This window comes from Aquarana catesbeiana, linkage group LG03 (genome assembly GCF_042186555.1).
Source record: "Aquarana catesbeiana isolate 2022-GZ linkage group LG03, ASM4218655v1, whole genome shotgun sequence".
Taxonomy (NCBI): Eukaryota; Metazoa; Chordata; class Amphibia; order Anura; family Ranidae; genus Aquarana; species Aquarana catesbeiana.
The window spans coordinates 332,980,137-333,268,494 of record NC_133326.1 but is presented as its reverse complement, the minus strand read 5'-3'; the positions used below and the strand labels follow the sequence as shown (position 1 = coordinate 333,268,494).

At 43.9% G+C, this 288,358-nt stretch overlaps 3 protein-coding genes across 6 annotated transcripts; 2 read left to right on the top strand and 1 right to left on the bottom strand.

Annotated features, from left to right (window-relative positions):
* Positions 1-44,986: 44,986 nt before the first annotated feature.
* Positions 44,987-67,957, bottom strand: THOC3 (THO complex subunit 3). The gene is made up of 6 exons (XM_073620541.1): positions 67,713-67,957; positions 55,514-55,670; positions 53,255-53,459; positions 51,746-51,907; positions 49,216-49,316; positions 44,987-45,458 (listed from the first exon to the last, which is right to left on the bottom strand). The coding sequence occupies exons 1-6, from the start codon at positions 67,881-67,883 to the stop codon at positions 45,295-45,297; spliced, it is 960 nt and encodes a 319-aa protein (XP_073476642.1). The 5' UTR covers positions 67,884-67,957; the 3' UTR covers positions 44,987-45,294.
* A 37,937-nt stretch (positions 67,958-105,894) lies between these two features.
* LOC141132282 (endogenous retrovirus group 3 member 1 Env polyprotein-like) lies at positions 105,895-108,580 on the top strand. The gene has a single exon (XM_073620536.1). The coding sequence runs from the start codon at positions 105,905-105,907 to the stop codon at positions 107,684-107,686; it is 1,782 nt and encodes a 593-aa protein (XP_073476637.1). The 5' UTR covers positions 105,895-105,904; the 3' UTR covers positions 107,687-108,580.
* Positions 108,581-147,746: 39,166 nt separating this feature from the next.
* On the top strand, positions 147,747-286,357 carry SIMC1 (SUMO interacting motifs containing 1). 4 transcript variants are annotated; one of them, XM_073620538.1, is made up of 11 exons: positions 147,760-147,879; positions 154,188-154,278; positions 166,182-166,799; positions 188,061-188,284; positions 196,775-196,844; positions 203,869-204,005; positions 213,698-213,790; positions 214,483-214,611; positions 228,633-228,795; positions 255,804-255,882; positions 284,191-286,351. In XM_073620538.1, exons 2-11 carry the CDS (start codon positions 154,255-154,257, stop codon positions 284,412-284,414), a joined length of 1,761 nt encoding a protein of 586 aa, XP_073476639.1. In that variant the 5' UTR covers positions 147,760-147,879; positions 154,188-154,254; the 3' UTR covers positions 284,415-286,351. The 4 variants fall into 4 exon arrangements, with proteins under 4 accessions (XP_073476638.1, XP_073476641.1, XP_073476640.1 ...); XM_073620537.1 differs by lacking the exon at positions 154,188-154,278 and having other exon boundaries at positions 147,747-147,879; positions 284,191-286,350; XM_073620540.1 differs by lacking the exons at positions 154,188-154,278; positions 166,182-166,799 and having other exon boundaries at positions 147,747-147,879; positions 284,191-286,357.
* The last annotated feature ends 2,001 nt before the right edge of the window (positions 286,358-288,358 follow it).

Below are 288,358 nucleotides of genomic sequence, written 5' to 3'. Positions count from 1 at the left end.
GAGTTTTAATATTGATAAATGTAAAGTTACGTACTTGGGGGCTAAAAACATGAGTACATCATAGATTTTAGGAGTAGTCAATGGTCAAGAAGGATCTGGTAGATAAGCTAAATAACAGAATGCAATACCAAGGTGCAGTTTGTAAAGCTAGAAAAATACTTTCTTTTTTTAGAATTAAAGAAGTTTTTATTTAGTATTAAAGAGGTATAAACTCCAGAGAGAGAGAGACATCATTTTACCCCTGTACAAAATTGAATTGTAAAAACATATTTTTAAAAATGTAGGGCTCATTCACATTTGATTTCCTCTCTGAAGAGCAATCAGCATTTGGACAAAGCCACCTGTTACGCTATGGAGACGCAGCTGCTGTATGAACACAGCCACAGGTCCTAATTTGGCAGGTAGGGTAGGTAGACCCAAATGCACACTGTCTGTATTCAGGGACATACACTTGCACCCACACACCTCTCAAATTACAACCTGTGGTTGTGTTCGTACAGCTGCTGTGTCCCCATAGTGCAACATTGGCTGCCTGCACACAGCTCCAGCTTCACACAGGCCCCAGCACCCATGTTAATGAGCCCCAAGACCTCATTCACACTCAGAGCTTTATTTGTTAACTCAATACAGTTTTATCCATTAAATTAAACAGAAAATTTGTTGTGTTTTTGCCCACCAATAACGATTTTAGTGCACTTTTAGCAAAAATATAATTTAATATTTTGGGTGGGGAAGGCTGTACAGGGCCCCATGATTTCTAACAGCAGCACTGGGTTAGGGGCTGCATTTGACCTGCTTTTGCCAACAACACAAATTAATCTCAGTTGGACCTGCTGCATCAAATTACTGCAGTACATATTAATTGCAACTTCATAGTAGCCATCTACATTTCAAACTTCAAATCAAATATAAATGAAAAACAAATGACTTCCTTTGAATAGCACTTCAAAAGTCAAGCACAGAAAAAAAAAGCCTGTAGGTAGAAGACTTTATATTTTATTAAATTATACCATCTTTATATTTTTTGTTTCCTACACAGCATTATTCAGAAGGTAACGGGGAAAGGGCAGCACTGGAAGGCATCCGGCTTTACTACATTATAAAGTAGAGACAGCTTGCTAATAGAAGATGACAGCTCAGGAATGACTTCATAAATGTGTTGCTGCTCCTTTATTATCTAATCACAGGTTAGGGCAGTCCTTGATCAAGCTGTATTGCTTTTGCAGCAATAGAGAAAAGTCAGCTTGGGTATTGATAGGTAAGGCAGTTCACATTTAGACATTGCAAATGTGAACTAAGCTATGTGTCTGAACTTTAATATTTGGTGTGACTTTACCCAACTTAAAAAAGTTGAGTATTTGGTGTTTGTCAACCCTGGTTCCTGCTATAGCGCATGTATTATGTAATCGCATAATAATTGCATGTGCGTACATGTCATTCACAGTACAGCCCCATTTACTGCCATGCAATTACAATATGCATCAATTCATTGCTATAATTGCACAATTCACACTCACATCAATGCCTACACTCACCATAATGAAATAACATTTGTAATTACAGTTGAATGTGCACAATATTAACCACAATTTGAATAGGGATTTAAATGAGGTTAACTTGTCAGTAATAGGAAGGGAATTAAGTGCATTAATTCCCATTCGCAATAAAATCTATAAGCAGTTTATTGTGACTTGGAAGTACATGGCATACATAACAGGACTGAATCCATTTCCGTCCTTAAAAGGCATCATCTCTCCAGCATGTAACAACGATTCCCTCTTGCATTCATTGACTACAAAGTACATTTATCATTTGCCAAAAAAGCTTTTAGGGAATAGAAAGGCAGCTTTTCTTCCAAGGACCCGTGGCATTGTCCCTGAAGATACAGCGCCATCTAGTGTCCTTTTCTAATCTTTAGTCAAATATTTTTTTAAAAACGGATTTATTAAACAGCTATTTTGGAGTTTTTCAACCATGTGAGAAAAAGTAATAAACTCCTTAAACTGGTGGGCATTTCCCAGCTTTAAAGTGACACTAAACTCTGGTTTAACCCCTTCAGATCCGCACTATAGCCGAATGACGGCTACAGTTCGGATCTACTTTGCCGGGAGGCTGTCAATAGACGTCCTCCCCTTTGCATGCTCCCCGTGCACCCCCTGCAGGGCGCACGCTGCGCGCGCTGTGATGACCAAGTCAATGAGACTCGGGTGATCACAAATCGGAGTAAGGAGCCGATCCCGGCCCCTTACCACGTGATCAGCTGTCAGCCAATGACAGCTGATCACGTGATGTAAACAGAAGATCGGAAGATCGGTAATCTTTTTTTTCTCCTCACGCTGTCAGCGTGAGGAGAAAAAAAGCCAATCACCGGCTTCAGTGCAAGGGACATTGGTCCCAAAGAGGAAGAGGCGAAGCCGCCTCATCTGTGCCCACCAGTACTGCCTTCCAGTGCGACCTGTTAGTGCTCAAACAGTGCCACGAATCAGTGCATAAGTGCCAGCAATCAGTTCCACCTATCAATGCCCACAAGTGGCACCTATCAATGCCCACCAGTGGTGCCAATCAGTGCCGCCTATCAGTGTCTTCTACCAGTGCTGATCAGTGGCTATCACTGCCACCCATCAGTGCCCATCACTGCCACCTATCAGTGCCCATCAGTGCCACCTATTAGTGCCCTTCAGTGCCACCTATCAATGCCCTTCCGTGCCGCCCATCAGTGCCACCTATCAGTGCCCACCAGTGCCGCCTATTAGTGCCCATCAGTGCCGCCCTATCAGTGTCCATCAATGCAGCCTATCAGTGCCCATCAGTGCAGCCTATCAGTGCCCATCAGTGTAGCCTCATCAGCATACATCAATGAAGGAGAAAAATTACCTGTTTGCAAAATTTATTAACAAAATATAAAACGGTGTGTGGGAAAAAAAATATAAAAATGTAATTTGGGTACAGTGTTGTATGACTGTGAAATTGTCGTTCAAAGTGTGACAGCGCTAAAAGCTGAAAATTGGTCTGGGCAGGAGGGGGGTTTAGGTGCCCAGTAAGTAAGTGGTTAAACAAAGTCTATTCAAGTATATATATATTCTAAACTCAAAAAATACCTTATATTGCTCTCAGCTTCTTCCAAATCTCCAAATTCAGAATTTTCTAAATTCTTTACAAAAAAATCTAATTTCTTATTTTATTTTTTGCTCCCGAGATTAACTATGGACTATGGTCTATGGATTATGGGATTTGTAGTGTGCATAGAGCAGTGTACATGACTGCAACTAACTTGCACTGCTCATCCAAAAAAAAAGAGAGGTTTGGGAGCTCACAGAGGATGTTTCAAAGAGTCAGAAAAACACAGTAAGAAACAAGTTCATGAAATTAGAATAAAGGGTCATAAAGTTGTGGATATGTATGGAGAATTCTTTGTGAATAAGGACATTGTTTAGTGTCATTTTAAGGATCTTACAGAGACTAAAAACAAGTATTTGTTTGTAAATCTAAAATCTCATGTAATTAAAGTGGCTGTATAGGTAAAAGTTTTTTTTTAACCTTAATACATTCTCTATATGGCTGATGGTCAGCAAGTCTCGTATGCCCACACTTGAAGTACCACCACTGCGCCTCTAGAAAATAAAACAAACTGCCCTGCTGCCACTTTAATGATGTAAAATGTGAACCGTACTTTTAACCCCTATCTAGACTTGATAGTGAAAAATAAGTGGCGCTAGATTACACACATGTGTATGAAACTACAATAGTGTAAAAATTTGTGAACCTAAAAATAGATGAAAATAACTTCATAAACAATACAGTTTAAAGTATCGCTGTAAAGAAAATAAAAATAATCAGTGCAACAAAGTGCCAGTGATTCCGCTCCCTTTGGATGACACACTCACCAGATATTTATGCCTTACACTCTCGTGCTTGGCATATACGTTTTGAGCCACACAAAAAGGGTCAACTGATCTCCGTTATCCGGCTGCAAGCATGTGTACAGGATCTCTCCACATGAAAATAAAAGGTGCTCCAAATAGTGTAATATTGTAAAACCAGTTTAATAAAACACTAAGTTTATATTGTAAAACCACACAAAACCACCAATACATTCTCTGCATTAAGGTAAAAAAAAAAACTTTTAATAGTACCTCCCCCCACAGCCCCCCTAAGTATTAACCTGAGCCCGAACTCGATCTAACACTACGCACGTCTGCAGCAGCTCTTCTTCCCTCTCCCTTGTCTCACAGGCTTGACTGAGAGCAGTGGGAGCAATTGGCTCCTGTTACTGACAAAGAAATGCCGCTTGAGGTAGGTCCAGTAATACACATACCCCACACATCTTCCAGTTGGGTGCTGGCTCAGCTCGCAGGCTGAAGACATAAGAAATATCCAGACTGCCGTACTCCAATGCGATCCACTTTATTGCAGGATGGAGCATGCACGATTGCCGCCATAAGAAGAAATTGCTCTCCTGAGTTGTCACCCTGTCACACATGCTTCCAGTGGAGACCTAAATGTGTGAGTCAACATTTTTGCACAGACATGTTCTGCCGTTGTTGCCATCAGAAAGCTGTCCTGACCAATGACATGCAGCTGCCATTGGATTACATACAGTGGGCCAACTTTAGAACCAAGCTAGCATTTTCAGGAAAAGGTCACCAGTGGCAACCTCCATATTTCTCTGATAAGAGATTTTTTTTTTTTTTTATGTCTGTGAGCAAAGGAACAGAGACCATATAATAATTTATTAGACTCATTTTCCAATGGGCCAGGTCACACAAAATGACTTTGAAACCCTTCATAATACATATCCTTTCCACTGGTCCACCTTATATAGAGTATACAGTACATTCAATGAAAATTACATACTGTACCTTCCAAAATTGTTATACACATTAGGGTACCTCCTGTCTATATTCCCCTGTATATATTGAAAATCCAACAATGAAAACTTTTTAGTTTTATTTGGAGTTGTTACATACCCAGAGTTAATAAATCTATTGTTTGCTCCTAGAGTGTCAGGGTGTCAGCAGTTCCAAACTTATTGCATTATTTTTTGGCCACTAATATAGCTCCTATAACTCATCTCTACACCACACCACATGTGACTTCCCTGTGTGGGTGTATATGGATATTCTTGATTCCCATCCTATACATCCATCTTCTCTTTCATGGCTTCTGCTGAATCATCGCCCCTGCTCCCTTAATCCAATTGTGTCATTTACGCTCAAGATCTGGGATGCCATCAAATTTTTCTTCAGGCCTCGCTTCCCTGTTTCTTTCTTTATTGCAGCTGTTAAACTGCATATTATTTCTCCCAAGCTTGAAAAGCCTTATGCTATTTTAATTGTGGTCCTCTGTAGCCTTTGCTAAATGGTCACCTGTTAGACTATAGAAAACAGAACTGAATCAACCGCTGGACCCAGGGGATTGGCAAATAATATGGCAAGCAGTTTCTAAACGTTCTAGAAATGTCCTAATTTTAAAATTTTTTTATATAGTTTTATATAAGTGCCACTGTACCCCAACGCAGTTGACAAGAATTCTTCCCAGTTACTACTCCACTTGCTTTCATGGTTGCCACCTCAAGGGCATCATGACCCACATATAGTGGACATGCCCAGTGCTGAACAGACTACAGATACAAGTTTATAATTTAATCTGCTCCCTGATTTATATGAGTGTTCGCAAAAACCGTTATGAGGCCTTATTGAAACAAACCAGTTCCGGATATATACAGTATCTTGCTGAATGAGCCTTAGTTTCCCATATATTTCCAGCTACCAGTTTGACAATAGGGCAAGGAAAACTCCCACCCTAAGTTTAAAGCAGTGAAAAAATAGAGTTACAGATATTATGATCAACAAGCCATCTTAACAGATACGCAACAGTAATTTACCCAAATCTGGCAACCCTGGATCTCTTACTCTCAACCATCGACCTTTAACTAGTCACTTTTATCCATATACAGTATCTCACAAATTATCTCACAGTATCTCACAAATTTTTGTAAATATTTTTTTATATCTTTTCATGTGACTGAAGAATACTGAAGAAATGATACTTTGCTACAATGTAAAATAGTGAGTGTACAGCTTGTATAACTGTGTAAATTTGCTGTCCCCTCAAAATAACTCAACACACAGCCATTAATATCTAAACCGCTGGCAACAAAAGTGAGTACACCCCTAAGTGATAATGTCCAAATTTGGCCCAAAGTGTCAATATTTTGTGCGGCCACCATTATTTTCCAGCACTGCCTTAACCCTCTTGGGCATGGAGTTCACCAGAGCTTCACAAGTTGCCACTGGAGTCCTCTTCCACTCCTCCATGATGACATCACAGACCTGGTGGATGTTAGAGACCTTGCTCTCCTCCACCTTCCGTTTGAGGTTGCCCCAGAGATGCTCAATAGAGTTTAGGTCTAGAGACATGCTTGGTCAGTCCATCACCTTTACCCTCAGCTTCTTTAGCAAGGCAGTACTCATTCATCTTGGAGGTATGTTCAGGGTTGTTATCATGTTGGAATACTGCCCTGCGGCCCAGCCTCCGAAGGATGGGGATCATGCTCTGCTTTAGTATGTCACAGTACATGTTGACATTCATGGTTCCCTCAATGAACTGTAGCCCCCCAGTGCCGGCAGCACTCATGCAGCCCAGACCATGACACTCCCACCATCATGCTTGACTGTAGGCAAGACACACTTGTCTTTGCACTCCTCACCTGGTTGCTGCCACCATGCTTGACACCATCTGAACCAAATAAGTTTACCTTGGTCTCATCAGACCACAGAACATGGTACCAGTAATCCATGTCCTTAGTCTGCTTGTCTTCAGCAAACTCTTTGCAGGCTTTCTTGTGCATCATCTTTAGAAGAGGTTTCCTTCTGGGACAACAGCCATGTAGACCAATTTGATGCAGTGTGCGGAGTATGGTCTGAGCACTAACAGGCTGACCACCCACTCTTTCAACCTCTGCAGCAATGCTAGCAGCACTCATATGTCTATTTCCCAAAGACAACCGCTGGATATGATGCTGAGCATGTGCACTCAACTTCTTTGGTCGACCATGGCGAGGCCTGTTCTGAGTGGAACTTGTCCTGTTAAACCGCTGTATGGTCTTGGTCACTGTGCTGCAGCTCAGTTTCAGGGTCTTGGCAATCTTCTTATAGCCTAGGCCATCTTTATGTAGAACAACATTTCTTTTTTTCAGATCCTCAGAGAGTTCTTTGCCATGAGGTGCCATGTTGAACTTCCGGTGACCAGTATGAGAGAGTGAGAGTGATAACACCAAATTTAACACACCTGCTCCCCAGTCACACCTGAGACCTTGTAACACTAACGAGTCACATGACACTGAGGAGGGAAAATGTCTAATTGGGCACAATTTGGACATTTTCACTTAGGGGTGTACTTACTTTTGTTGCTAGCAGTTTAGACATTAATGGCTGTGTGTTGAGTTATTTAGAGGGGACAGCAAATTTACACTGTTATACAAGCTGTACACTCACTACTTTACATTGTAGCAAAGTGTCAATTCTTCAGTGTTTTCACATGAAAAGATATAATAAAATATTTACAAAAATGTGAGGGGTGTACTCACTTTTGTGAGATACTGTAAACCCAGTTAGAAAATTAGGCCCCCGTGATCCCTTAACCCCTTAGTCTGCCTCCTTCTTCCTTCCCTCATCTCACCCCTTCCTTTCTTTCTATGCATTGTACTTATCGTTTCTCCTTTAGTTTTACTCTTCAAGTCTCTCATCGTCTCTTATTGTATAATTTTGCTGTTGTACCTATTTTTTTAAGATTGCACCTATTTGGTGTTTTCTGTTATTTACTTATATAGTACAGTATGTAACTAGCCGGGAGCGGATTACGGTTATCTGACTTTTGCAGACTTGTATATTACTATTCTAGATTGCTCCTATGTCCCGCTTGTGCTGGATCTGAACCACTGACATCAGCTCCTGAGCACAGAGAAAAGCATTGTGGGAGATCTTGTCCTCTGGATAGGCATCGCTAATTTTGCAGAACTGACTGTGAACTGCATCTCCCAGAAGACCATCTGCTCTGTAGGAGAATTGTGGGAGAGACTATATAGGGATCTGCCGACCAGGCCCGCGCTCTTTTGCTTCCTAGATTTAATCGTGTGAGCACCACCCCGCCTCTGTGTAAGAAGATTGTGGCCTATCATGTAACACACAGCCCACCGGTTCAGCCCTAGCAAGTTCAGCCATTGTCTGCTGGCAGAAGGATGCCCTGTAGCAGCGCTAAACACCGTGGAACCAGTCGGTTTGCTGAGTTAGCAGACTGACCACTGTCTCTGCCCATCCGCAGTACGGAGAATCATTTGTTGGTCCTTCCGGGAGTCTTCTGAGGTCTATCAGGATTGGTGAGGGTGCTTATGCCCACAGATCCCACTGCCTTGCTAAGTACTACACTTTCAACACTGTGCAAAGGTGTCATTCACTTGGATTACAAATACTATTGCTATCAACCAGGATTTTCTATCTTGCATTGTTCATCATTACTTTGCTGCAGTCAGGAATCTTTGTTCTATGAGCTCCAACTTTGCTGTTGAAGACAGTGCAAGGCCTTGCTTTTAGGACAGTATTGTTATTACTCTTAAAGGGGACACTTTACTGGTCACTATAGTATATTATCTCTCATTAGGATAAAAGGTATTATAGGCCGGACCAGGGTTCTTCTTTAAAGCGGACACATCTCCTTATATCCATTGATAGCTTTCTTACAATACCCCATGTTGACTGTGTATATTGTTTCCATTCATGTGCCATTAATAATTGTTATTGCTGTAAGCATTATTTCAACCTAGTCTTGGCTGTAACCAGGATTTGGCTGAATAATCCTCGTTTTAAACCTCTCATCTTGAATAAGTAAAGTCAGAGAGAGCTGAAACTATTCGCTTTGTGTCTGTGTGTCATTTAAAGGTATACACAACATGTCTGAACCTAGAGTGTCAGAGGGACTGGAGAGTTCACAGGGTCATGGCGGTATAAGAGAACATGCATTTTCAAGCAATCCCCAAGTGGGGAGTGCTACAAGTATCATTGCTTACTAAGCACATTTCTTTGAGTTATTTTTTTAAGAATGTATTCTGCATTATATGATATTGTATTTTTGCTTGCAAGCCTAATATGTGTATATGCACATTGCACCTTTGTTCCTGCTATGGTAACCTTTATTTAAAATCTATTATTAAAAGATTTGTAAAAGATAAAAAAAAGACTTGTCCTGAGCAAGAAGATTTCATGAGAAGAATATATACAGTGGGGACGGAAAGTATTCAGACTCCCTTAAATGTTTCACTCTTTGTTATATTGCAGGCATTTGCTAAAATCATTTAAGTTCATTTTTTCCTCATTAATTTACACACAGCACCCCCTATTGACAGAAAAACACAGAATTGTTGACATTTTTGCAGATTTACTAAAAAAAACTGAAATATCATATGGTCCTATGTATTCAGACCCTTTGCTGTGACACGCATATATTTAACTCAGGTGTTATCCATTTCTTCTGATCATCCTTGAGATAGATCTACACCTTCATTTGAGTCCAGCTGTGTTTGATTATACTGATTGGACTTGATTAGGAAAGCCACACACCTACCCTGTTTCCCCGAAAATAAGACCTAGCGTGATTGTCGGTGATGGCTGTAATATAAGCCCTACCCCCCAAATAAGCCCTAGTTAAAGTCCTTGTAAGTCTTATTTTCAGGTTAGGGCTTATTTTCGGGGAAACAGGGTAGGGCTTATTTGGGGGGTAGGGCTTATATTGCAGTCATCACCGACAATCACGCTAGGTCTTATTTTCGGGGAAACAGGGTATCTATATAAGACCTTACAGCTCACAGTGCATGTCAGAGCAAATGAGACTCATGAGGTCAAAGGAACTGCCTGAAGAGCTCAGAGACAGAATTGTGGCAAGGTACAGATCTGGCCAAGGTTACAAAAAAATTTCTGCTGCACTTAAGGTTCCTAAGAGCACAGTGGCCTCCATAATCCTTAAATGGAAGACGTTTGGGATGGCCAGAACCCTTCCTAGAGCTGGCCGTCTGGCCAAACTGAGCTATTGAGGGAGAAGAGCCTTGATGAGAGAGGTAAAGAAGAACCCAAAGATCACTGTGGCTGAGCTCCAGAGATGCAGTCGGGAGATGGGAGAAAGTTGTAGAAAGTCAACCATCACTGCAGCCCTCCACCAGTCGGGGCTTTATGGCAGAGTGGCCCGACGGAAGCCTCTGCTCAGTGCAAGACACATGAAAGCCTGCATGGAGTTTGCTAAAATACACCTGAAGGACTCCAAGATGGTGAAAAAAAAAAAGATTCTTTGGTCTGATGAGACCAAGATAAAACTTTTTGGCCTTAATTCTAAGCGTTATGTGTGGAGAAAACCAGGCACTGCTCATTACCTGTCCAATACAGTCCCAAAAGTGAAGCATGGTGGTGGCAGCATCAAGCTTTGGGGGTGTTTTTCAGCTGCAGGGACAGGACGACTGGTTGCAATTGAGGGAAAGATGAATGCAGCAAAGTACAGGGATATCCTGGATCAAAACCTTCTCCAGAGTGCTCAGGACCTCAGACTGGGCCGAAGGTTTACCTTCCAACAAGACAACTCCGTGACTGTTCTTGAATGGCCCAGCCAGAGCCCTGACTTAAACCCAATTGAGCATCGCTGGAGAGACCTAAAAATGGCTGTTCACCAACGTTTACCATCCAACCTGACAGAACTGGGGAGGATCTGCAAGGAGGAATGGCAGAGGATTCCCAAATCCAGGTGTGAAAAACTTGTTGCATCTTTCCCCAAAAGACTCATGGCTGTATTAGATCAAAAGGGTGCTTCTACTAAATACTGAGCAAAGGGTCTGAATACTTAGGACCATGTGATATTTCAGATTTTCTTTTTTAATAAATCTGCAAAAATGTCAACAATTCTGTGTTTTTCTGTCAATATGGGGTGCTGTGTGTACATTGAGGAAAAAATGAATTTAAATGATTTTAGCAAATGGCTGCAATATAACAAAGATTGAAAAATTTAAGGGCATCTGAATACTTTCCGTCCCCACTGTAGGCTGCCAATGCATATCTCTCTCTGAAAATATTAGTTGTCTGACTGGAAGATAACCTCAAATGGAGGTCACACAGTACAACCATACAGACAATGGTGAGCTTAGGCTAAATGGAACTAAAACCCTTCCCTCTGAGGGCCCCATTCACATGACCACTTTGGACCTTATACTGAGAAGGATGAGCGTACATCTCCGGCAGGTTTCACAGATGGACATCAATGACAGGCTGAAAAGAACTGCAGCTGTTCGCATGTAATCTTACATCACTTGTGATTTGGAACAGAAGCCTGTCCCTGGACTTTTCATTCTGAAACGGCTATTTTACTGGCAGTCATGCTAATGCTCTGACTGCATCACCTTCTGAATCACTGATTTGGAAAAAATTCAAATCAGAAAACAGATGTGTATATTTTTATGTTTTAACACCATTAAGTATGGAAGCCATTGGATCAGTATGACAACTAGCATTTTTAAAGAAAGAGGGTCAGCAGTGGCAACCTCTATCTTTCTCTCAGTTCAGGTTTTCTTCAAATTGGCAGCTATGACATGCAACTCCCAATCCTTCTGTCAACAAATTACTGACTTAAAGCGGTGTGCTGCTACTCTCTAGTAAGGATGAGCTCCGGCGTGTTTGCACAGCCCACGTGCAGAGCCCCCCAGGAAGTAGGCACTGCGCTGCGCTAATCACAGGCAGTGAGACATTTCCCGATCTCTGCAGCCGCGCATCGGGACAATGTCTCACTGCCTGTGATTAGCGCAGCGCAGTGCAGTGCCGACTTCCTGGCGGGCTCTGTACGTGGGCTGTGTGAACACGCCAGAGCTCATCCTTAGTCCTCATGCACACGGACGTTTTTACAGCTGCTTTTTTGAGCTTTTTTTGCAGCTTAAAAAGGCCTGTCTATGTTAGTCTATGGCTTCATGACCACCTAGGCGTTTTTGAGCTGCAAGTGGCATAGGCGTTTTTAAGCTGTAAAAAAAACCCAGGGCCAGTGGGTTCTGAAAGACGTTTTTCAGCTGTAAAAACGCTCTAACGCTGAAAAACGCTCAAAAACGATCAAAAACGCTCAAAAACGTCAGTCACCAACGTTTTTTAACGTTTTTGATCCATTGAAAAAAAAAATAATTTTGAAAAAAAAAAAAACGCTAAAAAACGCTAACGCGGAAAAACGCTCAAAAATGCTCAAAAACGCTCAAAAACACTATTGCAAAAACGCTGAAAAAAGTTTAAAAAAATCACTGCAAAGATACTGGCGTTTTGATAACGTTATTTTAACAGCCTGTGTGCATGAGGGCTAACTCTCTAGATGAGGCCTCATCATAATTTTTTTTAGTTTGGATAACCATTTGTAACAAACACTATAAGAAGGAAAAGTGTTGCTCATAGCCAATAAATATCACCTGAAAGAGTGATGGCCCAGCTCCCTGCTCACAAAATTCAATGAGACGCCACAAGAAACTCAGAGCAATTGGCCAGATTCATACATCTATTGAAAAATGACTGCTTGTTATGACTTGTCTGAGACACGTCTCACAGGTACTTATAAATAGGTCCATTTTGTTCTCTTGATTCAAACCACTCTCAGATGGGTTAACCAGTATAAGTTTGAGCATGTAACAATTTAAGGGAATATATATATATATATATATATATATATATATATATATACAGTATATTATCTTCTTTTTTTTGGACAAAAAAAGAACATCTTTATTGTTTTTCACTTTAGTCAGATAAATATAAAATAATGTGTATGAATATTTATTTGCCACCTGCATCCCGCAGGTGGTAAGTATGAGGCTAATGTGCATCCAGCAGGTGGTGAGCATGACGCTAATGTGCATCTATCAGGTGGAGAGCATGATGCTAATGTGCATCCAGAGGTAGTGAGAATGAGACCAATGTGCATTCAGCAGGTGGTGAGCATGAGGCTAATGTTCATTCAGCAGATGGAGGACATGAGGCTAATCTGCATTCAGCAGATGGAGGACATGAGGCTAATCTGCATCCAGCAGATGGAGGACATGAGGCCAATGTGCATCCGGCAGGTGGTGAGCATGAGGCCGGGTTCACACCTATGCGAAATAGATGTGGGTTTCCCTGCATCCAATTCGCATAGCAGGAGAATGTGACTGGCTCCCTATGGAGCCGGTTCACATATCTCTGTTGTGGCTGCGGAGCGCACTGCACAGAGTGCTCTGCACTGTGCGTCTTTGGCTCCATTTCAGGGCCAAATTCAGGCATAGAATCGGCCCTGATTCATCCCTGAAACGGGGAACAGGGATGCACAGCGCTCCTGTGCGATTCGCAGCTTGTTCCAGTGTGAACCGAGCCAGATCCAGCAGGTGGTTAGCACGAAGCTAATAGATACCTTACAACCAAACTGAAATGGGAAAGAGGGACACCTATTAACACATACAGTGCATCCAGGAAAGTATTCACAGCTCTTCACTTTTTCCGAATTTTGTTATGTTACGGCCTTATTCCAAAATAGATTAAGTTCATTATTTTCATCAAAATTCTAAAAACAATACCCCATAATGCAACATGAAAGAAGTTTGTTTGAAATCTTTGCAAATTTATTAAAAATAAAAAAGGAAAAAACTTTGTTGAAGCACCTTTGGAACCATTTACAGCCTCAAGTCTTTTTGAGTATGTTGCTACAAGCTTGGCACACCTATTTTTGGGCAGTTTCTCCCATTCTTCCTTGCAGGACCTCTCAAGTTCCATCAGGCTGGATGAGGGGCGTCGGTGCACAGTCATTTTCAGATCTCTCCAGAGATGTTCAATCGAGTTCAAGTCTGGGCTCTAGCTGGGCCACTCAAGGACATTCACAGAGTTGTCCCATAGCCACTCCTTTGTTATGTTGACTGCGTGCTTAGGGTCGTTGTCCTGCTGGAAGATGAACCTCCGCCCCAGTCTGAGGTCCAGAGTGCTCTGGAGCAGGTTTTCATCAAGGATGTCCCTGTACATTGCTGCATTCATCTTTCCCTTGATCCTGACTAGTCTCCCAGTTCCTGCCGCTGAAAAACATCCCCACAGCATAATGCTGCCACCACCATGCTTCACTGTAGGGATGGTATTTGCCAGGTTATGAACGGTGCCTGGTTTCCTCCAGACATGACGCTTGCCATTCACGCCAAAGAGTTCAATCTTTGTTTCATCAGACCAGATAATCTTGTTTCTCATTGTCTGAGAGTCCTTCAGGTGCCTTTTGGCAAATTCCAGGCAGGCTGCCATGGGCCTTTTGCTGAGTAGTGGCTTCCGTCTGTCCACTCTACTATACAGGCCTGATTGGTAGAGTGCTGCAGAAATGGTTGTTCTTCTGGAAGGTTCTCCTCTCTCCACAGAGAAACATTGGAGCCCTGTCAGAGTGACCATCAGGTTCTTGGTCACCTCCCTGATTAAGGCTCTTCTCCCCTGATTGCTCAGTTTGGCCGGGCGGCCCACTCTAGGAAGCGTCCTGGTGGTTCCATACTTTTTCCATCTACAGATGATGGAGGCCACTGTGCTCATTGGCTCTTCAATGCTGCAGAATTTTTTTCTGTACCCTTCCCCAGATCTGTGTCTCAATGCAATCCTGTCTCGGAGGTCTACAGACCTCCGAGACCTCCTTGGACTTCATGGCTTGGGTTGTGCTCTGGCAAGAACTGTTAACTGTGAGACCTTATATAGACAGGTGTGTGCCTTTCCAAATCACGTTCAATCAACTAAATTTACCATGGGTGGACTCCAATCAAGTTGTAGAAACATCTTAAGGATAATCAGTGGAAACAGGATGCACCTGAACTCAATTTTGAGTGTCATGGCAAAGGCTCTGAATACTTATGTACATAGGATTATTTTTGTTTTTTATTTTTAATAAATTTGAAAAGATTTCAAACAACTTTCACGTTGTCATTATGGGGTATTGTTTGTAGAAGTTTGAGGAAAATAATGAATTTATTCAATTTTGGAATAAGCTGTAACATAACAAAATGTGGAAAAAGTGAAGCACTGTGAATACCTTACGGATGCACTGTAGCATGTAGGTAAAGAACATGCGCCTACCACACCCCCAATTACATGGTTAATGAAGAATGAGACATGCAAAAAGTGACTGGTAAATCCCACAAGTGTTTTTTCCCCACTTCTTCGCTTTCTTTTGGTGGTAGGATGAAAGGTTCAGTGTAGCATAACACTTTGGTATTTAAATAGTACATTTTTAGAGATGTCTATATATCATACCAAAAAAGGGATGGGGGTTTGGTTCCAAAAGAGGGACAGCCCTCCAAACGAGAGACAGTTGGGAGCTATGGATTAATGTGCATCCAGCAGGTGATAAGCATGAGGCTAATGTGCTTCCAGCAGATGTTGAGTGTAAAGCTATAACGAAGGGCTTTAAAAGTGAAGCAGTTGCCTTATCCACTTTATTACCGGGCCATAGCCGAAAGACGGCTACAGTATGGCTCTCTTGTTCTGGGAGGGTGTCCATGGATGTCCTCCCAGAATGCACCTCCCACATGCCCCCTGGGGTGAGCATCGGGCGCGCTCTGTGATTGCTGTGTCCTTTGGACACAGCTGATCACAGGTTGAGGTAAAGGGCCATTCACAGCAGCTCTTTATCATGTGATCAGCTGTGTCTAGTCACAGGTGATCACATCTAAACAAACGTGCCAGTTATCGGCATTCCTTTCCTCACACGCTGTCACTGTGTGGGGAAAGAAGAGCCGATTACTGGCAAGGCTGACAGAGCACAATTACACTGATAATCAGGGCACTGATCATCAGTGTCCTGATGATCAGTGCAGCCCCATCAGGGCCAATTCGTGTTCATCAGTGTAGCTTACCAGTGCTCATCAGTGACACCTATCAGTGCCCATCAGTGCTGCCTCATCAGTGCAGCCTCATCAGTGCCCATCAGTACCGCCTCATCAGTATGGCCTCATCAGTGCACATCAGTGCAGCCTCATCAGTGGATCCTCATCAGCACATATCAGTGAAGAAGAAAAATTACAGATTTGCAAAATTTTAGAACAGAAACTAAGAAAAACAGTTTTTTTTTGTTTTTTTTTTAAATTTTTGGTCTTTTTTCATTTGTTTAGCAAAAAATAGAAAACCCAGTATGGATTAAATACCACCAGAAGAAAGCTCTATCTGTTTAAAAAAAAATGATAAAAATTTCATTTCGGTACAGCGTTGCATAACAACATGGCGACTTTTGGCTATGACCTGGTAAAAAAGACACTTGTTCATTTATGTACCTATATAAGATATCATATTACCTAAAAAGGGTTTAGCAATAATATTGCTATGTTTTTGTTGATTATAATCATTATCTTAAGAAATATGTGTGATTTATAATTTAGATAAACTCAGTAATGAAATAATTTAAAGTGTATACAAAATATTTTAGGAAGTATAATTAATATTTTAATGTGGATTGCTGTATAAATAATTCCATCCTGTAGCCAAGGTTTCATGTTTAGATGTGATATATCAAAAAATTAATAATCACAAATAAGGCCTCCAAACCCTTGGAGGGATATATCTACATACCATCTAAATAAAATGACATTTAAAGCGATCTAAGGATAAAATTGGGGTTTATACTATAAACATGGGATCCAATAAATCCATTTTATCCCCAAAACTATAATCTGGGGATTTTTAGTCTCAGAGTACCATCTAGTGATCAAGTACAATGCCTTGAAAAAGTATTCATACCCCTTAAAATTTTCCACATTTTGTCATGTTACAACCAAAAACGTAAATGTATTTTATTGGGATTTTATGTGATAGACCAACACAAAGTGGCACATATGTGACGTGGAAAGAAAATGATAAATAGGTTTCAAATTTTTTTACAAATAAATATGTGTGGCGTGCATATTCAACCCCCTGAGTCAATACTTTGTAGAACCACCTTTCACTGCAATTACAGCTACAAGCCTTTTTGGGAATGTCTCTACCAGCTTTGCACATTTCTCTTGGCAAAAAGCCTCCAGTTCCTGTAAATTCTTGTGCTGTCTTGCATGAACTGCACGTTTGAGATCTCCCCAGAGTGGCTCAATGATATTGAGGTCAGGAGACTGAGATGGCCACTCCAGAACCTTTATTCTGCTGTAGCCAATGACAGGTCGACTTGGCCTTGTGTTTTGGATCATTGTCATGTTGGAATGTCCAAGTACGTCCCATGCGCAGCTTCCTGACTGATGAATGCAAATGTTCCTCAAGTATTTTTTGATATCATACTGCATTCATCTTGCCAACAATTTTGATCAAATTTCCTGTGCCTTTGTAGCTCACACATCCCCAAAACATCAGTGATCCACCTCCATACCTTTCATCATAGGCCTTGTTGACTCCTCTCCAAATGTAGCATTCATGGTTGTGGTCAAAAAGCTCAATTTTTGTCTCATCACTCCAAATGACTTTGTGCCCGAAGGTTTGAGGCTTGTCTCTGTGCTGTTTGGCTTATTGTAAGTGGGATACTTTGTGGCATTTGCGTAGTAATGGCTTTCTTCTGGCGACTCGAACATGCAGCCCATCTTTCTTCAAGTGCCTCTTTATTGTGCATCTTGAAACAGCCACACCACATGTTTTCAGAGAGTCCTGTATTTCACCTGAAGTTATTTGTGGGTTTTTCTTTGCATCCCGAACAATTTTACTGGCAGTTGTGGCTGAAATTTCAGTTGGTCCATCTGACCGTGGTTTGGTTTCAACAGAACCCCTCATTTTCCACTTCTTGATTAGAGTTTGAACACTGCTGATTGGCATTAACAATTCCTTGGATATCTTTTATATCCCTTTCCTGTTTTATACAGTTCAACTACCTTTTCCCGCAGATCCTTTTACAATTCTTTTGCTTTCCCCATTAATCAGAATCCAGAAACATCAGTGCAGCACTGGATGAAAGATGCAAGGGTCTGTCAGGAGACCAGAAACACATTGACCTTTTATACACACACACTAATTACAAGCAAACAGATCACAGGTGAGGATGGTTACCTTTAATAGCCATTCAAACCCCTTTGTGTCAACTTGTGTGCATGTTATCAGGCCAAAATCACCAGGGTATGTAAACTTTTGATCAGGGTCATTTGGGTAGTTTCTGTTTCCATTATGATTTAAAAAGCAGCAGTTAACAGAACAAATGCTGAAATCTATTATTAGAGTAACCAGCACAATCTGCAAACACTCAACCATGGAAATGCTCTATATTAAATGGTTATTTGAAAAACAATACATTTAAACAAAAAACTAAAAATTTGATAAAATAATTTAAAACTTAAAAAAAAAAAGACCAAAAGCCAAGTGGAATCCAGTGCAGCCATAACTATCGTCTATGGGAAAATCATCATTTTCATTTGCCCATTAACATTTATGTGAGCAATTTATATAGTATGGATCCATGTGTATAATGCAGATCAGGTCTTCCTAGTTCATTCTCTTTCTACACAACAGTGTAGTACATGAATTTGTTCACAGCTAGCAGTTAGACGGTTAATAAATCACATTGGGAAAGAGTACCCGCTGAGTTGAAACAGTGTTGGGATTTATGCTTGCAATCATTTAACTGTGGGTGAAAGAAGGTTACATTTTAATTGGCAACATTTGCCAATAAGATTTTTGTAAAATAAGAAGATATTGACCAAATGCCATTCTGTGTTTAGTTAGTCTGTCTAGGTCAATTAAATTACTAAGTACATGCATTTTGTTTTGCTTTTTCTCTCTCTCTCTCTCTCTGACTGTACTGGAAAAGGAAATCTCCAGGCAAAATCCAACATTTAAAAATAAGCATGCATACTGAATATCTATCCACCTGAGTCTGCTTTTTGCACTGTACAGAAAAATCATTTTCTTAACCACCTTAGTACCGGCATATTTCACCCTCTTCATCACCAGGTAATTTTTCAGTTTTCAGTTTTTTTGTGATATTTTAACCGACAATTACTCCGTCATGCAAGACCGATCCTAAATGAATTTTATATAATCTTTAATTCTTTTACTATATACAGAATACTTACTTTTTGTTTTAAAACACAGCAAATAAAAAAAATGTCAGAACAGTATGAAAATACCAAAATTATCCCATTTTGAAAAGTAGACACTCCAAGGTGACCTGATTTTTAGGAGGTTAAAACACTGAGCTTAGTATTGGTGCATTAGGTACATTTAATGTACAGCTCATACACAGAGGGATCAGGAGGTAAAGAGGTTAATGTACAGGTCACCTACAGTGGGAGGATAGAGATTAAGGGGTAAATGTATAGATGTGCAGGATAAGGGAGGTGAAGGGTTAATACACAGGTCAGATCAGGGACAGAATGGGGCTGAGACTTACAGGAGGGCAGTAAATGACAGTTTGGGGTGGATTTTAATATTGTTTGGATTGTCCTCTATTAATCTGGTGCTGTCTGGGGGCCGGTTCACATCAGGAATCACCCAGGAACATGCTGCGAATTCACATGCGATTCACATTTAGTTCTGTGTATTGCAATATCAGCGCATTCAAAAAAACGCGCCGCAGCAAAAGTAGTGCATGCACTACTTGTGGAAAAGCACTGCAACTGCACTGCATGGTACTTCTGCACCATGAGATCTGATGTGGGCAAACGCACTGTGTTTGGGGTGTCATTATCTTGATATTGACACCTGCTGCAGATCGCAACTGCAATGCGTTTTGAACATGGTGCAGGAAAAATGCACAGAACATGGGTTTCCCACACTGCATTCTTGCGTACACTTGCCCTGATGGTCAGATGAAAACATTACAAACCATAAAGTAAAGGTTAACTGAACTGTTATCTCAACTGTATAGCAGATATCCAGGAAAGAATAAAATAAAAAGGATGTCAGTCTTTAAATCAGAAAACGGAGTCTCTAGCAAAATGGCAGAGATAGTCTTTTAAGTAAAACAGTCTTTCATATGTGAGGGCAAAAGCCTTGAAAATGTTCAAAAATTTCAGCTTGCACAAAATCCACATCATTTTCCCTCAATAAGTTAATTTCCTGTATTTCTGAACAACTCAACCAACTCATGTAACCAGGAAAGATCCACCTCCACCACCCCATTAATTTGAGCACCGTTGTACTGCCCATGGCTAGGTATCAAGCTTCCGAGCGCAGCTCTTTCCGCCCCCACTCGGCGCTTTCAGAACACTGCACACATCTTTGGCCACCTCCGGCCCACACTCATCCTTTTCCGTCACCGCTCGGCTTCCCCCGCCCCCCTCCTCTGCAACAGCTCTTCAGCTTCAGCCAACAAAACTCGACTTTATCTGGCGGCCCCCCGCAGTAACGGTCGCTGTGAGTTTAAATGAGGCCGCCGTGTGATGTCCTGATGTGATGTCCTGAGAGCAGCCGACAGGCAGAGAGGTCCCTGGAGCAGACAAGGGAGGCCGGAGGATGACGGTGCTGCAGGAACCCGTCCAGGTAACCGGCCGGCCCAGCACAGCCTTTGAATACTGTATATAGCATATGGCTGTATATATATATATATATATATATATATATATATATATAGCATATAGCTGTATATATATATATATATATATATATATATATACTGTATATAGCATATAGCTGTAAATATATACTGTATATAGCAAAGGATGTGGCGCTAAATAAAATAACGTAAAAAATCCATTTGGTGAAAATAATGATTCAAATAATATGCAAAATCCAACATAGCTAAAAGTTCATCAAAAGTGTCAATTAATATTGAAATCTGCATAAAAATATTTTCAGCAAATAATTCATATATAAACCATGCTTATAATTAAAACCCTTTTTTTTTTTGCACTCTTTTTGCACTTTAATACCATGGACATAGTTTGGATATAATGGTCTTAATTATAAGCATGGTTTATATATGAATTTTTTGCTGAAAATATTTTTATGCACATTTCAATATTAATTGACACTTTTGATGAACTTTTAGCTATGTTGGATTTTGCATAATATTTGAATCATTATTTGCACCAAATGGATTTTTGATGTTATTTTAGTTAGCGCCACATCATTTGCTATATATTCAATTTATCTGTGGGTTTGTGGTAACCTGTTTGATGTTGGCAGCTGCTCACTACTGCTGTTGATCAAAAATAGGTGTGCGCATTAGTTGTTTTTTATTGTAAAATATTTAATACAGAGCCAGGCTTCGGGCCTAGTCCTGGGGGGCAGGTGACAGGGGGACACCAGGGGGTAGAGGGGTGCTGGAAAATACAAGACAACCAGGGGGCCCACGGAATGAAGAGGCTCTTGTGGGAAGAAGGGGTCCTAAGGAATCAGAAGGACCCTATAGAATGAAGGGGGCCCCCAATGGGAAGAAGGACCCTATGGAATGTAGGGGGTTGTATGGTATGTAGGGAGCCTAGAAGAAGGACCCTATAGAATGAAGGGGGCCCCAATGGGAAGAATTGGTGTTATGGTTTCTGTATCAGTCTTTATGACATCAGATGACCTTGGAGCATGGGAGAGAAGACTCTGAGGACCAGTCTAACAGGATTGAGGATCAAGTGAGCAAATCTTCCTTTTTCATGCTGCCTGGACCTAAACAAGCCCTTGCAGTGTGGGCACGATTTTATTGTCACATGACAAACTTACCTTTGAAGCGAAGCCCTCCAGCAGCGTGCTGTCACTGCTGCCGGGGGCTTCCCCCTTCACCTGGTCTTGCTTCTGGGTTTGCGTGCTCCTGCTATGTGGATAGCCGGGCCGTGATGACATCACTCTCGTGCAAGTGCGTAGCATACTGTTTTTGTGCGTGTTTGCAATATTAGAGTGTAGCGAAAAAAAAAAAGTGTCATTTCTTTGAAGGCCCCTGTTTCCTTCTGGCTAAAGGCCACATATGATAACATATGGGGTAAGCATGGATTGTGATTTTGTAGTTATGGTGTAGAAATAAAAATATATGTGAGAATGTATTAAACTTATATATTTATTATTTTGTATGCAGCTTATTAATTACCAGCAATACTCCTCCTGATGAAGCCATTTTTTGCGATACATGTTGAGGAAGACACCAGTGTGGCTGTTATGGAGAGATACTAAACTTACCCCTATAATTCAGATGCTGGCAAAATGTTTTAAATGTGATTTTAACTTGATGTTAATAAAAATTGAAACACTAAAAATGAGGAACCCTCAAGGTACTGTGAAGGAATGTGATGTAGATAATAATAATAGTAATCTGAAAATGTCTATTTTCTTATGTGCATACATATTTTTCTCCTTACTCATTATATAAGTATACAGGTTTGCTCTGTTCCTATATTTTCTCAAGATGGCGGGTACCCCCTACATCCCACACATCAGAAGAACGCGGAACAAGATAAAACCAAAGATCAGCCAGACCTCGTTATGAAAATTCTCCATCTTCTTTATCTTCTTAACCAATGAGATGTACCTATTAGACTAACATAGCAATGACGTATTTGTGTGTATAAAACATTAACACCGCCTTGAATAAATTAGAAGTGTAACAGTAATGCTCCTGAGCGTGTCTCAGAGTGTTTACTTTTATATGCATGCATATCAACACTTTTCAAATTAGAGACAGCAGCAGATAACCTTGGGCTCGATTGGAGCTCTTAATCATTTCCATAACAGATGGTGCCGAAACCCGGGACCACACAATACCCCCAAGAAGAGAATCCTAAAAAGAGAACCAGGTACCTGCTGTGGATGCCTTTGACTGCAAAATACCTCACAGAGGTGGACCTTACAAACGTTTTCTTCAGTGTCCACCCTCACCCCTCCTGCTGGTACCTTTTTGCATTCATCCACGGAAAGAAACGGAAACATACCTAAACAGTTGTGCCACAAGGGGTACAGAACTTTCCAAGCCAGTCTGCAAAAGCTATGGCTATCATCCTTGACACATGACAAGAGGAACACCCGGAAGTGATTCTCTTCCAACGTGTTGATGACCTTCTCCTTTGTGCAGCTGACTTACCCCCTGTTGAAGTCACCTCAGAAAGCCTGTTGTGCTATCTTGCCAACCAGGGGTGCAGAGCCTCAAAGCCCAAATTGCAGTGGTGCTCAACACCTGTCATTTTCCTTGGACTAATTTCCTAGTGCAGAGCATGGATTCCAGAAGCCTTCCTACTGATGCTCTGCAATCAGACCCCTTCCAGATGTCTCCTGAAGAAATATCTAAGTTTGAGGCCCTCAAGTGTGCCATCTCAGGCGATAGGGCTCCCAGCCTACGACAAAACGCTCAAGCTCTTTGTATCCGAACGTCTGGGACATGCTGCAGGTGTACTCACCCAATCACACGGCATCAGCCTACGCCCCATAGGATATTATTCCTGTCGGCTGGATGCGGTAGTAAGAGGAGCCCTATTGTGTCTGTGAGCTGGCTTTGCTACACAAGCCTTGCTTGACAAAACTTTGAACTTGGTCCTCGGACACTGCCTCGTTGTGCTTGCCCCCCATGATGTTGTTGCCATATTCAACCAAGATCCAGCCGAAACACTTGTCCACTACCAGACACTTGAGACTCCTGTGTTCCCTCCTACTGGACAGCATTACTCTATTAAGTTGTCAAACACTGAACCCTACCACCCTTCTTCCACTTCTCGAGGAGGGAAGTGAACAGTTGCTGCCCAATTCTATATACAGCCTAAAAGAGTTGCTGAGGAGAAGGGCCAGGCCAAAATGGGACCTTTAGTATTAGGGACAGAAAAGAGAAAATAGTCATTTTAGGGGGGATTGTGAAGGAATGTGATGTAGATAATAATAATAGTAATCTGAAAATGTCTATTTTCTTATGTGCATACATATTTTTCTCCTTACTCATTATATAAGTATACAGGTTTGCTCTGTTCCTATATTTTCTCAAGATGGCGGGTACCCCCTACATCCCACACATCAGAAGAACGCGGAACAAGATAAAACCAAAGATCAGCCAGACCTCGTTATGAAAATTCTCCATCTTCTTTATCTTCTTAACCAATGAGATGTACCTATTAGACTAACATAGCAATGACGTATTTGTGTGTATAAAACATTAACACCGCCTTGAATAAATTAGAAGTGTAACAGTAATGCTACTGAGCGTGTCTCAGAGTGTTTACTTTTATATGCATGCATATCAACACTTTTCAAATTAGAGACAGCAGCAGATAACCTTGGGCTCGATTGGAGCTCTTAATCATTTCCATAACAGTACCTCCTACCGTAATTATAAATTAATGACCATATACCGTATGTACTCACCTAGACAAAGGGAAAGAAGGGGGTATAGAATGGGAGCCCTCAGTATAAACAATACAATACAACAACTGAAGAATAGAAAAAACCTGATTAGGCTCAACTATCCCTCTAGGTGAACAAAAAATGCCACAGCCCGCTGTATATGCCAAATTAACAAATTCATTTTTAGGAAAGGTAAGTATGAAAATGACACATTAAAATCACCATACAATTGTGCAGACTGATAAAACAACATGGCCATCTCCTGAATCATGTAGCTCAAACCACATAATTCAAAACTTGTAGATAGTGTAATACCCAAGGTCCACCATGGTCATGTGGAAGGAGAGGGTGTAGGTCATATACTGTATGTGTATATGCCACCAGGTTTGTAGTAATTCCTGTAAGGAAATGAACAATGCTCCGGGGATCCTGTTTGGAAGTATAGAACAATGGATTTGGGGATACCAGGAAGTCCATACAGACCGGACAAGATGAAAGACCAAAGGGAATGTTGGTGTGTGGTAAAAGGGATTAGGAGTTATAGCAGTGGTCCAGAGGAGGTACACATCAGGAACAAGTTTCAGTCTCCGCCTCTTGTAAAGCAGTCCATGTCCTGAGCTGCCTCCCACATACTGTATCATAAGCTCATCAGCATTGTCACAACTAACCACTATCAACTGCAATCCCAAAGGGCCTTGTTATAATCCAAAGTAAAGTGTAGCAAAATAAATCCATATCCAAGAGAGAAGAAAGGAAATTTGTAAGGTACTTATCGGATCCTGTGGTATATCATTGTCCTTATAAAATATCCTTGATGGGGTTAACCATTTCTTTGGTGTCAAACTGTTGCTGGCAAGAAGATCACGACACAGGAGGTGGTCAAGGTAATAAAAATTGTTATAAACTTTTTTTAAATGTACTGTGTCTTTAAAATCCTGTTTTTTGGCCATTGTTATGATGGAGCGGTGTACTGTAGAGTCCAAAGGCTGAACCCAGCACCCAGAATAGTGTGTTTATCTATGGAAACCTATACTAAATGTTTTTACTTAACCAATAATGTCACAAAGAGTCATAGGTTGTTAGTTTTGACAGTCAGGGTCTGTGCACACTAAGAGCAGAAAAAAATGCACAAGAGTTCAGGAGTGTTTATGGGTATTTGCTTAATAAGCGTTTTTTATAAAAAACATTCCCCTCTGTTCATTTATCGCTATAATCAATGTACACTGGAAAATGCAGAACATTTAGGTGCGTCCAGGCGCGCTTATGAGTGTTTAGTGTTTTTTCTGCCTGAAAACTTCTTTCAAAAATGCACATGTGATGGGTTTTATTTAAATATTTTTGCCTCTAAACGCTTGAAATATGCCTCTAATTGTCCTAATTTGCATGGACACATAAGATAACATTGAGCTGCTTCTACAGGCAGGAGAAAAAAATGCAAAACTCCTGTACAAGCAGCATTTTTTAAGCCTGGTGCACATGGACACTCAAAGTATTAGTATTTCAGGTGTCTGCAAATGGTTGAATCACTGGTTGTATACTATGTCTCATTGTTTCAACTAAATTCAGCAAAACCTGAGAGTGCATTTTAGTTCAGTTTTTACTAGTAACTAAAAAGTGTGTTGCTTTTCTTAATCACTTGACATCAGGAAGGCGTTGTTTGCTATTCAGCACTGTGCTACTTTAACTGACCAGTCGGTCAAAGGGAAAAGACAAAAAAAGGCAAGAAAAATTAAAGTGGGGGGGGGGGACAGATAAAAACAGAGGAAAGGGAACACAGCAGGAAGGGGGGAGACGATGAGTATGAGAGCTGCTGCCTAACAAGAATGCCATCCTTAGGAATGAGGCCCTGGTATCAGTCCCCAAAGTATAAAAAGATAGAACTCCCAGAGTAGGTAAAGTCCATATTGTCATAGAGTCTCCATGAAATGTGAGAATCACATAGGAGTTGATCCACATGTCCCACGGCTCAATGAGTGCCTTCATAGTATTAGTTTGTATAGCAGTAAATTTCTCAAAGAACATGACTTTGGAATATAAAGGGTTACATTTTGCAAAGACTGTTGTGCATGACTTCCATGTCCTAGCTAATTATTTTCTGACTTATGTAAAGATGTGTATGACCAACTTAAATAGTTTTTTTGGCATAAACTGCATTTTTTTTTGCTTACAACTGTGTCTATATAAAGCCGTTAGTTGACCCTGCTCCAAAAGTGTTTGTTCTTGGGGCTGTCACACCAGCCTAGCTTCTGTTAAAACAGAGCAACAATTAGCAGTGGAGGAGTTTGTAATCGGCTTCTACGGCCAGTTAATGAGCTGAGCTTTTATCCTCGATGTCCAAAATCTTATTCCAGGCAGAAAAGTTTTGCCAAGGTCAGACCCCCATTTTAGCTTGTTGGAAGGAGGAGTATTCTGGACTGGTACAAGGTACTGTAAGGCAAACAAGCCAGAGTCTTGGGAATGTTTAATTTGAAGGTATTAGAAAACTTCTCCTATATTTATCTTGAAGGGTTTGAAAGGATTCAGAGCTTAAGTCTGTAAAAAAGTGTTTTGTTAGATAAAGCTGATGGCAAAGCTTTTTTAGATCCATTTTTAGTTTAAATTAAACAGAGAAATATGTTGATTTACCACTAGAGGGAGCTCTGTGTTGGATATATTTAACCTCCCTGCATGATAGAATTGGTAGTAAAGCAAAACAACTAACGCTTGAAGAAGAGGGGCAATAAAAACACTTGCTTGAGCCTCATTTTTAGCACCCCCTTTAAGCTGCAAAGGCAATGGTTGGGGGTGTATCCTCTTCATGTTTAGTGGGCACTTACGCCTGCCTGAACAGGATCCATTTAAGTGAAAGTTGTTTAGCGGGTAAAGACAGGTGGCGTGGAGGCAACATATTGCATCATCGCTGCCTGTCAAACACCTCTAAAAAGTGATCCAATCATGTGTAAATGAGCCCTGGGTGTAGACATTAAAAGTTTCATCTAAGACTTTCTTCTAATTTTAAGAAGTGGAGTTTCAATATAGTATGACAAATGCAAACCATTTAGGTGTCTTCTTAGAAAACTAAACCACAAACGGTTGCAGTAGGACAATCTCCTCCTGAATGTATTTTTACTAGTGAATCACCATCATGAGCCAGACTTTGTATAAGAGCAGTATTTACAGAAAGTTTTTGCAAAGGTTATGGTAAGCTTCAAGCAGCTTTGTTGAATCCTTTATAGCACCCTTCAGCTCCAGTTTGAGAAGGTTAAGCCTGGAGCTTTGTGGAATTGTCAACTGTCACTTTAAACAAACTGCTACCAGACTTTTTATTACGTTTCAGCTCTACTTCAAGCTCTTTGAATGCTTGCTCAAAGTAATCATCACTCTTATCCTGATCGATGTCAACCACTTGACCTCTGGAAGATTTAACCCCCCCCCCCTTCATGACCAGTCCATTTTTTGTGATACGGCACTGCGTTACTCTGACATTTGCGCGTCATGGGATGCTGTACCCAAATAAAATGTATGTCCTTTTTTTTCCCCATAAATAGAGCTTTCTTTTGGTGGTATTTGATCACTTCTGCATTTTTTTACTTTCTACTATAAAACATATCCAATAAAAAAATGAAATTTCTTCATCAATTTAGGTCAATATGTATTAAATCCCAATAAGCGTATATTGATTGGTTTGCACAAAAGTTACAGCGTCTACAAACTTTATGGAATTATTTTTTTATTTTTTTACTATTAATGTTGGCGATCAGCGACTTATAGCAGGACTGCGATATTGTGGCAGACAAATCAGACACTAACTGACACTTTGCAGGAACACAGGATCCATGCCTTCCCTACTGACAGAACGGCAATCTGCCTTGTTTACATAGGCAGATCGCCATTCTGGCTCTCTGCCTAATGATCGGCGGGTGGCGGTGGCGGCGGCAGGGAGTCTGTGGTAACCGTAGATCACCTCCCGCTTTATATAATCACAGCAGCAGCAGATCGCCGACAGTGCACATGCGTGCCCCAGACCCAGAAGTGCAGGATCACATAATAGGTACGTGATACCGCGCAGCAGAGCCGCCTTGCCACCGTATATGTAAGTTATACGGTCGTCAAGCTGTTAAAAGTCCTCATGCTAGTGCTGAAGTTTTGAGGATTTAAAAAAGAAGGTCAAAGTTTCTAGCGCATATTTCTTGTGTTCGGTTCCTCTTCCTGCCATTGTTATTAGCAATTGCCAGCTATCAACATTAAAATCAAGCGGGATTAAGCAGATAGGACTGCTTCAAAGGTGAATCCCATCAATATCAAGATTTGCAGGTAGCTCCACAGGAAAGACCAATCTTGGGATTGAAATTGCCAAACCAAAATCTACAGTTGGGGCAACTTCTCCTGGTGCAGGAAGACCTTGGGCTGAAGGGTACCCATAAGAAGGCCCAAGTACTGAGAGACAAAAGCGGAAAGGAATTTTCAAAGCTCAGGATCCATCCAAAGATCTCCAGCAGCTGATCACAAATTGGGCAGCATAGAGGCTAAGTGGTTAGCACTTCCGCTTAGCAGCACTAAGGTTGTCATTTTGATTCCCAACCACGGCACTACCTGCCGGAGTATGCATGTTCTTGTGCATTCATGTGGATACTCCAGTTTCCTCCCACACTCCAAAGACATGCTGGCAGCTCCCCAGGTCACCAGAACTAAAGTCCCCATTGGAATATTTTCACTCTATTACTTTTCTGGGGACAACCCAAAACGTTTGACTTTCACTTTCAATGATAATGGTAAACATGACAAGTAGAGAGGGTGAATCTCCCTAACGGGCACAGACAGCAATAAAACCCTAAAAGGTATTCAAATCCGTCTCCACTCGGTCCAAAGAGTGTTTTTATTGAATTATTGCTAAACAATGATTTAAAGCATCATACATGAAGAGAAAAATGTTATATAAGAAAAAAAAAAAGAAAGAACCCCCGAAGGGATACAATTTTTTTTTTTTCAATTTCTCTTTATTAAATTTATTTTTAAAATAATTCATACATAGTAATTTATACATTTCTTCAATATTACAAATGCATAAATATACCTATTATAAATATTTTATAAACCATCCACATTCTATATTCATTTATTTCTAACATCCATCCTGAACCCACTCCTACAAAAAAAAAAAAAACCCAAGCCCCCCCCCCCCCCTCTTCCCCGTGGCCTGTTCCCTTACATTATATACATTTCTTCATTTCCTTTGAGAGCCGAAACTCGTCCCATTTTTGCCATATTTCTGGCAATTTGTTTATTATATATCCTTCTTCCCTTATCTGTTTTTCCATGTATTGAATTTCGTTCATTTCACATATCCATTCTGCAATTGTTGGTTCTTTTTCTTCTTTCCATTTAAGTGCTATTATTGTTCTAGCTGCTGATGTCATTAAGTGCAAAATGTCCTTTCTGGTTTCTTTTATTGAGTCTTGTGTTAAAGAAAATAAGGACATTTTTATAAAGGGATACAATTATAAACAAGTCAGTATAACAAATTATAAGAACATATTGTTTCGGGATAAATCAGTAAATACAATCTGTGTTAAACCAGGGTAAAGGATAAGTTCACCTTTTGTAACATGTTATATGTTACACCCAGGGACGGGCAGTCACGGGAGGCAGGTGAGGCAGAGCCTCATCTGCCATAAACATAAAAAAAAAAAAAATACCAGAAAAAAAAAGATTGAGCTTCAAAACCCCATGGGTGTATGTAGCTGAAGTCTTACCCCACCACTGGTCAAAATTTGGAGCTCCTGCCACCTATAGTTCCGGAGATACAGGGCTTCTTGCGCAGCTTGTCAGATGCTACATACAGACCGGCCAGTTTAAATACAGGCTGGCACACTCTGTTTGCAGCAGACTGAGAGGATAAGCTCATAATGCCTCTCCTCACTTCTTGTCAGAAGCACTGAGCTTAATGGACAGCTTGGAGCCTTGGACCAATGGTAAAGCACCATTGGAACAAGCTGTCCAAAAAAAATCCTCCAGTGGAGGCTGTCCTCTCAATACAGTGACATAAAAGGGGGCAAGTGTCTAAAAGACACATGCTCTCTTCCAGCCCAGTCCTCTTAACTAGAAAGAAAAAGAATGAGTTTATGGGTATACGATTTACCCACAATCCCATGTTTTTCTTACACAGTTAATGGGGAGAATGAGAATCTGCTGCCTGTTGAAAAGGTACTGTTTTAATCAAGCTAATTCATATATATTATAACATAATAATTTATTGTTTATCGATTTACTGTGAAATTACTGGTTTGAAGTTATAACTTTAAACTTCAGTAATTTGTCCGTTAAGCCACCTGCTTGAGTACAGCTTTTGAAAATATAGTAAATTACCTTAAAAACAATATATATAAAATATATATATATATATATATATATATATATATATATATATATATACCTGTATAAAATAATTATTTGTATATGACTTACTTATGGTAATTAACCACTTGCCACCCAGCCACCCAGGCCAATTCTGACACTTCTCTCCTAGATTTGCTAGATTACTCAGAATCCCCAAACATTATATGAATTTTTTAGCAGACACCCTAGGGAATAAAATGGTGGTCATTGCAAATTTTTATGTTACACGGTGTTTGCGCAGCAATTTTTCAAATGCGTTTTTTTTGGGGAAAAAACTGTTTCACGAATATAAAAGAAAAAAAAAAACACTAAAATTAGCCCGTTTTTGTATAATGTGAAAGATGATGTTACGCCAAGTAAATAGATACCTAACATGTCATGCTTTAAAATTGTGCACACTCGTGGAATGGCGCCAAACTTCAGTACGTAAAAATCTCCATAGGCGACGCTTTAACATTTTTTACAGGTTACATGTTTAGAGTTACAGAGGAGGTCTAGTGCTAGAATTATTGCTCATGTTCTAACATTCATGAAGTATGTAACCTGTGTGTATCTGGCTCTGATATTAGCCAGTGCCTCACCAGCCACTGACCTCACCGCACGTCCCTGGTTACATCCATATTGAGGGTGTAACATTTTACAAAACCACCGGCCCCCGCACCCCTCGGTTCCTTAATTTCATAGGCGGAGTGGGATCTTCTCTCCCCGCTCTCTGCCAGAAACTGCAGAGAACAGGGCCGTGCGGGGCTCCACAGAGTTCCGTGAATTGAAAACTACAAGATCCAGCAGCCTTTGGGGCTGTCAGCTTGTAGTTTTCAATGAACTACCATGGTGCTGTTGAACGCTGTGGTTCATTGATGCTTCCTGTTAACATGTAACTGCTTGCAACAGCTTACACACAGAGCCTGCAAGAGCCCTGCATAGCACCCACAATCTGCTGATCGTGGGTGCTATGCTTTCCAGGCTCCCAAATTTAAAAAGAATTATAAAAGCAAATTTTTTTAACCTGCAAAAGATGTGCATTTATTATTTTTTTTAAAAAGGTGAACTTATCCTTTAAGGTCTTAAGTCTCAATAATGTAGGATAAACCAGCAGTTATTTATTTGTTATAATAACCCAAACAAAAGGGGGGGAGTAGTTCCAGAAACCCATTTGGCTCCTATGTTCATCAGAATATGTAAAAATAAACCATGCATGCCATATTATATGATATTTGGTAAACCAATCATGAGTTATAGCAATAGTTGCTTCCATGTGATGGATGTTATCTGTCTCTCACAGCCATTTCTGAATAGAGGGAGTGCGAGTGGTTTTTCAAAATTTTGGAACAAGGGATTTGGCTGCGTTGAGCAGATGTTTTGTCAGAGAGTTTCCGTATCTCTTGAGAGGGAATGAAGAGATATGCAGTAAACAACAGGCCATGTCAAGAGTCAGTTTAGTATCTCTGATTTTTCACAATTAGATCACACACCTGCTTCCAATAGGGGGCAAGTAGGGGACATTGCCACCAGATATGTAATAGAGTGCCTCTATTATTGTGGCATCTCCAACACTTCTCTGCAGTTTAGGTAAACCATTTGTATAGTTTGTCCGGTATAGCATACTAATGTGTCAGAAGTATGTACGAAGTCTCCTTTAGTCTTGTGCTAATAGAGCATGTACTGTATGGGCCAGTACATAGTACATGCATTTTTCCATTGTTCTCTGGAAAAGGTCATATTGAGAGATTTTTCCCAATAATCCCTAAAACTGTCTTCTTTTTTATTAGCCTTCGGCTGGATTCATATTGCAGCACGCAACGGCTCACAGCAGGAGTCCGATGCATCTCCATTCATCGTGTCGGACCTGAAACAGACCAAAAGACGCACAGGGCTCCCATGCAATTCGCACTGGAGCCACTGCAGAGATGTGTTAACCGGCTCCATAGAGAGCCAGTCACAATCTCCTGCTATGCGAATTGGATGCAGAGAAACTGCATCCAATTCGCACTGGTGTGAACCCAGCCTTCATCTGAAGCCAATAATAAGATAAGGTAGTTGTTTTCTTAACCTCACAGCCCTGGAGGCAAATTGTCTCAAGGGGGGTTCGAGGTTTGGAGAAAGTGTTTTTGTTTAAAAAGTCACGTAATTGCAAATAAGACCTAGGGTTGCCACCCCACCTCATCCCTTTAAACCCGAATGCATATTAATTACACAGGTTCGTGGCTGATTAAGGTGGTAATGAAACTCACTTGGTGCCTTATCTGCATTTAATTAGCCTCAGAACCTGTGTAATTCATATGTGTTCAGGTTTAAAGGGATGAGGTGGCAACTCTAATACCACTGCGGTAGTACCGTACCACCACAGACATCTCTTTGTTTTTTACACTTTTGGGTGAGAAAAATTAGCATTTAAACCAGGTGGAAATTCAGGGTTATTGACTCGTGCACATCGCTGGATTGGGATCAGGCTTAGGTAAATATTAGTGGGGCTGAGAGGGGACCTGCACACTGAAGTTTTTTTTACATTCATGCATAGATTGCATTAAGATAAAAAAAAACATTCAGCCTTTACAACCACTTTAAAGTGTCTGCCTTTTTTCTGAGGTGTTTTATTGGGTGAAGTATAAGGAGACATTGATGAGCTGGACACAGGTGCAGGTAGTTTAAAGTCTTGATACCATTCAGGCACATAAAGTATATGTAAAGCATTGCAGAATTCACTGAGCTCATCTGGCATTTGAAGGTGTTGTTTACCATTGCGAGTAGCCTGTAAGTAAGGCAAATGGAAATCTCCATCTGTAGAAGATGCCGTTCTCTTTCAGAACTTCCAGCAGGGGGCGCCCTTCTATTATTCAGACGTAATAAGTGAGAAAGAGAAAGAATAAGCTCATTTTGTCTGGCATTAGTGAGGATGTCCTCTTTTAGACTGAATTTGGAAAGACAGCAAATTATATCTCTAGGTGGAGCAGTCTCATTGCCTGATGAAGTGATCTGTGTGCTTGGTCAAATTCAATCTCTGTGTCTTGGTCTCTTTCCAGAACTCAATTAAAAATCATATGTAAGGCTGGTTTTATTTGATCAGAGGACACAGATTCGGGAATTCCTCTAACTCTTATATTGGTCCTCCAGGTCTTCAAGGTGTCTGTTCATAGAAATGAAGTGTTTAGAGTGAGATACTGTTATGTCTTCCAATCTGGTGATTGCTTTATCCCTCGGTCTTCCCTGACTTCCTGTGGCAGCCAACTGATCTGATAGTGCCAGCAGGTTTGCTTTCAAATTATTATTATTATTATTATACAGGATTTATATAGTGCAAACAGTTTGCACCACACTTTAAAATGTTATCACAAACAGTAGTTACAATACAATTTAAAACAGGGGAATCTGTATTCATTAGAGCTTACAATCTAGAAGGGAGGGTCAAGTGATGCAAAAATGTAATAACTGTGGGGGATGACTTGATGAAAAAAATGAAAGTACAGTTGTTAGGTGGAGGCAGGATAGGCTTCTCCGAAGAGAAAAGTTTTGAGGGATCACCTAAAAGTGGATAGAGTTGGAGATAGTCGGACAGATTGGGGTAGGGAATTCAAAGGGATAGGAGAGGCTCGGGGGAAGTCCTGGAGGCGAGTATGAGAGGAGGTAGCGAGGGAGCTAGAGAGCGGGAGGTCTTGGGAGGAACAAAAAGGATGATTAAGTTGGCATTTTGAGACTGGGTTAGTGATGTAGCTGGGGCCAGAGTTGTGGGTGGCTTTGTAAGTTATTGGTTGGGTGAGTGGCAGCCAATAGGGGGATTGGCAGAGGGGGGTAGTAGACGCTGAGTCGTTTGTAAGGTGGATGAGTCTGGCAGCAGCATTCATGATGAACTGAAAGGGGGATAACCTATTTAAAGGTAAGCCAATGAGGAGGGAGTTGCAGTAGTTGAGGCGAGAGATAACCAGGGAGTGAATCAGGAGCTTTGTGGTTTAATTGGTTAGGAAGGGACGTATTTTGGAGATGTTGCAGAGGTTAAGCAGCAAGCTTTGGAAAGTGATTGGATGTGGGTCTGAAAGGAGTGTTCAGAGTCCAAGAGAACACCTAGCATCCTGGCATGCGGAGATGGGTTGATACATAGTTACATAGTTACATAGTAGGTGAGGTTGAAAAAAGACACAAGTCCATCAAGTCCAACCTATGTGTGTGATTATGTGTCAGTATTACATTACATATCCCTGTATATTGCGGTCATTCAGGTGATTATCTAATAGTTTCTTGAAGCTATCAATGCTCCCCGCTGAGACCACCGCCTGTGGAAGGGAATTCCACATCCTTGCCGCTCTTACAGTAAAGAACCCTCTACGTAGTTTAAGGTTAAACCTCTTTTCTTCTACTTGTAATGAGTGGCCACGAGTCTTATTAAACTCTCTTCTGCGAAAAAGTTTTATCCCTATTGTGGGGTCACCAGTACAGTATTTGTAAATTGAAATCATATCCCCTCTCAAGCGTCTCTTCTCCAGAGAGAATAAGTTCAGTGCTCGCAACCTTTCCTCATAACTAAGATCCTCCAGACCCTTTATTAGCTTTGTTGCCCTTCTTTGTACTCGCTCCATTTCCAGTACGTCCCTCCTGAGGACTGGTGCCCAGAACTGGACAGCATACTCCAGGTGCGGGCGGACCAGAGTCTTGTAGAGCGGGAGAATTATCGTTTTATCCCTGCAGTTGATCCCCCTTTTAATGCATGCCAATATTCTGTTTGCTTTATTAGCAGCAGCTTGGCATTGCATGCCATTGCTGAGTCTATCATCTACTAGGACCCCAAGGTCCTTTTCCATCCTAGATTCCCCCAGAGGTTCTCCCCCCAGTGTATAGATTGCATTCATATTTTTGCCACCCAAATGCATTATTTTACATTTTTCTACATTGAACCTCATTTGCCATGTAGTCGCCCACCCCATTAATTTGTTCAGGTCTTTTTGCAAGATTTCCACATCCTGCGGAGAAGTTATTGCCCTGCTTAGCTTAGTATCATCTGCAAATACAGAGATTGAACTGTTTATCCCATCCTCCAGGTCGTTTATGAACAAATTAAATAGGATTGGTCCCAGCACAGAACCCTGGGGAACCCCACTACCCACCCCTGACCATTCTGAGTACTCCCCATTTATCACCACCCTCTGAACACGCCCTTGTAGCCAGTTTTCAATCCATGTACTCACCCTATGGTCCATGCCAACGCACCTTATTTTGTACAGTAAACGTTTATGGGGAACGGTGTCAAATGCTTTTGCAAAATCCAGATACACCACGTCTATGGGCCTTCCTTTATCTAGATGGCAACTCACCTCCTCATAGAAGGTTAATAGATTGGTTTGGCAAGAACGATTCTTCATGAATCCATGCTGATTACTGCTAATGATATCATTCTTATTACTAAAATCTTGCATATAGTCCCTTATCATCCCCTCCAAGAGTTTACATACTATTGATGTTAGGCTAACTGGTCTGTAATTCCCAGGGATGTTTTTTGGGCCCTTTTTAAATATTGGTGCTACATTGGCTTTTCTCCAATCAGCTGGTACCATTCCAGTCAATAGACTGTCTGTAAAAATTAGGAACAACGGTCTGGCAATCACCTGACTGAGTTCCCTAAGTACCCTCGGATGCAAGCCATCTGGTCCCGGTGATTTATTAATGTTAAGTTTCTCAAGTCTAATTTTAATTCCGTCCTCTGTTAACCATGTTGTGATGGTTGTGCCATTGCTCTTGAGAGAGAAGTCAGGGGAAGAGGCACGTGGGGGAGGAAATATTATGAGCTTGGTTTTGGACAAGTTGAGTTTTTAGGAAGTGGTGTGATATCCAGACAGATATCTGTTAGTAAATTAGTGATGTGTGAGGAGACTGATGGAGTGAGCTGAGGGATGGAGAGATAGATTTGTCGTCAGCATAGAAATTATATTGAAAGCCATGGGAGGCTATCAGCTCACACAAGGAGCATGTGTAGATTGAAAATAGGAGAGGTCCAAGAACAGAATCTTGGGGGATCCCGGGAGAGAAAGAGGAGAGGAGCAAGTAGAATTGTAAGTGACACTGAAGGTGCGGTGGCATAGGTAGGATGAAGAACACAGTCATGAAGATGAGGAGGAGGGGGTGGTCAACCATACCGAAAGCAGCTGAAAGGCCCAGAAGTAGGAGTACAAAATAGTGTTCATTGTTTTTTGCTGTTAGTAAGTCATTCATGAGTTTTAAAAGAGCAGTTTTTGTGGAGAGTTGAGGGCAAAATCCAGACTGAATTCAAGGTTCAAGGGGTTTAGAGAAAAAAGGGGAGCAAGGATATAGGGTGTAGATTAAGATTAGTGGGGTCCAAGGAAGGCTTTTTAATTATGGGGGTGACTAGTGCATGTTTTAGAGCAGGGGTCAGCAACTTTTTCCACTTAAGGACCGGATTCAATGTATGTGAATGCACGGAGGGCCGCATTCACCTGCTAGTAAATGAAGATAATTATAATCCTACCCCTTTACATTACACAGCCCACGCACCTCTGCACCCCTTTATAACACAGCCCCGCGCCTCTGGTTCTCTTTACATTACACACACCTCTGGACCCCATTACATTACACAGCCCCTGTACCCCATTTCCAGATCCCCTCCATGCGTTTCACACAGCCCCCCTACACACACCCACTGCATATTACACAGCCTCCCTCCCCCGCAAATCTGCCCTCTCAGTGGCGTCAACAGGGTTGGTGTCACCTGGTGCGGTAAAACATGGTATGTGTGTGGTACCCCCCCTGATCATTTTGATTTAATTCGAGGTTTGGAACTGACCTGCTGACACAGTGTGTTGCCTGCTGGATGGGATCTGATGGCCGCAGGGAAGATGGCAAGATTCTGGGACCTGCTGACAAGGTGTGCTGCTTGCTGGACCATGGACAGTATCTGATGGCCTGCAGCTAGGGAAGATGGCAAGGTGCTCTGACCTGCCGACAAAAAGGTGTGTTGCTTGCTGGACCGTGGTGGACTGGATCTGATGGCCGCAGCCAAGGATGATGGCAAGATGCTGCTGTGACCTTCTGCTTGCTGGACAGATCTGATGTGGGTCAATGTCTGTCTACCTAGGTGGTGAACACAGAAACACCCCCCCCCCCTCTTCCTGGTTATAAGACCAGCTCAAGGTGGGTGGCTCAGCTACCAAACCTATGTTTAATATAAAGGTATAACGGTGTGATGCTGGATGCACCTACATTATATATAGGTATAGTAGCTTAGTAGCTGAGCCGCCCACCCTGAGCTGGGCTGATAACCGGGGGGGGGTGTATTATTTATATATTTATTATATAAATAATATATAACCACACCACCTCTCCCACTCCCCCCCACTTATCAGACCAGCACACAGGGCACTGGACACAAGCACTCCTTATCACACCAGCTCTGGGAGGCTCAGGTGTGACTTGCCAACCCACCCCCCCACCTATTGCAACAGCTCACCTCGGTCCCTGGCAGCAGCGGACATCCCCCATTGCAAGCTGACACCCCCCGGTGGCTCAGGTAGACGTTTCACCCAGGCACCAGCTGGAGAGGGGACACACAGTGTGCAGCGGTAGCTGCACCGCCCTGGCAGAGAAAAGAAGTGACAGGTTTAGCTCAGCAGTGAGAGGGGAGGACTAGGTGGAGCAAAACACAGGCCAGGCGCAGCTCTTTCTTAAAATGTCCACGGGCCGGGTGCACATCAATTCATCATGTGCAAATGGGCCAGACATTTAGCGGCAGTGGGCCATTGGTTGCCAACCCTTGTATCTTGGGAGAAGATGCCAGAAGAGAAGGAGAGATTGAAGATGTGGATTAGAGAGTGTAGGATAGAGTCAGAGGGTGACCGTAGTATTTGCGAGGGGACAGGTGGTTTAGGTAGGCGTTTGAAATAAATTTAGCAACCTTGTATATATTAGCAGCATTGAAAAAGGGGAGTGTTGATGCCTTGGTTTTCCAAGGCCTTTAGAACTTCCTGTATCTGAGCGGGTGCAAGACGACTTGTGGGCCTCTCCACCGAAACCTGACTTGAAGGAACAAAATAACATTTTGACACAGGATATGAAAGTAAGGACCTGTGTCATTGATCCTTATTTTTGCATGGCTGGGGTAAAGGGGTACCTTTGCTTACCCCAATGCCTTTTTAATGATTTTGTCTAGCTAACACTTTTGCTTCACCAATTTAAACCAGATCACCCTGTCAATCTTAAGAGAAGAAAGACATTTCCCAGCTAACATCCAGCTCTGCATCACGAAGTTCCACACAACAGTCATCTGGTCAACACAGTCAATAAATTGAGTATTAACACCAGCATTTGATAGATCTTTACTTGATTTAGCTCAGCCAGCTATTGTCTAAGAAAAAAAAAGTGTAGGCGAGTATAGATTAAGGCCAGGTTCACACTGGAACCGGCCGCGGATCGCACAGGACCGCTGTGCGTCCCTGTTCCCCGTTTCAGGGACAAATCAGGGCCGAATCTGTGCCTGAATTTGGCCCCGAAACGGAGCCAAAGATGCACAGTGTTTCTGTGCAGTGCACTCCGCAGTTGCAACGGAGATATGTGAACCGGTTCACATTCTCCTGCTATGCGAATTGGTAGCGGGGAAACCTGCATCTAATTCGCATAGGTGTGAACCCGGCCTAAATGGCAGTTTCCATCAAGTAGGTGGATCAAGAATTTGGTTTCAAATTCCGGCCCTTAAAGGACAGACTGTATTCTATAGGAATAGTCAGGGCTTTGTTAAAATGATTGTAAAATCTCAGATTTTTCTTTCTAAAAAAAATAAGAAACATGACTATACTTACCTGCTGTGTGCAGTGGTTTTGCACAGAGCAGCCCAGATCCTCCTCTTCTCGAGTTTCTTTTCAGGGCTCCTGGCCCCTCCCTCCTACAGCTTGCTCTGGGGGCACCTAAGCCAAGCCACAGCTCCCTGTGTCCATTCAGACACAGAGCCATGGCCTGGCCCCCTTTTTCTCCTCATTGGCTGACTGACTTTGATTGACAGCAGCAGGAGCCAATGGCACCAAGCTGCTGTCTCAGGCAATGAGGAGGGAAGTTCCAGGCAGCCGAGACACTCCTGCAACATTGTGGATCTAGAAGGACCTTCGCTAAATATTAAAAAGGCTTCTGGGTGCAGCAGACCCCCTAGATCTTAATACATAGAATGTATTAAAAAAAAAAAAAAAAAAGCACAATTTATTCCGCGCCAAACTCAAACTTACATGGTGCAAATTAGGTCTTCATTAAAATGTTCACCCACAACTGCAGGGCAACCACCCTTCCGTTTGGTGTCAAACATGTTCCTTATAACCAAAAGGGTTTGTACCTTAAAGAAAAAAAGAACCCAAAGCCCCCAGGAATACCCATAGACCCAAGCTCAGTGGGATACCAGGGTAAAATCAGTAATGGATTTATGACCACTTATTGCAGGCAGCACTGTAGGAAAATTGTATTGTGTTCACTATCAAGAGGTTCTGTATTAGTGCACAGAAGGTTGTAGAGGTGCTGTTCCCTGAATGTGAGCTGCTTAAAGCGGGGGTCCACCTACCAACCTTTTTTTTTTTTGAGTTCATTCACAAACTTTTCTTCTCAGCATTACATACTCACATATTGTGTGTAATATGTCCGCCTGCGTCAGATTTCGTCGGAAAGAATAACTTATATTATTCACTGCAGGCGGTTTCCATCTTCATTGTGGGCATTTGAAGCCCACAAGCATTTATTTCCTGGATGTGGTGAATGCTGTGCTCCCAGCATTCACCGCTCATCGCCACACATGCCCAGTGGCATCCTGGGAAGCCTGAGACTAGCTCCCAGGAGTCTGGGAGAGGCTAGAAACACGCCTACTCCCACGGGAGGAGAACCAGGAAGTGCAAAGAAGAATAGAAAAATAAAAGGTAATTACGGCGATTTAAATTTTTTTAAACGGCATGTCAGCATCTAGGCAAGGAAGAGAATACATACAGATATTGTTCAAAATTTGGGTGGAACCCCGCTTTAAAGCATTGTGAGCTGAAACAGCAAAGAGAAAATGCTGGTAAGTCTGCCAGAGAAGTGCTTAGGGGCTGAATCATCAAACTCCCGAAGAAGGTGGCAGGAAGTTTAAAATGGCAGTCCTGACATAGACAGTGCCAACTGCCCAAAGCATCAGAGTATGTAATGGCCAGCTTCCAAATGGCATAAAAGTGTAAGGCAAGCCCTTCTATACAAAGTGGCCAGGGCTACAGCTGCCTCTGTATCAAACACCACACACAGCCTCTGTGCCAAATAGAGGAACAAAATCAATGCAACATAAGCCTGCTAGGTACTTACAATCATAAGTTATCAGAGACAGTAACACTGCTCCAGTAGGCAGTAGCGAAACCCCCTAAATTGTTTATTTTCAAGTTGTGTCCCTCAGTGGACAAATAGAAAAACACATTTTTTCGATTCAATGTCTGTCTACAAATGACAAAAAATAAAATAAAATTTTGGAAAACAATAATTTCAAAAACAAAGCCGTTTGTCTCCAAGAAACAATGTATTTATTATCTAAAGTAATGGCACAGTTAGCCAAAAAAAAAAAAAAAAAGGAGGCACCTATTGGAAATGTAAAAATTACTCTAGTACATAAGGGATATAAAAGGTATGAGAGCAAAACGCTGTGAAAGGGTTCAGCAAAGCTGTTTGATGTTTGCTAAAAGTTTCAATGCAAAAGCTTGCTGCACACAATGCCCTTATAGAAGCTGACCTTGTGTGCATAAGTTCTACAGCGCTAAAGTCTTATTTGATTAGCTGGCTTGGAATCTTTCATACAGATGCTGATCTTTCAAAAAGAAGTTAGTTGCAATTTCTCTGGTCAAGTTTCACCAGCCTTGTCTTGATTGGATGGAAAAAAGCTTGCTTTCTGAAATTCTCCCCAACGCATGCTGAAGCGCTGCCTGGGAAACTTTCAATTTTTCTGTAGTTTAGTGCTGGGTAGTTTTTAGTACCCTTAATACGAATTTACTAAGCTTCTTAGAATTTAATAGCAGCTGGTAAACTTCAGTCACAACAAATACAAAATATCAACATCCATAGCCATTCATGACTCCGCCCCAAGCTAGATCACAAATCTTGTCTTAAAAGAATACCCAAACCGTCCTCTCTGCTCCTCTCAAGACCTCCTGCTCTCTAGATCACATGCTCGCCTCCATGACTCCTCCAGAGCCTCTTCCATCCTCTGGAACTCTACCTCAATCTGTCCCCAATCTCCTACTCTGGCCACCTTTAGGTGATTCCAGAAAATGCATCTCTTCAGGGAAGCCTATCCCACCTCCACCTAACAACTGAACTTTTAATGCTTGCATCAGCTCATTCCTCACAGTTATTACATTTTGTTCAACATGCCCCACCCTATTGGATTGTAAACACTTATTCAGCAGGGCCCTCTTTACCCTTGCTTATTTTATTGTAACTGTACTGTCTCCCTTTTTAATGTAAAGATATACGCAAAGTGTTGGCGCTATATACCGTAAATCCTGAATAATAATATAAAAGTGGTTCTAAAGGCATAATCCCTATCTCGATCCAGCGCTGTGCGAGTGCAGCAGCACTGTTCTCTCCTCTCCCCACAGGACGCAAGAGTGGCGGGAGCCATTGGCTCCTGCTGCTGTCAATCAAATCCTCCGAGTAGGGAGCAGGGGTGTAGCAGAGTGTGTGTGTGTGTGTGTAGCGAGCCCACTGGTGCACTTACAGAGGAAGCAGCTTCCTATGGCAGAGCATCAAGAAGAGGAGGAGCCCACAGAAGGGGAGGTTCAGGGCCGCTCTGTGCGATACAATTGCAAAGAGCAGGTAAGTACTGTATTTATCGGCGTATAACACACCTTAAAATCAGGGGTAAATTGTGGGTGCGTGTTATACGCCGATCCCCACTGTTTGTGAGGGGAAGAGGAGCAAGTGCCGCCGAAAAAGACCGAGCCGAGCCGAGTGTACCTCTTGGCTGTGCTTGCAGTCACGCCGTCCTGCCGTCTGAGTGGAAGAGGAGCGAGCGTCGCCGAAAAAGACTCGGCTCCGCTCGCAGACAAGCCTCCTAGCCTTTACGTCCCGCCATTGGACCGGTGATGTGTCCATCATAGGAGCCAGGCCAAGGGGCGGGACTGCAAGATGAGCGGCGCAATCATTTATAAAAAGGATAATGCTGCAATTTTGGGCAAGGCTACAGATGGACACTGGGCAAGGCTGGACACTGGGGAGGGCTGCAGATACACACTTCAAATGTAAGTTTTTTTTTTTTTCCTTAAACTTCCCTCCTAAATATTGGGGTGCGTGTTATACGCTGATAAATACGGTATATTTATTTAAAAAAAATAAAATAAAATTTAGCTTTACACCACTTTAAGGACAAGTTCACAGTTAATTATGAGCACAAAGTAAATGCAAACCCGACCACTAGCTACCATCTCTATAAGGTTTAACATCTTAATATGATTTAAAGTAACGAGATACCTGGTTATCATGCCATAAAAATCTTGTTTAGGAACAATGGGGTTTATTTACTAAAGCTGGAGAGTGATTAATCAGACTCACTTCTGCATAGAAACCAATCAGCTTCTAACCGCAGCTTGTTCAATTAAGATTTGGCAATAAAACCTGGAAGCCGATTGGTTTCTATGCAGAAGCTAGCCTTAGTAAATAAACCCTATTGCGACAACACTGTCTGTCTCCCAGTTGTGCCCCTGCCTATGTCAGCCTATCACATAGGCATCCTGTGTGTTCCAGTCTTAGTAAATACTCCAACATTTTAGCAAGCTAAATGTCAGTCAGGGCTCATAGCCACTTTAGAGTCCAACTCCAGGATATTAGTTAGCATGCTTTGTGTTTTTCTTTGACACCTTTGTGCAAACTTTTGGAGTGCAAAACTGTCATTATGCAGGAGTCTCCTATAATACAGACGGGTCATTGCTGCTCTCTCTCCTTAAGCAAGGTGACTGGTCTTGTGTCAGCCCCTCTTCTAAATTGCTGCAGGCACCTTGCAGTGGTTGCACCAGCTGAGTTACTCCCACAGCTCTGCTTTCTGCACAGGACAGTGATGATGTCACTTCTACTTTCAAAGTAATAAGGTTTGCAGAGGCATTTGGTGGGCAATAGGTAGTATATTTAAATGAAAGTTGGAGGAGGAGTTGGGGGGTTGTAGAATAAAAAAAAAAAGCAAACACTCACCTCTATGCTGCAGCTGTCCCACATCAGCTCTGAGCTCATGACCACTGATCTCTCAGTTCTCGGTATGCTCAGTATGGAGAGCGGTAACTAACTCACCACTCCCCGTTCTGCCCCTCCAGCACTCAATGGAATGCTGAGCCATACTTCTCTTTTGATATATTTCTGTTTTATCAAAATACTTCTCAAAGTGCTATAACTCATGATTTTAACTTTCTAAATAATGTATTTCTGTTAAGAACTCAGAGTATGGCAGTTTGTACATGGTCACATTGCATGGTTACATTGGTCCAAGCTGGAGCATACACCATACATGTGGGATCCTGCTAGAAGCTGCAAACAACTGTAGTAGACAGCACTACTCCAATGATCTCCACTAGCTTCCTGTGACAAGCAGCTGCCCTGCTGCATTGTAAACAGCCACTGAGCATGGAAGCCAGAGATCATGTTGCATTTTCTCAATTAATGCTAAGCATTCTCTGATTGGACAAGGTAGAGAAAGCACAGCAGTGGCATCATGCTCTCTATTCTTGTCCAAACACAGAACGCTTTGCATTATATGAGTACATGCAACGTGATCTGAGTCATGGTGACTGAGCGGCCAACCTCCTATGTTCATAAGGCAGCTGTTTGACATGGAACACAGAAGCTAGTGGTGATCATTGTAGTATAGCTTTGTCTACTACAGCAATTTCCAGATTCAAGAAGGATCCCATTGGTATGGTAAATGCATTGTTACATTGGTCTAAACTGGAATACCAGATTAATTTCAATTTAATATAGGGCTGGTTCATACCATGCCTGCACATGAATCACAAGAACGCACTGTGCGTTCTTGTGCGATTCAGACTGCATGCAAAATTCACTCCATTTGCAATCTGCAGCGGGTGTCAGTACTTTTGCACCATGCGATCCTGTTACAGCAAGTCTTAAAAAAAGTAGTGCATGCACGATTTTTTGCGGTACGATTGTAGCCCATTCAAAATTAATGGGCTGATATCACACAAAACTGCATGTGCCCGCGTGTTCCTGTGCGATTCATATGTGTGCATGGTGTGAACCGCCTCTTAAAGTTAATATAGGAAAGTAAATGCTAAAACAAAATTTTTGGTGAGGGGCTCAATCATTTGTATCATGCTGTAGGTTTTAGATACACAATGTAAGTGTACCAACAAACTGAAACTCACTAATACTTCAATGTCGGTAAATTTTCATTTGTCTTTTCATAACAAATGATCTAAAATAAAATAAAACACAAGCAGTTGAATACAAAATTTTAACACTAAAATATTTCCATAAAAAAAAGTTTTCACTCAATCATGGTTACAAAAAGTCCAGAGTCACTTTGTTAAAAGGAAAGGGTACAGTTCAATCACAGCCTGGGCATTTCTTCAGCCATGTCAGTTTGTAGGTGGTACATCCATCCAACTGGTGCCCGATGGCAAGCACAGCTTTTTTTTTTTCTTTCTTTCTTTCTTTAGCAGGTGGATATCACTGACCCTCAAGAGTCATTAGGAAGACCAAACAACTTCACAGTGCCAGCTTCACGGCTACTGTCATACTTGCCATCCTTGTCATCACAAGCAAAGGCTAGAAGATATCTCTTCGGGTGCCAGGCCACTGTGAAAGTGGGAGATTCACACTGAACTTCACATAACTTTTCACCTGCAAACATGTCCAAACATTAACACACATATATATAAAAATACATAATCCTTTAAAAAAAATAAATAATAATTTCTTAGGCCTTCATTCATTGAGGCATTTTTTTTCCTGCAGCCAGTAATCTCCCCAGCATGTTATCCTATGTGGCCATGCACACATAGGCTATCAGCCTTTTTTGGCCGGAAAAAAACCCCCAGAACTAGTGGGATGAGAGGAGTTTTTCAGTTGTAAAAATGTTCCAACTCTGATAAAAGCTTAAAAACGCTGAAAAACTTGGCTATGCAGCATTTTTGAGCCATAAGCTTTTGTGAGAGTGTAGTTTTGCTAAAGAACGCTATTGCAGAAACTCTGCAAAACTCATTCTACAGCTAACGCCACTGGCGTTTTTATAACGTCCTATGTGAATGAGGCCTCAATACATACTAAGTGGTAACTTTGACAAAACAGCTAAATACTACCCTTGTCACACTACACAAGTGCATAGTATAACAAATATCACAGTCTTTAGGAGATTCAAATTCTATAGACTCTGCTAAAGCCTGCCTCTCCCATGTGCTTTTTGAAGTGCTACTGAAAGATTATCACTTTTCCCAACAACAGAAAAACAACAGTGTCTACAGATAGCTCATCCCCCAAAGATTTTATACTTCTACAACCATGATCCCTCATGGTCTCCCCACTGCAGTATCCCAACCTCTCTAAAAACGTTGGCATTGGCTTTTACTTTGGGATGACATAGTGATTGGCGGCACAGCAAGAGTTTTAGTGGTATGGAGAGCTAGGCACAGCAAGTATAATTGCCTGGTCAGCCAGCAAGTTGCTTTGCCTTGAATGTGCAAAGGGACAGTGTTTGTTGAATGCCATCACACTGAAGACTCCTCTCTGGATAGATTACAAAATGTACCTCTTTTCCCTATCCTTATTTATACAAAACATGCACTCCCACTGAATGGAAGCTCATTTAGCAGACACATTTCAGTATAATTTAATAGCTGTATTTAAAAATATATATCATGACTGTTAAAAGTGGTTGTAAATCTTAGACATGAAATATGAACAAAGCATATCCCCCTATAGTGTGTACTTGTCTCAATCCAGAGCACCAAGTGTCATTTCTGTCTGCTGCCTCCTTCCTCTGCTATAAACATGAGTCACTTTTGATGAGCTTTCCTGACACCGAGAAAAAGTGTGACAAGGGAGCTCCAGCTGATTGACAGCCTCAGCTCTGTTCCTGTGTAGAGGAGCGTGTGTCCTTTCCCTCCAATCAGCTCTCTGCCTTCTGCTTTTCAGAGCAGAGAAATCGAGAGTAACTGCACTTGTAAATGCTGCTGTCAAAGTCAGTGCGCAGAGAGAGAGAGAGAGAGAGAGAGAGAGAGAGAGAGAGAGAGAGAGAGATTGTGGCTCTGTCTGAACAGACACAGAGCAGCGGCTTGGGTGCACCCATAGCAAGCGGTTTGCTCTGGGGGCACTCGGGAGGAGCCAAGAGCGCTGGCAGGGAACTGAGACAAGGAGGAGGATCTGGGCTGTTCTGTGCAAATCCTGCACAGAGCAGGCAAGTATGACATGTTTGTTATCTTTAACCAAAAAAAAAAAAAAAAAAAAAAAAAAAAAAAAAAAAAAAAAAAAACCCCAAAAGACTTTATCACGTTAAGCACACACTGTACACAGGACACTAGCCCACACAACCACAAGGCTACTTTTTTCAACAGTCCAATGTTCAATAACAGGTCATTGAGGCATTGGAATATACAGCATTCGGGATTAAATGCTTTCTAGGTGCATAAAAATAGTTTTTAAGAATAAAACAAATCAATAGCTTTGTTTACATAGACACCCTTTTAAGACCTGACAGATTCACGTTAACCACTTCCAGCCCACAATATAGCAAAATGGCGGATGTAAAGTGGTTGTATTATCCTGACTGGACATCATATGACGTCCAGCAGGATAAGCCACGGGGGTGTGCATCGTGGCAATCGGTAGTGCAGTGTGTCAGTCTGACACATCGCATCTCTGATTTAGGTGTGACATAGGCTCTTTACCATGTGATCAGTGTCCAATCACAGCTGACCACATGGTAACCAGGAAGTGCCATTTATCGGCTTTTCCTATATTCGCGCTAACAGGCGCGAGTAGAGGAGAGCCTATTGGCTGCTCTCCTGACAGGGGGGTCTGCGTTGATAATCAGCGAATTGATTATCAGTGCAGACCCATCAAGGATGCCCACTGGAGACCACCAGGGATGCCAATCAGTGCCTATTAGGGATGGCACTCTGTGCCCATCAGTGATGCCTGCTAGTGCTTCCTGAACAGTACTGCCTATCAGTGCCACCTATCGGTGCCCGTCATAGAAGGAGAAAACTTACAAAGCGCAAAAAAATAAAAACTCCAGTAGTGATCAAATACCACCAAAAGAAAGCTCTATTTGTGGGGGGAAAAAAAAAAAATGGTAAAAATTTTCTTACAGTGTTGCATGACCGCGCAACTGTCATTCAAAATGCGACAGCACTGAAAGCTGAAAATTGGCATGGGCAGGAAGGGGGTGAAAGTGCCCTGTATTGAAGTGAAGTGATTGCAATATTATACAAGAAGCAGCCCTAAAATTTTCCGCTCGCCTGCTCGCACTTGAGAAGTGGAAATAAGCTGAGGGTGAGTGTGGAGTAGGAGGGACTGGGCCAGGGGGCAGGGAGGCAATTGTCCACCTGCCTGCTCCAATGTCCTGTAAAAAAAAAAAAAAAGCCTGCTTCGCTTCTGCCAGAAGCAATCAGCCAGGAAACTGTCAGGAGGAGAGCCAGCTGGATCACACAGACGATCTCCCGCTGTGACACAGCATGGATTTGAAATGCTGGCTACCGTCAAAGTCCCGCCTCCTGGACTGGCTCCTATGATAGATTGGACCACTGTTCTATGTCAGGAAATGTAATCAGTGTGCTGTCTATCATAGGAGCCGGTCCAGGAGGCAGGACTTCAACAGCAGCCGACTCCGCTTTGCTCAGTGGGGGAATCGATACGCTGATCCCCACTGAACAGGTGCATGACAGGTCCGTCTCCGCTCCCTGTGCTGAGACGGATCTGTCAGAGTCCCGCTATCCTCTATGGGGAGATTGGATGAAAACGGACCGCCTGTCCGTTTTCATCCGATCAGCTAGACTGATGGAAAATAGGGTCACCAACTGTCTGGATTTCACAGGATCGGATAGCAGCGGGTGTTAGCTGACAGTGCACCGCTGACATCCATTGCTCCATAAGAGTGAATGGAGGCTCTGATCAGGTCCGCCTGTAAAACTGACAGGCGAAACTGATCGGAAAACAGTTTGAAAGAGCCCTATCACTGCACTGGGTAAATAATCTAGAACTATTTAATCTAAATAAATAAGGTAATCCAAAGCCACAAGCAAGGTATAAGAGGACAGTAGGCAGCCCAAACAAATCAGTTCAAGTGCCGGTATGCTAAAGATTCAGTCCATTGGGAAAAGATTTAATTTAGGATGGAGCACTTAAAATTTGCAGCTTAGCGCCTAATCTGCCAAGTATTTCAGGAGATTGCAACCCTTGGGCTGAAGAACCTCGTTGGCTTCATAAAACATACAACATATAAGTTGATAAGGACTATGTTTGAGCAGAACTTGAATTCATGTTTTAAAAAGGCATATAAATACATACTGGATTCCTAAACAGCAACCCCAAAATAAAACTTTTTATGATTCTCTGCTCAGTTTTTCTGTATAAATATGTTGAAAAACCATTTGTACAATACCTGTTTCAACATGGGCGATGTCAATGAAATGGTCCTCAGAAGCAGACGCCAGCATTTTCCCATCATAGCTAAAACTTAGTGTTCTCACAGGCCAATCCAAACTATAAACAAGGGAAGGACAGTTAACATCATTTAGCACAATTCTTCAAGAAAAACCCCAAAGTCATTTTATATGAGAAGAATTTTGCGGTTACAGGTCACTGAATTAAATAAATAATAGACAAAGCAATCGCTTTCTGAAAGTTGGTATTGGTATTTTGCATACACTTCAGTAGAGCCTACCCCCAACAACAGCACTTAGGCTTTTTGACAATTCATTGAAACACCGAGCACTGCAATGTGGGTTAGGGCAGGGACACAAACTTATGTTACCCTGCAATTTAATTTTTTTAATGCTGTAGGGCAGGGATCCTCAAACTACGGCCCTCCAGCTGTTGTGGAACTACACATCCCATGAGGCATTGTAAAACTCTGACATTCACAGACATGATTAGTCATGATGGGAATTGTAGTTCCTGAACAAGTGGAGGGCCATAGTTTGAAGACCCTTGCTGTAGGGGCTTATGAACCACTTCAATACCGGGCCTATTCTGGCACTTCTTTCCTACATGTAAAAATCATCATTTTTTTTGCTAGAAAATTACTCAGAACCCCTAATTATTTTTTTTTTTTTTTTTTTAGCAGACACCCTAGGGAATAAAATGGCGGTCATTGCAACTTTTTATATTGCACTGTATTTGCACAATAATTTTTCAAACGCCTTTTTTTTGGAAAAGAAACGGTTTCATGAATTAAAAAATAACAAAACAGTAAAGTTAGCCCAATTTTTTTGTATAATGTGAAAGATGATGTTACGCCAAACAAATAGATACCTAACATGTCACGCTTTAAAATTGCGTACACTCATGGAATGGCGCCAAACTTCGGTACTTAAATATCTCCATAGGCGACGCTTTGAAAACTTTACAGGTTACCAGTTTAGAGTTACAGAGGAGGTCTAGTGCTAGAATTATTGCACATGCTGTAACGAACGTGGCGATACCTCATATGTGTGGTTTGAATGGCATTTACATATGTGGGCGGGGCTTACATGTGCGTTTGCTTCTGAACGTGAGCTACCGGGGACAGGGGCCTTTTAAATTTTTTTTTTTTTTTTTTTTTTTTTTTTTACACTTTTTTTAATCACTTTTATTCCTATTACAAGGAACGTAAACATCCCTTGTAATAGGAATCTATTGTGACAGGTCCTCTTTATTAAGAGATGTGGGGTCAATAAGACCCCACATCTCTCCTCCAGGCTGGAAAGCATGAGATCGTAAAAAAAAAAAAAAAAAAAATCACTGATCTCACGCTGACAGCCGCGATCGCGGCTTTGTTTATTTCCGGGAACCCGGGCGTGACGTCATAACGCCACGCCCGGGCCTCCGACGGTCATAGAGATGCTGGTGACCATCTGGTCACCGGAAATCTCTATCGTCATCATTCGGCGCCTGTCGATTCTTTCTCCGGGCCCCCGATGGCAAGGGAGAGCCCAGAGAAGCACCGGATGGCGGCAGGAGGGGAGGGGGGTCCCCTCCCGTCGCCTATAAGAACGATCAAGCAGCGGAACTGCCGCTATGAGCTCTCTTATCATGCACAGAATCGCCGGCTGAAAAGAATGATATCTGGATGATGCCTGTAGTTGCAGGCATCATTCAGATATCCCCTAACAAAGTAAAGGATGTCATATGACGCCCTTGGTATTGAAGTGCTTAAAAGTGGCCTGCAGGTATGGTCTTTTACCTTATGGTACATACAGCTTTACTTTTAGCTGCCAACTTTCTGCTCGAGGAAAAAATACAGGAACTTCCACTGCTAGAACAGGAACAAGCATGTGAATAAAGACTGAAGTCAGAACTGCAAACGTATTCTACGTTTGTACCTCAGTACTTAAAGTGGTTCTAAAGCAAATAGTTTCTTTACCTTAATGCATCGATCCACCACTGCATCACCCGAAGCACCACTGCTCCCTCCTGCTAGTCTCACATGAGACTCCAAGAGCAGCGGGAACTATAGTCAATCAAATCCTGTGAGGAGGGAGCAGAGGGCATGGCCAAGCCACACTGCATGTGTCTATGGAAACGGCTTGCTGAGGGGGCACTCAGGGGAGAGGAGCAGCACAGCACCAGCTGGGGACTCCAGAAGAGGAGGTAAGGTACTGCTCTGTGCAATACTATTACAAAGAGCAGGTGCTCCAAGTAGAACATGATTTTTTTATTTTAAATTTAAAAAATGTTCACCTTTAGGATCACTTTAATAAGATTTCTAACAAGTATAGCTAAGTTAACAAAAACAGCAATTCACTAAGCTACAGCAAATGTTTGTGTTTTTAGTAATGAGAGCTAAAAGTCATTATGGGAAATAACATGCGTTATAGCTTAGAGAATTGAGATAATACATTCTTTATGCTTCACAAGTTAATTATTCTCAGCATGTGAACATGAGTATAACTGTCTATTCGTAACTGTGCTCTCGGAGCTCAGAGACATACCGTGAAAAGCAGCGTACACACACTAGCTCTTCTATATCCCATAAACTGACCAGGGCATCGGCACTGCCTGTTGCAAAGTATTTTCCTGTAGGATCAAACTTTATGCAGATGCAATTGGATGGGTGCGCGTTGATCGACTGAATTGGTTTTAACTCTGGGTAGCTACAGAAAAAAAAAAAAAAAAAAAAAAAAAAAAAAAAAAAGATATTACCATGTCAAAGAAGAAAAATCACTACTAATTATGTAAATTACATTGAAACAAAAAGAAAAAAAATAACATACTACATAAACCCCTGTGGAAGTTGAACTGAACTCAAAAATGAAGATTTGCTGCATTACAGGGAAATTGTAGAAATGCCAATTGTGCATATGCAGTACACTGAAAAAACAATTTACCTAATTCTGCAGCTTTGGAAAGACCCCTTTCACACTGGGGCGTCGGCGGTAAAGCGCCGCTAAACCGTCGTTTTTGCAGGTGTTTTTTCGCCCGATAGCGGGGTGCATTTAACCTCCACTAGCGGCCAAAAAAGGGTTAAAGCGACCCGCAAATCACTGCTGCAGTGGCGCTTTGCAGGCGGTTCGGCAGCAGTGCCCATTCATTTCTATGGGCAGGAGCGATGTATACACCGCTCCAAAGATGCTGCTTGCAGGAGTTTTTTTTTAACGTCCTGCCAGCGCATCGCCTCAGTGTGAAAGCCCTCCGGCTTTCACACAGACTGCAGGGGAGCCGCTTTACAAGCCCTATTTTTAGCCCAAAAGTATCTGAAAAACGCCTCAGTGTGAAAGGGGTCAAAAGAATTGTCTGCACCAGTGATGATTTGGGTAGTTCATTATAATTGCCTGTGCTCTCCCTGAAGCTGACCTTTCCCGCATTTACCACCCCTTGTTTTGTGTCTCTGTTGAGGCAGCCATCTTGGTAGAGGCGGGGCTCTTGTCAGAGCCTCCAGCAATGAGAACATTGAGCAGCACAGTAGTGACAATACTAAATCTCACTCCAGATATCCGAGACTAAAAAACGCACAAAAATTTCCTCTAGGTCCCTTTAAAAGCCTGGCTCCATATTCAACAAGCCTTCATACATATAATCCAGGTTTGGGAGTCCCTAGCAAATATTCCATAAAATAACAAAAAAAAATAAAGGAAGACACTAGTTTTGGACTCAAAACCAGACCCATCATAGAATCTGTTTTTTTTTTTAAATTAGCTCAATGCCATTGCATTATAAAAGATTTACTTTATTTCATAAATATAGCACAAACATTTATAAAAAATATCCTGAGACTAGCAGTGCCTTAATTCTCACAGTGCAGATACACACACACACACACACACACACACACACACACACACACATATATATATATACTAGAAGAGCATTGAAATTTTTCCAGATGAACTCTGGATAAAAAGGCACATTTTTTCCCCTGCTCTAGGGCTGGTTGCAACTGCATTGCTCAGTCTCAAAAAGTCACCATGTGAAGAGGGTATAAACAGTGGTAGGTCACATACCTCAGAATGTTGATGCAGCCATTCCCATTTGTGAGGAAGAACATATTGTTATCATTGTTCCACGAGATTTCATTAACCTCAAATTTGAACTGCTCCTCTGCTCTGGGGCGGTACGTTTTCACATCTATAAAAGTGACTACATCATCCTTATTGCCTACTGCAATAGTCTGACCATCTGGGCTCCAGCAGATATTTATGTTTTCACCTATAAGCAAGCACACAAATAGAGATAAGACAGGGATAACTGTAGTACAGTGCAAACATTTTTTAGAGGCAACCTTTATTTTTCCCTTACAGTAAATAGTTTTCTGCAAAATATATATATTTTTTTAAATATCCAGTAAACTTACAAAATTGAAACTGAACTTGTGCTATGTAAAGAAAAAAGCAAACATGTTGTGCGCCTGCTGAGGAAACTTCCCCTTATGCCACGTACACACGACTGGTTTAGCCGTCGGAATAAACTCCAAAGGTTTCTCCGACGGAATTCCATTCAAACTGTCTTGCCTACACACGGTCAACCCAAATTCCGACCATCCAGAACGCAGTGCCGTACAACACTTACGACGGGACTAGAAAAAGGAAGTTCAAAAGCCAGTAGCCAATAGCTTCCGTCTCGTACTTGCTTCACAGCATGCGTTGTTTTTGGTCTGTCGGAACAGCATACAGACCAGCGGTTTTCCCGATAGGAATTGGTTCCGTCGGAAATATTTAAAACATGTTCCATTTCTAGGTCCGTCAGAATTTTTAAAAGAAGTCCGATGAGGCCTACACACGATCGGAATAGACGATGAAAAGCTTCCGTCAGACTTTTTCTGTCGGACATTCCGCTCGTGTGTACAGGGCATTACTCTATTACCATTGGTCTCCAAGTTGTTAGGAGGTAAGGGGTAATCTCCCAAATACATTCAGAAGTGCTAAACCCCTCTCCACTCTATGTTTAAGCCAGAGTTGGGGCTTTAAACGAAATTTCCAGTCAAACAGTGTTAAACAATTAAAACATATGTAGGAATTGTTCTACCTGACAGAGAAAAGTCATGACTAATGCTACACATGACTACACAGGAAAAGGAGAGTGGCAACACTTTTCAGAGCCTGCAAGTCTCAAGTTTGGACTGCTAATGAACATCATATAACACATCTTGAACTTCCTTCCTCTCAGTACCTCATCTTCAAGCCCTGACTATGGAGGAATATAAATCCCGATTCCTCCCCCCCTCCGGTGCCACAATTGGCACCTTTCGGGGGGAGGGGTATAATACAGGTATTTGGACCCACTTCCGGGAATACCCTCAAACCCGCCCCCCCCCCCATTGTGTTCTGGGAAACACACAGTTCCCACAACACCATGGGGACCAGTGAAGACGCGCAGCACGACTCGCGCATGCGCAGTATTGAACAGGGCAGTGAAGCCGCAACGCTTCACTTCCCGATTCCCTGACCGAGGATGGCGGCGGGGGCAGCCCAGAACCGAGCGATTGCTCGTCATCTGCTGCTGACATCGAGGGCACCCTGGACAGGTAAGTGTCAATTTATTAAAAGTCAGCAGCTGCAGTATTTGTAGCTGCTGGCTTTTAATAATTTTTTTATAAGGTGGAGCTCCTCTTTAAGCTCATTTCAGAAGTGAGTCGTGACCCAAGACTTTCGGTGTTAAAGACTTTCAGGCATGGTAAAAGTGTACTCAAAATGCCCTAATTTACTAAAACTGGAGAGAGCAAAATCTGGTGCCCCAGTGCATTGTAACCAATCAGCTTCAATTGAGCTCTGACAATAAAACCTGGAAGTCGATTGGTTTATAGGCAGTGCTGCACCAGATTTTGCATACTTCAGCTTTAGTAAATCAACCCCAAAATGTCATAGCTACTTATTTGGAATAAAAAAAAAAAAAAAAAAAAAAAAATCAACATTTCCACAAGATCACAAACAAATGCAGCTTTGGTTGATCAATCACAGGCCATCGCAGCGCCATATGATCAATCAAAATCACAATAAAATCAAGGATTGAAACAACAACTTTCTAAAATGCATCAACCAATAGATAACACAATATGAATTGTTTTACCCCATGAGTCATCTGCTGTGTGCCCTTTGCTCCCAACTGTTCAAATAAAGAAAAAATCTTTAATATATTGCAGAAAAGCAGGTTTGCTAGGTGTGACATAGAGGTGTGGCTGTGTTGCATTTTTAAATGTTTGGAATGTTTTCTCTGGTAATGCAAAACTCCTAGACAGCTACAAACTAAAAGTAGAGGTTGCTCACCTTTTGTTGTAACAGTTGTGACGCACCTTTCAGATCTAACATCCCATATGCGTATCGTCTTATCTCCTGAAGCAGTGACAAAGAGATCTGGGTTTGAGGGGTGCCAGCACAGCTGGTCCACACTGTCTCCATGGCCACGGTAATTAAGTTCTTTTACCTACAATATAAAATGAAGGGCAGTCTTATATTAAATGCATTCCGCCTGGGCAGTTGGGCAGCAATTTAGCCTACAGTGCTAGGTTCCTAGCTTTAATTGCCACCAACCACCTGGAAAATTAGGCACTTGTTATATTACAGTACATTTACTGGTTTCAAGTTAAAATAATTATTTTTTGTTAGAAAATTACTTAGAACCCCCAAACATGATATATATATTTTTTTTTAGCAGAGACCCTAGGGAATAAAATGATGGTTTTTGCAATATTTTATGTCACTATTTGCGCAGCACTCTTAAATGCAATTTTTTGGGGGAAAAAAATAATACACTTTAATGAATTAAAAAAAACTAAACAGTAAAGTTATCCAAATTTTCTTTTGTATAAGGAGCAGTTGGGTTTTTTTTTTTCCAACTGCTCCTGAACTTTCCTCTGTGTTATCTGATCAGTACATGTACACATGCAGTTGAGTTTAGAGGCTTTTTTTGGAATGCAAAAAAAGAAGGGTTCAAAAGCTGAGTTTAGAGGCATTTCAAGCGGCTACACGCGGTAACTTGCATTTAGCCACGTTTCGTTTACAGGTGTTTTTGATTTTTGGCTATTTTAAAAAAAAAATGCTTCTAAATGCAAAACGCGGCTAAACACGGCATGTAAATGCAGCAAAACGTTTTAAACATGGGTTACTGTATGTCAAGTTCAATCATTCAGGAGAGGTTGTAAAAATGTCCCATGTACATCAAGCCTAACAAATTACACAGACATCCAAAATAAACTTGACAGGCAGCAAGTCCCACTCTAACCAAAATTGTGACCTGGATTTACACTTTTATATATGTCACAGAAACTCATTAGAGAATCCGTTTCCCATCCATGTAACAAATAGCCCAAATTGTGACAGATTCATTTACATATCAGTGAGATAGACATATTAGGGCCGAAACAACTAATCGATTAGGAAAATAGTTGACAACTATTTTCCTAATCGATTAATCGGCCAGCTGATTAGTTGGCCTGCATAAAGAATGCATTATTTGTTTACATGAGGAAATACAATGCAGCACACATACAGCTCAGTACACAGTCCATACATGTCAGAAGACACAATGCAGCACACATACAGCTCTTTCAGCTTTTTCCCACAAATAGAGCTTTCTTTTGGTGGTATTAGATCATCTCTGCGGTTTTTATTTTTTGCGCTAACAAAAAAACAAAAATCGCACTAATCGTATATTGATTGGTTTGCGCAAAAGTTATAGCGTCTACAAAATAGGGGAAAGATTTATGGCATTTTTATTATTTTTTACTAGTAATGGCGATGATCAGCGATTTTTAATCGGGACTGCAACATTATGGCAGACAGGTCGGACACTTTTAACATATTTTTTGGGACCATTGACAATTATACAGCGATCAGTGCTATACAAATGCACGGATTACTGTATAAATGTCACTGGCAGGGAAGGGATTAACGCTGGGGGCAATCAAGGGGTTTACTGTGTTCCCTCGTGTGTGTTCCAACTGTAGGGGGATGGGAGTGACTAGAGGAGATGACAAATCATTGTTCCTAGCTAGTAGGAACTCACGATCTGTCTCGCCTCTCCTCACGAACAGGGATTCGTGTGTTTACATACACACACACACACACACGCCTGGCTCTCGTGCCCCCAATTGCGTGTGGCCGGTGGCCATAGCGACCAACATACAGCTACGACAGTTCGCGGGATCGTGCCGACATGCCGCAGTATAATGGCGGCGGCTAGTCGGCAAGTGGTTAATTTTTTTTTTTTCCTTTAACTAAAAAAAAAAGGTTTTCTGAGTCTGATGATATTTACCAGATTCAACCTCTAATAGTATATACAGTAGCTCTTCGGTCTGTTATTCTCAGAGTGGATTAGAGATTTTTCTTCCTAACCATATAGTATATGTAAAAAATACTGCATAATGCCAGTAAATGGAGCTGAGGAATGATGCAGGAAATCAATAAATCTGATCAGAAAGATTCCAGATAAGGGGTGTCAAACTCAATTTCATTGTGGGCTCATCAGTATTATGGTTGCTCTCAAAGGGCCGGTTGCATCTGTAAGAATATATAAATGTACCTACTCTATCATATTAAATAATTGCCTCTGCGTTCGATTACTGGTTTTAGTAATACCTTAAAAAGGTACAATCACTTTAAGACGTCATGCACACTTGATGTTTTTGGACATTTTTACAGCAGCTGTTTTTGGCTTCAGACTTTTTTTTCTACAGTCAAACTCCCCATCATGTTATCCTATGTGTCCATGCACACATAGGCTGTTAGTTTTTGGCTGGAGCGTTTTTTGGCTAAAAAAAAAACCCCAAAACAGTGGGTTCTGAGAGCAGGTTTTCAGCTGTTTTCATCTGTAAAAACACTCCAACGTCAAAAAACGCTGATAAACGCTCAAAAACGCAGCTCACCAGCATCTGACTTTTGATCCATTGAAAAAAAAAAAAAAAGCTAAAAAATGCTAAAATGCAGAAAACCGCTATTGCAAAAATGTTGAAAAACTCACTGCAAAGCTACTGGCGTTTTTATAACGTCCAGTGTGCTTGAGGCCTAGACTTGATTTATGAAGGGCAGGTGCAGACTAGAATGGAGCCCACTCACACTCCTATAGCAGATGATGCAAGTCTGAAAAGGAGGGTCGCATTCCGCTGGTATCATCCACAATAAACTTTTTTTGGAGACTGCTCAGACAGAACATGGTTCTGCTGTGGTGTTCAGCCTGAGCAGTCTCCAATAAAATTTCTTGTGGATACCAGTTGTGTGCGAACCTCCTTTTCAACTGGCATAGAACTGTATTATTCTCATAATTATAAGCAGATGTCCAGAGCAACCCCCCCCCCCACATACATCATGCAAAGAACCCCCCCCATCATCAGAAGTCAAGAGTCCCCCACCCACCCTTACATTACACCTCCCTTTCCTTGTGCTGCGCCTGGAAAAAGCTAGTGGCGAAGCTTGGAAGTAAAAAGTGCCGAGTCTGGAGGAGGATCACAGGAGGGCTGGAGTAAAATACCAGAAACTACTGAATGCCGAGAACAGGGGAGGTGGAGATGAGGGGGTGTTGCAGCTGCACAGGATCTGTAGGAGTTTTGTCCTCCTTTCTGCTGCCAATTGCGGAGATTTGGGGGGGGGGGGGGGGGGGCTGGGGGGAGACAGAGAAACCCTTCCGCGGGGGTGCGAGGGCCACGTGAAATGGCCTGATGGGCCAGATTCAGCCCGCAGGCCTGGTGTTTGCGACATGTGCTCTAGGGCAGTGGTTCTCAACCCGGTCCTCAAGTACCCCCAACGGGCCATGTTATGGGAATTTCTCTTAGATAAAATAGCTGTCCAATATATCAAGCGATTGACTGATTTAAAGCACCTGTGCAAGATAAAGGAAAATCTGCAAACGTGGCCTGTTGGGGGTACTTGATGACAGGGTTGAGATCCACTATTCTAAAGAATGCTGGAGTGAACTGCTATATACAGTGGGGACGGAAAGTATTCAGACCCCCTTAAATTTTTCACTCTTTGTTATATTGCAGCCATTTGCTAAAATCATTTAAGTTCATTTTTTTCCTCATTAATGTACATACAGCACCCCATATTGACAGAAAAACACAGAATTGTAGACATTTTTGCAGATTAAAAAAAGAAAAACTGAAATATCACATGGTCCTAAGTATTCAGACCCTTTGCTGTGACACTCAGGTGCTGTCCATTTCTTCTGATCATCCTTGAGATGGTTCTACACCTTCATTTGAGTCCAGCTGTGTTTGATTATACTGATTGGACTTGATAAGGAAAGCCACACACCTGTCTATATAAGACCTTACAGCTCACAGTGCATGTCAGAGCAAATAAGAATCATGAGGTCAAAAGGAACTGCCTGAAGAGCTCAGAGACAGAATTGTGGTAAGACACCGATCTGGCCAAGGTTACAAAAAAATTTCTGTTGCACTTAAGGTTCCTAAGAGCACAGTGGCCTCCATAATCCTTAAATAGAAAACGTTTGGGACGACCAGAAACCTTCCTAGAGCTGGCCGTCCGGCTAAACTGAGCTATCGGGGGAGAAGAGCCTTGGTGAGAGAGGTAAAGAAGAACCCAAAGATCACTGTGGCTGAGCTCCAGAGATGCAGTCGGGAAATGGGAGAAAGTTGTAGAAAGTCAACCATCACTGCAGCCCTCCGCCAGTCGGGGCTTTATGGCAGAGTGGCCCGACGGAAGCCTCTTCTCAGTGAAAGACACATGAAAGCGCGCATGGAGTTTGCTAAAAAAAAACACCTGAAGTACTCCAAGATGGTGAGAAATAAGATTCTCTGGTCTGATGAGACCAAGATAGAACTTTTTGGCCTTAATTCTAAGCGGTATGTGTGGAGAAAACCAGGCACTGCTCATCACCTGTCCAATACAGTCCCAACAGCTGCAGGGACAGGACAACTGGTTGCAATCGAGGGAAAGATGAATGCAGCCAAGTACAGGGATATCCTGGACGAAAACCTTCTCCAGAGTGCTCAGGACCTCAGACTGGGCCGAAGGTTTACCTTCCAACAAGACAATGACCCTAAGCACACAGATAAATTAATGAAGGAGTGGCTTCACAACAACTCCGTGACTGTTCTTGAATGGCCCAGCCAGAGCCCTGACTTAAACCCAATTGAGCATCTCTGGAGAGACCTAAAAATGGCTGTCCACCATCGTTTACCATCCAACCTGACAGAACTGGAGAGGATCTGCGAGGAGGAATGGCAGAGGATTCCCAAATCCAGGTGTGAAAAACTTGTTGCATCTTTCCCAAAAAGACTCGTGGCTGTATTCGATCAAAAGGGTGCTTATACTAAATACTGAGCAAAGGGTCTGAATACTTAGGACCATGTGATATTTCAGTTTTTCTTTTTTAATAAATCTGCAAAAATGTCAACAATTCTGTGTTTTTCTGTCAATATGGGGTGCTGTGTGTACATTAATGAGGGAAAAAAAATGAACTGAAATGATTTTAGCAAATGGCTGCAATATAACAAAGAGTGAAAAATGTAAGGGGGTCTGAATACTTTCCGTCCCCGCCGTAAGTAAAATGTAACATCTGGTACTATAAGGAAGCCAAGGAATCTGTTCATGGCCACAGGGAAATTGTTAGTCCCACTACAACAAAATGACTAAAAGCAGCAGCTACGAAATTCAACTCTAGCCAAAACTGTCTTTTTAATTTTGCAGTGTTGAAAGTTTAGAACCTCTGTAAATAATGAGCTGCAACCCAGCAATAAAATCCTGATAAACGTGTCAGACAGAAAGGGACGAAAAACAGGCGTTAGACTTACCGGTAACTATGTCCAGTAGTCTTCCAGGACAGCCCTTGAGAGATTGAGCTCCTCCCATCGCCACAGGAAACACGTTGCCATTCAGTTCAAAAGGCGGTCCCTCAGGCCCATGGTCAGTCATCACCAAGAACTGAAGGATGGAACTGAAAAACATAAAATCAGAACATGTAATATCACCAACTTAATTCAAGGGTGGGATCGTGCTGTCCTGGAAGACTACTGGAAATACCGGTAAGTCTAACTCCGGTTTTCCCCAGTCGTCTTCCAGGACAGCCCTTGAGAGGATGTCCAAGTACTCACCAGATTGTGGGGGGGGGGTGGAGCACAGCTTGGAGGACCTTCCTCCCAAAAGCACGGTCCTGACTAGACAGTAGGTCTAGTCCAGTGGTTCTCAACTCCAGTCCTCAGGACCCACCAACAGGCCAGGTTTGCAAGATAGCTGAAATACATCACAGGTGATATCACTTGCTGCTCAGTGATTGCAGTATTCTACTCTGCAACTCCCCAAGGTAATACTTAAAATCTGGCCTGTTGGTGGGTCCCGAGGACTGGAGTTGAGAACCACTGGTCTAGTCAGTAATGCCTTGTAAAAGGTGGTAAAGCTTGACCATGTGGCTGCTTTGCAGATCTGCTCTGGGGGTGGCACCAGCCTTTTCCACCCAGGACGCCAAGCATGCTCTTGGAGTGTCTTAATACCCCCAGGAGGTTATCTAGTATTCTAGTATTCTATACCCCTCCGTAATAGCTAACTTGAGCCATCTAGCTAGAGTGACTTTCGAGGCTTTTGACCCTTATGCTTCCCAGAGAACAGGACAAAAAGTAAATCCACTCTAATTGTCTTGGTTGCTTCTAAATACATCTCACATCCAGCAAGTGAAATTGCTTTACTTTGTCATTTGAGGCATCTTGACAGAACGACAATTTCCTGGGACTTATGAAATTTAGATGCCGCTTTTGGCAGGAGTCCAGGATCTGTCCTTAGGATGACTATCATCCAAGATCTGGAGGAAGGGCTCTCTGATGGAAAGAGCTTGCATTTCACTCACCCTATGGGCTGCAGTGATCGCAATTAGGAGTACTGTCTTAAGTGTGAGCAGTCTTAAAGAGGCCCTTGAGATTGGTTCGAACAGCACCCCCAGAAAGGCTCTGAGGATAACCGATAGGTCCCAGGTTGGGGGCTTGTGAATCTGGACTGGTCTGTGTCTTGTGACTGCTTTACAGAATCTTGCGATAAGTAGATCTTCCTGTGAGCGTTTTTCTAGGTACACACTCAAGGCAGCGACCTGTACTTTAATTGTACTTAGCGACAACCCCCGATCTATCCTTTCTTGAAGTAACTCTAGGATACCCGTTGTGTCCTTGCTTTCTTCCCCTCTACTATCTAACCAGGAATTAAACTTTTTCCAGATTTTACCATAGATAGCTCGGGTGACTGGTTTTTGACTCTGAAGTAGAGTTCATATAACCCTCTCTGATAGTCCCTTGTTCCTGAGAATTTCTTCCTCAGTAGCCATGCTGAAAGTTTTAATGTGGCAGTTTGTGGATGCCGTAGAGGTCCCTGTGAAAGAAGGTCATGTCTGATGGGTAGCCTCAGAGGAGGTTGATCTGCTAGCTTTAGAAACATTGTAAACTACGGTCTCTTGGGCCAGAATGGCGCTACCAAGGTTAAACTCGTCTCAGGTGGAGGGGTAGAAATGAGTATGCCAGGCCAAGATCCAGGGGTCCTGCAGAGCATCCACTGCCAGGGGTTGATCTCCTGGGCATAGTGAAAAGAAATCCTCTGGTTTCCTCCAGTAAGCCACTATGTGATCGAATACTTCTGGATGCAGAGACCACTCTTGATTCGAAACTTGTTGTCGACACAAGAAGTCTGCAGTATCGTTCTGCTCTCCCTTTCAGATGTACCGCAGAGATGGATTTGAGGTTGTTTTCTGCCCACTGAAAAAATGTACTCGGCTGCCAACATCAGCCGGGGACTCCTGGTACCCCCGTTTGTTGATATACGCTACAGCTGTCACATTGTTGGAACGGACCTGAAGGTGGTGACCCTGGACCATTTCCTGAAAGACTAGTAAAGCTCTGGAAAAAGCTGTCAGCTCTTTCCAGTTGGAGAAGATATCTTTCTTCTCTGGAGTGCACTTGCCTTGAGCCCAGCGCGAGTTGAGATTAGCTCCCCATCTCGCCTTGAGCCCAGCGCAAGTTGAGATGGGCTCCCCATCCCCAACTGCTAGTGTCTGTGGTCAGTATGGATGTTATGGGTAGTATCCAATGTACCCCTTTTTGAAGGTTCTCCTTGTCCTTCCACCACCATAGAGATCGCTTTACTCTGGTGGGAATCGTTATGTACTCTTCTAGGTCTTTGTCTTTTAGTTCTTCCAGCAGAAACCTCTGTAGGCTTCTTTGGTGGAAGCGGGCCCATTGTATGGCTGGTATTGATGCCGTCATAAGTCCTAATGCTGACATCGCCTCTCTTACTGTGCAGCTGCGACTGGATTGAATACAAGACATCCTCAGTTTCAGGTTGGATATCTTCCCTTCTGGCAGCACTATCTTCTGATCTCTGGATTGAATGTTGTAGCCCAAAAAGAGAATGGGTTGGTTTGGATTTTTCTTGATTTATTATCCACCCCAAACGTTGTAGGCCGAGTTGTGTTATCTCCAAATCCTGACGAAGCTGCTTCTCTGAGTGGGCCATGAGGAGTAGATCGTCCAAATATGGTACAATCGAGATGGACTGGAGTCTCAAAAGGGACTAGTGCTTCGGCCAAAACTTTGATGAAAATTCTCAGGGATGACGACAGTCCGAAGGGAAGTGTTCTGCACTGGAAGTGATAAATTGTCATCAATTTGAATTGCCAGACAAAGGAATTTTTGACATTCCCTCTTTATTGGAATATGTAGATAGGCATCTTTTTAGATACAAAGTTGCCATAAAAACTTCTTTCTGCAGAAGATTTTTTATCGAATAAATGGACTCCATGCAAATTTTTTTGTATCAGATGGATAAGCTCAGAGGCCGGGAGGCTCATAATTAGTCTGAACTTTCCAGATGGCTTTTTTATCACAAACATGTACGTATAGAAACCGCCCCCCTCTTCCTGAGCTGGGACTGGCACCAATACATCTTGATCCACCATCTCCCCAATCAGTACCAAATGCTCTTGCAGTTGTGATAGCCAGAATTCTAGATTCCTAGCTACGCATGTTGTGGCTAGCGTTGGCCATCGCGCATCCCAGGCCATTTTCAAGACTATGTCTGTTCTCCTGTCCATTGCGTCCTTTAAATGCCCCATGTCCTCAAAGGCCAAGTCAGACTGCTTTGATACTTTAGAAAGGGGTGCGTCTAGTGTAGGATTTTTATTCCAAATGGCTTCTGGGTTCTCGTGAAAAGGAAACCTTTTTAGAGAATTAGAGAAAAAGGCTTTTTTATCGGGCTCCACCCATTCTTTTCGAAGGACAGAAAGTATGTTATGTATTGGAAATACTTTCGCCTTCTTTTTCCCCAGGGCCTCGTACATTTTATCATGTTTAGAAATTAATGAAGAGGAAGTTGTCCAGAGGAAATTGTCCAGAGTGTCATATATTGCGCCTAACAAATCGTCCACTTCTTCAAGGGACAGTTTGTATTTAGTAGTTATGTTAGCTACGGCCTGATCTTCATCCTGATCAGAGTCAGAAGATTCAGGCCTAACTAAAGCGGGGCTATGCTCCCTGACTCTTCGGGGCTCCCCTGAGCTGGAGGTTGTAGGGCCTGGCGAAGCAGGAATTGCAGCTGCGTTACTGTTAGATGTGGATGTGTTCACATCTGAAATTATCTCTCTAGGGGATTTAAAAGTTGATGCCACCTCATCCTTTAAAGAGCTGAGAAACTTTGCCGGGGGGGAGTCTGCTTCTGATTTAAGCAGGTTTGCAATACACCGCCTGCACAAGGCTCTATTAGAGCTTGATGAGTTTGTTCCCACAGTTTGGGCACTTTTTGCTGCCAGACTTGTCCTCCCTGGGTGTCTCCTTTGCCTGCAACACAGAAAAAATGGGTAGGGGGTGTTAGCTACCAAGCTCCCCCCTCCCCTTACACCCTTGCTGCACATCACCATTGCTGCAGATTCCCGGGACAGTTAGGGGTCCACCATCATGGAGTTCCCTAATCCAGCCCTACAACCACCACCACACATGGTAAATAGCACAGTATGGGGCTTGCCCAGCAGCCTACCTGTGCTTGGCTGGTGCTTCGGCCGGAGTGTCCTGGGGATTCACCTTCATGGTACCCACTCTACTCCAGATCCCGCTGCTAGTCCGGTTTAGCTGGACGGGCGTTTTCTAGGCCCAGCCTGGCCTTCCCCTTCCCCTTGTGCCCTGGAGACCCGGATGTCTCGGAGCGCAGTGATGACGCAGTTCCACCGGAAATGACACGAACGCCGTCTCCAGCCCCACCACGACTGAACAGCCAGGAGATTAAATGGATGTTGCACGCCACCTCACCTGCGCTGCACAGTCGCACCCTTGGGGAACCTGCATCACCCTGCCACTGGCCCTCACCAGGCATTGGAAGGAGGGGGTGACGGTCTGCTCCTGTCTGCTGGACAGTACCTGGGCCAAAAGATCAAATGGTAAGGATCTAAATAGAGCACCGATAGGACCCAGTCCCCCTGTACAATCTCCTCTCCCTTCAGGCAGCCCCTGAGAGATGTAGTCCTTCCTTTCCTGGTCCCTCAGCAACATGTTTCTCCGACGGAGGAAACACAAATGATTGACCTTGGGCCTGGGCGCCTTTCCTGTGGCGATGGGAGGAGCTCCATCTCTCAAGGGCTGTCGGAACACGACTGGGGAAAATCTCCTCAATACGCACTAAGACAGCAATAAAAACACCTTTTTTGTAACGTAGTAATGATTAGATTCTATGTCAGGATTATAATGCTGTCTTTGTCTTCCTCTACCCACAACACATGCCCCCGATGCGCATGAAGGTCAATTTGGAGCTACTTTTGTACCTCAATTTGGGCAGATTTGTGCGTTTTTAAAGCAGCTGAAAACAAACACATACCAACAAACGAGGTAATAGATGATAGTTTTCTCTATTGATGAATACAAAAACTCCAAAGCACATGCATGCAAATACCAGAGAAAATTTCCTTAGGGGCTGTGGGGTTCAGTGCGATTTCAGCCCATTCATTTTAAATGGGCTAAAAATTGCTCTGCACCAACAGTAGTGCATGCGCTACTTACCAACCAGCCGCCACAGTTATACTGCAGCAGGTTGGCTCCCCTGGGCGAACCGTCATAGCTATACGCCGGGTCACCTTTTGACCACTAGAGGGCACGCCTACGGCACCACGCCAAAGCTGATGCATTTGCCCAGCGATCGCGATGACCGTCGGGCACCCGCGACTGCTCCACACAGAGACAGAAGAGAGATCTGTCAATGTAAACAGAAAGATCTTCATGCTGTCAGGGGTGAGGGGAGCGATCTGTTGTTCATACCAGGTATGAACAGAGATCGCTCTCCTCACCCAGGCAGTCCCCACCGCCCCCAGATAGAATTACTCCCTAGGTAACACAGTTAACCCCTTTCCTGCCAGTGACATTTACACAGTAATCAGTGCATTTTTATAGCACTGATCGTTGTATAAATGCCAATGGTCTAAAAAATGTGTCAAAAGTTTTCCGATCTGTCTGCCATAATGTTGCAGTCCCGATAAAAATCGCAGATCGCCGCCATTACTAGTAAAAAAAAAAAATTAATAATAAAAATGCCATAAATCTTTCCCCTATTTTGTAGATGCTATAACTTTTGCGCAAATCAATATACGTTTATTGTGATTTTTATTACCAAAAATATGTAGAAGAATAAATATCGTCCCAAACTGAGGAAAAAATTTGCTATTTTTAAAAAAAAATTGGGGATATTATAGCAAAAAGTAAAAAATAGTGTTTTTTTTTTCAAAATTGAAGCTCCTTTTGTGTTTATAGCGCAAAAAATAAAAACCGCAGAGATGATCAAATACCACCAAACGAAAGCTCAATTTGTGTGGAAAAAAGAATGTCAATTTTGTTTGGGTGTAACGTCGCACGACCGCGCAATTGTCAATTAAAGCAACGCAGTGCCGAGTTGCAGAAAAACGGCCTGGTCATTGAGCAGCCAAATCTTCTGGGGCTGAAGCGGTTAAAACCGCACTGCACCCCAATTGCACGGTACAAAAGTACCATGCGATCCAGTGCGAGGCAAATGCACTGTGTTTGCCACCTGCTTTTGGGGTGTCGTTAACCTCGTATTGTCACCGGCTGGAGACTGCAAATGTGGTGCATTTTGCATGCAGTGTGAATCGCACAGGAACATACAACGCGTTCCTGCATGAACTGGCCCACACTGACCAATGGCTTGGGGTAAACACTGCAAGAGCCTGTACACTCCCCCCCCCCCCCACACACTGACTCAATGCTACACAAGCTTCAATGCAAAAGCCATAAATGCACCTTGATCATTAGGCTCTTAAGGTCAACACTTTCGCCTTCACTTTTTTTTGTTTAATGCAAACAGTGCCTTCAAACATTCTCTGATGTACAAATAATCAGAAGGCTCAAACACAAGCTCAGTGTGTAGACACCTGAGCGGAGAGATAGGCACATAGAACACTGGGCTGACAATGAACGGTCCTATCATATGACAGGGCTACCAGCTGGGCACCGTGCAGTATATGCTCAGGTTCCTGCCCTCTCACCAGTCGGTCTTTCTCCAGAACAAACACGCTGGCCGTCTTGTCGAAGGAGCCGGAAGCAAGGCGGCGCCCATCGCAGCTCCAGGCCACCGAGTGCACCTTGGCGCTGTGTGCCGGGAATTCTCGGGTCTTGCTGTTTCCTCGGAAATGTTCCTGCAGCGCTTGAGCCGACATGGCGAGCCGCACAGCACACGTCACTAAGCTGCGACGAGCGTCGGCTCCCTGCCATGACTCTACTTCCGGTGTTACCGGCCCCGCCTTCTCTGGTTATAAACAAATCCTATAAGAACAATACTATCGTTCCTTTTACTTTGTAATTCACCTTAGAACGTTGATAACTTTAATTTATCAGGAAGATACACTGGGAATCTACTTGAAAACGTTAACAAAGCCCACATGACTAAAATATTTAATCAATGTTGAACTAAAGGCAAAACTTTTCTTTCACTTTGCGTAACATAATAGCCCTTTCACACCGAGCCGCGGGTGGCGTTGGTGGTACAGCGGCGCTATTGTTAGCGCCGCTTTACCGTCGTTTTAGCGGCACTAGCGGGGCGGTTTTAACCTCCCATTGGCCGAAAAGAGGTTAAATCCGCCCGCAAAACACCGCCGGAGAGGCGTTTTGCCAGCGGTATTGTAGCGTTGCCCCATTGATTTCAATGGGGAGCAGCGGTGGAGGAGCGGTGAGTTCACCGCTCCAAGGAAGCTGCTGGGACTTTTTGTGACGCCCTGCCAGCGCACCGTTCCAGTGTGAAAGCCCTCGGGCTTTCACACTGGAGTAAAAGGAGCCACTTTATACAGGCGCTATTTTTAGCGCTGTAGCGCTTGAAAAACGCTGGCAGTGTGAAAGGGATCTAAGGGAGACTTATAATAATGAAACAATAAAAAAATAATGCCACGCTAAACATAGATATTGAATAAACAAGTGTCCATAAAGTGTGAACAACTGTTGTAAATAGTACAGATTAATTGCTTGATGATCATCCAGTAACAATGAGTATAATTGATGTGCGCTTTGATCACGCAAGTGCACTTCCACCGATGATAGGATTGCCACCTGACTGGGATTCACCCGGACAGTTCGGGTTTGGAATCATGCGTCCGGGTTTCAGACTGCCCGAAACCCGGACACATTATTCAGACTTGACTATGCCTTCCCAGCAGGATTGCTGGTTGTAGTTGTCTAAGCTGAGAGTGTCTGTTGCACTCTCTTTCATGCTGCCCAAAGCCAGCACTAACAATCCCCCCCTAAACACACACACAGACAAGAGAGGAGAGAGGGCTCGATCTGCACCTCTTCCTCCCACCCCTACCCCTCTGTGTCTGCCCACACTCCAATCCCCGGCACTGTGCCTCAGAAAAGGAAAGTGGGGGCTGGAAATTTGAAGTCCTGCAGCCTCAGATACATCTAGATGAGAGGTGCTAACTGCCAAGGGGTGAGTGACTGTCCCTGTCCCTGTCTGTGACTGAAGTCTCCCCCTTCTCTCTCCTGCCTCTGAGTGAGTCTACTAAGGTAAATCAGGGTTCTCAGGTCACCCCTTACATCAGAGTTCCCCTTTACACCAGAGGCCACAGTGTTCCCCCTTACATCAGAGTCTTCTCCATACATCAGAGTTCTCAGTGTTCCCCCTTACATCAGAGTCTTCTCCATACATCAGAGTTCTCAGTGTTCCCCCTTACATCAGAGTCCTCTCCGTACATACATCATAGTCCTCTCCGTACATCAGAGTTCTCAGTATAAGGAGAGAACAGAAAGGGCGGGATTTTAAATGAAGTATGTGTGGGATAAGGGTTTAGTTATTTGTATAGTAGTAAACATATCTATAATACATTGTATATCTTGATTTCACATGATTAATATTTATTTGGCTGACATATACTATTGTTCAGACAAATTCGTAAGTGTACATGGGAATTATAGATACCTACTAGGCTAAAGGTTATTAAACTACTCCATAACAGGAGAAAATAGAAAAGTATACAGAATTAAAATTTAACAGCTTTATTGTTTGTAGCACTAACTCTCGGTGGAGCTGCTGGTTTAAAGCGGGCTGTTACCTTCACTCTCGATACCTCTGTTTCACCGGCACCGAGTCTAGGATCCCGTTGAGTTTACCTCTGGACGATATAAGCACCAAGCACTTGAGTATATTTTCCAATGCTTTAATGAACAAGTAATAAAGGAAGTAGCAGAAAAGAGGCAGAAGGAAAGTTGCAGGGAAGCTCAAATACCTTTCCTTAGTATTCTTTAGAACATTCTTTGGAATTGAACACTTGTAGTTGAATGCACTCCCCTTGTTGGATTCAATCTTTGCCCGCCTGGATAGGCCTCTCTCACTTGCCTAGCAGCCAGTACGCAGCACGAACAAAAGTCTCTGCCACAGACTTGTTTGGACTAAAACCCGTATGATCCTCTGCCACAGGATGTATTGGTTTGCGATGAATGTCCGACACAGTACTTGAACCTTTAAGCCGACCCGGCAGTACTATGCAGTAAGATTACTTCAGGATACATCCTCCAACCGAGTCACCAGGCCCCTCTCCAGACCAGCACTATGCATTAACCTTCCATGACGGGTCCTCCCCTGGGATCTCCTCGGTTGTCCAGCTTCTTCACTCAGGATAGACAGCTCAGGACCATTCCTCTGCTGCTGTGGTAGGCCCCAGACAGGCTTCTGGGCCCACCCACACGCCACAGCGACTTGTGCCTCTGGAACGGAGGACCACTAGGTGGTACTCTTAACGCATACCTGTCGGCCAGGAGGGCCAGCAGGTGGCTGAAAACGAACCTCTAAGCATGGTGTCTGTCCCATAAATACCCTCTCCCAGAATGCAACTCGGAGGACCACCTCCACCGAGTTGTCTCCGGGACAGAGGAGCACTCATACGCTTCAACACGTTGCCTTTCCAACACCAGCCCACGGGGACAACGACACCCACCGGCGCAGTGTGGAACTACACGCAACTCAGCAAAGCTGGAACAGAGGCAAATCTAACTTCCTCTAACAAGTAACCCACAAGATTTACCTATCAGCGGTAGATTAAAAATCTACCAGCACTACATGTTTAAATATAAAATAAAATTGGTGTATGCTACAAAACAAGTCCACGCAGTAATGAAAAAAAAAATAATAATAAACAGCAATACATAGACAAAAAATATTGATGATGCAATATGGAAATACTGGTAATGACACATAGTTGAACACACATTATCTGTTGGCTCTACGCTTTTCGCGACTTTTTGTCGCTCATCAGGAGAAAACGTGTATTGTATCTCTGAAATGACAAGGGTAAAATTACAAATTGATCCAGGACATTCACATGTTTAGGGGACAATGAACACAAGGTCAGAGTCCCAGCTGGTACTTAGAGGGTGTCCATGTACTGCTGGCCTGGGAGTCGGGCCAACAATGCCACCAAATGCGGGCACCGCTCCCCCCCGGGAGCTGAGACGGGAGACCCGAACGACAGGCAACCCATACAGGGCATACCCAGGGTAGACAGGCATCAGGCTATTGATGTGGCTGTGAATAAATGAAATATAATGATGAGTAAAAATGTAGGTCAAAAAAAAGGGGAAAGTATAATAGTGAACATGGTAATGATGAAGTGTAAAACTAAAAGTGCATGTTAAACTAATATTATGTATAGGTGGGATGGGGTATGTGACATTACACTAAGCACATTCAAAAGGCACATGAAATACTAAACACAGCCAACAAAAACAAACCACAGGGGAGGGAATGAAGTATAAACAGAGGGGCAGAGACCTATGTGAGGTAAGGTTACCTGTATAGGGATCTAGAGGACATGTGATTAGTGTTGATCTGGGACGTGAGGAATAGCCAAATGCCTGAACAGCCCATGGATAGTGCCCATATATATGGGTGCCGCTGCCCAGGGACCCTGTCAACGTCACACACGCGAGCAGTGGGGGAAGGGAGGCGCCTAACCCAAAGCAGAAGAGCCACCTGATGGCTTGGCGCCAAAACATCAACCCCACCGCTCGTAGATGGAATGTGAGACGGCGTGACAGGGCCACACTAAGTGAACCCACACCATCGGCACAAAAGGTATGAGAGAGGGGTAGAGAAGGAAGCGCCACCTGAGTGTAGTATTAACAAATGATGTTTAATGACACCAGGTAAAAACACACTTACAGGATAAAAACATATAAAAGGCTCATCTGTATGGGTATGTGGTCCTTGGTGTTCCCTCTGATCCTGTGGTGGTGACGCTGCAGGGATGCTGGGCTGCAGAAGGTGGATTACCAGCCGGGAGCTCCTTCTGTGGCCATCAGGAAGAGACTAGGGGCCGGCGTGGAGCGCACGTGAAGCGTGCATGACGTCACAGGTCGTCCGTCTGCTTCCGGGTTTGGTATCCAGGGGAGGGATCGTCCAGGGAGGAGGGCTAGCAGAGAGGTTGAGACAACCTCTCTTCCTGATGGCCACAGAAGGAGCTCCCGGCTGGTAATCCACCTTCTGCAGCCCAGCATCCCTGCAGCGTCACCACCACAGGATCAGAGGGAACACCGAGGACCACATACCCATACAGATGAGCCTTTTATATGTTTTTATCCTGTAAGTGTGTTTTTACCTGGTGTCATTAAACATCATTTGTTAATACTACACTCAGGTGGCGCTTCCTTCTCTACCCCTCTCTCATCCATCACAGAGCCAGCTCTCTGAGGAAACAGCAGCCGCCTAGCCTACCAGCCTACTTTAACCATTACATTACCGGTTACCACTTAACCCTTGAACTTCCAGCCTGTCCCCTATGGACTAAGTTGCTCAGCCTTTTATATCTCCTGTTATATATGGACAGTTACCAATACTCTGTTTGGCACAAAAGGTATGACGTCGACACGCAGTGCCCACCCAACTGCCCCTGCCAGTTAGGGAGGGGAAGAGGGAACGCGGGCAGTGCAAGTCGCAGCCCCCATGTAGGAAAGACAAAGCCCGCAAGGGGCATACGGCAGCACAACTCACAAGCCCCAGCGCAAAGGGAACCCGTACTGAAATAAGTGAATGAGCCGGACAATTGGAGGGCAATCAAATAAAATGACTCATCAAAACACATAATGAACAAAATAACAAATAAACACATAAAGAAAATAGGGACCAATAAATAACAACATTGAATGTAAGCAAAGGCTTAATAATAAAATTGAAGTCCCAGAACACATACTTCCATCCCTAATTTGGTTATAATTGAGAGAGATAGGGTGGGACTTTAAATGAGGTAGTGACGTAGTCAATTACCTCCATCCCTATATTTGTATAATAAGGAGAGAACAGAAAGTGCGGGACTTTAAATGAAGTATGTGTGGAATAAGGGTTTAGTTATTTGTATAGTGGTAAACATATCTATAATACATTGTATATCTTGATTTCACATAATTACTATTTATTTGGCTGACATATACTATTGTTCAGACAAATTGAGTGTACATGGGAATAGATACCTACTAGGTTAAAGGTTATTAAACTACTCCATAACAGGGAAAAATAGTTCTTCTTCCGATGTTGACTTGATGCTCTCTCCTGCTCTAATGCTGGGTGCACTGTGTGCCACTACTTATATTGGCATGGGGTGGGGTCACCGGAGGCCCGTCCCTTATGACGTCACCGCCCCATCATGCCCCGAGCGTTGACGTCATAAGATGTGGGGCTTCTGGATGACATCACCCGATGACCCTGCCCCATACCAATATAAGTAGTGGCACACCGCGCACCCAGCATTAGAGCGGGAGAGAGCTTGCGTCAACATTGGAAGAAGAACAGAGGGAGAACACAGCAGAGAAGACCCGGCAAAAGAGCAAAAAGATAGCAGAGAAGACCCAGCAGAGGCAGAAGACAGCGGACAGAGGGAGAAGAACCGGCAGAGGCAGAAGACGTCAGTGGAGGAGGCAGAAGAGCCGGAGAGGGAAGAAGGGATCAGAAGAGATGACGGAGCTGCCTTAATAAAATACTTTAAAAACATGTGTAATGTGTTTTATTTTTGACATTTTTTTAGGTGAATGGGTAGGGGTACGATGTACCCCATACTCATTCACATAGGGTGGGGGGCTTCCAGATTCCGATAAGCCCCCGCCTGCAGACCTCGACAACCAACGGCCAGGGTTGTTGGGAAGAGGCCCTTGTCCTCATCAACATGGGGACAAGGTGCTTTGGGTTCCCCCCTGCCCCAAAGCACCCATCCCCCATGTTGAGGGCATGTGGCCTGGTACGGTTCAGGAGGGGGGCTGCTCGCTCGTCCCCACCCCCTTTCATGACCTGCCAGGCTGTGTGCTCGGATAAAGGTCTGGTATGGATTTTGGGGGGGACCCCATTTTTTTTTTTTTAATTTGGCGTGAAGTTCCCTTCAAGATCATCAGAGCACAAGTCGCATGCCAAAGTTGGATCAGTTAGGACGGCGATCTGACTTTGATCCGACTTCAGTGATATTCAATGGGCTGAAGTAGGATCAAAGTCGGACCAAGGTAGTGCAGGGTGTTTTTTCAAAGTCGGACCAGTCAAGACGGCTCCCATAGGGAAACAATGATTTACACACATCATGCGACATGAGCTCCCAATATTGGAGGGTTTTTCATACGAGTGTGAACCCGGCCTTATTGAACAAGCTGAAGTTAGAAGCTGATTGGCTACCATTCGCAGCTACACCAGATTCTGAGTGCTCAGGTTTTAGTAAATCCCCCCTAAGCTCATTTCCAGTCTTCTGGCCTGGTGCAGTTCTGTGCTTTGCACTGGCTAGGACAGATATTTTTTATGAATATCACCTTTGTAAAGCCTGATAGGTACAGGCTTAAATCAGAACTAAAGTCCTGCTTTCAAAAACTGTGAGCAGGCAGGATCTTTATGAAAATGTCACTTCTGCAAAAGAAACCTACCTGCCAGCTTGCAGTCTGCTTTGGAATGTACACTTGTGAGTGGGTGCAGTGCAGTGCAGCAGCAGTTAAACACACAGTCCAGATGTGATAGAAAGAACCTGTATTGTAGTCAGAGTATAACAGTTCACAATAAGCCTGGCAGGAAGGCAGCCCGATCAGGAACACTCATGGATGAACAGCAGATTGTAGCAGAGCAGACTTCCGCCAAATTGACAGTGTCTGTTTTGAGGGGCAGAAAGCAGCCTGGCCAGTCTGTACCCAAGCAGGGAGGTTTCCAGGAACAGTGGCGGATCCCTAGGCTTTCCCTACTTGTCTGGAACCTTTCTCTGCCGCTATTGCTGTCCCTGAGAGACGGGTGACCTGTCCCTACACTACCCACACACTAAATGTGTGCCAAACATCTTGGTGCCTTGCATATGCCCACTCTCTCAGCTGATGAACTCATGGAGCTGGATGGAGACTTTACAGTCGAAGAAGCTGAGGCGCCTATCCACTTCTTTCCCAGCTGTAAAATGCTGGGTCAGGGCAGTCTCCCTGGGGAGTGGTGCAGGACGTATAGTTCTGTAATTGCACCTAGACTACTGCAGCTGATTGTAAAAAGCAAATGTCATAGCCTCATTCAGTGTACCAAGCCTACATTGTTCTTATCCCCAAACCTGGTAAGGATTGGTCCCAATGGTCCTCTTACAGACCAATGTCTCTACTCAATTATGATTTAAAAATATTAACAAAATATAACAAAAATCGTAGCTACTCTCAGGGATCTCCAAACTTTGGCCCTCCAGCTGTTGCGGAACAACACATCCCATGAGGCATTGTAAAATTCTGACATTCACAGACATGTCTAGGCATGATGGGAATTCTAGTTCCTGAACAACTGGAGGGCCATAGTTTGGAGACCCCTGTACTAGATTGTTGAAGATCCTTCCAACCAAACTGGTTTTATGCCAGGAAAGTCGACCAATGTTAACCTAAGAAGGCTTTTCCTCATCTGCAGTTTCCCTCGGCTGACTCCTCCACTAGAGTATTGGTGGCACTGGACACTGAGAAAGCTTTTGATTCAGTTGCCTGGCCCTACATGTTCTTTGTATTGGAGGCTATGGGGTTTGGTGTGGAGTTTGATAAGTGGATTGAAATACTTTATAGGTCTCCGACAGCTTAGATTAAATTGGGGGGGTGATCTCTCATCTTCCTTTTCGGTAGAGAGAGGTATGAGGCAAGGTTGTCCACTGTCCTCGGCCCTATTTGCCCTGATGATGGAGGGGCTGGCCTCGGCTCTTAGACTTTTAACCGCAGTAGTGGATATCTGTGTTGATACTCTAGAAGAAAAGCTAGTTATGTATGCAGATGACCTTATTTTATTTCTTAACAATCCCTGACTTTCCGTTTGCATATTCTCTCCGGTTTCTCTGAATTCTCCAGGTTGAAAGTAAATTGGGATAAATCCAGAGGCACAGCAGTAGGCAGACCTGACCCTTCCCTTAGTATGGACAAATAAGATCACTTCCCTTAGTATGGACAAATAAGATCAAATACCTAGGTATTTTTGTCTGTCCCTCTACATCAGATTATTATTCATTAAATTTGGCTGCACTGCTAGAGAAAATTGAGTACTGTCCGTGATAATTTTTTTATTTGCACTAACATACAATTTTTCAGGACAAGCTTTCATTGTATGTCCCCTTCTTCAAGGTCCAAACAGTACTGATTCACAAAAGTTTTAGCAGAATGTTAAAATGTTACAACAAAAAAAAAATGCAATCTTTACGACCCCATTCACACAGGGGCAACACGACTTGCAGGTCGCCTCACAGAGGCGACCTGAACACGACTGCCCGGGCGACTTGCAAAACGACTTCTGTATAGAAGTCTATGCAAGTCGCCCCAAGTCGCCCCCGAAGTCGTACAGGAACCTTTTTCTAAGTCGGAGCGACTTGCGTCGCTCCCCTTAGAACGGTTCCATAGCACAGAACGGGAGGCGACTTGTCAGGCGACTAGGTCGCCTGACAAGTCGTCCCTGTGTGAATGGGCTCTAAGGGGAAAGGAAAAAAAAGAAAAACAAACAGATACAAATCAATGTATATGGCAATGGTAATAAAGCTAGTAGCAGAGTTAGTGAGATAAGACAGAGGGAGAGCTATAAACTGGGGGGGGATGCAGTTACAGAGGGGGTCATAAAACTGTAGTATAATGGGTAAGGAAACCAGTATTTAAATTTAGGCTGTTATTTTTTGTGTCAAAAAGAAGTATCTCCACTGCTGCAAAGTATGAAAACTAGATTGAAGGCCTGGTTGTATCTCCCCCTCACCTTGGTTGGGCAAATCATTCTTTTCAAAAATGAACTTCTGCCTGCTTTTTTATAGGTACTTAGACATTACCCTGAATGGATACCCAAGTAATATTTTCAGCTTATTCACTCCGTCTTAGTTTTGTTTCTGTGGGGCTCGAGTCAGCCAAGGTTTAAATTAGCGGTCCCCCCAATGACCCTGACATCAGGGCAGCCTGACCTGATCTTCATAAATATTTTTGGGCTGCCATATTATTGCATGCTCAAAACTGTCTGCTTGTGGATAATTCTAAAGCATCAGTGATTTTGGATGCTTCCTGTTTGGGTTATTTGAGGTTTTGCGTAATGTTCTGTATGGAGACCCCGCCACCCCTCTCCCTCTAACAAATGGGGGAGGAGGGACCTGCACGCTATTTTTCTGTTTTTTTTTTTGTCCTCATTTTTTATGTCAGCTCTTTTGTTTAAATTCTGCTATTCACTGACAGCAGGGATGACTCATTGTTGTTAGGACTCCAGCAGGTGCAGGATCCTTAACCAGTTCAGCACCAGAGACATTATTTCTTTGTCGCATACATGTAAAAATCCAAATTTTTGGCAAAAAAATTACATAAACCCCCAGAACATTATATATTTAGTGAAAGCAGAGGCCCTGTAGAATAAAAAGGTGATAGTTACAAATTTTTGTTTCTTGTGATATTTGCACAACTGTTTTTTAAACGCAAATTTTCTGGAAAAAAATATAATAAAAAGAATTTGAATGCAAAACCACGCCATATAATACACATTTTTGGTTAAAATATAAAAGATTAAGTTGCATCGAGTGAGTAAATATTGAACATTCCATGTTTTAAAATTGCATGCGGCCGCAATACCAAAAACGATGGCGCCCAAAAATCACCATAGGTGACACTTTAAAAACCATTACAGCTCATAAATTTAGAGTTAACTAGGAACTCTTTTGCTATAATTATTGTTCTCATTCTGACGTTTGCAGCGATATATCACATGTGTGGTGGGACCGCGGTTTACATACATGTACACACCCTGGGTGTACATTCACGTTTGCGCAGGTGTGCGGGCAATAGGGGTTGTGGCAAATTTTTTTTAAATTTGAATATATTTTATTATTATTTAATTGTTTTTTAAATTTTTTTTTAAACATATATATATATATATATATATATATATATATATATATATATATATATATATATGTGTGTTTTTTGTTTGTTTGTTTCTCAAAGCAGAGGCCCTGTAGAAGAAAAAGGTGATAGCTGAAAAAAAATTTTTGACGTGATATTTCGACAACTGTTTTTTAAACGCAAATTTTCCGGAAAAAATATAATAAAATGAATTTTAGTGCATAATCACACCATATAATACCCATCTTTGGCTAAAGTATAAAAGATGAGGTTGCATCGAGTAAATAGATACCTAACATTCCATGTTCTAAAATGGTGTGTGCCCGCGATATTGCCAAAACTATGGTGCCCAAAAATCACCATAGGCGTTGCTTTAAAGGAAAAGTATGGGTTTGGGGTTTTTTGCCTATTCATACTTACCTAGGTAGATGCAGCATCAGTGGGAGCCCTGAGCGTGTCACTTGCCACTGTCGCCTGCCATCACATGCAGCCTGTCACTTGCCACCGTCGCCGGCCACCAGATGCGGATTGTCACTTGCCACTGTCGCCTGCCACCAGATGCAGTGTGTCACTTGCCACGTCACTTGTCACCAGATGCAGTTTGTCACTTGCCACGTCGCATGCCACCAGATGCCACATGTCACTTGCCACATCGTCTGCCACCAGATGCGGATTGTAACTTGCCACGTCTCCTGCCACCAGATGCGAATTGTCACTTACCACGTCGCCGGCCACCAGATGTGGATTGTCACTTGCCACGTCGCCTGCCACCAGATGCAGCTTGTCACCTGCCAAGTCACTTGTCACCAGATGCAGCGCCAGCTCTGTACTCCCCCAACACGCCGAATATCCAGCAGATCACCCCATGGCCACTCACCTGCAACTATGGTCACTGGTGCCTGCAGCATCTCCTGCACCTCTGGCTGTCAGCTAAGAATTGAACAGATGGCAGCTCTGTGGTGCCCGCGGGATCTCCCAGTATACATTAGGCAATCTGTCACTGGCCGACCACCGTCCAGCAGCTTCTGGCTATGAAAACATGGCCGCGAGATCTCCTTCTGGTTAGCAGGTCTTTTTCCCCTGTGTTTAGTGGAGAGGGGAGGGCCTCCGATCTGGACAGCTAACTGGCTTCTTTCTTCAATGTACAAGTAGACAATTTGCTTGTACATTGATGCCAGTTAGCTGAACACAGGGGAAAGAGACCTGCTAGCCGGAAGGAGATCTCGTGGCTATGTTTTTATAGCCGGTGACACTCCCAAAAAAAAAAGTCCTGATGTCCGGGACAAAGGCAAAAAAATCTGGATTTTGATCAGGATGCGTTTAGATTGGGACGAGGGTCCAATTTTTGGGATTGTCCCGGAAAAATCTGGACTGTTGGCATGTATGCCAAAGTAGCACAGGACCCTTCCCCAAGGTTGTATCGCAGCCGCACTGCACTGATGTGAAAGGGCATCATTGGAAGTAATGTTATTTCCATTGTCATGCGATTTAGTGTGACCCAAGTCTCATTTGAAATTGCATCAGTGTGAACCATGCCTAAGTAGAATATAAAACCTGACTCTGCTACACAGACTTTCCTTTGCACATGTTGTCTCTTTGATTTGTAAATTAAATTAAAACGCGTCACTTTTTAAACTACTTTTGGGCCAAGACTGATTTTCTACAACACACCGGAGAACTTACGACTGCTGAGTATTCTGAATATGACAATTCAAATATTTAGTTTAATGCTGCTCTGTCTCTTTGTTTTATTTACCTGCAGGTGTTTACCATGTGATGTAATGCCAGGGACTGTACTCTCTAACCACTTCATGACAGATGGTAAAACAAATCCTAATGTCTGAACACTTGAACACAATTTTGCAAGCTATGAAAACTGTGCTGAAGGCTTGGTCTGTTATTAAAGCAGCTAGCCCTGATCCACCTGGGCATGTCCCCCCGCATACCCCCCTTATGTTTTAATTCTGAGATGTCGGAATTTATGTCAATCCCTGATCCGCACATATGGGGCAACAAGAGGCATTAAATACCTTAATCAGATTTGTGTTAGGGGAACGTTGCAGACATTCCACAGTTTGAAGCAACAGTATGACCTACCTAATTCACATTTGTTTAGATATCTACAGTTAAGCATGCCTTCTACACTCTATTTAGCAATCAGTCAGTGGTTCTCTATAACTCTACACTTGAAAATCTGCCTAGGGATGGTACCATGGTCATACCTCAATCCACTACTTACAAATAGGGATGAGCTTTCTGTTCGGGTCGAACATGAGTTTGACTCAAACATTAGCTGTTCACCCGTTCGTCGAAAACCGCACATTATGGGCCGTTCGCTCCACATTCGAGCGGGCGCGTAACAGCCCATAATGCACTGCGGGAGCACAGTGCATTGCTGTATGATGATTGGCCAGAGCATGCACCATGACCTGCATGCTTTGGCCAATCACAGCACCCTCGGCTAAGAGAGCCATAATTGGCCAAAAGCAGGGTGCCTTTTATGAAACATGGCTCAGGGGGACTAAGTCCACACCCTACACTATATAAGGCCACCTGCACGTCGGCCTCGTGTGGTGTGTCGGCGTGAACGGAGAGAGAGTGTCATTTAGATTGAGCAGGCAGGCAGGCAGATTATTCAGTTAGCTGCAGTGTATTTAATACATATATACAGTCAGTCTCGTGTATATATATATATATATATATATATATATATATATATATATATATATATATATATTATCTTACAAAAGTGAGTACACCCCTCACATTTTTGTAAATATTTTACTATATCTTTTCATGTGACAACACTGAAGAAATGACACTGCTGCAATGTAAAGTAGTGAGTATAGAGCTTGTATAACAGTGTAAATTTGCTGTCCCCTCAAAATAACTCAACACACAGCCATTAATGTCTAAACCGCTGGCTACAAAAGTGAGTACACCCTAAGTGAAAATGTCCAAATTGGGCCCAAAGTGTCAATATTTTGTGTGGCCACCATTATTTGCCAGCACTGCCTTAACCTTCTTGGGCATGGAGTTCACCAGAGCTTCACAGGTTGCCACTGGAGTCCTCTTCCACTCCACCATGATGACATCACAGAGCTGGTTGATGTTAGAGACCTTGCGCTCCTCCACCTTCTGTTTGAGGATGCCCCACAGATGCTTAATAGGGTTTAGGTCTGGAGACTTGGAGATGCTTGGCCAGTCCACCACCTTTACCCTCAGCTTCTTTAGTAAGGCAGTGGTCGTCATGCAGGTGTGTTTGGGGTCGTTATTATGTTGGAATACTGCACTGCGGCCCAGTCTCCAAAGGGAGGGGATCATGCTCTGCTTTAGTATGTCATAGTACATGTTGGCATTCATGGTTCCATCAATGAACTGTAGCTCCCCAGTGCCGGCAGCACTCATGCAGCCCCAGACCATGACACTCCCACCACCATGCTTGACTGTAGGCAAGACACACTTGTCTTTGTAGTCCTCAACTGGGTGCCGCCACACACGCTTGACACCATCTGAACCAAATAAGTTTATCTTGGTCTCATCAGACCACAGGACATGGTTCCAGAAATCCATGTCCTTAGTCTGTTTGTCTTCAGCAAACTGTTTGCGCTCTTTCTTGTGCATCATATTTAGAAGATGCTTCCTTCTGGAACGACAGCCATGCAGACCAAGTTGATGCAGTGTGCGGCGTATAGTCTGAGCACTGGCTGACCCCCCACCCCTTCAACCTCTGCAGCAATGCTGGCAGCACTCATACGTCTACTTCCCAAAGACAACCTCTGGATATGACGCTGAGCACATGCACTCAACTTCTTTGGTCGACCATAACGAGGCCTGTTCTAAGTGGAACCTGTCCTGTTAAACTGCTGTATGGTCTTGGCCATGGGGCTGCAGCTCAGTTTCAGGGTTTTGGCAATCTTCTTATAGCTTAGGCCATCTTTATGTAGAACAACAATTCTTTTTTTTCGAATCTTCAGAGAGTTCTTTGCCTTGAGGTGCCATTTTGAACTTCCAGTGACCAGTATGAGAGAGTGGGAGCCAAAATTTAACACACCCACTCCCCATTCACGCCTGAGACCTTGTAACACTAACGAGTCACATGACACCGGGGTGGCAAAATGGATAATTGGGCCCTATTTGGACATTTTCACTTAGGGGTCACTTTTGTTGCCAGCGGTTTAGACATTAATGGCTGTGTGTTGAGTTATTTTGAGGGGACAGCAAATTTACACTGTTATACAAGCTGTACACTCACTCTACTTTACATTGTAGCAAAGTGTCATGTCTTCAGTGATGTCACTTGAAAAGATATAATAAAATATTTACAAAAATGTGAGGGATGTACTCACTTTTGTGAGATACTGTATATATATATCCACTGTATCCAGTTTAGCTAGATCTGACTGCAGTCCGTTCCTGGTGTACTGTTTCTAATATACTTCAGGCAGGCAGGTGATTCAGTTAGCTGCAATGTATTAAATATATACAGTCAGGTCCATAAATATTGGGACATCGACACAATTCTAATCTTTTTGGCTCTATACACCACCACAATGGATTTGAAATGAAGCGAACAAGATGTGCTTTAACTGCAGACATTCAGCTTTAATTTGAGGGTATTTACATCCAAATCAGGTGAACGGTGTAGGAATTACAACAGTTTGTATATGTGCCTCCCACTTTTTAAGGGACCAAAAGTAATGGGACAGATTAACAACCATCCATCAAACTTTCACTTTTTAATACTTGGCTGCAAATCCTTTGCAGTCAATTACAGCCTGAAGTCTGGAACGCATAGACATCACCAGACGCTGGGTTTCATCCCTGGTGATGCTCTGCCAGGCCTCTACTGCAACTGTCTTCAGTTCCTGGTTGTTCTTGGGGCATTTTCCATTCAGTTTTGTCTTCAGCACGTGAAATGCATGCTCAATCGGATTTAGGTCAGGTGATTGACTTGGCCATTGCATAACATTCCACTTCTTTCTCTTAAAAAAGTCTTTGGTTGCTTTTGCAGTATGCTTCGGGTCATTGTCCATCTGCACTGTGAAGCGCCGTCCAATGAGTTCTGAAGCATTTTGCTGAATATGAGCAGATAATATTGCCCAAAACACTTCAGAATTCATCCTGCTGCTTTTGTCAGCAGTCACATCATCAATAAATATAAGAGAACCAGTTCCATTGGCAGCCATACATGCCCACGCCATGACACTACCATCATCATGCTTCAGTGATGAGGTGGTATGCTTTGGATCATGAACAGTTCCTTTCCTTCTCCATACTCTTCTCTTCCCATCACTCTGGTACAAGTTGATCTTTGTCTCATCTGTCCATAGGATGTTGTTCCAGAACTGTGAAGGCTTTTTTTTTTTTTTTTTTTACTCGTTTATTTTTATAAATTTTTACAAAAACATATACCACTGATCGAGAGGCACCTCGTATACATACTATTATAACATCTTTACAATGTCGTGTATAAAATTCACACTTAAATAACCTTCAATACCCAGTTTGTATTTACTTCCTTTAAAAGGGGAAAAAAAAAGAACATTTAGAAGACACACAACTACTACCAATACCTCAGCTCCCTCTCCTCTATGGTTCTCTAACCTTTTGTGACCCCACTATCCTTTTATAACCCCTCCCTCCCCTCTCTTCCCTCCCTAATCTTTTTTAATAAAGTGCAACTGTCCCTTCCATACACCGTGTCTATTTAACCATTTAAGGACCAGCCTCATTTTGGATTTTAGGTGTTTACATGTTTAAAACAGGTTTTTTTGCTTGAAAATTACTTAGAACCCCCAAACATTTTATATGTTTTTTTTTCTAACACCCTAGAGAATAAAATGGCGGTCGTTGCAATACTTTTTTTGCACCGTATTTGCACAGCGGTCTTATAAGCGCACTTTTTTTGGAAAAAATTCACTTTTTTGAATAAAAAAAATAAGACAACAGTAAAGTTAGCCCAATTTTTTTTATATTGTGAAATATAATGTTACGCCAAGTAAATTGATACCCAACATGTCACGCTTCAAAATTGCTCCCGCTCGTGGAATGGCGTCAAACTTTTACCCTCAAAAATCTCCATAGACGACGTTTAAAAAATTCTACAGGTTGCATGTTTTGCATTACAGAGGAGGTCAAGAGCTAGAATTGTATTGTATGAATTGTATGACATATGAACTACACGTTTGGCTTATGCTGGATTACCTATGGGAGAGGAAGCCGTGCAGGCACCCCCTTTTTCTTTCCACCATCTGTTGATGACATCTGACAAGACGCATTTCTCAGAACCAGTGGTTATTAAGCCTTTTTGACTTGTCTGGCGTACGCCATTTCAGGTCAATTCTTTCCGGTAAGCCTCCTCTACTTCTGGTGTTGGCCCCGGCACTGATGTACAATCTACACACACTTGTGGTCTTCCTTCTGTCTACTCACCAGATTCGGTGTAATCATACATCTGTGAATACCATCTGGCCATGCATCACCCCCATTGAACTCTGCTGATGTTTTCTTCACTATTTTTCTACACATTTTTTATGGACTGTTAAGTTCTAATATTTTTTATGTTTGGTGTTTGGTTTATGGAACCAGCACGGGTTTTTACTAATCACTGGCACATCTGATAACTAAGTATTATTGTCTATTTACCTTACATGTGATCAACACTGATTAATTATTTGACACTATCCATATTATGGTCATACATATTTTGGTAATATTCACCGTTTACATATGTCTTTGTTGTAATACACACGGCTGTGGATGTGATATATAGCGCTACACTTTTGTTTCTTTTAAAAAAATGACATTGAAAAAAATATGCCTTTAAGAGGCCTGGGCGGAATTGACGTTTTGACGTCACTTCCGTCCAGCAGTGTCATGGAGACGAGTGGGCACCATCTTAGCCTCACTCGTCTCCAGGCACAGGAGGGAGACGGACATGACCGCCTCCGGAGGGCACCGGATCGCGGTGGGAGGGGGGGCCCTCTCCCGCCACCGATAAAAGTGATCTCGCAACGAATCCGCCACAGGGACCACTTTTATCAGAAAGCGGACCGCCGCACGAAAACGGGGATACCGGGGTTATGGCAGCTAGCTGCTGCCATAACAATGATATCCCCCTTCAAAGTTTGGACGTACATCGGCGTGCGGCGGTCCGGAAGTGGTTAAGTAACAGATATAATTATGTATTCTTATTTCTCTCTTCTCACTCTTATTTGCCACTTCCCTTCGTCCTCTCCACTACCCCCCTTATTTTCCTGATAATATCCTCCTAGTCTTTGAATATGATCTCCTCTCCCTAGTTATTCCCTTTAAAGGGGACATCCCATTTTATTTAACCAGGGCTTCCACATCATTAAGAATTTGTCCAGTTTCCTCCGTCTAACAAATACCACTTTTTCCCTCCATACTGTGGCATCTATCACTTTAGTTCATTCTTCTGATGTCGGGGGTCTCACTGATTGCCAGTTCTGAGCTGCTATCTTTCGAGCTTGGAATAAACATCTTATTACTGCAATTTTACTATTTTTGGGCACAGTATTTTCCTCTATTTTCCCCAACAGACATCTAGCACCATTCAGGTCTAGCTTAAGCTATTAATATCCTCCAGTATCTCTGTCCAGTACCTGAGTAGTTTTGGGCACCTCCACATCATATGAATCAAATCCCCTATTCCTTGACACCTTGGGCATTTGTCCTCACCTGGGAGCTCAAGTCCAATATCCTTCTCCATTGTTCTCCTTTTATTTTTTCCCCCAGGTCCTCTTCCTATCCCTTCCTATTTTTAGCCAGTCTTTCCCCATTAATGGTTTTACTACATATCTGTTCATATATCTCTGATATTAAGCCTTTGGAGGATCCCGTCATAGCCATTTTTGTATAAGAGGTACTTTACACCATTCCACCCTTTGTATTTTAAAGTGGGCATTTAATGCGTGTCTAATTTGAAGATACCAGTAGAATGATTGGTTTGGGATACCATACTCACCCCTCAACTCCTCTAATGATTTCAATGTACTCCCATCATATAGTTGCGTGAGTTTTCTGATACCACAAACCTCCCACTCATTTATTTTACCCCAGGGGATCAAATCTGGAAATTGCTTGTTGTCAGGGACATGTCAGCAGTCGTCGGGTGAATCTGCGTGCACGCAGGTCCACAAGGAATGTTTCTAGGCGAATTCAGCTAAATTCCCCACCAGGGGGCGCCGGCGCGCTCCCGCGTGTGGCCGTACGCGCGTTCGCGCACTCGCGGGTGCGCGCGCGCGCCGAGCGCGCGCCCGGTCGCGCTAGCGCCGTTTGGCGCCAATGGGGCCTTTAAAAGGGTGACAGGTGCTCATGTCAGATGCTGTTCGTCTGCAGCTCTGCACCTGAAAGTTCCTGTATCTGCTTATCTGTTGTTTGCTATTGACCCGGCTACGTCTGACCTCTCTCCAGTCTCCAATCCGACCTGGCTTGCCTTACCTTGCTTATTCTGTTACCTGTTGCCGAACTCCTGCCTGTCTGACTATCCTTGGATCATCCCTCCTGTTTATACCTGCCTGATCTCCTGCCAAAACGGACTGTCTGACCTTGTTTGCCTGTGTCCTGTGATGCTGCTTCCAGCCTGCTTGTTTTGCATCCAGCTGCTGTCATCGCATCTGTCCGCCTGCCCTCCGACCTGCACCAGTTTACCTGCATCCGCAGTTCAGCCATCCCTGAGGAACATCCTTCCAGTTCCGGTGACTGCTTCTGCTGGAATCTGCATCAGGCCCTCCTACCCACTGCGCTCAGAAGACCACTGTTCCCACTTCCAGCGGCTCCTGAACCAGCGTTTAAGAGAGGTCTCCTTCTACCAGTCAGGCTCAACTACCAGGTACATTACAGTACGAACAGCCATGACTGAGCCTGCAGGAGAGACCTCTCCCATTAAGGAGATCTGTACGCACTTGGCAGCCCTCACCCAAGCAGTAAAGACTTTACAGGACAGCTATAACAGACTAGAGGGTCAAGTGTTAAACCTCAGTGGTCCCGGTGGTGTGGCTCCTGCTCCCGCAGCCGCTCCAGTACAGGCTGCTGCACCACCCTCCGTGGTCATGCTTCCACCGGAACCAAGAGTCCCTGTTCCTGAAAAGTTTTCTGGTGACCGAACCAAGTTTTTGGCTTTCCGCAGCGCTTGTCAACTTTACTTCGGCTTACAGCCACTGACTTTTTCCTTGGAAGTCACCAAGGTGGGATTTGTCATATCCCTCCTCCAGGGGGAACCCCAGGCCTGGGCCCACCGCTTGCTTGAATCCAACGCTGTACAGATCCAGTCTTTACCCGCCTTCTTTGAAGCCATGGCCCAGATTTATGAGGACCCTCAGCGGGCTGCCACCGCTGAGGCAGCTTTGTTCGCGCTCCAGCAAGGCCGTAGGCCGGCCGAGGACTATGTCATGGACTTTCAACGCCGGAGCGCGGACACTCAATGGAACAACGCAGCCCTACGCCACCAGTTCCGCATGGGGCTATCTGAGGGTCTTAAGGATGAACTTGCCCAGGTGGGAATGCCTGACACCTTGGAGGAGCTTATTGCCATTACAATCCAAATTGACCGACGCCTTCGTGAGCGCCGGTCTGAACGATCCTCTCAACAAACACGGCCTATGTGGATGACCACAAGAGCCCCGCTGCCTGCCTCCCGGTATCTACCTTCTGCCGGGCCAAGTCCAGTCAACCAAACAACTGATGCCTCTGAACCTATGCAACTGGGTCTTATGCGTACTACTCTGACCCCTGAAGAACGGGCACGCAGACGCCAACTGAACCTTTGTCTCTATTGTGGCGGGACGGGCCACTATGTGAACAACTGCCCAGTAAAGATCCGTAAGTGTTTTCCTTCAACTCCAACCAGTTTATCCGCTTTAACAGCCAATGCCACTCAACTTGTCCTCCCTCTCTCATTACAGCTCCAGGGAAGAACAATTCAAGTCAACGCCATTGTTGATTCCGGGGCATGCAGCTGCTTTGTTGACTCTGTTTTTGCTACTCAACAAGATCTTCCTTTAAAGGATAAGACACATAGACTTTCAATTTTTCTGGACAGGTCTCTCAAGAAACCCTTCCTCTGTCTGCTATCTGCTCATCTCAGCACCGAGAAATCCTAGTCCTGGACGTTATCTCCTCACCACTTTTCCCAATCATTTTGGGTATGCCCTGGCTTTAAGCCCACAATCCTCTTGTTAACTGGGCCACGGGCGAGATCAAGTTTCAGTCACCCTATTGCCAAAAACATTGTCTACCTGAACCTGTCAATTCTGCTACTACCTTACTGTGTATGGACATTGACCCAGATCTGCTTCAAAATATACCAGAGGTCTATCAGGACTTTGCAGATGTATTCAGTAAGAAGGGAGCAGACTCTCTGCCACCCCATCGTCCCTATGACTGTCCAATTGAGCTGCTTCCTGGAGCTGAGATTCCTTTTGGGCGCATCTTTCTGCTATCCGAAAAGGAACAAGAGGCACTTAAGGTTTACATCAACGAAAATCTTGAAAAAGGCTTCATTCGACAGTCCACTTCACCAGCCGGGGCGGGAATATTTTTTGTCTCCAAGAAAGACCTTACGCTTCGCCCTTGTGTGGACTATCGGGAGCTAAACAAAATCACGGTCAAGAACCGTTACCCGTTGCCTCTAATATCTGAACTGTTTCAAAAATTAAGGTCCGCCATCATCTTTACCAAATTGGATTTGAGAGGGGCCTACAATCTGGTCCGCATTCGGGCTGGGGATGAATGGAAGACGGCCTTCCGGACCCCTTTCGGACACTATGAATATTTAGTCATGCCCTTCGGCCTTTGCAATGCTCCTGCCACCTTTCAGCATCTGGTCAACGATGTGTTTAAGGATTTCCTGGACATCTTTCTAATTGTCTACTTGGACGATATTTTAATTTTCTCCAGTTCACTCGAGCAACATAGGGAACATGTCCGTAAAGTCCTGGCCCGACTCCGCCTGCACAGATTGTATGCCAAGGCGGAGAAGTGCGAATTTGAACAAAAGGAGATTCAGTTTCTGGGGTTAGTTATCTCCCCAACCGGCATCAAAATGGACCCTCAGAAAGTGTCTGCTGTGTTAGAATGGCCAGCACCCATGGACAAGAAGGGCGTACAACGCTTCATTGGATTTGCAAACTTTTACAGGAAGTTTATCAGGGGGTTCTCTGCCATCATCTCCCCCATCACACAGCTTACCAAGCAGAATCTTCGTTTCCACTGGAACCTGGAAGCTCAGGAGGCCTTTGAAGAGTTAAAGAGGTGTTTCACGTCGGCTCCGATTCTTAGCCATCCTGACCCATCTTTGTCCTTTATCCTAGAGGTTGATGCCTCCGAAGTAGCTGTGGGTGCTATTATCTCCCAACGACAAGGCAACAAGGACCTGATGCATCCTGTAGGGTTCTTCTCTAGGAAACTTTCGCCGGCTGAGCGGAACTACGATGTGGGGGACCGGGAGTTACTTGCTATCAAGACAGCCTTGGAAGAATGGAGATATTTGCTTGAAGGTGCAGTCCATCCAGTACTAATTTAAACGGATCACAAGAATCTGGAATATTTAAGATCTGCTAAAAGACTAAAACCCAGACAGGCCCATTGGGCTCTATTCTTTACACGGTTTTGCTTTCATATCACCTACCGGCCGGGATCGAAGAATGTAAAGCCAGACGCGCTGTCGCGCATGTTTGATAATCCTAAAGACTCTTCTGTACCTGACACTATTCTGCCGGCAAACAGTTTCCTTCTCCTTCAAACAGATCTTCTATCCATGATCCGAGAAGCATCCCCAGAACCTTCAAGTCTCCAGGGGGCCTCTTTAACACCTCGAGATGGACTATTATGGAGGGGAAGTCAAATTTTTGTACCAGAGAACGTCCGAGTCAAGGTGCTGACACTCTTGCATGACCATCCACTTGCAGGACATTTTGGGGTCCGTAAGACCCTTGAGTTGGTGCAGCGCACCTTTTGGTGGCCTAACCTAAAGGAATTTTGCAGAAGATATGTTAACTCCTGCTCTGTCTGCATCCAGAATAAAACTCCCAGGAACAGAGCTTGGGGACTACTAAGACCATTGCCTATACCAGATAGGCCCTGGAGGATGATAGCAATGGACTTTATAGTTGAATTGCCATGTTCTGAGGGATGTTCGGCGATCCTTGTGGTCGTTGACCGGCTATCCAAAATGGCCCACTTTGTGCCCCTAAAGGGAACACCTTCTGCTGTGGAGACGGCCCGTGTGTTCATTAAGGAAATTGTCAGGTTACATGGGATCCCCGCAAATATAGTGTCTGATAGGGGGGTACAGTTTACTTCACGCTTTTGGAGAGCCCTTTGTGAAAATCTGAAAATTGAACTAGCTCTGTCCTCAGCATACCACCCCCAAACAAATGGGCAAACTGAAAGGACAAATCAGACTCTGGAACAATACATTAGGTGTTTCACATCTTTTGTGCAAGATGATTGGGTGTCCCTGCTGTCCCTAGCGGAATTTGCTTATAACAATGCCAGCCACTCTGCCACCGGTCAATCCCCTTTCTTTGCCAATTATGGGTTTCATGCATCTTTTTTACCAGATTTTCTTTCAGAATCCTCAGTTCCAGCGGTCCAGGACACAGTGCAGTTCCTCAATCATAATAACCGGATCTTGCAGGAAGCGGTATCCAAGGCACAAGCGGACAATAAGAGGTTCTTTGATCAGAAAAGAAGAGGAGATCTAGACCTTCAGCTTGGCGACAAGGTATGGCTGTCTACCAATAATATTAGATTGACATGTCCTTCCAAGAAGCTTGCCCCTAAATTTATTGGGCCTTTCCCTGTGAAAAGGAAAATTAACGAGGTATCTTATGAATTATGCTTACCTGACTCACTTAAGATACACCCTGTGTTTCACGTGTCACTCTTAAAGCCTGCTGTAGATGACCCTTTTCCTGATAGGGGCACCAGGGTCCCTGAACCAGTTCTGGTAGACGGCAATGAAGAGTATGAAGTGGAATCCATCCTTGACTGCAGAAAGAGGTCTGGGCAAGTACAGTTTTTAATTAAATGGAAGGGGTATGGTCCGGAAAACAACTCATGGGAACCTGACTGTAATATTCATGCCAAACGTTTGATTCATGCCTATTTCTCTGCCCATCCTGAAAAGAAAAGTCATCTGGGCATCCGGAGGCTGCCCGTTGGGAGGGGGCAATGTCAGGGATATGTCAGCAGTCGTCGGGTGAATCTGCATGCACGCAGGTCCACAAGGAATGTTTCTAGGCGAATTCAGCTAAATTCCCCACCAGGGGGCGCCGGCGCGCTCCCGCGTGTGCCCGTACGCGCGTTCGCGGGTGCGCGCGCGTGCCCGTGCGCGCGCCCGGTCGCGCTAGCGCCGTTTGGCGCCAAGGGGCCTTTAAAAGGGTGACAGGTGCTCATGTCAGGTGCTGTTCGTCTGCAGCTCTGCACCTGAAAGTTCCTGTATCTGCTTATCTGTTGTTTGCTATTGACCCGGCTACGTCTGACCTCTCTCCAGTCTCCAATCCGACCCGGCTTGCCTGACCTTGCTTATTCTGTTACCTGTTGCCGAACTCCTGCCTGTCTGACTATCCTTGGATCATCCCTCCTGTTTATACCTGCCTGATCTCCTGCCAAAACGGACAGTCTGACCTTGTTTGCCTGTGTCCTGTGACGCTGCTTCCAGCCTGCTTGTTTTGCATCCAGCTGCTGTCATCGCATCTGTCCGCCTGCCCTCCGGCCTGCACCAGTTTAACTGCATCCGCAGTTCAGCCATCCCTGAGGGACATCCTTCCAGTTCCGGTGACTGCTTCTGCTGGAATCTGCATCAGGCCCTCCTACCCACTGCGCTCAGGAGACCACTGTTCCCACTTCCAGCGGCTCCTGAACCAGCGTTTAAGAGAGGTCTCCTTCTACCAGTCAGGCTCAACTACCAGGTACATTACACTTGTTGTCCCAAATTGGGGTATATTCTGTTAACCCCCTGTATCTCATTACTACCCTGGCTGCCTGCCATACTTTTGTTATTAGTTTTAATGTGGGGCATCCAGTGAGTAGGAAGTCCGCTTCCAGAGCTTCCATCAAACTGCTATGCAAGGCTCCCTGCAGCATCATTCGTGCATTTTTATTACTCTCCCCTGGTATATTACATCCCCTGAGATGCTGCAGCTGGGCAGCCAAAAAATAACTGCGCGGGTGTGGAACTGCCGCTCCTCCCTCTTTTATTGGTAGCTGTAGTATCTGTAAGCTAATACGAGCCTGCCCCTTCTTCCAGATTGTTTCAATTTTTTTGAACCATCTCATTCCGATCCAAACTGGAGAATTATGTAGCTGATACAAGAGTTGGGGCATCCAGATCATTTTAATGAGATTAATTCTTCCAGCTGCTAACAGAGGAAGACGACTCCAGATATCACACTTCCGCTTAAATTTAAGTAGAAGGGGAGCAAGATTATCCTCAATATACTGACCTGGGTCCCTTGTTAACCATACTCCTAAATACTTCATCTTGTCTGCTACCCTTAGTTGCCGACCGAGGGTGGGGAAAGATCTATTGTGTCTACAGGCATCAGAGCCGATTTCTCCCAGTTAATTACCAAGCCTGAAAGCTTCCCAAACTCCTCCACTATGTGAAGGCTTTTTTAGATGTTGTTTGGCAAACTCTAATCTGGCCTTCCTGTTTTTGAGGTTCACCAATGGTTTACATCTTGTGGTGAACCCTCTGTATTCACTCTGGTGAAGTCCTCCCTTGATTGTTGACTTTGACACACATACACCTACCTCCTGGAGAGTGTTCTTGATCTGGCCAACTGTTGTGAAGGGTGTTTTCTTCACCAGGGAAAGATTTCTTCAGTCATCCACCACAGTTGTTTTCCATGGTCTTCTGGGTCTTTTGGTGTTGCTGAGCTCACCGGTGCGTTCTTTCTTTTTAAGGATGTTCCAAACAGTTGATTTGACCACACCTAATGTTTTTTGCTATCTCTCTGATGGGTTTGTTTTGTTTTTTAAGCCTAATGATGGCTTGCTTCACTGATAGTGACAGCTCTTTGGATCTCATATTGAGAGTTGACAGCAACAGATTCCAAATGTAAATAGCACACTTGAAATTAACTCTGGACCTTTTATCTTCTCCTTGCAAATGGGATAATGAGGGAATAACACACACCTGGCCATGGAACAGCTGAGCAGCCACTTGTCCCATTACTTTTGGTCCCTTAAAAAGTGGGAGGCACATATACAAACTGTTGTAATTTCTACACCGTTCACCTGATTTGAAGGTAAATACCCTCAAATTAAAGCTGAATGTCTGCAGTTCAAGCACATCTTGTTAGTTTCATTTCAAATCCATTGTGTTGGTGTATAGAGCCAAAAAGATTAGAATTGTGTCGATGTCCCAATATTTATGGACCTGACGGTATATATATATATATATATATATATATATATATATATATATATATATATATCTCCCCTGTATCCAGTTTAGCTATATCTGACTGCAGGCCATTCCTGGTGTACTGTTTCTAATATACTTCAGGCGGTGTACACAGTATACAGTGCTGTGCACCCATAGTGCAGTTGCTCATACTTTTCTGGTGGTCAATACAGAACACCCATAGTTGTTATTAAACTTCTGTTTGTGTACACAGTACTGTGCACCCATAGTGCAGTTGCTACTACTTTCCTGGTGGTGTACACAATACATACAGTGCACCCATAGTTGTTATTATACTTCTGTTGGTGTACACAGTACTGTGCACCCATAGTGCAGTTGCTACTACTTTCCTGGTGGTGTACACAATACATACAGTGCACCCATAGTTGTTATTACACTTCTGTTGGTGTACACAGTACTGTGCACCCCTAGTGCAGTTGCTACTACTTTCCTGGTGGTGTACACAATACATACAGTGTACCCATAGTTGTTATTATACTTCTGTTGGTGTGCACACTACTGTGCACCCATAGTGCAGTTGTTACTACTTTCCTGGTGGTGTACACAATACATACAGTGCACCCATAGTTGTTATTACACTTCTGTTGGTGTACACAGTACCGTGCACCCCTAGTGTAGTTGCTACTACTTTCCTGGTGGTGTACACAATACATACAGTGCACCCATAGTTGTTATTATAACTCTGTTGGTAAATGCCTATGCCTGTAGCACATTCCTGTACAGATACCATCCATTATTGCCCACACTAGCTACCATATGTATGGAGAAGATTCATGAACATTTATGCCTAATTATTTTTTGGACTCATTCATTGATCAATTTTATTCATTATCTTTCACTGTGATTTCCATCATTTGTTCACCTTTTAACAGTGATTTCCTGACACTTCACTATCACTCCACGTTTTCACGTGATTACACTGACTTATAGTTTAGAGCTTCGCTTTTAGCACTGTGATTCATTCACCTATTTTTTCACATTGTTATTTATTCTGTTGTTTTTGCTGTAAGCATTGTCACTGATGTCATTGTTGTGCGCGAAATCACTCTGTTCCCCAAAATTTACAGCATGTCCGGAAGGCCAAAAAGAAGAGGCAGATGCTCACAGGTCACTAAAAGAGGGCAAGCAGGCTCTGTGTCTACTGTCAACAGTGCTGGTCGTGGACACTGTGCATCCTCAGCATGTGGTCATGTGGCATGCTTGTCCTTTTTTCCTGCAGCTGGCCGTGTTATTGAGCCACAACATGCAGAAGAGTTGGTGGAATGGATAACAAAGCCGTCCTCATCCTTCTCATCCTCTGTCACCCAGGCTCAGAGTAGTTTGCCTGCCAATGCAGCTGCCAAAGTGGCCTAATCCATCGGCTCCATGTCAACAGTCACTCTTTCCCTAGCCCCACTATCATGCACGGAGGAGTCCCTCGAACTATTCGACCACAGTGCTGCAGGAGGATGCGCAGCGTTGTGAAGGCTCCGATGAAGGTACCCAGGTTGAGGAAGGGAGTAACGTCAGCCTAGAGAGAGGGGGTGCCCAAGAAGGTCAAGAAACTGGCAGTCATGTTCCCCCAGCTGCAGCATACTGCCAAGTTTAGAGAGGAGGAGGCACATCTCCAACGAGGTAGGATGCTCTCCAGGGGGCAGCTTAATGGCAGTCACCCTATTGCATCACATTGCATAGCTAAGCAGGTGCAGGGCGCTGCTGACTCCCCGCATATTTTGAAAAGTTCTTTGGTGTGGGCCTTTTTTGACACGTGTGCAGCAGATTGCATTGTTGCTGTTTGCAACATATGTCTGAAGCGTATCAAGTGTGGCCAAAACAGCAGCCGCTTGGGCACCACCACCTTGCTCCTCATAAGCTGGGATCTCCAACCCCACTATACCTCCAGTCCTCTCAGAAACCTGCACTGAGAGGAATGAAGGTATATAAATAGGTGTCCCAAGTACTTGCGGCCAATCTGCTAGCGGTACACTAACATCAGATTTTAGCAGGCAAATTTCCTTACCCCAGTTGCTAAACCGTCAAAAGAAATTTGGTCCCAGCCATCCACATGCTCAGAGTCTGAATGCTAGCTTGGCCAAATTGCTAGCATTGCAACTGCTGCTTTTTCAACTGGTAGACTCTGCCCCCTTTCGTGAATTTGTGGAATGTGTGGTACCTCAGTGGCAGGTTCCCAAATGCAATTTCTTTTCACGGAAGGCCATTCCGGCTCTCTACCAGCATGTGGAAGGCAATGTCTTGGCCTCGTTGGACAGGGTGGTCAGCAGTAAGGTGCATATTACTGCTGACTCATGATCCAGCAGGCATGGACAGGGACGTTACCTTTCTTTCACGGCGCACTGGGTAACTCTGCTGGCAGCTGGGAAGGATGCAGGACAGGGTTCAGTATTGTTGGAGCTTGTTCCGCCTCCACATATCCAAAATGCTAGTGGTGATTCTGCCACAGCTCTCTCCTCCACCCCCTCCTCTTCTTCTTCCTCTATGGCCTCTTCCTCTGCAGATTTCTCCTCTGAATCAGCGGTGCTCCGTAGGAGTTCAAGGGGCTACGCAAGCACTCAGGGAAAAAGATGCCATGCGGTGCTTGAGTTGGTCTGCTTAGGGGACAGGAGCCACACTGGGGCAGAGATTCTGTCAGTTCTACAGGGGCAGGCTCAGAGGTGGTTGACGCCACGCTAGCTTCAGCCAGGAATGGTTGTATGCGACAATGGCACCAACCTCCTCTCTGCCCTCCGACAGGGACACTTGACCCATGTTCCCTGTTTGGCTCACATCCTGAATTTGGTGGTGCAGCGGTTCTTGAGCAGGTACTCAGGGTTACAGGATCTCCTGAGGCATTCCAGGAAAGTCTGTGGTCATTTCCACCGGTCATATAATGCCAGTGCTCGGCTGGCTGACATTCAAAGAGAATGCAACCTGCCCAAGAACCGCCTCATTTGCCCACCAGGTGGAACTCAACGTTGGCAATGCTGCAGCGACTGCACACGCAGCAGAGGGCCATCAATGAGCACCTGTGTGAGTATGGCACCAGGACAGGGTCAGGGGAACTGGGTTTTTTCGCCACGCCAGTGGCTACTGATCAAGCATGCATGCACTGCCCTGTCACCATTTGAGGAGGCCATGAGGATGGTGAGTGACAGTGCATGCATCAGTGATACTGTCACTCTTGTCTTCCTGTTGGAGCACACACTTCATGGAATAATGGACAGGGCACTTGAGGCAGAATAGCGGGAGGAAGAGGAGGACTTCCTTACCTCTCAAGGCCCCCTTTATCAAGATACTAGTATTCCTGCAGGCCTGCCGATCACACAGGAAGAGGAGGAGAAGGAGGAGGAGGATTGTGTCAGCATGGAGGTGGAAGATAACACTCAGCATCAGCAGCAGCAGTCTTCAGGGATCGTTTGCAGTCCCCAGAAACCCATGGAGTTGTTCGTGGCTGGGAGGAGGTGGTTGAGGATCATGTGATCCTTAGTGACCCAGAGGACTTAGGATCAAATGCCTCTGCAAACCTACGCTGCATGGCCTCCCTGATCCTGCAAAGTCTGCGAAAGGACCCTAGGATTCGTGGTATCAGGGAGAGGGATCATTACTGGCTGGCAACCCTTCTTGATCCACGTTACAAGGGTAAGGTTGCAGAACGTATCCAACCTTCACGGAGGGAGCAGAGGATGAAACATCTTCGGGAGGCCTTGCAGAAAGGTTTGTGCAATGCGTTTCCAGAGCCTGGGAGGTTACAATTTCCTGGTGCTGGACAACGTGTTGCTGAGGCTTCGTTCAGTCACAGAAAGAGCGGTGGAGAAGGTGGCCGGCTGACTGATGCCTTCAGGCAATTCTTCAGTACTCAGCACCCAGGTCTGATCAGTTCCAGCAACCATTGCCAGCATCTGAATTCCATGGTGCAGGAACATCTAGGGGCAAGATCAGACTTGGAGACTTTTCCACCAGAACGTCCACTGGTTTACTGGGTCTTGGACCACTGACCAGAGCTTGCTCAATATGCAATTGAGCTACTGGCCTCTCCTGCATCCAGCGTTCTTTCTGAACGCATATTCAGTGCTGCTGGAGGCTTTGTAACCGATCACAGGGTGCGCCTGTCCACAGACTCTGTTGATCGGCTCACATTCATAAAAATGAATCAGTCTTGGATCACCAGCTACCAAGCACCTGATGCTGATGTAACCAATTGATTTTTCTATGGATGTGGGATCCCTTGAAGACTGTATATGCTGAGTGCCTATCCTATTATGCTGAGTGACTATCCTATTCCTCCTCAATTTTCATGATGATAGCTTCTAAGAATATTTTCGGTTCAGGGCACCACCACCACTACCTAAGGCCCTTTTTTCTGCCCCTGTTTAACAGGGGTGCGTAATTACAATTTTTGATCAAATATTTAACAGCAGGGCTCGTTCCTGCGCTCAACGAGAGTATCTGTGAGGGGTTGCAGTGTTGTGGCACCACCACCACTGCCTAAGGCCCAATTTTTCTGCCCCTGTTTAACAGGGGCATGTAATTACAATTTTTGATCAAATATTTAACAGCAGGGCTCATTCCTGTGGTCAACAAGAGTATCTGTGAGGGGTTGCAGTGTTGTGGCACCACCACCACTGCCTAAGGCCCAATTTTTCTGCCCCGTTTAACAGGGGCATGTAATTACAATTTTTGATAAAATATTTAACAGCAGGGCTCGTTCCTGCGCTCAACAAGAGTATCTGTGAGGAGTTGCAGTGTTGTGGCACCACCACCACTGCCTAAGGCCCAATTTTTCTGCCCCTGTTTAACAGGGGCGCGTAATTACAATTTTTTATCTAATATTTCACAGCAGGGCCTGTTCCTGCGCTCAACAAAAGTATCTGTGAGGCTTTACAGTGTTGTGCCACCACCAACACCACCACCGCCTAAGGCCCAATTTTTCTGCCCCTGTTTAACAGGGGTATGTAATTACAATTCTTGATATAATATTTCACAGCAGGGCCCATTCCTGCACCCACCAAGAGTAACTGTGAGGTCTTACAGTGTTCTGGCACCACCAACACCTAAGGCCCAATTTTCCCCAGAGTGTATAGGGCAGGCCGTATAGTATATACAGGCGGTCCCCTATTTTCAAACATCCGACTTACAAACAACTCCTACTTACAAATGGAGGGATCAACAGGAAGTGAGAGGAAATCTAACCCTAGGAAGGGAAATTCTCTCCTGTAAGAGTTAATATGGGAAAAAGGTGTCTCCCCACTGATGTTTTATCACCAATCCTTGTTTCCCTAATGACCCAAAATTTTCAAAATCCAATTGTCATTGGGACAAAAAGGGAGGTGAAATCTTCTAAACAAGGGCACAGACAGCAAAACAAATGTTACAGGGGTGATGATAACCCTTCCCTATGTTATCCAAAAAAGCTTAAAAATAGATTTTTTGGGCTGGAGCTACACTTACAAAATGTACCTGTTCTAAATTACAAACAGATTCAACTTAGGAACAAAACTACAATCCCTATCTTGTTTGTAACCCGGGGACCGCCTGTATACTGCTGTTCAGAGTATAAAGGGCCAGGGGGCCCCACGCCTTTTTTTTTTTTAATTTGGGTGCGGGGTTCACCTTAATATGCATACCAGACCCAAAGGGCCTGGTAATGGGCTGGAGGGGCAACATTACATTACAACCGCAAGCAGTTTTAAATGACTTTTATTCCTTTAGAAATTTCATTTTGTGCAGGGACTGTTCTAAACATGGGAAAAATGTGCCATACAGGCATACTATAGACACCCCCCAGGGAAGATATTTAAAGGAATATTTCACTTTTATTGTTTCACTTTAAGCATTATTAAAATCACTGCACTGTTTTTAAAACTTTTTTTTGCATTGATTCATGTCCCCTGGGGCATGACCCGGGTCCCCAAACACTTTTTATGACAACAACTTGCATATAAGCCTTTAAAATTAGCACTTTTGATTTTTCACGTTCGAGTCCCATAGACTTTAACGGGGTTCACGTGTTCGCACAAATTTTTGGTCTGTTTGCATGTTCTGGCCGCGACCCGAACTGGGGGGTGTTTGGCTCATCCCTACAAAGACTGGCCTTGAGTACCTCAGAAATAAATGGCTTGCTGACTTCTCTGCTTTGGATGAAGAGGATTGGGAGCATATGTGGGAATGCTACTTTTTACAATTGGTAATTGCCAGGGATAGACCAAATCAATTTAAAATTCTCCACAGAGTCAACCTTACTCCTATGCGTTTGCACAGGAAATAAACACCTGTACCAGGTGCCTAATGGAGGTGTTTGTCAGCCTCAGTAAAATACATCTCAGTTTTTTGGTTGTGTCCCCAGATTCAAGCATTCTGGGCGGCTGTGATTTCTGTTACCACTATCCAGGTGCCGCTAATAGTTGATGTGTCTCTGCTGGGACTGGTGAACTCTCTCTTTCCATAGGGCCTCTAGAACTCTCTTGGGTTTATTACTTTTCTATGCACAAAAAGCCATTGTACTTAGATGGAAATCATCCTCAGCTCCTTCGCTAAACTTCTGGAAGCGGTTGGTCAATCCAGCCTTGCCACTGTATAATGTTGAATAAATCAATTGGCGCAATATACTATGAAAATAACTGTGAGAATATAATCATGAAAGTAGCCACTGTCACTTTAAGTGATTTCACTTCCAGCTATAAACAATATAATGTGCCAAAAAACGTGTTAGCAAGCGTGATTGCTGGCTAAGGAGCTGCGCACGTTTGTAGGGAGGAGAGGGGATTCTTTAAGCCTGTGCATTGACGTTATGGCTCCACGCCTTTCTGAAGAAGTCCACGCCCTGACAGCACGTGTCTAGGGGCGGGGCTTGTACACTGAAGTCACTATCGCAGCCATCTCGAGAATTGGATGTGTAGCAGGGAGCTCGATATGGATATATTCCTGAAATCAGAAGACACTCTGTAACATTTCTACAGTGAAACTGTTTCCCTCTAGTGGCAGCAATAACTGTGTCATCTGTGTCATCACATCCTGCTAGCAGACTGAATACCAGGAAGCAAAACATACAGGGAATTGTAGTTCCAGGACTCAAGTTTCACATTAGGATTTCACTGTTTATAGACTACAACTTCAAGATTGCAGGGGAGAGAAGAACAGACTGCTGGGGGAGACTATAAGAAGGATGGATTGAGGTCTAGATCTATCTCTCGGGACACTGTTTGACTCTGCCATCAGGAGGTCTGTGTGACAGTGAGCTGCTGTTAAGTTGCGGCCTACACAGCGGGGAGCTGTTCAGCTATACCCAGAGGGACCTCTGTGGACAGCATTGTTTCTTCCCTACAGCGGACCAGGGGGTGTTCCATCCTGAGACGCCTGCACTTCAGATCCAAGTAGGCCGAAGCGTGGTGCGACAGACGCCATTTACCAGAGCCAGGATACAGAGAACATTCCTGATAGAGTCTTCTTCATCACCTACATCTTCTCCAGCTGTATTTGGGTCCAGAGTGGTGAGCAGACATAGCCCATCTAATTGTATTAGGACACTGCTTTCAGACATCAGTTAACCTCATTGACACTGTATACAGCCATCTATATTCCATACTGCTGGTATTTACAGCCCCTCTGGATACAATATCTTTCCAGCAAGCAGTCACAGCTCCACCTTGTGTTTAGCTTACACAGGAAGATCCAGCATTGTCTTCTGGCTAAGTTCATATTAGCTCAACTGAAGTAGGAACGGGGGTCAGTTTATATGGCCATGGTTATGTGTGCAGTAAGGCTGATTTAGAATTTCAGCTAAGAAGCCATTCTTGTATATACTATGCTAAGAACAGTTTATGAGCTCTGTAAAATATGTTACAGGCTGTGGTTAAAGACACTGAATTCACCCTCTCACCCCCCTTAACACAGACACCTGTGTTTAGCACACTGACGTACGCTTTCCTATAAGTTAGCAAATGTCAAGCTGATTAGTAAGTAAGATAAGGAAACCGCAAAGGCAAGAATCTGCAAACTGCAAGAGTACAAAAGGAATTTGCTTTGCTAACTGCTTTGCAACCATAAGAGTAGGTTAAATGCTTACAAAGGTTAAGAGGTTAAAAATGTCTTATAACGGAAATGTATTGTCTGTACGCTTGTGACGTAATGTAATGGAAGTTATATGTACAACTGAATTTGTCTGTAGGGGCACTTCTTGGCGTGATAGACACGAGTCGGGCCAGGAGTGTCCATTCTTACTAGCTAAAAGAATGGAATAAACTCGCATACCAGAAGTTCATTATTGTCCAGCAGTCATTACCAATATCCATCCTACCTTACTTGCTACCTCATTTGGTGCATTGGCCGTAAGGGGGGAATATCGGTGTGACCTGTTGAGGCAGGTGGCACTGTTTTCCACCAGACCTACAAGGAATGGTCCGAGAGGCCAGCCCTGTGGGTTATATCGTAGTCTCAAAAGGCGCCTTCTAGAACTGTTATCTAGGAGACTGCGCTGTGTCCCATTTGGTGGCCTGCTGTGGATGACCTTCGTAGCGTCAAAAGGACCTGGGAATCCGAGCAGTAGATAGCTGGAGCTCCAACGGGAACAGGTGAGAGCTTTTTACTTTTGGTTTTGGGATAACTGTCAGACAGCCAGTCGGTCGGCCTCTCGACGGATCGAGAGAAGGGAAGCCTGATCACCTTCCGAGAAGAGACCTCCGTTTAGATGATTGTGCATCTTTCGGACGAATTCTCAGTCAGTCAGTAATTTTTGGGTGGGAGTGTCTGGTATGATTGATGTGTGTATGAGACATCACTTTGTGGTGAAGTGACCGTGTCCTCTTTTAAGTGCGTTTTCTGGCTGGGAGACCACGTCCAGGCCACTGACCGAGGGAAGCGTTGTCTATTGTTCCTACTTGTGTCGAGGATTCAGACCCCTTACTGAATTCTCATCATCTACCCTACCCTCTGTGTCTGTCTTGGTGTCTGTTAGGTTATAAGAATGGGTGGGAAACATAGTGTTGAATCCCCCCTACAAACCATGATCTCCAACTTTAGGAAGGGATTTTCTAAGAACTGTAATTTAAAACTTAGCCTTGAGAAATTGATAACATTGTGTGAGAAAGATTGGCCCTGTTATGGAGCGCGGTGGCCCCCACAGGGAACCCTTGACTTAGAGACCATTGACTGATTATTTGAGAATATTATGTCAGACTCACAGAAACATGACCAAGACGTACCTACCAGGAGGACTGTTCGTTCGGGTGATTGTGCATCCCTCGAATAAATCCTCAGCCAGTCAGGAGGAATATCCGTCCAGATGATTGTGCATCTCTCGGATAACTCCTCAGCCAGTCAGTCAGGAGGAATGTTCGTCCAGATGATTGCGCATCTTTCGGACAAATCCTCAGCCAGTCAGTCAGTCAGTCAGCTAGGAGAAAACGTCCGTCTGGATGATTGTGCATCCTTTGGACAAATGGGAGATAAAGACCTCCAGTGGATAGAAGCCACAAAAAGAGGAACAGTGTAGAATTATGGTTATGACAAAGAGTAGTGCCACTGACAAAACAAACAAAACATATATTCTCAACCCGAAGAGACAGATCAACCTCCCCCGTATGTAGATGAACAGACCTCAGATAGAGACAGGTCAGAGCCATGTCCAAATGCCCCGTCCAGTGGACAAGAGGACTCAAGCTGTTGTCCACCTACATCAGATTCAGTCAGTATTTCAATGCCAAATCTCAGTAAATATACTCCTGACCGTAACACTCTGGGTATAGGCAGGACAGAAATAGGGAACTCAGTAGTAGTCAATGGGCTCCCCAATCAAGTGTCCACTTCCACTCCGAGAAATCCTGATGCAAATAGCCGGACCTTTGCCCGTCTTTCAACATACCCCTGCAAATGCCCTTAAGAGAACAGGCGGTGGAGGAATATCGGACTCTAGTTTACACCCCTTTTTAACACAACAGATTTACTGAACTGGAAGATTCATAACCCTGCCTACTCTGAGAAGCCCCAAGCCATCACAGATTTGCTCTGGTCAATAACCCCACTTGGTCGGACTGCCAGCAACTTTTATTGACCCTTTTTAATACTGAAGAAAGACACAGAATTAACCAAGCAGTGCAGAAGTATAAAGGCAAAAGACCCTTCCTATTAGAAAGACTTTGTAGTTTTTGGGGGGGGCATCAAGTCCAACATCAGTTCCTGTACATGTCGGATTCCCCTATTCCCTCGCTGGGCAGAGACTTACTTGCTAAACTCAGAGCACACATATACTTCCAATCTGATGGATAGGGATAGGCTATCCTAAAATTGCCCCATCCCTTTGAAGCCCGCATACTGCAAGACATCCCGGGACTATGGGCAGAAGACAACCTACCAGGATTAGCCAGACATGTTCCCCCAATCCTTATCGAATTAAAATCAGGAGCCACTCCAGTCAGCCTGAAACAGTACCCAGTCCCTCGAAAAGCCCTAGTAGGAATACAAAAGTACTTAAACAAATTCCTACATTATGGAATTCTAAAACCCTGTCAGTCTCCCTGGAATACACCTCTACTTCCAGCGCAGAAACCCGAAACAGCTCACTGTTGTCCTGTTCAAGACCTCAGAGCGGTCAATCAGGCTGTAATGACCATGCACCCAGCGGTCACTAATGAACTGTTACAATTACTGTGGGAGGCAGGTTATAAGGTGTCCCGGAGAAAGGTGCAATTTTGACAAGAGACTGTAAAGTACCTGGGATTCAGAGTATCACAAGGACAGAGACAATTGGGAGAAGGCAGGAAAGAAGCTGTTTGTCAGATTCCCACCCTGACTACCAGACGGCAAGTATGTGAATTCCTGGGGGTGGCAGGATTCTGCTGAATCTGGATACCGGACTTTGCCATAAAAGCCAGACCCCTCTATGAATCCACAAAGGGGGGAGAAAAGGAACCCTTCCAATGGGGAGAACAGCAAAACAGAGCATTAAGACATTAAGGTCTCCCTAATGCAGACTCCTGCGCTGGGCTTGCCGGATAGCCAAAAAGTCTCCTATTTGTATGTCAGTGAAAAACAAGTAATAGTAGTAGGAGTCCTGACACAACACTCTGGGTCTTGGCAGCGCCCTGTAGCATACCTTTCAAAACAACTGGACACTGTAGTTCAGGGATGGTCATCCTGCCTGCGGGCCATCGCAGCAACAGCCCTCCTTGTGGTCGAAGCTGACAAGTTGTCATTAGGTCAGGAGACTTATGTCCGAGTCCCTCACCAGGTACAGGCACTAATGGATTACAAGGGAAATCACTGGTTTACTAACAGTCGAATGGTTAAATATCAAGCTATGCTGTGTGAAAATCCTCGTATCCACTTAGAGACTGTAAACACTTTAAACCCAGCCACTCTGCTCCCCACCTCACAGGAACCCCTAACTCATGACAGTCTCCGGGTAATGGATATGCAAGCCGACCAGACTTGAAAGACAGCCCCTTGGAAAATCCAAACGTTGAGTACTTTACTGACGGAAGCAGTTTTGTAAAAGATGTTTATCCCCAGATATAGACTCAGACAATGGCCCCGACTTTGTCCACAAGTGCCTCCAGGAATTAGCAACAGCACTTAAGATTACTTGGAAACTACATACCGCATATAGGCCACAAAGTTCTGGAAAAGTTGAACGGATGAACTGCACACTCAAGTCACAACTGGCTAAGCTCTGTCAGGAAACCCAAATGAAGTGGACCTTGATGTTGCCTATTGCTTTACTGAGAATTCGGAGTACCCCAACAAAGAGGACAAATCTGTCCCCTTTTGAGGTACTGTATGGTAGGCCCCCACCTATCATTAGAGGGATAAGAGGAGACTTGCATCAGATAGGAGGGGTAGTTAACCGTGAACTGATACAGAAACTTGGGGAAAGTATGCAGTGTTGTATAACATAGGGAAATGGGTTCAAGAGAAACTTCCCATAAGTTTGTCGAACCCAGTACACCCTTTTAAACCAGGAGATACAGTGTGGGTAAAGGAGTGGAACCTAACCCCACTAGGGCCAAAATGGAGAGGTCCTTACACTGTTCTGCTATCTACCCCAACAGCCATTAAGGTAGCCGAGGTGACACCCTGGATACACCACTCTAGGGTAAAGCGAGCTGCTGACCTCACAGACTCCTGGCACAGTACAGTAGATCCCCAAGATCCTTTGAGACTGAGATTGACCAGAGAAATCAGAAGGAAGAACTCCAGCCCTGTGTTCAGCACACCCCTGGAAGCTGCTGAATTTACGCACGGCAGAAGATAGACAAACTGCAGCCCTGCGGCCAACACACTCCTGGAAGCTGCTGGCTCAACGCACGGCGGAAGATAAAGGATATCTACTAAGCTCTGCTCCAACCACACCCCGGACGCTGGTTGGTCTACGCACAAGCTGAAGCCTGAGGATATACGTCGGTGTAGTGTTTACAAAAAAAAAAAAAAAAAAAAAAAATCGTTATAATGAGACTGTTGATAGCCATAATAGTGATACTGACCGGGTTAAAAGAGGGGGAGAGTAACTCATGTGACCCTTGTATAAAAACCACCAGAGTAGGATCTGTGACTACCAAGATGTTACTGTGGCACTCCCATTATCAATGCAAGGGTACAGACACTGGTACCTGCATACATAATGGGACTACCTATTCAATGTGCTCTGTGGAAGATCAGATAACCTGCTATGATCCCACTTATGCACCTTACAAAACCTGGCTAACCGTCCGGAGCTTTAGCTCTACCGGGAAGCTTATAAACCGTACATTGATCACTGACCCCAGCACTGCAGCAAGCCTAACTTTTGATGCGTGTGCTGCGATCAACCTCAACCCCTTCCCAAGAGGAGGGTGTGGGGGATTGGAATGGGAGAGAGAGTATTTGAGAAATGATAGGTACATCTGTTCAGGGAAACTGGGACCTAGCTGTGCAAATGAGGAATGGAACTACTGCCCCACCTGGGGGTGTGCTGCTTGGGGAACATGGGGGATGAAAAATCAGGATGCAATCCTACAATCCTTAGCTAGTTCATCCAGCTGCACAGTGGGAAGTTGCACCCCTGTGAATTTTACCATACATAACCCTGTCCGGTTTTTAGCACAATGGGGAAATAAGTTTGGAGTTCATATTTATGGTAAAGGATCAGACCCCGGTACAATTGTGTATGTCTCACTAGAAACTGAACTAACAAAGAGTGTTAATCATCAGCTATTTCATTCCCTTTATGAAGAACTGGCCACTGGTATGGAGATGCCTCCTAGCACAAAGAACCTGTTCATTGAACTGGCAGAAAGTGTGGCTGACAATTTACAAGTGACAGATTGCTATGTGTGCGGAGGAACTACCATGGGAGACCAATGGCCTTGGGAAGCCAGGGAAAAAGATTATGATGTGCCATTCAGTGCCACCTCTGAGCAGCCTCCTGAACGAATAAGGTCAGAATGGCACCTGAAAACATCAATAATTGGGAAATATTGTATAGCCAGGTCGGGTCCCCAGTATAGAACACATGTAGGAGAAATGGCCTGTTTAGGACAACAGTTTTATAACAACACTTCTAAAAATACATCCTGGTGGAGTGATTCAAACGTACCCGTGCCTGACCCACACCCCTTTACCAATTTCACTCATCTAAAAGGGCTATGGGAAAATCTCACCAAAGAATCTAACTGGAAGGCCCCAGAAAACTTGTATTGGATTTGTGGGAACAAAGCCTATTCAGAGCTCCCTCAAGACTGGTCAGGAGCCTGTGTCTTAGGTACCTTAAAACCCTCATTTTTCCTTCTTCCACTGGGGAATAGGGAAGAATTGGGAGTCCCGGTATACACAGGTCCAAAGAGGAAGCGGAGATCGTCTAGCTTGAAGATAGGAAACTGGAAAGACAATGAATGGCCCCCAGAACGTATTGTCCAGTATTATGGTCCAGCCACATGGGCCGAAGATGGCAGTTACAGTTATAGAACACCAATTTATATGCTTAATCGAATTATAAGGTTACAGGCTGTACTAGAAATAATTACTAACGAAACTGCTGTTGCCTTAAATTTGCTTGCTAAACAAGGAACTAATTTACGTGCTCATGTGTATCAGAATAGACTTGCCTTAGACTATCTGTTAGCTACTGAGGGTGGTGTCTGTGGAAAATTTAATCTGAGTAATTGTTGTTTAGAAGTGGACAACACAGGAAAAGTAGTTGAAGAAATCACTGGTAGAATGAAAAAGTTAGCTCATGTGCCAGTCCAGACATAGGATGGTCTCAATGCTGGTAGCTGGTTCGGGGATTGGGGTTTCCCCAGTGTATATGGGGTAAAGGCTATATTGGGGATCGTTGTAGTAATACTTGTAGCATGTCTGCTGTTACCCTGTCTGATTCCTCTTGGGACTAGAATGATCCAGAGTTTCATTGAGGCCACCGTAGAAAGAAAGGCTGCGACCCATATTATGGCTATGTGGAAATACCAGCCATTAACTCCCCAAGACTAAATAAAAATCTCAGTAACATTGGGCTCTGATCCATTAGAAAGCAGAACGGTATGGTATTTAATGATGCTTAATCTCGCTCATATTAATCGCTATGATTATGATCAAAGGGGGGAATGAAGTAGGAACGGGGGTCAGTTTATATGGCCATGGTTATGTGTGCAGTAAGGCTGATTTAGAATTTCAGCTAAGAAGCCATTCTTGTATATACTATGCTAAGAACAGTTTATGAGCTCTGTAAAATATGTTACAGGCTGTGGTTAAAGACACTGAATTCACCCTCTCACCCCCCTTAACACAGACACCTGTGTTTAGCACACTGACGTACGCTTTCCTATAAGTTAGCAAATGTCAAGCTGATTAGTAAGTAAGATAAGGAAACCGCAAAGGCAAGAATCTGCAAACTGCAAGAGTACAAAAGGAATTTGCTTTGCTAACTGCTTTGCAACCATAAGAGTAGGTTAAATGCTTACAAAGGTTAAGAGGTTAAAAATGTCTTATAACGGAAATGTATTGTCTGTACGCTTGTGACGTAATGTAATGGAAGTTATATGTACAACTGAATTTGTCTGTAGGGGCACTTCTTGGCGTGATAGACACGAGTCGGGCCAGGAGTGTCCATTCTTACTAGCTAAAAGAATGGAATAAACTCGCATACCAGAAGTTCATTATTGTCCAGCAGTCATTACCAATATCCATCCTACCTTACTTGCTACCTCACAACTGCTTTGTTCTACTATTCAGGATTACAGTTTCTTAAAGTGCTAGCTGAAGACCACAAGATTCATCTTTACTATGGAGTTACTGTTAACTCCCTTTCGCTCTTCCTTATCGTTTCACAACAGACTGTTGTTGCCTAATAAAGGTGATCCTTCAGGTAGCTGGACTCTGTTTAGAAGGAGCCAAACAAGCCACGGTTATAATTGTTCTTACTAAATGTTTGTTATTTGCCTTGTTGTTGGCCTGTGGATTGGGGAACAGGGAGGAGAGGTTTGACACAGCTTAAAAGGGTCAGTCCTCTGCCTCTCAACTACCTGTTCACATAGGTATCAATAGTGTGAGCTGAGGTTCTGTTGTGTCACTTGCCGACCGGCTCCTGTACATATACGTCAGCAGTTTGAAGATGGATATCTCGGTAACGGCAGAAGCTGCTGCCACAACTGATGTATCCATCTTTAGAGCCGGCGGTTCTGTTTATGATAATGGTGATCTCTGCAGCGGATTCGCAGCGAGATCACTGTTATCGGCAGCGGGAGAGGGGCCACGCCCCTCCTGCCTCTCTCCCGCTTCCTCCGACGCTTACCGGAGCCGTTGGCAGCAGCAGAGGTGATTGGGACCTGTCCGTGACTGGGTATGGAGACGAGTGAGGGGAAAATGGCCCCCACCCGTCTCCATACTATAGCAGGGTGGAAGCGACATCAAAACGTCACTTCCGCCCATACGTCTTAAAGGGCCATTTTTCTGTTGTAATTTTTTCAAATGACAATTTTTTTTTATTATTATTGCATTTAAGTCCAAATATGAGATCTGAGGTCTTTTTGACCCCAGATCTCATATTTAAGTGGACCTGTCATGCTTTTTTTCTATTACAAGGGATGTTTACATTCCTTGTAATAGGAATAAAAGTGAACAATTTTTTTTTTAAAAAAACTGTGAAAAAATAAAATCAAGTAAAATAAATAAGAAAAAAAATGTTTAAAGCACCCCGTCCCGACGAGCTCACGCGCATAAGCGAACGCATACGTGAGTAGCACCCGTATATGAAGACGGTGGTCAAACCACACATGTGAGGTATCACTGCAATCATTAGAGTGAGAGCAATAATTCTAGCCTTAGACCTCCTCTGTAACTCAAAACATGCAACCTGTAGAATTTTTTAAATGTCACCTATGGTAATTTTTAAGGGTAAAAGTTTGACGCCATTCCACGAGCGGGCGCAATTTTAAAGCATGACATGTTGGGTATCAATTTACAAACAATATCTTTCACAATATAAAAAAAATGGGCTAACTTTACTGTTGTCTTATTTTTTTATTCAAAAAAGTGAATTTTTTCCAAAAAAAGTGCGTTTTTAAGACCGCTGTATTGCAATAACCGCCATTTTATTCTCTAGGGTGTTAGAAAAAAAATGTATAATGTTTGGGGGTTTTAAGTAATTTTCTAGCAAAAAAACTTGTTTTTAACTTGTAAACACCAAGTCTGAATAAGAGGCCTGGTCTTTATCATCATTAATAGTAATTTGTCACCTAAACTAAGATTTTCATCTGACGTACATGTTTATGCTATATATATAGATATATATATATCTATATATATATAGATATATATATATCTATATAGATATAGATATATATATATATCTATATATAAATATATATCTATATAGATATAGATATAGATATATATCTATATCTATATCTATATAGATATAGATATATATATATATACAGTTGTGCTCATATGTTTACATACCCTGGCAGAATTTATGATTTCTTGGCCATTTTTCAGAGAATATCAACTGACTGAATATCATATTGACAACAGAAACTACCCAAATGTCCCTGATCAAAAGTTTACATACCCTGAAATGTTTGGCCTTTGTACAGACACAGAAGGTGGCACACACAGGTTAAAATGGCAATTAAGGGTTAATTTCCCACATTTGTTTAAATCACAATTAGTGATGGTGTATAAATAGTCAATGTGTTTGTTAGCTCTCACATGGATGCACTAAGCAGGCTAGACACTGAGCCATGAGGAGGTAGAAAAGAACAGGCAAAAGACCTGTGTAACAAGGTAATGAAACTTTACAAAGATGAAAAAGGATATAAAAAGATATCAAAAGCCTTGAATATGCCAGTCAGTACTGTTTAATCACTTATCAAGAAGTAGAAAATTAGGGGCTCCTTTGATACCAAGTCAAGGTCAGGTAGACCAAGAAAGATCGCAACCAGAGTACAGAACCAAATATACATTAAGTGGCTCCTCCGGGGGTAGCGATACAGGTGTTTGCTATGCCTTGCAATTTGCACAAGCCGATTGTGCTTTTCTTGTAAGTGTACCTATTTATCTTTATACCATTAAATCTTTTGGAAACAGAGAGCACTAGATGTTACCTTTCTTTTACATATAACTACTCTATTGAGCAAGACGATCGGGGTTCTTAGAGCCCTATTGAGGAGCTATTTATCCAAAGGAGGTCTGTGATCCACAGCACGCCAGGTGTCATCATTTCCCCAGAGGGGATAACTGCTGATTTTTCTTTGTTATGAAGTGAGCAGCCTGTGAAACTGGTGGTGGAGAGCACTCATCCTTGTTTGCACTATTTGGTGAATTGATTTATGGAAGGATCCTCTTCAATCAAATATTTTCACATGAACTTTCATTTTAGATATTTTCACTTAAGGATTTGAGCATTATTATTATTATTGTATTAATTTAAGTGCGACATTTCAATATATTTTATTTACACAGTTTATTGTTCACGGATTATGCATGGTTTTAAGTAGCGCAGCACTGATTTTGCCACTGTATAAGGCCACTTATTTATCTTGTGGCTTCCCTAAAAAAGTTCATAAAGTGTAAGATATTGGGGTAAACTCGAATATTGGCCCTGACACGTCTGATTGACCTTTATTCTAGTGAATAACATGAGCTTTAATGTACTGGCACTCTTATTTGTGTTATATTACTTTGCTAGGTGATTATATCTAGGAAGGTGTCCAGTTTACCTTCTTCCTTCATCCGTAAGAACCGGATTTGTGAATAATGATACCGTAAATGCTCTATTTTGATTGCTTGAGTTATGTTTTATAACTGTGTATTTTATGTTGGTCTTTGTCTTATTTTGAGCCTGGGTATGCCCAATAGGCTCTGTCTTGTATTACACTCTAATAGCTTATAATAACAATAATTTACAGAAAAAAATAAAATAAATGGTGTCAAATTTAGGAGCCAGGGTCTTCTATAGACTCCACCTGACCGAAGATGACCTCCAGAGTCACATGGCTGTCAGCATCCAACTGGATCGCTGCCCCAGTGACCCAGGAAACCCATAGAGGAACCATGTTCTTCTTGATTTCCTCTCCCTCTGCACTGCTGCTGCGGTTGTGCGCCACTTGCAGTGCAGAAAATAGAGTGCACCTGCCTACACACTGAGCTGCACAAGTTTACATTGTGGCACAGTGTCTGTGCTGGGATGACTGCACTCCTGCGCATACGCAGCTGGGTAGAAAATGCTAGAGCTGGCAAGGGAGTTTAGCTCCACTTTAGGGATGCACGCCTCGAGCAAGCTCCTGTATGTATCTCTTGTTACTAATTTGTATGAGTACCTTACCATACAGAGTTGAACTTTGTAGAAGGAATGACACAATGTTGTAACTGCTAGATACTCGTTAGCAATTAAAAGAGAAATTGTGTCAACTCTTCCCTTAAATCACTGCCATAAGGTTAACGCCACTCACAAGTAGGGATGGGTGAACGGTTCAGCCCGAGCATAAGTTCGGGCCGAACTTTCATTGTTCGGACGCTCGGCGAATAGCCGAACAAACGGGTCGTTCAAACATATGTTCGCCCCCCCGAACCGACTACAATGCATTGCAGCGCTGAACAGTGCATCGCAAGCCCTGATTGGCTGAAGCAGTGAAAGCTTCAGATAATCAGGGCACAGAGCACTGTCAGAGTCATGATTGGACACTGTCATCATGACTTTATCCAATCATGGCTCATTCCCGCCCCACAGTATAAAAGTATTCTTTCAATGGCAGCCATTTTCAGTGTGATTTTGGCGTGGAGAGAGACAGAACAGGGCTCTGTTCAGTGCTATTAGTTAGTTAGTGTGCTATACTGTGCTATTTAGCTTCAAATGTCAGTGTAGAATATTAGTTTAGTGTTAGGCTAGGGATAGTGTGAGTGTAGTGAGGAGGACCATCATTCAGCTTTGCATAGTGTGCAGCTAGAGTAGGGACAGCTCAGATAGTTTCACTGTAGTGTAGTGAGACCGTGTCAGTAATCTTGACATTAGTGCATAGCTAGAGTAGGGACAGTTAAGATAGTGTCAGTGTAGTGACGGTTTGAACACCTATTTGATTGTGTTACTACTGCTGCGTCTACTTCTGTGTGCATTACTGCCAGTTTACCGCCATTTACTTCTGTGTGCGTTACTGCCAGTTTAATGCCATATAGTTCTGTGTGCGTTACTGCCAGTTTAACACCATATAGTCTTGTGCGTTACTGCAAGTTTAATGCCATTTACTGCTGTGTGCGTTACTGCCAGTTTAACACCATATAGTTTTGTGTGCATTACTGCCAGTTTAACGCCATATAGTTCTGTGTTCGTTACTGCCAGTTTAACGCCATATAGTTCTGTGTGCGTTACTGCCAGTTTAACGCCATATAGATTTTTGTGCATTACTGCCAGTTTAACGCTATATAGTTTTGTGCGTTACTGCAAGTTTAATGCCATTTACTTCTGTGTGTGTTACTGACAGTTTAACAGCATATAGTTTTGTGTGTGTTACGGCCAGTTTAACGCCATATAGTTCTGTGTGCGTTACTGCCAGTTTAACGCCATATAGTTTTGTGTGCGTTACTGCCAGTTTAATGCCATATAGTTCTGTGTGTGTTACTGCCAGTTTAACGCCATATAGTTTTGTGTGCGTTACTGCTAGTTTAACACCATATAGTGCTGTGTGCGTTACTGCCAGTTTAACGCCATATAGTTCTGTGTGCATTACTGCCAGTTTAACACCATATAGTTTTGTGCGTTACTGCAAGTTTTAACGCCATTTACTTCTGTGTGTGTTACTGCCAGTTTAACAGCATATAGTTTTGTGTGCGTTACGACCAGTTTAACGCCATATAGTTCTGTGTGCATTACAGCCAGTTTAACGCCATATAGTTTTGTGTGCGTTACTGCCATTTTAACGCCATATAGTTCTATGTGCATTACTGCCAAATTAATGCCATATAGTTCTGTGTGCGTTACTGCCAGTTTAACGCCATATAGTTCTGTGTGCGTTACTGCCAGTTTAACGCCATATAGTTTCATGTGCGTTACTGCCAGTTTAACGCCATATAGTTCTGTGTGCATTACTGCCAGTTTAACGCCATATAGTTCTGTGTGCGTTACTGCCAGTTTAACGCCATATAGTTCTGTATGCGTTACTGCCAGTTTAATGCCATATAGTTTTGTGCGTTACTGCAAGTTTAACGCCATTTACTTCTGTGTGCGTTACTGCCAGTTTAACGCCATTTACTTCTGTGTGTGTTACTGCAAGTTTACGCCATTTACTTCTGTGTGCGTTTCTGCAAGTTTAACGGCATTTACTTCTGTGTGCGTTACTGCAAGTTTACGCCATTTACTTCTGTGCATCACTGTACGTTTTGTGCATTATATTGCAGTATATTATAATGTACCCATGGAGTGTGTTTGTGTAGTGTGAGTATTCAAATTAAAGGGCACCAAACACCCCTTTTTCATTGATTAAAGTGCATCTACGTACAGATTTCCACTTTTTCTTTACATTTGCTTATAAGCACCGCCCCCTCCCTCCCAATAATGTCTAGGAGGACAACAAGGAGAGGCAGACGTTCCCTTAGCACTCTAAGGGGGGCAACAACAAATGTGTCCACAGGCAAAGGTGGATGTGGTGGTCAGGGCATCATATCCTCTGTTTAGTGAGTTTGTCCATGCTATCCAGTCACAGCATGCAGAGGAGGTGGTGGACTGGCTTACTAAACCTTCCTCATCCTCCTCATCCTCTGTCACACAAGCAGAGCCAAGTGTGCAGTCCCCTGCAGTTGCCAGAGTGGATAAACCTGCCTCCTTGTCCACATCTATTCCTGCCATAGCCCCAACATCAGTCATGAAGGCGTCAGCTGAGTTATTTGACCACAGCGTCACCCACTTGCTCTAGCCATTACTGGATTCATATGTTGGTTCTGAGGTTGAGGATGACAGGAACATGATCCTAAAGAAAGGGGAGAACACTGGTAGAAAAATTGGCATTCATGTTCCCCCAGCTGCAGCGTATTGCCAGTCAAGTTTTCTCCAGTGGTAATGATGATGATGGAGGAGATGTAGATGATGATGATGGTGAGGTCACTGATACGACTTGGGTGCCAGATAGAGCAGAGGAGGAAACTAAAGGTGAGGGGTCACAACCCCAAGGAGGCCGACATCAAGAAAGAGTAGAGAGCAGCCACTCTATTCCATCACATTCTGCAGCTGTTATCTCCCGGCCCACTCCCCACTCCCCTCAGCTGTCTGCACCTTTTTCAGCACATCTGCAGCAGATCGCACTGTTGCTATCTGCAAACTGTGTCTCAGGCACATCAAACGTGGCAAAAACACCAGCCATTTGGGTACCACATGCTTAACAAGGCGTTTAACATCCAACCATTCAGCCCGTTGGGATGAGCACCTAAAAGCCACACAAAAAAGGGCACAAATCTGTCCCTCCCCCTCCTCCTCCTTACCCACTTCAGTCTGCCCCTGCTATACTGTGTCATTGCCTCTACTGACAGGAATAATGGTATAGCACAGGGTGTCCCAGGTCCTAGCAGCACATCTGCCAGCAGCACACCACCAGCTGTAGACTGTGGCCGGCAAATTTCTCTGCTCCATCTGCTGCAGCGGAAAAAAAAATACAGTCCCTGCCACCCACATGCTCAGCGTCTAAATGCAAGCTTGTCAAAGCTGTTGGCTCTCGAACTTCTGCCTTTCAGCCTGGTGTATTCTGCCCCCTTCAGTGAATTTGTGCTGTACCACAATGGCAGGTTCCCAGTCGCTACTACTTTTCATGTAAGGCCGTTCCATCTCTCTACCATCACGTGAAAGGGAATGTTCTGGCATCGTTGGGCAAGGCAGTCAGCCGTAAAATCCACCTTACTGCTGACGTGTGGTCCAGCAAGCATGGGCAGGGACAATATATTTTGTTCACAGCACACTGGTTAATGCTGCTTGCATCTCAAAAGGATGCAGGACAGGGCTCAGTGCTGCAGCTTGTTGTGCCCCCACGTCTTAATACAGCTGGTGGTTATGATGCCAGACCAGTGAGCTCTACCCCCTCCTCCTCCTCCGCCACCTCCATGCCCTCCTCTGCAGAACTGTCCTATGAACATCAGGTACCCCCTAAGCATTCAAAGGGGTATTCCCAGAGTGTCAGAAACCATGAATCAGACTGAGACAGAAGTACAGTTAAATCACACTTGTTTAAAAAAGGTAAACAAAGTAAACGGAGTCAAAACATAGCCAGAGTTCAGGAACCGGAACGGATAGTCAGACAAGCCAAAACATCAGGGAGCCAGAGAACAGCATAGTAGAACAGCAAGCAGGATCTGGAGCCAGAAGGAATGTCAGCCAAGCAAGTCTTTACCAGGAACAGAGAGCGTCTCTAGAGATGTGACCAAGGCAAAGGCAGAGATCATCTGGACTGGATGGCTTAAGTAGGCAGGACTGATGAGCAGGATATCATCAACAGGTGAGTCACTGTGGAGAGATAGGAGCTGGCAATTAGGCAACAGCTGAGCGGCCAGCTTAGAGAAGGAAGGGCTGAGCCCAGCCCTGACACAGAGTCAGGCTAAAAGATGCAATGCAGTGCTTTAACTGGTGTGTTTAGGGGACAGAAACCACACCGAAGCAGAGATTCTTGCAGCTCTGCAGGGACAGGCCCAGAGGTGGTTCACACCATGCCAGCAGAGCCAAGAATGCTGGTGTGCGATAATGGCTCAAATCTCCTGTCTGCCCTTAGACAGAGAAAGTTGACACATGTGCCATGCCTGGCACATGTCCTCAATTTGGTGATGCAGCGTTTCCTAAATACATACCCAGGGTTGCAAGATGTGCCAAAGCTGGCCAGAAGAGTCTGCAGCCATTTCAGGGGGTCATAAACAGCCAGTGCTCGGTTAGCTGAAGTTCAGCAGGTAAACCACTTGCCCGTAAACCGTCTGATTTGTGACATGGCCACCAGGTGGAACTCGACTTTGTCAATATTGCAGCGGCTATACTTGCAGCAGAGGGCCGTCAATGAGTACTTGTGTGAATACGGCATGAGGACAGGCTCAGGCCGCTTCGGCTTTTTTTCCCAACGTCAATGGCTGAACATTAAGGATGCATGCACTGTATTGTCACCATTTGAGGAGGCCACAAGGATGGTGAGCCATGACAATGCATGCATCAGTGACACAACCCCTGTTGTGTTCCTGCTGGAGCAGACTCTGCGTGGCATTATGTTCAGGGCACTGGAGGCAGAGCAGCAGGAGGAAGAGGAGGACTTTCTTTCCTCTCAAGGCCCACTTTATGCAGACACCATCATTCCTATGTCACAGAACACACATGAGGAGAGAGGGGAGGAAGATGAGGAGGAGGATTCTGGCACTTTCATAGGCTTCAAAGAAGAGGAAGACATGCGTCAATCTGTAAGCGATGGCTTTCCAACCCCAGGACCCTTGGGAGTAGTACGTGGCTGGGAGGAGGAAGTTCCAGATGCTGTCATCCTGAGTGACCCCGAGGAGTCTGCTTCTCAAGCCTCGGCAAATTTGAAGAACATGGGCAACCTTATGCTTCAAAGCCTGCGAAAGGACCCAAGAATACGTGGCATAAAGGAGAAGGATGATTACTGGTTGGCTACCCTCCTTGACCACCGTTATAAGGGGAAAGTCTCAGAACTCATCCTGTCCCCACAGAGTGCAGAAGATAAAATCTCTTGAGGACATGTTAAAGAGGATTTTATTGAACGTTTTTCCTGATTCCAGTAGGTTAAAGTGTCGTGGAAAACATAGTTTTGAGTCTTCTCTTGGTCAGAGGAGCGTTGGAGAAGGCGTCTGCCTAAGCATTTCGGAATTTTTTTCAGTCCTCGCTGCCCAGGGTTGTCAGCTTCCGCATCCCATCGGCAGCATCTGCATCACATGGTGGACGATTACCTTGGGGCCAAAACAGAGATGGAGAGCTTTCCAGCTGACGATCCACTGACTTACTGGATCATGAGTAGTGATGAGCCGAACACCCCCCGGTTCGGTTCGCAGCAGAACATGCGGACAGGGAAAAAAAGTGTTTGGGGACCCGGGTCCTGCTCCAGGGGACATGTATCAATGCAAAAAAAAAATTTTAAAACAGCTGTTTTTTCGGGAGCAGTGATTTTAATAATGCTTAAAGTGAAACAATAAAAATGAAATATATTTTCCTTTAAATCATGCCTAGGGGGTGTCCTTAGTATGCTTGTAAAATAACGCATTTTCCCTGTGTTTAGAACAATACAACAGCACAATGACATTTCTAAAGGAAAAATGTCATTTAAAACTACTCGTGACTGTAATGTATTGTCGGGTCCCAGCAATATAGATGAAAATCATTGAAGAAAAACCAGTATGGGTCCCCCCCCCAGTCCATTACCAGGCCCTTTGAGTCTGGTATTGATATTAAGGGGAACCCCGCACCCAAAATGTTTTAAAAAATGGCGTAAGGGTCCCCCAGGCACTATATTCTGAACAGCTGTATATATAATATATGGCCTACCCTATATACTCAGCAGAATATTGGGCCTTGGTTTTTGTGGTACCAGAACACTGTAAGCCCTCACAGTTACTCTTGGTGAGCACAGGAACGGTCCCTGCTGTGAAATACTGTATCAAAAATTGTAATTACATGCCTCTGTTAAACAGGGGCATAAAAATTGGGCCTTTGGTGGTGGTGGTGGTGGTGCCACAACATTGTAAGTCCCCACAGTTACGCTTGGTGGGCGCAGGAACGGGCCCTGCTGTAAAATATATCAAGAATTGTAATTACATGGCCCTGTTAAACAGGGGCAGAAAAATTGGGCCTTTGATGGTGATGGTGGTACCAAAACACTGTAAGCCCTCACAGTTACTCTTGGGGAGCGTAGGAACGGGCCCTGCTGTGAAATATCATATCAAGATTTGGAATTACATGCAATTCAATTAGATCTCCAAGTTTGCTCTTGCCCCTAGATATTCTTGCACCATGTAATGCAGATGCTGGTGATGGTTGCTTGAACCGATCAGACCTTAGTGCTGAGGACTGAAAAATTGTTTAAAGGCATCGGTCAGCCGGCCACCTTCTCCACCGCTCTTCCTCTGACTGAACAAAGCCTCAGCAACATGTTGTCCAGCACCAGGAAATTGTAACCTCCCAGGCTCTGGAAATGCATTGCACAAACCTTTCTTCAAGGCCTCCCGAAGATGTTTCATCCTCTGCTCTCTCTGCGAAGACAGGATGAGTTCTGCAACCTTACCCTTGTAACATGGATCAAGAAGGGTTGCCAGCCAGTAATGATCCCTCTCCTTGATACCACGAATCCTAGGGTCCTTTCGCAGACTTTGCAGAAACAGGGAGGCCATGCAGCGTAAGTTTGCAGAGGCATTTGATTCTGAGTCCTCTGGGTCACTAATGATCCGTAACCTCCTCCCAGCCACATACAACTCCTTGGGTTTCTGGGGACTGAAAACCATCCCTTGAAGACTGCGGCTGAGTGTTATCCTCCACGTCCATGTTGACACATTCCTCCTTCTCCTCTTCTTCCTGTGTTTGGTGGGCCCGCAGGAATGCTATCTGGATAAAGGGGGCCTTGAGAGGTAAGGAAGTCCTCCTCTTCTTCCCACTGTTCTGCCTCAAGTGCCCTGTCCATTATTCCATAAAGAGTGTGCTCCAACAGAAAGACTAGAAGGACAGTGTCACTGATGCATGCATTGTCACTGCTCACCATCCTTGTGGCCTCCTAAAATGACCACAGACTTTTTTGGCCTGCCTCAGGAGATCCTGTAAGCCTGGGTACCTGCTCAAGAACCGCTGCACCACCAAATTCAAGACGTGTGCCAAACATGGAACATGGGTCAAGTGTCCTGTCGGAGGGCAGAGAGAAGGTTTGTGCCATTGTTGCATACAACCATTCCTGGCTGAAGCTGGCCACCACTGAGCCTGCCCCTGCAGAGCTGACAGAATCTTTACCCCAGTGTGGCTCCTGTCCCCTAAGCAGACCAAATCAAGCACCGCATGGCATCTTTTTGCCTGAGTGCTTGCGTAGTCCCTTGAACTCTTACGGAGCACCGCTGATTCAGAGGAGAAATCTGCAGAGGAAGAGGCCATAGAGGAAGAAGAAGAGGAGGGGGTGGAGGAGAGAGCTATGGCAGAATCACCACTAGCATTTTGGAGGTGTGGTGGCGGAACAAGCTCCAACAGTACTGAACCCTGTCCTGCATCCTTCCCAGCTCCCAGCAGAGTTACCCAGTGCGCCGTGATTGAAACGTAACGTCCCTGCCCATGCCTGCTGGACCATGAGTCAGCGGTAATATGCACCTTACTGCTAACAGTCCTGTCCAACAAGGCCAAAACATTGCCTCCCACATGCCGGTAGAGAGCCGGAATGGCCTTCCTTGAAAAGAAATGGCGTTTTGGAACCTGTCACTGAGGTACAGCAGATTCCACAAATTCACAATAGGGGGCAGAGTCTACCAGCTGAAAAGGCAGAAGTTGCAGTGCTAGCAATTTGGCCAAGCTAGCATTTAGACGCTGAGCATGTGGATGGCTGGGACCGAATTTCAGCAACTGAGGTAGGGAAATTTGCCTGATAAAATCAGATGGTGGTGTACTGCTAGCAGATTGGATGCAAGTACTTGGGACACTTATTGCTATACCTTCATTCCTCTCAGTGCAGGTTTTCGAGAGGACTGGTGGTACAGTGGGATTGGAGATCCCAGATGAGGAGCAAGGAGAAGTCCGCCTTTTTCTTTCTTCAAGTGCTGTTGCCAACGGACTGCATGGCAGGTCATCATATGTCTGGCCAAGCATGTGGTGCCTAAGCGGCTGCTGTTCTGGCCACGCTTGATCGGCTTCAGTCATAGGTTGCAAACAGCAATGGTGCGATCTGCTGCACACGTGTCAAAAAAGGCCCACACCAAGGAACTTTTAAAAGTCAGCGGGGAGTCAGCAGTGCCCTGCACCTGCAGAGCTCTGCGGTGTGATGCAATAGGGTGGCTGCCCTTAAGCTGCCCCCAAGAGGACATCCTGCCTCGTTGGAATTGTGCATCCTCCTCCTCCTCCTCCTCTCTTCTCTCAGGCACCCAAGTACCGTCAGTGACCTCATCATCCCCTCCCTTCTCGTCATTGGAGCAAACTTGGCAGTATGCTGCAGCTGGGGGAACATGACTGCCAGTTTCTTGTCCTTCTTGGGCACCCCCTCTCTCTAGGCTCATGTTACTCCCTTCCTCAACCTGGGAACCAACATCAGAGCCTTCAAATTGCTGCGCATCCTCCAACGCATGTACCCGACACTGTGGTCGAATAATTCTGGGGACTCCTCCGTGCATGATGGTGGGGCTACGGAAGGAGTGACTGTGGACAAGGAGCCAGTGGAATAGGCCACTTTGGCAGCTGCGTTGAAAGGCAAACTACTCTGAGCCTGGGTGACAGAGGATGAGGAGGATGAAGAGGGCTGTTATCCACTCCACCAACTCTTCTGCATGTTCTGGCTCAATAACGGCCAGCAGCAGAAAAAAAGGACAAGCGTGACCCACGGCCACTCACAGAGGATGCACCATGTCCACGTTCAGCACTGTTGACTGTAGACACAGAGGCTTCTTGCCCTCTTTTAGTGGCCTGTGAGCATCTGCCTCTCCTTGGTGGCCTTCCAGACATACTGTATATTTTGTAACACCCCACTACACTGTATTAGATACCGTGTACACCACCAGAAGTGTAGTAGAAACTGTACACACTGTATTAGATACTGTGTACACCGCCTGCACTGTATTAGCAACTGTACTATCGCTGCACTGTATTTTATACTGTGCACACCACAAGAAGTGTAGTAGACACTGTACACACTGTATTAGATACTGTGTACACCACCTGCACTGTATTAGTAACTGTACTACGGCTGCACTATATTGTGTACTGTGTACACCACCAGAAGTGTAGTAGAAGCTGTACACACTGTATTAGATATTGTGTACACCATCAGAAATGTAGTAGAAACTTTACTATGGCTGCACTGTATTGTGTACTGTGTACACCACCAGAAGTGTAGTAGAAACTGTACACACTGTATTAGATACTGTGTACACCGCCTGCACTGTATTAGCAACTGTACTATCGCTGCACTGTATTTTATACTGTGCACACCACAAGAAGTGTAGTAGACACTGTACACACTGTATTAGATACTGTGTACACCGCCTGCACTGTATTAGTAACTGTACTACGGCTGCACTATATTATGTACTGTGTAGACCACCAGAAGTGTAGTAGAAGCTGTACACACTGTATTAGATATTGTGTACACCATCAGAAATGTAGTAGAAACTTTACTATGGCTGCACTGTATTGTGTACTGTGTACACCACCAGAAGTGTAGTAGAAACTGTACACACTGTATTAGATACTGTGTACACCACCTGCACTGTATTAGCAACTGTACTACGGCTGCACTGTATTGTGTACTGTGTACTGTGTACACCATCAGAAGTGTAGTAGAAACTGTACACACTGTATTAGATACTGTGTACACCGCCTGCACTGTATACGGCAACACTGTATTTTATACTGTCTACACCACCAGAAGTGTAGTAGACACAGTACACACTGTATTAGACATTGTGTACACCGCCTGAAGTGTATTAGAAACAGTACACAGAATGCACTGTGGATATAGGCTACACTGGATGCAGAGTATATATATATATATATATATATATATATATATATATATATATATATATATATATAGCAGTTTAGACATTAATGGCTGTGTGTTGAGTTATTTTGAGGGGATAGCGAATTTAAACTGTTATAAAAGTCCTACACTCACTACTTTACATTGCAGCAAAGTGTCATTTCTTCAGTGTTGTCACATGAAAAGATATAATAAAATATTTATTTATATTAGAAACAGTACACCACGGAATGCACTGTAGATATAGGCCAGTGTTTCTCAACTCCAGTCCCCAAGGCGCCCCAACAGGTCATGTTTTCAGGATTTCCATTATTTTGCACAGGTGATTTGATCGGTTGCACTGCCTTAGTAATTACCACAGCTGTTTCATCTGAGGGAAATCCTGAAAACATGACCTGTTGGGGCGCCTTGAGGACTGGAGTTGAGAAACGCTGATATAGGCTACACTGGATGCAGAGTATATATATATATATATATATATATATATACGAGACTGCATATATATATACACACAGTAGACTGACTGTATATATATATATATATATATATATATATATATATATATATATATATATATATATACACTGTATTTATTGGCGTATAACACTCACTTTTTCACCATAAAACTCGGCTGATGGCAATGGTGAGGCTGCTGCATTGATGGCAATGGTGAGGCTGCTGCATTGATGTGGATTGATGAGGTTGCATTGATGGCTGCAGATGGGCATTGATCAGGCTGTATTGATGGCAATGGTGACACTGCAGATGGGCACTGACCCTTATTTTGTTTCAAAGTTCCTTATTTAAAATTTAAGTTTTTTTCCTGAAACTTCCCTCTTAAAATTAATGTGCGTGTTATACACCTGTGCGTGTTATACGCCGATAAATACGGTATATATATATATATATATATATATATATATATATATATATATATATTTTTTTTTTTTTTTTTTTTTTTTTTTTTTCAGTTATTCAGTTAGTGGAGGTTTAAAAAAAAAAAAAAAAAAAAAAAAAAATATATATATATATATATATATATATATATATATATATATATATATATATATATATATATATAAAACTTCCACTAACTGAATAACCTGCCTGCTTAACCACTTACGGACCGCCCGCCGCTGTTTTACATCCACTGTTTGAAGGATGATATAGTTGTTATGGCAGAAGCTAGCTGCCATAAGCCCGGTATCCTCTTCAGTGGGCAGTCCGCTACAAGATAAAAGTGGTCTCTGCGGCGGGTTTCAATTTACTCAGGGTAACATTATCTTTCACAATATATAAAAAAAATTGGGCTAACTTTACTGTTGTCTTATTTTTTAATTAAAAAAAGTGTATTTTTTCCAAAAAAAGTGCACTTGTAAGACCGCTGCGCAAATACAGTGTGACAGAAAGTATTGCAACGACCGCCATTTTATTCTCTAGGGTGTTAGAAAAAAATGTATAATGTTTGGGGGTTCTAAGTAATTTTCTAGCAAAAAAAGTTGTTTTTAACTTGTAAATAACAAATCTCAGAAAGATGCTCGGTCGTTAAGTGGTTAATGTAACTCAAGCTATTTCTCTGTCCACGCTAACAACACTACACAGGGCCGCCATGTAAGCTGCCTTATATAGTGTGGGGTGTGGGCTTAGTCCCCCTGAGCCATGATTGGCAAAAGGCACCCTGCCTTTGGCCAATTATGGCTCTCTTAGCAGAGGGCGCTGGGATTGGCCAAAGCATGCAGGTCAGGTGCATGCTTTGGCCAATCATCATACAGCAGTGCACTGCGATATCACAGTGCATTATGGGGCGTTCCGCGGCACTCGAATTTGCCACGAACGCCCCATAATGTTTGCTGTTCTGCGAACGGGCGAACACCCGATGTTCGAGTTGAACCTAAGTTCGACCCGAACATCAAGCTCATCCCTAGTCATAAGAATAGACCACTGGCCAGAACTTGCCCAGTATGCTATTAAGTTGTTGGGCTGCCCTGCATCCAGCGTGCTTTCAGAATAGGCATTCAGTGCTGCAGGAGGTTTCATTACTGATCATAGAAAGTGTCTGTCCACAGACTCCATGGACCGTTTGACTTTTAAAAATAAATCAGTCCTGGATTACCATCTATGAACCTCCTGGTGCCAATGTCACTGATTAAGTCTTTTGGGGATGTGGAATCTCTGCAAGACTTTGAGGCTGCCTAGCTTTGAGGACGTTCAATCATTTTATCTGGAAGAATGTTTTTGGTATAGGTTTCATGGGCACAATTAACACCCAAAGACCAATTTTTCAGCACCAGTTTGACAGATGCATATCATTGCAATTTGTTTTGCCTTCAGCAAGAACACCTCTATATTTCATTGCAATTTTTTACAGCAAGGCCAATTCTTGCTTTCATCAAGATTACCTCTATAGAGTTACAGTGGGAAGGCACCACCGACACCCAAAGACTAATTTTCATGAACCTGTTACTTCTATACAAAGTCAAAGTGACACCAGAATGTATCCAAAAAATCTCTAATCTTGTTCCCAGTGCACTACATTGTGGCCTCATCATACACACTGGCTCCCCAGCTGTTGCTGAGCAAAATAAAGGCAGCTTGCAGGAAAAATGTCATTTTTTTTTTTGGCTTTATAAATGCAATTATTGCTGCAGCAAATTCTAGACATGGTACAGATCTGCCACTTTACAGGTAGACTAGGGGGACCCCAGGCACTATATTGGAAGGAATTTTTCATGTTTATGCTTTCACTTTAAAAATCCAAAAATCACTGCTCATTTAAAAATGACGTTTTTCACAAACTTTTTTTTTTTATTGATACATGTTGCCCAGGGCAAGACCCAGACCCCTATAACCATTGTATGCCCAATTACTTGCATATAAGTCTTCAAAAGGGGCATGTTTGATTTTTGACGTTCGGGTCCCATTGACTTTAATGGGGTTCATTATTCGGGTCCGAACTTTTGTGGTGTTCGAAAGTTCTGGTGCGAACCGAACACAGGTCCATTCGTCCCATTCCTACTCACAAGTTGCAGATGCATTCCCTGTCTCCCACTCACATTGGAGTGAAGTCTATTAACAACACCAGTTCTGATGCCCTGCCCCCTACCTCTTCTTAGCCTTTCATAAAGCATAGCCACAGTGTCATCACAGAGCTGTGCTATATAGAAGGCTAAGCAGAGTGAAGGGACAGCGGCACAACCCCAAAAATGGTATGGACTCTGTTCCAGTAATAGAATCCCTTTAGAAGCCTAATAGGCTTGGCAGATGTACATAAACCTCCACTGCATGTTTTCTTAATAGTGTTCCGTTGCAGGTGTAGTTTTATGTATTTTTTTCCTAATATTTGAAAAAAAAAATTTTTTTCAAGTTCAACGCTACTCTTGTTGGCAGGAGAAATCCTGGACCTGGAACTGATGAAAATACTACATTTGCCTCTGTTTGTACCAAAAGAACTGCTAAAACCGTGTCAGTACCTAATTTTTGTTCATTTTAATGAATCTGGACGTGTTATTACATAGCATTACCATTGATAATAACACTTACAATGATACATATGCCCTTAGATTTTTCCGTCTTTTTTCCTGTTTCCAGTTTTTATTTTTTTATTTCATATACTTCGTTGTAAGTCCTAAACTTTACATGCAAATGCTTTCTTATACTACAATAATAATTCAAATTTATCTTGTACTGATTTGTTTTGCAAATAGTTACGATCCATTACTTGTTTTTAGGAAAGGAGGGGGGATAGTTTCATGCAAAAATGAGCCTCTTAGTTTCCACCTGGGTAATCGAGGTGAAAAGTGCTTTAGCTTTGCAAAAATTAACCCGTTAAGAGGTACTATTACGTAATGCCATGCCTGAACCCTTATGGGGATAGAGCTGCTGATGCCTACCAGGGTACAAGAAGAATAATGCTGCAGCTGACACCCCAGTTCTTTTAGCTTACGAGCCAGTTAGAGCTTCTTTATTAAAGAGACTCTGTCAGTTTACAAAACAAATCCAAAAGGTACATGAATATGGGGCAAGCACCCACTACTGTCGCGTAGAGGCATACTGAGGGGAAAGCACTGACACTTGTTGTGCAGCGGTACATTGAGGCTTAAGTGTTCATTCACCATCCTCAGCACAGCTGAGCTACCTCTCTGCCACTGCAGCTGTCACACAGACATCATAATGACCAAGGAATTTTGTAGCTGGGTGGACTGAAACTGATAGGGATGCAGAAAGACTAGTTCCTCATCGGGTCTGCTCCCTATAATATTGGCAGCAGGCAGTAGGTGGATTTTACAGCCTGCTATTGGCTATGGAATTTGCCCACTGTCTGCTGTTAATTACAAGAAGAGCATGGACCTGATGGGGAACTAGTCCCTCAGCTTTCCCATCAGTCACTACCTGCTGTCAGCATCCCTAGTTGCTAGGAGCCTGTGAACTGTGAAGCCAACAGCATCTCTGGCAATCAGTGACAGATGAGGAGGATAGAGCGGCAGCAATCAAGCCACCCTGCTACACAATGTACAGAGACAAGCACTCTGCCTATCTCTGTACGTCAACTTAGAGTTAATAATCTCCAGTTTTGTTATATACTAAATGGAGGTACTGTAATTATTATTGAATTTGGTGCAGGCCATAGCAACACTTTATAAAAGTGCCACCATTAAGACCTACCTGGATCTGTCGCACATTTTTCAGTAACGCTACCGAAACTGGCAGCAGGGCCTTTTTTAATCTGCCACTATGAGAGTTATTTACGAAAGGCAAATCCACTTTGCACTACAAGTGCAAACTAAAAATGCAAAGTGCTCTTGAAATTGCCCTGAAAGTGCACTTGGAATTGCAGTCACTGTAAATCTGAGGGGTAGATCTGAAATGAGGGGAAGCTCTGCTGATTTTACCATCCAATCATGTGCAAGCTAAAATGCTGTTTTTTTTTATTTTCCTTGCATGTCCCCCTCAGATCTACAGCAACTGCACTGCCAAGTGCACTTTCAATGCAATTTCAAGGGCACTTTGCACTTGTAGTTTGCACTTGTAGTGCAAAGTGGGTTTGGTTTGACTTTCGTAAATAACCCCTGATGTTTTCATTCTCCAGCATCTGCGTCGCTGCTGAGTTCTGTAGTGATGTAGAGGTTGAAGGATGGAGCCACAGTCCTTTTTTGCAGTGAGGGATATCCATTATTACTGTCCATACAGCATACACAGCTTGACTTGTGTAAAAAAAAAAAAAAAAAAAAAAAAAAAAAAACTAAAAAGTGGTTAATGGATTCTATCAAGAGGATATTTTTCATCTTAGAGAAGCAGATATTTCACATCAATAACTTAAAACAGAGGTGGTGACCTCACACTTACATAAAGCCTCATATACCAACCTCCGGTATGGCCCGGACTTCACCAAAGGGCTGCAGATTATGTTCAGCATATGCAATACCATAGAAGAATCTCAGAGAATGCAGATATGTTATGGTAGATTATCAGAGTGCTTATTGGGGCTACAATTTTTTTTGGTCAAAGCAGATCATTGCTAAAATTACCTTAGATTTTTTTTTCTTTAGTTACATAAGCCAGATAATAGTAGAGTGGGGTTCTGTTGCTGTCTGTAAGTAATTCCAGAGCTGAATATGCACTGAAGTTGTGCCTAAAAAATTATGCAGCTTTACGGCAATCCCCAAATTTATCATTTAGAAGATTTGTGTATTTTCCATGTTACCTTTAAATAAGATAAAAAGGTCCTTCTAGCCACCTTTTTTTGCATTGGCACATATCCCTTAAAAACTTGTTAATCAGCCCCACAAGTGTCCGTTGAAATTCACTCCCTTTGACTTTAAAGAGGTTGTAAACCTCAGAAAAAAAAAAAAACCCTGAAAGACAAAGGCATAATGAGCTAGTATGCATCGCATACTAGCTCATTATGAAACACTTACCTTAGAACGATGCCCTGCAGTGCCACCCGCACTCCGCTCCCACGGCCGACATCTTTCCCAGAGTTACTTCCGGGTTCGCGGGCTTCGGTGCTGTGACTGGCCGGAGCCGCGATGACGTCACTCCCGCGCATGTGCAAGGATGCCGCCAGTCACAGCATGGGTACTGAAGAAACGGGACGAGCGGGCTGTTCTTTCAGTGCGCATGCGCTGACAACGGCAGCGGCAGTATATAAAGTAAATATCTCCTAGACGGTGCAAGTTTAGGAGATATTTACAGCACATACAGGTAAGCCTTACTATAGGCTTACCTGTAGGTACAATTAAAGAGGAAGACTTTACTGTGCCAGTAAATCTTTAGGCTGTCAGCAGATCGGCCTCTAAATATTCAGCACAGTGCCGAAAAATAGAGAGCAACCAAGCATGTGCAGAGCAGGGTGAGACAGTGTATTATCATATTTTAAACAGAATAGACACTTATTTTTAATGTTTTATATAACTATGCCTGCAAAAGGGGCTAGCCTAATTTTCTGACTAAAGTTTTGTTTTAAATAAAAATTTATTTTTCATTTAGTTTTAGTTTTAGATTGAGTGTAAGGATGGGTTAGGACTCCTCTCAGTTTTTTTATTGCCATACTTTGAGAACATTCAGTTTTTCTTTTTCTCCAGATGAGTATTGTTACTAAGGTAGAAAGGAATTCAAAAATTGAGAATTTTACAGTTGTATCCAGAACAGGTGAGAGGAAATCTACCAAATGGTGACATCTGTCTTAAAGTGGATGTAAACCCGAATTTTTTTTTTTTTTGATGTCATAATGTAGAGTATAAGATTTCCTATCATTTGATCCCAGTCTTGCCACACAGAGTTAATCCAGCTCTGAGCAATCCTCTTTTATTGTTCAGTGAGATAAATCTTGACAAACAGAGAAAAACTTTGTCAAATCCTCCCCCTTGCTGTGAGTGACAGGTGATTTCCATATCTCTTGCACTAGCCTAAGACATGCCTTATTTTTTAATTCCCTCCCACTCCTTTCTTCAGCAGCTCTGCAAGGATTGGCTGTTCCACACCTCAGCATGATTTGGCATGCTGAAGTCATGTGGTTACTTTCCTGTCTTTTCACTGGATGTTAGAGATCATAGCAGAAGTTCAGTGCAAGAAATATACACAGGAGAAAATGCATATTGACAAGGGGAGTGCAGAGGTGGGCGGGGAGTCTAATGACATCACGACTCCACCCACCGAGCTCCAGACAACAGACTCACCCACAGAATCTGCAGTTTTTCGGGTCTCATAACAGACAGAGGGGAGACATTTGACAGGTAAAGATACATGCAGGAGGAATGTATATCCTTATAGATAACCCCTATGGAGGTAGTTTAGAAAAGATGACATTGGGTTTACATCCACTTTAAGGCCGGTTCACATCTGAGTTGTACATTAGGTGTGTTTTATGCATATTACCATTGAGCTCTACAGAATGTGCTTTTTCATTAAAAGCACATCAAAGATGCAGCAAGCAGTATTTTTTAAAAGCACCGCACCTAAAACACGCAGGTGTGAACCAGGCCTAACATGGGAATGTTCCTTCCTATGTAGAGACATCTTCTCACTTCCCATTGTGTCTGCAGGACAAGAAGTGGAAATGGAAGTTTGGGCGATTTACCCTCTACAATTTAAATGTTGCTACCCCCACCCTCCTATCACAGTGCATAGAATGAAGCACACATTGCAATGTAAATACCTTTTCTTGCTTAATTTTCTATGTGGTCACATGACCGCAAAGCCCGGCAAGGATAGGTCAGATCGGAGACAGGATGGAGCTGAAAAAAAAAGGGGTAAATGGCATACAAGGGGTGTATTTTAATACTCAGCACTGTTACTGCAGTGGTACTGGCTGGTAGTCAGGAGGCTTTCTTTCCTGTCATGTACCACTTGGTGTGTAAGGGCTTCTTTATCACCAGCAAGTAAGTGAGACACGGCTGCAAACAGCAACTTTTGCTTATATTCTGTAATGCTGTCACAGCAATTGTGTGGTACAGAACCACTCTCATTGATTCAGTAGCTTTTGCTTATGAATTATGATCTCCTGTGTCCAAGCACAGCATGATGAAAGGACAGTGCAGGCATGGGAGCGTAGTTTCCTGAGGACATACTGGTATGTCCTCTCTGAACAATAGGGGTGCAAAGTGGCTGTACATGTACAGTAGCTGGTCTGCAAAAGGTTAAAGGCTAAGTTCACTTTCTCCAGAAAATAACCTATGCAGTCAAGGGGCCCCAGTAGATATTGAAAAACTCTTCAGGTTGCTAGGACCTGAAAAATGTTGGATGGTAATCCCCAACAGGAATAAAAACAAATGGTTTCAGGTCCTAGCAATGAGGCAAAACATAGGAGTTCCTACCTGGGAGTTTTGCGGCCAGACTTCTGGGGAAAGGGAGGGCGGAGGCAAATGATCTACAGGTATTACAATGAAATTAATGATCATTTTACAAGGCTGCACAGTTTTTTTTAATATCTACTGAGGCCCCTTGACCGCATGTGCTATTTTCTGGTAATGGTTAAGCCTTTAAGTAAAACTTTTTTCCATTTCGGTAAGCGTAATAGTGGGGGGGATGGTGTATTTTTTTAGCCATCTGTGTCCAGGAGAGATTTTCATGCACTTTCTGTCCCACAGCCATAACAGGAAATGAGAGAAAATACCTGCAAACTGAAGGAATCCCTGGTTGTCACCCCATAGAAGATTTCCCCTCTATTCCTGTTCTGACGAAAACCAAGAATTTGGGGTTTACTTTACTTTCAGTCTTGGTGATAAAGGTAAATGGGGGTACAGACAGCAAAAAAAAAAAAAAAAAAAACTATCAGGTCCTCTAATCCCTCTCCACTCTATCCAAAACTAAAATAGAAAAAATACAAAAAATCTCCCTAATAACCTGACTGGTGATGTAACCTCTGATGACTCAAAAACTAGAAAAAAAACATTTGGACTATACCTTCACTTTCCAAAGGCTTTGTCACCAAGCAGCTTGTACCAAACAATCTAATAACAGGTGTGAAGAGACTCCTACATCCCCCCAGCACTCAGGGGAGCTCAGCCTGATACAGCCTTACTATTGCAGCTAGTTAATTAGTACAAACCCTTAGACATTAGTAGGAGCCAATAGACAATACTAGGAACCCATAGACCAATATGTGACGAACGCGGGTGTCAGATCCCTGCCCTCCTCGCTAAGTTGCGTCGAAGGACCAGCCAACCTCACACCACGCTGTCACTTACGTAACAATGCCACTCTCAGCTGCGCCCAGCACAAAGATTTTCTAGCTTGCGTGTCCACAATCTAGGTGCGAAGAGCCTGAGAGCGATTGTCCCTGGGCTAATTACACAATTAACCCTTTAACTGTCACCACTCCTGTTTTAAAAGACCGAGCTGGGGGAGACTCGTAATTTTAGCAATACCAATTATAATTTTAGAATAAGCGTCTGCAACACACACTGCCACCACAGACAGGTCTGCTCAGAGGTCTTGCTCTTCAACAGTAGCGCCCTTTAAGAGGCAGGTTAGTTTATAGCTTGCATTAAGAGCTTTAGAGACACGATTAATGCCCCATACACGCGGTCGGATTTTCCGACGGAAAATGTGTGATAGGACCTTGTTGTCGGAAATTCCGACCATGTGTAGGCTCCATCACACATTTTCCATCGGATTTTCCGACACACAAAGTTTGAGAGCAGGATATAAAATTTTCCGACAACAAAATCCGTTGTCGGAAATTCCGATCGTGTGCACACAAATCCGACACACAAAGTGCCACGCATGCTCAGAATAAATAAAGAGATGAAAGCTATTGGCCACTGCCCCGTTTATAGTCCCAACGTACGTGTTTTACGTCACTGCGTTTAGAACGATCGGATTTTCCGACAACTTTGTGTGACCGTGTGTATACAAGACAAGTTTGAGCCAACATCCGTAGGAAAAAATCCATGGATTTTGTTGTCGGAATGTCTGAACAAAGTCCGACCGTGTGTACGGGGCATAACACTTTTCAACATACAGTAAGGGTTTATTATGAAAAGGTCAAAGTTGATGCAAATAAAACATTTACAGAAAAAAGATGCTTCAAAAGATAAAGACAATATACAGCCACAAAGAAATAAGGTAGAATTGGGAAGGAAGAATACTTGCACATAATGGAACACCTATGGAACGCCTTACCCCAATCTGTCCGCTTATCTCCTACTCCATTAGCTTTTAGACAATCCCTGAAAACCCTTCTCTTCAGAGAAGCCTATCCTACCCACACCTAACAACTGTATTTTCATTTTGTCCATCTGATCATCCCCCACAACTACTACCCTTTGTTCCACTTGACCCTCCCTTCTAGATTGTAAGCTCTAACAAGCAGGGCACCCTGATTCCTCCTGTATTGTATTGTAATTGTACCGTCTTCCCTGATGTTGTAAAGCACTGTGCAAACTGTTGGTGCTATATAAATCCTGTATAATAATAATAATAATAATAGACATTACTAGGAGTCGAGAAATATTAGTAGGATCCCATAGACAATACTAGGAGCCCACAGACAATACTAGGAGTTCATGGACAATACTATGAGCCCTTAGACATTACTAGAAGCCTAAAGACACTATTAGGAGCCCGTAGACAATACTAGGAGCCCATGGACAACACTAGGAGCCCATAGACATTATTATAAACCCATAGACATTACTAGGAGGCCCTGGACAATACTAGGAGCCCTTCGACATTACTAGGAACCCTTAGACATTACTATAAACCCATAGACATGGGCGTCCACAGGTAGGGGCAGGGGGGGCATTGCAGTTGCCAGCTGCAGTGTCCGCCGCTGACTTTTTCTGAGTCAGCTGGCTGCTCTCTCTTCTGACACAACTGATGTCCCTCCCGCACCCCCGGCCCGATCATCGGATGAGATGGCTCGGCAGCTCAGCCATTCCGCTGCTCCTCTTCAGTGATTGGCTGCCTGCCTGTGTACATGTTGCGTAGATGTGGCCAGCGCCGCCCACTCAGTGCAGTCAGTGGTCGAGCCGCTGAGTGATACGCTGCCAGTGCCTACTTATCATCACATCACAGGAAATCCTAACCTGACGTGAGCGGTATATACAGTTGCAAGCAACAGCAGAACCACAGGTAACAGCAGTTAGGAGGAGCATTTTGATTCATATATTGCTGGAAAGTTGGACAGCTATTACTGGAAAGATATGTCTGTGTATGTTAAGAGATAATTCATCTTCTTCACTTTGTATAGGCTGTTTTCATCAAGATCAAAATATGGCCACAACAGATGTATTGCAATACATTGCAATATAAAAAGATGTACATTCTCTAGGCTATATGTACATGGGCATCGACTGGGGGTACGTCTGGCCTGAGTAACTTCCAATACAAAGTGATGCTGAATTATCTCTTATATAACACATATATCTTTCCACTCGAAAGATATATGTGTTATACAGTATAAGAGATAATTTAGCGTCACTTTCTTTGGAATTTACTCAGGCCAGGCATACCATGCCCATATAAATATAGCCTAGAGAATGTACATCTTTTTAAATTGTATGGGTGACCTTAAAATGATGCCTCCCCCGTGAAAAAAGTTCTGCGGATGCCCATGCCCATAGACATTACTAGGAACCCATAGACATTACTAGGAGCTCATGGACAATACTGGGAGCCCATACTAGGAGGCCATAGACAATACTAGGAGCCCCTAGACAATAATAGAAGCCCCTAGACAATACTAGGAGCCTAAAGACAACACTAGGAGCCCTTAGACATTACTATAAACCCATAGATATTACTAGGAGACCATGGACAATACTAGGAACCCATACTAGAAGGCCATAGACAATACTAGGAGCCCCTTGACAATACTAGGAGCCTAAAGACATGACTAGGAGCCTAAAGACATGACTAGGAGCCATTAGATATTACTATAAACCCATAGACATTACTAAGAGCCCATAGACAATACTAGGAGCTTATAGACAATACTAGGAGCCCTTAGACATTACTATAAACCCATAGACATAACTAGGAGCCCACAGACATTACTAGGAGCCTATAGACAATACTGGGAGCCCTTTGACATTACTATAAACCCATAGACATTACTAGGAGTCCATAGAAAAAAACTAGGAGCTCATAGACAATACTAGGAGCCTATAGACAATACTAGAAGCTCATAGACAATACTGTGGGCAGGGTTGACTCACCCGATACACAAAGGGCCTTTTATTCTCTTTCACTCTTCTCCTTCTTTCGGATTCTCTGGTGTATGAGCTCGCTAATGCCCAGGACCAGGCGGGGCCACGTTCATGTGGCATCAACACCATGGCGGCACCCCTACTTAGGACCAAGCCGTACACCCCAGTGTCTCTGTATTATAACCTGAAGCTCTCATACAGGTGCTTCCTGGTCCCATGATACATACATCTGCTCAGGATGCAACATTTTGAAGGAGACACCACTTAGCAGTGTTCCATTCAAACGGTCCAGCTAGACTCTGCCACCTATCTTTCAATGACAGAGCAGGTTCTGCCGGGAACCAGCATGGAACCCATGTGCACTCACAATTAAAGAGGAAGTAAAGTCTTCCTTTACTTAAAGAGGAAGTAAGTCTTACTTTACTTAAAGGGGAAGTAAAGTCTTCCTCTTTAATTGTACCTACAGGAAAGCCTATAGTAAGTCTTACAGTATCTGTAGGTACTGTAAATATTTCCTAAACTTGCACCGTTTAGGAGATATTTACTTTATACACTGCCGCTGCCGTTGTCGGCGCATGCGCACTGAAGGAACAGCCTGCTCGTTCCGTTTCTTCAGTACCCATGCTGTGACTGGTGGCACCTGTGCACATGCACGGGAGTGACGTCATCGCGGCTCCAGCTAATCACAGCGCCAGAGCCCGCAAACCCGGTAGTAACTCCGGGAAAGATGTCAGCCGTGGGAGCGGAGTGCGGGCGGCACTGCAGGGCATCATTTTAAGGTAAGTGTTTCATAATGAGCTAGTATGTAATGCATACTAGTTCATTATGCCTTTGTCTTGCAGGTTTTGTTTTTTTTCGGAGGTTTTCAACCTCTTTAGCTCTTTCTCTTCTGTACCATATGGTTAGGACCATAGGGTCTCTGTCACGCAGTTCTGGTTCCAGTTGCTAGGACACCGACCGCTCGGGAGGAGGGCTATAAACTGCTCCTCTCACTATACATGAGACCTGACACCCCTGCCGGTACTGCTCTCTCACTGTCCGACTGTAATAACTGTAATATCATCCTACTCTTGTACCTTTTGCCCATTGCAACGGCATGTAACCACTTCACCCTATCTGTGTGCATTGCAGCCCTGTTCATTTATATGCCATTACCTACCTAACTAGGATCGCTTAGACATTACTATAAACGCATAGACAATATTATGAGCCCATAGACAATACTAGGAGTGCTTAGACATTACTATAAACCCATAGACATTACTAGGAGCCCACAGACATTACTTGGAGCCCATAGACAAAACTAGGAGCCCATAGCCATTACTAGGAGTCCATAGACCAGGGATGTCCAACCTGCAACCCACAAGCTGCATGTGGCCCAAGATGGCTATAAATATGGTCCTACATAAAATCATAAACTTACTTAAGTGTTGATTTGTTTGAGGGATTTTTTTGTAAAAATGCATTTACTTAACGAACACATGCGGCCAAAGAAGAATTTGACAATGTCAGTTTAACTACTTGCCTACTCTACCTTTACCCCCTTCCTGCGCAGGCCAATTTTCAGCTTTCAATGTTGTCGCAATTTGAATGACAATTGCGTGGTCATGCAACACTGTACCCAAACAACATTTTTATCATTTTTTGAGACAGATAGAGCTTTCTTTTGGTGGTATTTAATTGCCACTGGGTTTTTTATTTTTTGCTAAAAATTTTGAAAAAAAAGTTAGTTTCTGTTATAAAATTTTCTAAATAAGTAATTTTTTTCCTTCACTGATGTACACTGATGTGGCTGCACTAATGGGCACTCATAGGCTGCACGGATGGGCACTGAACACCAAGTTATAAGCCTCAGATTATCCAGAAGAGGGAGGTGGATAGGCATACCAACTAAATGGTGAAATATTGAAAGCTTTTAAATTGTGATGTGATAACCTGTAATAGAAAACTTGCCCTCATCCTCAAAGGGCAGCTTGGTTTCAGGACTCTGGTCCCTGATACTGACACTGATAGGCACTGATGACATGGCACTGAAGGGCACTGATGAGGTGGCACTGATGAGGAGGCACTAATATGTAGCACTGATGGGCACTGATAGGCGGCACTGATGGGCACTAATAGGTGGCACTGATGGACACTAATAGGCGGCATGGATAGGCAGCACTGAATGCCAGCACTGATGAGCAGGCACTGAAAGGCAGCACTGACTGGCATCACTGATGAGCAATGATTGGCATCACTGCTGGGCACTGAATGGCATCACTGCTGGACACTGAATGGCATCACTGCTGGGCACTAATTGCCATCACTGCTGGGCACTGTTGGGGCTCCACTGATTATCTGTAGATCTCCCCTGCCACTGATCGGCTCTCCTCTCCTCACACGCTGTGAGGAAAGGAATGCCGATAACCTTCATTTCCTTGTTTGCATGTGATCAGCTGTGATTGGACACAGCTGATCACATGGATAAGGAGCCTCCTCATCAGCTCTTTACCGAGATCGGTGATGCGCCGTGTCCCAGGGCTGCATTATCACTGCTCTGCGCGCCCCAAGGGGGCCACGCAGAGCAGAAAATTTTGCTCAAAATTACTTATAACCCTCAAACATTATACATTTTTTTTAGCAGAGACCCTAGGGAATAAAATGGCGATCGTTGCAATTTTTTATGTCACACTGTATTTGTGCAGCAGTTTTGCAAACGCAATTTTGCAAAAGCAATTTTTTTGGAAAAAATAAACTGAATAAAAAAAAACACAATATATACCCCATTTTTTGTAAAATGTGAAAGATGATAGATGATGTTATGCTGAATAAATAGGTGCCTAACATGTCATGCTTTAAAATTGTGCATGCTTGTGGAATAGCGACAAACTACAGAACTTAAAAATCCCCATAGGGGATGTTTTAAACGCCTTTACAGGTTACCTGTTTAGAGTTACAGAGGAGGTCTGGCGCTAGAATTATTGCTCTCACTCTAATGTTCGTGGTGATACCTCACATGTGTGGTGCGAATACCGTTTACATATGTGTGCAGGGGAGTTGCTAGTAGAGGTCGACCGATATATCGGCCGATATTTGGCTTTTTTTACTTAATCGGCATCGGCCGATTGTGCTGATAAAAAAAGCCGATTATAACTTCAGCGGGACTTGCAAATGACTTCTGTAATAGAAGTCAATTGCAAGTTGTCTGAAGGTTTCTTCTCTCCTCCTCTGGGCAGCCTGCCAAATCTGATAAGAAGATACATTTGTATCTCTTCGGGTTCTTTTATCAATAGACTGAACTCCATGTGTAGAAGCTCTCAGTTTAACCATTTAAAGACTAAATCTTTTTTGACATTTGTTGCTTACAAGTAAAAATTCTGTATTTTCTGCTAGAAAATCACTTGGAAAACCCAAACATTATATATATATTTTTTTTAGCAGAGACCCTAGGGAATAAAATAGCGGTTGTTGCAATATTTTATGCCACACGGTATTTGCGCAGCAGTCTTTAAAACGCAATTTTTTAAAATAAAATACACTAATTAAAAAAAAAAAAAAATAAGCAGTAAAGTTAGCCCATTTTTTTTCGTCCAAAAGTTTTGGTTACCTGTTTTTGTGTATTTAATATTTAAGATATAGTTTTTTTTTTTTTAAATCTAAATTATACATACAAGTGAACTGATTGGAGGTTTGTTTTGTTCAATAAATGTTTAAATGTAAAAAATTTTCTGTATCACTTATTACTTAAGGTTGCTTTCACACTGGAGCGGGCAGGCATTGACGGTAAAACGCTGTTAGTTTTAGCGGCGCTTTACCGTCATTTTAGCGGCGCTATTCGGCTGCTAGCGGGGCGCTTATAACCCAGCTAGCGGCCGAGGAAGGGGTTAAATGCGCCCCTGAAGTGCTGCTGCCGAAACGCTTTGCAGCCGCTTCGGCAGCGGTGCGCATTCATTTCAATGGGCAGGAGTGGTGGAGGAGCGGTATACACCACTCCAAAGACATCCTGCCAGCGCATCGCCTCAGTGTGAAAGCACTCGAGATATCACACTGAGACTGTAGGGAAGCCGTTTTACAGGCACTTTACAGGCGTTATTTTTAGCCCAAAAGCGCCTAAAAAAAACGCCCCAGTGTGAAAGGGGTCTAACTGTTAGATTTTATGAGATGAAGGGGGAAAAGAAAAAAAAAAAAAAAATCGGCCTAATATATCGGCCCAAAAAAATCGGCATCACATATCGGCCATCGGCCACCGCGATTTCTAAATATCGGCATCGGCCAGAGAAAAACCCATATCGGTCGACCTCTAGTTGCTAGGTGGCAAAAAGACCAGGGGCTTCAGCCCAAAGTCCAAGGCCGGCACGAGGGGGAGGGGGCATTAGAGGTGCAGGGTTTTTTGGCTTTGCAGTGGGGTTGTGTGGCGGGGATAAGCTCACTTGCTGGTTGCTGCCTGGCTTACCAATGCCCATCAATGCTGACCACTAAACTCACCTGCCTGACACACTGACCTACCTACCTCACACACGCTGACCTACCTACCTGACACTCACTGACCTACCTGACATGCACTGACCTACCTGACATACACACACTGACCTACCTGACACGCACTGACCTACCTGACACGCACTGACCTACCTACCTGACACCCACTGACCTACCTGACACACACTGACCTACCTGATAACATACACTGACCTACATACACTGACGGTAGTGACACACACTGACCTACCTGACCAGGAGACTTCATGTGTCCTGCAGCAGCAGCTCAGCCGTGGTGTGCGCTGCGCCCATCATCGTGGCAGGCAGCCAGAGGAGGAGAGGAGAGCTGAGCGCCGAGCAGGGATCTCACAGTGGCGTGGTGGCCGCATTGTAATTCCCGCCTTCTGGAGCCTGCAGCGCCTATGATGGACGTCACACGTCCCGCCATTGGACCAGTGGGACGTCCATCATAGGTGCTGCAGGCTCCAGAAGGCGGGACCTGCTATGTGACTCGGCCGCACTCGGCGGCACTCGGGATCAGATCGGTCCTTGCTTGGCGGCGCTAGGGGCTACTAATACACTTATGCATCCCTGAGACCCAAGGCTTTTCGGGGACCCATTTGGGGCTCCAGCCCCCCCAGCCCCCCTCCTGACGCCACCGTGTGTGCGACTTACGTATGCGCTTGCTTCTGTGCACAAGCACAGAGGGATGGGGGCACTTTAATTTTTTTTTTCCTTATTTATTTGACTTTTTATTTTTTCACTGCCCCTTTAATTTTTTTAATCACTTTTGTTCCTATTACAAGGAATGCAAACATCCCTTGTAATAGAAATAAGGATGACAGCAAAAAAAAAAAAAAATGTTTGATCTTTTGCTTTAAAAACAAAAAAAATTGTTTACTTTCAGCCTGGACATTAAATTACATCATGACTTCACTCTGGCCCTCCAAGACCATAGAGGCGATCGAAAAGGATCTATTCTTTAATCGCCTCTGGGACTAGCCGGCCGCATCATCGGATCGTTTCTCAGGTGAACTGGCATAGACAATAAGCCCGAGAAACACTGGCGAACAGCGGGGGCGGGGGGGGGGGGTGGCGGTCCCCTCCTGGCACTCCTGAAAACGTTTTAGCGGCTCATGAGCCACTCGGAACGCTTTCATGAGAAAGCCGGCTGTAAAAAAAACATACTCGGGTTAATATTTTCAGCCATAATCCCAGTAAACCGCTTCAAAGCCGCGACGTATATATACATTTGGCGGTCTTGAAGTGGTTAACAAAGAAAAATATCGCACTCTTTACAATCACGCCTTATTCATGTCATCAGTTTTTGGCAGCTCCTATATTTGTTAGCATTAGTGATGGGCCGAACACCCCTTGGTTCGTTCGCACCAGAACTCTCGAACATGGAAAAATTTTGGTCCCGAGCCATGAACCCTAAGGCCCCTTTCACACGGGCAGACCGTATGTCCGTTTTTCATCCATTTGTTTTCGGATGAAAAATGGACATACATGTATCCCTATGGGATAGGGGATGTCAGCGGATGAACATCCGCTGACATCCAATGACATCAGTCTCCGCTATGCTCCGAAACTGATGACGGAGGAAAACCCTATTTTTCCATCTGGCTGCGGATCGGATGAAAACGAACAGACGCTCCGTTTTCATCCGATCCCCGCATAGAGGAAAGCGGAGATCTGACCGGTCTGTTTCTGCACAGTGTGCAGAGACGGACTAGTCATCCACCGGCTCAGCGGGGATCAACAGAGCGATCCCCGCTGAGCAAGCGGATGTCCAAAAACGGATCCTCCCGGGATCCGCCCGTGTGAAAGGGGCCTTATAAAGATTATGGAACCTGAACGTGAAAAATCAAAAGTCCCCATTTTGAAGGCTTATATGCACGTTATTGGCAACAAAAGGAGTATGGGAGCCCGGCTACTGCACTGGGGAACATGTACCAATGCAAAAGAAAAACGTTTAAAAAAAATCGTTTTTACATGAGCAGTGATTTTAATGATGCTGAAAAAGAAACAATAAAAAGGAAAAAATCCTTTAACCACTTGCTTACTGAGCACATATTCCCAGTGGTGTATTTAGGTTTTGTGCTGCCCTTGCACTGACTAAACTCGTGCACCCCATAATTTAAATATGACCCACCCATTCCTGTCAAGGCCACACCCCTTTCTGTTTAAGACCCACCCGGTCATCTGTAAACCACACCCCTTCCTCTTTAGGCTCCACCTTTTCCTCACAGAGCTCCACCTCTTCCTCTCTGTACATAAAAAGTGGTTACCAAGTACCTACTCCTACACCTACTAAGCTCCCTGATTGCAGGGACTGATGTGAATGTAGAAAAGATACCACATATAGAACCACAGAGATATAGTGTCTGAAAAAATAACTAATGAATTAGAACAAAATAGAAATTTATTGTATGTATAAATACACAGTAATTGACTACATAAAATATAAAACCAATAACCTCCACCATTAACTATCCAATGACAACGTTGTCAAATGACCAGACAAATACAGAGAAACTAACAGACTGACAAACATATAGGGGAACGTCTTCACTGCATGTGCATAAATATATGGGCCATAGAAATGGAGCCACGCTTTTTTGCCACCCCCCGCAAAGTGCCGCCCTAGGCCTGGGCCTTGTCGGCTTAGGCCAAGAGACAGCACTGCATATACCACTTCCTGCCCAGGCCAATTTTCAGCTTTCAGTGCTGTCACTCTTTAAATGACAATTGCGTGGTCATGCAACACTGTACCCAAATTACATTTTTATAATTTTCTTCACACAAATAGAGCTTTCTTTCTTTTGGTAGTATTAATTCACCACTGGGGTTTTAATTTTTTGTTAAACAAACAAAAAAGACCAACATTTTGAAAAAAAAACAAAACTGTTTTTATAGTTTGTTATAAAATTTTGCAAACAAGTAATTTTTCTCCTTCATTGATATGCGCTGATGAGGCGGAACTGATAGGCTGCACTGATGTGGCTGCACAGATAGGATTGCACTGATAGGCAACACTGATAGGTGGCACTCATGGGCAATGATTGGCAGCACTGGTAGGTGGCACTGGTGGGCACTGGTAGGTGGCACTGCTTGGCAGTACTGATGGGCACTGGTAGTTGGCACTGGTGGACACTGGTAGGTGTCACAGTGTGGGACAGATGTACCGTTTACACAAGCCAGTAAGTATTTTTTTCCCCTCATGCTGTCAGCATGAGGAAAAAAAAAGCAGATTACCAGCTTCTGTTTACAACATGTGACCAGCTGTCATTGGCTGACAGCTGATCACATGGTAAAGGGCCGAGATCGGTGATCAGCCAAATCCGATGGACTCTGTAAACACAGAGCGCGGCGCCCCCTGTGGGCAGCGCAAGCACAGCAGGACGTACATTTTTTAGCTATAGCGTGGGCGTGAAGAGGTTAAATATAGTGCCTGGGGAATCTCCTTAGTCTGCCTTTAAAGTGGTGCATCTGTACCGTGTATAGAACCTGCTGCAGTAAAACTGGAATTTCTAAATAAATTTAAAAAATACATTTAAATTGATTATCGCGGCTGCAAGTTATTGCCAGCAATAGAAAAAAAATGAAAAAAATGGGGTGGGGTCCCCCCAGGGCTTACCGCCCCACTCCTTAACAACCTATTAACTGTGCGCTCCGCAAGCGAACATTCCACTAGTTTTATGTTGCCCTCTTTTACCTTTTTAATAAATAAAACAAATTACCAAAAAATTTCGTTTTATATATAACTCAGATAGGTACATTATCTATATCAGGGATCGCAAACTTGTCATCTGCCTGACTTTTTCTGTTCATCAGCTATTCTTATTGTGAGTGTATTTTATGTGTGACCCAAGACAATTCCTCTTCTTCCAATGGAAAGTGAAAAGGTTAGACAGCCCTTCTATAGACATTCCTAGGAGCAGTGTTGCTAACCTACCATATTGAAATTTACTGACAAGACACCCAAACTTTGATGGCACAGCCAAGTTTTTACTGGCATTTCCAAAAGTTACAAAATTACAGTTTTAGTGCAATTTTCAGTATTTAGGCTTCAAACAAGTACAATATGCAATTAGCAATGTGATTTTAAAAACGTAGCCACGCTCTTGAGCATCTGTGGAGTAAGACTAAGTCACAGCAAGATTTCAGCCAATATAAATCTGCCCTCCAAAAATACCATTCCTGCCTCCACACCGCCAAACAGACCTACTTTATCACTCTCATTAACACCCTCTTACGCAGTCCCCGTCAACTCTTTTCTACCTTTACCACTCTACTTCGTCCTCCATTACCTCCACCCACTAACTTACTCACTGCCCAGGAGATTGCTAATTACTTCAAAAATAAGATTGAGACAATTTGTCCCGAGATCTCCACTACAGATATCTCCCTCACTTTACACTCCTTGTCCACCTGCACAATCAATACTTCCCTCTTTTAACCCAGCTACTATAGAGGAAGTCACTAAACTTTTTTCTAATGCCCACTAACCTCCTCTATCCTACACTCTTTAACTCATATCTTCAAACTCTCCCTCTCTACTGGCATCTTCCCCAACCCTCTAAAACATGCGCTAGTCACTCCCATACCAAAAAAGGCCTCACTGGACCCCACCAATCTTAACAACCTAAGACCCATCTCTTTACTCCCTTTTGCCTCCAAACTCCTCGAACGTTTAGTCTACAACCGACAAAGCGACCACCTCATTGAGAATAACCTTCTTGATCCTCTTCAGTCCACAGAAACTGCCCTCCTAAAACTCACAAACGACTTACTAACAGCCAAAACCAACGGTCATTCTTCCATACTCTTATTCTTGGACCTTTCCACTGCCTTTGATGCAGCTGACCACCCCCTCCTCAAAAAACTCAATTTGCTTGGTCTCCATGGCTGCGCTCTCCGTCGGTTCGAATCTTACCTATCTCCCCGCACCTTCAGTGTCACGTACAACTTCACTTCCTCCTCTCCAACTCCTCTTACCGTTGGGGTCCCCCAAGGTTCTGTCCATGGACCTCTACTATTCTCGATCTACACATCCTCCCTGGCTCAGCTGATAGCCTTCCATGGCTTCCACTACCATTAATATACCGACGACACCCAAATCTATCTCTCTGCCCCTCAGCTCACCCCATCAGTCTCCTCACGCATCACCGATTTACTAAAGTCATATCAGCCTGGATATCAAACCACTTCCTCAATCTGAATCTAAAACTGAGCTCTTAATATTGACTTCCATTTGTACCCCTTCCCCTGACTTCTCTGCCAAGATCAATGGTGCATCTTTAGTCTGTCCCCACATGCCAGGGTGCTAGGGGTAACCTTAGACTATGAACTGTCCTTTCAGGCCCACATCCAATTCCCATCCAAATCATGCCGCCTTAGCCTCTGCAACATTTCCAGAATACGCCCCTTTTTAACTAATGACACCACCAAGCTTCTAATTCACTCCCTGGTTATCTCTCGCCTCAAGTGCAACTCCCTACTCATTGGATTACCTTTACATAGACTACCCCCCCTTTAATCCATAATGAATGCTGCTGCAAGACTCATCCACCTTATCAACCATTCAGTGTCCTCCACCCCTCTCTGCCAATCCCTCCACTGGCTTCCACTCACCCAACGAATAAAATGCAAAGTACTAACAATAATTTACAAAGCCATCCATAACTCTGCCCCCAGCTACATCACCAAGCTAGTCACAAAATACCAACCAAGCCGCACTCTTCAGTCCTCCCAAGACCTCCTGCTCTCTAGCTCCCTTGTCACCTCCTCCCATGCTCACCTCCAGGATTTCTCCAGAGCTTCTCCCATCCTTTGGAACTCCCTACCCCAATCTGTCCAACTGTCCCCTAATCTATCCATCTTTAGACGATCCCTGAAAACCCTTCTCTTTAAAGAAGCCTATCCTGCTTCTAACTAATACACTGTTTTTCTTCCTCCATCAGCTCATTCTCTACAGCGATTACATTTTGTATCAATTGACCCTCCCTTTTTATAATCGTAAGCTCTAATGAGCAGGGCCCTCTGATTCCTCTTGTACCAAATTGTAATGTAACTGTAATGTCTGCTTTCATTTTGTTAAGCACTGCGCAAACTGTTGGCGCTATATAAATCCTGTATAATAATAATAATTTAAGGTAGATATTAAGGCAAAAAACATATTTCTTATTTTATTTTCAATGTAGTAAGTAGCTCAGGGACAGGACTGGAGGAGGGCTAGAAATTAGAATGGATAGGTGAAATTGACTCTCACAGTGACACTGACAGCAGTGTGCAGCAGCACAGATGACGATGACACCTCACGACATGACACGTCCCCTACTGAGTCACAGAGACAGTCTCTCTCCACTCCGGGTGGTCCCTCCAGTCCAAACAGCACTGACAGTACCTCTCTCGGCTTGCCTTGCTCCCGTCCCGCAGACCCACACGAGGCTCAGGCTTCCTTGCACCATGACATCACACAACAAGCTCAGGCACTACCTCTGCCAGACCTGCCACCCGAACCCACTGTAGCAGGCACTTGGATGGTCTTTGCCGGCCCGAGTGTCACAGCCATATTATTAACTGGCAACATTTTCCTGTCACTGGTATTTACTGGAAGGAGAAAAAATCCAATTTTTTTACTGGCTGCCATTAAAAATACTGACGGTTGGCAACAGTGCCTAGGAGCCATAGACATTACTAGGAGCCATAGACAATCCTAGGAGCCATAGACAATCCTAGGAGCCATAGACATTACTAGGAACCATAGACATTACTAGGAGCCATAGACAATCCTAGGAGCCATAGACAATCCTAGGAGCCATAGACAATCCTAGGAGCCATAGACAATCCTAGGAGCCATAAACCATCCTAGGAGCCATAGACCATCCTAGGAGCCATAGACAATACTAGAAGCCATAGACATTCCTAGGAGCCAGTAGATAATACTAGGAGCCACAGACATTCCTAGGAGCCAGTAGACTTCCCTAGAAGCCATATACATTCCTAGGAGCCACAGACATTCCTAGGTACCAGTAGACATTCCTAGGAGCCACAGACATTCCTTGGAGCCAGTAGACATTCCTAGGAGCCACAGACAATTGTAGGAGACATAGACAATACTGGGAGCCACAGACAATACTAGGAGCCATAGAAATACCTAGAAGCCAGAGACATTCCTACGAGCCAGTAGACAATTCCTAGAAGCCACTAGACATTCCTAGGAGCCATAGATAATACTAGGAGCCACAGACATTCCTAGGAGCCAGTAGACATTCCTAGGAGCCACAGACAATACTAGGAGCCAGTAGACAAAACTAGGAGCCACAGACAATACTAGAAGCCACAGACAATCCTAAGATCCATGGACATTCCTAGGAGCCATAGACATTCCTAGGTGCCAGTAGACATTCCTAGGTGCCAGTAGACATTCCTAGGAGCCAGTAGACATTCCTAGGAGCCAGTAGACATTCCTAGGAACCAGTAGACATTCCTAGGAACCGGTAGACATTCCTAGGAACCGGTAGACACTCCTAGGAGTCATAGACAATTGTAGGAGACATAGACAATACTGGGAGGCACAGACAATACTAGGAGCCATAGAAATACCTAGAAGCCAGAGACATTCCTACGAGCCAGTAGACATTCCTACGAGCCATAGACAATTCCTAGAAGCCACTAGACATTCCTAGGAGCCATAGACAATACTAGGAGCCACAGACAATACTAGGAGCCAGTAGATAAAACTAGGAGCCACAGACAATACTAGGAGCTATAGACATTCCTAAGAGCCGTGGACATTTCTAGGAGCCATAGACATTCCTAGGAGCCATAGACATTCCTAGGAACCAGTAGACATTCCTAGGAACTGGTAGACATTCCTAGAAGTCATAGACAATACTAGGAGCCACAGACGTTCCTAGGAGCCAGTAGACATTCATAGGAGCGAGTAGACAATACTAGGAGCCACAGACATTCCTAAGAGCCAGTAGACAATACTAGGAGCCATAGACATTCCTAGGAGCCAGTAGACAATACTAGGAGCCATAGACATTCCTAGGAGCCACAAACATTCCTAGGAGCAGGTAGACATTCACATGAGAAGGTAGACATTCCTAGGAGCCAGTAGACATTATTAGGAGCCACAGACATTCCTATGAGAAGGTAGATATTCCTAGGAGCCATGGACATTCCTAGGAGAAGGTAGACATTCCTAGGAGCCAGTAGACAATACTAGGAACAATAGACATTCCTTGGAGCCAAAGACAATACTAGAAGCCATAGACAATACTAGGCACCCACGCTCCAACCTGTGGAGAAGAATATGACAGAACTCAGCGGTACGGATTTGGATAAAGAGGCGGGGTGTACAAGTGACTGTTACGCAATGGAAGGGTGTGGCTAAGCGGCACAACTACCGCTCCTCCAATCATACATCTCGGGGCTCCCATGTAGGGGGGACTCCCTATAAAAAGGGCGCGATGGGGAGCGACGGATCAGTAGCGAGTCTCGTGAAGGGTGTGAGGGAAGTTTTCTTTAGGTAGCAGCCTCGGAATAGGTAACGGGAAGCATCTTAGTGTGTATTATGGAAGACACCATCGTTATATCAGACGAGGAGGACGAGCCACGGGGGGCATGGCTTCTGTCACAAAGTCCGGACTATGTGAGTAGTACATGGGAGTGGGGTCGTGTGCTCCTGTCATACGCTGATAGTGTGTATAGGCTGCGGAGGGAAGGTCGGCCGAGCGGGGTGTAGTGTGAGGAGGTAGGAAGTTAGCAGCACTCTGAGAGATGTGAGGGAAGTGCTTGTCGTGTTTACTAATAACACGAGTTGTATGTTCCTTAGAGGATATGAGTACACCCAATACAGACCTGACCAGAGGCTCCTCAGTACCTCACCTCTCACTAATCGTCCTCTTCTGCCTGCTTTCACTTTCGTTTCTGTGCTCTCAATCTGTCTGTCCTGTCTAATCTACAACCCTTATTTTTTTTTCTGTGCCAAGTTGATATCGAAACTGAAGAGGTTACTAAAGTTACGAAAACTCTCCTGACAGAATAAAAATTTGGAAATGTTATGTCTTGCAACATATTATTTGTATTGTATTTTCAAACGTGATTAACCACTTGCCACCCAGGCCAATTCGGACATTTTAATTATTATAATAATCCCAAACATTATGTGTGGGGTTTTTTTTTTTTTTTTTGATCACTTTTTTTATTCCTATTACAAGGAATGTAAACATCCCTCATAATAGGAATATGACATGACAGATCCTCTTTATAGTGAGATATAGGGGCAATAAGACCCCAGAAAGCGTGTGTGTGGGGAGGCTTATAACCCCTCTAAGATTTATTTTTGCCATCTGCCATTGTAGTATTATTTCCCTCCTGGTCTGGGGACAACCCAAAATTCCAGATTTTTCTTTTTTTCACTTTGGTTACCCCCCCCCCCCCCCCTTCCATCAGTGAGACCAGATCTGCCGGCCCCGGATGTTTACCATAGAGATTTTTGGCAGACCAGATGGTCGCCGGAGTCTGATTGTTCAGTGGCTGGGCGCGATGTTATGACTTCACGCCTGGCCTCTGCATTCAAACGGCGCTGCCTCGGCTGGGAAGCCGAAATTTTTTTTTTTTTTTTTTTTTTTTTTTCAGCCTAGAGGTGAGATGTGGGGTCTTATTGACCCCATATCTCACTGTAAGAGGAATGATCATGCCATATTCCCATTACAAGGGATGTTTACATTCCTTCCTTGTAATAGAAATAAAAGTTTCAAACTAAAAAAGTAAAATTAACAATAAAAAAAAATGCAAAACGCCCCTGTCCCCGTGTGCTCGCACGCAAAAGCGAACACATACGTAAGTCCCGCCCACATATGAAAACTGTGCTCAAACCACACATGTGAGGTATCGCTGCAAACGTTAGAGCGAGAGCAATAATTCTAGCCCTAGACCTCTAACTCAAAACACGTAACCAGTAAAAGCTTTTTAAAGAGTAGTTCCACCCAGGGGGTCCATTAAAAAAAAAAAAGTCAGCAGCTACAAATACTGCAGCTGCTGACTTTTAAGTGGACACTTACCTGTCCCTGGGTCCAGCGATGCGGGGGATCGAAGCCCCGCTCGTCCGCCCCCCCCCGGCGCCGCCATTTCAACTGTGGGCGCCGGGCTGTGGCTTCACAGCCTGGCACCCACTGCGCATGCGTGAGCGGCGCCGCGATTGGCCGCTCAATCACCTGGGACCTGTAATGGGTCCCAGATGATTGACAGGAGGGAGGGAGCAGAGCCGAGCCCTTCCTGTGCCGAAGGGGAAGTGATGTCACCAGCCTAGGCAAAGGAAGAGGCAGACTACGAGGGACCACCTAGCAACAGGCATTTAGCGGTAAGTAAAAAAAGTTTGTTTGTTTTTTTTGGGTGGAACCCCACTTTAAGTGCCAAAGTTTGGTGCCATTCCACGAGCATGTGTAATTTTGAAGCATGACATTGGGTATCTATTTACTTGATGTAACTTCATCTTTCACATTGTGCAAAAAAATTGGGCTAACTTTTCTTTTTTGAAATGTGACCACCTACCTGGAAGAGTCAGATCGTGTGTTTGTGTGGTTAGATAGCGTGTGATTTGGTGCAAAAGTGCCGTCCTGTAGCTGTAAGGCTGCTTTAGGGTGCACCATAAGTAGTTAACCACTTGCTGACCGGCTCACACCGATATAAGTCGGTAAAGTGGCACAGGTGCACATAATTACGTACCCGTGCATCGCCGGGGGCGTGCACCGGTTGGATTCGTAGCAGAACTGATCAGTCCAATGATTTCTGGCCTGGACCTGCTGATTAGTTTTGGCGAATGAAAATTCTTCCCCTGTGTGAAGTGATGTCAGTTCCCCTTGTGGAACTCTTTTCTGTTCGAGAGAGAACATCTTAACGCGAGTTGCACAACACTACACTAACATCAGTACACGTAGGTACACTTGTCACTTCCCCGATCGCCCCTCGGTTAACTCCTTCACTCCCTGTCACTGTTACCAATTGCAGTTTTCAGATTATTCACTGATCACTGCATTGGTGTCACTTGTGACTCTAATCAGTGTTAGGGCAATTAGTAGTAAGCCCCGTTAGGTCTAGGATACCCCCCTAATAAAGGTTTAACCCCTTGATTCCCCCCAGTTAACCCTTTCACCCCCTGTCTCGGTGTCACTAATAGATCTATTTTCTGATTGCTGTATTAGTGTCACGGGTGACGCTAGTTAGTCAGTTGATTTGTTTCACCGTCGGGTTTTTCTAGCCTCAGGTACCCCCATATATTACCTAATAAAGGTTTTTAACCCCCTGATTGCCCCCTAGTTAACCCTTCCACCCCCCTGTCACCAGTGATCACTGTATTAGTGTCACATTACCTAATAAAGATTTAACCCCCTGGTCACCTGGCGGGTGACATCAGTTAGGTTTTAGCATCAGTCAGGGTCTGCATTGCCCCAGGCAGCGTCAGATTAGTGCCAGTAGGGCTAACACCCACGCACCATACACCTCCCTTAGTAGTATAGTGATTGACAGCAGTGGCTCCCACTGCTGTCAATCAAATGTAAGGTGTACAGAATTACTGAAGCGCTGCCATGTGTACTGAATAAAATGTGTTTAAGACACCCAGAACATCTGCACCATTTAAAAGTGATTTTGTGAAATGGTGCGCTTATTCCAAAAATGCTGTGACAATTAATCATATATGCAACATGAAACAAACGCAAATGACAAACCAACCGTGATATGTGACTGATATTCTAAATAGATATATTATATTAAATAGTCCTTGTTTAGACTTAATATCACCATAAAGTGCTTCTTCACGATAAATCATAAACTTCAGTGATACATGACACCACCTCCACCAATGGGTGAATTGCCTGCTCACCTTGATGATCTATCCCTTGAAGTCACGTGAGCTGTGATGCAGTGCATCGGAGTCGTGTGAGTTGGTGACATCACTTCCGTTGTCGCAGTTACCAGGTAGTAGCAGTGAGGAGAGCCTTCGTTAATCACGCTTGACAATAATTTAGTGACCCTGCTATATACAAGATCTTTTTTGTAAGTGGGCTACTGTTACTTTTAAATCCACTTGTTTTATGCAATTTTGCACAATGAAAGCTTTTCTTTTGCGCTGAGTCACTCCAGAGAAGAGCCGTTGCTTTCTACCTAAAAGTTTTAAAGAGACCAAACGCAAAACTTGGTTTTTAAAAATAAAGTGCCTATACTGTTTAGAATCCAGAAATACACTGTCTCACCTTAGGCCCCTTTCACACATGCGGACCGTATGTCAGTATTTCATCCATCTGTTTTCAGATGAAATACAGACATACATGCATCCCTATGGGATAGCAGATGTACATCCGCTAACACCCGATATCATCCGCCCCCCCTATTGTCCGATTCTGCAGACGGAAGAAAATCCTATTTTTTCTATCCTTCTGCAGAGCGGATGAACACGGACAGGCGGTCCGTGTTCATCCGATTCCCCCATAGGGGAGAGCGGAGATCTGACAGTGTGCGGGTCCCGCCCTGTCATCCGCCGGCTGAGCTGGGGAAAACGGAGCGATGTTCACAGGTCGGATCAACACGGATCCGTCCCGTGTGAAAGGGGCCTTGCTCTGCACATGCTCAGTTGCTCTCCATTTTTAGGCACTGCTGAGTTTGTAGAGACTGATCTGCTGACAGCCTTAAAGTGGAATTAAACCCTCTAATCCTTTACAGCCAATGAAGCTGCTTCTGCCATGATGCGGCACATGTGATCAGTTATGACACCAGCCATTTGATGGTTTGACCATTTGGTTGAGGACACAATCAAATCAAACTCTAATATTTTATTTTTTTTTAAACTGGTAAATCAACAGGTTTAGTTCCGCTTTATCATTTACAGCTGGGGCTTTGGGCTTCAGCAAAATGACAGCCTCCAGCAAGAAGAAACGGGAACAATGCTGGAGGCAAGTTACAGCACGCTATTTTGGTAGCATAATTGTGGAATGTATGTTCCTTGCTAAAAAAAAAAAAGTTCTTTATCAAGTTCTGGGTTAAGTTCTGCTTTAAGCTGCCCATAGGTTTAGTTTCATTTTTATTCGTATCTATTTACTTGGCATAACATCATCTTTCACAATATAAAGAAGAAAAATTAGGCTAACTTTACTGTTTTATTAATTTAAAGTGTATTTTTTCCAAAAGTGCGTTTTGTAAGACTGCTGGCAAATATGGTGTGACAAAATATTGCAACGACTGCCATTGTATTCTCTAGGGTGTTGAAACCCTCAAACATTATATATCTCTATTCTCTAATCTCGTGCATAGCCAGCTTTAATTGAGCAAAGATTGATACCCAAGTGCCTAGTTTTTTTTTTTTTTTTTTGTGGTGGTTTTGCTGCGTTCCATGGAGCCACCATTGAGTGCAGGCTCCTCAGTGGGAGAGATTCTGAGTTGACAGTATGAGGTTTCCTGAGCCAACATGCACAGGTAAGAATATGAGGCATGCATGTTGGGTCATCCCTCATACCTTTAAACCTGAACACATATTAATTACACAGGTTCTGTGGCTGATTAAGGTGGTAATAAAACTCACTTGGTGCCTTGTGTGCAATAAATTGGCCTCAGAACCTGTGTAATTCACATGTCCGGGTTTAAAGGGATGAGGTGGCAACCCTACATGCATGATGTATTCTTAGTGGCCATGGTGGCACTTAGAAATATGGGACATGCAGCCCAAGGAGGGGATCAGGTTAATGGTCTATTGAGTGGTTGGTGTGTGCTATCCAGCCAGAAGTTTTATAGGTTGCAAGTGTAAATATAGCACTAGTGTTTTGCCTTTTTGCTTTAAGCAAACCTTTTGTCTTCTGCTTGATTGTTCCATGCACATGTATTCGCACTAATAAAAGGCTTGGCCTCACAAGGCCTTGTAGTGCTTAGGGCACGTTGGTGAGGTGATGTGAAGGAACATTCCCTCATTTTCCCAAATTATATTAACCAGGGCTATTCTGCCATTTTCCTAAATAAACTAGCAACTAGTGGCTGTAGTGTGCATATTGCATGTTGAGGATTTCTGACATTGAATGTTCCAATTACATTTTAACAGTGCTGTGTGATTTATTTTTAGGTGTTTTTTTTTTTTTTTTTTTTTTTTTTTTTTTTCTTCATATGGCAAAGACTAAAACTGGCCATTCATGTAGCATTTCCATCCAGGTTTGGATCGCTAATATGAGCAGCAGAACTGAGACCTGTTAACAGTTATCACTGGAAACTATTTTATGAATTTTAATAGTTGATGGCAAAGAATTGCAATCAAAATTAACACAACAGGAACCCAATTGAGCAGCCTGATGTAATCAGATTTAACACCATGTGTGGGTGTTTGACTCAGTTATCTAGCAGCTGATCAAAAATATATATATATTTAAGTCTAATCAAATTGTATTAAAATGATTGTATAGCTTTCAAGGTGATTGTGTGTATGTATTTTTGCACACATTCTTGCTTTGTGAAAGCTGTAACGTGTTTATTACAACATATAATTCAGCGGGGTGCAGCTCACTCTCTAGAGAGCTCAATAAGCATTGTGCACCTGTGACAGGTAAATTATTCAACTGGGGGAGGGGGAGTTGTTGGTTATATTAATGGGGGGGAAAAAAAACTACCTTCGTCTAAGAATAATATGCAGAATACTTGTTGTTAACTGAATCAGATGTTCATCCTTCAGTTAGAAAAAGAAAAGTAGCCGTACCACGAAGTGCTTGCCTAAAGCCATATTTATAAATTGTTTTGTGGGGTTTTTCTTTTTCATTCCTCCTTGAGCCTGTTCACTCTTGTGCTTGTATGAGATCTAAAACTATGAACAGCAGTAAATATTTCTGTTTGGTTTTGTGGAGAATGCAAACCTAAACCCTGTGCATTTCTGGCTGTGCTGGTGTTTTTTTTTTTTTTTTTTTTTTTTTTTATATATCCCTCTAGACCGATCATTAGCCGTGTTGTCTGAGCCTACTCTGGGGGTTCCATAAAGGTGTATTGATGTGACTGCATGTGCAGCTGTCTAATACACAAGGTAAACATAACCTTGTTTTAGTTGGCATGACAATGTGTGGGGCACCCCCCCCCCCCCCCCCCACTCGAGCGTTTAGGGTTGCTTGTACAAAAATGTCTGAACAAATGTGCCACAAACTATAAAATGATTAATAAAACTATGGGGTTAACTAAAATTGGTGTGCAAAATCGGGTGCAGCTCTGCACAGAAATCAACTTCCTTTTTTTTTTTTTTTTTTTTTTTTTTTGTGGTTGTAAAGGCAGAGTTTTTATCTTGATGCATTAAGATAAAAATACTTCTGCACAGCCCACTCTCTATCCAGCGATGTCTGTGATTGCCTTGGCCTGTCAATCAGACTCAGTCAGCCAATGGGGGGGGGGCAGGGCTGAACCGTGGCTCCATGTCTGCTATCTTTGAACACTGGAAAAGTCAACCTGATTGCAAATAACCAATGGTAATGGATTTTGCAGGTGAAAATTATAAATACCTCTAAGTGGGATTTTTAAGGCAATTTAAAAATGAAAAACTATTTGTTCAAAAAGTTTTATTGGTACAAATTTCAACGTGGTTAAGATTCCCAAATGGGAAACCAAGACAAAAAATAAAAGTATCCTAATATTGTACAATGATCATCAAAAAGTGGTATCGCCCCACTACACATAAATATGCCATCCATACAAGTTACAGATGAGTAGTGGGAATATCCAACATGTTTTGAAATGTGTATAAATTATATTCTTCAGGGACTAATACCACTTCTAAAAGTATAGCATATAAATGTAATTTAGAAATCAGATAAATGAATATCATATAAAACATTGAAACTTTCAAAGTGTCAAACTTGCATATGTTGAGGGAATGCTCTGTCCAATAATATTGATATGTAAGTTTGATACTTTAGATTTTTCAATGTTTTATGATATTCGTTTATCTATTTTGTAAATTACATTTATACGCTATACTTTCAGAAGTGTTATTAGTCTCTGAAGAATATACTGTATTTATTGGCGTATAACACACTTTTTTTACCATAAAAATTGGGTGCAAATAGCATGTGCGTGTTATACGCCAATACTTCAATTTTAGCTGCCTCAGAGGGAACAGGGAGCGGGGTGGGATGAGCGCCGTCAGATTACATTCAGTGAGAATCTCCTGTTTACTTGGCGGCCTCTGTAATAGGAAGCCCCGTCTCCTGGGCCGCTATTGGACCACTGTTCTGTTTGATCAGGCTGCATTGATGGCAATGGTGAGGCTGCTGCATTGATGGCAATGGTCAGGCTGCAGATGGGCATTGATCAGGCTGCATTGATGGCAATGGTCAGGCTGCAGATGGGCACTGACTCTTATTTTGCTTCAAAGTTTCTTATTTAAAATGTAGGTTTTTTTTCCTGAAACTTCCCTCTTAAAATGAATGTGCGTGTTATACGCCGATAAATACGGTAATTTATACACCTTTCAAAACGTGTTGGATATTTCCATTACTCTAACTTGTATGGATGGTATATTTTCAGTGTATGGGGCAATACCACTTTTTTGATCATTGTGCAATATTCTGGTACATGTGTGTGGGGTGTGTTTTTTTTCTTTTAATTTAGTTATCAGAACATAAAATAACAAAGACATTAAGAAAAATATAACAGGATTCACACTATTACAGTTACATAGTATAGCGAATGCATTTTTGATAAATGCATTAGGTCAGTATAATAATCGGTTATAATCCTTCAAATTCATATCTTTAATTCAGTTTCTAGCTAGTAAACCTATTCACCCCTAGGGGAGCAAACTGAACAGGTCTATTCTGACTTGAATAAACAAAAGAGAACAGGATGTCGTCTAGTAAATCAATGTATTCTAGCGAGTCAAACCAATCAGGAAATGAAAGCAGCATAAGTCTCTACAAGGAATAAGTGATACCAACAGGCTACCTAGTGGTAGTTATGACTGAGTGTACAAGTCTTTTAGTACTGTAGATGCTTTAGGATGTATGATCCATACATACCAGTGCTTCTTAAAGTGAATTACGTTAGAATTTTTAAGTGCTAACAGTAATACATAGTACGCCTGGGTGTTGACTCTAAGAATGACATCACACAGGTTAGGGGCGATCCCCTGCAGATTTTAAAGTGAAGTCCACCCTAATACTTAAATTTCTACCCTGCAATGATTTAATGTGAGCTATGTTCAGGCTTATGTCTCCAAATGAGAATCTTTTTTTTTTTTTTACCCTTTTTTTGCAGAATCCAGTGCAGTCACATGACTTGAATCTACTCCCTGCTGAGGCTAAAATCAGCCAGTGGGGGTGGATACTGAAAGCTAGTGACATCACATCATCATGGGGGGGTGCACCTGTCACTGTAGCTGGAAGTGCTCTGGAGTCTCAGCTCGGTCTACAATGATCATAGTACAGGCAACCACACTAGGGCTCTGTTTCCACGTGTGACTTCTCAGAGGTCTTTGGGCATAAAGTCGCATGACAAGTCACATCGCATTGATTTCAATAGCACCCGTTCCCATCCGTGACTTTGAAAAGGTACCTGCAATGCTTTGATGCGACTTTGAACCAGAGTGTAAAGTTGCATCAGTCGCACTCTAGCCTTAGGCTACATTTCTACTAGTGCAACTCCAAAGCTGTGCAGCTTTGAGCCAACTTTACACTCTGGATCAGAGTAGTGTAGGCACCTTTTCAAAGTCGCATTGATGTGAATGTTTGCCATTGAAATCAATGGGCTGTGACTTGTCATGCGACTTTGTGTCCAAAGTTGCATGAAAAGTTGTACTAGTGGAAACAGAGCCCTAAACTCCTTACTCGCATGTAGCTCTCTCAGCTGGGCGTGTGCCACACCATGCACAGTGCCCATCAGTGTCATGCAGAAACAATGTGGTTGTACACTATAGAAAATCTGCAGCATGTTGCCTTGTCATCTATATAATATTTTGTAACAAACAGAACATGCCCCCAAAGGAGAAACTGCTATCCAAAATGAGGCTATGAAGACAGGAGAAGATTTGAGAAGAACAGGAGGGGTGGGGGTGGGCAGATCTAGGCATGTATGTCTAAAAAGGAGAGATGGGGTGGGGGCATGTAGAAGACTAGGACCTCATTTTCAGGAAGTGAGGCCCCCATGCAGAATTCAGAAATAAGGAGGTAAGGTTCTCCCTGAAGAACAGGAAGAAGCTGATTGTCTGGCTTTGATTAGACTTTCTAAGCTTGGCAATTGGCTATACAGAAAATGAATAATGGTAAAGCTATATTACATATAAGAGAAAAATGTTCCTTTTTGACTGGACTTCCACTTTAAGTTTGCCCAAAAGTGAAGGGTCTATCATTCTTATCAAAGGTGTATTTTAAATGCTGGAGACAGAATATCAACCAAAAATCCTGAAACAATTGATACAAATGTTATAAATTGAGTTGCAGTTCAGTGAGTAAAATAAGTAATTGACCCCCTACCAACCAACAATAATTCTGGCTGTTACAGTGTGTTCTCATGTGGTACACAGATTAGTCCTGTCAATTTTAAGAAGGTGCTCCTAATGACCACTCCCCTTATGTGTATAAAAGACACCTGTCCACAGAATATTTCTTTCATTCAAACCTCGCCATCATGGGCAACACCAAAGAGCTGTCAAAGGATGTCCAGGACAAGATTGTAGACCTGCACAAAGCTGGAATGGGCTACAAGACCATCAGCAAGAAGCTTGGTAAGGAGACCCCTGTTGAAACAATTATTCGCAAATGGGGGGGAATACTGAATTAGGCCTCATGCACACAGATGTTTTTACAGCTGCTTTTTTGAGCTTTTTAAGCTGGGAAAAAAAAAAAAAAGGCCTGTCTGTTAGTCTATGGCTTCACGCCCACCTAGGCGTTTTTAAGCTGTAAAAAACCCAGGACCAGTGGGTTCTGAGATACGTTTTTTCAGCTGTAAAAACACTCTAACGCTGATAAATGCTCAAACGTCATTCACCAACGTTAACGTTTTTGATCCATTGGAAAAAAAATGCTTAAATGCTCTTGCAAAAAGTTGAAAAAAGTTAAAAAAAAAAAAAATCACTGCAAAGATACTGGCGTTTTCATAACGTTAACAGCATGTGTGCATGAGGCCTAACTAGGGCCGAAACAACTGATTATGAAAATCGATTAATCGGGTAGTAACATAATGGGGTTAAAAAATATATAAAATTAGCCCTTTTATAGTACAAAAAGGGCAAATTAGCGCTTAGTAGCGATTATTTGCTCTTTTTGTACTATAGAGACCTAATTTTAGAGTGTGTGGAGTTTTTATTTATTTATTTTTTACCCTGATTGTTACTAAATGTCTTAGGCCTGGATCACACCTATAAATTTTTTTTTTTTTTTTTTTTTTTTTCTTAACACCAGTGCTTTTTTGGTTCAATAGACTTCAATGGAGAAGCTGAAGAAAAGCATGTAATGTGTTTTTGCAGCAATTTGTGTTTAATCTGCCTGACAAAATCGGGAGCGCAAAAATCAAAACGCTCTGCAGAAACAGATCAAAAGCAAACTGCATAGGTGTGTACCGAGCCTTATACTGGCCACACAAATCAATTTTCAGACCAGAATATTCATACGAAAAATCTTTACATTTGCTGAATGAGAATTTTTTTTTTTTTTTTTTTGAAAAGGACACTTGCTGTTAACATTCTGTTTTAACATTAATGTAATTTATGAATGCAAACTGCATACTGTGTAAATTCCTTTGACCAAGAAGTTTTCTATTTCTAAATGTTCCCATCACTGTGGTTGAAAACTAACATCAATTTGACCCCACTAACTATTAGAAAATCAAACAAACGTTCTTAAAATGACTTTTTAACCACTTCAGCCCCGGAAGGATTTACCCCCTTCCTGACCAGAGCACTTTTTACAATTTGGCACTGCGTCGCTTTAACTGCTAATTGCGCGGTCATGCAATGCTGTAACCAAACGAAATGTGCGTCCTTTTCTTCCCACAAATAGAGCTTTCTTTTGATGGTATTTGATCACCTCTGCCGTTTTTATTTTTTGCGCTATAAATGGAAAAAGACCGAAAATTTTGAGAAAAATTGATATTTTCTACTTTTTGTTGTAAAAAAATCCAATACACTCAATTTTAGTCATACATTTAGGCCAAAATGTATTCGGCCACATGTCTTTGGTAAAAAAAATGTCAATAAGTGTATATTTATTGGTTTGCGCAAAAGTTATAGCGCCAACAAACTAGGGTACATTTTCTGGAATTTACACAGCCTTTAATTTATGACTGCCTATGTCGTTTCTTGAGGTGCTAAAATGACAGGGCAGTACAAAACCCCCACAAATGACCCCATTTTGGAAAGTAGACACCCCAAGGAAATTGCTGAGAGGCATGTTGAACCCACTGAATATTTATTTTTTTTGTCCCAAGTGATTGAATAATGACAAAAAAAAAAAAATTACAAAAAGTTGTCACTAAATGATATATTGCTCACACAGGCCATGGGCATATGTGGAATTGCACCCCAAAATACATTTAGCTGCTTCTCCTGAGTACGGGGATACCACATGTGTGGGACTTTTTAGGAGCCTAGCCGCGTACGGGGCCCCGAAAACCAATCACCGCCTTCAGGATTTTCTAAGGGCGTGAATTTTTGATTTCACTCCTCACTACCTATCAGTTTTGAATGCCATGGAATGCCCAGGTGGCACAACACCCCAAGCTATTTGCTGAGAGGCATGGTGAGTATTTTGCAGCTCATTTGTTTTTGAAAATAAAGACAAGAGAAAATTATTTTTTTTCAATTTTCAAAACTTTGTGACAAAAAGTGAGGTCTGCAAAATACTCACTATACCTCTCAGCAAATAGCTTGGGATGTCTACTTTCCAAAATGGGGTCATTTGGGGGGGGGGGGGGGGGTTGCCACCTGGGCATTCCATGGCCTCCGAAACTGTGCTAGGCAGTGAAGAGTGAAATCAAAAATTTACGCCCTTAGAAAGCCTGAAGGCGGTGCTTGGATTTCAGGGTCCCGTGCGCGGCTAGGCTCCCAAAAAGTCCCACACATGTGGTATCCCCATACTCAGGAAAAGCAACAGAATGTATTTTGGGGTGTAATTTCACATATTCCCATGGCATGTTTGAGCAATATATCATTTAGTGACAACTTTGTGCAAAAAAAAAAAAAAAAAAAAAAAAAATTTTCTCTTTCCCGCAACTTGTGTCAATATATAAAATATTCCATGGACTCGACATGCCTCTCAGCAAATAGCTTGGGGTGTCCTACTTTCCAAAATGGGGTCATTTGGGGGGGGGGTTTGAACTGTCCTGGCATTTTTATGCACAACATTTAGAAGCTTATGTCACACATCACCCACTCTTCTAACCACTTGAAGACAAAGCCCTTTCTGACACTTTTTGATTACATGAAAAAATTATTTTTTTTTTTTGCAAGAAAATTACTTTGAACCCCCACACATTATATATATTTTTTTTTTTATAGCAAATGCCCTACAGATTAAAATGGTGGGGGTTTCATTTTTTTTTTTCACACAGTATTTGCGCAGCGATTTTTCAAACGCATTTTTTGGGGAAAAAACACACTTTTTTTAAATTTTAATGCACTAAAACACACTATATTGCCCAAATGTTTGATGAAATAAAAAAAGATGATCTTAGGCCGAGTACATGGATACCAAACATGACATGCTTTAAAATTGTGCACAAACGTGCAGTGGCGACAAACTAAATACATTTTTAAAAGCCTTTACAGGTTACCACTTTAGATTTACAGAGGAGGTCTACTGCTAAAATTATTGCCCTCGATCTGACCTTCGCGGTGATACCTCACATGCATGGTGCAATTGCTGTTTACATTTGACGCCAGACCGACGCTTGCGTTCGCCTTAGCGCGAGAGCAGGGGGGACAGGGGTGCTTTTTTTTTTTTTTTTTTTTTTTTTTTTAAACTGTTCCTTTCATATTATTTTAAATCATTTTTATTATCTCAGGGAATGTAAATATCCCCTATCATAGCAGTAGGTGGTGACAGGTACTCTTTTTCAAAAAAAAAAAAAAAATTGGGGTCTATTAGACCCTAGATTTCTCCTCTGCCCTCAAAGCATTTGACCACACCAAGATCGGTGTGATAAAATGCTTTCCCAATTTCCCAATGGCGCTGTTTACATCCGGCAAAATCTAAGTCATAAAATGCTCGTAGCTTCTGGTTTCTTAGGCCATAGATATGTTTGGAGCCACTCTGGTCTCTGATCAGCTCTATGGTCAGCTGGCTGAATCAACGGCTGCATTCTCTGGTTCCCTGTTGAGACAGGAAAGCCAGAGAAAAACACGGAAGATGGGGGGGGGGGGCATTCCCCATTCCCCATTCCCCATTCCCTCATTCCCTCCCACTGCTTGTAAAAGCAGTCTAGAGGCTAATTAGCCGCTAGGATTGCTTTTACATGAAAGCCGACCGCTGGCTGAAAAGAATGATACCAAGATGATACCTAAACCTGCAGGCATCATTCTGGTATAACCACTCAAAGTCGTGAATGGCATACCTGAAGACAAAAAAATAGTTAACAATAAAGCACAGTAAACGGTAAAGTATAAAAAATTGCAGACCTGAAAAACAAACATGATAAAACATAATAACAATAAAACATTGCAGAATAGAATACAGTAAAAAAGAGCAGAACAATAGAGAGAACAATAAAACGACAACTATTTTTTTTATTTTATATTTTTGTATGTTTTTTTTACTTTTTTTTTTTTTTTTTTTTTTTTTTTTTTGTAACTAACTTTTATAACTGTAACCGGTTCCAGGTTCGGGTCTCAAAATGTGATGGCATCTTGGGAGACCCTGTGAATGTGTGCCTAGTCTGTGGAATGCTGTACCCTACACTAATACTCAACTAGTGTATGGTAGCATTCAAAACATTCACCAATGCAAAGACCAGGATTGTCAGGACAGGAGGGACAATCAGGGGGCTAAACCTTTATTCGGTAATAAACGGCGGGTGCCCTGACACTATGAAAAATAAACCAACTAACCAGTGTCACCCGTAACGGTTATACGGTGATCAGTGGTGAAAGGGTTAACTAGGGGGCAATCAAGGGGTTAAAACATTTATTAGATAGTATATGGGGGTCCCTGTCACTATAAAATGCTGACGGCGAACCTAAATATTTACGTTCCTAACTAGCGTCACCAGTGGCACTAATACAGCGATCAGAAAAATGATCGCTTAGTGACACTGGTGACAGGGGGTGATCAAGGGGTTAAAACTTGGTTAGGGGGGTACCCTAGACCTAAAGGGGGTAACACTCACTGTCCTAACACTGTAACTGTCACTAACTGACACCCTGCAGTAATCAGAAAAAAAAAATACTGCTTGGTGTCAGTGTTACAGGGAGGGGGGAGGGGTGATCGGGGGGGGGGGATCGTGTGTGTGTGTGTGTGTGTGTGTGTTGGTGCACTTACATGTCTTCTCTCCTCAGCGCTAGAACGGAAACTGCCGAGCCGAGGAGAGATGACATCACATCCTCTGCCTGTGTGTACTATACACAGGCAGGGGATGTTCCTCATTGGCTGGGAGCGATCGCGAGGGGGGGGCCACGATCGGATTGTCTCTCATCGCTCCTAGCCAAATGCCGCTGGCACCGGGGGGGGGTCCGATCGGACCCCCCGCCCACAGGAAGGCAATCACGTATGGGTACGTGATTTTGCCTGCCCGTGCCATTCTGCTCACGTATATATGCGTGAGGCGGTCGGCAAGTGGTTAAGGGAGAGATTGTTTTTGTATGGCCAGCATATACTATTTTACAGTTCTGTTTGAAAATCTGCAAAAAACTCTAACTTTTTTTTTTTTTTTTTTCTTTATCCACTTGCCAAACGTCACACGAACATTTATGTTGACAGAATGGCACGGACAGGCAAATGGGCGTACAGGTACGTCCCTTTAAATTTGCCGCCGTTTGGCTGCGCGCGCCACCTTGCCGCAAGCTCCGTGAGTGTGATCGCGGGTCCCGCGGACTCTGTCTGTGGGGATACTCGCGATCGTCTCGCGGAGAGAACGGGGAAATGCTGATGTAAACAAGCATTTCCCCATGCTTCCTAGTGACAGGACAGTGATCAGTGTTGTGACACACGTAGCCCATCCCCCCCCCTCCCTACAGTTAGAACACATCCCTAGGACACACTTAACCCCTGCAGTGCCCCCTCCTGGTTAACCCCTTCACTGCCAGTCACATTTACACAGTAATCAATGCATTTTTAATCGCACTGATCGCTATGTGAATGGTCCCAAAATAGCGCAAAAAGTGTCCGATTTGTCCGTCATAATATCAGTCATGATAAAAATCGCTGATCGCATCCATTACTAGTAAAAAAAAAAAATAAATATTAATTGCCATAAAACTATCCCCTATTTTGTAGACGCTATAACTTTTGCAAAACCAATCAACCGCTTATTGCGTGATGTGTTTACCAAAAATATGTAGAATTTTTTTTTCAAAATTGTCGCTTTCTTTGTTTATAGCACAAAAAATAAAAACCGCAGAGGTTATCACATGCCACCAAAAGAGAGCTCTATTTGTGGGGGGAAAAGATGTCAATTTTGTTTGGGTGCCACGTTGCACGACCGCACAATTGTCAGTTAACCACTTAAGCCCCGGACCATTTGGCTGCCCAAAGACCAGAGCACTTTTTGCGATTCGGCACTGTGTCGCTTTAACTGACAGTCGTGCAACGTGGCTCCCAAACAACAAAATTGACTTAAGTGTGTGTGTGGAATTAAGTGTGTCCTAGGGAGTGATTCTAACTGTGGGCGTGGCTATCTGTGACATGACACTGATCACAGCTCCCAATTACAGGGAGCTGTGATCAGTGTCAGTGTCACTAGGCAGAACGGGGAAATGCTTGTTTACATCAGCATTTCCCCGTTCTTCCTCTCCGTGAGGCAATCGTGGGTATCCCGGCGGACATTGCGTCAGCGGGACCTGCGATCACACTCACGGAGGTCGCGACAGGCGCTCTGGCAAACCGATTCTTAAAGGGCAACGTACAGGTACGTTAATCTGCCTGTATGTGCCCTTCTGCCGGTGTGAGCCAGTCAGCAAGCGGTTAAAGTGACGCATTGCCAAATCTCAAAGTGCTCTGGTCTTTGGCCAACCAAATGGTCTGGGGCTTAAGTGGTTAAATTGATACGAGTCTGATATTTACCAGATTCAAAGTCTAATATATACAGTATATCTTTTCTGTTTGTTCTCAGAGTGGATTAGAGATTTTGCTCCCTTATAATATATTTGGTTATTTATATTTACCACTGCATATTGATATTTAAGAATACTTTTTTTTTTTTTTTTTTTTTTTTTTTTTTTTTTTTACTTTACATATTAACTAAATTATACACCATATTTTGTTTTGATCGGTTAATAACCTTAAAAAATCGCCCAACTAATCGATTATTAAAATTTAGTTGCGGCCCTAAAAATAACCATCATTCACCCTTGGTCTGGAGCTCCATGCAAGATTTTGCCTCATGGGGGTAAGAATGATCATGAAGTGAGGGATCAGCCCAGAACTACACGGGAGGAGCTTATGAATGATCTCAAGGCAGTTGGGACCACCTACCAAACCATTGGTAACACAGTATACCCCCATGGACTGAAATCCTTCAGTGCCCACAAGGTCCCCCTCAAGATGGCACATGTACAGGCCCATCTGAAGTTTGTCAATGAACATGTAAATGATTCACAGAAGGTGCTGTGGTCAAATGAACTATAAATTGAGCTCTTTGGCATTAACTCGACTCTTTGTTTGGAGAAAAAAAAAATGCGGACTATGACCCCCAAGAACACCATTCCTACAGTCAAGCACAGAGGTGGAAACAATATGCTTTGGTGCTGTTTCCTAAGGGTACAGGCTGACTTTGCCGCATTGAGGAGCCAATAGATGGGACCATGTATTGCAAATCTGGGATGAGAGATAAAGTGATCAGTGCAACTTGATAAGAGAAGTGTATGTTACCTGTGAGCAATAAAGTCTCCTAAGTAAACAAATGCACTCCTGTGTAGATTTAAGCAATAAAGTGTACTGTGCAAAATGACAATAAATAAAACAGAATACAAAATCAACTCCTGTGCAAATAACGTATTGTGCAAATGGATAAATCTGTGCAAATGAGTGAATTCCCAGGTAGCTCAAAGGCATGGAACTATAACACAACTCTGTAGTGTAATGATATCGTTCACTGTCTAAAATAGACACTGGTGAACATGTCATCAAAGGGAATCTTCAATAGGAGATCTTCATAAACACCACTTAATGCTCTTTGGACTCTGCACAGATTATTTAGCTACCTGGGACTTTTAACTCATTTGCACCGATTAGTTATCTATTTGCACGTTACGTTATTTGCACAGGAGTTTATTTTATTTGTCATTTTGCACAGTACACTTTATTGCTTAAATCTACACGAGTTCTATTTTGCACAGGAGTGTATTTGTTTACTTGGGAGACTTTTTTTTTTTTTTTTTTTTTTGTCACAGGTAATATACATTTTATCTTAAGTTGCGCTGATCACTTTTTTATCTCACACCAAGTGTGTGCATTGTATACACTTTAGGTCTTTCCTGGGGTTTTTTGGTTGATATTTTGTCTCTCACTTTAAAATGTACCTATGATAAAAAAAAATTCTAGGCCCTTCATTTCTTAAGTGGACAAACTTACAAAATCTGCAGGGGATCAAATAATTTTTCCTTGAAGATATGGATTCTCAGTGGGATGTCTGCTGCCATTTGGACAGAGTGAACACCCCTCCATTTTTCTACATGAAGTTTCATCAAAAAGCAGGTTCCATTGTAGGTTTTATTGTGGATTTAGGGGTCTTAATTTTATAAAATGTTTAACTGCCGGTTCTGAGTATAATCAACTATGAAAATTACTTTTGCAGGATATTATTGATTTGACAATCAACCACACTGCACTGGAGAACCTACCAGAGGTGAACAGCAGTGTTATTGATCTCACTGCTAACGAAGATGGTCTAGGATTAAGTCCTGGAACATCACCCTTCAAGGATGAGCTTTCAAACTCCAATAGTAATGGGGATATGTACTTTCCATCTAACAGCTCCTCTGGTGTGATCTCAGAAAATGAGGAAGGGACCAGTGAGTTCAGTTGGAGAACAGACAGTGAAACAACCCCAATAGAAAACGGTTTACTGCATAGAGATGTTTCTACTTCATGGAAAGACAGGTGCCTTACAGATGAAGTCAGCACGAATTGCCTTACATTTAAAGCAGACATTAAGGAACACTCAGATTCTACTTTAACTTTACAAGGGTCGTCTCCTTTACCCACTCTTGCTAGTGGTGAAAGCAGCTCAGACTTTGCAATCGGGTTTCCAAATCGGCCTCAGTTTGATGCAGGATCCATGTCCCCTCTGCCTACAGTAGAAGAATCTAATATGCAACCACCTCCAATCAACAAAGCTTTACTTTATAAACTGAGATGCTTCAAGAAACCACCGGTCAGTCATCTCTTCCATGGACTCGAAAAAACAGAAAAGGTAATGGCATGTGTGTGTGACCAACAAAAGCGCCTAGAAAAGATTCCTATGCATAAGTTCAAATATCTACAGTGGATATAAAGATTTAAACACCCCCCCCCCCCCCCCCCCCCCCCCCATAAAAATGCCAGGTTTAAATGTAAGATCCCTTCTAAATTTTCTCCAATTTGAATGTCACCTATAAGCTGTGCAATTCAATTGGAAAGAATAAACTTACAATAATATGGTTGCATAAATATGCAGAGTTTTTTTTTTTTTTGGGTAGGATTTAATTGGCATGGCACTACTTGCCTTGGGTATTTTTGCCCACTCTTCCTTGCAGAAGGTCTCGAAATATGTGAATCCAGGACAGCGATGAGAAATTTTATGTTATGGCCTAAAGTGGTTGTAAAGGCTGAAGTGTGTGGGGGTTTTTTTTTTTTTTTCCCCCCTCTAATGCATTTGCTGTATTAACCACTTGAGCCCCGGACCATTATGCTGCCTAAGGACCAGAGGTCTTTTTTCCAATTTGGCACTGCGTCGTTTTAACTTTTAATTGCGCGGTCATGCAATGCTGTACCCAAACGAAATTTGCGTCCTTTTCTTCCCACAAATAGAGCTTTCTTTTGATGGCATTTGATCACCTCTGCATTTTTTTTATTTTTTGCGCTATAAACTGAAAGACCGAAAATTTTGAAGAAAAATTATATTCTACTTTTGTTATAAAAAAAATCCAATAAACTCAATTTTAGTCCATACATTTAGGCCAAAATTTATTCGGCCACATGTCTTTGGTAAAAAAAAAAGTCAAGCGTATATTTATTGGTTTGCGCAAAAGTTATAGCGTCTACAAACTAGGGTACATTTTCTGGAATTTACACAGCTTTTAGTTTGACTGCCTATGTCATTTCTTGAGGTGCTAAAATGGCAGGGCAGTACAAACCCCCCCCACCCCCCCCCCCCCCCCAAATGACCCCATTTTGGAAAGTAGACACCCCAAGGAAATTGCTGAGAGGCATGTTGAACCCATTGAATATTTATATTTTTTGTCCCAAGTGATTGAATAATGACAAAAAAAAATTTACAAAAAGTTGTCACTAAATGATATATTGCTCACACAGGCCATGGGCCTATGTGGAATTGCACCCCAAAATACATTCAGCTGCTTCTCCTGAGTATGGGGATACCACATGTGTGGGACTTTTTGGGAGCCTAGCCGCGTATGGGGCCCCGAAAACCAATCACCGCCTTCAGGATTTCTAAGGGCATAAATTTTTGATTTCACTCCTCACTACCTATCACAGTTTTGAAGGCCATAAAATGCCCAGATGGCACAAACCCCCCAAATGACCCCATTTTGGAAAGTAGACACCCCAAGCTATTTGCTGAGAGGCATGTTGAGTCCATGGAATACTTTCTTTTTTGACACAAGTTGCGGGAAAGTGACAATTTTTTTTTTTTTTTTTGCGCACAAAGTTGTCACTAAATGATATATTTCTCACACAGGCCATGGGCATATGTGGAATTGCACCCCAAAATACATTTAGCTGCTTCTCCTGAGTATGGGGATACCACATGTGTGGGACTTTTTGGGAGCCTAGACGCATACGGGGCCCCGAAAACCAAGCACCGCCTTCAGGATTTCTAAGGGCGTAATGTTGTGATTTCACTCCTCACTACCTATCAGTTTTGAAGGCCATAAAATGCCAAGATGGCACAACCCCCCCCCCCCCCCCCCAATGACCCCATTTTGGAAAGTAGACACCCCAAGCTATTTGCTGAGAGGCATGGTGAGTATTTTGCAGCTCATTTGTTTTTGAAAATTGAAGAAAAAAAATTATTTTTTTTTTTTCAATTTTCAAAAGTTTGTGACAAAGTGAGGTCTGCAAAATACTCACTATACCTCTCAGCAAATGGCTTGGGGTGTCTATTTTCCAAAATAGGGGCCTTTGGAGGGGGTTGTGCCATCTGGGCATTCCATGGCCTCCGAAACTGTGCTAGGCAGTGAAGAGTGAAATCAAAAATTTACGCCCTTAGAAAGCCTGAAGGCGGTGCTTGGTTTTCGGGGTCCCGTGTGCGGCTAGGCTCCCAAAAAGTCCCACACATGTGGTATCCCCATACTTGGGAGAAGCAACAGAATGTATTTTGGGGTGTAATTTCACATATTCCCATGGCATGTTTGAGCAATATATCATTTAGTGACAACTTTGTGCAAAAAATAAAAAAAGATTTGTCTCTTTCCCGCAACTTGTGTCACAATATAAAATATTCCATGGACTCGACATGCCTCTCAGCAAATAGCTTGGGGTGTCAACTTTCCAAAATGGGGTCATTTGGGGGGGTTTGAACTGTCCTGGCATTTTATGCACAACATTTAGAAGCTTATGTCACACATCACCCACTCTTCTAACCACTTGAAGACAAAGCCCTTTCTGACACTTTTTGATTTTCTTGCAAAAAAAATTATTTTTTCATGTAATTACTTTGAACCCCCAAACATTATATATTTTTTTTAAAGCAAATGCCCTACAGATTGAAATGGTGGGTGTTTCATATTTTTTTTTTCACAGTATTTGCGCAGCGATTTTTCAAACGCATTTTTTGGGGAAAAAACACTTTTTTTTTAAAATTTTAATGCACTAAAACACACTATATTGCCCAAATGTTTGATGAAATACAAAAGATGATCTTAGGCCGAGTACATGGATACCAAACATGACATGCTTTAAAATTGCGCACAAACGCGCAGCGGCGACAAAATACATTTTTAAAAGCCTTTAAAAGCCTTTACAGGTTACCACTTTAGATTTACAGAGGAGGTCTACTGCTAAAATTACTGCCCTCGTTCTGTCCTTCGCGGTGATACCTCACATGCATGGTGCAATTGCTGTTTACATTTGACGCCAGACCAACGCTTGCGTTCGCCTTTGCGCGAGAGCAGGGGGGGACGGGTGCTTTTTTTTTTTTTTTTTTTTTTTTTTTTTTTTTTAATTGGGCTCTATTAGACCCTAGATCTCTCCTCTGCCCTCAAAGCATCTGACCACACCAAGATCGGTGTGATAAAATGCTTTCCCAATTTCCCAATGGCGCTGTTTACATTCGGCGAAATCTAAGTCATGAAATGCCCGTAGCTTCCGGTTTCTTAGGCCATAGAGATGTTTGGAGCCATTCTGGTCTCTGATCAGCTCTATGGTCAGCTGGCTGAATCACCGGCTGCATTTTCAGGTTCCCTGTTGGGACCGGAAAGCCAGAGAAAAACATGGAAGACGGTGGGGGGCATTCCCTCCCACTGCTTGCAAAAGCAGTCTAGAGGCTAATTAGCCGCTAGGATTGCTTTTACATGAAAGCCGACCGCTGGCTGAAAATGATACCAAGATGATACCTAAACCTGCAGGCGTCATTCTGGTATAACCACTCAGAGTCCAGCAACATACCAGTACGTTGCTGGTCCTTGTTAGGCATATATTGTAAACTTTTTTTTTCATGCAGCCTGTGGGCTGAACGAAAAAAAGATATTGATCGGTGGGTATGCCCACCATTAGAATACCTCCCTTCATCCACCCACTTCTAATGATGGGCATACATGCACCATTTATATATGCCGAAGCATGGGGGCATCCTCCCGCAAAAGGCAGGAGCAAATTGCTCCTCCACCCACTGCTGCCCCCACGCTTCGGCATATATGCTGAAGTATGTAACTGGTGGTGAAATCACCTCCGACAGCGCTGGAGTCACGGCTTTATATATCGTGGGAGCAAACGCTGTTGCTGTCAAGATAAATAAATCCGCGCTGCAACTGAATGGCGTACCTGAAAACAATAAAATGGTTACCAACAAAACACTGTAAACGGTAAAGTATAAAAAATCTGAAAAGCAAACATGGTAAGACATAATAACAATAAAACATTGCAGAATAGAATAGAGTAAAAAAGAGCAGAACAATAGAGAGAGAGAACAATAAAACTACTATTTTTGTTTGTTTTTTTTTTTTTTTTTTTTTTTTTTTGTAACTTTTAACTTTTGTAACTCGTTCCAGGTTTGGGTCTCTCAAAATGCAATGGCATCTTGGGAGACCCTGTGTTAGTGTGCCTAGTCTGTGCAGTGCTGAACCCTACGCTAATACTCAACTAATGTATGGTAGCGTTCAAAGCATTCACCCATGCAAAGACCAGGATTGCCAGGACAGGAGGGACAATAAGACCGGGTGTCACTCCTAAATCCGCGCTTGCTGCAGACACGACATCTTTTTTGGGGGGCTCGTTGGGTAGGGGTACTCGGGATGGCATAAAGAAAATGCCTCTCATGCAGCCGGCTTACTGCATTTGGTTGGGGAAGGTGAGGTAGAGCACCGTCTGGAAACAGAAGGGCTGACGATCTCTTCCTGGAATTTAAGGAAGGATCCAGTCTGTCCTGAAGCTCTGTATAGCACATGAGCATTCAGCAAAGCCAATTGAAATAAACACACTTTTTTGTACCAGCGCCTGGCCTTACGGGCAACTAGGTACGGCGCCAACAACTGGTCGTTGAGGTCCACCCCTCCCATATTAAGGTTGTATTCGTGGACACAGAGGGGTTTCTCCACAACACCAGTCGCCGTAGGAATTTGGGTCGTCGTGTCTGCATGAAGGGAGGTGAGAACGAAAACATTCTTCTTATCCCTCCACTTCATAGCGAGCAAATTATTATACTTCAAGCAGGCTCTCTCCCCCAGCCTAAGACGGGAATCTACAAGCCGCTGGGGAAAGCCCTGGCGATTAGGTCGCACGGTGCCACATGCTCCAATCTGCTGCTCAAACAAGTGACTAAAAAGTGGAACGCTCGTATAATAATTGTCCATGTACAAGTGGTACCCCTTTCCGAATAAGGGTGACACCAAGTCCCACACTATCTTGCCAGCGCTTCCTATGTAGTCAGGGCAGTTTGTCGGCTCTACGTGACTATCTTTGCCCTCGTAAACCATAAAACTATATGTATAGCCTGTGGCCCTGTCACAGAGCTTATACATCTTGACCCCGTATCTGGCACGCTTGCTGGGAAGGTACTGTTTGAATGACAAGCGGCCAGAAAATTTAATCAGGGACTCATCAACGCAGACAACTTGATGGGGGTAAACAAGTCTGCAAAACGTTGGTTGAAGTGGTTTACGAGGGGCCGAATTTTGTAGAGCCGATCGTATGCAGGGTCTCCACGAGGACGACAGAGTTCATTGTCGTTGAAGTGCATGAACCGCAAAATCTGCTCGTATCGTGCCCTGGCCATGGAAGCAGAGAACAAGGGTGAATGGTAAATTGGGTCAGTGGACCAATATGACCGCAACTTACTCTTTTTATTCAACCCCATGAGGAGGGAAAGGCCCAGAAAGGTCTTAAACTCGGAGACCGTAATTGGTCTCCAATCTCTGGCAAGGGAGGACTGGGGATTAGCGGCGATGTGTTGACCAGCGTATAAATTGCTTTGGTCCACAATAGATCTATAGAGATCTTCGGTGAAAAACAGTGAATAAAAATCCAGTGGCGTAAAGTTAACTGTTTCCACCTGAATTCCGGGTTGGCCAGTGAAAGGAGGAAGTACGGGTGCTGCAGAAGCGGAGGGTTCCCAATTAGGATTGGCCAATGCAGCAGGAAGGGCACTATGGGCACGACGGGCCTGTGTTTGTCTTCTTGGTGGCAGCGGGACACTACTAGTGCTTGCCACCACGCCAGCTTGAACTGCACTTATGGGACTCGCCACGTCACCACGTGATACTGCAGTTCTGGATGTACGACCAGGGTCTACTAGGCCGCTGGTGCTTGCCAGTTCACCAGAAGGAGTAGCGGCGCTAGTACTGCTCTGCTCCATACGAGAGCCCTGCGGTTCTTGCACTTCAAGGACAGAAGAAGATTGGGGTCTGGTACGCCTGACCTTAGCAGGGACCACAACTCCGTCGTCAGAGCTATCTGTCATGGAGCCGCTGTCCTCTACAGGTTCGTATTCTGAGCCTGAACTTGACAGATGAGTGACTTCCTCTTCACTATCTGTCATGCTCAGAAACATGTAGGCCTCTTCACTAGTGTACCTTCGATTTGCCATTTTGGGCTCTAAATTTAGGGGTACACTAGTGAGGCTCGCAGGCAAAAAAGCTCCTGACTGTCAGCGACTGTATCAAAACGCTACCAAAAAACTGTTAGCGATCGCAGGGATCAGGCCTGACTCTGCGAACGCTGCAGTTATGTGTGCTTAGTGTTTTGTAAGTGTCAGTTATCGATCGATACTGCACCTGGGTGGGCTGGGCAGGGCTGGGCCGAGGAGCAAAACGCAGGTGCTAGCAGGTATCTGGGCTGATCCCGCTAACACTGCGTTTCAGGGAACCCTAAACTGCTGGGGAGTATAGATCTGATCGGATCAGATATTGATCCGCTCAGATACTATAGCACTAAGGGAGGTGTATGCTGCGTGCGTGGGTTTTAGCGGTACTGGCGCTAACCTGATGCTGCCTGGGGCGACGCAGACCTTAGCTGACCCTAAAAATGTAATTTATATCACCGCCGGGCAATTAGGGGGTTAAACCTTTATAGGGTAATAAACGGCGGGTGCCCTAAAACTATAATAAACTATAATAAACTGTAATAAACTACAAAAAACAAACTAGCTAACCAGCGTCACCCGTAACACTTATACGGTGATTGCTGGTGAAAGGGTTAACTAGGGGGCAGTCAGGGGGTTAAAACCTTTAGCAGGTAGTATATGGGGGTCCCTGTCGCTATAAAACACTGACAGCGAACCTATATACTTACCTCCCTAACTAGCGTCACCTGTGTCACTAATACAGCGATCAGAAAAACGATCGCTTAGCGACACTGGTGACGGGGGGTAATCAAGGGGTTAACCTTTATTAGGGGGTGTTAGGGGGGTACCCTAGACCTAAAGGGGGCTAACCTAACTGCCCTAACACTTGTAACTGACACAAACTGACACCAATGCAAAAAAAAAAAAAAAATGCTATTGGTGTCAGAGTGACAGGGGGTACAGGGGGGTGATCGGGGGGTGACAAGTGTGCCTGGCGTGTTCTACTGTTAGGGTAGTGTTGTGCAGACTTACTTGATGTCTTCTCTCCTCGGCGCCGCGATGAAAAGACCGGCTTGAGGAGGGATGACATCACTTCCTTTCCTTCTGTTTACATTACAGAGGGAAAGGAAGCATTCTCATTCGCCGGGAGCGATCGGGAGGGGGTGGCCAACAATGGATGGCCTCCCCCTCACCTCTCATCGCCCGGGAAGAAATGGCGACCGCCTCGGGCACCGGGGGGGACCGATCGGACCCCCCACCCGCGGAAGGCAAATCGCATACATGTACGTGATTTTGCCTGTCCGTGCCACCTTGCTGACGTACATCGGCGTGAGGCAGTCGTCAAGTGGTTAAAACTAAAAATGTAATGTTGCAGCTTGCCAATCATTAGATATGGTGGCTGCATTTGTTTTTTCTAAGGCTTTTTTCACCTGGTGATCTGAACCAGTAACAACTATCCTGTATTGGAGTGTCCCCACTCTGGATAAAGAAGCACAGGGGCACCTTTAATACAGTAGCATTGTTAATCTGTGGGGAGGGGAGTGTTATGCACCCTATACACGGTCGGATTTTCCGATGGAAAATGTCCGATCGGAGCATGTTGTCGGACATTCCGACCGTGTGGGCTCCATCGGACATTTTCCATCGGATTTTCCGACACAAAGTTTGAGAGCAGGCTATAAAATTTTCCGACAACAAAATCCGATCGCGTCAATTCCGAACGTGTGTGGCCTGTTCTGACGCACAAAGTGCCACGCATGCTCAGAAGAAATTACCAGACCGAGCTGTTCCGTCTCGGAAACGTAGCGTTTGCAATGGATACAACACTTTCGTCACGGTGCAATGTTAAAAATGGTTTAATACAGCGCACTCTTCATGTGAGAAGAATGAATTAGTTTTGCTGCTCATATTCAGACTTCTCACAAACTTCTTTCTTTATTATTTAGCGGGATTACCTTAATATATTTAGATTTGTCACATCTGACAAATTTTTTTTTTTTAAAAGGCAGATTTTTTTTCTATTTTCAGTTTGTATTTTTTACAAGGCTGATCTTTGTTTTATTTTTAGTTTTACTCCAGAATATTTTTGTGTTTTGTGTGTCAAGTTACCACAACACCATTATTATCTTGTATTATTTAATCTCAAGGAGATTGTGTGTTTGGTGTTGGTGTCCCTTGTTAATTTCACATTGTATTTTTGAAATGTACCTGAATCCTCACAAACTGTCCTTTTTTGAAGGAAAACACACATAGGCGAGTATAATTGAACCAAAAAATACTTTAAGGGCTCAGAACCAAACAAAGAGGCAACGCTGAATAAACAGCAGAAATTAGCGAAGCCTTGGACCCCCAGGGCAGACATCAATTCTTGAACATCAAAATTGGTGGCCTGAGGAGTCCATATGTAAGGGAGTGCAGTCTGGTCCAGAAGTCCCAGAGATCTGTAAAGCAGCAGATGACATCTGTGTCCCCAGGCTGTGGTACCACAAGAGGCTGCATCTTTTGCCTTACCAGACTGGATCCAGGGTCCTCACTTTCTGGTCTTCCTTCCACGCTTCCTTCCTGGCTGTGGCTCTGCTGTTGGAGATGTGGCAGGAGGGGGAGGACTAGTAGGACCTGGAGGAGGGGGAGGACCATGTGTGAGGTCACAAATGTGGGTCTCAGATGTTTGGTCCCTCGACCCCTTATTGAGAGCTTCCAACATTAATGACTCGCACATGAGTTGTTGGCCCTCCTCCATCCGCTGCATTTTACAGGCAATTATGGCAGCAAAGTCCTCCACGGTGTGGTGCTCCCAGGGCCTCTGTAGCCTTCCAAAAGAGGCCTATGGCAGCCTCCTCTATGGTACTCCTCTTCCTGCCACTTTCTCTTTGCAGGTGTAGGGGAGGGACCTGCATATCAGGCAGCCTGCTCGGCCCGGCCACCTCCTGGCTGAGACTTCCCTGTGTATGAAAAAGGGACATGGTTGTAATGTTTTGCATCATCAATCACAATACTAAATTAGTACTCCAAACTAACATCTAGTTAACATCATTGATTGGACAACCTGAAATATTTAGAGGAATGCTATACCTGGCTCAATCTGGGCTCCTCCACATGTTGCTGCCTGGAAGGCCCAGGTTGGGCGTCAGAAGCCTCAGCTGGGGGGGAAGGAAGCGTGGAAGGAAGACTGGAGAGTGCTGGCCTGGGTTCAGTCTGGCCTGCCAGAAAATGCAGCCTGTCATAGTACCACATCCTGGGGACATAGATGTCATCTGCTGCTCCGGATATTTGCGAATCCTGGACTTTCTGGCGCTCCCTTAGATGTGTGCTCCTCAGGCCACCAATTAGGATCTTCAAATATGTGATGTCTGCCGTGGGGATCACCTGCTTCACAATTTCCAACAATTGATCCAGCGCTGCCTTCCTCTTTGTTTGGTTCTTATAATGTGGGTGGTTGATCTCCCACAGACAAGGCAGCTCCCTGAACATGTCAATGAATATTGCCATGAAGTCGGTATCGTTCAAGATATCCATTTTCACTGCAAGACACAACACAAACCCTAATGTCAGCCAAAACTCTCCTAATCTTGTTACAATATAGGCCTCAATCTAGAAGCAGTATAGGCCCAAGTTTGTCTCACCTTTGTTCTTACGATCTGCGCCTCCGATGCTCCTTCCTCTGCTCACAGATCGTACGTAATACACACGCGTGTTACGCTTTAGACACTGTGCATGCGTGTAACTCCGCCCACCCCTGACATTCTTTCTAGTCTATTCCCCGCCCCTTTTCGTTCAGCGCAGTGGGGAAGAGCACATGGCGGAGACACAGCAGGTGCGTGCTAATTACAGGAACGAGGAAAGCCCGGATCCGGACACGTCCCGATCCAGAAGGAGATTTAAGGCCTCAAATATGTCCTTTGGGGAGATGTGGGAGATGGTGGACATCGTGAAGAAGGCTGACTATGACGAAGTATGGACCTTACCCCAACCCCAATGTCAGAAAGGCCAAGATCATGGCGAAAGTGGTCAGGAGTCTGCACCGGAATTTCTGGGTACGATGATCTAAGGATTAGCTCAGGAAGCGGTGGTCGGACCTGAAATTACGAGAACATGAGCAGTACAGAAAGATCTGGGGAGTGCTGCAAAAAAGTAAGTAGTTGTGCTGTGTTCCTATTCTTTATGTTTATGTTACGTTCGTGCTGCTCCGTGTGCTTTTTCTTTAAAAGTGTACATTTTAAAATGGCAACTTTCATGTTCATGGGCACATTATTCGTTCGTATCAAACATATTTTTCTTTCGGCCTATAAAACACCATTGTTTTGGCCACATTTTTTACGCCCTACTTGTATGAAACTAATTTGGTTGTGGAGATGGCTTTGTTACTAGAATGAAATGCAAAACTAGATTCTGTGTAAGGAGAGGACACTGAGCAGCTGTTTTCACATCTGGACACTGGAGCACTAGTGTGGGACACAAGAACACCATTTTTATTAGGGGGAACCACACAGGTGCTCCAGTGTATACTATAGGGGTGACTCCATCTGTGAAGCTTGTACCAAACAGGTAAAGTATTGCAGCTTGACAAAGAACACAGAAAATACTACATCTTGGAACTCTGCCAAAATAGTCAATTGTACCACTTCCAAGCAATATTTCCTATTTATAGTTCTGCCATCAAATATCTGTGTGCTAAGTATACCTTTTTTTGTTTTACATAGGGGAGAAAAGACTTGGACACCCCTCATCCAAGGAGACCACAGACCCCCCCCCCCCACCTCTGGAAGAAGGGAAAATTCCTCCCCAACCCAAGAAGTGCAGAAGGAGGAAGATTTGGTGAGATGAGATGGATGCCGGCATATTTTTGATACCTGGTTTTTGTTTGGTTTCTCCCTTTTTTTTTTTTTTTTTTTTTTTTTTTTAAATCGTGATGTTGTGGATCCAGATCGTATCACATCAGAAAGTGCCCAGATCCTGATCGGGGAGATCATGGGGTGTAATTTACAATTGGAAAACCTCGAAAAACATCAATTATGTTTTTCAAAAAAATAAAAACATCGATGTTTTGGGGTGAGTTTAAAACCCCTCCAAATTCCTTTCTTTTGTGTGCTACAATGTTAAAAATGTTTTAGCGATTTTTAGAAAAGCCAAATTTGGAGGATGCACAGTGTGCCAACATGTGCTATCTGCCATCACGGGAGATCAATGGATGTGTTTTGGGGGGTGCAACCCTTTCCTCAATAATAAAGTAGCTGAGAGGAAGGGGTTTCTCCCCCAAAACATGTCCCTTGATCCCCCGTGATGGCAGCTAGCACATGTTGACATTGGGAAATTTGTGTGCTTCTTCCAAATTTGGCTTTTCCTGGGGTGACTTCACCCCATCTGAACGCAATATCAAACACAGTTCCTAAATACTCATGTCTGATATTGCCTTCAAGTTCTACCAAATGTGAACTTTGTAAGTTCAAGATTTGTATCTTTCTTGTTGGTTTTACACATGCCTGTTTTATCTTAAATGGACATTTCTATTTTTTAGAATGCCCCCCCAAAAATTGTTATACAACAAACATGTTGGTTTGTTTTAAAAACCTTTTCTAAATGCACATGTGACTGTGCAGGTATTAAAAAGATTGTTAATCAAGTATGTGTGGATAATTGTCTCAATGCTACAACGCTTTTGTGGTGATGTAATTGCTGCTTTATGTGAAAATGGGGATTATTTCCTAAGGGCAAATCCTCTTTGCACTACAAGTGCAGTTTCAAGTGCACTTGTAGTGCAAAGTGTCTTTGCCTTTAGTAAATAAAACACAACAGTGCTTTGTATAAGGTTACACAATCACGCCATTTTCAGAACTCCCCACATTTCTGTCAGGGTCAGCTAAAACAAACACAAGCAGTAAATGTCAACAAAGATCTGCTTTTTTTTTTTTTTTTATTTGATAAAAGCTTCACAAATTTGCTGGCATATTGATGGCCCCCCTACCCGCAAAGAACTCAAGGTATCTTAACCGGACATCACGGGCACTCGGAGGGCAAGCCAGGATGGCCACTTTCAAGCGCTGTCAGGGTTGTTTCATTTAGAATTCCGGCCTCAGGCCCAACTGAGCCAGCATGGTTGGCAGAATGTTGGCGTAAAAAGTTATGTAGAACACAGCACGCCCGGATTATATGATTAAGTTTATACTCCGCCATATGGATGGGTGTCAGAAATAGGCGGAACCGGCTGGCCAGGATTCCAAATGTTCTCCACCACTCTCCTGGCTCTGGCCAGCCGGTAATTACCCTCTGTTCCGGGGTGAGGGTCCTCATCGAGAATGGCCGCATAAGAGGGTCCCCCAGCGCAAATGCTTCATCCGCAACGAAGATGAATGGGAGTCCTTCCACATTCTCTTCTGGAGGTGGCAAGTCCAAGCTGCCATTCTGGGGACACCTGTAAAACTCCGTCTGGGCGATGACTCCACCATCGGACATCCGGCCGTTCTTACCCACGTCCACATACAGGAAGTCGTAATTGGCCGACACCACCGCCAACATCACAATACTATTGAACCCCTTGTAATTATAATAGTACGACCCCGAGTTGGGTGGTGGGACGATGTGGACGTGTTTCCCATCAATTGCCCCTCCGCAGTAAGGAAAGTCCCACCGCTGGGCAAAGTGGGAGGCCACAGTCTGCCATTCCTGTGGCGTGGAAGGAAACTGTTGAGGAAAACCAAAAAATTAGTATTTTTGCACATAAACATGGAAAGCAGATTAGACACAAACATTCTTGGCCAACATCCAGATAACATTTCTTAAGGGGAATTTTACAACACCAAAGTATAAGGTACACCTATCATAACCCCCCCCATGGGCCATTTCTAACATTATAGGGGGGGGGGGGGTGGAAATCGTGGACAGGTAAACCTCTTCAGATCATTGAGAGATGAATGCATAAATACAGGGTATTACTTGGAACAGCCCCTCCTTAGTTACACTATTGGCAGCCCACTGGACAGGTAAGAAGTGTCATAATACAAAGATATAAATACACACTGTACACATTTGAGCACATTTGGACATTCTGCTATTACCTATCAAGATAATATAATACAAAAACTTTAAACAGTACCATTTGAAAGTATACTGGCAGGCCCTTGCACTACATGCTTTGGGCAATAAATCCATAAATCTGACCACAAAAGAGGTGGGTATAGTGTGTATGGCTTTGGCAAAGTCAGCAGATAGATGATTGAGGATAGATGGAGAATTGGGATCAGCTGACTTAGCAGTTGGGGGGAGGGAGGGTTAATAAAAATGATTTGGGGACACTACAAAAAAAAGCCTCTGGCACTCTGCCTGAATTTTAAGCACTACTATGGAGCTGATAAAATACATTAAGTGACTACATGAGGTGAATATAGGGCAGGAGAGCATGCTGGGGAGGTAAGTGAAGGCAAATATGTATGAAGGACTAAAAAATTACATAAAAATCCAGCATGCATGAGGACAAAGGGGACATTCACAGCATATTACAATCATGGTAATTTGGGAATGAGGAAAGAAATACAATATATTAGCAAACATTCAATACAATAAAATGTGACATTAAAGGATAAATCTTACCTTAATATACTCCTGCAGGACCTGAATGATGGCAGAACAGGTCTCTGGGATAATGATCCCCAGAGCCTGGGGGGAGGTGCCAGTCGAACTTGAGGTCCTGCAGGCTTCTCCCCGTCGCCAAGTACTGCAGGGTAGCGACGAGCCTCTGCTCCGGAGTGATGGCTTGCCTCATGCAGGTATCCTGCCTGCTGATATAGGGGGTCAGCAAAGCCAACAAACTGTGAAATACGGGGTCCGTCATCCTGAGAGTTCCTGAAATCATCAGGATTATTCTCACGGAGCAAAGGCATATGAGAGAACTGGTCGCGCAGAAGCAACCAATTCTTGGTCCATGAACTCCTCCCCACCCTGTTCATGGACTGGACTTGTGTCAAGGTCAGGATCCCAACACCAAGCCCCCACACAGCACAAACTCTACGAGGAGTACGTATATGCAACATGGCTAGAAAACGGTCAGCTGCTCAGAACGAAGTAACAGAACGCACTGAAGAACAGCAAGGCCTGTGAAGTGCGACCTGAAAAACAGCAACGATCGGGCAAGATCGCACAGAAAACTCCAATACGAATTGACTGCACGCACTGAAGAGCAGATACAAACCCACAAGCACAAACTGAACCGCAGAAAACTATCTGAAAGCCACGGGTCTGAAAAAGCGCGACTCGTCTCTCACCAAACTTTTACTAACACGAGATTAGCAAAAGGAGCCCAAAGGGTGCCGCGCTTGGTTCTGAACTGGCCTTTTCTAGTCTCGTCGTACGTGACCGCGTGGTTGGCGATCGGAAATTCCAACAACTTTGTGTGACCGTATGTACGCAAAACGTTTGAGCCAACATCCGTCGGAAAAAATCCTAGGATTTTGTTGTCGGAATGTCCGACTGTGTGTACGGGGCATTAGATGTACTAGGAGAGTTAAATGCACTAAAGCTGAACTCCAGCTAATACTCTGTATAAGCAGTTGCAGCAAACCCTTTTTTTTTTTTTTTTTTTTTTTTTTCTCTCGCGGTGTAAGTTTAGCCTTTAATAAGTCATCTACATCTTCCAATGACCTCTATATGACACTTGATATAGAGGAGGAACAATTGTCTAAACATGACCTTTTATGTACAAGGGTTTGCATAAGTCTAGAGCTTTTTTATAACCCTGTGCATAGTTTCGTTCTTGATAGTATCAGGCGGGAGTGGGAAAATCCAGAGACCCTTTCTTTACTGGTAACCTAAAAGGTTTCTGTTTTGAAGGACACAGCCATAGAACAAAAATCCTAAGTTGGACGCACCTTTCAAAAGTTTAAAAAACCCGGACTTGGCGTTTTTGATGATATGGGCACGGTGCAGAACAGCGCAGCGAGACATGCGCACCCGGCTGTGAAGCTGCAAGCTGTCACAGCCGGATGCCCACAGTAGTATTGCCAGCGCCGTGGACAGGCAGGGGAGAGAATGGAGGGTTTGGGTGGCCATGTTGCTGAATTGTGGGGCAGGTGAGTGTGTCTTTTTTATTAAAGGTCAGAAGGTGGTTTGTTTTTTTTTTTTTTTTTTTTTTTTTTTTTTTCCTGCTGACTTTTAATAAACAAATTTACTAGGCGGCCCCTCCCTGCCAGCGATCTGGGATACAACACAGGTCCCAGAAGATTGGCTAGCCAATGGCAGAACGCAGTGCGCGCCTGGCTGTGAAGCCATAAGCTGTCACAGCCGGGTGTCGCTTCCCACAGTAGATATGACAGCACTGAGAGGAGTGGGAGAGGAACAAGGCTCTGTGCGGTCGCATCGGTAGACCGTGGGACAGGTGAATGTCTGATTAAGTCAGCAGCTACACTTTTTGTAGTTGCTAACTTTTAATAAACTAAATGTGTGGAACTCCGCTTTACAGGGTGCACTAATCCGGTGCACTACAGGGTACAGGAATTCACACAAATGGCTGCTGGGAGGTCAGGAGGGATTAGAATCCACAACTGACAAACGGCCCTGTGAAGTTCCCTGTACTGTCTCTGTGTTGACATTTCACTGGGCTCCCTTGTTTGCACATTCCACTGTTAACTCCTAGTGTGCTGGAAGGTGCAAAAGGGCTGGGCGGGGAAAGGTCAGCATAGAGCACGTGTAGGAGCCAGTGTAAGTAGAGTACAAACACATTTGTACACTACATACTGCTGTTAAAAAAAAATACCTGTGTGGTAATAAATACAATTATAATCCATTAAGTGGCCACCACTGTATGTGCATTTTTAAAATATATGCAGCTTCATACCTTGTTTCTGTGTGTGTAACTGTATATGCTGCTCATGTGACTGCTCGGACCTCTCTCCTCTGTCTTGCGTCGCTCGTCTCTCCTGACGTCAGTGGGAGTTCTCAGCCCTGCCCACCAACTGTAGCTATCAGATCAGAAGAGGCGGGCGGGGCGGATGTCAGACTTGAGGAGAGGCAGGCCGGACCGAGCAGTCACATGAGCAGCATATACAGTTACACACACTAAAAAATGAAGCTACATATATTTTAAACGCATACAGCGGTGGCCACTTAATGGATTATAACAACGCTATTTTAAAAAAACGCTTGGAGCACTCTTCTGGGCGGGGCGGGGCAAGTCTGGATGACGTCACATTGATTTTTTTTTTTCGGGTTGCTTGCATCGATGCCGCATCGGGGACACCCGAATCGTGATGCAGCGATTAAATTCCACACCCCTAACGCCTAGGGATCAGTTAAGAGGAGATATCCTTCACAGAGCCTGGGATTCACCATTGGGAATCCTTAACCAGATCTGGCCTCCACTTGTGTAGCCAGAAATTTAGGTGTGGTTGACACAAATACTAACACATTTGTTGGCAGGTACCTCTAGAAAGCAGATTCTGAAATCTATCCCTCTTTTGTGCAGTGGGGTTTTTGGCCGATTCTTCCGCAGAATCGGTAAGAATGACAGCTAGGACTTCAGTCTTAGTGAATTCAGCCAGAAGAAGCTTATGGCTTAAAACCTGGTCAGGCGACGCTGCCTCAAAGTTGTGCCTATGTGTTCATCCCTCCAACAGGCAATCCTCTTTTTAGCCCAGGTCTGTAAGAGATGCTGGAACGCACGGCTGATAGAAAAAGGCCTTTCCAGAGAATAAGAAAAAGCTGACAGCCAGAGGGGGTGTGTTTTTTTTTTTTTTTTTTTTTTTTTTTTTTTTCGTGGCCAAAGTAGGCAGTAGGGTCCTAGAGAAAGGGACAATAGGCCCAAAAACATTGGAAAGGGCAGAGGTAGCGTCTTGTTTAACCCTCCTCAACAAGCCACAGTGACTTGTCTTCTAGTGGGAGAAAAGGTGAGGGCCTTTCTCCCACGATGGGCAGCAGTCACCTCCCAAGTCCATTCATCCTGGACCTAGTGACCAATGGGTACAGGCTGGAATTTTCTTGCCAGCCACCACCGATATTTATTGGTCACCTTTCCTCCCCAAAATTGGGTAAAGGTGAGGGCCCTGGGTCTCCAAATTGAAGACTTGTTAGATCAAAAGGTCCTGGTTCCGGTTCCCTGGTCGGATCAGGGCAAGGGGTGTTATCCCCATTTATTTGTCATAAGAAAGCCGTCAGGAAAATATTGGCTTATCCTGAACCTCTGGTCTCTAAACCGTTTAATCAGATACAAGCACTTTTGTATGGCGACTGTGTTCTCAATCAAAAGCCTACTTTACCCAAACTGCTTCACGGCCACTTTGGATTTGAGGGATGCCTATCTTAACATCCCTATCCATCCAGACTTCCAAAGATTCTTGAGGCTAGTGGTCAAGATGGAAACCGAGATTCAGCACTTTCAATTTCAAGGTCTGTCCTCAGCCCCACACATTTTTATGAAGGTGTTGGGAGAGGCACTGGCTCTGCTAAGGTTAAAGGCAATGATTATTATCCCTTACCTGGACGACCTTCTAGTGGTGGCAGTCATACTAAAAACTATTAGCGGATCTCCAGACTATACAGGACTTACTTAAATTTCTAGGCTGGTTAATAAACAAGTCTTCCTTGGTTCCGGGCCAGAAAGTGACATATCTGGGGTATGAATTTTTGCTCAGTAGACCGAAACGTTTTTCCTCCTGCGGGAGAGAGTCTCAAGAATGATGCAAACAATGTCAGCCTTACAGACCAGTCTCACTGAGAGATTTCAAGAGCAGTTGGTCTGATGACCTTGTGCGTTCCTGTAGTGCCATGGGCAAGAGTTCATCAACTCCCATTAGAGCTGCACAATTAATTGTTAAAAAATCGTGCTCTCGATTCACCTCCCCTGACGATCTCTCCTGCAGAGGTTGCCGATTCTTTCATATAAACAAGTGGAGAGACTTTATCTGCTCTCTCAGCTGTCAAGAGCGCATGGGGCATTCTGCCAAGTCTTTTACCTTGAAACATTGTAACTAGGCTTCCTTCTTTGATCAAAGTGATAGAACTTCTGTGTAAATATCATCTTTTTCTGACACTTCTTTCTTAAGTTGAAATCCAATATTTTTTTTTGCTAGAAAATTACTTGGAACCCCAAACATTATATATATATTAGCAGAGACCCTAGGGAATAAAATGGCCATTTGCTGCAATATTTCATGTCATTGTATTTGCCCAGCAGTCTTTCAAATGTAATTTTTTTTGGAAAAAATACACTTCAATGAGTAAAAAAAAAAACGAAACTGTAAATTTAGCCCAATTTTTTTTTATTTTTTTTTTTATGTTTTGTTTTAATGTGAAAGATGATGATACGCGGCAAGAATCGTGATCTATCTTCTAAGCAAAAAAATTGTGATTCTCATTTTAGCCAGAATCATGCAGCTCTAACGCCCATTACAGCTGTTTCTATTAAGGGACTTGGACTGAGGCGCAAGTTCCCCGGAATCAAGGGTCTTGTTACCCTCCAGGGTAAAAAAGCTTATGGTGGTGGAGGACAAACCTACCCCTAACAAGAGGTCTACCATGGGCCATTCCTATATCACAGAGGATCACAGTGGATGCAAGTTCCTCGGGATGGGGAGCCCATCTCGGCAACACAGTGGCACATGGAGAATGGTCCTCTGGAAGCAGAAGCTTCATCGCATCAGAGCTTCTAGCGGTTCAGAGCCTTGCAGGCATTTCAGATGGAAATCGGGGGTCACAATCTCCAGATTCTATCCCACAATGTTGCTACGGTGGTGTACCTCAACAAACGGGTAGGTACGAGGAGTCAGGTGCTTCAATCTATTGCCCAGGAGACTTTATCATGGGCAGAAGGAAATCTAGCCTCAATTACAGCAGTGCACCTGAAGGACACAATTGTTTGGCAGATTATCTCAGCTGCTACTTTGTAGATCGAGACAATTGGTCCCTTCATCCCGAAGTCTTTGAGGGTCTCACTGACAGATGAGGATGTCCCAAAGCGAACCTGTTTGCAAATCTGTACAATCGCAAGACAGGTTTTTTTTCTCTGAACCCAGCGGATCGATCATTGAGGATAGATTCTCCGGTGACTCCATGGCCATTTAGCCTCTGTTATGCCTTCCTGCTGATCAGGCTTTTTCTGCAAATCCTCCAGAAGTTTCTTCTAGGAGAAACAGATCTTATCCTAATATCCCCTTTCTGGCCCAAGAGGCCATGGTTTTCCCTGCTCCAGACTCTGGTCTTGGAGCCTCCACTGAGTTTTCCGAGGAGAGGAGACTTCTTATCACAGGGTCCAGTGTCGCACCCACAGGTGGTTTCCGTAAACTTGACACCCTGGTATCTGAAGAAAAGATGCTAAGCGCCCAGGGGTTCTCTGACAAAGTAGTCAAGAACCTGGTAAATTGCAGAAAACCAGTCACTAGAGCCATATTTTCCAAGGTTTGGAAGAAATTTTAACTTATGTTTATTTGAAAATCAAAGATTGACTCATGATGATCCTTCAGTTTTTGAAAATTTTTTTTTTTTTTTTTTTTTTTTTTTCCCCAAGAGGGTGTCGACAAGGGTCTTTCAGTTAGTACCATAAAGGTACAGGCAGCAGCTATCAGTGTTTTTCCTCCAATTTTCTCTTGGAAAAATCCCACTATAGCTAGATTCTTTAAATCAGTTTCTAGGTCCAGGCCAGTAGTGGTTAGAAGTTGTCTAACCTGGGACCTGTCCAACCATTTTTGAGCCCCTACAGCGGGGATATGCAATTAACGGACCTCCAGCTGTTGCAGAACTACAAGTCCCATGAGGCATAGCAAGACTCTGACAGTCACAAGCATGACACGCAGAGGCATGATGGGACTTGTAGTTTTGCAACATCTGGAGGTCCGCTAATTGCATATCCCTGCCCTACAGGATATTTCAGTTAAGTTACTTACCTTAACTCTTTTTCTTGTAGCAATTACCTCAGCTCGTAGGGTAAGTGAGTTACAGGCCCTATCGGTGAGTGAGCCTTTCGGGTTGTTTTGAAAACCGATCCAGGATTTCTGCCTAAAGTGGCCAGTACATTCCACAGATCCCAGGACATTGTACTGCCAACCTTTTGTAGTTCACCAAAGGGCACCCAAGAGGAAAAATTTAGTTTTTGTTTTTAGACGTGAGAAGAATTATTCTCGTCTACCTTGAGGTCACCAAGACCTTTGGAAAAACGGACTCCTTGTTTGTCCTCTTTTCAGGAGCACACAAGGGGAAGTGCATCTAAAGCCACCTTGGCTAGATGGATAAAGCAAGCTATTTCTGAAACTTACAAAATTAGGGAAGTTCGTCCACCTTTTGTCACTGCGCACTCAACAAGAGCCTTGTCTACGTCTTGGGCTGAGAGGGCTGGAGCCTCACCGGAACAAATTTGCAGGGCTGCCACATGGTCCAGTTTTTTTACCTTCATTAAGCATTATCACCTGGATCTCCTATCTGCTCAGGAGCAGGTGTTTGGTCGTAAGGTCCTTCAGGCAGTTGTCTCTCCCTAGACTGGTAAGTTCTGGCTCATCTCATGGGCTGTCCTGGAGAAAGTCTGAGTTAGACTTACCCGGTTACTCCTTTTCTGAGAGTCTTCCAGGACGGCCAGATTCCCACCTGGTTTTGTCTTTAAGTTTGTGTATTATGCATAGGTTTTACAGGGACGTCCTACGGTTCTTGAATACGGACGTGGGCGCCTGGAGGAACTCCCTTTTATCTAGTGGGGGGTTAATGTTTTCTGTCCTGGTAGGAGGAGCCCTAGGTCTCATGGGCTGTCCTGGAAGACTCTCAGAAAAGGAGTTACCAATAAGTATCTAAATTTTTTTTTTTTTTTTTTTGATGGAAGCTTTTTATATGAATGAATAAAAGCTGATAATTGTAAGCACCCTTGTCAGTGTTAAATGGTTTGTCTCATACCTGTAACTGTTGCACCTTGTAAGAGAGCTTGTTGTGAAAAACACTGGCGATCACCAGGTAAAAATGGAGAACCTAAATAAGGGTATAGGACTAACAAAATATAGATCTTTAAAGGAGATTTGAATTAAGGGAAATTGCGCCTGCCATTGATGCGCTTTCCATCTGAAAATGCCAGTTGCCTGGCAAAGTTGCTGGTCCAGTGGTTTCAGTAGTGTCACTGACTTAATTTTTAATATGCATGTTTATTTTATGTCAGGGACAACCTGATAACCAATTTTGAAAATGTTATGTTAATAGAGGTTCCTTTTGTACTAGTCATTAGTCAACATTAAACTATTTGTTTAACGCTTTAGCATTGGTGTCATGTTTATCCTATTGCAGAGCAAGCCCCTAAAGCCAATACCTCAGAGTCGTATGAGTATTGTGAACAATACAAGGGAAGAAAGCATCCACCAGGGCACACTACATTTCCTCTCTGAGTTTGTAACTGCTGAGCATTACCCACCTAAAGACACTGTCATGTATGTCATCCAGTCCATACTGCTGGGAGAAGAGGAGCAGGCAATCAAGCATGAGGCTTACATGATCCTAATGAAGATGCAAAAGTAAGTTAATTATACCTCTGTTGCCTTAAGGCCTCATTTACATTGGAGTGATTTGTCCTGTGATTTGACAGGGTTCAATTTGCATGACACGTCGCAGCCTATTGCCAGCAATGGCACTGTTCCAATTGGTACAACACTGACTTTGTGGCACCACACCGATTTTTGCAAAAGTAGTTCCTGCACTACCTTTGCCAATTTCAGGTGGGACTTTAATAGACCTCTGTGCATGAAGTCGCGTAGATGTTTTTCAAGTAGCACCTGAAATTGCACTGACCTGCTACTTTGAAATCGTGCTACTTCAAGTGATGTAGCGCAATTTCAAAGTATCATCAGTGTGAACCCTGGCTAAAACAATATAAATGAAGTAATTTTCAATTTCATATTAGTGCAATACATTTGGTGGTAGTAAAAAATTCTTAACTGTATTTGATACAAATGATCTAGTTGAGTTCTGCTTTTCTCCTTGTGTCCCATTTCTCCGTGTGTGTGTGTGTGTGTGTGTGTGTGTGTGTGTGTGTGTGTGTGTACGTGTACAGGTCACTTTATTAGGTACACCTGTTCAATTGCTTGGTAACGCTGCTAATCAGCCAATCGCATGGCAGCAACTCAATACATTTAGGCATCTGGATGTGGGAAGAAGACTCACTGAAGTTCAAACTGAGCATCAGAATGGGGGAAGAGGGATTTAAGTGACTTTGAACGGTTGTTGTTGCTAGACGGGCTGGTCTGAGTATTTCAAAAATCTTCTGGGATTTTCACGCACAGCCATCTCTAGGGTTTACAGAGTGATCTGAAAGAGAAAATATTCAGTGAGCAGCAGTTGTGTGGACAAAAATGCCTTGTCAAAGGAGAATGGGCAGACTGGTTTGAGATGATGGGCAACAGTAACTTGAATAACCACTTTTCTTTACCACATGATCAGCTGTGTCCAATCACAGCTGAGCACGGTGTAAACAGCTTTTGCTCTATCAGCTTTTGCTCCTTTTTTTTTTTTTTTTTTTTTTTTTTCCCCTCATTTTGAGTTTCAAGTGGATGCAACTCTCTTTAACTTTGTCCAATCCATGCCTACAGTTTGAACCCATTGGGTGTAGGATGGCCTGGGATATCAAGTGGTATAATGGCACACCAACCTTTCTAACATATTGTAGTTATCCTCCCCATTATTGACTAATGTATATGGCAATTTGTATTGTTGGTTATTATATATTAATAAAAATGTGTTTTAAATAAAAACCCTCACGGTACATATAAGTGAATAAGACATAGGTAGCGTGGGCTAGTAACAAAGTCAAAGCAGGCACCAACATCCCTGCATAGCATATTTTTATACAGGAAACATTTTTGTGGGATTTTTGGTGGTGCATTTAACACAAATCGTACCAAGAAATCATTAAAAATTTTAACAAGTTTCATTAATACATGGTTAAATGTATATAACATGGCAGATTCAGACTAGGTGATTGATATGATGTAATCCTGACATGTTTCTCCCCAAAAGGGCTTCCTCGGGGGGGAATTGATTCAAAGGGTCATCACTGGACAGAAGCTCCCAAACCGCCAAACGAACACCAGAGGACAACAGGACAAAACCAGAGGGCCCACAGAGACCAAGACAATAAACTGCTTATGTAAAATTAAATGAGGGTACCAAATATAGGCGAAGAAAATGTGCCAGCCAGAAAAGGGGCTTAACCATGTTATCGAATATAGAATGGTGACCCTCGAGCTTCCCAAAGCTTGAGGGTCACCATTCTATATTCAATAATGTGGTTAAGATGTTTAATATATAAGAAAGTTCAAACCTAGGATGAATATAAAGACACATTAGTAATACTGTCCAAATTCAGCTGAGGAGAGGGGCGTCAACTGAGGGAGAAAATGAGCCCACCTTGCAGTTAGTACCAGGACTAGACCTGCACATTACCTGACTGAAAAACCAATTGCATTCCCAGGTTCCCCTGCCTGGCCTGTAGGAGGACCGCAGAGATGAGGACAGCACAGTGAAAGGGTAAATACAAGAAGCCTCAAGGGCACAACTCTCTAACCTCTGAACAAAAAAGCATAGCATAGGGAAGGGGTTAAAAATATATGTAATAATGCTCCAGCATATGGGGTACACTATGTAGTAACACAGAATTTTGTACCTTTACAAAGCGCACCCACAGAGTGCAGATTCCCCCAGCTGTAGATCTTGTATACAGATGGCCCTAAAATACACTAAAGAATGTTGCAACTCTGAAAGGGACACATGTATGCCCCTTTTCAACAAAAAAAGCCACAAAGTTGACTACTTGATACATATATACTTTATGGCTTTTATTTAGAAGTGTTTTGATCGTTTTTTCATAGATTTACAAGGTTCTTTGGTGTATTCTAGGACAATCTGTATATGTTTACAGCCGGGGGAATCTGTACTCTATGGGACTGCTTTAAAGGTACAAAATTCTGGGTTGCTGCATAGTGTAACTAATATGCTGGAGTGTGTGGGTCCCCCCCCCCTTGATTTTTCAGAGGTTAAAGAGTTGTGCCCTTAAGGCTTCTTGTATTGACCCTTTCTTTCAATTGTGCAGGCCTCCTTATCCCTGCCATCTTCCCACAGGTCGGGTGGGGGACCTGGTGGGAGTGGAATTCATATCCCAGTCAGGGAATGTATGTGTGGGTGTCTATTCTATTTCTACAAGGTGGGCTTTATTTTTTTTATTTTTTTTAATATTCTTTCCTCTTCCTAGAACCACCTAACAATTACCTGTAGAAACCTTCGGCACCTCGACCCTTCTCTAATCTGCTAGTGACCATTTCTGACAATCTCATCCCAGCCCTGCCCCAATTTAGCCATTCTGTCTACTACACTTCACTGTCATCCTTCCTGGATACACTGGCCCCCTCACTAAACACAATCAGGCCCGATGTACCGATACCACTTTTTTAAGACCAAGTACAAGTACTGATACTTTTTCTCAAGTATTTGCCGATTACCGATATTTATTTATTTTTTTGTCAAGTGACAGTTTTCAAAGTACAATACAGGCACTGATGGCTGGCACTTGCTGGTGAGCACTAATTTGCAGCACTGATAGGTGGCACTTATGGGCAATGATGGGTGGAATTGATTGGTAGGCAGTGGCACTGATAATTGGCAGCCTGGCATTAAAAATGAAATCAACAATTATAAAGAGTAACTATATAAGAGCCCATCTTGATGCACTCAGCCTCAGTAAACCTAGTCAGAATGCAGCAGCAGCCATCTTGTTACACCCAGCCCATATAGTTCACTAATTATATGGGCTGGGTGTAACAAGATGTCCGCTGCCGCCTTGTGACTGCCGGCTTACTGAAGCCAAGAGCAGGGTGTACCAAGATGAACGTCGCAGTGTACTGTCTGACTGAGACACAGGCCGTCACTTCTGTTAATGATTCTAACGGGCGGCTGTGACCCATACCCCTGCCCCAGCCAGCTTACCTTCTGCTGCAAGGACTCGCTCTCCACTGTGCCAGGACTTGCGATCCACTCCACCCACTGACTTCCGGGATGCTAAGGTATGTGTGTGAAGCATTTGCCTGAGTACAAATACTCAGTATCGGCACCACTACTAGTATTGGTGCAACCCTACCTAAAACCTTTGCAAATAGGACACTAGAAGTCTGAAACAGCCACGCTCTTGAGTGCCCGTGGCATAAGACAGTCTCAAAGATTTCAACCAATAAATATCTGCCCTCCAAAAATACAATTTCTGCCTCCTCACTGCCAAGCAGACCTATTTTATCACTCTCGTTAAAACCTCTCCTCATCCTCGTCAACTCTTTACCTTTTTTAACTTTGTCCTCCTGCCTCAACCCACTAACTCGCTGCCCAGGAGATCGCCAATCACTTCAAACATAAGATTGATACAGTTCATGAGGAGATTGCTGTACAGATACCTTCTCCACTTAACACTCCATGACCACCGGTACAATCATTACTTCCTTTATTCAACCCTGCTACTATAGACAAGGTTGCTAAACTCAACTCCTGCACCCTGTTCCCTCGCAAATGCAACAATCACTCTCTGGCTCTATGCTACACTCTAACTCCTCTTCAATCTCTCCCTCTCTTCTGGCATCTTCCCCAACTCTCAAGCATGCACTAGTCTCCCCATACTTAAAAATCCCTCATTAGACCCCATCAAGCTAAACAACCTATGTCCCACCTTGCTCCTTTTTTTATCCAAACTTCTTGAATGTCTGCTCTACAACCAATTGAGCAACCACCCTGCCAAGATTAACCACCTGAATTCCACCCTCAACACTCCATGAAAACTGCTCTCCTCCTAAAACTCAAATGATCTACCAGCGGAATCCAATGGACCCTATTCTGTACTCGTATTCCTGGACCTCTTTGCTGCCTTTTGACACAGTGGACCATCCCCTCAAACGCCACGCCTTTGGTCTCCATGACTGTACTCTTTTGGTTCTCACCCTATTTATACAACTGCACCTTTAGCGTTACTTACAATTATACTTCCTCCTGTCCTCTCCCTTTCTCTGTTGGGGTACCCCAAGGTTCTGTTCTTGGACCTCTTATCCATCTACACCTCCTCCTTGGGTCAGGTAGTAGCCTCCCATGGCTTCCAATACCATCTCAATGCTGACCACATCCAAATCTCTCTACCCTTCAGCAGTCTCCATGTATCACTAATTTACTAACTGACATATCAGCGTGGATGTCGCACCACTTCCTCAATCTATCCAAAACCAAGCTCATGAGGTTTTGTTTTTTTCTTTACCCCCTGCGTGCCTCTTCCCCTGAATTCTGTCAAGATCAATAGCACTACTATCAGCCCATCCCCACATGCCAAGGTTCTAGGTGTAATTCTAGACTCTGACCTATCCTTTCAGTCCAATGACAATTCAAATGCCACCTCAACCTACAATCTCTCTAGAATACACCCTTTCCTAACAAATGATCCCACAAAGCTCTTAGTTCACTTTCTAGTCATCTCTTGACCTTCTGCAACTTCCTCCTCACGGGATTACCTTTACATAGGCTATCTCCCCCCCCCCCCTTCAATCCATCATGAATGCTTCTGCGCGGCTCATCCGCCTTACCAACTGTTCAGTGTCTGCTACTCTTCTGTCAGTCCCTCCGGCTTCCACTCGCTCAACTAATTAAATTCAAAATGCTAACCACTTACAAAGCATCCACAGCTCTGCCCCCAGCTGCATCACTAATCTAGTCTCAAATTACCAACCAAATTGCTTTGTTCCTCCCCAGACCTCCTGCTTTCTAGTTCCCTTGTCGCCTCCTTCCCTGCTTGCCTCCAGGACTTTTCCTGAACCTCTCCTAACCTGTGGAACTCCCTATCCCAATCTGTCTGCTTTTCAACGATCCCTGAAAACCCTTCCTTCTCTTCACATGTATTCTGCTCCTACCTAACTGTACTCTGATTTTCTCCATCAGATCATCCTCCACAGTTAACTTTTTTTTTTTTTTTTTATCACTTGACCCTCCCTCCTAGATTGTAGGCTGTAACGTGTAGGGCCCTCTAATTCCTCTTGTATTCAATTGTAACTGTACTGTCTGCCCTCATGTTGTAAACTGTTGGTGCTTTGTAAATCCTGTATAGTTGAAACTTTTAGGGGGAAAAGTGACACTAATACAGTGATCAGTGCTTAAAAAACAAAAAAAAAAAACAAATAATGCGCTGACACTGGTTGGGAAGAGGTTAAAATCGGGGGCGATCAAAGGGTTAACTGTGCCTAGCTATTTATTTGGAAAGGGGGGGGGGGGGGGGGGAGCAGAGAATAAGCTTACAAGTACTACCTAGAGACAGAAAGCAGGGGGGCCTCAGTCCCTGATTTAAAGAACTATTATAAAGCAGTTCTCCTCACGCGGGTTATCGACTGGGCAAAAAACAATAAAAATAAAAGATGGGTGGAACTGGAAAATACAATAGTAAGACAGAGTTGGGGAAAATGACATGGGTACCTGCACATTTGAGGAATTTAGGAAAAATCAATTAAGATGACACTTAAAACCTTAGACATGGGATATGATACACACAAAACAAAAATGGGAGTTATAACTCCCCATGTATTGCACTAAAGGACAGTATTTTCCACTGGGAAAATTTTGTTTTGGAAATTGGATTAAAAAACCGAAAGCATAATTAAAAGATGTTATGGTAAGGGGAAGGTTATGCACATTTCAAGAGTTAAAACAAAAAAATAATATAATGGTGATTGGAGTTTTTCCCATCTAAAACATTTTTTTTGATTCCCTCCCTCAACCAGTGAGGTCAGAAGATAAACTGCTACCGATGGAGAAACTATGTATGGAGGTAGAAAAAAAGGAGGGGGATATCAGTATTATATAAAATCCTAATAGAGGGAACTGGGATGGGAAAGCTGCCATACATCAGCAAGTGGGAGGAGGAAAAAGACCCCTGGAGCTGCCTAATTACTTTAAACTTTTTTTTGTTTTGTTTTCCCAGGTGAATGGATAGGGGTACCCCATACTCATTCGCATAGGGTGGGGGGCTGGGATCTGTGGGCCCCCTTATTAAAGGGGGCTCCCGGATTCTGATAAGCCCCCCCCCCACCCGTGGACCCTGACAACCAACGGCCAGGGTTGTCAGAAAGAGGCCCTTGTCTTCATCAACTTGGGGACAAGGTGCTTTGGGGTGGGGGGGCTGCAAGGCGCCCCCTGCCCCATAGCACCCACCCACATTGAGGGCATGCAGCCTCGTACGGTTCAGGGGGGGGGGGGGGGCGCTTGCTTGTCCCCACCCCTTTTTCTGACCGACAGGGCTGCGTGCTCGGATAAGGCTCTGGATTTGGGGGGGACCCCTGCGCCGTTTTTCGGCGGAACCCATGCCGGTTTCTTTTCAAAATTTTGGCGCAGAGTTCCCTCTCGATCATCTGAGCACAAGTCGCATGCCAAAGTCAGATCATGCAAGACGGCGATCTGACTTTGATCCGACTTCAATGATAGTCAATGGGCTGAAGTAGGATCAAAGTTGGAACAGAGTAGTACAGGGAGCATTTTCAAAGTTGGACCGACTTGTGTCGGACCAGTTAGGACGGCTCCCATAGGGAAACATTGATTTTCACACATCATGCGACATGAGCTCCCAATGTCGGAGTGTTTGACGCACTAGTGTGAACCCAGTCTAAAAATGACTTTAAAACCCAATCAGCTGTAGCTAATCGCCTTCTCAATGGCACACACAAAGCCATTGACTTTTAAATGTGATCAGCTGTGGTTGATTTGATTAGCTCAGCATGAAAAGAGCTTTTCTGGCACATTTCAGACCCTGGTAGTGCATCAGAAGTAAACCATCCACTATGGATAAGGCAGTGTCAAAAGATCTCTGGGATAAAGTTGTGCCACAAGTCAGCTGTATAAAACAAAAAATTCAAGGCCTTATTCATGCCTAGCCGCAAAGTGGAGGGTATTTGGTATAACACAGACCCTCCCTGGATCAGGCTGTCTCTCCAAACTGGATTAAGGAGCTGTAAGGAAACCTTTCAGAGGCTACCAAGAGGCCTACATCAACTCTAAAGCAGTTGCAGGAATTTGACAGAGTGGTCATTGTGTGCCTATGGCAACAATATCACGTTCTCCACTAATGTGGCTTGTATGGGAGGGTTGCAAGAAAAGCCACTCCAAGAAAGGCCACATGCAGTCACGACGCAGCCTAAAGATTGTAAGGCTACATGGGAAAAGGTGTTATGGTCAGATGGGAATAAAATGTAATTATATGATTTCAGCACCAATCGATATGTCTCTCAGAAATCCAATTCAGTTCACCATCCAAATAACACCATTCCTACAGTAAAATATGGAGGTGGTAAATTCTTGTTATGGGAGTGTTTCTCTGCAGCAGGGACTGATGCACTTGTTGGGATAGAAGGAAAAACAGATGGGGCAAAACTCGATCAACTTCTTGAAGAAATTCTGCCAGAAAGTCGGTTATTGGGAAGGTTTACCTTCCAACATGACAATGACCCATAGCACACAGCAAAAATGATCAGTGTTTGAAGGAGAAAAGTGTCCTTGCATGGCCTGGTCAGAGCCCAGACTTAAACCTCATTGAAAATCTGTGGATTGAATTGAAGACTGGCAGTCCACGAACTGTCACCATCACGTTTAACTGAACTGGAGCAGTGCTGCAAATATTGCAAAGTCTAGATCTACAAAGTTAGTAGACATATCTTAAGACTAAAGGCTGTAATTAAAGTAAAAGCTTGTTCAACAAGATACTGACATAAGGTAAGGTTTTTCCAACTTGGTGTTTTTCTGTTTTTTCTTTTTTTTTCTTTAAGTTGCACTAGTAAACCCAGCTGGATAAAACAATTTTTCAGGCTGCAACAAAATGATTTTAAAGGGGGGATTCTTTTCTATACCCACTGTATATACAGTAGTTTCCCGACCACTGAGATGTTCCCACACTAGGCATTATATCTTGTGTTCTACACTAACTGATTTTTTTTTTTTTTTTTCTCTTTCAGGCTGCATCCAGCTTCTGTGAATACAGTGGCCTGGAACTGGAGTCTACTCTCTGGGGTGATGGAAAGAAAGGTATGCCTATCAGTGGTCCCCGACCTTTTCGACACCAGGGACCGTTTTCATGGCAGCCAATTTTCCCAGGGACGTGTTTGTGGGGATGGGATAGGATATTCAGTCTGTCCTCAGCCCCCTTCACAGCACAGTCCCCCTTTTATATTAAAGTGCCCCTAACAATCACAGCCTCCTCCCTCAGTGCCCCTGCAGTCTGCTCCTCCTTCCCTCTCTCTCTCCATTCTAATCTCTTCCTCCTCCTGCTTAGAACTCCTACCTTTAGCAGGTCAGAGGCTGTGCTCAGTCTGTGTCCTCTACCGGCTCCCCCTCCCGCCCATCGATGTAATCCTATGAGCCGGGTAGGAGGAGCTCTCCTCTCACCCCCTGCCCTGCTACTAGGAGGACATCGTTTGGTGCGTGGAGGAGCCGGGAGAGGACACGGGCATGGCCACACAGCAGGTGGTGAGCGGTGACTGCATCACCACTCACCTCCCGCTGTGTGGCCCTGGTCATCAACAGGCTGCAGACCGGTGTCTTGCCGAATAAGTTCCTTCGGCGGATAGGTTCCCCCCCCCTGTACTGCGCAGGCGCGGCGCCTGCGCAGTACGTACTACTGTCGGCCGCCGGAGATAGCCGAAGCTCAAACGCTTCAATCAGCTGTACACGGCGCCTGCGCTCTGGGTCCAGGTTCTTTCCCCACTATCCAAGTGGACCTAGAGGGGGAATCTAAAAGTGCCGAGCGCAGCGAGGCCGTGCCCAAAGCGTGGCGAGCGAAGCGAGCCCGCGAGGGTCCCTCTTATAGGCGCCGTGTACAGCTGATTTTCAGCTGTTCCGCTTCGGCTATTTCCGCCGCCTTCTACTGCGCATGCGCAGTAGAGGGGGGAACTAATCCGCCGAGCGGAACTTTCTCGGCAGAACACCGGCACTGGCCTTGGGGGTTGGGCACCTTTGGTCTATATATGCTTCAGATTAACCTTAAAACATTTGTACACTTAGATTTTTCACAAGCTGCATATTCCTTATCAGACATTAAAGCGTAAGTGCAGCCAAAATCAAACAGAAAAATTGGCATAAGGGATGTAATTTAGTCACTAGGATGTGTTCCCTATGTGAATTCCTCTTCTGTTGATGAACCTCTCCCTGTAGGTTTTTCTGCTCCCAGCCAGATGGTGTCCTCTTTCAAAAAAAAGAATACTGAGATGGCCAACTATCTCCATATTACCATATATGTGATCTTTTGTCTTTTGCTGCCACCATATGTAATTTATTTATACTAATTGTTAAAATATAATAAACAAATTTGACAAAAGATGGCCAATTAGATTTATGGAGACTGCTACTTTGGGATTCTGTGAAGTCACATTGGAGAGGGCAGTGTCATTCAGGTTGACTCTCTCCTGCGCCATGGTGACCTTTCCATAGGCATTCCCCAGACTGAATGGCAGGCATGTTCGTCCTGAAGGGGGATGGCTTTTGAATTGCTTATGTCCAGCATAGTCAATGAACTGGAAGTTCTTTTCTCCTTTGGGCAGATGGCATCCTGCACAAATCCATGTGGCAGGGCCCCAGGTTTTCAGAATCCAGACACCTTAGAGGGGACACCTGTGGGAGGGAGACAGAGCAATGAGCAGAGCCAGAATGCAGGCATTTTTCATCTGCAATCCATGTGGTGCACCCACATGAGGCAGATTCCACTATTTGGTTGCTGTAGCAGGCTTAGACGCAAGCACCAGTGACTTAAAAGTAGATTCTAGCTACTGCTATCGCCTTCCTATTGTGCCCCCACAAGTTGTTTAGCAACAAATGTGTACTGTAGCATTGGGTTGCACTTGATATGGTAGCAGTTGACCTTTTTATCTTTTGCATGAGGTGCAAGCATTTCAAACTATCTACTTACTAGGGCCTTTTTGCTATGTTGCAGGCCAAAGCTCCTGAGGAGTTCTCAATGGCAATACTGGGCTGTCAAAAAGTAAATGGCAAGTTGCCAACTGAAGACCTGCAGGAGCTTTGAAAAGGCCTCCATGGCATGCCAGGCTTTGAAGAGGAACAGACCTGGCTTTCTATAATGTACAAAGGCTTACAGACCAAAAAGTTGCTTTTCCTTAGTTTTTTGTTTAAAGTTCAAAAAAAAAAAAAATTGCTTATGAGTGGGCCGATCTGTTCCTGTGTAGAGTGAAGATTCCCCTTTTACAGAGGAAGATGCAAAATTGTGACACAATTGCCGAAAGTTAGACAATTCCCTGTCAAGTTTCTAAGATCATTTTTCTCTTTTCTGGACACCGCTTGCTGTCAGGGTTTTTGCCCAGGGCCTTTCTTGATCAGTGCAGATCCCACCTTCTGTCAAAGACCTCAATTTTTGAATCTCTTCTGTTACTTTCTAAAGCAGTGTCCAGCAGGCTGAATAAGGATTCCTCCATCCATGTGGATAAAGGAACCCTCTCCCCTGCTGAGACATTGCATTCTGACAGCGGGACCTGCTGCTGTCAGAATACACTGATCTGCAGCTGCTGATTAACAAGTTTTCCAGCATGATCAACTTCTGTCAAAAAGGACATGAGGGACAACAGCCACATTAGTTCTGGTCAAGGGGCCAAAGGGGATAGTTGCTTGGTTTACCACTTCTCCCTTTTAGTCTGTGTTCTGCCCATACAGTACATAATAGCATTGGTGGAAGCACTGTTGACTCTGAGATGCAAGGGAATTAAAGCAATTCAGTATTTGGACAGCCCACTTTTTTCTTTTGTAGAGTGTTTTACACCATCACTGCTAAATTTGCAAACTGACATACATTATCTCACAAAAGTGAGTACACCCCTCCATATTTTTGTAAGTATATTATCTTTTCATGTGACATTGTAGAAATTACACTTTGCTACAATGAATAGTGTGTGTGTGTGGCTTGTATAACAGTGTAAATTTGCTGTCCCCTCAAAATAACTCGCACAGCCATTAATGTCTAAACCACTGTCAACAAAAGTGAGTACACCCCTAAGTAAAAATGTCCAAATTGAGCCCAATTAGCCATTTTCCCTCCCTGGTGTTGTGGCTCATTAGTGTTACAAGGTCTCAGGTGTTAAATTTTGGTGTTGGGCTACTGGTTACTGGTAGTTCAACCTCATGGCAAAACTCTGAGGATCTGAAAAAGTTGTTGCTCTACATAAAGATGGCCGGCCTAGGCTATAAGGAGATTGGCAAGACACTGAAACTGAGCTGCAGCATGGTGGCCAAGACCATACAGCGATTTTAACAGGACAGGTTCCACTCAGAACAGGCCTCACCATGGTCGACCAAAGAAGTTGAGTGCACGTGCTCAGTGTCATATCCAGAGGTTGTCTTTGGGGAAATAGATGTATGAGCGCTGCCAGCATTGCTGCAGAGGTTGAAGAGGTGTGTGTGTCAGCCTGTCGGTGCTCAGACCATAAGCCATACGTCTATTTCCCTAAAGACAACCTCTGGATATGACGCTGAGCACGTGCACGCAATTTCTTTGGTCAACCATGGTGAGGCCTGTTCTGAGTGGAACCTGTCCTGTTAAAATCGCTGTATGGTCTTGGCCACCATGCTGCAGCTCCGTTTCAGGGTCTTGCCAATCATCAAATTGGTCTGCATGGCTGCCATCCCAGAAGGAAGCATCTTAAGATGATGCACAAAGCCTGCAAACAGTTTGCTGAAGACAAGCAGACTAAAGACATGGAATACAGGAACCATGTCCTGTGGTCTGATGAGACCAAGAAACTTATTTGGTTCACATGGTGTAAAGCATGTGTGGCGGCAGCCAAGTGTCTTGCCTACAATTGAGCATGGTGGTGGGAGTGTCATGGTCTGGGGCTGCATGAGTGCTGCTGACACTGGGGAGCTACAGTTCATTGCCTAAACCATGAATGCCAACATGTACTGTGACATACGGAAGCAGAGCATGATCCCCCTCCCTTGGGAGACTGGGCCGCAGGGGGCAGTATTCCAACATAATGACCCCAAACACCTCCAAGACGACCACTGCCTTGCTAAAGAAGCTGAAGAAAAAGGTGATGGACTGGCCAAGCATGTCTCCAGACCTAAACCCTATTGAGCATCTGTGGGGCATCCTTAAACTGAAGGTGGAGGAGCGCAAGGTCTCTAACATCCACCAGCTTCATGGAGTGGAAGATGACTACAGTGGCAACCCGTGAAGCTGCTGGTGAACTCCATGCCCAAGAGGGTTAAGGCAGTGCTGGAAAATGGTGGCCACACAAAATATTGACACTTTGGGCCCAATTTGGACATTTTCACTTAAGGGTGTAAGGGTGTGTTTTATACAAGCTGTACACTCACTACTTGTAGCAAAGTGTAATTTCTTCAGTGTTGTCACATGAAAAGATGTATAATAAAATGGTTACAAAAAATGTAAATGTCAGGGGTGTACTCTTGTGAGATATTAGAAGTATTCTAAAAGAATTGGTTTAGCTAATCTACAACCTTTCCAAAGATCAACGTTTTTGGGGTATATAGTGGATTCCATAGTCTTCACAATGGCTTCAGAATTTTCTTCTAGAAGAAACAATCAAGTAGTCATAACCCTGCACTCCTCTTCATGATTTGCTTTATGAGAAATCTTGAGAATCCTAGGTCCATTGACCTCAGCAATTCTGGCAAAGCTATGGGCATGGTTGCATTGGACCCCAGCATTTCTCATTGAATAACTACAGTTAACAGCTGGATTTCTTTGTACAAAAAAAGTTTCAACCTGGCTCGTGCCCCCATTCCATTCTGCTACCATATACTTAGCGCAACCGAATACTTAGTACACACCTGTGCTGCCCAGCCTCCTCACTGTAAATTATTTTGATACTGTGTGGGGAAGGAGGGGAGCACCGGGGAAGAGGGAGTTGGGAGCTAAAATATTCGAGTAGACACCACTATAAACAATGAAATTTCAAGTCCAGATTGAACCCTTTTGGGCTGGGTAGTACTCAAAACTACAAATCCACTTTATTTTATTTTTTTTCTTTAATCCAGGAGTCCGTTTTGGGGAGGAGCCAGGTCTCCACAGGAGTCAAACTTCCTATCAACATTCTGTAACTGAGAGCCATAAAATTAGTTTTACAACGCTGAAGCTCCCTCCTTCAGGTTCAACCTAACCAGGATGCAGTCAGAACAATACAATTTTGATACTTTCCTGGGTGGAAACTTGCATTCAGTTCTCTTGGATGTCTCTGAACCCAGAAATCTTTCAAAATCTCACAATGTTGGGGAAAACCAGACATGGACATCCGGCCTCCAGGTTCAACAACCTGAACAAATTGTGGCAAAGATCAGGGATCCTCTAGCTTTCACAGAAGATGCTCAGCTGGTTCCATGGGTTCAATTCTATTTAGACCCCTTTCACACTGGGATGTTTTTCTGATGCTTTTGGGCTAAAAATGGCGCCTGAAAAATACCTCCCCTGCAGTCTCGGTGTGAGAGCCCGAGTGGTTTCACACTGAGGCGATGCACTGGCAGGACGTTAAAAAAAAAAAGTCCTGCAAGCAGCATCTTTTGGAGCCGTGTATTCAACGCTTCTGCTAATTAAAATGAATGGGCACTGCTGTTGAAGTGCCTGCAAAGCTCTTCGGCAGTGGCACTACACGGGGCATTTAACCCCTTCATCGGCAGCCAGTGGGGGTTAAAAGCACCCTGTTGGTGGCCAAATAACGCTGCTAAAACTAGCGGCGTTTTACCGTCAACACCCGCCCGCACCAGTCTGAAAGCAGCCTTAGTTTATGCCTTCTCTTCGATGATTATCCTCCCTTGACTGCTGTGCAAGATAAGATGTTCCAATGATGCTCATTGAACCAAAGTGGTACAGACTTCTAATGGACAAGCTTTGGTATCTTGGCTAACAGACCAGACTTATTAGCCCAAAGCTCCCTATTCCACCCTGCATTGCAGTCTCTGGCTTTAAAGCATGTGGCCGCTGGATGTGCTGTATGAACTGCATGCAGCTTAGGCTACATACAGTATGCAGCACTTTTTCAGGTGTGAGATGAGACTTTTGTCTTGGAACAAAATAGCGTTGGTTCGAGTGGCGCTCAGCCATTCATAATTCTGAAACATCCGCTGATTGACAGTCAGAGATGGGCTGATTCAATCAATCAGATGAAGCTTTGTGTTCATTGATCAAATATAATGCTTTCTATGAATGGCTGAGCAATGTTCCGTCTGACACTTTTTTTTGGTCTAGGTGTGCGACAGGGAGGCTTCCTCTCGCACTTGGAATACAGTGCTGTAGCCTCACTTTTTTTTTTTTTTTTTTTTTTTCTCCCAGCACTGAGCGAAACATGTTATGCGTCTTGTGCATTTCGGGTGGCAGGACTGCTATGGGTCTGGGGTGCCATTGAGAAATAATGGCACCGCGACTGCATTTCCAAAAACGTGGGAAGAAACTTGTGTTTATGCTCGCGTTACTGGAATGCTCCAGGTATAAATGCGGCCTTGGTGTAAAAAAAATGCTTTTGTGTGAGTAGTGGGTGGTATCCTACATTTGTTCAGGGATGTGTAGATGGGGGGGGGGGGGGGGGGATAGACCAAGTACTACCTGTGCTGTTTACCCCTGCAGTGTAACCCAAGTACAGGATATACATGTTTTCCTGCACAACCTTTCTAGGTTTGCCTTGGTATAAAGGTATGAACACATTTCTGTATGTGGTATCTTGCTGCCAGAGGGAAAAGGAGAGCAATCTAATTTTAGGAATGCATGTTGTGGAAGTTGAGTTTGGCCATGTGTGATTTGTTGCTCCTGCTATGAGTCAAGCAGGAATGTGCATTATCCATTATTCTGGATGATTTGGAAAAACCAAGCTAGTTACCTGGTAACTCAATTTTCAGGAATCAAGGACCCCAGGATGTTCTTGTTGGTGGCCGTTGGTTCATGCATTTTATTGGGGTTTCCAGCTGCTTCTGTCCTCTTATTGTGGATCATGCGTTTGTGTGTGATATGTGGTTAGTAAAGGAACTTGTAAGAAATCTGTTTTTAACCTGGATAGCTGTCTAGCCTGAGGGTGTTTTTTTTTTTTTTTTCTTTTCTTAGGAAGCACATACTTGCTACCTTTTCCTCCACTATGTAGTACAGACACTGGATGATGACTATCAAATCCACCTGCATCGAAGAAGCTTTCAGAAAAGCTTATGTAAAGCCATGCTGTCTTGTGACAAGGCCAATATCAAGTGAGTGTTTCCAACAAGAAGTGGTTAAGCTGCGTTTGACACCTGCCAACTGTCCCCCTTAAGGTGCAATAGGCAATGTACGGGGGTGTTTACATGCTGCGGCCACAATGTTGTTGGCTCGACTTGTGATACCAAATGCTACATTCAAGTCAAAAGGGAAGTGCCGCATGTGCCCTGCAACCGCATGCAATACACATTGCAACATTTGTCAGCAAAAATGGGGTTAATATCTGTCAGCCTCTGGAGCGTAATCCAAATGCAGACCAGGCTTCAGACACCAGGGAGATTTAGATGCAAGCCTAAATCTACCCTTATTTTTTTTTTTTTTTTTTTTCCCCATTTTTAACAAGTAGCCAGGCAGCAGCTGCAGCCGGTGGGAGGAGATGGAGGGAAAGCCAGCCAGGAGACATGCAGGGTGGGGGGGGGCTGGGGATCAGTGGGTGGAGGAGCGCACCTAGCATCAGGGGATTATTTGAGCCTTTTTACACTGTGGCTCCCGTGCAAGTGCTGGGGGGGGGGGGGGCCGCTGGCAAGTGAATCAGGGGCACAGGGGACTGGAGCTGCTGGAGAGGGCGGGCCAGTTGATGGGGTAAGAATCAATGCGGGGGGGAGGGCAAGCAGTGTGGTGGTGTAAGCATTTTAATGGGGCAGTGCAGCAGGGGATGTGGAGGGGCGAGAGGCAGCATAGTGAGGGGAGGGGGAGGCAGCGAAGCAGGGGGAGGCATTTTAGGTGAATAGCTCTGATCATCGGCTTATCAGAGCTATTTTGTTCAGAGTCTGCTGAAAACTTCTGCTATAAGTTCATGGTCACTGGAGTGATTATGAGCTTCTAGCAGAAGGTATGTCACACCCATACGGAGTATGGACCTGGCCAGCATGAAGCAGTGCTGTAAGTCTGTACGGAGCTGGCAGCGAAAGGGTTAAACAATCCTTCCTTCAGTCAGTCTGCAGCCCACAATAAAAGCAATTTTCACTGACCATCGGCTTATCAGAGCTATTTTGACTACGGCTTATCAGAGCTAATTTTCTGATCATCGGCTTATCAGAGCTATTTTGTTCAGAGTCTGCTGAAAACTTCTGCTATAAGTGATCATCGGGTTATCAGAGCTAATTCAATTCAATATTCAGCTGTGCATGAACCCATACAGATGTCTTTTTCGAATCACCCCTGAACGCACAATGAAATGCGGGTTTGAAATCGTGCAAGTTCAGCTGAACACGCACAATTTCAATCCTGCCTTCAGTGTGAAGGAAAACTGACAATGTCGGGTACCACTCAGATGCCTAATGATCAAGCTGCTCCCACCCTCTCCACAGCTCGGTGCTTCAGTGAGCGCTGGAAAGGCAGAGCAGTCACTGCTCTCGGCTCTGAATGCATTCCTATGGACAGGTCGGTCTAAACTGACTTGTGTCTGTTTACACCTGCCTACCTCCGGGTCCAGTCAGATCTGCTAAATAAAAAAAAAATAAATACATCGATCTGCCTGAATTGAGAGGGAGCTAATGGGGTGTAAATGAACAGCAGAGTCTTTTTTACTCCTGGACATCCCTAGAGCAGACCAGGCTCTGTCCATATCTGCACTGCAGAAACTGATCGGACATAGGTGTGTTGTCTGCTGTGCTCCGTTCAGCGCGGTATCTGATCAGCCCCATGTGAAAAGGTCCTGAAGGGCTGCTCAGGCATGTGAAATGACATGTTCCCCCTGCCTTTCTATCGTCACCCCATGTGATCCCTGCATCATTTAAGAGACTGGATCTAGCAGGGGTCATGTATCTGGTTTCCTCAGGCCAGGTGAGTTCACTCATACGGGGACAAGATCTTGCATACTCTTTACTTTCAATAGGTTTTTATTTTCAATTAAGTCATACAGATTATGCATTGACACATTAAAAATGCACAGGAGGGAATGCCTCCTTGAACACGAGACATAAAGGTTACATTTTAAAGCATATAACATACGATGTCTCAACCTTAATGGCTATTGGGGGGGGGGGTCAACCTGATAACTATCAATACCCAAACACTAAATACTCAGTCTCCATGTCTTGCCCCTAAAACATCACGGGTCCTTTCCCCATCCCCGGCACCCCTGACGGGATCTAACTGTGCCGGGCGGGGAAATTTCCCTACTTCTCCTCTGCCCACTTGGGCTGAGCCAACAGGAGTATTGAGGAGGTTGTGAATCCCCGTAAGCGAGGGAGGCTACCGTATGGTAGCTTCATATTGATTTATCACCAATTAGCTATTTGATGAGAGGTAGTAGACAGAAAGAAGATATGAAAGAGAGGGGAAAAAAGAGTGAGGCGGGAAGGAAGGTAAAGGGGGTCCTCAGGGTGGATGAGGAGGGAGGAGTTTATCTGTGTGCCTCTAGTAGAACTGTAGGATGAGTTTGTCTAGGAGTGGGTTAGGAGTTGTTGCGCCCCTGAACACCCGGTATGAGGGAAGTTCCCATATATTGGGCCCAAGGTTCCCATATTGTTTGGAATTTCGTGGAGGTGTTTGTCAGAATGCTGGAAAGTTTTTCTTGGGCCATAATCCACAAAACCTTCCTTTTTACTGCGTTAAACGAGGGCCTCGGCTGTTTCCAGGCTTTGGCAAAGGAGATTTTAGTACCCAGTAATATAAAGTTGATCAATGTTTGGGTAGCCTTAGAAATTCCAGATAGGCTTGCATTGAGAATTGCCACCTCTGGGGACCTAGGGACCTGGCAAGCTGTCACTTTGTAAATCATTGAGAAGACTTTTCTCCGAAGTGCGAATTTTGGGGCATTCCCACCAAATGTGGGCCATTGTGCCCAGGTGTTGGCATCCTCTGAAGCATAAGGGGTTTGCTGAGGGATAAATTGCTGCTAACCTGGTAGGGGTCAGGTACCATCTGGTTATCAGTTTGATGCTTGCCTCCATTAAGGAGATGTTCTGGATCCCCTTAAAGGATTTAGTTAGTGCTGCTTGCCAAGTCTCCATGTCCCTGCAGCATTGGAAGTCAGCCTCCCAAGCCTTCATATATGTGGTTTTGTCAGTAGGGCAAGTGAGGGCTGAATATATCACCGATATACCCCCCTCTGCTCCATGGCTTGTCCGCACCACTGTTCGTATACAGTAAATTTAGGGGGAAGCGGTTTCTCCTTCCAAATAGTGTGGAGAAAATTAGCAATTTGGTAAAAGCGGAATCGTTCCGATTCGGGGAGGTCCAGGTGTTTGATACATAATTTGAGGGTGAGTGGTCCATTGGGGGTGAAGTGCCCTATCCAGTATAGCCCTTTGTCCAGCCACCATTTGAATGCTGAGATGTCGAGTCCAGGTGGAAAGTCAGGGTTGTGGAATAGGTGAGCTAGAGGTCGTCCCATGGAGACCAGAGCTGTGGATTGCCGGAGGGAGTCCCAAAGGGCGCAGGAGTGGGATAAAGTGGGTGAAAGGATGGGCGGTCTAGATTTAGTCGGGCACCAAAGTATGTAATCTAGCGTATGGTTGGGGATAGCCTGTCGTTCAATAGTCACCCAATCTGGTTTTTCATAGCGTGAGTAAATTGTGGACAATTGGGCTAATCTAGCTGCCAACTAATATTTATGTAAATTTGGGAGACCTAGCCCTCCCTTGCGTCTGTGAATGAATAGGGTGGTCTGAGGAATACGATATCCTTTCTTACCCCATATAAATTGGAGTATTTTACTCTGTAATGCTCGTAGGTGATCTTTCCTGATTGGTATAGGGAGGGAGCGAAAGAAGTAGAGTAGCCTGGGAAGTAAGGTCATCTTAATGGAATTGATCCTACCCAGCCAGGATAGCTTGTGTTTTGACCACAGATTAAGGTCTGCCTCCAGTTTCCTGAAGAGTGAAGGATAATTTTGTGCATAGAGTTTCTGTTTTGGCTGTCAGTGTGATACCTAGGTAGCTAATGGAGGTGTCGCTCCATTTGAATTGGAAGGACTGTTTTAGAGAGGCAACTGTTTGAAGTGGTAAGGAGACATTAAGAGCTTGGGATTTAGAGGAATTAACTTCAAGTCCAGAGATTTTGGCGAAGTTCCTTAACACTAGGCAGAGATTGGAGTGTAGTGAGGGGGGATGTCAGGAAAAGGAGGATGTCATCGGCAAATAGCCCACATTTGTGCGTCTGGTCTCCACAGGTCACCCCTTTGATATCAGGGTTTTGTCGAACTGCGATTGCTAAGGTTTCTATGGCTATAGCGAATATAAGGGGAGATAAAGGGCACCCTTGCCTGGTGCCACGCAAAATGTCTATTGGTTTGGAGTAATGTCCTTGGAGGCGTATTTGGGCCTTTGGTTGTGAATAGAGAGCATGCAGAAGTCCCAGGAAGCGATCGCCGAATCCCCACCTCTCCAGCACAGTGAAGATGTAGTGCCAGGAGACCGTGTCAAAGGCCTTCTGCAGGTCTAATGATGGAAGAAATCTCGATTTGGTTCGGTCCCCCTTCCCAGTTTGTAGAATCAAGGTGATATCTATTGCCCTCCTAATTTGGTCAGGACCTTGTCTCCCGGGTATAAATCCTACCTGGTCCTTATGTATATATTGAGTAATAAAGGATGATAACCTGTTAGCCATTATTTTGGTGAGTACTTTTAGGTCATTGAGTGAGATCAGTCTGTAGTTGCTAACGTCTTCGTGGTTTTTGTCAGGTTTGGGTATGACCGTGATTAAAGCAGTATTGAGGTGAATGTCTAGGGGGGGTTCCATTGGTTTTGGAGTTAAAGGTCAGGTGAGGTGCTAGAATGGTCGCGAAAGATTTATAGTATGCTACAGAGAGACCATCAGGACCCGGAGCTGACCCCCTTCTAAGATCTTTTATGACCCCCAATACCTCCTCCTCTGTGATGGGTGTTTCCATCCTTTGTTTGTGGACATCTTTTAGGGAGGGTAGGGGAATACCCTCCAGGAACTTGGGGATTAAGTCCGCGGTTGGCGTAGCTGTTTGGCTATATAATTTAGAGTAAAAACCCTGGAAAGCTTCTAGTATCTTGGAAGGGTTAGTCGTGGGGGGTTGACCATTTATCCTGAGTTTGGGTAAAGTGTGGATCTTGATGGGGGGGAGACCGCTTTTTCGCTAGGAGGGGGCCTATTTTGTCTGCCTGTGTGTAAAATTTCTGTCCGTTCAAGCGAACGGCCTTTTCGACCTTGGATGTGAGTGCTAGATTGAGATCAAGTCTGGCTTTATCAATGAGGGAGATGGGGGTCTTGGAAGGGTCTTTTTTATGGGAAGCCTTCAGTGTGGTATATTCCCTGTCTAACCGAATTAGATCTGCTTTCTGTGCTCGTTTGATTTGAGTGGCAATCTGGATGAGTTTACCCCTTATAAAAGCTTTATGTGCAGCCCATAGCGTTTCGGGAGAAGTGTCCTCTGATTTATTGAATTCAAAATACTCTTGTAGGGCTTTTTCAAGTTCTGTAACCCTGATGGGATCAGATAACAGCGACTCATTCAGTCTCCAATGTCCCCTGGATCCACCCAGTGTGCCTGTTTTGAGTGTTATGGTGACGATGGAGTGGTCCGAAAGGGCCGACTCCCTGATTTGTGCTCTGTGGATTAACGGGAGTAGGGAGGATGGGGTCGGTATGTGGTCAATCTTCGCATATGTGTTATGAGGGGAAGAGTAACGGGTATAGTCCCTTTTGTTGGGGTTAAGTTCCCTCCAAGTGTCAGCTAAGCCGTGGGCATGGATTATCTTTGCGATTCTGAGGCTTTCTTTGGTGGGGCGCGTAAGTTGAGTCCACGGGGGTTTAGATTTGTCTAATCCCTGATCGAACGCTGCGTTCGAATCTCCGCCAAAGATGACCGTTCCCTCCAGTTTCTGAGCGAGGATGCGCATTAGGGAGTCAAAAAATTTTGCTTGTCCTCTATTTGGAGCATAGTAGATCAGGGAATACAGGTGGCCTCCCACTGTGCCCTTGACCAGGAGGAACCTGCCCTCTGGGTCAGCAAATTCAGAGATTTTTACAAATTTTATGTGTTTGGATATTATGATTGCAACTCCCTTGGTTTTGTTGTCAGCGCTCGCTAAGAAAAACTGTGGGAAGTGAGGGTGGAGAAACTTAGGGCTATACCGGGAGGGGAAATGCGTTTCTTGCAGCATGACTGTCTAGCTTGAGATGCTTGTAATAGTCGAGAACCTTTCTTCTCTTAATCTGGGAATTGATTCCCTGGACATTATGGGAAGCTATGTGGAGTTCAGCTACTGGATCGTTAGCCATGGAGCAGTTGAAGTTAAATGCATCGGTTACAGCCCTCACTTACCCGTTGATGCGTGGGAACCTGGACGACAGCATGATGATGATTCCTCCTTCTTTGTTGGGAAGATATCGGGTACTTCCTTGGGGGGGTGTGTGGTGTCTGAAACACAAGATGTGGTTAGGCACATTGTAGTGATTGGGGAGGTGGGGTGGGAGTGCAGGATAGAAAAGAAAAGGTCTCCTAGAAAGGACATAGGGAAGGAGAAACCCCCCCCATGTCCTTCAGAAAAAAAAAAATCAGAATGTCTGGCCCATCTGGGCTCAGACAGCCTAGCCCCTAGAGACCAACGGGTGTCTAAGGGTTAGGTGGGTGCGCAAGTGTTCCTTCACGAAACCGAACGCCCTACAAAAAAACTTGTTCCCTTGAGGGAAAAAAAGAAAGAAAAAAATTTAGAGACCTTTTACCGGTGTATACCAGGTTATCTAAACAGTGTGACTGGATAGTGGCCCTAAACCTCCTCCAAGTGCAATATCCCCCTAGGTCCCTAATCATTCTTTATCACAGCGAAGCGTCTATTGAAGAGACCAAATGAAAATCCCCAATCATGGGGGTTAAATTTCCCCCATGGATAGGTGTGAGGATACAGTCGCTCTGTCTGGAGAGATACAGCTACCTGGAGCTTATTATACATTTCAGTGGGCCAGGAAAAAAGAGGAAAAAATTGAACAAAAACCATAAAACCTGGAACACACAAAGTTCTGAAAATTCGGGAAACTGTGTCCGGTTGGCTAGCATGCCTAAGGAAATAGGCACGAGGGACCCCCCACATTCGTGGGAATGATCAAACCGATCCCTGCTTCACAACCGGGATAGATGAGATGCAGTCCACATCATCACTGGCTTCAAGTTAGGTTGTTGTCTTTGACCTTCTTTGCTTTTCCTGTTGACCACAGGGGAGATTGAGGGCTGGTGGGGGTCTGTCGTTTGTTGGAGTTGATCCCGGCATTGGTTGTGTCCATTTCGGCTTCCTGGGATATGAATTTCAGGTGCAAGAGAATTTTTTCTCCTTCTGGGAGGGAGGAGAAAGCGTATTGTTTCCCCTTTGACAGAGAATTTAACCGCGAACGGGAAGGCCCACTTGTATTTGACGTCTCTTTGGGTGAGAGCGAGAAGCAGGGGTTTCAATGATCTCCTCCTCTGGATCGTGGAGGGTGAGAGATCTGTATTTGGTGTCCCATGCACATCACTGAGTGAGAGGACCTGGCCTGGCTCATCACTTCCTCTTTTACTGTGTAGTGGTGGGGCTTGGCGATAATATCTCTTGGGGTGCTGTCTTTTCTGGGGGGCCCCAAGGCTCTGTGGGCCCTGTCCAATTCAAGGCGGTGAGAGGAGATATTGGGGATTAGTTGTTTAATCAGGTCCTGGACTGCTTCTGGAACATTGTGAATTGTTTCCGGTAGGCCGCGGATTCTGATATTGTATCGTCTTGACCTATTCTCAAGTTCGTCAATACGGGCCATTGCTAGGTCCAATTGATCCTGCACAGTGCTGATGTGCTGTGAGTTTTAGTTAGTGATAGCTATAGTGTCCTCCATTTTGTGTTCGATCGTATTGATCCGAGCTCCTAAATTCATAAAATCTGCCTTCAGGTCCCCTGTGATTTTAGCTGCCGTTTTGTGCAAGGCCTCTGTCCAGTAGTTCAGAGAATCTGTGGAAGAGGGAATCCATGTGAAATGCAGGGTCACTGGCTGGGGAGGCCTGTGTGACCTGAGATAGATCCCAGGTGGGACAGGATGCCGTCACAGAGAGTGATCCTGTAGGGATCCTGTAAAGGCTGGAGAAGGGGTAAGTATAGGTGGGTATCCCGCTTGTCTTCCTGGAGTGAAGTGAGGGGGGATGTGGGGTTGCTCTGACCTGTAGTCCGCCTGGCCTGTGGAGCAGAGGTCCTGTGGCTGTGCTTGTGTAGCGGCGGCCATCTTGGAAGTCCCAGCCGTTCCTGTTCTCTCCAACTGTGGCCACAGGTTACGTTTTACCGGGACCCCGGTCATATGGGGGTGTAGCTGGGACCGTGGGGAATGTCTCCAGTCGCTTTTTGTGATCGGCGGTGCGCTGTGGTCAATGCTGTGGGCGCCGTTGGATCGTGAGGGAGCGGAGCTCTAGGCTATAGCGGCCATCTTGCGAGCCCCGCGCATCCGCACTCCAGATCTTGCATACTCTTTATCTACCAGTTAGGTACCCCGATCATATCCGGTTGCATGTGGTCGCTTGCATGATGCAGCAGTCAGGAGGCGGTACTGATGTTAGATTTTTCGAGACCAGAAATACCTGGGCCTGGTTAGTTTCAGATCAGCTCATAGCGATCACTGTGGATAAACCCAAGGATAGTCGACTTTTACCTTTCCCTAGTACTCCTCTCTCCACGGCCCCGTTCACAAAATTTTGCCGCACCCTACTGCCAACCCTAGGTGGGACCCCAAAGCCTATTCTGGCCATTTTTTGAGGGTAGGGGTGGCTTCTGCTGCTTCTCGCCAACGGAGTCCTTGTTCACGTAGTTAAGAAGTTAGGTAGGTGGAACCCAGCATGCTTCTCCATATGTATCCAGGTTCCACATGTGGAGATGTCACGGGCATTCATGCATTTGGCTTTTATGCTGCATACGGTGACTTTCAATAAATCTGTTTTGCCAGCTCATCCTACTGTCTTTATTTTTGCCCCCTAGACAGACTGACCTTGTGACTACGGCACACCCCAGGTCCCTTCCTGTTTTCCCTTCATACCTTTCCTAATAGTCTACTAGAGACTCTGTGTACAAGTGGGAAGGCTGACTGCAGGTCAGCCTGAATTTGTAGGAGGAGTCGGGCTATATTTAAGCCCGCTCTAGAGCCTCCATTTCCTGTCACTGTTTCTCTTGTGTCCCACCCACAACTTTCCCCTTTCTTTCTATTTCTTCTTTTACTTCTACTTGGGTATGCCCCCTTTAGGCATACTGACCATATGACTGGCACACCCCAGGTCACTTCCTGTTTTCCCTTCCTACCTTTCCCAATACGGTCTACTAGAGACTCCGAGTACAAATCTGTTAGCAGCTGCATGTGAACCATACCACAAGCTTGAGGGGTGTTTCACATTTTGCTTGGCAGTGGCTCCTGCCAGTCTAGACACTCCCTAGAGTGGCAAGTGCATCGCAGGATTATTCCTTGCTCCACCTCCAGAACTTGGTGTGGAGGGGAGTGATTTTAAAGAGGTTTGGGGCTCTTATTTTCGTGTATATTGCATTTCAATGAGGATGGTCTATATGAAATTAGAACTCTGGGATTAAAGTCTTTGGCCCCTTTCATACTGACAGACCGATGGGATATTCATCAGCATGACAACCTTTCTTCATCTGTTAAACCACTTGTAGTGTAATAGAACACCCCCCTTATTTTATCTTTTCTCCCAACTCCCCCCACCCCACCCCACATCTGCTCTGGCCAATCTCTGCTAAACTGCTTTTCTATATTCTAGGAATGTAATTGCCTGGCTTATACACGCTGTTGAAAATGCCTGTGATATTGCTGTCAATAAGGAATTGGATGCACCCTCGGAGTGTGAGCAAAGGTAGGATGTGTTTATCTATTATAAGGAAGAGGGGTTCTTGGTGTTTTTTTTTTTTTTTTTTTTTTTTTTTTTGTGTGATGGATAGACTGAATTAGCGATAATTAGCCATCCTACAAGGGGCATGCATAAGTGTGGCTGCAGAGTGGCTAAGGCTTCTGCCGCCTATTAGCTTTGACAGCTTCCCAGCAGGATAGCTTAGACAGGTTTGGACTTGTATTCCAACGCACCTTAGCTTATTCATGCTCACAGTATACACTACACACAATCCCTAACTACTGCACCCCAATTGAGCATTTTTAGACCAACCTAAATCTACTTTTCAGAAGGGGGGGGGGGGGGGGGGGGAGGAGTCACACATCCATGTTCAATGGGAGGGAGAAATGCCTAGCATCGGTGATCAGGAGGGTGGAAAATGTCAGTTTTCAGTAGAAAAAGCATGGGTTGTGGAACAAAACTTGAGTTTCAGCAGGACTGGAAGCTGTGTTGCATTGGGTCAGGGCTTTGAAGAGTGTAATACTCACCTGATCTGATGGTAGGTGTAGAATCAATGTGTTATGGCTGTAGCATTAGCTATTGGGGTAAAACTGAGAAATTCCTACAATTAACTTGTCAAGAAGTTGGGGGGGGGGGCCTGTATCCTTGTCAGAAATTTACTAATACATTGGCTTTTTTTTTTTTTTTTTTCCCTTCAGGGTGGTGTTCCTGTTACAGCGCATGCTCACTATTGCAGTGGAAGTAGATGACCTACCAGTAACAAACTCAAACAGGATAGCAGATCTCCTTTTTCCTTATGTCATTGTCTTAAAAACAAGGCAACAGAGGTAATTTTTGCACAAAAAAATGTTTACCTTTACCAAACAAAAGCGTAATCGCAAATGATTGCAACTCCACCATGCTACAGATGTGGAACCTTATCGCATCACTAACTGAGAAGAACATGCAGGTCAGCAGTAGCATAGCTATACTTGGTAGAATGTGTGCTTTGCACATTTTATAAATGTTATCTTAAGAAGCAAGTGGTTTAAAAGGCACCTAGCTTTACATAACTTTTTTTTTTTTTCATATAATTTTAAGACTTTTGCAAACACCTAAATATCGGCCAGGAAAGTCCAGTAGCGCAAGTCATCAATGTAGGCAGGATGTATCAATTACATTGGAGCAAAAGCAAATGCTGGATATTTTAGTATTTAGGCATATATGGAAAGAGGGCACAGCCATTTTAGATATGCTGCCCTCTCATATAAATGAGCGTGTGGCAGTTGGAGCTATTTCTTTTCATATTTTGGAAGGATGGTTGGGTATCTGTTTAGATCATTTAGCACCAAGATACTACTCGGTAACCATGTTTCCTTAAATAAAGCTGTCTGTAAAGATGAGATTCTTTATATTTGCCTGTCCAGTGCGCACTCAAATGTTTTGCTTTCATGAATAGCTCCAGGTGCCAGTGCCCCAGCTATCTGACACTTCTAGGTGTATTGGAAAGTGTCCCCACGGGACACTGTGGTTCCTTTCTAATGACCCCCTAAATTATTAAGGTGTCCTGCTGGTGGGAGAGGTTCTAGCAGAGGACATGCTACCGGATTCACTTGAAAGTGTTGGATAGCAGCGGCACCCAGAATTCTTAACCAAAGCAAAGATTTGAGGAGTTGCCCACTAGAAAGCTTATTTTAAAGGCTGCCTCCCCCTTTTAAAGTGCTTGTAAAACGTCACCTATAGCCAGTGACATTACAAGCCTCATGATACAGATGAAGCAAATCCTACAAAAGTTGTACCTAATATATCTGCAGCCAGCTTGTCTCTGCATCTGTTCAAACAAGCTGTATAAATTCTGGATTTTTGAACTTCCAGAAAGCAGGGGGTGGGGAGCTGAAGTTACGATGCAGAGCCCAGTGAGCTGATTGGAGGAAAGGGACACCCCCCTGCACAGCACAACAGAACTGAGTCTGTCAATCACAGGTTGTGTGCAGGAGCTCCCTCCCCTGTCACCTTTTTACCCGTTTGGTGTCAGCAAAACTTGTCAAAAGTGACATGTAGGAAATTCATCATTGAGTTTCTAGAGCGGTTACTCATGGTTTGTACTGTGGGGCCAGCCTGTAATGTTTGCTTTGGTCACTGGAGATACTGTTAGGTGCTCACCTTGCCATGTCATGCATGATGTAGTTGGCTTCAGGGCTGTGGTCAATTTTTAATTGGTTCCCAGACCCTGGGAATGACCATTGTAACCTGTCGCACCTGGATCACTAATTGGTTTAGCGACGTGGATGATGTAAGGCAGGGTTAACCCTGTGTACTATTCCGCTTCTAGGCTTTTACTAGCATAATCTGCACTGCCGAGCACATTATGTAGCTCTATAAACGGAGGATTTGGGGGTGTTCACTTTTATGGTAACTCCTGCCACTTTGTTGCGAATGTTTCTCAACTTGTACAATCTGGGTTTTTTGTTCTCCTCCTGTGCAGACTTGTCTCAGGAGGATAAGGTAACTGTCACGCTTCCTGAATGATGCCTTCCAGTTTTCCTTTTTTTACACTAAAAATGCACGCAGAATGTTTCTGCCCTCCTGCTGCCACCTTCTATAGCGGTACAGGAACATGTTCAGAAAAAGGGTTATAGCCACTCCTATATCTGGACATGCACAACCCCATCCATTCTGCACTCCATAACTGATTACACCCCCATCATTTGGCAATGTGGCTTATGGGCACCAAGGAGCTGGGGCACAGGCCTAAATGGTATGCGTCCTGCATGACTCGAACCATCACTTGGCATGCTTGCTGTTTCCTTTGTACAGGAGCTATGTTTTATTGTGACAATGCTCCCATTATCTTGACTCTGGCTCCCTCTCAGGAATACAGCCTGTCTTACAAAAGCAGATTTTACTCCAACTATGTCTGCATTCTTTGGAAACCAAAGTTTCTAGAAGTGCCCAGAGTTTTCCAGAGGCCAGAAGATATATTTTACCTAATCTAGTTCAGGATTCGGAAACGCAACCTTCTTTCCTTGCAGATATTGTGGAGTAAAGTGTGTATCTACCGTAACTTAATTTTTTTTTGTAGCAGAGGTTGCAGAAAAAAAAAAACGCAGAGGGCAATTTCAAGAGATACAAGCTGAGGTTTTATGCCAAATACCCTCTACTGTGGATACTGTGACACAATGCCTGCTAGTTTTTGCCAACAATCCTCTGACTCTCCACAGCCTAAACAAACACCTAGGGACACTAAAAACTGGCTTAATCCAGAAACTTTTCCTAAACGGTCTTTCAGGACAGCACTTGAAAGTAGCTTCTCCCACAAACGCTGCATTCAAGTTTCTGTAAAAAAAAAAAAAAAAAAAAAAAAAAATCCTCCAGCCTGTCTGTTTTCTTTTAGGGAATTGTGGGGTTTGTTACCACTCAGATGCTGTCCTGGTATGAGACTTTCTTGTTTGACCACCCCAGCATCCCTTCTGATGGGTAGGGGCTGTTCCAGGGACCCATCCCTCCAGTGCTCACGACGAGCCTGTTCAGCTGCAGGTATTCACTCCCCAGGGCCAGCCGCTGTGGTGGGAGCGTTAACCTGCGTGGGGTGTGGGGTTTTTTTTTTTTTTTTTTTGTTTTTTTTTAATCTGGAGAACCTAGGCCTGGCTCTGGAACTTTCAAAAGTCGAATCTAGTTCCTTTTTGTTACCTAGTCAGGGCACCAGAAGCGGAGTTCTCTTGGATCTAGTGGAAGAGATTATCAGGTGGGCAGAGGTAAATTTAGTTTCTCGAATAGCTATGCATTTGAAGGGACATTTAAACCAGGTCACTCACTGTCAGCAGACATTAGGTGCAAGAATCAGAAGGTTTTCGAGAGATTATCAGTCAGATGTGGTATTCCCCAGGTACCAGTCCTAATAATCTGTGCACTGTAAAAGTTTCCCCCTGCAGCAGCTGGAAAAACCATGCCCCCAGGCAGATATCAAATGTCTCATAAAACAGCACGTATTCCCCAGGTAGACCTATATGCAAAAGATCTGGGGTGTACCCCACCTACAACTCTAGATCATTCATAAAATATGCCACTTATCGCCACCCTCTGGACACACTCCTGCAACCAGTTTTCCATCCAGGTACATACGATCTCATAAATGCCAAAACATCAATTTGTAAATTAGGCATTTGTGGGTTACTGTATCAAATTCATTTGTGAAATCCAGATACACTACATCCACAGGCCTGCTTCTATCTAAATTACAACTCATCACCTCATAGAATGTTAATGTTGGTCTGGCAAGAATGGTGCTTCATAAATCGTTATCACTATTGATACTATTTTTTTTGTTTTTGGTTTTTTTTTTTTTTTGTTTTTTTGTTTTTTTTTTTTTTTTTTTCCCCCATCAGCAAATCCTTGGCTATGGTCCCTTATTTCTTTCAGAAGTATGTCCTGTCCCTTTTTTGAATATTGGTACTATGCTTATTTTATGCTGGTCAGCTGGTACCATTCCAATCAGTAAGCTGTCCTTAAAAATTAGGAACAATGCTCTGGTGATGGTCTGGTGGTCATAGCTATGTTCTTTGAGAAACCTTGTGTGTAAGCAATCTGGTCATGGTGATCTTATTCACGTTAACTTTTTCTAGTAGTCTTCTTTTGTATAAAAAAAATTCAATATACTTTTTAATATTGTGGTCTTTATTTTCATTTATATACACTGAGGAGAATGTATTTAATACAGTTGCCTTCTCTGTTGCTTGTGACCAACTTTCCCTGATCTCCTTTTGGGTCCAATATGTTCTGACATGGCACGTCCCCACTCGCTGCCTATAAAAGCAATCCATCAGCTAATAAGCTACTGAGATGGCTTTTACATTGTAGGGAATAGCTAGCTGAAAGAAAAATCTGTAGGCATCCTCCAGATATCTAAACCCGAAGTCCATGATGTTGTGCGGGTGGGAAATGGTTACTTTTTTTTTTTTTTTTTTTTTTTTTTTTTAACCCTTGCAGACCCTGCCCCTTCTGCAAGCTATTGTTGCCATGTCCATTTGCCAGACTATTGCTAACTGGACAGGACATATGAATAGAAGACCTAAGCCTGCCTTTGAGGACCCTGCTCTTAGAACAGTTATGGCTGATGCTATCTGCATTGTTTGTGTTGATGGTCTAGACAGAATGGGATTCATCAAGTCTCTAGAATGTTTCATCTTTGTGCATATGCACAGGATTCTGTGGCTAAAAGCCTGGTCTGCTGAATTTGCTTGTGTAAAAAGCTGCTACGCATGCTTTTTGGGGGTGGAACGCCTATTTGTTAAATAGATCTAAGTCACTAGGAAAAAGGCCTTTTACCCCACAAGAAGCTAAAGTGTCTTACTGTTTTTTATGGCTACTACTTCTCAGTGAAAAGTTTATTTTCACTCTCCCCAGATGTCTACTTTCAAACCAAGGCTTGGCACCTCCTTTCATCCCAAGGCCCTCAGTTAATCCAAGCCTGCCAAAAGCCCTCCTAACAATGAAGGGTTGCCTCCACTTCTAGGAATGGGCGACATCTGTTGGTGTCTGCACCAGTCTGAACCTCTGGGTCTGGTATGGAAGGTAAAGTGAGGCGAGGTAGAGAAACTATTTTGTACCCTTTTTTGAAATTACAATCTGCCAGCTTAGAAAAAATGACTATTTATTGACCACCTTGCACCAACTTTACACATAAGGTTTGTTTCTTTCAAAAGGTTTAAAGGTTTCTATTCAAACCTAGCCAGTCACAAAACCAAATTGAGGGCATCCTCCCAGTACTGGACCTAGTTCAGATGGTATCACCCAGATCTGTCATTGCAGGTTCAAGATGAGAGGAGTTTTTGGCATCAGACCTACAAGATGTCTACACATACCCACTTTCCCATATAATTTTTTTTTTTTTTTTTTTTCAGATATTTGTGTTCTCCTCTGCACTCAGAGTACTCACAAATGCTTTCCATGCTTCTGGCTCCAGAATTCCAGAAATGTGTTGCCTACCAATCCCTCATCGGGGCTTTTTTTTTTTTTTTTTTTTCTCCCCTCAGGGAGTTTCTTATATAAATCTCCCAATTTGACCTGTTGCGCCAAGTTGAAATGGGATTGTCCTAGTAGCCTTTACAGTTTTACATTTAAAAAAAAGTGTGCGCTGTCCCCTTGAGACCCCTTTCACACTGAGGCGATTTGCAGGCTGTATTGCGCTAAAAATACCGCCTGCAAACCGCCCCTAAACAGCCTCCGCTGTTTGTTCAGTGTGAAAGCCCGAGGGCTTTCACACTGAAGCGGTGCGCTGGCAGGACGGTGAAAAAGTCCTGCAAACCGCTTCTTTGGAGCGGTGAAGGAGCGGTGTATTCACCGCTCCTAAACCACTCCTGCCCATTGAAATCAATGGGACAGCGCGGCTATACCACGGCTATAGCCGCGCTGTACGAGGGATTTTAACCCTTTTTCGGCCGCCAGCGGGGGTTAAAACCGCACCGCTAGCGGCCAAATACCGCTGCAAGAACGACGGTACAGCAGCGCTAAAAATAGCGCTGTTGTACCGCCGACGCCCCCACCGCCCCAGTGTGAAAGGGGCCTAAGTGAGAGAATATTTGCAACTTAATACGCATTATTTAATGAAACCTAAATTGGTGCACATTGATGAAAACCTGATTATATGCCCCTATCAAATCTATACAAAAAACACAATTAATAACCATGATTAATCAGAAAATGTGTCATTACAAAAGATACAGCAGTGTTGTCCCCACAGCAGGAAAGCACCCCTTAGCCCTTACTCCAAGTAGCGCTCATGCAAACGTACAGTGGGGAAAATAATTTTGATCCCCCTGCAGATTTTGTAAGCTTGCCCACTTACAAAGAAATGATCTATAATTTTTATCATAGATGTATTTCAAATGATAGAGACAGAATATCAACCAAAAAATCCAGAAAAAAACCACATGATACAAATGTTAGAGTTGCAGTTCATTGATTAAAATAAGTATTTGATCCCCACGCAAAACATGCCTTAGTACTTGGAGAAACCCTTGTTGGCAATCGGAGATAAGATGTTTCTTGTTAGTGACCAGGTTTGCACACATCTCAGGAGGGTTTTTAGTTTTTTTTTTTTTTTTTTTTTTTTTTTTTTTTTTTAGAGCTTCTCTAAGGTTTCTTGGCTGTTGCTTGGCAACTCGAAGCTTTAGCTTCTTCCTTAAATTTTCTATAGGATTAAGGTCTGGAGACTGGTGAGGCCACTCCATGACCTTAACCACTTGCCTACCAGGCCAATTCTGACATTTCTCTCCTACACGTAAAAATCAAAATTTTTTTTTTTGTTAGAAAATGACAGAACCCCAAACATTATATATTTTTTTTTTTTTTTTTTTTTTTTTTTAGCAAAGACCCTAGAGAATACATCTGTGGTCATTGCAGCTTTTTATCTCGCACATTATTTGTTATTTTTTTTTTGGGGGGGGGGGGGAGAGAGAAACAGTTTTGTGCTTTTAAAAAAAAAAAAAAAAAAAACAAATTAGCCCAATGTTTTTGCATAATGTGAAAGATGAAGTTACGCTGAGTAAATAGATACCTAACTTGTCACGCTTCAAAATTGCACACGCTCGTGGAATGGAGCCAAATTTCGCTATTTAAAAATCCCCATAGGCGACGCTTTAAATTTTTTTTTTTTTTTTTTTTTTTTTTTTTTTTACTGGTTTCATGTTTTGAGTTAGAGGAGGTCTAGGACCAAAATTATTGCTCTTGCTCCATCATTCGCGTTGATACCTCACATGTGTGGTTTGAACACAGTTTTCATATGTGGGCGGGACTTGCGTATGCAGTCCTTTCTGTGTGCAAGCTCACGGGGACAGGGGCGCTTTAAAAATGTGTTTTTGTTTTTTTTTTTTTTTTTTTTTGTTTTACTTTAACTTGACCCCCCCACCCCCACCAAATTTTTTTTGATCACTTTTGTAATGTAAACATCCCTTCTAATAGGAATATGGCATGATCAGTCCTCTTTACAGTGAGATATGGGGTCAATAAGATCCCAGGCTGGGAAGCCTGGAAAAAAAAAAAACACTATCACCGCTTCCCAGCCAAAGCGGCACCATTTTTTTGAATAGAGGCCGGGCGTGACATCATAACAACATCTCCCCTGGCCTCTGACCGTTCATAGACACTGGAAAGCTCTATTCTGAACATCCAGGGCCGGCGGATCCTGTGTCCAACTCATCGATCGTATCGGTGCGTCGGTAGAAGCACCAGAGGGGGGGAGAGGGAAGGGGACAGCCATTATGATCATTCTTATGGTGCACAGATTCAACGGCTCTAAAAGACGATATCTGAATGATGCCTGTAGCTACAGGCATCATTCAGATATCCCCGCTCGAAGCCGAGGACGTCATTTGGTGTACGGCGGGCGGTATGTTTTGGGTCATTGTGATGACGGTATGTTTTGGGTCATTGTGATGCTGGAAGACCCATCAATGACCCATCTTTAGTGTTCTGGCTGAGGGAAGAAGGTTCTCATCCAAGATTTTACAATACATGGGCCCCATCCATTGGCCCCTCAATGTGGCAAAGTCGGTCTGTACCTTTAGCAGAGAAACGGCCCCAACGCATAATGTTTCCACCTCTGTGCTTGACTGTAGGGATGGTGTTCTTGGGGTCATAGTCAGCATTTTTCTTCAAACACGGTGAGTCCCCCTCAAAGGCACATGTACAGTCATGCCAATGAACATCTAAATGATTCAGAGAAGGATTGGGAGAAAGTGCTGTGGTCAGATGAGACCAAAATTGAGACCCTTGGCATTAAATCGACTCACCGTGTTTGGAGGGACCAATGGATGGGGCCATGTATTGTAAAATCTTAGATGAGAACCTTCTTCCCTCAGCCAGAACACTGAAAATGGGTCTTCCAGCATAATGACCCAAAACATACCGCTAGGGCAACAAAGGAGTGGCTCAAGAAGAAGCACATTAAGGTCATGGCTAGCCAGTCTCCAGACCTTAATCTATAGAAAACTTATTGAGGGAGCTTAAACTTGGCGTTGCCAAGAGACAGCCAAGAAACCTTTAAGGATTTATAGAAGATTTGTCAAGAATGGACCAAAATCCCTCCAGAGATGTGCAAACCTGGTCACCAACTACGAGAAACGTCTTACCTCTGCTTGCCAACAAGGATTTCTCCAAGTACTAAGTAATGTTTTGCGTGGGGATCAAATACTTATTTCTCATTCGTTCATTGACACACAGCCTTCTTTATTCATAACGATAGGGTTATATCGCCTCCACAGGAGTAGGACTAGGCAGAACAAAAAACACTTGGCCACTCCCATGGGCTGTCCTCAGTCAGTGTATATAACCCCCTCCCTGCTCTAGGTATTCAGTTTTTTTTTTTCTGCCTAGTCAGGACTTAGTATACTGCTGGGATCGCTAGTCCTGGGAATTTTTGTTTGATTTTTCACCGGGAAAAAAAAAAAACAATCAACTGCCAGGCTGCGCGACGGACTGGACACTTGGTCCAGGGGTCACCGCAGTCTGGCCAGCGAGCACATGCAGACTGCAGCTATGCACTAGGTCAGCTGCGACAAACAGTTAAACGCCTCGTGAGGTTGCATACAACCTGGCCTGCGTCGAAGCGTTCCTCATGGCCGACAGCCCCCCACTTTGGTGGCGAGGAGGATCTGTCCGGGAGCATTAAGTAGAGGTAAGTAGTCCCCTCCTCTCCTTCCCTGGAGTGGTGTGGGACGCAGGTACTCCCTGGGGTGGTTGGTCCCTCAGGGGTTCTCCTACCCCCCTCCTTTCCTGGGCGAGGCCGAGGCTTCCGGCCTAGGGACACACACCCCCCCCCCCCCCCCCCCCCCGACTTTTTGGTGTAGCGCTTGGGCAGATAGCCTAGTATAGGGCACTCCTGCCCTCCCCACCTCCCCTGTTGAACAATCCTATCTGTCTTGCACTTGTTACATCTGTGCGGGAACCTTTCAAGATGGGGGGATGCAGTGGCAGGGAGGGCCGGTACCCTCTTGGATAGAACAGTCTTGCGTGGCGAAAATCTTGTGCTCACTCTCATGCAGACTGGGAGTGTCCAAAGGTACCCCTTTGGGGAGTCCCCCCTACAGGAGGGGACTGTTATACCAGTAGTGACCCCCTTGGTCTCTAGGCTGCTAGAGGCAACCATGGCTCCGATGGAGGAATCTCTGGCTTCTAAGGGCCCAGCTGGCATACCTGGAGGGGCAGCAGAATTCCCCTGCATTTGCTGCTTGGGGACCTATTGGGTAGGCGCTGCGGTTTGTCTGCTATGCCTCTTGGCCACAGTTCCCCTGGCTGCTGAGTCTGTTGCCTCAGTGGTGCTTAGACATGTATTTTGGGGGGCTACTCTGACTTCATGTCGCGTCTTGAGTTTTTTTCCGGTTGTGCTTCTCCAGTTTGTTGCTTCCAATGGCCATCTGTCACCAGACTGCTTGCTGTTCTCTGCGGGGGGCTGGGCAAACCCATTGCTGCAGAGTGTGACTGTCCCGGTTCTGACTTCTAAGACGTCACAAACGCTTAGGCATTCTGTTATGTGCCCGGCTCCAGCACTTCCTCCATCTGCTGTGGGTACGGAGCTTTATAGGCGCGTGGTGTGATCCTTTGATCTGGCCGCCACTCCTCGGGTGTTCACGAGGTGTTGGCCCCAGATCTGGCATGGTTACGTCAGTGTGGGTTGATGGTCCTGGGCTGCCTGGGTAATCTTCTTTGCCGAATTCTCGATTACCCCGAGGAGCAACGTAGTTCCTTTACAGACTTTCTCTGATATCAGTTGGATCTGAGCCTGACCGGGCTTCAGATCTGGCCAGCGTGTTTCTTTCCCTGGACAGATTCCAGAAGTGGCATGCGGCGTTTTTTCATTTACTATCTGGCAGGTGGGCTCCTCTGCGGATCTACATGTGGGTGTTGCGTCTGATGGTATCTACCCTTTTTTTTGAGGCAAGTTCATTTGCACAGTGCCATGTAGGCTCCCTTCGGGGAGGTCCTGGCATAATAGGACAAATACCCAAGGTCTCTAAATAATCTGATCGGACAGACCAATACCGGTCTGTCCGGGTGAGGAGATGTCCTGGGACTGAGCTCGGCTCGGGGTCATTGGACATTAGTGGAATCCGGACTACCGGGTAATATCCCAGAACTTCAATTAATCAGACTAGGTCTGGATCATGGACAGCTTGACTTCAGGGGCCCCCAGTACGGATCCAGTCAGACAAGGCAACAGCGGTGGCTTATGTCCCTCACCAAGGTGGGCCAAAAAGGCTGTTGGCGACCCTGGCTGTTGCCAGTATCATCCTCTGGTGGGCAGAATGTCTAGTTCCGGCCCTTTCCAGCGAACGCATTCCAGGAGTGGAATGCTGTCAAACGGATACCTCAGTTGGCTAAGTTTGGGCCAAGGGTGGGCCTTTCTCTGGGCCGTGTGCCATCAAATTTGTCCTTGTTCCTTTTTAGGTGGCTTTGTTTCCAACCTCCCATTTTTATGGAGGGATGAGCAGGCCTGGAGTACCATAGAGAGCCAGGTGTCAGCCTGGGCGGTCTTCTTCAGCATCTCCTGGTCTCGCACTCCTTGGTGCATGCCTTTTTGTTCAAGGGGTTAGACGTCTGTTTCCACAGGGGCGGTTTCTTCAACCGCCGTGGAATCTGAACTTTGTGCTTTCGGTTCTCCAAAGGCCTCTCTATCTTTCTCTCAAAATATTCAGGAGGTTCTATTGCTTACGCTGTCTTGGAAGGTGGCCTCTTGGTGGCTATCACCTCTACTCGCAGGGTGTCGTAAATGGTGGTGTTATCTTGTCGTTCACCTTACCCAGGTTAAGGTGGTGCTTCATCCTTTTTTACATAGTTCCATCCTTGGATTTCCATTTGAATAAGGACATTGGGTTGGCTTCTTGTGTCCCTGGTCAGCACATCCGAAGGAATTGGCTTTATCTGGCCTAGATGTGTTTTGGGGGGATTCGGATGCATTTGCCAGCCACTGAGTCTGTTGGTCTGGATGGATCGGACAGATGTCTCTGGGCTATCCTGTCAGGGATCGGTTTCCTCCTTTCCTGGTTATGGTGCATTCTTCTCGGGCACTTAGTGCTTCTTGGGCCTTCTGTCATAAGGCAGCCACTGGTCGTCGGCGTACGTTTTCAAGTTCTACAAAGTGGATGGTTTGGCATCTGCGGATGCCTCTTTTGGCCACAAGTTTTTTGCAGGCTGCTGTTTAGAGGGTCTATTCCCTCTTAAGGGGGTATCGTTCATGCTGGGTTCCAGCTTGTCCTGAGTGAAGTCCCTGTTACCTGGTTGGCTCTTATATTAGCCTTGGGATTTTTGTTTTCCCACCCCTCATGTTGGCACTGATTTGGGATGCCCCTATTATGAATAAAGAAGGCTGTGTCTGTCAATGAACGAATGAGAAAATAGGATTTTTTTACTTTAAAATCTGTTGCTGAGTTAATTGACAGACACAGCACCCACCACTCTATGGAGTTGTTTTTTGATACTTCTATTACTGCTTGCTACTAAACTGAATACCTAGAGCAGGGAGGGGGTTATATACTGACTGAGGGCGGCCCATGGGAGTGGCCAAGTTTGTTTTTTTTTGTTTTTTTTTTTTGTTCTGTCTAGTCCTACTCCTCCGGAGGCGATTATAACCACCCTATCGTTATGAATAAAGACGACTGTCAATGAACTCAGAGAAGTGGGTTTTATGGTAAGTAAAAAATCCTATTTTTACTCGCTGAACTGCAACTCAACTTATAACTTTTTTTTTTTTTTTTTTTTTTTCCTGTGGTCAAACTTACAAAATCTGCAGGGGATCAAATTACCCCACTGTATATACAGTGGGTAAAATGAGTGTTGAACACATCACCGTTTTTTTTTCTAGGTAACTATTTCTAAAGGTGCTATTGACCTGAAATTTTCACCACATGTCAGTAACAACCTGTACAATCCATACATACAAAGAAACCAGAACAAATACATTCAGAAATGTAAGTATGGGTATTAAAATGGAATGACAGAGAAAGTTTTGAATGCCTGAAGAAAGGGAGGTGCAAAAAGGCATGGAAAGCGAAAACACCAGCTGAAATCTATCAGTAATTAGAAAGCAAGCCTGCCCCTGGTCAGTGCAAATTAATATCAGCTGGTTCAGTCTCAACTGATGGCATATAAAAAGGTGTCTCATTACTAAAGTGTCACACAAACCTCTCATGATGGGTAAAAGCAAAGAGCTCTCTCAACCTTTGAAACCTTATTGTTGCAAAATATACGGATCACATTGGTTACAGGATTTCTAAACTTGGACATTTCAGCAAGACAACGACCCCAAACACAAGACCAAGGAAACGCTCAGTTGGTTTCAAAGAGACAATAAAGCTGCTAGAATGGCCCAGCCAATCACCTGACTTGAATCCAATAGAAAATCTATGGAAAGCACTAAAGATCAGAGTTCATAGAGGCCATCAGAACCTTCAAGATTTGAAGACTGGAGGAATGGGGCAAAATTGCACCTGAGCAATGCATGCGACTAGTTTCTCTACAGGAGGCATCTTGAAGTGGTCATTACCAACAAAGGCTTTTGCACAAAGTATTAAATTTTCACTTGGCGCGATATAGATATATATAGATATATAGATATATAGATATATAGATAATTTTTTTTTTTTTTTTTCTGTGTCATTTCATTTTTATTACACATGCCTTTTTTAGTTTTATAACTTGTTTTGGAAAAGATATTGGAACAAGCGGTGTACAAGACCAAACGCACAGCTGCAGGACTAACACGCCTGTACGTGATGACACTCTAGTTCCGACATGTTTCTCCATAATGGTCGTTCTCTGGATTTGGAGGTTGCAATCGCGTTGGGCAGAGCTAGACTGCAATGTCCTCATACAGGCATGCTGGTTGGGTCCTTTCTTTTGGTCTTGCACACCGCTTGTTCTAATCTATATATCTATATCTATATATTATTATTGTTTATTATTATTATTATTATTATTATTATTATTATTATTATTATTATTATTATCTTACTACACTGAGTCTTCTCGTGTGTGATTGCTGGAGAGCACTGCTTGGAGCAAGGGCTAAGGCATGCTTTCCTGCTGTGGGGACAAGACTGCTGTATCGTATTGACCATGTCACGGAGCTATCTGGAGGTCTAATGGTGGAAAGATGATGCACATGTGACCGCTGTAATTGGAGATCATTCCTGTTTGGTAAGGGGCCCTATTGCTTGAAGCACTTTATGCACTGGAGCACCTTTTTTATAAAATCTAAGCACGGAGCTTTTTGATTGCACAAACCTCATGGACTTTTTTGATGGTTATCGTGCTTTTTTTTTTTTTTTTTTTTTTTTTTTTTTTTATGGAGTTATAGGGGCATATGATCATGTTTCATGTTTGATCATGAGTATTTGTAAATTTTCTTTAACTTAAGAGGACAGCGCATTCGACTGAGCTGTCTTTTTTTTTTTTTTTTTTTTTTTTTTTTTTTTTGTCCGGGATCCTTATCCTTGTTTTTCTTGTGGGCCTGTTGGCAGTTCTGTCTTGCTATGTTGCCCACCCCTCAGTCTATGCTTTGGGTACATCCCATGGTTTAGAAAAGTCCTCTGCTGTAGGATTAAGATGTAAGGAATGACTCGCCTGTAAATTTCTTATCTTCCCTCTGTTTTGATCACTACTTGCTGCATGCTAAACTGGAGTCTCACTGAGAGGGTGGGGTTATAGTGTGTTTGGTTGTGTTTTGTGTCCCCCCCCCCCCCCCCCCCTTTCTCCCTGCGTGTGATTTTGTGCTCTGTACTGTTATAGTGATATTAAATGGAACACATCAATGCACAAATATCTTAACTGTGGTATGATTTCAAGATTTGAGACACTTCTGTTTGTTTTGCATAAGGGAGCTATTCTTCAGCAGCACCGAAAACCACCTTCTACGCGCAAAGATTTTAGAGCTGATTTTCCTTAATAGCTGTGAGTCTATGCCCCCTCGAGACCTACCACTTTCTTTATGCAAAATTCTGCACTTCATTGGCAATTCCACACTGCTGCTGGAGAACCAGGTGAGTGTGAATTCATTAATTTGATTAGAGCTGTAGCTCAATGGTTCTCAACCTGAGTCCTCAATGCCATGTTTTGGGCATTCCTCTTGGATAACATAGCTGTACAAAATACCAAGCCATTGACTGATTTTAAAGCACCTTTGCAAGATAAAGGAAAACCTACAAACATGGCCTGTTGTGGGTACTTGAGGACTGAGGTTAAGAACCACTGCTGTTTTAGACTAATGGCCTTAAACGTTGAAACTATTTTATATCAAAATTTGTGAAATTCTTTTTTTTTTTTTTTTTTTTTTTTTTTTTTCTATGCCTGTTCGCCAAAAACTTAGAATCCCTTCAGACATTCTGATAGTGAACACGTGCATAAATATTATATATGTGAAAAAAGTGTCTGTATCTCTCAGCAAATCCACTTGGAGGTGCAGTCGCTGTAGCTCTGAGTGGAAGCTCTGATGATTTTATCATCCAATCATGTGCAAGCTAAATTTGCTTTTTTTTTATTTTTTTTTTTTTTATTTTCCTTGCATGTCCCCCTCAGATCTACAGCGACTGCACTTGAAAGTGCACACAATATGGGAGAATATATTTCGCTTGTTATCCAATGACTTGTATTGACGTTCTGCTACTTGATGCAAGGTACTATTGGATATTTAAACTTGTCACCCACATTTTGCATTCCAGGAGCCAGATGTAGAGGTCATATGGTTGATTTACTTTGCAAGGGAATTTGCCCCAGAACTTAGAATTCTGCAGAGCTTCACCTTATTTGCTATCAAGTGGTCATCAAAGCTGCTTTTATTTTTCTTGCATGTGATTGGTGTTCTTTGAAAAATGACCTTCACAAAGCTCTGAGGCCACTTTACTTTATAAAATGAACAGCCTATTAGCCTTTTGTGAATTGATCTCCATATCTACACCACTTGGTAACATTTTAAGATAAAAAAAACCCACTTTTCTACAGCGAGGGTAAAAAAAAAGTATTTGATCCCATGCTGATTTTGTACGTTTTCCCACTGACAAACGATCAGTCTAAACATTTTAGTGGTAGGTTTATTTTAACAGTGAGACAGAATAACCAAAAAATCCAGAAACACATTTCAAAAAAGTTATAAATTGATTTGCATTTTAATGAGTGAAATAAGTATTTGACCCCTACACAAAACATGACGTACTTGGTGGCAAAATCCTTGTTAGCAATCAGAGGTCAGATGTTTCTCGTAGTTGGCGACCAGGTTTGCACACATCTCAGGTGGGATTTTGTCCCACTTTGCAGATCCTCTAAGTCATTAAGGTTTTGAGGTTGTTTGGTAACCCAAACCTTCAGCTTCCACCACATATTTTCTATAGGATAAAGGTCTGGAGACTGGCTGGCTAGGCCACTCTGGGACCTTTTAATTTGCTTCTTCCCGAGCCACTCATTTGTTGCCTTGGCCGTGTGTTTTGGGTCATTGTCATGCTGGAGTACCCATCCATGACCCATTTTTAGTGCCCTGGCTGAGGGAAGGAGGTTCTCACCCAAGATTGGACGGTGCATGGCCCCGTCCATCATCCCTTCTTGATACGGTGAAGTTGTCCTGTCCCCTTAGCAGTAAAAAATGCCCCCAAAGCATAATGTTTCCACCTCCATGTTTGATGGTCTTGAGGTCATAGGCAGCATTCCTCCTACTCCAAACACTGAGTTGAGTTGATGCCAAAGAGCTTGGTCTCGTCTGACCACCACGCTTTCACCCAGGTCTCCTCTGAATCTTTCATATGTTCATTAGCAAACTTCAGGCGGGCCTGTACGTGTGCTTTCTTGAGCAGGGGGGCCTTGTGGGCGCTGCAGGATTTCAGTCCTTCACGTTTTTGTTTTTTGTTTTTTTGTTTTTTCCTGGTGACTATGGTCCCAGCGGCCTTGAGATCATTGACAAGATTCTCCCATCTACTTTAGGGCTGATTCCTTACTGTTCTCATAATCATTAAAACGCCATGAGGTGAGATCTTGCGTGGAGCCCTAGACCAAGGGAGATTGACAGGTTATTTTGTGTTTCTTTCATTTGCGAATAATCGCACCAACTGTTGTTGTCTTTCACCAAGCTGCTTGGCAATGGTCTTGTAGCCCATTCCAGCCTTGTGGAGGTCTACAATCTTGTCTGACATTCTTGGACAGCTGGTGAAATGGTCTTGGCCATGGTGGAGTGATGTGTGTGTGTGTGTGTGGTGTGTGGTTGGTTTTTTTTTTTTTTTTTTAATACAGGTAACAAGCTGAGATTAGGCGCACTACCTTTTTAAGAGTGCTCCTAATTTCAGCTCATAACCTGTATAGAAGACCCCTGGGAGCCAGAAATCTTGCTGATAGGGGATCAAATACTTATTTCACTCATTAAAATACAAATCTATTTAACTTTTTTGAAATGCATTTTTTTTTTTTTTTTTTTTTTTGTTCGGTCTCGCTGTTAAAATAAACCTACCATTAAAATTTATAGACTGATCATTTCTTGTCAGTGGGCAAATGTACAAAATCAGCAGGGGGTCATATTCATTCACCCCACCCCCCCTTGTACATTCAGCCGGCCCATACATGGTTCAAATCTTGTCCGGTTCAGCAGGAACCGGTTAAGATTCAAACCATTCCAGGCTGAGTGTACAAAGTTGATCAACTTTGGTACAACTAGCCTGCTGGATTTTCTTGTGATTTTTAGCTCTGGTGGCTGCTATAGCTGCTAGCAATAATCATGGGCTTTTCTGTCAATAGTGTTGACAGGTGAATCATCAATTGTCTTCTCTCAGCAAGGGTGGGCAGTGGAAGCATTTTCCCTTGTCAACAGTCTGTTGATGGGGGGGGAACCATGCAAATTTCTTTGCATGAAAATTTGCACTGTGTATGCCCGCCCTAAGTTCAACAGTGTAAATGCTGGCCATACATGAATAGAAAATCATTCCTCAAACGTTCGGAATTTTAAAAACTGTTCGTGCGATAATGCCATCATTGTATCAATAGATGTAGCCCAATTATCAACATATCGATAACCTAAACGGTAGCTTTTTCACTGCTCGATTACACGATCTGGGGTTATATTTTAACATGCACATGTGCTTTAGGTTTGTTCAAACTATTTTCGATCGATTCCACTACTAATATTACTAAAATTTTCGTTCCGGCGCAAAAAAAATGGATTTTTAAAACCGCTTACCTGTAAAATCCTTTTCTTGGAGTACATCACGGGACACAGAGCACCATAAGAATGACTATGTGGGTTATATGCTTACCTTTAGGTGAATGGACACTGGCAACCAATAGTTAGACGGTTCCTCCCATATAACCCCTCCTATACCAGAAGTACCTCAGGTTTGTAGCAAGCAATGACGATCCCAGAAAGAGGGGAGGGACCTCTGTCCCGTGATGTACTCCAAGAAAGGAATTTTACAGGTAAGCGGTTTTAAAAATCCATTTTTCTTTATCGTACATCACGGGACACAGAGCACCATAATGACTGTGGGATGTCCTAAAGCAATGCACCTGAGGGGGGGGGGCACATTATCCCTAAGCCCAACAAGCCTGAGGCTATAAAGCTGCCTGCAACATGCTGTGGCCAAAAACAGCCTCTTTTTGAGATCTCACATCCACCTGGTAAAACCTGGTGAACGTATGAACTGAAGACCAAGTGGCCGCTTTGCAAACCTGAGCCATAGATACCTGTTGGCGTACTGCCCATGATGCACTAATCCCTCTAGTGGAGTGTGCTTTTAGATCCCGAGGTGGAACCCTGCGCTTTAATCCATACGCCTGGATAATAGTCTGACGAATCCACCTGGATATAGTTGAACTTGTTGCCAGCTGTCCTTTTTTTAGGACCCTCGGGCAAGACGAAAAAAGTCAGTCTTCCGAAAGGAAGCTGACATTTCCAAGTACACTTTTATCGCCCTCACCACATCCAGTGAGTGAAGCGACCTTTCCTCCCTAGTCCTAGGGTTTGGAAAAAAGGACGGTAAAATGATATCCTGATTCAAATGAAATTTGGAAACCACCTTCGGTAGAAAATCTGGACAAGAGCGCATGACCACTCTGTCCTGATGAAGAATCATAAAAGGTTCTTTGCAAGAAAGGGCGGCCAATTCTGACACCCTTCTAGCTGATGTTATAGCCACCAAAAAAATTATTTTCTGGTCAATAGGACCAAAGGAACATGCCTAATAGGTTCAAAGGGTTGACTCTGTAAGGCTGACTGTACCAAATTTAGGTCCCAGGGACATAAAGGTGGTTTAAGCGGCAGCCTCAGGTGTGCTACTCCCTTGACACAGGTTCGCACCAAAGAATGGGATGCAATTGGTCTTTGGAAAAACGATAAGGCTGAAATGTGTCCTTTAATTGTCCCTAAAGTGAGCTGTAAGTCTACTCCTGCTTGAAGAAAGGCGAGAACTCTTCCAATCGTATACCTACGAGGGTTCCATTTTCTTTCCTCACACCAAGAAATGTATGACTTCCAGACTCTATAATAGATAAACGCTAGAAAGTCAGTTTCTAGAGCTATCAAAGTTGACAAGACTGAACCCATAATACCACGGTCTTTCAATAGTCTGGTCTCAATAGCCAGGCCATCAAATTCAGCAACCTTAAAGGATGGAATATGGGCCCTTGCAACAGGTCTGGACGGCAAGGAAGGACCAATGGGTCCCCTACTGCCAACTTCACAATCTCCGAGTACCAGGACCTCCGGGGCCACACTGGAGCCACTAAGATCACCGGCTTTCATTCCTCCTGTATTCTGCGTAGTAAGTGTGGCTGAATTTGGATCGAAGGGAAGGCATATATCAGAGAATACTGATCCCAAGGAACTACTAATGCGTCTATCCCGACAGCCAGCGGATCCTTGGTCCTGGATACAAAGCTGTCCAGCTTGACATTGAATCTGGATGCTAGCAGATCCACATCTGGGGTCCCCCAGTATTGGCAGATCTGTAGAAAAACCTTGGGATGCAGGGACCATTCCCTGGTAACAATTTCTGGCGACTTAGGAAATCCGCCTGCCAATTTTCCACCCCCGGAATAAACACTGCCGACAAACGGCACATGTTTTTCTGCCCAAGTCAATATATGATCTACTTCTCTTTGGGCTGCCCGACTCCTGGTACCTCCCTCGTGGTTGATATGCCACCACCGTGGAGTTGTCGGACTGGACTCTGACAGGAAGACCCTGCAATCTGGATGTCCAGAATCGCAGAGCCAGACGAGCTGCCCGAATCTCCAATAGATTGATGGGCAGGGTCCTTTGTCTGTGACCATATTCCCTGAACAGACGCTTCCTCTAGGACTGCTCCCCAACCGAGAAGACTGGCGTCCGTGGTTTTGACCTTCCAGGCTACCGGTGGGAAAGATTTCCCTCTTCGTGTTGCTGGTTCTTAACCACCAGGAGAGGTTCCATAGAACCGTAAGCTGATCCAGGGTTCGAGCTGACTTGTCCCAGGCCTTTAGAATACTGTTCTGGAACACTCTGGAGTGGAACTGCGCATATGGCACTGCGCTGAAGGATGACACCATCTTGCCTAGTAACCTCATGCACAGCCGAATAGGTGTTAGTTCTTTTTTCACCTTCTGTACAAGTTCCACTATGGAGGCAACCTTTAAGGGAGGAAGAAACACCTTTTCTTGGGCGGTGTCCAAGACCAGACCCAGATACACCAAGGCTTGGGTCGGACAAAGAGCTGACTTGTCCATATTTAGCATCCAACCTAGGCGTTGTAAAACCCGTACTGTCCTTGACGCGTTTTGAACCAGTATGGGGCGAGAGCATTCCCTTAGAAGATCGTCCAGATATCCTACTATGGAGATTTTAGGGAAGCCAACACCGGGGCCAGAATCTTTGTAAAAACCCTGGGGGCCGTGGCCAGACCGAAAGATAGTGCCACAAATTGGAAATGACTGCCCTCTACAGCGAAGCGTAAGAACCTTTGATGTGGACCGATCGGCACATGAAGGTAAGCGTCCCTGATATCTATGGATGCTAAATAGTCTCCCTTTCTCAGGGATTTTATTATTGAACTAACCGACTCCATGCAGAAGGATCGGACGTCTACAAAGAAGTTGAGAGCCTTGAGGTCCAAAATGGGCCTTACTTTCCCATTTGGTTTCGGCACGGTAAATAGGTTTAAGTAAAACCCCTTGAATCTTTCCTCGTGCGGAACCTTTACAATTACGCCCTGCATCAGCAGATGGTGTAAAGCTAGGAATAGGCATCTTTTCTCTGGATCCAATGGAACCCTCAAGTACAGAAACCGATTCGGGGGGATCTCCCGGAACTCTATTCTGTAACCGTATTTTACCATGGAAATGACCCATCTGTCTTGAACCAGTTCTTCCCAGGCCTCCCCAAACAGCCCAAGCCTGCCCCCCACCCGTGAGAGCGGGGGCGTCCCTTCACAAGGTAGACTTGGAGTTGGGTTTGGGTGTCTTTTGGGTCCAGGGTTTCTTCTGACCCTGGGGTCTTTTAAACCCAGGCGGCTGAGGCCGTCGATACCACTTAGGGGAAGAAGCACCAGGTCCTGGAGCATTAGGAATTTTAGAAGAGGGTTGCTTCCCCTTCTTTTTGATAGGGAGCAGGGAACTCTTTCCTCCAGAGATCTTTTGGATATATTTATCCAGATCCTCGCCAAACAAGCACTCTCCATGGAATGGAAAAGCTGCGAGTAGCCTTTTTTACATGGCGTCTCAGCAGACCAGTTCTTTAGCCACAGGACTCTACGCGTATAAATCGACAGTAACGCAAAACGAGACATCTGTTGGATTGAGTCTTTCAATGCGTCCACTGCAAAACATAAGCAATCTCCGATAACAACTCGGCAGATTCCTCCTGGCAAGGTATGTTCTTTACCAACCTTTTATTTCAATCTTATTTTATTGAGAAAGGAAAAATATACAGTATACAGTTATGTCATACAAAAACACAAAGAATAGGAATAGACATCATTGCGATACTGGTAACATATCATGTTTTAAACCATTTTGTGAGCTTTTATTGATTTAGTTTGATATTTAAGCCTGCGTAGCTATACCGTCTAAGCTGATTAAAGTGCAGGTGAGCACCACTATCCACTCAACGAGTGGCGTCCACCTATTGCAAACAAGCTAGGGCTATTGTTGCTGTGCTAAATGTATTTTCTCTGATGGGGAAGCTCAGTGTGTTGAGATTTAGAGAGTATGATTTAGGTGATCGTGTAGCGCTGTAACATAAGGGGAGAAAGGGAAAAAGAAGAGTAAGAATAGAGGGGACAAGGGAGTAAGGAATACAGATATTAAGAGAGAGACATTCCACTCTGGTCACACAGTTGCATTGGTGGAGTCCTCTGTAGCCCATGGAATAAATTCCGCGGAATAGCGGAAGACAGACCACGAGGTCCAGGTCTTGGAAAATTGTTCCTCCTTACCCGTTTCCTGCGACAATATCCGTTCCAGTCTATTAATTTGGTCCACTTCAATTGCCCAATCCCCCAGGGAAGGCATGCTTGTCGACTTCCAATGTCTGGGCAGAACCGTTCTAGCTGCCGCCAGAAAGTGATGCAGAATGTCTTTTTTGACCGATTTTAAGCGGGCTAGGGAGCATAGATAGCAGGGCCACCCCAGGAGAGGATGCAACTGAGGTCGCCATGAGTCTGCAGTACAAGTCGAGGATCTTTTGCCAGAACTTCCGCACAGGGGGGCACTCCCACCAAATGTGGAGTAAGGTTCCCTTTGATGACAAATAACGCCAGCAGGTAGCTGGGAGCGCCGGGTTTATCCAGCGTAATGTTGAGGGGCATCTATACCAACGGGTCAGTAATTTGAATCCCTTTTCTTGCAATTTGGAGGCTAAGGATATTTTGAGTCAGAATGAAGCACTTTTCCCAATCTACAGGTGAGATGGGGTGACCCAAATCTTCCCTCCAGGCCTGTGTGTATGGGGGGAGGTCAGTATTATAGATCATATGTATGAGAGAGTATAGTTGAGAGACCACATGCGTAGGAGGGTCAATCTGGAGCAGCATGTTCTCCAAGTCTGTTGTGTCAGTAAGTACATCAGGTAAGGATGGCAACGTTCGAATAAAAGATAGCACCTGTTGCCTCTGCAGCCAGTGCGTCGAGTATGGGAAGGTAGGCTGGAGGGAATGTCTTGAATCAGAAGAATCTGAACGCAGGACTTGGGCAAGTCGTCTGTGGTCCTTCTTGAACCAAGGGCCAAAACTCTCTACTTGTAGGGCCGGTGGAAAAGCCGGAGTTCCAAACAGTGGAGTCATGGGTCCTTTCAGAGGAGATGGGGTCTTGGAGGAATTCATTCGGGTCCAAATTTGTATAGTTTGTCGGGTGAGGTCGCTCAGGGGTAATCCCCCTTTTAGGAATGCAGTAGGCATCCACGGTAGTGCGCGGAGATCTATTGAATTGAGATGGCTCTCTATTTGTACCCATAATTTGGTGGAGGAATGATGGAACCAGTTAACTATACGTGTTAGTACTGCTGCTCTATAGTGTATATAGAGGCATCTGGAGCTCCAGCTCCACCGCGAATCTTGGGGAGCGATAGCGTCTCATAGCGTATCCGAGGACGAGCCCCCCCCCCCCCCCCCTTCCAGATAAAGGAGGAGAACAGTTGGCGGAGTTTCTTAAAGAACCAGGAGGGTATTGAAATGGGAATTGTCTGGAACAAATAAAGAAACTGAGGGAGGACATCCATTTTTAGAGCATTCACCCTGCCTAGCCACGATAGGCATTTTTCTTTCTCGAACATCACGGGACACAGAGCCACAGTAATTACTGATGGGTTATATAGGTATCACTGGTGATTGGACACTGGCACACCCTATCAGGAAGTTCAACCCCCTATATAATCCCTCCCCCTTGAAGGGATACCTCAGTTTTTACGCCAGTGTCTTAGGTGATGGACGTGTAAAGATGTGCTGAGCTCCAAAGGGAATATCCTAAGATCCTATACTGGGGCAAGCCAGGCGAACCGGATCCATTCAAAGTGTCTGTCTTTTCATGGCCGAATTGAATGGTACCCGGGCCTCGTGTCCGAAGAAACGAGGTTTTACCCGTAATGCTTCTCTTTTTAGAGAGCTGGACCCCGCAGATCAGAAAATGGCTTTAAACTTCCTAATTTCTGGCGAGGTGCTTTACGGTCCCAGAACTGTTGGATCCCCCTACTGATGGGGGCCCCAGTCTGACGGTTTTTTCAAACGGAGCCCACCGTGAGAGGTGAAGATTGGGTCTGTGTAAAAATGCATGCTATGCCTATTGTGACCACCGGGGGCTGCCAAGAGCACAAACCTACACATGCTGACTGACTGTCTCAGGTGTTCAGTGCTGATTATGTCCCAGCATCTCAAAGCAGGCTGCAAGCAGGTAAGGTGGAAAGGGGGATTTCTCATGTTTGAATGTTCCCCCCAGGCTAGAGAGGGGCCACAGGGGTCTAGAAAGTGGTTATACCACCCGGGCTCTGCGGCCTAATGGCCACCATCTCTGAAGATAGCCGTTCAGGCAGATCTTGTTACCAGCCTGACCCCCCCCCCCCCCCCCATCCCCAGCCTTTTCTCCAGAAGCATGACAGGAGAGTCGGCAGTGCGGGAAGCGCTCGTTTTTTTCAAAACTCGATGGGGGGGGGGGGGGGCGGTAGAGGAGGGGGCGGGATGTCAGCACAGAGTGTTTACACTCCCACTCAGGCCAGCTGCAGGCTATTAAAGGCACTCTGTACAGGTGCACTCAGCCTTCTGAGAGACACAGAGCTGACGGTCGCATGTAAGGTGGGACACAGGCATTCTCCTAGGCAGGAGAAGTAACACCAGACTGAGCATTGGGTAGCAAGGCTTTTAGCCAGACTACATCGCTCAGCGGGCAGTGTTCATTTGTATACCTCACACCTTGTTGCTTTGCACTATGGGTAGAAGAGGTTCAAGCACCCCAGGAACCAGAGACACTAGGGGATCTCGTTCAGGTTCTGAGGGCCCCCTGTCGGCAGCATCCTCCCCCCCCCCCCCCCCTAAAGATGGGCCAGGGACGGCTAGCCAGGGAGAGCCATCGGGGTCAGGGGCTACACCTGCTTCTGGCACTTCAGCCCCTGTATATATTACACAAGAGGTTTTTTTCCTCAACCATTAATGGTCTAGAGGAAAGATTAATGGCCGTGATTACGTCTTCACTCAGTGGAAGAAAACGCACTAGGCTTTCCTCTGTTCCCCAAGACCCTCAGACAGAGGAGCTCTGGGATAAAGGAGATGAATCCCTTTCAGAGGATCGGGATGGGATGGATGATTCCTCTTCGGAGGATTCAGGTGGAGAGGGACCCTCTGCGACTTCCCAAGAGGAGAAAGTCTTAGTGCAGATCCTCACTGGATTGGTCCGCTCCGCATTTAAGTTGCCCATACCTGAAACTGCTAAAGAATCCTCTTCTGCTTTGGGGTCACTGAAACCTTTCCAAGCAGCACATGCTTTTCCTGTTCATACTTTACTTGAAAAGCTTATTTATTCTGAGTGGGATCACCCAGACAAACGTTTTTTCTGCCGAGAAAGTTTTCAACACTTTATCCGATGGAAGAAAAGTTTATTAAAATGTGGGGAATACCGGCTATTGATGCCGCCATTTCCTCCGTAAATAATAGCCTGACTTGTCCTGTAGACAATGCTCAGATGCTCAGGGATCCTGTAGATAAAAGGATGGAATCCCTATTGAAGGATGTTTTCTCCTTAGCAGGATCAGTGGCCCAACCTGCAGTAGCAGCGATTGGAGTCTGTCAATACTTAAGAGACCATGTTAAGCAGGTCATCAAAGTATTACCTGAACAGCAGGCCCAGGGGTTTGCTAACCTTCCAGCGGCCTTATGCTTTGTGGTTGACGCCATTAGAGATTCTATCGTGCAAACCTCCCGTCTTTCACTGGGGTTGGTGCATATACGTAGAATCCTATGGTTGAAAAATTGGTCAGCCGAAGCACCATTTAAGAAGCTACTGGCTGGGTTTCCATTTCGTGGTGCAAGGTTGTTTGGAGAGGACTTGGATAACTATATCAAGAGAATCTCTTGTGGGAAAAGCACTCTTACCTGTCAAGAAGAGTAAGCGTCCCTCTTTCAAACGGACTCTTTCCCCAGCGCCGGGGGCTTCAGCCTCCAGGCAGTCTCGACGGCCGCCTCCATCGGGGTCCAGAGACAAGAGTCAACCCCAGGGACAAAAAGTCCTGGGGAAAGAAGCCTACTAGGCAAAAAACTAAGACCTCTGCATGAGGGGGCGCCCCCGCTCACTCGAGTGGGGGGAAGACTGCGACAGTTCTCAGAGCTCTGGCACGAGGACTTCCAGGACAGATGGGTAGTCTCCACGGTAACCTTAGGGTACAAGCTGGAGTTTCAGGAATTCCCTTCTCCTCGGTTCCTCAGATCAAATGTTCCCAGAGACCCAGAGAAGAAGCAGTCGCTCCTTCTAGCGTTAGAGCAACTGTTGTCGCAGGAGGTCATTATGATAGTTCCCGCAAAGGACCAGGGATTGGGCTTCTATTCCAACCTTTTTACGGTCCAAAAGCCAAATGGGGATGTCAGGCCCATTTTGGACTTAAGGGATCTGAACCGATTCCTAAGGATTCAATCCTTCCGCATGGAATCAATTCGAACAGTAGTTCCCACCCTGCAGGGAGGAGAATTTCTGGCATCAATAGACATCAGAGATGCATATCTGCATGTGCCCATTTTTCCTGCTCATCAGAAGTTTCTGCGCTTCGAGGTAGGAGGGCGCCATTTCCAGTTTGTGGCTCTGCCTTTTGGGATAGCCACTGCACCTCGAGTGTTCACAAAGATCTTGGCTCCTCCTCTGGCCAGATTAAGGGCTCAGGGTATAGCTGTCATAGCATACCTAGACAAACTGCTCTTGATAGACCGGTCGGTAGCCTCTTTGAATGGAAACTTGAGGACCACGGTCAGGTATCTAGAACACCTGGGTTGGATCCTCAACTTAGAAAAGTCTTTCCTAAAACCAGTAAGAAGACTGGAGTATTTAGGTCTGATTATAGATACAAGCCAGGAGAAAATATTTCTACCCCAGGCAAAGATCACTGCTTTGAGAGAGCTGATTCTGACAGTAAGGACCAAGAAGGGTCCCTCAGTCCGCCTTTGTATGAGGCTACTCATAAGATGGTGTCTTCATTCGAAGCAGTTCCCTATGCTCAGTTTCACTCAAGAATGCTGCAACACAGTATTCTGTCGACCTGGAACAAGAAGGTTCAGGCATTAGACTTTCCGATGCACCTGTCGCATGCGGTGCGTCAGAGCCTCAATTGGTGGCTCATACCCGAAAACCTGCAGAAGGGGAAATCCTTTCTACCGGTTACCTGGATGGTGGTAACAGATGCCAGTCTGTCAGGTTGGGGAGCAGTTCTGGAACAGGCTGCGGTCCAAGGGGTATGGTCCAAGACAGAGAGGACCTTACCCATCAACATTCTGGAGATCCGGGCGATACATCTAGCTCTAAAAGCCTGGACTATCAGGCTACAGGGTTGTCCGGTCAGGATCCAGTCCGACAATGCCACAGCAGTGGCTTATGTCAATCATCAGGGAGGCACCCGGAGCCGAGCTGCTCAAAAAGAGGTGAACCAGATCTTAGTCTGGGCAGAGATGCATGTGCCATGCATATCGGCAGTTTTCATCCCGGGAATAGAGAGAGAATTGGCAGGCGGACTATCTAAGTCGCCAGCAGTTACTTCCAGGGGAATGGTCTCTGCATCCCGACGTCTTTTGGGCCATATGCCAAAGATGGGGGGGTTCCAGATGTAGATCTCTTTGCATCCCAATTCAACAAAAAGACAGATTTGTGGCAAGGACAAAAGATCCTCTTGCATGCGGGACGGATGCGTTGGTGATTCCGTGGCATCGGTTCTCACGGATTTACGCATTCCCGCCTATTCTGCTACTACCACGACTCCTTCGCAGGATCAGGCAGGAAAGGAAGTCGGTACTTCTGGTGGCCCCCGCTTGGCCCAGAAGGACTTGGTATGCAGAAATAGTAAGGATGACGGTGGGTTCCCCGTGGACCCTACCGGTACGCCCAGACCTGTTATCTCAGGGTCCAGTGTTCCATCCTGCCTTACAAACGCTAAATTTGACGGTTTGGCTATTAAGACCCACGTTCTGAAGAGTCGTGGGCTCTCAGGTCCTGTCATATCTACCTTGATTAATGCAAGCAAGCCAGCTTCCAGGATGATTTATCATAGAGTCTGGAAGGCTTATATAACCTGGTGTGAATCCAGAGGTTGGCATCCCAGGAAATATGTCATAGGTAGAATCCTTGATTTTCTACAGATGGGATTAGAGATGAAGCTGGCCTTGAGTACCATCAAGGGCCAGGTTTCTGCTTTATCAGTATTTCAGCGGCCACTTGCTTCGCATTCTTTGGTCCGAAACTTTATGCAGGGGGTGATGCGTCTTAATCCTCCGGTTAAAGCGCCCCTAAACCCCTGGGACTTGAATTTGGTCCTGGCTGTGTTACAGAAACAGCCTTTTGAACCAATAAGTCAGATTCCTTTGGTCTTGTTGACAAGGAAATTTTTCTGGTGGCCATCTCGTCTGCTAGAGTATCAGAATTAGCAGCTCTTTCCTGGAAGGAGCCTTATTTGATTATACACAAGGATAGAGTGGTACTACGCCCTCATCCTAGTTTTTTACCGAAGGTGGTTTCTGATTTTCATTTAAACCAAGACATTGTTCTACCTTCCTTTTTTCCAGATCCCTGTTCTCCGGAAGAGAGATCTCTACATTCGTTGGATGTAGTAAGAGCAGTTAAGGCCTATCTAGGGGCAACTACTCAGATCCGCAAGACGGATGTTTTGTTTGTGCTGCCAGAGGGTCCCAATAGAGGACAGGCAGCGTCAAAAGCTACCATTTCTAAATGGATTCGACAGTTGATCATTCAAGCTTACGGTTTGAAACAGAAGATTCCTCCGTTTCAGATCAGGGCACATTCCACAAGGGCTATTGGTGCTTCTTGGGCAGTGCATCACCGGGCCTCTATGGCTCAAATCTGCAAGGCCGCAACCTGGTCTTCAGTTCATACATTCACCAGATTCTATCAGGTGGATGTGAGAAGGCATGAGGATATCGCCTTTGGGCGTAGTGTGCTGCAGGCAGCGGTACAGGGTCCTCAGGTCTGATTGCACCCTACTTGGTCGTGGTTTCCCCCCCCTCAGGTAGCATTGCTCTGGGACATCCCATCAGTAATTACTGTGGCTCTGTGTCCCGTGATGTTCGAGAAAGAAAATAGGATTTTTTAAAACAGCTTACCTGTAAAATCCTTTTCTTTCGAAGGACATCACGGGACACAGAGGTCCCGCCCCTCTTCTAATACACTATATTGCTTGGCTACAAAACTGAGGTATCCCTGCAAGGGGGAGGGATTATATAGGGGGTTGAACTTCCTGATAGGGTGTGCCAGTGTCCAATCACCAGTGATACCTATATAACCCATCAGTAATTACTGTGGCTCTGTGTCCCGTGATGTCCTTCGAAAGAAAAGGATTTTACAGGTAAGCTGTTTTAAAATCCTATTTTTCCTGTAGTTTGATAGATCAGTCTTGGTTCTAAGCAGAAGGGGAGCATAGTTCAGAGAGAACAATTGGGACCTTTCTGTGGGTATTTGGATTCCAAGGTAACGGCTGGAAGTGGAGCCTGTTTTTAAAGGGAAACTTAATGGAGACTTGGCGGAGGGCCTCCTGAGATAAATGTTCAGGATTTCTGACTTAGTATGATTCACTTTGAAATTGCTCAGCTTCCCAAACCTCGTGAATTCCTGCATAATATGTGTTAAAGATAGATGGGGTTGGGTTACAAACATTTAGTAGGTCATCCGCAAAGAGCCAGTTTGGAATGAATAGGGCCTATCGATACACCCGAGATGTTAGGGTTATTGCGCAAGGCAATTGCCAGGTGTTCCATAACAAGGACATAGAGAAGGGGAGATAAAGGACAGCCTTGTCGTGTCCCGTTATGGATGGAAAATGAAGGTGATAATGAGCCGTTCACCCGTATTCTAGCAGAAGGAGAGGAGTAAAGGGACATAATTCGGGATAGCATTTTGGGGCCCAGACCTATCGGTTACAAAGACATCTGGAGGAATTGCCAGTCAACCCTGTCAAATGCCTTTTCCGCATCGACCGTCAAGACATAGAGGGACATCATGGGTGCGTGCATAGTCGGTAAGAAGCAGTTTTCAGGGTGTTATCCCTTGCCTCGCGACCACTTACAAAACCCACCTGGTCCAGGTGTATGAGGCGGGGAAGAAGCGGCTTCAATCTAGTGGCTAAAATTTTGGCATATATTTTCAAGTCCACTCCAATTAACGATATGGGCCTATAATTAGTGCACAAAGTAGGGTCCTTATCTGGTTTTGGGATAATGGTAATGTGGGCTTCAAGCGTTTGTGGAGGAAACGCCAAGCCTTCCGATATGGAGTTGAATACCCTAGCCAAGAAGGGGGTCAATAGGGGAGCAAATGTCTTGTAAAATTTAGGGGTGAAGCCGTCGGGCCCTGGGCTTTTACCGGACGGGGTGGCCGCTATCGCCCCCAAGACCTCATCCGCTGTAATTACTTGTTCTAGCTCTTCTACAGTATTGCCGTCCAATGTAGGGAGCTCCGTCTCCTCAATATAAGACTGTCTATCGGTGTCAGGTGTAAGGGTGGGGCTAGAAGAGACGCCGGGCGAAAGATTGTATAGTGTTTGGTAGAAATCACCGAATGTTTGTGATATCTTGGAGGGCTCACTGAGCATTTCTCCAGAGGGGGCCCGAATCTGAGGTATAAATATGGAAGACGTGTTTGGGTGAAGGGTGCGAGCTAACGGTCTACCGCATTTATCTTGGAATCGGTACTGATGTAATGCAAGTCTGTCCGCATAGGTACGAGCCGAAGCCTCATAAGTCTTTGAGTTGGGATCGAGCCGTTGAGACCTCTATAAGAGTCCCCACCGTTGGAGCTTGTTTATGTTGGGTCTCAAGGTCTCGAAGCTTTTGCATTGCTGAGGTTATTGCGGCTGAGCGAACCTTTTTCAAGCGGGTCCCCATCTGAATAAAGATTCCTCGCAGGACAGCTTTAGGTGCCTCCCATTGTATGGGTAGCGAGGTAGTGTCCGATGCATAATCTATTAAAAAATTATTAGAAATGGTTTCTGAGACCTTTTGGGAACAGTCAGAGTTTGTGAGAATGGAATCATTCAGCCTCCACGTCCACTCCCTCACCGGTGTGGAGGGAATCATTAGTGTCAGATATATAGGCGAGTGGTCAGACTCAATGGTCTGGTCTATCTCGCATTCAGGTGACCAATCCAAACAGCTGTGGTCAAGAAGAAAATGGTCTATACGACTATAAGAGTGATGGACCTGCGAGAAGTGGGTATAGTTGTGATTTTTGGGGAACAGATCCCACCAAATGTCGATTAGACGTAAATCGTATATAGCCCGTTTAAATGCCCTTAACTTAGTAAAGGAGATGGATGAGCGAGAGGTTGATGCGTCTAAGTGTGGATCCAGGGGGGCATTAAAATCCCCACCTATGATTACTTTACCCTCTGCAAATTCCGGTAAGATCCTCATGTACTGCAGAGCAGACGATATTTGATTAGTATTTGGTAGGTAGAGGTTGGCAATAGTGAATTTCGTGCCCCATAAGGAGAACTTTACGAACACATACCTTCCCTGGGGGTCCGAAATCTGGTCTATCAGGTCAATCGGAAGCGTTTTGTGGAAGGCAACAGAAACGCCTTTGGTCTTCTGAGACGGGTTTGTACTGTGAAACCATCTGTTAAAGTACCTGTTGGAGCAGGAAGGGTTGGAGTTCGTGTGGAAATTAGTTTCCTGTAACAGTAACACATTGACCTGTTTATGCATTTGGTAGAGGATTTGCCCTCTCTTGGATGCTATATTGAGGCCATTTACATTGTAGGAGCAAAATTTCAGGCGAGGATGAGATAATACTGTGTGGGCCATAGTGGAATGAGAAAAAGAGTCAGCTTAGAGACAACAGAGGGATGGGGGGGGGGGGGGGATTATAAGGTGGCAGAAATATACCAGGACAGAACTAGGTAGGGGGGACACCTAAATAAGGAGCCTAACAAATCCTAAGGGGTCCACGAAAACGGGACACCACGTGAAAAATCACGTACAAAGGCGCTGTCCGTGCCCGGCCTATTGAGGGTGGGAGGTCGAAGTGGAGAGTCTGAGCCGTGAGCCCAGTAGCATGACAGGCATATGTAGCTTATTTGAGGCACATCAGTGTAACAAAACATTTAAATAGCAGAACACACATCAGATCGTCTGTGAAGGAGGGTGGGGGTCTGCGTGGGCAAATGACTCCGCACAAGGCCGGCCTCCCTCCCTCACAGAGGAGACATCAATCCGTAAAATAACATCATGGGAAGGGGGAAGTAAACATTTTTAACATATGCTATCCATAGACCCCAACAGGGGCCCTGGAAACAAATCTGTGTAATAATACTAAAGTCAGTAACAATGTGTAATAACAGTTTAAGGTGAGCCTAAGCAGTGTATGAGGAACTGTATACGGAGAGCTAGAGGTGGACAATGGCAAGAGACCGTGGACCCATCCAGTCCATCTATCGGCCCCTCTACCTGTAGCCAGGTGGAACATCTCCACTAAATACCTAAATATAAGGCCAGTGTGGTAAAATGTTAGAAGCTCAATAATAGCATAACCAAATGGAACATCAGAAATTTGCAGTCCTTTAGCCTCTCCCGAACCCCAGCCAGGTACAATACACTAGCGAAGGGCAGGGAGAAGGCCTGCCAATGTATTGCTCCCCCTGAGACATTGGGGTACGGAGCAGGTCATCTTGTCTCCTAGTGTAATCTATCTTGCTGAAATCAGGTGGAACAAAGGAGGAAAAATGTAAAAAGGGAAAAACAAAAAAAACCCCAAAAAATTCTGTAAAGGGGTAGTGGGGACTCCAAACCTCAACCTGATCAGGAGACAAGAGATGAGCAGCGCACTGAGAGGGTGCTAGTCATGTGGGAAACGTTGAAATGGCTTCATGTAACGTCTTAGAGGTACCTTAAGCTTCTGGGGAGGTAGGCCGACGTATTCTGGGGCCTATAGAATGTGATCTGGACCTCGGTTGCCTGCGTCGTTGTGGGAGAGGGTCCCGTATTTGCACCCTAATGCGGTCATCCGGTGGGTCCAGCCAGTTCGGTACCTCAATTGGGTCTTGTTCCAGAAAGCTGAAAGGCTGGGAGTTGATCTGGGTCGGAGAGGGTAAATTTGTGCTCAGCTCTGGTCACCTTAATACTGAAGGGGTGTCCCCACGTATAAGTTGCTCCGGCTTGACGTATCAGATCTAGTAGTGGGTGGACCATTCGGCACATGTGGAGAGTGTTGCGAGAGAGGTCTGGGTATAAGTGGATAGCAGAACCATCAAAGTCCATGGGACCCAAACGCCATGCCTTGTGCATAAGTTCTTCTTTAAGGGTGTAATAATGAACCCTGCAGAGGACATCGCGTGGGCGGTCACTTTGTTCTCTCCTCGGCCCCCCCACTCTGTGCACCTGGTCTAGTTCAATGGGAAATGAAACCTCTCTGCCCAGGACTATGTTGAGGATGGCAATGACGGAAGGTTTTAAGTCTGTACCCACTGTGGCCTCCGGTATGCCCTGTAACCGTATATTCCTGCGGCTCCTATTTTCTCCGTCTTCTATGTGCAATTGATGTTGTCGTATACGGTGTAAGTGCTCCCTGGAGGCCCGCTCAAGGGACGTAATGCGGGCTGCATGATCAGATTGAATGTCAGTTAGGGCAGACACTGTGGTCTTATTAGTCGAGACCTGCTGTTGGAGGGCCTGGAGGTCTTTGTGGAGTGAGGTCTCCATTTTGATCGCCCAGGACTCAAACTCCGCTCTGAAGGCCGCCAGAAGGGTCGAGGCCTCAGATCTATTCGATCCTCCTGAAGCCTGAGGGGCAACATCTCTAGGACCCGTGTCCAAAAGAGGGGCAGCAGGGGTCCCAGACCTGGACGCCACATCTGATGGGTCCGAGTGCAGGACGGGAGGGTCATCCGAATCCTCGCTGCTGTCTGGCGCCGGCTGAGTGGGAGGAGGAGGCTTACCCTTCCCCGGGTTTCGAGCGGACGCCATCTTGTCTTTGGGAGTGCGGTAATCAGACTGAGATGTGCGGAGCAGGTATCGTTGGATTGTGCCCTGTTGCAGGTCCGTGGACTCAGTAGATCGAGCACTGTGTGTGGACATGCTTTTCAAAGATGTGCGACGACTGAAGAATAGCCTGTCAGCTACGGGCAGTTACGGAGCTCAGCAGCTCATTGCTTAGCCATACATGGTCTGTCTTGCTTCTCTGCAAAGTTGTATGGATGGGGGGCCACTGGTGGGCGCCGACCCTGTTGGGCTTCTCTTGTGGCTGTGCAGGGAGCGATCCAGGCTCAGAGGGGTAAGAATACCAGGAGCGTATGTAGATACCGCAGCTTGGGCAGAGCAAGATGGCAGCCACTCGTGTTCAGGGCCGTGGTGACAGTTCGTGTACTTATGGGGGTAGATGCTTGCTAGTGTCCCTGTCTAGGGTCACAGCCTGTCAGATCAGGGTGCCCCCAGGGGGTGGGTAAGGCTAAGATTAGGCCCAGAGGAGACAGGAGACTGCCGGGGTGTAGCAAGATGGCCGCCACATTCAGTCTCTGGAGCCAGGGCAGCACCGTGAGTACATGCTGGGGTGAATGTTCACTAAATATCCCAGTCAGGGGTCTCAATTGGCCAGGCCAAGGTATTCCTGGGGGTGGTGGGTGTTCAGATTGGGCCCAAGAGAGATGAATAGGCCGCCGGGTGTAGCAAAATGGCCACCGTCACTTACCAGATCCCTCTGGCAGGCCTCCTAGAGCGGTACAGAGGCGATCACAGGCCCCCAGTAGCAGGCTGAATGTCCCCAATGATTGTGCAGGAGGTAGGGCATGTGTAGGGGCCGGAGACAGGGCCGGCACGGCCTCTGGGTGAAGCAAGATGGCCGCCGTTACCCGTGAGTAGACCGGAGCCGCGGCCTTTCCTAGCAGTCGGCCCGGAGCTCCACGATCGTCACGAACGCCGCGATCTCGGTCCCAAACGGCTCCCTCCTTGTCTGTGTGACTGTCTGGGGCTCAAGCAGGGTCAGCGCTGGTCCGTGGGTGAGTATATCTCCAGGTGTGCTCTATGCCTGGAGGAGCTCACCCCAGGCACGTCTGCTCAGATCTCCATTCGGTCACGCCCCCCTCTTTACCAACCTTTTAAAGCGATCCTTTAAGGATTGGCAAATCCTAATAGCTGCAACTGCTGGCTGAACTGCTGCACCAGCCACTGAAAAGGAGGCCTTTAATAAGAACTCTAGCTTCTTATCAGCCGGATCCTTGAATACATGGGCATTATCCACTGGACAGGTTAAACTTTCGTTTATATGGCAGCGTCCACCAACGGTATGCTCCATTTCTCACTGAACTTCTCCTCCATAAGATATAAGATAGAAAACCTTTTTGGAGGTAAGTATATCCTGTCAGGGTGCTCCCAGTCCGTGTAAACCACCTGCTCCAGTAACATATGCAAAGGGAATGCTTGGGAAATTTGCTGAGGTCGCAAAGATCCCAAAGTAGAACAGGAGAGTGCAGACTCCTGAACCGGGGGTAACTTAAACCCAATTCGTACCATCTCAATTAGAGATTGGATAAACAATTTTTGGGCATGGGAGGCTGAAATTGGCTCTTCAGAGCCAGAGTCCTCAGCTGAGGATTCTTCAGCCTCTCCTTCCTCTGGGTCCTTTATGACCACCTCTTCCAAATCCTCTGCCCATTATGGTTCCAGATCACCTGGACCCATGTGGCTATAAGGGTCCTGGTGTTCTAGTGACTCTCCACTTGGCCCAGGCTCAGGGGAGGGAGATCTATTACGCTTCCTCCCCCCCGCGTTAGAGGCAATCATACCAGCTATTTTGCCCTCAAGGCCTGCTAAGGCAGATGCCAAATCCTCCTTTGTAACATAAGCCGAGGCAGATATATTGGTAGTGGCCACTATGCCTGACAAATGCAATGGCTCAGCCAGGCCAGATGCCACAGGTCTTTCAGGAGAAACTGAGGCTGCTTCAGCATGGGGTTGGTCTCCTATTTTTAAAGGAGGTACTCTTACCTCTGTGCTAGCCTTGTTCCCTATACCTTGTTTTCTGGAACACATTGCTTACACATGAGGAAGAAAAGGAGTGCTCCCCACAAACTATAACCAGCCTTTAACCTGTCACCACTGTGTCCAAGACCACCAGACTCACGTGCCCAACTATCGCTCTGTGTTGCGCGCGCTCACTCTCAATCTAATGCTTATAGGTATGGAGCTCCTGGCGTGCACATCAGTGACCAGCAAAGAAAGTGTTTCCACCGCTCAGGCTGACACTGACCCAGGTGTAAGTAGAAGTTTCAGAGCAGAAGAGCTCCAGGTGCTGGCTGAATGCTAAGCAAAGCAGGCTTGAATGGAGGGGAAGATTTGGATGCCGCAGACCGGATGTAGTAAAAAAACTTCACTTTATTGAAAAAATGGGATCATCAAAATAACAAGACTGTCATGCAGAAAGTACAGATAAGCTGACGTGTTTCGCACTCAGGACTGAGTGCTTACTCATAGCTAACAAATATTAAAAAGACAAACTCTTATATAGCTCAATGGAGTATCACATGATTGCCCAATTAGATGGTCATTGAGTCTCAGCTGGAAGCCAATTTAATGAGGTCTCGGCATCTGCTGGCTATTTGGTGTGTTAACTGGTTGAGAAATGTTTTCAAAACCGTGACATGTAAATAGATGACAAAGAATGTGAAAAAAGATGTGTATATGTACATGTGTAGGCAAAAATATATGTATGTATAAATAAACGTGTGTGTGTGTGTGTATATATAATAATAAATGTACTTCTATAACGTGTATATATAAAAAGTGATAAATATCAAAAAGAAAGAAATTACTGTTAGGTGAAAGGGAAAAAATGTGTAAAAAATTTCTCATTAAAAAAAGAGAAAATATATTGATAAAAATATTCAGACAACGTGCAAAGTAAGTGTGAAAAGTGAATGTAATGAAACTATATGTGAACAAAATATATAAATATGATGAAACTCTCTATAATATGCCGGTGAAGTGGATGAGGTTCTCTATAATAAGCCGGAATAATACAGGTGAAATATAGAGCAATGTGACCTGAAATAATGCGTGATATGCCCGCGGTTGATAACAAGGTACATATAGGGCCCTATAATAATAGAAATAAACTGTGGGATTCAAAGACATAAAATCACGCTGATAAGGGTTGCCCTGATCTGGTCAAATGGCAGTGATATATGCAGGGTCCCAGTAGACTGACTTGTAACGTAGTGATTCTAAATGATGAGCCTGGCCGAGAGCAGGGTGTGTGTAAAATTTCAGGAATGAAGCAGCGGTGTTCAAGGTGATAGAACGCCGCTAGTCTGTGTCACAATAAATGTCTAGATGGAATTATAGTGATGGTAATAAAGTTGGTAGAGGTCTCGGCCAGTATCCAAGTTTAAGGGATCACAAAAAGGGACAAATGAAAAGCAAGTAAAATACTATAGGCTGGGATACGAAGACATAAAATCACGCTGATCAGGGTTGCCCTGATCTGGTCAAATGGCAGTGATATATGCAGGGTCCCAGTAGACTGACTTGTAGCGTAGTAATTCTAAATGATGAGCCTGACCGTGAGCAGGGTGTGTGTGGAATTTCAGGAATGAAGCAGCGGTGTTCAAAATAGTAGAGCGCCGCTAATCTATATCACACTAAATGTTTAGATGGAATTATAATGATGGTAATAAAGTTGGGGGTGGTCTCGGCCAGTCACCCGAGTTTAAGGGGTCACAAAAAAGAACAAATCAAAAACAAGTAAGGTACTACAGGCTGGACGAGAATGTTACCAGACTGAGTTTGTAAAAATTATCCGGACAGACAATTAAGTTAAAATATGTTAGTATGTGATCCGTCTCGGGTGGCTCATATAAAAGCATGTCTCAGTATATGTGTGTCAGCAAATGCCAAGACCTCCAAACAAAACATATTGGAATAATACATCTTATGAGTCCACTAATACAATGCTCATATATTAACACCGGCAAGTGAAACAGATGAAAACAGGCATATAATGATCGGCGTGAATCCAATCTATGAAGACGATGAGAAGAAATGTTATAATGCTGCATTCTAAAGAGAAACAACTACATATTCATATTGCAACATTACACTCGCAAAATAAACACTGAACACAAACGATACAATGTATGTCAGCTTATGTACATATAAATAAGCTTAATATATCTGAATTATGATCCCAAGGTGTCCAAAAAAAATGTATATGGACAACAAGGTGTACAAAATGTGAACGAATGAAAATGAATAAAATAAAATAAGGTAAAAAAAACTATGGCAGAGCAGGAATTTCCAGGGAACCATGGCCAAGAATAGATGTTTGCAAAAGGTTACATTAATAATAGCAATATACAATATCTTTTATTGTTTTGCGATCTCCATCATGTTCGGGTGTTTTATATACCTGACCAAAGTACAAGTTAATTTTACTTGAGGATGCATATCGCGACAATATTGAGATAAATAGTTTTATTCTATTTTGTTTTCCACACATTTTTGTGTTATTATATCTACCTTTTTCATCGTTTTCTTTTGATAATTATTCATGATTTGTATCATGAGGTTCACAATTTTATTTCATAATTATTACTTTTATTTTAGCTCATTTTTCATCACATAGATATATATGGAAACTTTCATTGTCCTATACATCTTCCTAGTTGTGTAGGAAACACCTGATATATATATTAGGTTTTTACGCAATATGTTTTCACATTTTTTTTTTTTACCTTATTTTATTTTATTCATTTTATTTACTTTCATTCGTTCACATTTTGTACACCTTGTTGTCCATATACATATTTTTTTGGACACCTTGGGATCATAATTCAGATATATTAAGCTTATTTATATGTACATAAGCTGACATACATTGTATCGTTTGTGTTCAGTGTTTATTTTGCGAGTGTAATGTTGCAATATGAATATGTAGTTGTTTCTCTTTTAGAATGCAGCATTATAACATTTCTTCTCATCGTCTTCATAGATTGGATTCACGCCGATCATTATATGCCTGTTTTCATCTGTTTCACTTGCCGGTGTTAATATATGAGCATTGTATTAGTGGACTCATAAGATGTATTATTCCAATATGTTTTGTTTGGAGGTCTTGGCATTTGCTGACGCACATATACTGAGACATGCTTTTATATGAGCCACCCGAGACGGATCACATACTAACATATTTTAACTTAATTGTCTGTCCGGATAATTTTTACAATCTCAGTCTGGTAACATTCTCGTCCAGCCTGTAGTACCTTACTTGTTTTTGATTTGTTCTTTTTTGTGACCCCTTAAACTCGGGTGACTGGCCGAGACCACCCCCAACTTTATTACCATCATTATAATTCCATCTAAACATTTAGTGTGATATAGATTAGCGGCGCTCTACTATTTTGAACACCGCTGCTTCATTCCTGAAATTCCACACACACCCTGCTCACGGTCAGGCTCATCATTTAGAATTACTACGCTACAAGTCAGTCTACTGGGACCCTGCATATATCACTGCCATTTGACCAGATCAGGGCAACCCTGATCAGCGTGATTTTATGTCTTCGTATCCCAGCCTATAGTATTTTACTTGCTTTTCATTTGTCCCTTTTTGTGATCCCTTAAACTTGGATACTGGCCGAGACCTCTACCAACTTTATTACCATCACTATAATTCCATCTAGACATTTATTGTGACACAGACTAGCGGCGTTCTATCACCTTGAACACCGCTGCTTCATTCCTGAAATTTTACACACACCCTGCTCTCGGCCAGGCTCATCATTTAGAATCACTACGTTACAAGTCAGTCTACTGGGACCCTGCATATATCACTGCCATTTGACCAGATCAGGGCAACCCTTATCAGCGTGATTTTATGTCTTTGAATCCCACAGTTTATTTCTATTATAGGGCCCTATATGTACCTTGTTATCAACCGCGGGCATATCACGCATTATTTCAGGTCACATTGCTCTATATTTCACCTGTATTATTCCGGCTTATTATAGAGAACCTCATCCACTTCACCGGCATATTATAGAGAGTTTCATCATATTTATATATTTTGTTCACATATAGTTTCATTACATTCACTTTTCACACTTACTTTGCACGTTGTCTGAATATTTTTATCAATATATTTTCTCTTTTTTTAATGAGAAATTTTTTACACATTTTTTCCCTTTCACCTAACAGTAATTTCTTTCTTTTTGATATTTATCACTTTTTATATATACACGTTATAGAAGTACATTTATTATTATATATACACACACGTTTATTTATACATACATATATTTTTGCCTACACATGTACATATACACATCTTTTTTCACATTCTTTGTCATCTATTTACATGTCACGGTTTTGAAAACATTTCTCAACCAGTTAACACACCAAATAGCCAGCAGATGCCGAGACCTCATTAAATTGGCTTCCAGCTGAGACTCAATGACCATCTAATTGGGCAATCATGTGATACTCCATTGAGCTATATAAGAGTTTGTCTTTTTAATATTTGTTAGCTATGAGTAAGCACTCAGTCCTGAGTGCGAAACACGTCAGCTTATCTGTACTTTCTGCATGACAGTCTTGTTGTTTTGATGATCCCATTTTTTCAATAAAGTGAAGTTTTTTGACTACATCCGGTGTGCGGCATCCAAATCTTCCCCTCCATTCAAGCCCACATCAGTGACCAGCGGCACGCCCACCGAACAGCGCACGCGGCGCATCTGCGACACGCACAGCAGCGGCACACACGGCGGCATGTGCACACTAGCTCACGCCAGTATTCAAAAAATGCGTGCCAAACCGGCCATCTGTAATTCCAGACACAGGCTCAACTTTACCAGCAGTTTCAAAGGGAAATATCTATATCTATATATATCTCTATTTCCCAAAGGGAGTACTTGCCATCCCAAGCAGCAGGGCCTGTCTTACTAAGCCCAATCTTCCCCCATTACAGCGGGTAGCGCCTCTAAGGACCTTCAGGGACTGGGTCCACACCCCTGGACCTGTAAAGCACCCTTTCTGGTTTACCTTGGGCAAGATTGACCAGGAATACCAACTTAACAAGGGTCCAGCGCCTATATAGGACACATTACAAGCAATGCCTCGTTCTTGAACTGAGGTTCAGGTACCATCCACTTTAGCCATCCGAATGGATCCGATTATAACGTCAGTGGGACATTTTTTGAAGAAATTTGAAGAGCTTCAACAGCCATGACCATCACCTTCAAGACACTGGCGAAAAAACTGAGGTACTTCCGGTATAGTAGGTGTTATATGGGAGGAACCGTCTAACCATTGGTTGCCAGTGTCCAATCACCTAAAGGTAAGCGTATACCCCACATAGTCATTATTATGGTGCTCTGTGTCCCGTGATGTACGATAAAGAAATTTGCCTTTTTTGCCAAAAAAAAAATTAGCATTTTGAAAATCAAAATTTTGCCTGTTTTTGAAAGTCGAACTATCAAGCGTATCAAACGCTTTTTCGTATGATTTTTTTAACTGTGTATGGCCAGCATTACTTCAGATCTATAAAGATTACTTTTAGTGTTTTTTTTTTTTTTTTTTTACCATTCCATACTAATTGCACATACTCTAGAGCAGGGATATGCAATTAGCGGACCTCCAGCTGTTGCAAAACTACAAGTCCCATCATGCCTCTGCCTCTGGGTGTCATGCTTGTGGTTGTCAGTCTTGCTATGCCTCATGGGACTTGTAGTTCTGCAACAACTGGAGGTCTGCTAATTGCATATCCCTGCTCTAGAGGGTATACTGGCAATCAGATTATAAAAAGTGTGTGGAGAGATTTTTGTCCATATTTATTTTAGTAAACTTTGAGATATTGAGATTTGTCTCTCCTATAGGGCCCAGAGTGGCAGCGATGGGATGAAATTTTGCATCATATCATTCTCCTGTTTCTTAGTCTGCAGAAGATAACCACAGGTACATACAGCCTGGAATTACTTTTTTCTTTCTGAGATGTATTTAAAAATACGTGTGTGTGTGTGTGTGTGTGTGTGTGTGTGTGTGTGTGTGTGTGTGTGTCCTTCACTAGACAGTTTTTGTTCTTGCAGGTTGTCTGTTCTGTACACCTTTGTTGGGGTACTGGCAGGGCATTCTCCAGATCTGTTGCCTGGAGACCAGAGGGGACAGTAGCCCAGACTTCACTGTGGAAGAGCTGAGAAAACACCTGTAAAATTGCTTCTCACAGGGTTTAGTGCCTAATGGCAATCACAGGGGGATGCTCCGGTCCAGAGCGGTGATCCCTCTGCTAGCAAGTCCCTGTCCATGAAGGCCCTTTCATGTGTACCCACCGTGATAAGTGAATTTTGGGGCTGACATGGTCCTGCAGCCAGATGATGAATGTCCTACCAGTGGTGCCCCCATGTGCTGGGTGGTGTGTCCTTTAGTTTTAAGCAGATGGCTCGCTATACTGCCATAGTGGCATTTGAAAAACATGACCTTTCCAGTCTGATGCCATTGGACCAGACTGGTGCAACCTGATTTTTTTTTTTTTTTTTTTTTTTTCCCAGCATCCCCAAAGGTTTATGCAGTTTGCAGTAGAGGGCCACCTCTCATTTTGTGGCATTGCCATTTGGTTTTTCATCAAATGTCTCAAACTCTGCAGGTCCTGGAAAATTTGGTTGGGTACTGAACTTTCAGAAGTCAGCTTTGGATGTAATATCTGGAGTATTTGGGTTCAGTCCTGGATTCCGCAGAGTCCAAGGTGTTTTGTTTGTGTGTGTGTTTAATTTTGCAACCGAAATATCTGTCACTACACTTTCAGATAGAATCCCTTAGAGTGCAAGAGTCCTTTGATTTGTGTTTGCATGAGGGTAGTTGTGAAGATGTTGGCTGCCGTATGAAGTCGTTCGGTATGCTCTTTCACTCCAGGGCATTTCAACTCCATATGCTGTCAGCTTGGGACAAATGTCATCAGTCCTTGGCTTTTACCCATGCATCTGACTCAAGACCAGGTCGGCTCTGGAATAATGTGTTTCCATGCAGATGTCAGAAAATGTTGCCTTGTGATGCCTTGGAAGAGTTTGAAAGCAGATGCCAGCTTGAAAGGCTGGGGAGTTGTTCTGGAAAACCACTCGTTTCAGGGAACTAGGTTGTTGCAAGAACAGAGGTTACGATCAACATCCTCATACTTCAGGGGGGTGGGCTGGTGCTTCAGCATTGGTCTGCTTGCCTTCAGAGTGCAGTCCACAGTTGTGGCATACGTCGCCCATTTAAGGAGGAACAAGAAGTTGTGCTGCTCAAGAGGAAGTGGACCTGACCTTGTCTGCTGCAGATATCTTCATGTTCTGCCTTTCCATCTCCAGGGTGGAACATTGACAGGTGTATTTTCTCAGCTGTCAGCTGAATGCGGGTGAGTGGGCCCTTCACCCAAAGTTTTTGAGTGATTTGTCTATGGTGGGGTGATTATTACTCAGCAATAGTATATTCTTAAAAGTGCCTCTGCTTTTGTGCTTAGCATTTTTGACTTCCAGATCTACCACAAGGGTACCAAAAATTCCACCCTCAGGCGCTGGGATCTCCAGCATGCCTCCACACTGTCATCTTTTCTGGAGATACCAGACATGGCAAGCCAGGGTGAGTCATTGGAACCTATTGATGGGTCAACTGCTTCTCACGCTTCAGCCCCTGTATACGTGACTGAAGATGCATTTTCTTCTGCCCTGCAAGGCTTAGAAGGAATATTAGCGCCTTTAATCTCATCTTCCCAAGTGGATAGAAAGCGTGCTAGATCCTTCCCCCACCACAAACCCTTTACCAAGGGAACAGTGGGCACAGGATGAGTTATTACCCTCAAGCGATTGAGTAGAAAGACAAGCTGATTATTCCTCTGCAGAGGAAACAGATGAACCTTTTACAACCTCGCAATCAGAGATTGATGGTACAAAATCTTACGGAGATGGTTCTTTCTACTTTCATGCTGCCCCTAACAGTCAGTTGAAAATTCGGTCTCCTCCTTGGGTTCTTTAAAACCCTTACAACCTTTTCATGCGTTTCTGGTACATGCATTACTAGAGAAGCTTATTTATGCTGAATGGGATCGCCTGGATAAGCATTTTTCTCCCTCCCAAAGAGATTTTCAGTTCTCTATCCCATGGAGGAGAAATTCATAAAGAAATGGAAAGTACCAGCAGTTGACTATGCGATTTCCAGCATCAATAAAAATGTAACTGTCCAGTAGACAATGCACAAATGCTTAAAGATCCAACAGATAAAGAGTCGGAATTTCTGTTAAAATCCTCTTTTTCCTTGGCAGGAGCCGTTTCTCAGCCTGCAGTTGCTGCAATGGGCATCTGTCAGTCCCTAAGACACCAGTTCAAAGAAGCCCTTAAGGAGGTCCCTGCACAACAGTCCCGTGAGTTGGCCGAACTACCAAAAGCGCTATGTTTTGCCATAGGCTCCATGAAAGACACTTAACCAGGTGTCCCGCCTTGCGCTTGTGCTAATACACATGTGTAGGACCCTGTGGTTAAGATTGGTCAGCTGAAGCAGCTTGTAAAAAGCTTTGACTAGTTTCCCTTTTCATGGGGAGCGACTATTTGGGGATGACTTGGATAAATATATCCAAACAATTTCTAGTTGTAAGAATACTCTTTTGCCAGTCAAAAAAACGTATAAACATCCTTCATTTGTACTGACTTTTTTTTTTCTCCTGCGCCTAGGGCATCCGCCTCTGGGCAGTGGCGACGGCTTCCACAGTCAGACTCTAGACGGAAGCCTCAGGGTCAGGCCCAGGCACAGAAAACATTTCAGCACTATACATGATTGAAAATGCTTTTTTCCTCCGCCCTGCAGGGCCTAGAAGGAAAATTAACGACTTTAATCGCATCTGCTATCCAAAAGGATAGGAAGCATGTTAGATCCCCCCCCTTCCCCACCTTAGACCCCTTATCAAGGAAACAGTGGGTAGAGGATGAGGGGTTACCCTCAGGTGATCAGGGAGAAAACAATTGGAGTTGAACCTTTTTCAGCCTCAGTCTGAGAGATTGCTGGTACAAATCTCTTACAGATGGTTCGTGCCTTTCAAGCTACCTCTAGCAGAGTCAGCTGATAGTTCTGTTTCTTCTTAGGTTCCTTTAAAACCTTAACAGCCTTTTTTTATGCGTTTCCTGTACATGTATAGATCCACGCAGAAATTTAACAGATCCATTCTAGATCTATAGAATCTAAATCAGGTCCTGAAGATCCGCTCCTTTCTATGGAGTCGATCAGGTCAGTAGTTTCTATCCTTCAAGGAGGAAAACTTCTGGCGTCTATCAGCATCAGGGATGCATATCTACATGTCCCTATATTTCTCGCTCACCAAAGGTTTTTGGGGTTCAAAGTAGAACAGCATAAACAGTCTTGGCATACCTAGACGATCTATTGCTAATAGACCAATCTGTTTGGAGCAAGGTGTACGCATTACAACCAGTTACCGGGAAAAGTCCGGGTTGCGGTAAAACCGCTTAAAAAGCTGGAATATTTGGGTCTGATCATAGATACAGCCCAGAAGAAGGGTTTTCTTGCCCCAAGCAAAAGACCACGCCATAAGAGTTGGTGCGGAGGGTCAGGTCAAAAGGAGATCCCTCCATTCGCCTTTGCATAAGGTTGTTAGGAAAGATGGCTTCATTCAAAGCAGTTCCCTATGCCAAGTTCCATTTGAGACTGTTGCGAACTGTATTCTGTCTGCTTGGAACAAAACGATCCAAGCTTTGGACTTGCCAATGTGGCTGTCCCCAAGGGTGTCCCAAATCTACAATTGATGGTTACTAAAGAATCTTCTAAGAGGAAAATTCTTCAGACCAGTTATCTGGAAAGTGGTAATTACAGTTGCCAGCCTTTCAGGGGAGCAGTACTAGAAAGACAACTGTCCAAGAACCGATAGAACCTTGCCCATCAACATCCTAGAGATTCGGGCAGTGCGTCTGGCTCTGAAAGCCTGGACTTCCAGGTTAAGGGATTGTCCTGTCAGGATCCAATCAACAATGCCACAGCTGTGGCCTCTATCAATCACCAAGGGGGCACAAGAGTCTCTCAGCGCAGAGAGAGGTGAACCATATTCTAACTTAGGCACGGAATATTTCTTTCTGCCCATCGGCAGTCTTCATTCCAGGAATAGAGAATTGGCAGGCGGACTACTTGTGCCACCAGCAGATTATTCCCAGAGGAAGGGTCTCTTCACCCCGACATTTTCGGGCTGTTTGTCAAAGATGGGGGACTCAGGACGTAGATCTTCTAGCGTCCAGTTTAACAGGCAACTTTGTGTCCAGAACAAAGGATCCATTTGCATGCAGAACAGATGCGTTGGCGATACTGTGGGATCAGTTCTCACTGATCTATGCATTTCCCCTATTCAATTGCTGCCTTGTCTTCTTCTTTGCAGGATCAAGCTGGAAAGAAAACCAGTAATTCTGGCAGCACCAGCATGGCCCAGAAGGTCATGGTATGCAGAAATCGTAAAAATGGTAGTGGAGGATCCATGGTCCCTTCCATTAAGGCCAGACCTGCTCTCACAGGGGCTGATAATTCCATCCTACTTTACGGACACTAAATTGAATGGCCTGGCTATTGAAACCCACATTCTGAGGAAATGTGGGCTTTCCGGGTCCATTATCTCTACTAATACAAGAAAACCAACTTCCAGAACTAGACATTATAGAGTCTGAAAGGCTTATGTTTTCTGGTGTGAATCCAGGGGTTAGCACCCTCGGAGATGAAGTGGGGATGGAAAGTATTCAGACCCCTTTAAATTTTTCACTCTTTGTTATATTGCAGCCATTTGCTAAAATCATTTTAAGTTTTTTTTTTTTTTTTTTTTTTTTTTTTCCTCAATGTACACACAGCACCCCATATTGACAAAAATACAGAATTGTTGACATTTTTGCAGATTTATTAAAGAAACTCCTATCACATGGTCCTAAGTATTCAGACCCTTTGCTCAGTATTTAGTAGAAGCACCCTTTTGATTTAATACAGCCATGAGTCTTTTTGGGAAAGATGCAACAAGTTTTTCACACCTGTATTTGGGGATCCTCTGTCATTTCTCCTTGCAGATCCTCTCCAGTTCTGTCAGGTTGGATGGTAAACGTTGGTGGACAGCCATTTTTAGGTGTCTCCAGACCTCAATTGGGTTTAAGTCAGGGCTCTTACTGGGCCATTCAAGAACAGTCACGGAGTTGTTGTGAAGCCACTCCTTTGTTATTTTAGCTGTGTGCTTAGGGTCATTGTCTTGTTGGAAGGTAAACCTTCCGCCCAGTCTGAGGTCCTGAGCACTCTGGAGAAGGATTTCGTCCAGGATATCCCTGTACTTGGCTGCATTCATCTTTCCCTCAATTGCAACCAGTCGTCCTGTCCCTGCAGCTGAGAAACAACCCCACAGCATTATGCTGCCACCACCATGCTTTACTGTTGGGACTGTATTGGACAGGTGATGAGCAGTGCCTAGTTTTCTCCACACATACCACTTAGAATTAAGGCCAAAAAGTTTTATCTTGGGCTCATCAGACCAGAGAATCTTATTTCTCACCATCTTGGAGTCCTTCAGGTTTTTTTTTTTTTTAGCAAACTCCATGCAGGCTTTCATGTGTCTTGCACTGAGGAAAGGCTTCTGTCAGGCCACTGCCATAAAGCCCCGACTGGTGGAGGGCTGCAGTGATGGTTGACTTTCTACAACTTTCTCCCATCTACCGACTGCATCTCTGGAGCTCAGCCACAGTGATCTTTGGGTTCTTCTTTTCCTCTCTCACCAAGGCTCTTCTCCCCCAATGGCTCAGTTTGGCCGGACGGCCAGCTCTAGGAAGGGTTCTGGTTGTCCCAAATGTCTTCCATTTAAGGATTATGGAGGCCACTGTGCTCTTAGGAACCTGAAGTGCAGCAGAATTTTTTTTTGTAACCTTGGCCAGATCTGTGCCTTGCCACAATTCTGTCTCTGAGCTCTTCAGGCAGTTCCTCTTGACCTCATGATTCTCATTTGCTCTGACATGCACTGTGAGCTGTAAGGTCTCGTATAGACAGGTGGGTGGCTTTCCTAATAAATTCCAATCAGTATAATCAAACACAGCTGGACTCAAATGAAGGTGTAGAACCATCTCAAGGATGATCAGAAGAAACTGACACCACCTGAGTTAAATATGAGTGTCACAGCAAAGGGTCTGAATACTTAGGACCATGTGATATTTCAGTTTTTCTTTTTTAATAAATCTGCAAAAATGTCAATTCTGTGTTTTCTGTCAATAACGGGTGCTGTGTGTACATTAATGAGGAAAAAAAACTTAAATGATTTTAGCAAATGGCTGCAATATAACAAAGTGAAAAATTTAAGAGGGTCTGAATACTTCCCGTCCCCACTGTATACCATGGACAGAACTCTTGCCTTTCTACTGTTAGGCGTAGAGATGAAGTTGGCCCTGAGAATGATTAAGGGCCAAGTCTCGGCCTTATTGATTTTATTTCAAAGACTGCTTGCTAGGCATTCTTAGTCCAGGGTTTTATGCAAGGGGTGATGCGGATTAATCCGCCTGTTAAATCACCTTTAAGCCCTTGGAACTTTAACTTAGTTTTGTCAGTGTTACAAAAACATCCATTTGAACCGATACAGCATATTCCCTTAGTCCTTCAGACAAGGAAGCTGGTGTTTTTGGTTGCTGTATCCTTAGCAAGGAGGGTTTTTGAATTGGCTGCTCTTTCTTGTAAAGAGCCATATTTGATTATTCGTGAGGACAGAGTGGTGTTGCCCCTCGTCCAGGCTTTTGCCAAAAGTTGTTTCAGGTTTTCACCTGAACCAAGATATTGGCCTGCTATCGTTTTCCAAAACCATGTTTTAGGGAAGAAAGGTCACTACATTGTTTTGATGTGGTGAGAGCAGTGAATCTATTTAAAGCCAACTGCTCAGATTCTTAAAACTGACGTCTTATTTAGTCTGCCTGAGGGTCCTAAGAAAGGACAGGCAGTGCCGAAATCCACTGTCGCTAAGTGGATTCGGCAAGTTATAATTCAAAACTTATGATACAAGGGGTACGATTTCCCCCGTTTCAAGTTAAGATGCACTCTACCAGGGCGGTTAGTGCTTCTTGGGCAGTGTGTCACCAGGCCTCCATGGCTCAGATCTGTAAGGCTGCAACTTGGTCTTCAGTGCTTACGGTCACAAAAATGTTATTCGGTTGATGTAAGAAGGTATGAGGATATCGTCTTTGGGCGCAGTATGCTGCAGGCAGCAGTTTAAGTCCTCATGTCTGGGGGTACCCTACGGGTTGTGTCTCCCTCGCCTCAAGTAGCATTGCTATGGGACGTCCCATTAAGTAATTACTTAAGGCTCTGTGTCCCATGATGTACGATAAAGAAAATAGGATTTTTATTACAGCTTACCTGTAAAATCCTTTTCTTGGAGTACATCATGGGACACAGAGGTCCCTCCCCTCTTTTGGAATTTAAGTACATTGCTTTGCTACAAAAATTGATGTGCTCCTGGGAGGAGGGGTTATATAGGGGGTGAACTTCCTTGATTGGGTATACCAGTGTCAACACCTGAAGGTGGCCCATAACCCATTAAGTAATTACTTAAGGCTCTGTGTCCCATGATGTACTCCAAGTAAAGGATTTTACAGGTAAGCTGTAATAAAAATCCTATTTTTTGCCTATGTGGGCCCCTTTATCTCTTTGTGACCTTAAAGCTGAACTTCACCCAAAAGATATCGCCCATAACCATGATTAAGCGCTTTCTAGTGTAAAATGTGTTAAGGCCTGTACTTGTCTTTACGGAGCTGTGAAAATGTTTTTATGATTCATTTTTCTACACGCAAACTTTGGATCTTCTGCAATTTTAAAGTGTGGTCATCCATCCTTTCACTAGTATTTTGGCTTTGAACTGGACAATCACCTACAGCTGGAGATAAGTTTGGGGCTAATGTGAACGGACCAGCCTGGAGCGATAGGATTCCACATTTGGATGTTTTCCATTATCTCAGCTCACATTGTAGAGCTGTGGGACTAGTATGTTCTCTTCTATACCTTTCCTCCACTTGAGCTTTTACCTCCTTTTTTTTTTTTTTTTTTTTCCAAAGTATTGAAAGTGAGGCTTATCTGTAAAATGACTGACTGCAATGCCCTTGGAGTGTAGTATGCCAACTTGTTTACCTAACGCTCAAATAGGCAGCCCACAACGAGATTCAATTAAATGCATAATATTGTGACGCCAGATGTTGTAATATGACTATCCCTCCCTGAGACCTCAGTCCCAGGCCTTCAGACAATCTTCATCAAGTAGATGAATTTGCAAAATACTTGGCATCCATGGATATCCTTACCACATGCAGAAGGTTGAAGCAAACCATATAATATGGTAATTGTCCTAGTCTCATTGTGCCTTGTAGGAACAATACAGAAGCTTACAAAAAAAATTACACAAAGGGGAGGAATTACTGAAATTAGATGTAATTAAAACTATTACCCCCCCCCCAGGTGGCAGCAGCATACCATTAAAGTGAAACTTGAATGACTAATGACTGACTTGCATGCATAGCTCAAAAAAATGATAGTAAGGCTATGTTTCCACTATTGCGTCCCCAAAGTCGCGCGCTTTTGCCGCAATTTTTTACCGCGATTTTACCGCGACTTTTTACCGCGATTTGAAGCAATGCCTGTATCTATGGACCTCAAGTCGCATCAAAGTGGGACCAAAGTAGTGCAGGGACTACTTTGAAGTCGCTGCGACTTGAAGTCGCACAGATATGAACGATACTCATTGGAAATCATGGGATACAATTTGTCATGCGACACTTCAGTCCCAAGTCGCATGAAAAGTCGCACTAGTGGAAACCTAGCCTAACTCTTTTTACTCAGCATAGTATCAAGTCAAACTCCTAGGATAGTGATCTGGTCAGTTTAAATAGCAGAGGTGGTTTGTTTCAGCTGCTTTTGGTGTTCATGAACTGAACAGGTGCACTAGATGGGCAACAAAGGCTAACTCCAAAACAGGAATTGTTTTACGGGTGGAAGCCACAGATATTTTTTTGTTTGCCCTACTCATCTTTTCTGACTTTTTTTCACTAGTTTTACATTTGGCTAGGATCAGTGTCACCACTGGTAGCATGAGGCAATACCTGGACCCTATAGAGGTTGCACAGGTAGTCCAACTCCTCCAGGATGGCAGATCAATATGTGCCATTGCCAGAAGGTTTGCTGTGTCTCCCAGCACAGTCTCAAGAGCATGGAGGAGATTCCAGGAGACAGGCAGTTACTCTATCAGAGCTGAACAGGGCCGTAGTAGGTCCTTAACCCATCAGGACCGGTATCTGCCCTTTATGCAAGGAGGAACAGGATGAGCACTGCCAGAGCCCTATAAAATGACCTCCAGAAGACCACTGGTGTGAATGTCTCTGATCAAACAGACTTAATGATGGTGGTGCTCAATTGGCATTTTCCATTGAACAGCAGAATTGACAGGTCTGCCACTGGCATCCTGTGCTTTTCACAGATTAGGGCAGGTTCAATCTAAGCACATGTAACAGACGTGAAAGGGTCTGGAGAAGCCGTTGGGCATGTTATGCTGCCTGTAACATCATTCAGCATGACCAGTTTGGTGGGTCAGTGATGGTCTAGGGAGGTATATCCCATGGAGGGATGCACAGACCTCTACAGGCTAGACACTGGCACTCTGACTGCCATTGGGTTTTGAGATTAAATTCTTGGAGCCATTGTCAGACCCTATGCTGGCACAGTGGGTCCTGAGGATGAAGGAATTGAAACCATTGACTGACCCCACGCTCACCTGACCTAAATCCAATAGAACACCTCTGGGACGTTGTTTGGGTCCATCTGACTGACGCTACCAGGTTGCACCTCAGTCTGTTCAGGAGCTCAGTAAAGCCCTGGTTCAGATCTGGATGGGAATACCCCAGGACACCATCCGTCTCATTAGGAGCATGCCCTGACGTCAGGAATGCATACAAGCACGTAGGGGCCATACACACGAAGTACACTTTATTTTTTATTTTTTTTTTGAGTTGCTATGAAATTTCAGCAAAATTGTCTAGCCTACTGCATCATTTTCTCACTTCGGTTTTCGTGTTGTCTTTGCGTTTAGCCCTCTGTAGGTTGATAATTTTTCATTTCCATCAAACAATGTCGCATCCTTTTTGTTCCCAACACATTACCCAGTCCATATCGGTGTAGATATCCAACATGATATTTTTCCCCATTGAGAGCTGATGTGTTTTCAAAGTGTTTCTTGAATTTTTATTTTTTGAGCAGTATATATGCATACATACGCATTGCCCCTATAAGTGTTGGAGGCAGCACACATAACCACCTCAATACATGGCAAATAAAAGAAAAAATTAAAATACTCTGATAAACACAATTTTTAATTCAGTGACCATTAAATAGTGCAAAATCGCGTGTGTGTGTGTGTGTGTGTGTGTGTGTGTGTGTGTGTGTGTGTGTGTGTGTGTGTGTGTGTGTGTGTGTGTGTGTGTGTGTGTGTGTCTCTCTTGTCCCAAACCAAATTCATATAAATCGAACAAGGCCATAACAATATTGATGTCCATTTGAAGCAAAACTGTGGAAATCTATTTTTTTTTTTTTTTTTTACGGATAAAGCAATGAGTTTAGGTCAAAGCCAAACTTGATCCTGGTCACCCCCTTCTGGCTGAAGAGGCCCTGGTTTGCAACGCTGCTAAATCTAGCCGCAAAACCCCCTGGAAACTGCCATCCAGAAAGGATCTCCTAACACAGGGGACTGAACTGATCGTCTACAATTGACAGCCTGGTTTTTGAGGAGGATCTCCTAAGAGACAAGGGTCTATCACAGATGGACACTTTTTTTTTGTTTGTTTTTTTAGTGGCCATCACGTCAACCCAAAAGGATCAGCAAGCTTCAGGCTTTGGTGGCCACGGAACCCTCTAATAATTTTTCAAGATTAGGTAATCTTTCAAACCGACCCAGCAATCCTGCCTAAGGTTGCCAGACTGTTTTATCGTTCACAGGAGATAGTATTACACACCTTAGCTTTGGCTTCAGCCAATTCAAGAGGAAGCTTTCCATACACTGGATGTAAGATGTCTATTGCAGTACCTAACCGTGACTAAAATGTTGAAGTCAAATGCACCTTTTTTTATAATCTTTTTGGGATCCCGCTAAGGAGAAAAAGCTAAGCGCACACTAAGAGTGGCTTAAATGGGCAATCATAGAAGCCTACAAGGTTAAGGGGGAAGTACCCCCTTCAAGTATTGCTGCCCACTCTACAAGATCAACGGCAGTTTCCTGGGCCGAAAGGGCTGGTGCAAGGCTGTAACTTGGTCCAATTTCTCTACGTACCTCCGGCACTATAGATTGGACCTGCTGTCATCTGCAGATTTAGGCCTAAGGCAGGAAGGTGCTGCAGGCAGTAGTCCCACCCTAGGGTAAATTTCTCGACTGTCCTGAAAGGCAATTTGAGAAAAACTTAGACTTACCGTTGACGGTATTTCTAATAGCCTTTCAGGACAGCTGTTACTACCCTCCCTGTTGTCTTAAGTGTCCTAAAGTATCTGTCATGGTGGTTTCTGTGCTTTGTTTTCCAGCATGTTGGAGGCCACGCAATAACTGAGGCCATGGTGGAAGAGGAGGGATTTTAAAGGCTGCTTGTGTGTCCTGGAAAATGGATGGGGCTACACTCTCCAAGGTTGTCCTGAAAGAAATACCCTCACCGGTAATTCTAACTAAGGTTTTCATATGGAGAGCCTTCACATTAAGAAATGTGGAATAGACTCACTTATGGCCAGTTTTGTAAATAAATGCACAAAATATAACTGGATATTTGTTTTAGGTAATGGTAACACTAAGGGGGTTGTTTATCCAGAGAATATCCCAAATGCCTCCTGGCTGATGAGGAAGGAATTTTTTTTTTTCCCCCCCAACTGGAGTGAGTTGGATCATGCCTTATTGGGTTTTTTTCCCTCCCTGGATCAACTGTGGGTATAGGATTGTGTATATGGGGTATTTTTGTTAACAGAATTTTTGCAGGTTGAAAGAAAATTATGACCTCTACATAAACAAACATGTCACTTCCCTTATTACTTTGTGGGTTGCTGTGATGAGGAAATCAATGTATATAGTGACTAGCCTTAACTGCCACTGCTTTATTATAAAAAAACAAACTAATTGCGGTTAGGGGGCCCCATTGGTGTTGAGACATCAACCTTTGTTTAAATTACATTACTGTGGGCTAACCAATCATACCATGGCTTCTGTGCCTCTGACTGAAGGGTTGGGGAGGGAGCTCTTTATGCGCAGATTTGTGTACTGGCAGAGCGTGTCTTTCTGAGATTGTGTTTTTTGCACTGCTTCATACTTTCTAGGGGTTGTACTTTTTTTTTTCTCCTCATGTTTGCCAATATTCGGTTTAAATCCCATGGTTATAGTGGGGGCCAGTGTTATGACTATTAAAGTGGAGTTCCACTGAAAAAATGGAAGCTCTGCTTATCCGACGCTTCCCCCGTCGCTGGGCCATTCAGAAAGCGCAGCGTGCTTCGCATGTGCAGTAGGGAGCTAGCTGTGAAGCTGCAAAGCTTCACTGCACATTTCCCTTACAGACAATGGTGACAGCAGCAGCACCCAAGAGCCGATGGAAACATTGGCTGGGGTGCCAACATCACTGGATTCCAGGACAGGTAAGTGTATTTAAAAGTCAGCAGATACAGTATGTGTAGCTGCTGACTTTACATTTTTTGCTGGCGGGGGGCAGAACTCCCCTTCAGGGACATTGCCTTAAAGTTATTATGTAGCGATCAGTTCTGATAGAAGGGTCGTTATCAGCATTGTCCTGTATGAGGAAGGCCACTACAGCCAAAACACGTTGGCTGTACCCACTGTGTTTTTTAACATGTAGCATATACAGACTTGGATTTTGGAGCATACTGAGTAGCTGGCTTATATTCATCCTAGTATTCTGTATTCTGTTCATATATTCATAGTCATACTTGGTCTATGTATCTGTCTTGGCAGCTGTTAGTTTTGGTCAGACTGTACTGAAAGTGGCTGCTTTAAAGGAGAGAGAGAGAGAGACTTTCGCTTGCTTTTCATTTAAGAGTTTCTCTTTCAGAGTTCCAGACATGATTAAGTATTTCTCAATTGATAAACAATGAACAAACTTTATTTATCAACGTTGGAACAGTCTCTATTGTAATATAATTGGAGTTGTGCGAGATCTTTGCAGAACTCCAATTATAAGTCTCACAGTTTTTATATGTTACTTTTTTAACTTTTGCAACATTGATTTAACATTTATTCTTTCAATATGTTCAAGGTTTCAAAATGCTAGCAATTCTAAATATTTTACTTTTTTCATACATCATGGGACACAGTCAGGCTAATATATTCATTACCTGCTGGGTTATACTTCATTATTAGGTGAATGGACACTGGTAGACCAAAGGTCTTCAGACAGGAAGTGATCTCCTATATAACCCCTCCCATACAGGAAGCACTTAAGTTTTTTTTTACCAGTGTCTGAAAGGTGGATGGCATGGTTTGTTTGCGTTCTCTGAGCTCCAGGTCTCTAGTCCCACAAATGGTTCCAAAAATGAATCAAGGAATTGACCGTTCTGATCCATTTGACACAGGCTTTTATGCTTGGATAACTGGTACCCGAGCCTCGCAAAGTAGACTCAAGATCCTGCAAGGCTTTGCCTATAACGTGGCCTCCGGGTGCTGGACCCTGAGGAGTGGAAATCCTGGACACTACAGCACTAAGGCATTTCCTGCAGGGTGCTGTACAGGTCTAAGAGTGGACGCTAAACATGAAAGGGTACCCAGTCCTTGAGGGTCCAAGTGACAGGAACCCGCCGCTTCTAAGTGGCCCTGCACCTGGACGGGTAAGTGAAATCCCTTTATTTTATTATTGTGGGGTGTCCCAGTGATTGTAATCAGTCAGGCTAGCTAAAGGCTGGACACCTGTGTGTGATTACCATATGGGGGAGTTCTGGGCTAGCTGTGGGTGTTTGCAAAGTTTTTTTTTTTTTTTTTTTTTTTTTTTTTTTTGCTTGTGTCTGGCTGTTTTTCATTTGTATGATGGTGCGCCATTTCGCCTTGGTTCGCCATGGCGCACGTGTGTTCGCTAGAGTGCCGCTGGGCTCAGCAGTTTGTTCGCCCGCACATGCGCCGTAGCCTTTACCTGGGCGCACAAAAGTTTGCATCGTACGCGAATACAGTCACACCCATTCACCGGGACCTCGCACGTGCATAGAATGTTCCAGCGCACACCCAGCTTATTTAAGCTGCGTGGGCAAAGCATGTGGTACTTTGTTCAGAGCCTGCTCTTTGTCCCACAGCTGCCTTCTCAAACACTTGCAGTGGTTCATTTTTCCTTACCTGGGTGATGTGAGTCACCAGGTGTTGCTTGGCAGGCTAAAGGTGCTTAGCAGGATTGTTGCATAGGAGCTTGGTGAGCCCAATTAAAGGGTCTCCCTTCTGAGGTGTTTTAATTACACCCAAATACTCTGTTTGCAGGCATTGCATGAATGTCTTCCAAAAAAGGAGCAAGACTAACCCCACAGGGAAAGGGCACACCTATGTCATCAGTTCCTGAAGAACTTAGTTGTATCCCTATTGCCTCCCAGGCAATCTGAGCCGCTGCACCTATCTGGTATTGTGCCTACAGTCAATGCTGCTGCTTCACCCTTTCTCACGAAGGATGAACTGTCCTCAGCCCTAACCGGGTTAGAGCACAGGATTGCCGGCATGATTGCCTCCATCCCGGAGGGTGGCAGGAAGCGTGACAGATCCCCCCCCCCCCCCCCCCCCCCAGAGTCTCCTCGTCTGGAGCAGGAATGGGTTGAGGATGTGGAAGAGCTTAAAGCTCAGGATTCAGTGGAGTGCCCAGCAAATGAGTCTGCTTCTGAGAAATCTGGACAAAAAGATATCCACTCGATATCTGCCAGAGTCACAGGTTTTTGACCCTGACTTTGACCAAAATGGTTCATTCTGCCTTTTAAGCTGCCTCTTGCAGAGGTGACTGAGCCCCCCTGGTCCCCATTTGGGACCTGAGACCTTTTCAGGTCGCACAGACTTTCCCGCTACACCCACTGTTGAAACAGGTGGTGTATGCTGATTGGGAACATCCTGACAGGACTTTTTTGCCTCCTAAAAGGTTTTCCCTTATATATCCCATGGATGAAAAGTTCATTAAATGGTGCATGCCAGCCATAGATGCAGTAGTCTCTTTTTTAAAGTGGGGTTCCCATAAAAAAAAAAATTTAAAGCCAGTAGCTACAAATACTGCAGCTGCTGACATTTTTAATCCGACACTTACCAGTCCCAGGGTCCAGCGATGCGGGGGATCGAAGCCCCCCCCCCCCCGCGTGCGCTCGGCGGCGCTGGCATTTTAACTTGGGGCGCCCGGCTGTGGCTTCACAGCCGGGTGCCCACTGCGCATGCCCTGCCGCATGCTGTTACTGGCCCCGCAATCATCTGGGACCGGTCCCGTGTCCCAGATGATTGACAAGAGGGAGGGTGGAGAGGTGATCTCCCTTCCTGCGCCAAGGGAAGTGATGTCAGGAGCCCAGGCACCGAAGGAGGCAGACTACGAGGGACCTCCTAACAGGCATTTAGAGGTGAGTAAAAAAAAAAAAAAATTTTATTGCCTGAAAGTAACAGATATTCCTCGAGCGCTGTGTTTTGCTGTTGATGCTTTAAAGGATTCAATACAGCAGGTTTCTTGTCTGGCTTTCTTGTCTGTACATATGCGCAGACACTTATGGCTTAAGAACTGGTTAGCTGAGCTTCCTTGTAAAAGGTTATTGGCAGGGGTCCCGTTTCATGGGGAACGTTTATTTGGTGATCACTTGGACAAATGTATCCAAAAGCTTTCCAGAGAGGAGTTCTCCCACTTCCTGTGAAGTAAAGCACCAAATGTCCCTTGTTTAAAACCCAGGGACTGCTCCCTCAAATGTCTCAACGTCAGGGCAGTTCTGCCGCCATCAGGGTGCTAGGGCCAGGGCCACAATTCTAAAACTAGCACCAAGCCCTCCTTTTGAGGGGATGCCCCCGCTCCATCGGGTGGGGGGGAAGGCTGCTGCACTTTGCGGACATTTGGAAAACAACAATTCAGGACGAGTGGGTCATCTCAATTATATCTTGCGGTTACAAGCTGGAGTTGTGAGGGGTGCCTCCTCGGGTTTCTAAGATCCAGCGTTCCCTCGGATCCTCCAAAAAAGGTACTGCTTCAGGCACTACGTCTAGTGCATCAAGGAGTGATTGTAGAGGTTTCGGTATTTGAAAGGGGCACAGGGTATTACTCAAACCTATGTACGTTTCAGAACCCAAACTGGGACACAAGGCCCATTTTGGACCCAAGATCCCTAAACAAGTATCTTTTTGAGCCAGTCCTTTCGGATGGAGTCTGTCTGCTCAGTAGTAACCTCAATCCAGAGGGGAGACTTTTTGGCCTCCATCGATATAAAGGATGCCTACCTATCTTTCAGCCTCATCAGAAGTTCCTATGTTTTTTGCAGTAGAGGAATGTCATTTTCAGTTTGTGGCTCTACCCTTTGGGCTTGCTACAGCTCCCTGGGTGTTCACAAAGGTCCTAGCACCAGTACTGAGTCGCTTAAGGGCCCAAGGAATTCTGGTGCTCGGGTAGCTAGACTACCTCCTGCTCAGATCACTCAGGCTCTAGAACAGAGCATAATATACACAGTGAGGTATTTAAAAAGCTTAGGCTGGATCATAAATACCGAAGTCAGCCTTGAGACCAGCTCAAAGTCATAGATATTTGGGTCTGATTCTAAACAGGGTCCAAGCAAGAGTATTCTTGCCCACCCATAAGGATCTGTGCCCTGAAGGATCAGGTGCGTCAGATAAGGGGCTCTGTATGAGTCTTCTAGCGAGCATGGTAGCCTCCTTCGAGGCGGTGCCCTATTCCCAGTTCCATTCCAGGCCTTTATAACAAGACATCTTGTTGGCTTGGAGCAGAGGAAGAAAAGCCCTGGATTATCCAATGTGCTTATCTCCTCAGGCATGCTTTAAGCCTAAACTGGTGGTTGCAGGATCAGGACCTGCGAAAGGGAAAATCCTTTTTTCCTGGTAACTTGGAGATTACTGACTACAGATGCCAGTCTCTCAGGCTGGGGAGCGACCCTAGACTGGCTCACAGCTCAGGGGAAATGGTCAGGGACAGAGCAGACCCTGTCCATCAATGTCCTAAAATTATGGGCAGTACATCTGGCCCTACGGTCCTGGACGGTGAAGCTTCAGGACTGCGCCATCAGGGTTCAGTCTAACAATACCATGGCAGTGGCCTATATAAACCACCAAGACAGTACCAGGAGTCTTTCAGCTCTGAAGGAGGTGAACTACATACTAGCCTGGGCAGAGGGACATGTGCCAATTATTATATTGGCAGTCCATATCCCGGGAGTATAGAAGAGGAAGGCAGTTTCTCAGCCGCCAGCAGATCTGCCCGGGGAATGGTCCCTACACCCAGATGTGTTCCAGGAAATTTGACAATGTTGGGGATGGCCAGAGGTCGACCTACTGGCATCAAGGTTCGGCATCAAGCTACAGCAGTTTGTGTTTCGAACAAGAGCTCCTCTGGCAATTGGAGCAGATGCTCTGATAGTTTCATGGAGCCAGTACTCCTTGGTTTATGCTTTCCTTTCGATCCCTCTTCCATATTTGTTGCACAGGATTCAACCATTTGAACCTATTCAGGAAATTCCATTAGACTTGCTGTCACGCAAGCTAGCCTTCCTGATGGCTATCACCTTGGCTAGAAGGGTGTCGGAGTTGGCAACCCTTTTCATGCAGGGAACCGTATTTGATCCTTCACCATGACAGTCGTGTTAGGACCTGTTCCATCCATTTTACCAAAAGTGTTGTCGGCCTTTCATTTAAATCAGGACATTATTTTGCCTTCCTTTTTCTCTCAGCCTCGTTTGGCAGAAGAGAGACGACTGCATTCTTTGGACCTTGTCCAGACAGTCAAGGTTTATTTGTCGATCTGCGGAGATCCAAGGATCAGACTTTTGGTTAAAAAAAAAAAAAAGCCAAGAAGGGGCAGGCAGCTTCCATTGCCAATTGGGTTTGTCAATTGATCATTCAGGCCTACGGTCTGAAACATAAAGCTCCTCCCTTTTAGGGTGAGAGCTTATTCTAGCAGGGGTGTAGGAACCTCCTGGGTTTTTTGCCATCCAGGCTGCTACCTGGTCTTCAGTGCATACGTTCACAAAATTTTATCAAGTGGCTGTTAAAGCAGGATTCGGCTTTTGGCTGCAGTGTACTGCGGGCTGCCGTATAAGTTCTGATGGCTATTGTTTGGCAGGGTGTCTCCCTCCCCTGAAGGCTATTGCTCTGGGCCATCCCAGCAGGTAATGAATATTAGCCTGACTCTGTGTCCCATGATGTACTCAAAAGGATTTTACAAGTAAGTATGACTTAATCCTATTTTCAAAACTCCCAGGGCACACCTGCAAATCTCACGTGGCACACCAATATCCCTGACCTAGAGCATGGGCTATATGCTACTATTATCGCACATACACACACCCCCCCCCCCCCCCCCCCCCCCCATAAGACTGCAGTGTTTTGGGGTTTGTTTTTTCTGCTCTTGTCCATAGGTGATGGGCTTATTCGCATCAAGCATTCGTTTACGCAAAGGTGCTTCAAGGTGTCATCAATGTTTTCAGGTCTGTTGACCCTTGTTCTCTGTGGGCCTGTTTCCTCTGTTGTCAACCCCTCAGACCATGGGACGTTTCCATGCAATAAACTGACTACGAAGGCCTGTTCTGTACGAGTATTGGCATTTTGACTTGCCTGTAAATTCCAAATGCAAGACACACAGGTCTTTGGACTGCCTGCTACAGCTGGAGGCGTCAGCGTTTTTAAAAGGGCAGAGGCCTTCAGTTTTTGTGGCTAGTGTCCTTTTCTGTAGGTGGCAATATAGCCCTATATTTGCTAATTCTTAACTTTTTTTTTTTTTTTTTTTTTTCTCAAACCTTTTGAGGAACATTGCATTGACACAGCATATTTTTATAATTACTTTAAAGTGTTTGAAAATATTTCTTCAAAAGCAGCTCAAGATGTGATCACACTTGTAGTCAAAATGCAGCTGAAGCATTTTGTTCTTTTTGGACCATGGCATGATGAAACAGGCCCACAGACAGATCTGAAATTCTCAGCTCTTGATAGGCAAGTTGTGATCACTCATCCTGTTCTACACAATTATTAGTCAAGTTGAATTTTTGAGTATTTCATTATTGAACTACAATGCTCTTGGTCAATCCAAAATGGTAATATTCAAACCTGAATATTTAAGAAAGTAAAGGTGCGGTTTTGTCTTAGAAGAATATCTGTGTGAACAATTATTGGGCAACTATTAGTGTGCAGGATGGAGAGAATCATGTGCCCAGACCAGAGCACCCTTAGATTAGTATACACATTTTTCCTTTACAGGACAATTATTATAGGTATTTATGTAAAACCTGTATCTCGTAGGGAAAAAAAAATGTTTGCTGTAACTACTTGGTGTATCTAAATTTGCTAGTGCATCTAATACTTTAACAAACTGAAGCTGAACTCCAGCTAACACTCCCTTCTCCCCAGACCAACAATTCTGTTGTCCAAAGATGTTACTGCTCCTTCATCCAGAGTGAAGGCATTCTAATACAAGAACTGTTACTGGCTAGATCACGAGGTAAAAACAGGAAAAAAGCCCCCAAAAAAAAACAAATGAAGTCACCACATATGGTAAAGTGTAATATATTACATTGTTGGTTTATTAAGGCTTTAAGGGCCGGTTCACACCAAAACGCTACAGGAAAAGTGTTTTCCATCCATGTTTCCTGTACCGTATTCAATGGTGGTGCCATTGTAATGTTAATGGAATCTTAACGCAAATGCAGTGCATTTGCAGGCACCAAGTTGCATTGTATGGCACATATTTATTTATTTATTTTTTTCTATGTTCCAGTGCGATTTGCAGTCTGTTCAAATTGAATGCAAAATCGCACCGCATGAGTTTGAACCTGCACATTCTAGAGCGATCCTGGTGTGAACCAGCTCTAAGCTGTGTATAACATTTCCAAACAGGAGACAGAAGGAGCTTTAAGGCCCTGTTCATTGTGTAGTGGAAACGCATGTTCCCACTCATGATTTTAATTTTTAAAATAACTGAACAGAGAGCAAAGCCACCACTGCACAGGAGCAAACAGTGGTTGAGGATCTAGTAGAACTCCTGGAGGAAAATTCTGATCCAAGCTTTGAAAGCAGTGATGGAAGAGGGAAGCCAACCTCAGAATAAGATCCACCAAGATGCCATCTCTGAATAGTGATAAGTATGTTCCTGGCCTTTGTACACTCAGACCTTAGGACAATGGACTGGGATACACAATCTTCGGATAACAAAGATGAATGTCTGGCCCTCAAAGAATGATACCAGCATTGTGAGCAAAAGCATTGTCAAAGGGAGCAATATCTTCATCATGGATGACAAAGATTGTGTAGAAGAGCTTGAAAGCCAAGGTAAAGATGAGTCAACATATATATGAAACTAATAGGCAACCCTTTCTCTGGCCTTATCTCTGAACGTAACTACAAACTGATCTTGGCAGAAGTTGGACTAATCTCAAAAAGAGAACTAAAATACCTCAAAGTGGAAACATGCAACACACCTGTATTCTATACCATCCCAAAAAAACTATAGTTTTTGTAGTGGGAGGCCCCTTGAGAGAATTGGAAAATACCTTGATCTTTTGATCAAGGAAATGGTTACCCAGCTCCAGGCCTATGTCAAGGACACAGCAGACATACTCCGGAAGCTGCAACATGTGAATCCTGCAGGGGTCCCTACTGGTTGGTGTAGATGTGGAAATACTCTACACCTCCATATCCCATGAATGGGGCCTAAAATCTGTTTCACACTTTCTCAACAAACCCCATCCAACAATAGGGACCCAGAATGAGTTCATTTATTGAACTGCTGGTGTTTTGTCCTGAGCCCTATAACTATTTCCAATTTCTTGGAAAGTTCTTCCAGTAAGTAAGAGGGAACTCCATGGGAGCCCCCTGGGCACTGGCGTATGCCTGCCTGCACCTTGGTCTCTGGGAGGATGAACCGGTCTACCCATCACCCCTCTATGGTGTCCATGCGAGTACATGGACACGCTCCATTGATGTATGGATGGTCTGGACAGGCACTACTGAAGAACTACATGAGTTCATCAGAACTTCCTTCCTCAATCTTATCAGTATTTATCACGGATCTATAACTACATCAATGTTCAGGAAGGAGACTGCAGCAAACACCCTCCTACATGCAACTCGCCACCAGTCAGAGCTCCTCGTACAAGGAATCCCAATGGGTCAGTATCTCAGAAGATTCAAACGAGGAAGAAGTCGCTCCTGGTGATCAATCACTACAGTCTGGATGCGCTGGGTGTAAGCCACGGCTCGCCATCAATGATCAATAGGAGGAAAAAGCGCAGCTGCACACAACAGGGTCGTTCCAATGATTTTATTCCAAAAACAGATGACAGCCAAAAAAGACTGTCCGAACCCAGAAGGTGACGTGTGCGTTTTTCACATTGACCTCAGTGCTTCTTCAAACCATGGCCACCTCCTGGGTTCGGACACTCTGTCTTGGCTGTAATCAGCTATTTCTGGAATAAAATCGTTGGAACATCCCTGTGGTGTGCAGCTGTTCTTTTCTTCCTCAGAATCAGGAGGAACTGTACTGAACCAGAGCCATTTAGAAAAGCAGATTCCCGGTCTATGCATTTTAGGCAAAGCGGATACCTTCATAAGACCCTGAGAAGGGCCTCCAACACAGAGCAACTTCTGCAAACGGGTGATACACAAAGAAGCAATGAAGCCAACGTAAGAAATGACCAAATTGGATAGATCACCAAATTTGGAGAACCATCAGCGAAGTGTTGAATAAACACTGGCATATACTAACTTCCAACCCCAAACATCCCAGGATAGTGGGTCCATAACCTCAGATGGCTGCAAGAAGGGCTAGCAATCTTAAAGACCTCCTGGTTCACTCAGTATTTTCAAAACCTCCCCCCAAGGATCGAAAATAAAAAACAGGGATGTATGCTTGTGGACATTGCAACATCTGCCCATTTGTTGAAAAAAAAAAAAAATGCACAAACCTAGAGCCAACTAAAACCTATGAAATGAAAAGCTTAATCAACTGTTCAATAGTCAGTCATATACATGCTTGAGTACCCTTGTCATAGCTCATACATTGAAAAAACAAAGACTCCTAAGAGTACGTATTGGGGAGCACATTTGCTCAATCAGAAAGGGGGGGGGGGGACGACCTGAAAGTGACTGACAAAAAAATTAAACCCCATGGTGCAGCACTTCAGGGAGGACCACAACAGGAAAACGAATGCTCTTAAAGTGAAAGGCATAATAGCCCTGAAACTCCCAAAAAGCAGGGGGGACTCTGACAGAATCCTACAACAGGTTCAAAAGAGATCTTCGCATAGGGTACTCTGTTGCCAAATGGTATGAACCATGAACTAAACTTTAGGCTATTTCTGGAAGAATAAACATCTCCTTGACCTCCAGACCCTTAAAAAAAAAAAAAAAAAAACTTTTAATAGCCCCGCCCTTTTATAATTGAAAAGATTCCAAACTCCTGTAGCGCCTCAGTGAACCCTCAATCATATGACTAACCTAAACATTCCATGTTTTTTTCCACAATTTGTCATGTTGCAACCAAAAACGTAAATGTATCTTATATTACACAACAAAGTGGCACATAATTGTAAAGTGGAAGGAAAATGATAAATCTTTTTCAACATTTCAGATATTTATTTGTAAAAAAAAGTGTGGAGTGCATTTGTATTCTGCCCCCTTTTACTCTAATACTCATATCTAAAATCTAGTGGAATCAATTGCCTTCAGAAGTCACCTAATTAGTAAATAGAGTTCACCTGTCTGTAATTTAATCTCAGTATAAATACAGCTGTTCTGTGAGGCCCTCAGAGGTTTGTTATTGAACAGCATCATGAAGTCCAAGGAACACACCAGCCTTGTCAGAGATAAAGTTGTGGAGAAGTTTAAAGCAGGGTTTGGTTTAAAAAAAAAAAAAAAAATCTCAAGCTTTGAACATCTCACGGAGCACTGTTCAATATAGCATCTGAAAATTGAAAGAGTATGGCATATCTGCAAACTCCCTAAGACATGGCTGTCCACCTAAACTAATAGGCCGGGCAAGGAGAGCATTAATCAGAGAAGCAGCCAAGAGGTCCATGGTGACACTAGAGGAGCTGCAGAGAGCCACAGCTCAGGTGGGAGAATCTGTCCACAAGACAACTTAGTCGTTCACTTCCACATCTGGCATTTATGGAAGAGTGGCAAGAAGAAAGCCATAAGAAGTCCCATTTTCAGTTTGTGAGAAGCCATGTGGGGGACACAGCAAACACGTGGAAGAAGGTGCTCTGGTCAGATAAGACCAAAATTAAACTTTGTGGCTTAAAAGCAAAACGCTATGTGTGGTGGAAAACTAACACTGCACATCACCCTGCACACACCATCCCCACCGTGAAACATGGTCTTTGTAGCTTCATGTTGTGGGGATGTTTTTCTTTAGCAGGGACAGGGAAGCTGGTTATAGTTGATGGGAAGATGGATGGAGCCAAATACAGGGTAATCTTAGAAGAAAACCTGATAGTCTCAAGTCTTTTGCAGACTGGGACAGAGGTTTACTTTTCAGCAGGACAATGACCCTAAACATACAGCCAAAGCTACAATGGAATCGTTTAGATCAAAGCATATTCAAGGGTTAGAATGGCCCAGTCAAAGTCCGAACCTAAATCCAATTGAGAATCTGCGGTAAGACTTAAATTGCTGTTCACAGATGCTCACCATCCAATCTGACAGAGCTTGAGCTAATATGCAAAGAAGAATAAGTAAAAATTTCACTCTATAGATGTGCTAAGCTGGTAGAGACATCCCCAAAAAGACTTGCAGCTGTAATTGCAGCGAACGGTGGTTCTACAAAGTATTGACTCGGGGGCTGAATACAAATACATGCCACAATTTTTTTTTACAAATAAATGTGAAAACTATTTATCATTTTTCTTCCACTTCACAATTATGTGCCACTTTGTGTTTGGTCTATTACATAAAATCCCAGTTTAAATACATTTAAATTTTTGGTTGTAACATGACAAAATGTGGAGAATTTCAAGGGGTATGAATATTTTTTTTAAGGCACTGTATCTTGTGCATGATATATTTCCTCGTGCAGCTAGCCAACACCACAAACCACCTTCCTGCAAAGCTAGCCAACACCACAAAGTATATTACTGTTCTAAAAGTGGTATGAAACACTGTAAATGACCACCCAAATGTCACAAACTTTTGTGCTCCCATAAGTTACTTTCATGAGAAATACACACTGCTCTGCCCCCCGTATCTTGTGATTAATGTGAAGGCAAAAACAAAAAGATAGTTTGTGCTCATAAGCTTACATACCCTGGCAGAATTTGATTTCTTGGCCATTTTTCAGAGAATATGAATGATAACACACATTTTTTCCACTCATGGTTAGTGTTTGGCTGAAGCCATTTTATCATCAAGCAACTGTGTTTATTCTTTTTTAAATCATAATCACAACAGAAACTACCCAAATGACCCTGATCAAAAGTTTACATATCCTGATGATTTTGGTCTGATAACATGCACACAAGTTGACACAAAGGGGTTTGAATGGCTATTAAAGATAACCATCCTCACCTGTGATCTGTTTTCTTGTAATTAGTGTATGTGTGTACATATATACACACGTATGTATATCAATGCGTTTCTGGACTCCTGACAGACCCTTGCATCTTTCATCCAGTGCTGCACTGACGTTTCTGAGTCATAGGGAAAGCAAAAGAATTGTCAAAGGATCTGTGGGAAAAGGTAGTTGAACTGTATAAAACAGGAAAGGGATATAAAAAGGTATCAAAGAGAATGCCAATCAGCAGTGTTCAAACTCAAATCAAGAAGTGAAAAATGAGGGATTCTGTTGAAACCTAACCACGGTCCGGTAGACCAACTAAAATTTCATCCAGAACTGCCAGGAAAATTATTTGGGATGCAAAGAAAAATCCACAAATAACTTCAGGTGAAATACAGGACTCTGAAAATATGTGGTGTGGCTGTTTCAAGATGCACAATAAGGAGGCACTTGAGAAAAGATGGGCTGCATGGTCGAGTTGCCAGAAGAAAGCCATTACTACGCAAATGCCATAAAGTATCCTGCTTACAATATGCCAAACAGCACAGAGACAAGCCTCAAACCTTCTGCCACAGTCATTTGGAGTGATGAGACCAAAATTGAACTTTTTGGCCACAACCATAAATGCTTCATTTGGAGAGGATTCAACAAGGCCTGTGCTGAAAGGTACACCATTGCTACTGTGAAACACGAAGGTGGATAGCTGATGTTTTGGGGATGTGTGAGCTACAAAGGCACAGGAAATTTTGGTCAAAATTCATGGCAAGATGAATGCAGTATGTTATTAAAAAATACTGGAGGAACATTTGCATTCATAAGCCAGGAAGCTGCGCATGGGATGTACTTGGACGTTCCAACATGATAATTATCCAAAACGCAAGGCCAAGTCGACCTGTCATTGGCTACAGCAGAATCAAGTGAAGGTTCTGGAGTGGCCCTCTCAGTCTCCTGACCTCAATATCATTGAGACACTCTGGGGAGATCTCAAACATGCAGTTCATGCGAGACAGCCCAAGAATTTAGGCTTTTTGCTAAGAGGAATGGGCAGCTTTACCGCCTGAGAAGATAGTCTCGTCCACAAATACCTTCAAGCTGTCATTGATGTTTAAAGGGGGCAATACACGGTACTAAGAACTGGGGTATGTAAACTTTTGATCAGGGTCATTTGGGTAGTTTCTGTTGTGATTATGATTTTAAAAAGAGTCAACAGTTGATTGATCATAAATGGCTTCAGCCAAACCCCAACCATGAGTGAAAAAAGTTTTTGGTGTTTATCATTCATATTCTCTGAAAAATGGCCAAGAAATCATAAATTCTGGCAGGGTATGTAACCTTATGAGCACAACTGTACATGTCAAGGTCTTTCTTCCATCCTTGTGTACAGGGAATTGCATTTTGAAAGTAAGCATGTGCTGGTAATTTAGTGGAGGCCACTTTAACTACATTGCTATATTGATCTTTGTTTTATGGCAAAAGATGTGTAGAAAAGTTGATAATTATAATTATGCACAGCACAGTAGAGGTATACGATGCTGAAAAGTACTGTCACGTTCCATACAACTCTTATTATGGATAGTCCTTCTAGAGGTAATCTGTGTGTGTGTGAAGAACCCCCCCCCCCCCCCCCCCAAAAAAAAATAACACCTTTGTTCAAAAGTTGTGGTCCATAATAAGAGCAGTCTAGGACAGTTATTCTCAGCAAGGTTTCCTTGAGCAGTGGTCTACTGTCTGACTGTGTCTGTATAGTGGTGGGGCCAGTGCCACTTGACAGCAGGGTATTTTTGCTCACTGTAAGAGTGGCATTATTCCCACTGATCCATAATGAAATAGTCCATTCTTTCAACTGACCCCTTATGTAGGAGAGATTCTTCCTCTCGCCAGATGTAACTCTCTCATTGAGCATACTATAAGGGCCCACTTCAATAACCACCAATGTAAGCGGGCCCTCCTTTGTAGAACACTAATGCAAGGAGGCATTTCTCCATTAACTGCCAATCTTCAAATAATTTTAATTACTTCAAATCATTTTATCAAGTACACTAGGAGCTGTTAAAGAATGTGGTACACACAAAGTGGATCATTTTTATCTTTATTCATAGATTAATATCTATACTAGGCTTCGTGCTGTGAAATGCAGGTGATTTTTAGCCCTGCTTAAAAAAAAAAAAAAAAAAAAAAACCTTTTGGGGGGGGAGAGAAGACTGGTGTGGGGACATGTCTGGTATTTGTAACAGTGAAAGCTAGCAGAAGTTAACCACTTACCGACCGCCGCACGACGATGTACGTCCAAACTTTGCCGGGCGGATATCGTTATGGCAGCAGCTAGCTGCCATAACCCCGGTATCCCCGTTTTCGTGCGGCGGTCGGCTTTCAGATAAAAGTGGTCCCTGCGGCGGATTCGCAGCGAGATCACTTTTATCGGTGGCGGGAGAGGGGCCCCCCCCTCCCGCCGCGATCCGGTGCCCTCCGCCGCTTACCGGAGCCGTCGGTAGCGGGGGAGGCGATCGCGTCCTCCACTGTGGTGTGTCTGGAGACGAGTGAGGCTAAGATGGCGCCCACTCGTCTCCATGACACTGCTGGGCGGAAGCAACGTCAAAACGTCACTTCCGTCCACGCCTGTTTAAAGGCACATTTTTTCAAATTACTTTTTTTTTTTTATTGCATTTTAGTGTAAATATGAGATCTGAGGTCTTTTTGACCCCAGATCTCATATTTAAGAGGTCCTGCCATGCTTTTTTTCTATTACAAGGGATGTTTACATTCCTTGTAATAGGAATAAAAGTGACACCATTTTTTTTTTTTTTTTTTAAACACAGTGTAAAAATAAAATATTGTAAAATAAATAATAAAAAAATGTTTTAAACCCCCCCCCCCCCCCCCCCCGTCCCGACGAGCTCGCGCGCAGAAGCGAACGCATACGCGAGTAGCGCCCGCATATGAAAACGGTGGTCAGACCACACATCTGAGGTATCTCAGCGACCGGTAGAGCGAGAGCAATAATTCTAGCCCTAGACCTCCCCTGTACCGCAAAATATGCAACCTGTAGAATTTTTTAAACGTCGCCTATGGAGATTTTTGAGGGTAAAAGTTTGACGCCATTCCACGAGCGGGCGCAATTTTCAAGTGTGACATGTTGGGTATCAATTTACTTGGCGTAACATTATATTTCACATTAAAAAAAAATTGGGCTAACTTTACTGTTGTCTTATAATTTTTTTTTTTTTTTTTTTATTCAAAAAAGTGAATTTTTTCCAAAAAAAGTGCGCTTTTAAGACCGCTGCGCAAATATGGTGCAAAAAAAAAGTATTGCAACGACCGCCATTTTATTCTCTAGGGTGTTAGAACCCCCAAACATTATATATGGTTTTTCTTCTAAGTAATTTTCTGCAAAAAAACCTGTTTTAAACATGTAAACACCTAAAAATCCAAAACGAGGCTGGTCCTTAAGTGGTTAAGGATCACATGTATTCAATAGCAACTTCTTATTGCAGCGATATGTGCCAATGTAAAACAGTGCAATTTCTTTTTCCAGACCGCTTACGAACTCCAATTACAGACCGTGCTGATGAAATCATTCGGAGGCCACAAATGAAGTTACATCTCTATGAGAGTGCCACAGAAACGGATGTGGAGCAGTGCCTGTCACAATTCTGGAGACGGGCTGCACTTAGATCTGATGTTCCTGCTGACCTTCAGAATCGGTTTTACATGCTGAAGTCTTTGCTACTTACAACCGTTAAAAGACAAATCTTATGAACTTTTCTCATTACTTGGATGCTTAATATGTAACCTGAAGGTTAACAACTTAATCTTATCCTACTGGACTATTCAGTAGTTACATTTTAAATGTTTTGTGTGTACATAGATTCTGCACAAATTCTTAGCACTTTATGCATGCAATTTTTTTTCTTCCATGCATGGTGTGTGTGCTTGCTAAGTGAAAGTTTTTAATAAACTGCAAGAATGTTTTTTTTTTAAAAAAATTATAAAGCAAAAAATGTTTGCTTACCTCCTAACGCTGTCCATGATTATAATACATTTTATGGACTATATATAACTTGCTATCATCCTTACCTTAGCCATAAAATTATTCAGTGTATTCATTGTTTAATGGCAAACTTACTAACATAATTTACAAGTGGCATGGATGTAAGATGTAAATAGTATTGCTGTAAATTATTTTCTAAAGAATATTTTATATATTTATGGCAAAGTCTTTCACATTTAAAATTTTACATTTTAAATTGCTTGTTGCTTTTTATTGTAAGCTTTGTATTTATTTTACAGGTTTGTATAGGCTTTCTCTAAAGGTTATTTGTATATTGGGGAAATGTGATTAGTTTTTCTTGATAAGACTATTGGTATAAGCTTAGTTAGTCTTATATTCAGTCTGTTGTTTTCAAGTATTTGTATGGTGAGGGAGAGAGAATAACAATAAGTACATTAACGGCTAAAATATTGAGCTTAATATGTAATTAAATGCTGTCATGATTACCCTCCAAATGCAGGTCCTGAGACACTATAAAAAAAAAAAAAAATGATACAAATGTTATAAATGGAGTTGCAGTGCAGTGAGTAAAATAAATAAGTATTTGATCCCCTACCAACCAACAAGAATTCTGGCTGCCACAGACCGGCTACAGTATGTGCTCTTGTGCCACACACGTTAGTCCTGTCAATTTTAAGAAGGTGCTCCTAATGACAACTCATTAAGTGTATAAAAGACACCTGACCACAGAATCTTTCTTCCATTCAAACCTCAAGATCATGGCGAAGGCCAAAGAGCTGTCAAAGGATGTTGGGGACAAGATTGTAGACCTGCACAAGGCTGGAATGGGCTACAAGACCATCAGCAAGAAGCTTAGTTTCGCCTCATAAGGATGGTAACACAATACGCCGTCATGGATTAAAATCTTGCAGTGCCCGCAAGGTCCCCCTCCTCAAGAAGACACATGTACAGGCCCTGAAGTCTGCCAATGAACATCTAAATGATTCAGAGAAGGATTACAAAGAAAGTGCTGTGGTCAGATGAGACCAAAATTTAGCTCTTTGGCAATAACTCGACTTGCCATGTTTGGAAGAAGAAAAATACTGACTATGACTCTAAGAACATCATCCCTACAGTTAAGCATGGAGGTGGAAACGTTATGCCTTGGGGCAGTTTCTCTGCTAAAGGCACAGGCCAACTTTGCCACATTGAGGGGCCAGTGGACGGGGCCATGTATTGTAAAATTTTGGATGAGAACCTTCTTCCCCCAGCTAGAACACTGAAGATGGGTCATGGATGGGTCTTCCAGCATGACAATGACCCAAAACGTACTGCCAAGGCAACACAGGACTGGCTCAAGAAGAAGCATATTACCGTCATGGAGTGGCCTAGCCAGTCTCCAGACCTTAATCCTTTTACAAAATTTATGGTGGGAGCTGAAACTTTGAGTTGCCAGGTGCCAGCCAAGAAACCTTAAGAATTTATAGAAGATCTGTAAAGAAGAGTGGACCAAAATCCCTCATCAGATGTGTGCAAAGCTGGTAACCAACTACAAGAAACATCTTTCCTCTGTGCTTGCCAACAAGGGTTTCTCTACCAAGTACTAAGTCATATTTTGCTTAGGGATCAAATGCTTATAAAGCGAGTTGCAGTTCAGTGAGTAAAATAACATTTGTATCGTGTTTTTTCTGGATTTTTGGTTGATATTCTGTCTCTATTATTTAAAATATACCTATGATAAAAAATAGACCCTTTATCTCTTTTTTTTTTTTTTTTTAAGTTGGCAAACTTACAAAATCTGCAGGGGATCAAATAATAATTTTCCCCACTGTACATAAATTTTATTTAAATATCAGATCATTATTAGAAAGCTGTTCAAATCTTAGATGCTCTAGTTGTATGGTCATCCCAGCTGTAACATATAGATTATGATGCCATCTGCCTACATTTGCCAATCAGCTTCATATAATACAAAGCTGCCTATGAAGGTCTGAACATTACTCCGGGAGGTCTTGTCTCAGACCCAGAATGTAGCTGAGGCTTCATATAAGCCTATATAGCATGCCCAGCAGGGGCACCTGTTGGTGTAGGAAAAAGTTTGGGCTTGTTTGGCTCCAACACACTAGTTAGTCAGTAAAGCTGGAGATCAGCTTTCAATACATGCCAAAGCAACAGGTTCACTTTAGTCTACCCTCCCCAGCAAAATGTAGTACTCAGCTTTCCTTTATTCCTCTGCTGCTCTGTTTGGGCTTTCACATGGGAGTGAATTGAGTGGCTCTTTCAGGGCGCTTTGCAGGCGCTATTTTTAGCGCTATAGCGCCTGCAAAGCGTCTCAGTCTGAAAGTAGCCTTACATAAGCTTATTGCAATGAATAGCCTCAGGTGCTCAATGATGATGAAGCAAATTCTCCCACATAAGCTGTACCTCTTTATCTGCACCCCTCTCTGATCCAGAGCCCTCCAAAGTACACAAATCAGATCCTTTCTCAGTTTGCAGGGGGTGGGAATTCACACACTGTAGCAGAGAGCTAAGTTCAATCTGAAACCTGAGTGGAGGGAATGAACACACTCCTATTCAGTTTCGTTGGGAAACCTGCATATCTGAGGCTGTCAATCACCTGTTGTGTACTAGAAAAAAGGGGTGGGGTGCAGGCTGTCGCCATGATTGAATATGGTCAGAAGAGACAGGCAGTGGAAGGAGAGAGCAGCCAGGATCCACACTAAATGTATAGAGGCAAGTATACATGGATGTGCTTTGTTCATTTTATATTTCAAAGTGTAAACCACCACAATCAAGCTTCGGAGACTGCTGTGATCTTTAAAGATGAATTACTTTACAATGCCTGCAGCAAAAAGGTCAGTGATGATTTGTTTAAAAGCTCTCTTGCTGCTTAAGAAGATTTAGAAACTTTAATATCCATAATCTGGGTACATGTGCCCTGAAATAATGACAATGTTTTTTTTCTGATGAAAGTCTTTGTTGTGGAGAATATTGACTTCCATGGGGTTCCATGACCTGTAGAGGTGTAATCATTCTAACCCTTTTCTACCTTGATTTAAAGGGCAGTGTAAACAGGCAATTTCTGTTTGTGTTGTGCTTCATTTATTGCAGGTAGTTTATCCTATTCTAGTGTGCTCCAGCTGCTTTTTGCATTTAATGTAAAATGAGAATGTTCTATGAGTGCAGGCCAAGAATAGCAATCTTTTACAAGGTCACTATAAGGCCTCATGCACACTGGACATTTTACAATCTCTTCTAGACGCCTTTCCTCCGAGCAGCAGCGTTTTGGCTTGATGCTTGTAGATACGTGTTTAGGCACTTGGGCGTTAACTGATTTAATTGGCCAGAATAATCATTTTTTCTGGGCATTGAAATGAATCAATGCTCAAGCGCTAAACTCACCTAGACGTTAAACATGCATTTAGATGTGTTAACACACGTCAAGCGTTTTTTCTGCCAAAATGTTGCTCCTGGATGCATTTTTTTTCCTGCCTTTAAAATCCTTTGCATGAGGCTTAAGGCAAAGCACTACCAAGAGAATTATCACAAATGTAGAACATGTGATGCCTATATTCCCCAATAGACTCAATGAAAAGGATTGTAAGGGGCGTCTAAAAATTCTATTCTTTCTTATCCACTGTGAGACACAGAGGTTCTTAACCTTCGGGGCATCCAAAAGCAGTGTGTGTGGTGGGCAACACAGCAAACAAAG

Coding starts and splice junctions, on each gene's coding strand:
- SIMC1 (XM_073620537.1), top strand. CDS start 147,802: ATGGAAGACACCATCGTTATATCAGACGAGGAGGACGAGCCACGGGGG. Junction 147,880..166,181: donor TGTCACAAAGTCCGGACTAT/GTGAGTAGTACA, acceptor TTACTTTTGCAG/GATATTATTGATTTGACAAT. Junction 196,845..203,868: donor CTGGGGTGATGGAAAGAAAG/GTATGCCTATCA, acceptor TTCTTTTCTTAG/GAAGCACATACTTGCTACCT.
- LOC141132282 (XM_073620536.1), top strand. CDS start 105,905: ATGAGACTGTTGATAGCCATAATAGTGATACTGACCGGGTTAAAAGAG.
- THOC3 (XM_073620541.1), bottom strand. CDS start 67,883: ATGTCGGCTCAAGCGCTGCAGGAACATTTCCGAGGAAACAGCAAGACC. Junction 53,460..55,513: donor CACAACTGTTACAACAAAAG/GTGAGCAACCTC, acceptor GCTTGCTTATAG/GTGAAAACATAAATATCTGC. Junction 49,317..51,745: donor TGTGTACGCTGCTTTTCACG/GTATGTCTCTGA, acceptor CCTTGTTTATAG/TTTGGATTGGCCTGTGAGAA.